Source organism: Thamnophis sirtalis, unplaced genomic scaffold (assembly GCF_051295495.1).
Source record: "Thamnophis sirtalis isolate CommonGarterSnake01/CBP01778 unplaced genomic scaffold, rThaSir2_p1.2 scaffold_12, whole genome shotgun sequence".
NCBI lineage: Eukaryota > Metazoa > Chordata > Lepidosauria > Squamata > Natricidae > Thamnophis > Thamnophis sirtalis.
The window spans coordinates 46,723,420-47,011,777 of NW_028261392.1; the positions used below are offsets into that span (position 1 = coordinate 46,723,420).

General features: G+C 38.6%; 6 protein-coding genes across 23 annotated transcripts; 3 read left to right on the plus strand and 3 right to left on the minus strand.

Annotated features, from left to right (window-relative positions):
• Positions 1 to 713: 713 nt before the first annotated feature.
• Positions 714 to 9,315, plus strand: TCEANC (transcription elongation factor A N-terminal and central domain containing). 3 transcript variants are annotated; one of them, XM_087726961.1, is made up of 4 exons: positions 714 to 839; positions 1,340 to 1,442; positions 2,424 to 2,451; positions 7,938 to 9,315. In XM_087726961.1, exons 2-4 carry the CDS (start codon positions 1,374 to 1,376, stop codon positions 8,993 to 8,995), a joined length of 1,155 nt encoding a protein of 384 aa, XP_087583087.1. In that variant the 5' UTR covers positions 714 to 839; positions 1,340 to 1,373; the 3' UTR covers positions 8,996 to 9,315. The 3 variants fall into 3 exon arrangements, with proteins under 3 accessions (XP_087583087.1, XP_087583085.1, XP_013921576.2); XM_087726959.1 differs by lacking the exon at positions 714 to 839 and having other exon boundaries at positions 1,330 to 1,442; XM_014066101.2 differs by lacking the exons at positions 714 to 839; positions 1,340 to 1,442; positions 2,424 to 2,451 and adding an exon at positions 6,165 to 6,266.
• Positions 9,316 to 12,736: 3,421 nt separating this feature from the next.
• RAB9A (RAB9A, member RAS oncogene family) lies at positions 12,737 to 25,887 on the plus strand. Of its 9 annotated transcripts, XM_087726933.1 has the most exons (5): positions 12,766 to 12,897; positions 13,392 to 13,552; positions 17,189 to 17,221; positions 17,454 to 17,501; positions 24,731 to 25,887. In XM_087726933.1, the coding sequence occupies exons 4-5, from the start codon at positions 17,497 to 17,499 to the stop codon at positions 25,368 to 25,370; spliced, it is 645 nt and encodes a 214-aa protein (XP_087583059.1). In that variant the 5' UTR covers positions 12,766 to 12,897; positions 13,392 to 13,552; positions 17,189 to 17,221; positions 17,454 to 17,496; the 3' UTR covers positions 25,371 to 25,887. The 9 variants fall into 9 exon arrangements, 8 of the variants coding, with proteins under 8 accessions (XP_087583058.1, XP_087583061.1, XP_087583059.1 ...); XR_015698246.1 differs by lacking the exons at positions 13,392 to 13,552; positions 24,731 to 25,887 and adding an exon at positions 18,317 to 18,518 and having other exon boundaries at positions 12,737 to 12,897; XM_087726932.1 differs by lacking the exon at positions 13,392 to 13,552 and having other exon boundaries at positions 12,752 to 12,897.
• Positions 25,888 to 33,380: 7,493 nt separating this feature from the next.
• Positions 33,381 to 41,467, minus strand: TRAPPC2 (trafficking protein particle complex subunit 2). Its single transcript, XM_087726944.1, has 5 exons — positions 41,256 to 41,467; positions 40,299 to 40,434; positions 39,657 to 39,801; positions 36,103 to 36,188; positions 33,381 to 33,672 (listed from the first exon to the last, which is right to left on the minus strand). The coding sequence occupies exons 1-5, from the start codon at positions 41,315 to 41,317 to the stop codon at positions 33,574 to 33,576; spliced, it is 528 nt and encodes a 175-aa protein (XP_087583070.1). The 5' UTR covers positions 41,318 to 41,467; the 3' UTR covers positions 33,381 to 33,573.
• A 150-nt stretch (positions 41,468 to 41,617) lies between these two features.
• On the plus strand, positions 41,618 to 72,903 carry OFD1 (OFD1 centriole and centriolar satellite protein). Of its 2 annotated transcripts, none has more exons than XM_087726943.1 (23): positions 41,618 to 41,906; positions 44,397 to 44,498; positions 45,437 to 45,637; positions 46,368 to 46,436; positions 46,522 to 46,552; positions 48,000 to 48,104; positions 49,142 to 49,278; positions 51,012 to 51,185; positions 52,909 to 53,015; positions 55,008 to 55,127; positions 56,939 to 57,012; positions 57,105 to 57,196; positions 57,310 to 57,499; positions 58,570 to 58,700; positions 58,884 to 58,995; positions 60,202 to 60,774; positions 61,943 to 62,075; positions 62,717 to 62,817; positions 64,510 to 64,629; positions 66,171 to 66,322; positions 69,548 to 69,718; positions 71,612 to 71,673; positions 72,150 to 72,903. In XM_087726943.1, the coding sequence occupies exons 2-23, from the start codon at positions 44,403 to 44,405 to the stop codon at positions 72,199 to 72,201; spliced, it is 3,003 nt and encodes a 1,000-aa protein (XP_087583069.1). In that variant the 5' UTR covers positions 41,618 to 41,906; positions 44,397 to 44,402; the 3' UTR covers positions 72,202 to 72,903. The 2 variants fall into 2 exon arrangements, with proteins under 2 accessions (XP_087583069.1, XP_013916905.2); XM_014061430.2 differs by having other exon boundaries at positions 62,726 to 62,817.
• Positions 72,904 to 77,496: 4,593 nt separating this feature from the next.
• Positions 77,497 to 211,817, minus strand: GPM6B (glycoprotein M6B). 6 transcript variants are annotated; one of them, XM_087726156.1, is made up of 8 exons: positions 211,601 to 211,817; positions 103,707 to 103,814; positions 90,787 to 90,973; positions 88,051 to 88,207; positions 84,798 to 84,966; positions 83,102 to 83,175; positions 82,082 to 82,147; positions 77,497 to 79,251 (listed from the first exon to the last, which is right to left on the minus strand). In XM_087726156.1, the coding sequence occupies exons 1-8, from the start codon at positions 211,602 to 211,604 to the stop codon at positions 79,102 to 79,104; spliced, it is 915 nt and encodes a 304-aa protein (XP_087582282.1). In that variant the 5' UTR covers positions 211,605 to 211,817; the 3' UTR covers positions 77,497 to 79,101. The 6 variants fall into 6 exon arrangements, with proteins under 6 accessions (XP_087582282.1, XP_087582281.1, XP_087582285.1 ...); XM_087726155.1 differs by lacking the exon at positions 211,601 to 211,817 and adding an exon at positions 116,293 to 116,714; XM_087726157.1 differs by lacking the exon at positions 211,601 to 211,817 and adding an exon at positions 116,293 to 116,704 and having other exon boundaries at positions 79,175 to 80,540.
• Positions 211,818 to 222,937: 11,120 nt separating this feature from the next.
• Positions 222,938 to 259,370, minus strand: GEMIN8 (gem nuclear organelle associated protein 8). Of its 2 annotated transcripts, XM_014056690.2 has the most exons (5): positions 259,297 to 259,370; positions 255,504 to 255,541; positions 243,755 to 244,187; positions 231,584 to 231,637; positions 222,938 to 225,112 (listed from the first exon to the last, which is right to left on the minus strand). In XM_014056690.2, exons 2-5 carry the CDS (start codon positions 255,504 to 255,506, stop codon positions 224,856 to 224,858), a joined length of 747 nt encoding a protein of 248 aa, XP_013912165.2. In that variant the 5' UTR covers positions 255,507 to 255,541; positions 259,297 to 259,370; the 3' UTR covers positions 222,938 to 224,855. The 2 variants fall into 2 exon arrangements, with proteins under 2 accessions (XP_013912165.2, XP_013912166.2); XM_014056691.2 differs by lacking the exon at positions 231,584 to 231,637.
• Between the last annotated feature and the right edge of the window lie 28,988 nt (positions 259,371 to 288,358).

Below are 288,358 nucleotides of genomic sequence, written 5' to 3' on the forward strand. Positions count from 1 at the left end.
GATCTATACTAGTCTCCCTTTATTTATTTATCAGCACAAATAAAAAAAAACATATATATACCTCATGTGTCAAGTCCACCATCTTTGGCTTGGCAACCTGCTGGCATTTGCCATCAAAGGACTAGAGGGCATGGGGAGGGGAGAGAATCGAATGGACAGCAATAAACCTGTATTTTTGCGTTGGAATTCGGGAGGGAGATGACAGCGGGGGGGACGGGGACGGGACCAGATCACCATGGGATCATTTTGTGCCAAAGCATCTTCAAGGCCGTTTGCCCTGAGTGTGGAAACTTAGCAGCTGAAACACCACAGTGATCCCAAAATGTCCAGGCTGTATCCCATTGGCTGGGTTTGAACTGGTGATGGGGGTGGGGAGGGACAGGACTGAAGGAAATAGTTTTGTCATTTTGTGCAGGAAATTCAGATTCTGCCTGACATTACTGCAACCAGTATCTCTAAGTAAAAGTATCTTTATTTCAACCAAATGGAGTCGAGGGTTTTACTTCCCTAAGGGATCAGACTGGGGCTTGCTAAGATAAAGAAATCTGTTACATGAAACATCATGAGATGATTGCTTCTTATGCAACAATATACTTTTATTTGGGGTTTATAGCATTTGTTATACTGTAACAAATTGTAGGTAAAATTCTTTGGTTATATTTTAAATTAAGTTTTATTGTTGTAGATTTAGATTAATTTTTCTTGTCTTTCTGGCTCTGAACGTCAATCACTGTTTCTGGACATCACAGTTGTAGACTGCAGCTTTGGTCGAGGTTCTTGTGCTTGGCAACAAGATGCAGATGACGACTTTGACTGGAATCCTGCAGATCATGAATTTGGTAATTAATTATGTCCTGATTTAATGAAGTTCTATTCATTAGCAGGAAAATAAATCAGCTTTTTTTCATAGGGTTGGAGGTTTATTATCAAAACTTGGTGCCATATTGAGTCTTTCTCTGGAAAGATTTCTAGCCCCTTGACCTAGAGCATATTTCAAATAAGAACATTCATCTAATTCTAACAGCTCTCCAGAGTCACAAGCAGAATCTTTCAATTCCTTGCTTTCTGATCTTATTTAACTGGTGATATCCGGGGTTGAATCAGATTTTTTTTTTTTGCTTAAACAGCTGTGGCCTTTTACTTTTGGGGAAGTTACCATAGCACTCAGGATGAAACAAATGTCACACTATTTTCCCCTTGCTGTAATTTTCCTTCTGTGTGTTTTTGATGGATATTATATGACAGTTCCAGCCTTCATAGGTCACAAGGGAGATGTTGGGTGCATGAAACTTCTTCTTACCTATCTGGAGCCAAAGAGCATTTATTGTTTGATTTTTAGTTATCGACTTGCAGGAGAAAGGGTGGAACAAAGTATGGGAAATGATGAACGATGGTGGATTGGACAGATTGAAGTACACACAGGGGCTGAAACAGCTATGAATGTAAGCTAAAGTTTTTTTAAAAAAACTGCTCTTCTCAGGGTTTTGCCTTATGTGTAGAATGCAACAGGGCTGGGTGTGTCAAGTTGCATACTATAAATGATCACTTGTAACTATTTGTATTTTGGTTTGCTATTCCTTAAAAGATGAAAACAGTTATTCACAAAATAGCAAAAAACAATTTGAAAATGACCTTCAGCTAAATCAATTGCTACAAGAACAGAAAATAAGTGTGAATTATAATATGAGTAAATTGTTAATATTCACTATTTTGTGAATGCTTTAGATTGTGTGTTTTCTAAAATTTCATTATGAATTATTGTTAATGTAATCCAAATGTTTAACTTGTGAGAGTATTCTTGATGACTGAGAGGAAAACCAATCAGAAGATTCAAAGACATCAGATGTTAGGACAAACTTCAGTTGTTATTCAGGGATGCTTACAGTTGTATGAGATAATCATTTTTTTTCTTTTTTGTTAGATAGGCAAACTAGTTCACACAGGTTGTAGTTTGCTTTTGAAATACTTTAACACAGTATTGGAAACATTCCTATATGAAACATTCCTACATGAAGGCAGATTATTGTTTCAAGAAAAGGACAAGTTTGTAGTAGTTGCCTATCTGGCTGTCCCGCAAGATTGCAGTATCTGAATCTCAGACATACTGCAGCCATCATGGATAGCCTTGTGAAGATTGTGGAATTTCTTCGCCTTCCTTTAGCAGAAGATAACAATCTAAAGTAGAGAAAGCATCTGCATCCAAGTAACAGCTACCAATAAACTTCCTTAGTATTCCTTCCTTAGAAAGTTTATTACTCTATTATCACATATAATAATTGTAGTTGAATATGTAGGATTTAGATTCTTATAATGAATTAAAAATGATGCAAAAGATAGCAAAATTCTGTGTCTTCTATTTTATCTCATCCCTTATATAGATAGCATAATTTTATGAATCATTATTTTCTTTCTTCCTTTATCAGATCACTTTTGAGGCAGAACGTGGGAAAGGTAAAACTGGAGAAACTGCAGTTGATGCCATTCTACTATTTTCTAATTTATGTTCTGAAGACCTCGTAATGTTGGATATCTAAACAGATTGTTTTAATTTCTATTATATTATATATAATATTATTTTAAAATCTCAGACAGAGATTTTATAATGCTGTAACCTAGATAAAATGTAGATCTGGAAACTGCATCTTTAACTGTAATACAGATTTTTTTTAAATGATAGATTTAGATGTTTCTGGTTAGTTTATGTGTACCTAAACATATTACATTTTCTACTATGTGTAAACTATACTATGTAACTTCTTGTTGTGTTATACAAAAAAAAAAGATGTCTAATGGTTTTACAAGAGTAATCTGTGCTTAAAATCCATTTAAGATAAATTTTGCTTTATTTGAATGTTCCCTATCTTTTCCTATAATATTGTGATGTTTTAGAACACAGTGAAAAATGAAAGGCCTTTGGCAAAGTTTAACTTGACACTTATTTTATGGCCTTGAACCATTTTATAAAATATAGTTGCTGAAACCTGATGGCATGGTTTCCTGATATTCTGAAGAACAAATCATACAAAGTATGATAAAAGTTCTAACATAAATTTCTAACAACAGCAACAACAACAAAAAACCAGAATGACCCCACCTTCAAATAAAGTCTTGGTCCTACTTACTGAATATATGTGTATGACTCACATGATTGCTGATTTTGCAAACTTGTTTCACATAATATGGCTCTCTCAAAGTACATTAAATATGGCCACAATCATATAAGGCACACCAACTGCTGTCTTAGAACTTGCACCAGTTTATGGCCACTAAAAATGGCCTTACGCTGTGGATGTTTATTGGAGTTACTGTCACTTATTGCAATAAATATGTATAGTATATAAGACACATCTCAAAACATTTTGAAACTCACTGTTCAGGTACTTCATGTTTTTACTGACACTGGTACCAGTATATGTACAGGATACTCATATATAAGCCCATCTGTGGATAAGCTGACCCACAAATATTTAACCAAAATACCACGAAAAGTGTGCCACCTGCAGAAAAGCCAACCTAGATTTTTCATAGTATTTTGGTTCAATATTTGAGGGATTGTTTATCCACAGATGGGCTTAGACAATATAGATAGTCCTTAATGTATGACAACAATAGGGACCAGAATTTCCATTAATAAGAAAGCCAGTTGTTAAGTGAGTCATGCTAAGTTTTTCAATGTTTTATGGCATGGTTATTAAGCAAATCACTGTAGTTGTTAAGTAAATGATGCAGTCATTAATTGAATATAGCTTTCCCCTTAACTTGCCTGTTGGAAGCCAGCTAGGAAGGTTGCAAATGGTGATCACGTGACCCTGGGATGCGGCAACTACCATAAATACATGCCAGTGCTGAGATTTTGATCACGTAACCATGAGAATGCTGCAACAGTCATAAGTATGAGGACTAATTGCAAGTCACATTTTGGTGCTCTTGTAACTTTGAGTAGTCACTTAATAAATGATTGTAAGCCATCAAGAACTACCTGTAATATATACAGGAAATACAACTATTCTTTCAAAATATTATATATATATATATATATATATATATATATATATACTCACAGATAAGCCTATTCAGGAATATGCTAAATCCAATTTTTGGTGCATTTTGGCACCTATCTTTTTTGGCTTATCCATGAGTACATACAGCTATTATTGTGTTAAATAAATGGGGAAATTATGCTTAGAAGCTAATAATATACTACGTTTCTGGTAGAAACATTAAAATCTTTGCTTTGGATAGTGCTTTTATAAAATTTGTGAAAGTAGTGTGCTCCTCTGGTTGGTTGGTTGGTTTTTTTTGCAAAGCTAGATACAACAATAAAAAGCCTGTGTGTGTGTGTGTGAGTGTGTGTGTGTGTGTGTGTGTGTGCATGTTTGTGTGTGTACATTCACATAAATATTGTACATGCATGCTATAAAGTAACATACCAAGATAATTTATCAAGGTTATCGTTCATGCCACAGGGAACATATGATGCTCCAATTTTTGATCATAATAGAAACATATTTTCACCTTATGGAGTTCTCTTGTCCGCCTCCCAAGGCAACTGGTTCTACTTCTAGGCATATGGAGATGAAATTCACTGTGTATAAAATTTCCTTTCCAGTGAAGAAATAGCTCTCAGTACCCATTCTTACCCATTCTTATGATTCCTCACATATAAACTAAGGGCTCTGACTCTGTTTCCCAAGAGTTTATGTCCAACTTCAGAGTGTTCCTGGATTTTTGGATCAGGTTCAAAATATTTTGGTATATTATGGCAGGAAAAAAAGCAACCCAAAGCCCATCTGGGAATTAAATACATTTAAATGTATAAGAAATGTATTCTGATGGTTGCCAGACTCCCCTGGGGCCATGCAGCGATAACTTTGTAGGTTGTCTTTTGAGTCCCAGGCCTGGTTGAATCTTGCTGCGTGGTTATGTAATGAAGAGGGTTTGGGGCAATTCCTATTATGGCTGAGGGCTAATCCTACCTTTGTTGGATCTTAGGTGAGGGCATTTGCTTATGAATAGACCTAGCTATCTCTTAAGTGCTGACATCTGCTGTGGACTATTGAGGAGGGTGGGGGCTATTAAGAGTGAGTCTGCTTCCCACCTAAAAAACATGTTTCTCCATTTCTCATGCAGGGAAATATAATATTCTGCCTTTTTAATATTTCCTAGAATATTTCATTCTTCTAGGAGAGGGGTGGGTGATAACTTCCTACAACAGGAAAGAGTCATTTGAAGCACATTTTATGTGCTTAGTCTTCATTGTGCTGTGCTTGAGGATGGATTGTTGTATGCTGCCCAGATTACTTATTGTGAATTGATTTAACCATATGAATTTAATAAATAAGTAAAATATCCCATTCCAATGTTCTTTGCTATTATTTATATTTTTTCACATTTTACATACATATCTGACTTTATTAATACTGGAACGAGCTCCCCGTGGAGATTCGGACCCTCACCACCCTTCAGGCTTTCCGCAAAGCCCTTAAAACCTGGCTGTTCCGACAGGCCTGGGGCTGACGAGTTCCCCGTCCCCGCTCGAATTGTGTGGTTGTTGATTGTTTTTAAATTGTTGTAGTTGTTTGTCCGTTGTTTTCCTCCTGTTTCCTCACTTTGGTTTGTGAGCCGCCCTGAGTCCCTCTGGGAATAGGGCGGCATAGAAATGCAATAAATCAAATCAAATTAGAGAAGGAGCTTGTTTTTAGATCAAGGTAGTAGTTGCAAAATATATCTAATGCTACCCTCTTGTGGTCATTAGTATGTTTCAGCTCTATCATCCTTCTCTTATAATTTGGTAATTTGGCAACCCCCCCCCCCCCCGGTCAAAGGTGTCCCTCTTTACCAATCTGAAAATCTGGTCACTTTAAACTACGCGGCACTAAAATTAATTTGAAATTATTCCTGAATATTTACTTTGCGCTGCTAGAATTCCACAAATACCGCAACCTCGAAGAAATAGCAACTAGCGTACCACACACTATAGCCTTCTTCAGTCTCCAAATATAAAAACTTCAACTCCCATACTTCTCAGCATTGGCTGTACACTCTTGGAATTGCGGCAGCTTCTCCGCACCTCCAGAGGGCGCTGCACTTAGGGCTGAGCCAGAGAGAGAAGCCGCTCGTTCGCAATGAGGGTATAGAGGCGAGCGTCTCTTATACCCTCATTACTTTCACATATCTTACTTTTTCTGATTGAGGGGCGGAGCCACAGGCGAAGGGAGGCTGGAAGGGCGGAAGTCCTGCACCGGCCCTGTTGGGAGAATCTCCAGGTGAGCAAGAACCGATGCCGTGGTGGGGTTCGTCTTAGGTGGGGAAGAAAGCGCCCCGTGAACCTTGGGTGACACCACAGGAGGGGACCCTATCTTGTTACTGAGCTTCGGGGAAATCTTCTAAAAACGAACTATTTGTATACTTAGCAGGATACTGTTATGTAGTTCAGCCAGATAAAGCTTAAGCCATATGACAAAAATGTGGATATTAGCTGCAATAGCAGCAGCGTTTTCAAATGAAGAGCTCGTGTAAACTGTATGGAAATCGCATCAGGTGGATTTTCTTTTCTTTTTCTTTCTTTTTGGTAAAATACTTAACTTAGAAAAGCCATTTCTGTTGGTACCCCTTGTATCTGCATCTTCTGTCTCTCCTAATGTGTTTCTGACTCAAACCTGTATAGAGGTTGCACTGCATAGTATAATTTTTTTTCTTGTTTCATATTTTCCTCCGCTTGTAAGTTCATGCTAAAAGTTAAGGATAATTATAAGCTGCCACTCCCAAACATCGTTAACTAAAACTTTCATCATTTCTAACTAGCATGAGCAATGTTCACTGAAAGTGATGGGAATTGTAGCTCAAAGCTGAAGGTTGTTTTGTGAGGATGAGCCACATTCATGCATTATGTGATACCTCAAACTGCTTTTTGGTTTGCTTGTTTGAGGCATCACATGTTACAAATCCAGGCTTAGCTAAAACTACTACTTGTGGCTTATTCATTAAACAGTGATTAGGAAAGCCATATTTTAGAGCATACTTCTCAACCTTAACCATTTTAAGATGTGTGGACTTCAACTTCCAAAATTCTCCCAGATATTCTGGGAGTTGAAGTCCATACATCTTAAAATGGCTAAGGTTGAGAAACACTGTTTTAGAGGGATATGTAAGTTCTGACATATTTTCATGTGTGGTATAAAAGTAGAAGAATCTAACCATTCAAGAATTTATGAAAAAAAATATAGCTCAGAGCTCTGTATTAGAGAGGAGCCTCATTTTATGCCTCCCAAAATTCTGATGGTGAGAAATGCAAGTAACCTGCAGTGTAACTGTTCAGATATGCTTAGTATAGGTATAAAGAAAAAACAACAACTGGCCAAACCCAAGGGAAAAAAATAGAGAATGCTAATATTTTCCATATTGTATGGGTTTGGTACAACCCTACCAAGTGTGATTCAGGCTCTCCCTTTGTCACAACTAAATTGTTCCCAACTATTGATTGTTCGAAAATATTAAATAATAGCTGCTTAAAATTTTTTAAAAAGGCAATCTGTTTTATAGTAAAAGTTGTAAGAAAATTGTAAAGTGTAAATAAATGTTTATACACAAATATTAGTGGTCCAATATTAAGAACTTTAGATTTTCTTTTCATTATTTCTAACCCAACAGAACATTGGAACAAATTATATAAAGGCACTTTGCCCATTATTAGAAAAATGTGCAAAAAACAGAAGGAAAATGAACTAGATTTATCTGGGGAGAGTAACTAGAAAAAGGAAAAAAAATTATATATATATACACAGAGAGAGAGAGGGAGGGTGGTGGTGGCAGGGAGTGGTAAATGTTCAAATATGAAGAATTGTTTGAACCAGTTGTCTTAGTTTATACTTTACTCTCCATGCAAAATTATATGGTACACTGTAGTTTTAAAAACGCTTTTGCTACTTTTATTTCAGAATTTGCAATGTCTAACAGAAGCATTATCATGACTACAGCAGCTTGTATAGAGAATCTACTGTATAAAAAAAATTACCAAGATATTGGAAGTCATCTTGAATATCTTGAAACAGTTGATATGACTATAAATAATCTCCAAGAAACTGATATTGCCAAAGCTGTTTTCCAAATCCTCAAGAACTGTCCCTCTATAGTACTGAAAAACAAGTCTAAGCATTTATTGTCGAAATGGAAAACACTTTATAAAAAATACCAATCAATGCATATTAAACCAGGACCCAGTAATATGGAAATATCTTTTAAGAATGATCAGGTAGTCTTGGAGAATAGAAACTTCGGTGAAAAGGGTCAGCTTGAAAAAGTAGATTCTGTCAGTTCTAACAATTGCTTGCCATCAGAAAAGAGTTCAAAAGCTATTAGAAGTAATGTGCAAGAGGATTATGCAATTCAATCAGAACATCTGGGAGTCACATGCTTGGATAGCAAAATAAACCCATCTGAGGATCCTATTACACCTCTAAGGTCTAAATGCGTAGAACTTCTTAACAAAGCTTTGTGTGACTCTTCAACAAGCAGTGAACAAAATGAAAAGCATCACAAAATAGTTGAAGAAATTGAACAGCACATTTTTGCAATGTATGTAAAAAATAATAGAAAATACAAAAACTGTATCAGGAGCAAAGTTTTAAACTTGAAAAATCCTAAAAATTTTCATTTAAAGACTAACTTGCTTTCAGGGGCTCTTAATCCCAAAACATTTGCTGATATGTCTGTGATGGAAATGGCACATGATGAACTGAAAGAGCTCAGGACTTCATTTACCAAGTCATCTGTTCTGGAACATCAGCTCCCCCAAAATATCAGTGGTACACGTACAAGCAAAATAAAATGTAAGCACTGTGAAAAGTATGATTGCACTATTACTGTCATTGCAAGGGGAGCCCTTTTCCTTCCTGGTTGGGTGCAGAATACAAATCCAGATGAACAAATGATGACTTATGTGATTTGTAATAAATGTGGAGAGCAGTGGTACCACAACAGATGGATCTGTTTATGATTGTACATTACTTAGAAGTAAATATAAAATATGGTAATCCAGAGCAAATATTTGAATGTGGAAGTAGTGAAAATGCTTAAATGGTTTTGTGCTGTAATAAAATGATGTGAATTACTGAACAAATGATTGTAAAATATTGGAAATTGTTTAGAAAAGCAGAGTATGACTCAGGCCAGTTCATAATTACAAATCAGCATTACTATAGTATCAATGTCATGCAACTTACAGATAAGAGTATATTTTAAAAGCATTGTTAAGCTAGTAACTTTTTACATTCATTTGAAGACTTAAATCTCTAAGAATGAAGTGTTAAATCTCTAGGAATGAAGTTTCCTGACTATTTCATAATCCTTGAAATTCTTCGATCTTTGGTAGTTCTCATGAGAGGACCCAAGAGAGGTCATAAGGTGTCCTTGATAATAAAGATCTCTCTCCCTCCCTCTTTCCCTCACTCCCTCTCTGTCACACTAACACATACAGACATATGAGATGTCCTTGATATGAAGGCAGTGTAATTTTTAGAAATATGAATAGTTTTGTATGATTTCAGTTCAAGTTGAGGGCAAATCTATTTATTTAGCGTATGGCAAATACATGGACTTGTAGTTGTTTATCAATTGCCATGTATTTAAAGAGCCAGGAGTTCTACAAAGATGTCTAACAACTGTTGTTAATTGCCAATTCTTCAATGTAGTCTGGCTGTCCATTGTTGCTAGTTGTTTGTTTCACACTACCATGCTATCCAGGGTGCACCGCGAGGAGGCGAACTAGCATCACACCCAGTGGTAGGATTCAATTTTTTTAGTACCAGTTCTGTGGGTGTGCTTGGTGGGGGTGGCATGGCTTGGTGGGCATGGCAGGGAAGGATGCTGTAAAATCTCCATTCCCTCCCCACTGTGGGGGAAGGTTACTGCAAAATCCCCATTTCCTCCCAATCAGCTGGGACTCAAGAGGCAGAGAATAGAGGGGGTTGGGCCAGTCAGAGGTGGTATTTACCAGTTCTCCAAACTACTCAAAATTTCCACTAACAGTTATCCAGAACTGGTCAGAACCTGCTGAATAGCATCTCTGACCATACTCCTGAGGGCAAATAATATGTTAATTTAATGTCTTTTATGATAATATAGCTCAATGTATATCATACTAATATTAAAACAGCTTTATTGACTACCTGTAAGTTTCCTGAACCAATTGAATGTGCAGTTTCTTAACCTTTTAAAGACTTTAAGTAGCTTTGAATCCAGAGGACTACCTTTTCCTAGAGCAGCGAGATGCCAGCTGTATTAAGCAAGGTGTTTTGTTATTTTGTACACTAAATTTGCTGATAGATAGGCAGATAGACAGTGGCTATGTGTCAAGTTTCTATCTAATCAGTCACACAGTACTTTTCAATGCTGCATTTTTGTGGAGAATGATAGATTAGATCAATTTTATTCTAAGTGATCAAACTTTATAATTAATACAGGTTTAATGTTTGATTTCTAGGTTTACTCATTATGGTGGTTTGGGGTGTTCCTTATTGGATTCATATTTTATTCTAAGCTTTTACACTAAAGCATTTTAATCCTGCCAATGTAAATAGTTATTAAATAATACTAAAAAAGAATATTACAATTAAAAAAAAGATATTTACTCATTAAAATTATAAGGGTTTTTTTTTATTTCTGGAAGATTAATAAACTATTGAGGCATCTTAAAGACTAAAGCATTTATTATGACTTAGGTATTTGTGTTATTAGACTTTATAGCCCAACTCAAAAACATGCATATATGCATGCATACCCATCATACTAATCTCTTCTGAGATAAACATTATATAAAATTCAGAAAAGAAATGAAAAATAGCAAGCCAAACAAAATAAAGCAAGGGAAAAATTCAATATTTATTTCCCACCTTTATTATTTTTACAAATCACTCAAGGTGGCAAACATCTTCAACACACTTTTCTCCTTCAATTTTCCCCACAACACCAACCCTTTGAACTGAGTTGGATTGAGAGTGACTGGCCCAAGATCACCCAGGTGGCTTTCATAGCCAAGGGCAGAACTTGAACTCGCAGTCTCTTGCTTTCCAGCCCTGTGGTTTAATCACTAGACAAACTGTCTATCCAGTTTGAAATAATAAAAAAATGAATTTGGTTCAATATCAATATTTATATTTATATTTCTTCATTACATTTTGTTTTTAAAACAAAATTGTTAAGAATCTCATCAACCATCTATTCACAACTTCCTCTGTCTTCCTTTACTCTTAACAAGTTACATATTTGTGATTAATTCCTCCTTCATTTTTCCCCTATGACTAAATTGCCTTTATGTTCTTATTTTGTACTATTTGTTCAAGTTCACACACTACATTGATCTTATGACTTTCCTGACATAACCAGATCTCACTGTCTTATATACTGTATGTGGGCAGAATCATTCTTCTACCTGGTCATTTTACTTTTGACACACACTTCATTCAAACTACTTGTTATCTTTCTCCCAGCATCTGCTGCCACTCCCCCAGCATTTGTAGGCATTCTGTTAAAGTAGAGATATTTATCTACTTGCTTTAATTTTTAGACCATCAATTGTTCACTGAATTTTTCATATCAAGAATAAGTATATTGGTCTTGGGTACATTTCAGGTTCATCCTCTGTTCAATCATATAGTCTTTTCATTGGATGCAAATTATTAGGACTGTAAATAATACAGCATTGGCTGTGTATAAGTGTAAGTTTACATCTCCAAGTAATATATCTCTAACATCACAACTCAGTTACCGTAAGTGTGCAACTAAACTTAGTGAAGCAAAGTGAAAATGGCTTTTAAAAAAACTATATTGTTCCATAAGCACTGTGAGGTAAAACAGACATCTCTCTTGAAAATGTGGATGATTAGGTGAGTATTTTATTGATAACCATTATAAAGTTTTGATGCAACATTCAGCACGTGTGCTAGACCAAACCTTTTGCTCTGCCTTCTTCAGTGCTAAGGATAGAGAACGGCTACTTCATACATAGCTGAAATTTGCCTAATGATTTCACACTACAAGTTGCAATGGAAAATATTTTTCCGAAGGCATTTGCGATAAGGCCTCATTTTACTAAATATAAATCCATAATGATAGCAACTAGATACCTTATATCCTGCAAGTAACTTTTAATTACTTTTCAATGAATTTATTTACTAACATTAGGCTCTCCTTGGAAAAACAATTATGTGTTCATTTTTGTAAAGTTTAATTTCATTATTAGGGTTTCCAGTGATTACTTTGGATCGATTCCATCAAGTATTCCATCTTGATTGTTGGTTCTTAACAATCTTATCCAAGTAGCTTAATTCAAAGGCATGAAATGTCAGAACCTAAGAAAATACTTTATAGACTAGAGCGGCAGAAAACAAAAGAGCTGCAGAAGACTGACTAAGTGTTTCTCAACCTTGGTGACTTTAAGTCCTGTGGACTTCAACTCCCAGAATTCTTGGCTGGTGGATTCTGGGAGTTGAAGTCCACAGGACTTAAAGTCGCCAAGGTTGAGAAACACTGGACTAACTACTTGTTCCGCGAAATTTTCAAACAGGAACGAACGTTATTAGCTTCGCTGTTTTCCAGGGGCCCAGCAAGCAGAGCGGACACACGTAAAGAGGCGGGACGGGGCAGACAGTCTCCAATTAGAACCGCGAGTCTGGAAGAGACGAGGCCCTGTAGCCTAGCAACAGCCTCCTTTCCGCTCAGTTGGGCCGAGAATCGGGGAGGCGAGGCTGTCCTCATCTGATGTCACGTGAGGGCCAATGATTCCGCCCTCATAGCGCAGCCCCGGCCATGTTATTTCCCTCTCAAGCTCCCTCCCTTCCTCTCTGTCGCGGTGTCCGCAAGTGCTGCGGGCCAGTTATCGGCTCTCCGCTTTCTTGACAGGTGAGCGCGCCCCATCTCTGAGTCTGGCCTTTTACCATGGATGGGCTCAAGAAAGAGCCCAGTTCTTCCCGGGCTGCGGTTCCTGGCCCTGAGGACTCCGAGCGTCGGCTTGAGCTTTTCATGGCTGCTTACAGGAGATGGGGAGGAGGCATTAGCGATATTTCCCTCGCCTCCCATCGGTTCTTTAGGAAAGGTTTTTCTGGGGGGTCCGATCGAGAGTGGCTCTTGGTCGCTCCTTGGTGCAAGAGGGAGGTCCTAAGGACTACGTTGCTTGTAGGGACACTCGAAACCCACCCACCTCCTCGGCCACTGGGGGCTGCAGAGTCTCTTGCGAATGGTCCTGGCTGTAGGGCTTCCTAGCGTGAAACTTGAGGAAACAAAGCCTTGGGGGGCGGCAGGTAGCAGTGCCTTATCCAGTACAATTACGCCCCCCCCTTTTTTTTAACCTACAAGGAGAAAGTTGTCCTTCTAAGATGCCCCTCTGTTTTTTCCAGTGGCATGATTAAAAGTCCCGTGATCAGAAGGAGACGGCGGTTATGTTGGGAAATTGCTTCACTTCTGTACTTCTCAGTTGGCTCATGACCAAGTTATCCCTGGGGCAAATAAGCCAAACTGATTAAAATCACTGGACTGTGAGGACGGTTCAACAACTTATGTATGTCCTCTTTGTTGCATTTTTCATGTGGAAAATCCATGGCCCCTCGGAGAGATAATCGAGCTACTTAGTTTGCTGCTCTGCCTATTTTTGTTTTGATTAAATTGAGTTTAAAGAAGTATTTTTTCCTCCTATTTGTGCAGTTAAGTGTAAAAAGTGACCTAGGTGATGTACGCTGTGTCTAGATGGATAAGAGAGCAAAATAACATTTTTAGCTGATTATGAAAACAATCAGATTTAAAAAAAATATTTTTCTATTTTAGCTAGATGAAAAATTGTAGACTGTATTTACAGCATGACACAATATTTTAAAAGGAGAACAGTATCTAAAAGCAATTTTTAATTGTAAACTCGGAGTAAGGAACTACCCTGACTTTTGTTTTCAACAAAACCAAATCAATGAAAACTGTAATTAAAGATACAGTGGGCTTTTTTGACCCCAAGCCATAGACTATATAGATCCACTCAAAAGAGGACACAAAGTATGTACTTTTGCTAGGTAAATCTTGCTTTTTTATAGTTCTCAGTTAGATGTAATGAATTTGTTATGCTATATTATACACAACTACTCAAGTTGCTCTTCATAGAATATTTAGCTTTGAATTCTAAATTATTCTAAATTCTAAATATTCTATGTTCAATTTAAAACACTGAATAAAAGTGGTTTAAATTTCTGTTTGAATTCATTGTTGCAGCATTATTAAATATTTCATATATATTATGACTTATGTTTTGATATATAGTTATGATTTTGTTGTATTTTTCAGTGAACTGTTTCCAAAAGTTCCATATTTATTTAGTGGCACAATGAAGACGCTGGGTTTATTTGTTAAGGAGATATATGGTCAACAGCCCTTGGCAAATTGTTCCAGTGGTTATAGGATTTATAGTGGTTTATAAGATTTAAAGTTCAGCTTTATCATAGTTCTCATAATAATTTCAAAATTCTAATAAAATATTCATACACAATTGTTTATTCATAATGGAAAAAGAGAAGTGTTGAATGTTAGTGATCTATGGCCTCTATTATCTAGATTACTGGAAAATTGCAGTTTTAAATGGCATTAAGTATATATGTAGTGAGTTTCTGTATGACTATTTCTATAGGTTTATTTGAATAAGTCTCAAATAACTTGCCTTTTTTCAAGACTTTCAAATATGCATATCAGCTAGACTTATACTAAGTCATGAGTATAATTTAAAGCAGGAGTGTCAAACTGGCGGCCCTGATCCAGTTGCATCCCACCCCTGCTCCGCAAAGGCAAAAAATATCACAATACATCACATGCTGTCACATGACACAATCCAAGTTTGACTCTCATGGTTTAAAGCATCATTTCTAAGACATTTTTCATAGGATTACAGCTATATAATCCTGTATATAGTAGGGATAACATTGTTAAAATAGTAAAACTATTCATAATTGAGTCCAAAAGTTGAGCATTTAATTAATGCTTCTGAAAGTAATGTGGAATATAAAAATTAAAAATATTAACATTATTCACTATTTCACTAGATATGATTAAATGTAGAATAAAACAATCTACTCCAGAACTAGCAAAATGATACCCTTATATTTGTCTAGCCAATGGCAAGAGATTGTTGGCAATAGTAATATATTATATCTTAAAGAATCCACTTCATCCCCTCTGTCTGATTTTTATAAATATGTTAATACTTCCTGTAATCATTGTGATACAATGGCCAATATACCGTGTTTTCCCAAAAATAAGACCTATCTCAAAAAATAAACTAGCATGTTTTCTGCCTATGCGCCCAATATAAGCCCTATCCCCAAAATAACCTTGATTTAAGCGCCTGTACAACTGGCTGGCTGCCCATTCTGTCTGGTTGCTCGAGGTGCTGCTGACACAAGATAAGGTGAAGCAAGGAGGTGAATCTTCCCCACGTATACACTGGCTTACCTCAGTGCCCCCGCAGCCAGACCATCCATGCCCCAACAATTGCCTCATGGCATCAGCACCAACAACCATGTGCAGCAAGAGCCCATGTGGCTGCTGACCCACTTCTTACAGTGCGCCACCAGAGCAGGATGCTGGGCAACATGCTGGTGCCACAGCCGTGAGGCAGGAGAGGTGGAGCTACCCCATGCACCCCACATCAGCTTGCCTCAGGGCCCCCACAACCAGGCCATCCATTCCCTGACAACTGCCTTGTGAGGCAGCTCAACCCCCTGCCTCGCCTTGTCACGGCACCAGCGTGTCACTCGGCCTCCTGCTCTGGTGCCATAACGGGCTGGAAAAAGTGGGCTGGCGGACACGCAGGGTCTTCCTGGATGGGCTGCCTGAGTCACTACTACAAGGTGAGGCAGGTGTTGGGATGTGACTAGCTAGAGGTGCACGCTTGGTGTATCGTGCTCTGAGTGACACAAAGTAACCACTTCGTGCAGGTACTGAAGCCCTTGAAACCTATCAGAGAGCTAAAACTTTGTGAGTTAAGTTCCTGGTTTTTGCTTTTCTTGTTATAGATCAGCAAGGTATATGAAACATTTCATGAAATAAATGTATTACCAGTTTTGAGTCCTTGAGTCCTCCCCGAGTCTCTCGGGAGTAGGGCGGCATACAAGCCAAAAAAACCTAACCTTATGTTTCGATTTAGGACATAACTGGACCAGTAGTTCCAGCCCATCCAGCTGCAAAGACACATGTACATAAATACATGATATTGCTGGTTTATGCAAATTTTCACTCTTATTTGGATGCAAATATCTCAATTTTGTAATTTTTAATTTTTTTAATGTCATTGGAAAGAACGTCATTTCTGCTACAAAACTCGCCATACTTCACTTTTGGATCCAGCTTCTTTTGGTTAGAATTAAGGCCCAAAGATATTCATAATTTGCACACATGGATGCTCTGTTAAAAAAGGTTACCTTTACCACCAGACTGTTTGACATATACATGAGCTAGAGGTGTAAAATTTCACAGTTCAGCTGAATTTATTGTGCTGACCATGCGTTCAGTATATGATACTCTTAAGATATAAATCCATAAATCAATCATCAAGGATGTTGCAAAACTGTGGTATATTAATTACCTTGTATTGGTTAGTGATGGCTAAGCCACTTGCCAATTTAATAAAATTGGCAACTCTATCATCTAGGGGGGCATTCCTGATACCAGGCAAGGTATTAGCCATGGGTTTGCAGACTTGAAGAAAAAAAACAAGAAAAGTCAGTGTATCATCGTTGAAGAAACAATGTACACACAGAGCAGTAATTAGCTTTGTTTGTCTGCAGGCAATTCTATTCACCTTTCTACTTGACATGGAATGACCCAAAGGGTAACTTAATATAAAATATTCATATGAAGTTTAAATTCTGAATGTTGTGTTGTTGCTTCCTCCCTCTCACATACTAGTGAATAGTAAAAATACATAAGAATTCAATTTAATTTTAAAAAATGGGTATGCAAAGGTTTCATTTCACTGAAAACACGTTGAAAGTAGTGAAATTTAATATGTGCTTAAGTAATGTATAAGAATAATTTGATTATAACTTCCTTTGGAACATATTAAGTATATTCCATATCATAGTAAAACAAAGTATATTAATTTTAAAATGCATACTTGGCAATATGTTCTCAGTAGTAATACAACCTCTCTCTTTTTTGGCAGGTATTTAATTATGATTTACACTAAACAGTAAAGGTAATTATTTTTATCAAATGTTTCATATAGTAATAATAGTTATATTTAAATGATAAATAAAACATTTGTGACAAAAATGTAAATATGATCATTTTATGGCTATGCATATCCAGATAAAGAAAAGTAGCAAAGGAAGATTAGATATTTATCTAGATGTTACAGATAATGTATGTTGAAAAGAGGTTTCAAATAGACTATTTTCCAATGTTTATGTTGTGATATTCATGTTTAGAAAAAAAAAATCCAAAATGACTTGACTGAGAAGACAACTACAAATGCAGTAAGTTCAAAGTAACAAATATATTTATTTATTAAATTTATATGCCACCTCTCTCAAACTTCGAAGTGACTCTGAGTGGCAGAGTAGTAATAACAAATGCAGTACAATAGCAGAGTTGGAAGGGACCTTGGAGGTCTTCTAGTCCAACCCCCTGCCTAGGCAGGAAACCCTATACCGTTCCAGACAAATGGCTATCCAACATCATCTTAAATACTTCCAGTGTTGGGGCATTCACAACTTCTGGAGGCAAGCTGCTCCACTGATTAATTGTTCTAACTGTCAGGAAAATTCTCCCCAGTTCTAAGTTGCTTCTCTCCTTGATTAGTTTCCACCCATTGCTTCTTGTTCTATCCTCAGGTGCCTTGGAGAATAGTTTGACTCCCTCTTCTTTGTGGCAACCCCTGAGCTATTGAACACTGCTATCATGTCTCCCCTAGTCCTTCTTTTCCTTAAACTAGACATACTCAGTTCCTGCAACCATTCTTCATATGTTTTAGTCTCCAGTCCCCTAATCATGGCGATCAAAAGTGAATGCAGTATTCCAAGTGTGGCCTTACCAAGGCATTATAAAGTGGTATTAACACTTCACGTGATCTTGATTCTATCCCTCTGTTTATGTAGCCTAGAACTGTGTTGGCTTTTTTGGCAGCTGCTGTACATTGCTGGCTCATATTTAAATGGTTGTCCTCTAGCACTCCAAGATCCCTTTCACAGTTACTACTGTTGACCAAGGTACAGCCTATACCTGTGCATTTCGTTTTTCTTGCCTAAATGTAGAACCTTACTCTTTTCACCATTGAATTTCATTTTATTAGATAGTTCAATGTTCAAGTTTGTCAAGATCTTTCTGTATCTTAAGCCTGTCTTCTGGAGTGTTGGCTATTCCTGCCAGCTTGGTGTCATCTGCAAATTTGATGAGTACCCCATTTATTCCCTTATCCAAATCATTGATGAAGATGTTGAAGAGTACTGGGCCTAAAACAGAGCCTTGGGGTACTCCACTGCATACTTCCCTCCATGTAGGTGCAGTTGCATTGAGGACTACACGTTGAGTGCGGTTGGTCAGCCAGTTACGAATCCATCTGGTGGTGATGCTGTCCAACCCACATTCTTTTACTTTATCTAATAGTAGGTTATGGTCTACCTTATCAAATGCCTTACTGAAGTCCAAGTAAACTATATTGATGGCATTCCTCTGGTCCACTAATTTTGTCACTTTGTCAAAGAATGCAATAAGATTAGTCTGGCATGATCTGTTTTTAAAATTATATTTTACTATATAATAATACGTACAGATAAAAACAATTATAAATTTTAAAATAGATTTAAATTACAAAATCAAAAGTAAATATCATAGTTTTCCAAGTATAAGACGCTCCAAAGTATAAGACACACCTAGCTTTTGGGGAGGAAAACAAGGGAAAAAAATCTGCCTCTGCCTTCCAGCAATTTTCCACCTTGCAGCAAACAGTACAGACAATATACACTGTTTGTGGTGTTACATTTCAGACTATACTTGTACAGATGCTGTTAAAATTGATGTGGCTTTCTGGAAGTATACACTATTCTCTGCTATTTAAAAGAAGATACAATAGCACTGAGTCTCTTCAGATCAAGCATTTATTTTAAAAAGCTTCATTCTGTTAAGTTGTCTAGAACAATAATAAAGCAGTCTTTAAAAAATAAGTCTAATAATTTGAACATTCTGTAGGCATTTACAGTTATTGACTTACCTCCTTGCAGCAAACAGCCTGTTTCAGTGTAGCCTGATTAGAAGAAGAAAAAATCTGCCTCTGCCTCCCAGCACTTATAGCAAACAGCCTGTTTCAATTTCAGTTTCAGCAGGGCCTCACGATGATCAGCTGTTTCAGGCTGCAAGTATTGCCATAGCCCCATGCATGCCATAGGTGGCACGTGGAGCCATTTGTTAGGTCACGCAAGGCGTTGCCTAGTCAGCTGACTTTAGCCTTCCTTTTTGGCCATTTTTCTAAATCTAATTTTTCTTTAATCTAAACTCAGTACCCCATAATGACAAAATGAAAACAATTTTAGAAATGTCTGTAAATTTATTAAAAAGAAAGAAAAACCTCAAATATCACATTGGCATAAGTATTCAGACTCTTCACTCAATATTTTGTTGAAGCACCTTTTGCAGCAATTGTCTATGGCAGCGATGGCGAACATTTTTTGGCTCGCATGCCATAAGGGGGGGACTGCAGGGGGGTTGTGTGCGGGCATGCCGCACCCATAATACAATGTGCAACGCCCCCAGTGCGCATGAGAGGTGCTTCCTATTTTTTGCATGCATTTTTCGCCCTCCCCAGGCTCCAGAGGCTTTATAGGAGCCTGGGGAGGGCGAAAACAGCCTCCCCCGCCCCCCGGAGGCCCTCCGGAGACTTCAGGGATCTTCAGGAGGCTTCTGTTCCTAAACTTTTGGTTTGCCCATATGGCCGGGTTTTTTTGCGCTCCAGAGGCTTCAGGGAAGCTCCTGAAGCCTCCGAAGGGCCTCCGGGGGGGGGGGAAGGCTCCTTTCGCCCTCCCCAGGCTCCTATAAAGCCTCTGGATACTGGGGAGGGCGAAAAATGGCTTTAAAAAAGGCTGAACTCAGTTGGCCAGCACATGCATGCGTGCTGGCCATCTGACAGGGCCACGCCTCACATGCCCTGACAAATGGCTGGCACGCATGCCATAGATTCGCCATCCCGGGTCTATGGAGATACTCAGTAATCCAGGTCATGGTTGTCCCAAAGGTGGTTTTTCAAGAGACAACTGGACCAGGAAGCCACCTTTAGTAGCAATTAAAGCCTTGAGTCCTTTTGGGTATGACATGACAAGCTTTACACACCTGGATTGGGGGATTTCCTGCCATTCTTCCTTGTAAATCTTCTCAAACTCAATCAGGTTGGATGGCGACCATCGGTGGACAGCCATTTTCAGATCCTACCTGAAATGTTCAATAGGGTTCAAGTCTGGGCTCTGGCTGGGCCAATTTAGAACATTCATAGAGTTCTTCCTTAGCCACGCCTGTGTTGCCTTGGCTGTGTGCTTAGGATTGTTGTCATGTTGGAAAATGAATCTTAGGCTCAGTCTGAGGTCCTGAGTGCTGTGGAACAGGTTTTCATGGAAGATATCCCTGTAGTTTGCTCCATTCAGCTTTCCCTCCACCTGAAAAACACCCCCACAGCATGATGCTGCCACCACTATGCTTCGTTGTTTGGATGATATTGGGCAGGTGATGAGTGGTGCCTGGTTTCCTCCAGACATAACATTTAGAATTGAGGACAAACAGTTCAATCTTAGTTTCATCAGACCAGAGAATCTTCTTCCTCACTTCCTGAAAGTCCTTTAGGTGCTGTTTTGCAAACTCCAAGTGGGCTTTCATGTGTTTTGCACTGAGGAAAGGCTTCCAACTAGCCAATCTGCCACACAGCTGAGATTGATGGAGGGCTGCAGTGATGGTTGTCCTTCTGGAACTCTGTCCCATCTCCACACAGGATCGCTGGAGCTCAGAGTGACCATTGAGTTCTTGATCACCTCTCTTACTAAGGTTCTTCTTCCCCAATTGCTTAGTTTGACTGGACAACCAGCTCTTGGAAGAGTCCTGGTTGTGCCAAACGTCTACCATTTGAGAATTATGGAGGCCACTGTGCTCTTTGGAACCTTCAGTGCAGCAAAACTTTTATTGTAGCCTTCCCCAGATCTGTGCCCTGTAATAATCCTGTGAGATCTGTCACAGTCTGGTCACTTAGGGGGGAAAAAACCTCGACTCCATTTGATTTTTTTTATTTTTTTATTTTTTTATTAGATTATAGAATAAAATATGAAAGCAAATAGGACAAAGTGGGGAGGAGAAAGGGATAGAAAACTGAGGAGGGGAGGGAAAGAAAAAAAGTTGAATTCTGACTCCCTCTGTGGCAGTAGAATAAAGCATTATCATTGAACCTCAACTTTTTACTTTTACATAATATAAACTAGCCATTTCTATAACAAAAAAAATCTAATCAGTAATCGACTCCATTTGATTGAAGTAAAAGGTACTTTTACTAAAAGATGCCGGTTGCAGTAAAGTCAGGCAGAATTTGAGTTTCATAGGCAGCACACATTTTTTTTTCATTCCCTGTCCCTCTCCCCATGACCAGTCCAAATCCAGCCAATGTGATGCCACTGAGATGTTTTGGAAACACTGAGGTGTTTGGGCTGGTAAATTTCCACACTCAAGGTAAACGGCCTGGAAGATGTCTGGCATGAACCGGTTCCATGTTGATCTGCTCTTCCTCAGCTATTATTCCTCCCTCCTTGATTCCCACAATAAATACATACAGGTTTATTGCCCATTTGTCCTTCCCACCCCCAGTGTTCCCCCCTCCCCAGTTTTTTGATGGCAGGGCGTTAGCGATGCGCCAAGCTAATAATGTTATTAGCTTGGCGGACTGACAAATCCTGTTTTTATAATTTTAAAAAATTGATTTGCCATGTTTTCTGCATGTAGATACAGAGACAATATTATTTTAGAGCAGGGGTCTGCAACTCAAAGAGCCATTTAGACCCGTTTCTCACAGAAAACACAAAATTTGGGTCGACATGGCCAACTTGACATCACTCACTCCCACCCTGCCACATGACCCGCCACCCACCCAGCCATGCCTACCCAGGTTTTATGGCTCCTGGTGTCTTCTATGGGAAACAGGTATTTTATCTCTGTGTCTCTCTCTTTCTGTCTCATCTCTCTCTTCCTCTCGTGTGTGTGTGTGTGTGTGTGTGTGTGTGTGTGTGTGTGTGTGTGTGTGTGTTGTATGTGTGTTCCCTCTTGAACCATTTCCAAAAACAGGTTTTTTGTTTTTTTGTTTTTGTTTTTTGCTGATGATGTTATTCTTTTTTGGGTGCTTTTAAACATGGATTAAATCAAGAGTCATTTCAGGTTCCCAGATAAATGAAGCTCTTTTGTCCCCCTGCTGTAGCTCCCTGTTGGCTGAACCCACCACTGGCTGGCCCCGCCCCTCATCCTCCCCTCCCAGTCACTCCTTGCCTGGCCTGAGAAGGTGGGGGATGGAGGGAGATGGAGACTCGCTCCATATTCCAGAGCGGGAGCAAAGTACCCCTGTACTTGCCTCATCTTGCGGGCACTTCTTCTGGCCTTTGTTGGTGCTGCGCACATCTCGGTCACTGGGGAATATGTGCAACTTGCTCACTGCCCTGGCTCAGCTGCGGCCGATGCTGCTTCTGTTGCTGCCACCATGGCCTGTCCACTGCTCTTGTAGTATCTTGCACAACACAGTTAAATTTAGTGTGCTTCACAATGGGGAAAACGGTGTCTACTCTTCCTCCTGGAGCCCATTATGACATGGAGCATCGGCCACAGCTGGGCCGGGCCAGTGTCTTTGGGTGGCGAGCAAGTCGTGTGTCTCCCCGCGCGATCTAGGTGCGTGCATTACCAACAAGGGCCAGAAGAAGCCCCCGCGAGATGAGGCAAGTACAGGGGCGCCAGTGACATGCGGTGAGGTTTATGGCTGGTGAGGCACTGACACAGGGGGTTCAAATTTTTTTAGACTTGTGGACTTCAACTCCGAGAATTCCACAGCCAGGCATGCTCAGTTCTGATTTAAAGCGACAGCATTTGTTTTTCTCCTTTGTGAAAAAGTTTCCTTCATTCTTTTTCTTCTCCCTCCCCCTCCTTCTCTCCCTCCCTCCCCCCTCTCTCAAACAGACACACGCACACAGAGAAGTTGGATTGGACTATCTCCTTCCCGCTCTCACTCTCAAACACAGAAGTTGGATTGGAGCCGATCCGAGCCTTTGATTGCAGGCGGAACCACGTTGCCTTTTCAAACTTGTAATCAGTGAAGCTGGGCTTACATAGTTTTATCAAGCTGTGTGTGTGTGTGTGTGTGTGTGTTTGAAAAGGCAACGTGGCTCTGCCTGCAATCAAACTACACTTGGGGAGGGATCTACACGAGGATGAAGTTTGAATTCCTCCCCCTCCGACCTACATGTACTTTTTCTAGCTGTTTCAGAGAGGATTTCAACTCTGCTCTTACCTGCCATCATGAAAAGAAAAAAGTGTAAAAGGAAAAAGGCAAGAGCTGAGGTCAGGCTGAGCTAGTTGCTGCCAGAGTCACCGTGGATGACTGCTTAACTGTTTAAAAAAGCCTCTAAAAAAACAGCCTCTACAGGAGGAGGCAGGAGAACGACGTGCCTCCTCTACATCAGGAATTTTTCGGCTTTTAACCCTTGCTTAACTCTGCTCGAGTGTTCATAAAACACCAGTTGTTCTCCTGCCTCCTGTAGAGGGCACTTTTTAGAGGCTTTTTTAAACAGTTAAGCACTAAGTAGAGTCATCCACTGTGACTCTGGCAGCAACTACCTCAGCCTTTTTCCTTTTACATTTTTTTTTCTTTTCATGATGACAGTGGTGAGGCTCTGCCTCCCCTGCCTCTCCTGACTGCACGTCCCTGAGGGGCGCTTCGCTCCTGCTCTGGAATATATGGGGAGTCTCCATCCCCCACTGTCACCCTTACCTTCTCAGGCCAGGCCAGGTGTGACTGGGATGGAAGGGTGGGGGGCGGGGCCAGCAAGTGGTGGGTTCAGCTGACACGGAGCCACAGCAGGGGGACCAAAGATCCACATGTGGCTCCAGAGCCGCAGGTTGCCGACACCCATTGTAAAGGAAAAGATATTCATTGAACATTAACAAAGATTTACTTTATCCAGGATTTCATTTGAAATAGTATCACTACATTTTTACAGTAATTGTTTCCTCTAATTCTCCTTAATGAGTGAACATTTCATTTAAAATAAAATCTTGGCGACCCCCTTGGACTATAGCACATGGGGCTCCTCTGTTTTCCACTGTCTCCCAGAGTTTTCATTCATGTTCATTGTGTTGATTACACTAACCATCTCATTCTCTGCTGTCCCCTTTTCCTTTTGTCTTCGATTGTTCCCACTATCTCGGTATTTTCCAATGAGTCCACTCTTCTCATTAGGTAGCCAAAATATTTCAGCTTCAGTCTCTGCCTTTCCAAAGGTCAGTATTCTCCATTAGAATACTGTACGAATTTCTGCCTAATTTGTGGAATACGCAGTATCTAATTGTACTAAAATCAGTCTTCTGTTCTTTTTGATGAATAAAGAAAATATTTTTGATTGATTCACTCAAATATAGAGTTAATATTTCATGTTTAATTTATGTTGAAATGTTTGCAACATGTGAGTTTTGTTTTATTTTGCAGATCTGGAGATCATAAAAGATCTATTCTTGAAACAATGGCAACAAAATCATCGCTCCTTAAAGTAATCCTTTTAGGAGATGGAGGAGTTGGAAAGAGTTCAATTATGAACAGATATGTTACTAACAAATTTGATACCCAGTTATTCCATACAATAGGTGTAGAATTCTTAAATAAAGATCTGGAAGTGGATGGACACTTCGTCACAATGCAGATATGGGACACTGCAGGCCAGGAACGGTTTAGGAGCTTGAGGACTCCCTTCTACCGAGGTTCTGACTGTTGCCTTCTCACTTTCAGTGTAGATGATTCTCAAAGCTTCCAAAATCTGAGCAACTGGAAAAAAGAATTCATTTACTATGCAGATGTGAAGGAGCCTGAAACATTTCCTTTTGTGATACTGGGTAATAAAGTTGATATAACTGAAAGACAAGTATCTACAGAAGAAGCCGAGGTCTGGTGCAGAAACAATGGAAATCATCCTTACTTTGAAACAAGTGCAAAAGATGCCACTAATGTTGCAGCAGCTTTTGAGGAAGCTGTCCGAAGAGTTCTTGCTACTGATGATAGATCAGATCACTTGATTCAAACAGATACAATAAATCTTCACCGAAAGCCCAAACCTAGTTCATCATGCTGTTGACTATTTAGCTTTATCTCTTGGTTCAATATCATTCTTAACTCGGAATAATAGAACATATGATTCATTGGATGACACATAATATATTAAACTGTAATATTTTACTGCTTTATGTGCTGGCCAGAAGATTCTCTTCTATGTGACCTATTGCTAAATAAATGGTATCTGACATTTGGGGAAGGTATTAACTCAAGAATTCATTTAATTTAAATGTTGTTTGAATAATAAATTATATACTAAAACTTGAAAGTTCTAGAAGCACTACTTGGGGACTCAGTTGAGGAATAGAAATTTTATATCTATGTGTATATTTTGAGGTCACTAATTCATGGTTTACTTCACTAAAACCTTTTACATAAAGCAATATTAGTAGATAGTACATTCTTATTCACGATTGCATCTTTAATCTATTTTTTTTAAATCTGATTTAATATAAACATTTTAAGGGCTTTTGCTATTTGCCTAGTGTCACTGAGCTGCCTGTAGATTTTAAGTTAGATAATAAATCTGCATATATGGAGCCTGTGTGTGTTTGTCTTTATCTGCTCTTCTTGCCCAACACTGGGCAATAGATAATACATTACTAGGTTTATTTAAAAAAAGTTGGCTGCAGTATGTCTTAAATCTTGACATAAGTTGTCAGGTTTTTAAACTACATTAGCTTGACTCAGTTTTGATTGAAAATATGTGAATGAAATCCCAGACAGATTTGTTGAGTTTTCGGTGAGAATTACAGTCTTTGACTTTATGGCCACAATTGAGTCCAAAATTTCTGTTGCTAAGGAAATCAGTTTTGCTCTATTTTACCTTTCTTGCCACAGTTATTAAATGAATCACTGCAGTTGCTAAATTAGTACCATGGTTGTTAAGGGAATCTGACTTCCACATTGACTTTGCTTGTCAGGCCGCAAAAGGTGATCACACGATCCCCAGAGATTACAACTGTCATATATACAGTTACCAGATGCCTGAATTTTGGTTATGTGACCATGGGGATATTGCAATGGTCATTAAGTATGAAAATGTTGTATGTCACTTTTTTCAGTGACATTGTAACTTTAGATCTGTCACTAAACTAATAAATTGTGAGTCAAAAACTACCTGTATACTACAAATATTTTTACAAGGCAGAAATCTTAATACTAATGTAGAGCTAACTTGGAATAAGACAACTTGCAAATTACATGATGTTTACAAATACCATGTAAATGAAATGTTCACTGCTCAAACATCTCTATTCCATTTCCAATTATACTATCTTTACATTTCTATCTTGGTATATATTTTTATAGTTGCTAGTCCAGTGGCTAACCTTTTCATCGCTGTGTGCAATGTGCGCATGACCCCCCTGCGCACACCCCACGCATGACCCCCACACATGTGCCCTGTCCCCCCGTGCACACACAGCAAAGACCCAAAAACCAACTGGGCGGCAGAAGGCCTGCATGCATGTACAGTGGAGCTGAGCTGGGGCAATAGCTTACAAACCCACAGAGAGGGCTCTATGTGCCACCTGTGGCATGTGTGCCATAGATTTGCCATCACACTAGTCTGTATTACTATTCCCCTGCTGTTTAGATGCTATTTTAGTAAAAAGCAGAATATGCTGAAGTAAGTACACTGATGTAGTTTTAGGGGACGGCACCACATTATTCAATAAATTTAAGAACAGAACTTGTTCTTAAAGAGCCAAGGTGGCGCAGTGGTTAAATGCAGCACTGCAGGCTACTGCTAGATCAGCAGGTCAGCGGTTCAAATCTCACCGGCTCAGGGTTGACTCAGCCTTCCATCCTTCCGAGGTGGGTAAAATGAGGACCCAGATTGTTGGGGGCAATATGCTGACTCTCTGTAAACCGCTTAGAGAGGCCTGAAAGGCCTATGAAGCGGTATATAAGTCTACTGCTATTGCTATTGCTATTGTTCTATCTATAATTTTTTTTAAACACCCCATCTCATTGTACAGGTAGTCCTTGAGTTACAAATGTAACCCATTCCATTTGTAACCCAAGGATTCATGGGAGTGTATCTCAGTATCTTGAACGGGATCACTCCCTTCTTTTGCCCACACAATCACTAATCAAATGCAAGGCTCGTTAAGTGTACATTAGGTCTTTCAGGGTGAGGAAGGACATGGGGAGTCTAGTAATGGAACAAGCCAACTCTTTTAAGACCACCCAAGGCCTACCTGACCCACTGAAATACCTGATGCTCCCCACAATTGTTTCCTCCTCATCCCAACTTGCTGTGCTGGGTCACTTATCTTATGAAGATCTAGCAAGCAGTCTCCTCCTCAGCCTCAGCTGTGTGTCCCTCTGCAGTTCCATTCAGACCTTCACCAGCCCATTGCAGGCCGGATCCACCCCTCAGAAGCTCCATTTTGGAGTGCAGTAGGCCAGTGCAGGTCCCACAGAGGCCCACACGGAGCATCGGAGGGCCGGATCCGCCCCCCAGAAGCTCCATCTCAGCTTGCAACAGGCCGGGGGAAGACCCAAACAGAGTGCCAGAGGGGGGCATGTGGCTGAGAGGCTGGAGAGGAAAATGCTGGATCTTCACAAAGTAAGTGACCTGGTGTTGGTTGGGGGAAAGAAAGCAATTATGGGGAGCATGAGGCCTGAATGAGCTCCTGGAGGGTGGATCTGCTCCTAAGAAGCTCCATTTCGGCTCTAATGTGCCCTCATGCAAGTCCAAATGGAGCTCCTTGAAAGCTCATTTTGGCCGGTGACATTCAGGATGAACGTTACAGAGCCTCTGCGGTTCATAAGGGCGAACTAGTGCTGTGGTGCTGCAAGATTGGTAGTTTCGGGACTGTTTGCAAACAGTAGGGGGCGCTTATCGTGTAACTTCGAACATTCACTAAGGGAACGCTCGTAACCCAGGGATTAGCTGTATTCTCTAGACTTCTCTCTATATAAAGGTAAAATGAACTATCGTCTTATGATGACATCCCAATGAGAAGTGTATGTATTAATATTTTATCTTAAATTCATTTTGATTTGCATAGCTATGACTGAAAATAAGGAATTCTAAATGCAGAAGTTGTCCGTATTTAAATCACAGTACAGAAAACAAATCAAAGGTTAATATATTCCAACATTGAGTGGTTTACTGCCAACATATAGAATTTCCTTGCGTGTGCATTCTCCTATGTTCCAAATAATGTTGAGATTAGATAGTCATCTTAAAGAGAAGTCCCTTCCTGTATCACTGTAAATGTCTGCTTTTCAACTTGCAAAGTATACTAGTATAAGATCCAAATTTAAGTTCATGCTCAGCTATAAAAGCTCAAAATAATCTATCCTATACAACTGGATGGATAAATTTAGCAGAGTAACTGCTTCACAGCTCTCTCTTAAGTGGTTTGCAGAGTCAGCATATTTCTCCCAACAATCTGGGTACTCATTTTATTGACCTTGGAAGGATAGAAGACTGAAACAATCTTTTTTTAAAATATACAGTATATATATAGTTTTTTATTTTTTCATTTTTGTAACATAATCACATGTATACTATTACATAGCCAACATCGTATTGTATTATTAAATGTTTACATCAATTTGTCTTACCATCAACTCCCAAAAACAATTGTTGGCTCTTCTGCTCTCCATACACCATATTTGTACCCTATCCATTACTTTCTTCTCCCTCTCTCCTCCCCCTCCCTACCTCCTTTCTTCCCTGTCACCCTTCTCTTCTCTACTTCCCCTTCCTCTCTCCTTCTCCTCTCTCCCCTTACCACTCCTCCTTTCTCTCCTCCCCCCCCTCCTGTCCCACTCTTCTTCCCTTACCTCTCTCTTCTACTTCACTTCATCTATTTGGTGTATTTCAACTTCTGATCAAATTCCATTTTATGTTGATGGTATTTATAATTCCTTTTCAGTATACATATTTAATTTTAACATATATCTTCCTCCTTTTTTTTAAGAGAGAGATTATATCTAGTATATTAGATTACCCTTGTCTATAAATAGCAATCCTTACTGTTCAATGTTCATTACAATTCCCTTAATCTACTATATAGAATAACAAGCGGTACACATCTCACTTTGATCATCATCTTGAAAGTTCTATATATGTCCATGTCTCATATATTTTAACCATGCATAATTACCCTTCTATTGTCATATTCAATTAGCAACTCAGTTTAATTATCATGTAAAAAAGTGAATCACAAACCTCTGCTTTACAATCTCCCCATATCAGTTTCATATTTGTCCATATTCCATGTTTTAACCTTTAATTATCTTTCCATTATCATATTCAGTGAGTTAGCAATTCCATTTTATTGTCATATTTAGGAATAAACCCCTTATCTTAGCTTTATATTTTCCCATATAACAATTTCTAGTTGTCTGATTTTTTCCTAATAAGTCTTTTGTCCCACTTCTCTATTCCTGCCTTCTCCCTATTCTTTGTTTTGACATGTCCACCCTCAATTTTCCCCAAGCCTCCCTCAAAAAGATCTTTTATATTTCTTTTTGTTGGGGCATAACCTCCTATTTCAATTTTCCTTATGCTACTGTCAATCTCCAAAACATATTTTGTCTGCTTTTTGTTCCCTTTTGTTGGGACTGATTCCCCCCCCCCTTTTCAATTTTCCCTATACCACTGCCAAACCCAATGGAGTTTTTTGTTTGTTTTTTATTTCCCATATCTACCCCTTCATTATCCCTCCCTCCTTCTTCCTTCCCTTCTTCTTTGAATACCTGCTTCTCTGAGTTCAGAATTCTATTTAGGCTTGATTTTAATGATTTATTTATAATTTCACATAGTTCTTCAAATTCCCACCTTTCCATAATGTCCAGTTCCAAAGTTACAGTTAATTATACAGTTCTTATTTCAGAGTTCTGGTCCACCTTAAATTTATTTAATTCAGCTGCTGTGGAAAAGAGCGACTGGAGCCATCTTGGTCTTTTGTTGTTCCTTAATGTCCAGTTCCAAAATTGCAGTTAGTTATACAGATCTTATTTTGAAGTTCTGGACCACCTCAAATTTAGCCAATTTAACTAATGTGAAAACAGAAGAGAAACTGGAGCCATCTTGGTCTTTTGCAGAAAAGAAGAAGAAAAAAACTTTGTATTTTCCCAGTTCTTGATTTTGTTATTTTTTCCCTTGCTACCTTCCACCTCTCATTGGTTATAGTTGCTCAAAATATATTAATTGGAACAAACTTGCATGCAGCCAAACTTGGGTATGTTTCTCATCTCCTGCTTTTCAAAGTTCTGATTTATGGCAGTTGGTTAATTAAAACTTCCTGCAAAGACAAGATTGGGTTATCAGTTATCAGTGAGAAAATAGTGTTTTTCTTCTTGATTTTTCTCCCTTGTTGCATTCCACCTCTCATTAATTGGAGTTGCTTAAGATATATTAATTGGAAGAAATTCGGACAAAGTAAATCACCTCAAATGTTTGGTTTCTATTTCAAATCCAAAACCAAATTTAGAGTTTGCATTTGAGTGGGTTTGTCACTTCTCTGCTTTCTCTCTTTCTGTCAGGATTCTTTCAAACAGATGGCTTTTGGGGGGCTAGTGTTTCAATACTCCATTTTCTTTTTCTTTCTTTTCTTTTGCCAAAATCCAGACCTGTCTATTAATATTATTTGTACTCTCAAGATTATTTGCCTTTTCCAAGTTTTGATTTATGAATGTGGGCTAAATGAATCTTCTTACCGGTCTTTCATCTCGTCCTCACACTCCTGTTCAGTTGCTTTGGCTGGAAGTCAGCTTCTTGTGCAGCCATGTTGCCATGCTGCCGCCCTTGCTCTGATTCAGAGGGCAAATCTCCGACCTGCGAGGGACCTGTTGCCTCCCCCTGGGTCTGATGAGATGCTGCCCCTTCTTCGCCCCCTTCCAGGGGGAGTTCTGATTCAAAAAGGATCTCAGAATAGGTTTGCCAGACAGGGTTCATGTGAGACTCGAGAGCTCACACTCACCCCCCTCGTCTGTTCAGCTGGAGAACTTCCGGATGGATGAAAACTGAGTCAACCCTGAGCTGGTGAGAATTGAACTGTTGAACCTCTGGCAGCCGGTAATGTATTCTTCTCTGTGCTCCTAGAACTTACAGATATACTGTAAATCTGGAAGTATGTTAACTAAATACATTCTGTTCTTTAAAAATTACTGTTTCCTGAAAATGTACTGTATATTAAATATTTGCACTACACCATACAAACATATAACTGACATTTAAGTCATTTGTGCAACTGTACCTTTACATTTAAGGAGTATTTTCCAGAATGCCTGTGAAAGTACTACAAGATACATATGAATTCAAAAATCAGTGAAATAGTTAAGATAGGTATTTAAGGATTTGTCTGAACTATTCAGTGAACTGGCAATAGTAGCTGTATATATTAGAGATTCACTGAACAAATGGGTAGCCATTTAAATTTGTTTATAAATACAAAATAATTTTGTAAACGGCAATGCATTCAAGCTATATCTTAATAGTTTGACAGTTATTTAATGGGTTCAAAGACTTAATGGACATTATAGAAAACACTGAACAAAATTATTGTAGCATACCAAACAATGTAACAACTTTTTTATCCTCCAGCAATTAATTTGCTGTTACATCATCCAGTCCATTTAAGCAGTGAAATATTCTCTATAGGAAAGCTATGTAAAAGTTAATGGATCTGCATTCCTAAGCACACAAATTAATATTTAAATACAAGAGCTGCCAGTTTGCCACTTGCAAATTCTGGATGTCATTCCTTTTGAGATAACCTATGCTTGTGAAAGTATGAAGGACCAGGAAACTAAATTCTAATCCTGCCTTGGGCATGAAAGATGACTGGGGAACTTTGGGCTAGTCACTCTCCTTCAGCCCAGTTCACCTCAGGGTTGTGGGAAAATAGGAGGAAGTATTATGTATGTTTGCTGCTCTGAGTTACTTATAATAAGGATGGAATAAAAAAATAATATTTAATGTACCTAAAGTAGAGCCAAGCAACCTCGTGACCACCTCCTGCTTTACATAAATGTATGCAATTTTATTTGTCTGAAGATATTATTTTACTAATATGTTCAGAGAAAAGAGAAAGTGGCATTCAAAGTCATATATGAAAATACACTCTAGATCAGTAGTCTCCAACCTTTCCACCTTTGGTGATGGGGGGGGAGGAGGGAATGGTGCAGTGGAGAGTAAATTGTTCTGTGCATGCACAGAACATGAAAAATGATTAAAAACCAAGCCAGCAACAGCCACAACAACCAGGGAACCTATTTGGAGGAATGTCCAACCTGCCATTCCTACCGGTTTGGCGAGCAAGTGCCAATTTCCACTACCGGTTCACCCGAACCAGTGCGAACCAGTAGCAACCTACCTCTGGTCTGATGTGAGCAGTGGGCAAGCATGCATGCACATGCAGCTCTATTTGTGCAAGTGCACATGTACTCCCTGCTTGCACAAAGAGCTTCACACGTGTTCACTTTCCCACCCTCTGCACGCACAAATACTCAACTTACTGATGTAATGGAACATTGTGGCGGTCATAAGGCAAGCACATGTCTGACTTGATTTTACAACCTTTATTCAGGGAAGTTATTAAGTGAACATTGTTCAATATGGGGCATTTTTGCTGAAAACTGGCAATGTGGGGTTTTGGCAAAAATGTAGTAAATTGTGGTCACAGGATGCAGCAAACAGTCATAAATGAGGCTAGTTGTCAAGTGACTGAAATATAGGCATGTTGCTCGAGGGCTCAGAACTTCAGAATTGGCCTGTAAATTTTGGGGAAGGGTGTCCATCCTAACTTTGAATGGTCACTAAATGACCAGTTGTAACTTGAGGACCATCTGTATTAGCTTATCAAACTAAAAGCAGATTAAATTTGTTCATGACTAGAAGTACTTAGTTTTTCATGCACACATCAATACTTTTTTCAACTCATAGTTGGATATCGAATTACCTTCATACATTAGCCCTGAACTGAAACTCTTCTACAATAAAAACTTCCCAGAAAATGTGTTCTATGCTATGCTATCAAGCATTTTAGTAAATGGTGCTTGAAAATTCCAAGACACATATTAGCATTTATTTTGGCATTTACATATATATACATGTATAGACACACATTTAAAGTTGTCAGGTTTGATAGAGAAATTGCTGGACTTCTGAAGTTTTCTTGCTTTGCAAAACTTAAAACACTTTGTTCTTTGTTGCTTCACTCAATAGGTTTTTCACGTCATGTTTCAGATGGAATAATTCAACTTAAAAGATGCTTCTTCCCAAGAAACTGAACCTTTCTATCAAAAGCGGTGGATCGAATTGGAGAATTAGTTTCATAAAAAGGATTCATTGCGAACTGAAGAAAGAAAGAATATAGTGAGAACAGTTTAAGAATCAATTTGCCTGAAGACCTGTACTGAACCACTTGGTTTGTTCTAATGTTCTGGAAATTTATAGCAACCTAGCATTAATGATTGATTCTGGTTTTAGATGGAAACGTAGACAGATAATGCCTTGTTTCTCCTCCAGGAAGACTTATTTCTATTTCTGCAATGAGAACTTTCAAAGAATATTGATCTACATTAACTATCTTATCTATCATATTGATTTTAGTTTCTAGAACAAGTTTGAACGAAATGCATTCTATCTCCATCCAGTTCATAGCTGTATGCAAAAATTGCTGTTCTGCGAACAGAATATTCCAGAGAATTCTTCAACATTTTCTTTTACCATCATAAAAAGTTTTTATTTTCTATTTTCATAGCATATAATCACATGTATACTATTACATAGTCCATCTCAAGTTGTATTATTAAGTACTTACATCAATTCATCTTACCATCAACTACCAAAGAAAAAAAGAAAAGAAAAACCCAGTTATTGGCCCTTCTGCTCTCCATACACCATATTTATACCTTATCCGACACTTTCTTCCCCTTCTCTCCTCCCCCTTTCTACATTCTGTCTTCCCTCCATCATTTTCTACTCTACTTCCCCTTCCTTTCTCCTTCTCCTCTCTCCCCTTACCACTCCTCTTTATACACCTCATCTTCCCCCTTCGCCCTCTCTGCTATCCCTCTCTTCCTATCTTTCTTCTCTCCTCTGCTTCCTACTCTTCTACATCCTGTCTTCCCTCCATCATTTTCTACTCTACTTCCCCTTCCTTTCTCCTTCTCCTCTCTCCCCTTACCACTCCTCCTTATAGACCTCATCTTCCCCCTTCACCCTCTCTGCTATCCCTCCCTTCCTATCTTTCTTCTCTCCTCTGCTTCCCACTCTTCTACATCCTGTCTTTCCTCCATCATTTTCTACTCTACTTCCCCTTCCTTTCTCCTTGTCCTCTCTCCCTTACCACTCCTCCTTATACACCTCATCTTCCCCCTTCACCCTCTCTGCTATCCCTCCCTTCCTATCTTTCTTCTCTCCTCTGCTTCCCACTCTGACGGTAGTTTGTGCTGGCCGCGGCCGCTCAAACTAGCGTCAGTCGCTCCCGTGTTCAGCAAAGCAAGCCCGGGGAGATCCTTTGTGGGCGGCCAATCCTAGCCGCTTGCGCCCGGCGCTGCGGCTAAAGTAAACTCCCAAAGCCCCTGCCGCCACCGGAATATTTGCTGCCTCCTCCCCCCCCCTCCAACAGCACTGCCGGATTTGCCGCCCGACACCGCGGCTGAGGTAAAGCCGTCAAAGCTCCCCTCAGCACCCCCGCCCGTGGCAGTGGTGCCTCCCCCTCCAGGCGGAGCACCTGAGCTGGGCCCTGCATTATCCCTCACCCTCCTCCTCTGCAGTGCTTTTGAGGAGCAATGAGGCCGCGGGAGCCAGTAGGAAGGCGGCGGAGGGGGCGGGAGCAGGAAAAAAAGGCCTCATGTCTTCTCAAAAGCACGGCAGAGGATGAGGCGGCGGCAGGGGTAAATGGGGTGCCCAGCTCCGGTAATCCGAGCGGAGGGGGTGCCAGTGGGAGCTTTGGCGGCTTCACCTCAGCCGCAGCGCCGGGCAGCAAATGTGGTGGTGCTGTTGGAGGAGGAGGGGGAGGCGGCAGCAGTTATTGTGGTGGTGGGGGGGCTCATCAGCATCTTCAGCGGCAGCCCTGCCCCCAGTGAAAAAAGCAAGGATGGAGCAGATCCACACAGATAACGTCGCCGCAACATGACTGGAGGAGGAATTCTGGGAGTTGAAGTCCACAAGTCTTAAAGCTGTCAGGTTTGAAGACCCCTGGGGTTTTTTTTTCTAAAGGGTTAGGGGTGCAAGGATCTTGTAACAACAGCTTTAAGATTTGCGTGCTTCAAATGCCAGACTTTCTGAGCCAAATTTTGGTTGCTAAGCAGGAGCGTTGTTAAGTGATACTGATATTATATAACACTTTTAATTAAGCGGGTACCTTGAATAAACATAACTTTTGAGTTTCAAATAATACTGATTTCATTGTTGTCTTAGGTGACATCTGTGAAAAAAATTCAGGTGCTCAGGCATGAAAATATGCCGCTCAAACACTATACTTTTCTGCTCACACTGAAAAAAAATTAGAGGGAACATTGCTTGGGACACAGCAACGGCCATAAATATGAACCAGTTGCCAAGCATCTGAATCTTGATCACATGTACATGGAAATGCGGCAAAGGTGGTAACTGTGAAAAACAGTCATATCTCACATTTTTCAGTGCCGTTGTAACTTTCAACGGTCACTAAATGAACTATTGTGAGTTGCGAACTACCTGTAGGTTATTTCCTAAACCAAATTCTCACTTAATACACAATTCATTGTATGACAGATAAAATTGATATAGCTTTTACCTTTATATACAGATCATAGACATCACTAAAGAAGTTTTTGATTCCATCTTCTTGTCTTACATCATGAAGCATTATAAATCTCATATGTAGAAAAAGTTAAGAAAACAAATGTGTTTTTAAAGATTTACATGCAATCTAGCTAAAGCTACATGCCACACAATTTAAATCCTATATTTAAAAAAAGGCAGCAAAATATTTTTAAAAAACAACCTTTGGAACAGAATATATTTTCCCAACCAAATATATGTGAAAAATTGGACACACACAAATATATTCCAGAGAGAACATCATAAGCCAGTGTTTCTCAAAACATAGCAACTTTAAGATGGGTAGACTTCAGGAATTCAACTCCAGGAATTCTGGGAGTTGAAGTCCACCCATCTTAAAGTTGCTGAGATTGATAAACTCTGCCATAAGCTATGGCAATTGGGGAAAATGACCCTAAAATTCTTCACTCAGTATCACATTTTAGGCTCAGACTAAGAAGGGACCGGAGAAGTACACAACCAAGTGTCCAGATGCTAGACCACAGCATCTTTGAAGTTTCTTTGAAATCCAATTCTTAACAAATGAGTGCAGCGTTTCCAATTAGGTTTTCATTTGTTTTAGAAACTGCATTTCTTTATACAGATGACATTCAAAAGTTTTTGTTTAATATCTGCAAGTTATAAAAAACATGTTTTTCAAAAAGTATTCTTTGGTTCATGACCACAAAGCTGACTCTTCTTGCCCAGGATTTTGATAAATGATAAATAATAGAATGACTATCTCAGATCAAAGTATTTATTACTGAAAACATATAGGCTGAAAGAAGAAAAAGATGAAAAATAATCAAAGAAAAGGTAAGTTTGTAGATCCATTTCGTTGAGCAAGTAGTCTTCGAGATACCACAACAGCCTTTTGAAGTTATGACACCCCCTGACAACCATAAATGGTTATGGCCATTTGGTGCATGCTAGCTGCTTTTTGTTTATAGCTAGTTTTTCTTCATCTCAAGGCAAACAAGATGTAGAAAGGACTTTTTACTTGTTTTCTTCTTTTCTTTCCTCTTTAGCCTGACAGTAACTTTCTTTCCTCTTTAGCCTGACAGTAACTTTCAAGATAGGCAACTTACAGATTTTGTCACTCTCTTTCCAGCATGTAGTAAGTTTAGCAAAGTGGATACAAGGGATTGAAATGGGAGGGCAGAGACAGAGAATGTATTTTCAGCATCCAATAAGAGAGGTATGTGTGTGTGAAGATCAGGAAGTCTGTCCCTCCCAGCGTGTTTTGCTTTCTTTATTAAGAAATTTAAATTTCTGGTTTTGAGAAGTTTATCCTGAAGCTGCTGCCTTTGCATGCAGCAGCTGGCTTCCCCAAAACCTAGGAGAGATTTGCAGTCTACCAATGATCAGGTGATTGAAGCAGAGGTTCAGCCCATAAGCATCAGCCAAGCACTGAGGCTTGCTTGGAAGCCTCTCTGGCATTGGTATACAGCACTAGGTCCTAATCTAATTGGGCTCTTTCCCTTGCTGAGCTGTTTTTTTGCTGTGCCAAGGTTTTTGTTGCTTCTCTGCCTCCTTTATTGACCCAGCTGGATGGCGGACCTTCCCACCCATGAGGTACCCTATGCTCACTTAATGACCCATACATTTGTTTAATGATGGCATCAGGAAAAGTAGGGAGTGGGTGTTGTTAAGGAAAGCTCTCTCATACTCAACTATTATCATCATAATGGGGAAGGCTCCACTACAGTCATAAGTTGAAGATTACCTGTATATAGATAGTCTTCTACTTACTTGAGCCCAAAATTTCCTTTCCTAAGCAAGATAGTTGCTAAGTGAGCTTTGCCCCATTTTACAACAGTTCTTACTACAGTTGCTAAGTGAATCATTAATAACACAGCTGTTAAGTGAAGCTGGCTTCCCCACTGGCTTTGTCAGGTCACAAAATGATCACCTGAACCTGGGCCACTGCAAACGTGTCAATAAGTTCAATACATGTCAGTTGCCAAGAGTCCATAATTTGAGCACATGACCATGGGGATGCTGTAGTGACATTTGAAAACAGTCATGTCACTTTTTCAGTGCCATTATATCCTCAAATAGTCACTAAACAAATGGTTGTAAGTCTACTTGTATTCTTCCATGTATTTCAGATATCAGGAATTTATGGGGAAGTTAGACTAGGTAAGAAATACATAAGAAAATTCAGATCCAGAAAGATGAGTTCTAAGCAGAAATTAATGAATATTTAAATACAACATTTGATAGATTTTTCTCTTAATCCCCGTTCCAAATATGACAACATCAGGAATCTACTTTTTATGACAAAATGATCACCCTATCTTACAAAAACTAATACAAAAGCAGGCGACGCATTACACAATTCTGTTGCGTGTAAGCAGAATGGATACCATCATGCCTGTCCTTTTTATAACCTATCAGAATTTGGACATGGTCACACCATACACTGAACTAGAAACTAGCCATCTAAACTTTCACATATGCACAAAGCTACCCCTTGTAGTTAGCTAATTCAATGTGTGATCACTTTTGGGGCAGCTAAAGGAAGTAAGGAGAGTGGAGGATTACCAGATCTCTGTATGAAGGATATTCTACAGGGCAGGGTGCACTTCCTAGCTTCTGTTAGAGGAAAACATTTAAGGAACCTGGTGTGCCCATCCTATCTGATCTGGTGAAATAGATAGAGGCAATCCTGCAAGTAATGTGGATCGATGCCATTAAGGACTTTAAATATTATACTTCCCAAAGACCTATCAGATCCCACAGATTAGGCCTCCTCCGAATTCCATCTGCCGGCCAATGTCGGCTGGCGACTCCTCAGGGGAGGGCCTTCTTTGTGGCTGCTCCGGCCCTCTGGAACGATCTCCCCGTGGAGATCCGGACCCTCACTACCCCCCCGGCCCTCCGCAAAGCAGTTCCGGCAGGCCTGGGGCTGTTGAACTATCCAGCCCCACTCGAGGTTGTTGTTTTTTATTTATTTATTTTTTTGTATCCCCTCCCTTTTTATTGTTAGCCGCCCTGAGTCCCTCGGGAATAGGGCGGCATACAAACTCAATAAATTGAATTGAAATTGAATACTTATTGCTGAATCTCTACATTTTTAATGACCAAAAGTCACATTTGTGAGATGGTTTGATAACTACATATTATAAAATGGATGAGAAACCTGTAGACTTCTGGATGCAACTTAAATACACCAACTATTTCAGCGACCATGGCAATAGCAATAGCACTTAGACTTATACACCGCTTCACAATGCTTTATAGCCCTCTCTAAGCGGTTTATAGAGTCAGCATATTGCCCCCAACAATCTGGGGCCTCATTTTACTGATCTTGGAAGGATGGAAGGCTGAGTCAACCTTGAGTCGGTGAGACTTGAACTGCCAGCAGCCAGCAGAAGTAGCCTGCAGTACTGCATTCTAACCACTGCGCCACAACGGCTCATGGTAAGAAATGTGGAAAATTATTGTTTACGAACATCTGGAAGGCCATAGGCTTTTCATCTCTATTCTGAAATGTTCTTATAGCATTGCAACAAAAAAGGATATGACCTGCAGTGACGAAGGCAGAAACAAACCATTCATTAAATTTATCCACAGTCTTCAAGTACATATTGTTTGTTAACCACATGTTTTCATCTACTAGGTCAAGTGCAGCGTGAGCTATGAACTGATTCAAGTGGCGATGGTCATCCTGAGAGGAAAAATAAAGGTCAACTCTAAATACTGAAAATAAAAAGTATAAAATAACTTAGATTTTTTTTTCATGAATAACATACAATATTAAGCTACTTGCTTAAACAATGTAAAATATGTACTATAATATACAACTATGAACAGAATAAATTCAGACTAATGCAATATTAGATACTTGTATGTAGTTTAGAAAATTTATTTTTTGCAGTTTTTAGGAGAAAAAAGGGTGATTCCAAATATTTATTCATACTGAAATATATCCTTTTATACTAAATCATAGTTAAGTCATAAAAGTTGGTCCAATTTATATCGTAGACAGAAAGACAGAAATCAAATAATCCAGGTGAGGAGGCTGCAGACCTGAATGTATAAAATAATTTTCAATAGCAATAAAAAATCTATTAAGTTCCAAAATCAAATTAACAAAGAATCTGAGTGATTAAGTAATAGAATGATTTGATACTATATATTGTGCTTTTGAACAAGATTTCATACCTTAGATTCTACTTTACCAGCTGGTAGAAATTCCATTTCAAATACAGGATTATCATGGTGACCTACAATTACAAAATAGTAGCTTCCCGACATAATGAAAATATGGCCTCTTCTGAAAGAGAACAGAATCATGCAGCTAGAAAAGAAGTAGTTTGTAGAAAAAATATTGTCACATATATTAAATGTTAAAGCATTTATAGCAGTCTTGATTAATGAAGATAATGAATCCTATGAAGTTCTTGCTATTTGATACTATTTAAAATTATATTTATATATAAAGTATTATAATTGGCTCCACCTCAATGGGAATGAAAAATTTAAATATATATTTTTATTAACGAATTACAGTAAAGGTTGGAAAGAAAATGCTTAAAATTTAAATTTACTGTTAAAGTCACAAAGTATAATTTTGTTTGAGTTCCATGCAAAGTTCTTTCCCAACCTGTTATCTGAGATTTGTATCATAAATTTCAGTTCACATTTATTGAAATATCAATTCTAATATTGTATTAGAATTTATTGTATTCCAATAAATGTCAATTCTACTGTTCCAATCAATACAAGTTATGAAATATATTCGTACATTATGAAAAATAACCCTTTTTACCTTGTTGTCAGTTGAAAATTTCTCACAATTATTTATGTAAATAATATTTTTTAAAAGATATTACTGGGGGATGGGATGCATAATATCCCCACTTTTTCATCTGGCTATAACTATGGTTAAGTTTATTGTTTTTTTAAAAAAATAGTATATTCGATCAGAATAAAACTTTCTATTTCTTTTAAATAAACTCAACAAAGTTTCAGATAATTATACTATGGTATTTATTTGTTCATTTATGGAAATAATCTGTTCCTTGAGCACCTTCTTAAATATAAGGAAACATAATAGAAGTCTATTAGAATATTAGAAAATATATTCCAGATGATCATAATAAAATGTTAAATAGCTACCCAGACGATACTAATTCCAAATTCAATAGCCCTCCAGGGGCGGGGCAGATAACCTGAAACATCTGAATTCTATACCAGAAATTCCATTCTGACTTTCAAGTAGAGATTTTCCAGGGTTACAAACAGCCTTATATTTCACTTATTCCATGTTGAAAATTTCTACTTTTATAGTGCACTGCTGTTGTTTATCTTTCCCTATTAAAAAACAAAATACTATAAATATCATCTATCCACTTTTATGAGAATCCAAGGAAAGGAAAGGAAATGGGGGGGGGGGGGGAATCCAGCTCACCCGAGGCCGTTCAGCTGCCGGGTTTGAAAGAGCCCTCAAACCCTTCCTCCGCAGGACACTCGGCGCTGTTTGATGTCGTCAGAAGGCCGCCTCCTTTTCTTTTTCTTTTTAAAGCGCGAATTAGAAAATAGCCCCGCGCGTTCTCGTGAGAATTCTGGGATAGTAACGCGTCTGATCGTTGATGGTAGCAATAGCAACAAGGGCGGGATTGGGAGAGGCGGTACAGGGCGCATCGTCATTGGACGCAATTCCTTCGGGGGAGGGCTGTCAGGAGATCCTTTACCTGTTTGGGTTTTGGGTTTTTTTGGTGGATCGTTAGTGGAACGGCGGTTTTCTTCTCTGCAGCGGTGTCGAGTTTGGTGCGTTATGTCTGCCTGTTCTTAGCGCAAGTTTTTACCTCCCCCGTTTCTCCGATCTCCAGTGTGTCCAAAATGAACCCTGAAGCGAGTCAGGCTGTGGAGGGAGAGGGGTGGGGAAAGTAGTCTGAAATAAATGTGTGATGTTTGTGAGACGGAAATGGAGCAGATATTCTGGAGGAAGGATTTGTTTTAACTGGGTTGAACTTATTGCTTTGTTCTTTGCAGAGCAATGGATGGAATTGTTGCTTTGGGTATTGTTACTTCAATATTAGAGTCTGAAGCTTTCTATCACAGTAATTAAAATTGCCATTGCTAGTTTCTTTTATTTGTAAATAAAATCCAAACTTTTATATGATACAAAGTGGAAAAGTATCAAATGAGAGAAAAGCTTTGTAAGGACACAAAACAGAAGTATACATCTAGCAAGTAAATAAAATACATAAAGAGGGCTTAGGGCATTAGAGTTTGGCAACTTTTAATGATAGCCTGACTTAACTTTCTTTTCTGAACCTGGTCTGCAGATGTGCTGGATCTCACTATGTAATATTCACCTATCACTTGTACCCAACACTGAAAGTTATGGGTGTTAAAATACAGCACATCTGGAGAGCAAGTTGAACAAGGCTAAAAAAATAAGTAGCGACTGATTTAAAAAAAATTATTGTTTACCATTACAATTGAGAATCATTTTGGTCTAGAGCAGGGATGTCAAACTCGATGTCATTGAGGGCTGCATCAGGGTTGTGGCAAAATAGGAATAGGATTTAGTAGCAGAGATGATTGCAGTATTAGAAGATCTTTTTTTTTTTTTTTTTTTGCTTATATTCCATGAACTGTCCTTTGTCTTTTTACTATTATGGCAGTGGCCCCTAACCTTTTGGGTGCTGGGGATCCGTTCCGTGGAGAAGAATGTTTTTTTCCACAGACGGGAGGAAGTGATTTCACGCTGCCTGGATCCCTCCTGTGGGCTTCGCTTGCTTGTACGGACCAGTTCCTGTTGGGCCACAGACAGTCCACGGCCCAGAGTTTGGGACTATGTGTTGTAGCATAGCATTCCTTTTTTTGATATTCTCCTTATGAGAGATAGATGTGTTGTTAATTGTACTTCTCCAAGGCTTTCTTGTACAGATGTTAACAGAAATGGTGGAATACAATTTCTGTAAGGAGACCTGTAGTGCAGAAACTCAGACAAGTTCAAGTGTTTGACCTCGGTGGCCGGGTGGGTGTGGCCATGGTGGGCGTGATCAGCTCAACATCACTCGTGTTGGGGGCACCCCTCCCAGGTTCTGTTTTTCTGCTGTGATGGCCTATAGCACTCTGCCAATGAAAATGGAGCTCGGGAGTGTTGCATGTGGCCCTCCCAAGCTCCGCGTGTGGCCCTCCCGAGCTCCATTTTCACTGGCAGAGCGCTGCAGGACCCCATTACAGTTGAAAACGGAGTTCGGCCGGACATGGCCTTCCTGAGCTCTGTTTTCACTGGCAGAGGCACCGTAAGCTGGCCCTTTGTGGGTCAGATCTAAGCATCCTGTGGGCTGGATCAAGCCTGCTGGCCTTGAGTTTGACACTCCTGGTCTAGAGGTTAAGGCACCAGGATGTAAACCAGGAGACTGTGAGTCCAACGTTAGCCATGAAAGCCAGCTGGCTGACTTTGGACCACTCACTCACTCTCAGCCCAACCTACCTCGCAGGGTTGTTGTGGGTAAAATAGGAGGAGGAAGATGTGAAGAGTTGATTATCGCTATTCTTATTTATGATCTTAACTTCCCAAAATGAATCTGTACCATTATTTATGTAGTTCAGTTATTCAAACTATTTCTTTATGTATCTAAGTCTTTGTGCATTTGACAAACTGAATTCTAGTCTATGAAAGCTTAAGTAGTTGTAGTTAAATGAGTGAAATATTACAGCATTTTTTTTGCTTAAAGAAAGTTGTAGTTAAATGAGTGAAATATTACAGCATTTTTTGTTGTTTTGCTGCACATTACTCATTCTTCCAAACATTTAATTTTTAAAATGTTGCAATGTAGATTTCAGCAGGTGAGATTGAGATTTGAGATTTTATTAATATTTGTAGGCCGCCCTTTTCCCTGAGTGGACTCAGGGCGGCTCACATAAAATCAGGGAGGGGGAATACAGACATTGACATAGAAACATATAATAAAATAGTAAGCAACATACATTCATCATTCGGGAGGGGCGGCTATCCTTGTCCCCAGGCCTGACGGGCTAGCCAGTTCTTAAGGGCTGTGCGGAAGGCCTGGACGGTGGAGAGGGTACGAATCTCCACGGGGAGCTCGTTCCAAAGGGTCGGGGCTACAACTGAGAAGGCCCTCCTCCTTGTAGTTGCCAGCCGGCATTGGCTGGCCGATGGAATACGGAGGAGGCCTGTGGTGCTTAGTATTTTAATGGAGTCTATTTATATTGCCAGATATGTTACTGAAAAATTGGATTATGGATATAAAAATATTACATTTTTTTTCATGTTTTCAGATTCTGATGTCTTCATCTGAATTTAAAGCTCTGTCACAAGATGACCTCCGAAAACAATTATACCAGACATTTAAAAACCGAGGCGTTTTGGACACACTTAAGGTCTTTGATTTAAAATAGATTAAAATTAGGATGATTTGGGTCTAAATCTTGGCAAAATCAGCTGAATATTTGTTATACCAATTTAATTTAAACTTTTGTTTAAAATGCAGTAGCTTACACTTTAAATGATGCTGGGTATACTAAAATATTTTGTATATTGGTAACAGTAGTGATAAAATATGTGACACCTTACAAATATGCAGTTTGTGATGTATTATTGATTCATACTTCTATTAGAAAGATGTCTTTACTAGTTGCATACACTTCTTTCCGGTGCATTTTTGGGGAAGAAAAACCTATAATCTAAGATTCATACAGTAATTTAAATTCAGAGATATTAAATGTGGTTCCCTTTTTAGCCACTTTCATATGAATTATTAAATTTTAAATTCCTGCCATTTTAAAATGTGCAAGCTTGTATGCACCTAACAGATTTAACCCTAATACACAAATTAAGACACACTTGCTGTGGAAATCAAAGCATTCCAGCACTGCCCATATTTATGTTGTGACTACTAATGTTTCTCATAAAACTCTTGCTCTGCTCAAATTATAGTTTGGCTGCCAAAAGATTGCCCAGTCCTAATCTTTAAAATTAGAGTGCATTTTCATTTTATTCAAGGGAGCTTTTCAAATATTCTCAATGCAGATCTGATCAAAACATTAATTAGGAGTGTATAAAATGACATTCATAACATTTAATTAGTGATATCCACCTTGTGCTTTTCTAAACTCATTCCAAAGTATATCCCCCAAACCATAGCTTTCTCCTTAATGTAAATTATTGCAAAACCAATACCCAACATTAGGTATAATATAGCACATAACTCAGTTTCATCTTTCCAGATTTAAAACTTCACTAGTTATAATGTATATACCCTGCTTTTCTCCAGAAGGGAAGTTTAAAACAACAGTAATGAATTTTTTTGTTGTTTCAGATGCAACTCCGTAAGCAGCTCATACATGAATTAATGAATCCAGTTTTATGTAAAGAAATTCTCCCAAAGTCTACTTCTAGTGAATGCAGTTCATTGATCATTGTTGCATGTAATAGTTTGGTGGCAGATCATTTGCGGAGATGTGGCTATGAATATTCACTGTCTATTTTTTACCCAGAAAGTGGATTAGAAAAGGATAAAGTGAGTACTTTCCTCTTCGAAAGTGGAGAGATATTTCCTGAGCATGTTTCTGCCAATCAAGTTGCAATCTTGTTGTTATATCCTGATCATGTTTCTGAAACCAAAATAGGAGCTGAGTAGTTTTTTCTGTTTTTTATTACAGTGTGCCTTCTTAATTTAGGACTGGTACCCAAAATTATTTTTTAATCTATTGCAAGAATTTCTCAACTTAAGGCAATTTGCTTAACTATGGTTCAAATTAATGACAGTCTTGGAAAGGGAAGTTTATGGCCTGTAAAGCACTCTCAACGATCGCAAAATATTGCACCGTCCCTCATGTGATCATGATCTGAGTGTTTGGCAACTTGTCTGTACTTATGACCAGTTGCCAAGCATTCTACAGACAGGTGATCTCTGTTTGCAATCTTCTTTGCCAGCTTTCCCAGAAAGCCAGTGGGGAAGCTGGCAGAGAAGATTGCAAGCTGCTGCCATCTGCTGAAGGCTTCTCATATTTGGGGGTTAGCTGAAAAAACTCCCTGCCAAAGGATTTCAGCTCTCTGCCTGATAGCCAAAGGGAATTGTAGATGGAGGCATTTTGTTGGCTATAGAAAAGGAGAAAATGTTGACTTATATTTTGAAGTACTGTCTTTTGCCATTTCCAATATCATGATATTTTATTTTATTGTTCTCAGCTATATAGAATTTAAAATATGTAGATGATGGTTAAGAACTTACTTTTCTTTTTCTGTAGGAGCTTAGTATACAAGATCTGCTCCAGATAATTAGGATCAGTCCAAGAAGTGACCTTTATAAAATGCTGGTAAAAGAATATTACTTCAACAAAATTTATGCATTCAGCTCCTGGTAATGAACATTGTTTTGAATAAATGGATTTATGTTTACAGATTTCAGATTTAACAAAAACCAGCAAGAAAGGTATGACTTTCAATTTATTTGTTTTAAACTGTTCAGTGATACGTACGAATAATTATAAGCTATTCAAAGATGTTGAGGAAATGGATGTCATAAAAACCTGCTAACTAAAATGTTAAAAATGCTAACCTTGTCCATTACAGAGATCTTATTCCTGCTTACTGTGCAAGCAATTGATCACAAGCTAGGCTCTTATGGGCTTTCACCATTATTCTTAATGTCCCTATGCTTTGAGCAAGCAAAGCAAGTAGTAATCAATAGAATGAGGGACATGGAGTTCCAAGAAAAATTAAATAGGTTGCCTCTCCACAGTAGGGACAGAATCAAACAGGGTGTGTGGGAATCGGCAAGATATCTAAATGACCTGATCTCTCCAAAACAAAGAATAGCTTTCTTCAGAGCCAGATTTAACATTCTTCCTTCAGCACTCCTCCAGGGCAGGTATAAGAGAACACCTATAGCTGAACGCGTTTGTATATGTGGTAAAGGAGAAGTGGAAGATAATTCACATGTACTATTACACTGCAAGCTATACAGAGCTTGTAGGTCTGCATATATTCTCCCCTTATTAGAGAGATTGCCAGGGAGGGCAGACAATTTTTATCTAGGCTTTCTCCTCCAGGACACTAATCCGGTTACCACATATGCAGTGGCAAAGTTCTGTGCTGCTGCAATATCCATAAGAAAAAAATTGGCTACAGTATAGTACCATCATGTACCAATTATCTGGACATACCTTTTAACAATCTTTGGACCATAATGTTATTATCCACTTTTAATGTAAATACTTTTAATTATATTTTAATGTTAGTATTTTTAATATAGTGTAAAGACAAATGTATATTGCTGGTCTTTGACTGTAATAAAGACCTTACTTACTGCTTACTGTGCAGATTCAACTTAAAGAAACATTATCCACAACTACAGAAACCGTCTTCAGTCTCTGCTTTAAAACAACCTATTTTAGTATAAAATTAAAGCAGAAAGATGATTAGCATTCATTATATGTAAAAACAAAAACTGCCATTAGAGAAGGAATTTGTAAAATGTCATTTTTGGTTTAGTGTAAGGTTTTGAGGAAATGAATTGGGTAAAATAGGGATAGAATTTGTTAACTGATATGACTGCAGTGTTAGAAGATCTTTTTTTTTGCTTTAAATTCCATGAACTATCCTTTGCCTTTTTACTGTTATAGTAGTGGCCCCCAACCTTTTGGGTCCTGGGGATCCGTTCCTTGGAGAGTGTTTTTTCCACAGATGGGAGGGGGGAAAGGGTTTCACACAGCTTGGATCCCACCTGTGGGCTTCACTTGCTTGTATAGACCGGTTCCTATTGGACCACAGACTGGTACCAGTCCTCGGCCCAGAGTTTGGGACTCTGTTGTAGCATAGCATTCTTTTCTGATATTCTCCTTATGAGAAATAGATGTTATTAATTGTACTTCTCCAAGGCTTTCTTGTACAGATATTAACAGAATTGGTGGAACACAATTTCTGTAAGGAGACCTGTAATGCAGAAACTCAGACAAGTTCAGCACTTTACAAAGAATCTCTTGGTAAGTTTAGTACTATAATTAACTTATCCTCAGGCAACTCAGCAAATTATCTATGTTGCTTCAGTGGATGTGTGTATATTCTTTAAAAGGATTTTAGATGAGGGCCAAAACCTCTTAGGCATTTTAGTATTGAAATGTGTATCGGTACCTCTCAGTCCTCAATTACGTTTGCCTTATTTTTGTTAAACATGGATATATTACAGTTTGTATATGGAGGTTATGTTCCAATAGAAGAGAATATCTGTAGCTCAGGATTGAACTGTGTAATCCTTGATACGCTTTGAACTTGGTGGTTTGCTTGTAGACATTTCATTACCAACCAGGTAACATCAGTGCTAGCGAGTATTTAGTTTGCTCCATGTTTCCGTACAGTAGGTTGCAAGTTATTGTATGTAAAAAGGGAGCAAATCCCACATTCCCCAGCACTGATAGTGTTACCTAGTCAGGTAATGAAACATCTGCAAACAAACAACCAAGGGCTCCACAATTATCTTTCAGGGAACACCAAGGGCTCCACAATTATCTTTTATTAATGTTGACACTGGGTGATGCTTTTCAGATCGTTTTTTACAGGATGAGTAGCAGAATTCTTCTTCTTGCTCCCTTTGTCATATACAGTATATGGTACTGTAAGATTAAATCATGGCATCTGATGATCCCCCAAACATCTATTTCTCTGAAGAATTCCATTGCTCAGCTTCTCATCTGTGCATTAAGCCAGTTTTCTAAATTTGTCTGCATTTTAAGTTGTTTTCAACCTCTGTATCACACTACATTATATGAATATAAGAAGAAATAGCAAAATAATTTGGTTTCATTTTCTTCTCCTTTTGATATTTTTTAGTAAAGACTTTTATACCTCAGTAATGGAACACTTCTCTACATTCATTGTAGAGATATTTTAGACTGTGATTGTCAAAAAGTTATACCATGTATGGGCTCTGGGAAGTCGGGGGGAGGGAAGGGAGGTGGGGATCTAGGGGGAGGGGGGGAAATATAAAAAGTAATGGAACACTTCATGTATTTTGTTTTTGTAGCTGAGAAACTTCACCTAATTGATGAACAGTTTGCAGACATGTATCCTCAGCGTCATTTATCTGAGTCTTTTCATGTAAAACTTGCTGAATATAAAAGAGAAATAGAACAGCAGCTGCAAGCAGAAATGTCACAAAAGGTAATGACAGCTGGAAAGGAGAAAAGTGATAGAGTTATATGAAATTATTGTAATTTCATATATTCATATTCATGCCTATGTTGTTTTATGTTTGTCACATTTTTATGACTGGTTTTTCCTTAAGAAAATAAAACCAAAGGAAGAAAAGTAAAGGATCAATATTTATTGAAGTTAACATTATTATTCGCTGCCGATTTGCTTCCGGGTGCAATTCAAGGTGCTGGTTGTCACCTTTAAAACCCTTCGGCTTGGAACCAGGTTATCTGAGGGACTGTCTCTTGCCGGTCACATCTACCCTACCCATCAGAGGGGGGAGAGAATGTTGCAGGTCCCATCCCCTAATAAGATAACACCTGGTGGGACCCAGAAGAAGGGCCTTCTCCGTGGTGGTTCCTTCTCTCTGTAACTTCATTCCCCCAGAGATTAGAATGGCCCTCACTCTAGCACTCTTTCGGAAGGCCCTGAAGACCTAATTCTGCCAGCGGGCCTGGGGAACCCAGAGTGGGATGGAGCCTATTAAAAGGCTCATGTGATCTGCTGTCACCAGGGCAGGGGGTGGGGTGATTTTATTATACTATTTGATTCTTTTTTATTAGTTTTATTGTTTTAAATTAGGTTTTATATTCTGTAAGCCTCCTTGAGTCACCATGTGCGAATAGGCGGCAATATAAATTCAATAAATAAATAAATTATTGATGTTATAGGTAAAAGGAATTTGTCTATTATAAGAGAGAAAACTTTCTTTTATTTAGAGTATGTGAGGTAAATAATATTTTGAATGATTGTTAAAATAAAAAGCATAGACAGACAGCTAATTGGATTATGTTCTATAGTATCAACTACAGTTGAGAGGGTCTTGGAAAATCTACAATGGGATCTCCAAATATTTTCTTCTCTCACAGGAGACAATTTGAAATAGGGACATAGTTCATCAAAAGGAGGTATTGACAGATTCCTCTGCAACATGCTGGTGCTTTTTTTCCTGTTCCCTGCTTATAGGAAAAGTAAAAATACGTTCTGAATATATGTATTTTGAAATCAAATTCTATATATAAATAAGATGACCCACAAATACTAGTTGTATCTAGTGTAACCTAGTGATGTTCAAATCCCCGAACTTTCGTGTTGTTTTTCATTCTGTGACTGTCTATTCCATAGCAATAGCACTTAGGCATGTACTGCTACACAGTGCTTTACAGCCCTCTCTTAAGCAGTCTGCAGAATCAGCACATTGCCCCCCCCCCCCCAGCAATATGGATCCTCATTTTACCAACCTTGGAAGGATGAAAGGCTGTGTCAACCTTGAGCTGGTCAGGATCAAATTCCTGGCTGTGGGTAGAGTTTGCCTTCAATACTACTATACATTCTAATCAACTGTGCCATTCCATACTTTTCTTTCCCAATACCTGAAATGTTATAGACTGCAGAGATGAGGAAATACTGTATGTTCATTCTTGAGCGTAAATGAAGCATAAATAATTTAAGGTTCCAACATATTCCCTAAACATCTGCATTTTAAGATAAATGGCTTTGTTAATTCTAGGGGAACACTGCTATTTCAAGTTTCCCTCAAAACTTGAAAATATACCATATGAATAAATGTTAATATCATTAAGGAATGTAAAGAAATTACTAGATGAACAGTACCCTTGAAGCATAGGAAAAGGTAGTTGAATTTCTGGCCGGCATACCTGTTTTCAGTGTTTTCAATTTCTGTTTTATAAATGTTACAGTTACAACACTTCAAGGATGTTGAAATTGCCAAAATCAAAATGGATGAAAGGGCAAAATCCCAGAAAGAAATTTCAGAACTTCGGAAAGAGTTTCAAAGAGATCATCAGGCCAAGTCAGAGGCTCTGACTTCTCGAGAAAGAAATGCTATTGAGCGACTTCATAAACAGCAAGAGGTATTTTAAAAAAAACTAAACCTACATAGTTACTAATCCTTTGAAATTTTCTGCAATGAAAGAGTTTGGTGAATTATCCAATATTAGGAGTTCTTTCTGAAAGTTTCTGAAAGTAATTACATATATTTTGCCTTGGTTTTTGATGTCACACACGGTTACTGGTGCATTAGATACTAATTTTTAAGACGATTTCAATGGGGTTACATGTCACGTTGTGGTTTATTATGTGGGATGCTACTAATGTTCAGTTTGTACAGGGAAAAATGAAGATATATTTATTTATTCAGCTAATGGCCTATATTTGATAAACAGTTGTGAAAGAAATGGGAAATATATTTTATTTTGGGCTTGCAAGAAAATATCCAGTCTGGATTGTTCCAGTGCATTGGGAAAACATGAAATATTTCAAACATTTGGGACTTTTTTAAATTAATTCTATTAATTTTTCCTCATGATCAAAATTTCTGGGAATCTTTTTAAAGCTTACTTTAAAATGGCTTGAAAACTTTGAAAACCTTTTGAAATAAGAATGCAGAACAAGCCTCTTGTTCCAATTTCCCCACAGGATCACAAGAATAGGTAGAACATAGTATGAAATACTAACCTCTCAGTATTTGGCAAATTGTCAGGTCCACATCGAGTCCTGCCATTCTGTTGGTGGGGAGGGAGGGAGGCTGGCTGGCATTTTTGGGATGCTTTTGCTGTAACCACCTGGGAATTTGGGAGGGGGTTTGTCTTCAGAGTCAGAGCAGACTCTCTCCCAGCCAGTTCCAGCCTGGTTCCAAGGCCATCATACTCTGAGAGTGACCTGTTATCTACCTAGCACATCTCAAATCATCCTTGTGGCATCACATTGGCTGCCGGTGGACTGGTCCAGGGGAGTTGGGTTTGGGGAAATGGAAGAATTGCTTTGTGCTTTAAGCAGGATCTTGAGATTCCTCCTAACTTTACTGCAACCACTTTCTCTCAGAAAAAAGTTATTTTGATTCAATTCAATGGAGTCAGGAGTTTTGCTTTTCTGAGGGACCAGCTGGGGCAGGTCGTTACAGGTTTTATTACAAGCATTTGTTTCATCTTTTTCCCATGCTTCCTTGAATTCAAACAGGAGTATACCCTTCCTTTCTCCTATAGGTTGATTGAAAGAGATGCAGATAAAGAAATTACAGAATTGTCTTCTTTCTCTCTCCCTCTCTCTTTCTAGTTACAACAGGAATGACATTTTTTGGACAGTCATGCAGCATCACAGTATCATTGGAGAATAATCAGTTCTAGAATGAATCTTTTACAATCCCATGAGTAGCAGTGTTCCTTAAAATGCCTCTAGATCTCCCTCCCCAGATCACCTGACTAAGCCTAACTCTAGCCCATTTAGAGAGGAGAATTGCAAAACAACTTTACTTTGTACATGACATTGTGAAACATGTGTTTCAAACTACTTGAAATATTTGTTTCAAGCTTAAAATGTTTTGCTTGTCCCGAGTGACAGAGGGGTTTTTTTTGTTATGTGGTTTGAAATTCATTGTTTCATGTTCATTGATCCGTCTTCATACTTGTTATTTCACCTTAGCTGCAATTTCCATACCTTCTTGTGCCAAGTATTTAGTTTATCAATAAACCAGTGAAGGAAGTAGGAACTTATGGAAGTTGGTATTACAAACGCACCCTGTTTTTTTCAAATTGTTGTTTTTGAGGGATATATCACCCAAACTGTTTTTCCTAACAGATTGATGCAAAGGAAATTTACTTGCAAAGACAAACCTTACTAAAAGATATTGAAACAGTAAGAAGCCGAGAGGAAGAATTGAAGAAGAGAATAGAAGCTTTTGAAATGTGAGTTTTAATAAATAATTAATGGAAATACTTCTTTTGTGAAGTGATTCCTATCTTAATTTTCTAAATGTCACACTTTATGAGACCAGGGGTGTCAAATTCGCATGATCACAGCGGCATCACATGATGTATCATGACTTTTGCTAAAACTGGCATGGGTGTGGCCAGTGCATGACGCCCATGGGCTGTGAGTTTGACAGCCCTATTATAGACAAAAAAGGTTTGATTCATTTTATTAAGAAACAATCCAAAGATCCTTGAAAGTCTGCTGAGGAACCATTCTATGCTATTGTATATATCTTCCTCCCTAACATAGGAATCTTTTTCTGGATTATACTGTATAACATGTTTAAATCCACATTTTAAACTGCATAAAATGGAGAAGATGTGAAAGAAGTTGGTCTATATTATGAAATGCAATAAATCAAGCAATCAAAGAATATAAGCAACCTTTCCATTTCAGAAGTTCATGAAAAGAATAAGCAGAAACTGGATAATATTTTTGATTCAAAAAACAAGATTGCTTAGATGGTTCTTCCTCAGACTAAATCTATATTCTGATTCTTGATTCTTTGTCCCCACCTTTTCTGAAAATTAATCTTTTTGTATCTGTTTAGGCCTCTAGTACACTAACGTTTTTATCTATAACTGGATTTCTTCTTCTGTATACAAGGTTAGATTTTTGATTGATTGCTTCCTCTCAGTAGCAGAAATGTAGAAATGATTTTCTAATCTTTACCTTTCTATCAAACACTAAAAACATGTAAACAAAATTAGGCATGTACTCTCTATTCTCTGACTAAACTACTGCTTTTATGTAAATATATTATAAACAATAAGTGCTATTGAACAATAGTGTCATTGATATAATGAACATAATTTGGGCAAACTCCAGGAGAAAGTGGAAGATGGGGGCTAGCATGCTATTATCCATGGGTTATGAAGTCAGACAGGATTTAACAATTGAGCAACAACAAAAACTATTCAAACAGTGTTGAATACTGCATACATTTTGGTTATACCAGACATGTTAGGGAAACAATTAACTCTGTAGTTTCCCCAAATGCTTTTAGAAAGACTTGGATCTAGCAAGTGTATTTCCCTCTTATTATTATTCAAAGGATTCTTTTAAGTTGAAATGGTAAACAGATGAAATTATATTGCTATAAATATTACATCTTTAGAAGGATAGTCATTCCCTGTTACTCTGTGTTTCTGCTATTTAATTTATTGAGTCATACATTAGAAATGTTTTTCATGAAGTGTTCAGACATACAGATGCCAGTAGCATTTCATCCTATGTTATTTTGCATTCATATTTTTATGCTTTGAAGAATATCATGCTTTAACTTTATATTTAAATCCATTTAGGCTTAAACTAGTTTTATTGTAGGAAGCAAGCAGGAAGTTGCCTCATTTAACACGTGAGATTGGTTAATAATAGCAACCAGGACTGCAGAGATTGCCCTTCCTAAACAATGCAGTTGAGCATTATGATTTTGTATCCCTTAGTAATGAAAATTCTGGTTCTAATTGCTCTCATAAGCTGAGAGCTATAATTTTTCTATCCCGCTTTAAAGTCCAATTTTTGCTTCAGTACAGTATGGTTTGCACAATTTTGATCTTTATTGGTATAGTCATATTACTTGCATTTAAATATCTTTTCCAATATTTTTCATGATTGCTCCACTGAGTGTTAGGCATATTTCTTGATTACTTGTTCCATCTACTGTTGGTTGATTCTAATAGGGAAAAGCTATTCACCACTTTTGATTTAAAGGCAGGAATTTGCTTTGTAAGTCTTAACAAATATCATAAATGTTTCTTGAAGAGAATATTTATTTTTATGCATTCTATGCATTCTGTCATATTGACACAACAGAGAAGACTGGTGGAGGTGGTTGTATCAAAAAAAGGTGTCCCTGCCATTTCTGTGAGGCCTGAACACACTTATTTCTGATGCTAACCAGACATTTTCTTCTGTTTTCCTAGAGCTCAAAAACTTCAAGAATCAAAGAATAAAACTGTTGAAGATTCACTTCATCGGCGGGAGAATAATGTGAAGAGCATTGAGGAGACATATGATCAGAAGTTGAAGAATGAGCTGTTAAAGTAATATATTTGCCTGTTTGTAGAAAATGTTTAAACATGTATTCAAGTAGTCCTTGCTTAATGACCATTTGTTTAGCAACTCTTTGAAGTTATGTTAGTGCTGAACAAATGGCATTTACAACCAATCCCTAAAGTTATGGCAGTTTCAGTGACTTTGGGGTCAAATGATCAAATTTTGGATGTTGGCAGCCGACCCGCATTTATGACCGCAGAGTGTACTTCAACTCTTTCCATCTACCCATCTCCCCCCTCTCTGCCCTTTTGGATGCCCTACACTCCAGTGATTCTACTGCCTTGCCAATATGTCAATCTCCCTTTCACCCCCATTGTTCCCAGCTGACATTTGCAATTGACTTCCTTCTGCTGTTGATGAGGTTTGCCTGGTGTGACTCTTCACAAGGCACAAAGGTCCAGGCCAGGTGTGCTTCATCAGCAGTGGGAGGAATAAGATGGTAAAGATTCAGCCAGAGTGGCAGGAGAAGCAGAATGTATGGTGGGGTACAGACAAACGGGGTCAGCAGAGGGTAAGACAATAGCGATGGTAGAGTTCAAGATGGCCAAAAGGGCAGACATGGGGATGGAAATAGGCGGGTGGGGGGAGTTGAAGCGGAGATGAGCATGGCAGAGCAGGAGAAGCATGAGGTCCTCACCTAACAACAGTGCAGTCCTGGCAATGACCTCAACTTAACTTCTTTAGGAACTTCAGAACTACTGAAACTGCAGCTGTTAAGCAATGCAGTTATGTGATGTGTGCCTGCTAGCCCCATCATTTAGTAATGGAAATTCTGGTCCCAATTACGAACGTTGAGTAACTAGTATCTGTATAGAAGAACATTCCTGCTCATTAAGAGGACTGTCTGTGTAGAGAGCAAGTCACCTCATCAAGAAGAGAAAAAAATGTTGGATTATATTTGTATGTTATGAAAATATCTGTCAGAGGGAGGTGGAAGAAGAAGGGTAAGTAGGCTTTTGGTATTCTTGACAGTCAAGAGTGCATGTGTTTCATGCTGCTTGCTCAGACTGTAGTAATGGGCACCGTTCAGAAAGACATGGATTTTAATTTGTTAGTAGATTTTTCAAAAACTTAAACCCATAATAAAACTTGTCGCCTTATTTACCTGCCAGTACTACGATTAAAAGAATATGCTGCTGTTGCGAATATACAGACATACTGAGACTTTTCTTCATATTCAGTTTGATGCAAAAAGCCCAAAATACAATTCTAGACATATTTATGAAGAATTAAACTTCACTAAGTTTTGAGCACAATGCATTTTTATTTCAATAAATAAATATAAAAATGATTGAAATGTAAAGCAAAGAAATAAAAGAAATAAAAAGGCATAAATATAGTATTAGAAAATACAACTTGCTTGAAGTCTAGATTTGAAACAGAATTTAACACTTAAATTTGTATGATATGAATTTGTTTAAAAAGCAATCGTTTAGAAGTAGAAGCCGCAATTCTGCCTCAGTTACTAAGAGTTTTGATGATGCTTCCCTTTTGTTGTGAGTGATGGTTATAACTTTTATGTAGGTAGTGATACATGTACTGTATGTAGGTTTTTGATGTACCGTGTGTCCAGGTTGATTTTCTTTTCAAAATGTATTCATCCTAATATTCACTTTATGATAGAAAAGAAGATTGGCAAATTTCCATTCTTCAACATTGTTTTCTTTTGGATAGAAAAATTAGTAAGAACTAGAACAGGCAATAAACAAGAGCCAAGATTGATTCAAAAGCATCCTAAGGTTAGCTTTACCATCACATTAAGTCTTCAGCAGTTGCCAACATGTTATTTTATTTCTAGTTATCAACTTGAATTAAAAGAAGAATTCATAGCCAGGACAAAAAAGTTTGCTGAAAATGAGAGAGAACAAAAAGGTAAACTAGTAAAAAAAAGTTAAATAACTTTTGGTCTTGTAAATCTACTTTCAAAATAAATTTAATCTAAAACTGTCTATGTTTCTGATTAGAAAAGGCTATGCTTTTGCATGAAGAGACTGTTGCGCTTAATTCAAAAAAGAAAGAATTCAGTCAAGCTGTTTTGCATGCAAAAGAACTTGAGGTAATTGAAATTTAAATACAGAAATTTTAGCATATTCTGAAATAGACATGCTAAATGAATATTCTATAAATCTCTGAACAAGTCTGATAATTTTATTTCTAACTTATTTCTAGCGGGAAATCGATTCAGTCAAGGCTCAAGTTTTATTACTAAGCAAACAGAATGAATTGTTGACTGGAAAACTGAAAGAAGTTTCAGATTATTCTACACTGAAAGAGGAGAAAATAGAGTATCAAGCACAAAATAAACTACTTGAACAGCAGCTGGAGGAAGCACACAATGAAAACCTACAGCTCCAAGACAGTTAGTGTGACTCTAATACTCTAACTGATGTTTTATTGGAAAGGATTTATAGAGATACCATAATTTTGTACTATTTATGATAGCATTATTACATTGGATGTGAGATACTTGTTTTCTTTCTTGTTGTACTTCTGTCCTAAGAGTTGATGTTTTTAGTGTTTCAGGAAGCAATAGCAAAAGTACAGAAGCATTATAACTGAAGTGTAGTTAACATTGTCCTGTAAAGCGTGATTTTCTGTCATGGTATTCTAAATTCTGGGGAGAATTGCATGCACAACAATTATATCTCATATATTCTTTAAGGAGAGTGGGAAATGATTTCTTTTTTTCTCCTCAAATCATTAAAATATTTATTTCTTGTATCTTTAGGAAATTGAAGGGAATATTTAGAACCTTTGTTAAAGAAGAAACATATTTATTTGTATTTTATATATGCAGCAGTGACCAGGTTAAATCTAGTGTCATTCTTTTGAATCAAGCCTAAAATAATTACTGCAATAAAATTTTACAGGCAGAGAAGATGAGGTGCATATCTCATTCTTCCTGTTAGTTTGTCACATATTGTTATATGCTTCTTAGCCATATTTTATTTAGCAGTCATGAAAGTACATACTTTTGTTTTACCTGGTGTATCTGCGTCATATTTAAAACATTCAGATTTCTCTTACACTAAGATTGCAGGCAAAGATAATATTAAGCAATACCCAAATTTGATGGTAGGGCCAAGAGACAAAAACTCATATACAGTAGCTCAAATTTCTTTCTTTACATTAAATCAGGTCAGTGTAATTTTCCTGTTCCCCTTCAGTAAATCTGCTACATTATTTCTTTATTTTGTTTTTTTCTACGTATGTGAGATGTTTTTGTTGTATTTTTATGTTATATGTAATTGGTCTAGAAATAAATACGTTACCATTTTTTATGGATACTGAAAAATAATTTATCCATACATCATAAAGCTAAAAATAAAGTTGGATACATGACAGAATATATTTTCTTGAATATGATATTTCAGAGTGAAGGCAAGATGTGGTTTAAAAAATAATAATTTTAGTCTCCTAAATTTACAGAACTGAGTCGTCTGTCATCTGACTTTAAGGTCCTTCAGGCAGAATTAAGAAGAATGGAACATGCCAAAATGCTTGAATGTGGGGAATCTGAAACTCACAAACAGGTCTTGGAAAAACAGTTACAAAAGGAGGTAGGTTTTTCCGTGTTTTACAGATGGTTCAAATAATTTTTGAACAGATTTCTGTCTGAAACATTCAGTAGAGAAAAATGGCAATGTAAGCATAATCTAGCTTCCAGGGTGAGTTGTTATTAGTCTTATTTGTAAATAACTTCTTTGTTTTTTTAAGTCAATTTTTCTTTGTAATGTTTTCAGATGGAACACTGTGTACAGTTAAAGGCTCAGTTGTCAGACTATGAAAATATCATCAGGAAGTTAAATGTACAGATAGAAGAATTAAAGTTACAATGGAAGCAAACACAGACAGGTTTGATTTCTGACATCTTTTTGCCTTTAAACTCAAGACTCTTTCTGTTTTATTTGATACAAATTTGAGGGAATTTTATTTAAACATGTAGATTATTTTTTGCCACAACTTATTAATTGAATAGCAAGAAAATATAATTATTGAAATGTTATATGCATAATGAATGATTGCCCTTTTAAAAGGAAGTATTGTTTCTTGGATATAATTATTTATTGCAAAGAACACCACCTCATTACGGGACTTTGGGAAATAATTTGGGCTAGGAGCAATTCTTATAAAAGGTCTTTTAAATTCAAAGATAGCTTCCTTATTTCCAAAAATTAATTTTGAAATAATTCAAAACTGCTCTCTGGTTTCTAACATTTCAGATTGTAGTTTAGTTCTTTATTTGATTTTTAAGATTTTATTGGTCTGCCCAACACAGAAATGAAAGGAACTAACAAAAATTCTGTACTGTTCTGGGGCAGCACAAGTACCCTGTGTCCAAAGCAGAGCTGGGTAGTTGTTGGGAGTATATATTTTGAAAGTTTTGTGTTCATAAGCTTGCACAAACAGGACTTTGGGCCTGCATCTACCTTTGCAAAAGTCTATGCCAAACTACTTTGAAGAAAGGGGGAAAGATGCTGTATTAAAAACTTATTAGCATGGTTTTTTTTCTTTTTGTGCCTTGAAGGCACAGTCAACTAACTAACTTTGCTGAATGCTAAATCTGCTTTCATTCAATCTTAGGGAGTTAGGGTTGATTCGTAGAGAACCCAGAATAGATTCTAATGGCTAATGGCTAGTTTTTCCAAGCAGAGTTTTCAAGTCTTTCCTCTCACTGCAGACCCTTCATGTGTTAGTTCAAAGAGGATGAGCTGAAGGGATTCTCAGGTATTGACTAAGATATGAGGGAGCTTCCCTTGCTATGAGTAGAAGCAGCCTTTATCTGTGAAAGGATTACATTACATTACATTACATGTCTTGTTACCATGACTATGATATTTTCAGTTTTATTTAGAATTTTGTGTCATCACCCTGACTTTGGGTAATTTTTTTCTATTTGGATTTGGGTGTAGAAAATATATATATAAAGATATTAAGATAGATTTCAAATGCACAGGTTATGTTTATGTGTTAACTGTATGACCAAATCAACATTCACACTTACAGCTTTTCTTAAAATATATTTTTTTTTATTTCTATATGAAACTCTTGGTTATCTAGCACTACAGAATGAGGTGTATCGGAATCCTAAGCCTTCTCTGGTTGATCGTTCAGTCATTGACTTGATTGATGATAAGGTTGTTCCACATGATATATATATAGATCGGGCTTTCTTGAAAACTCAGCCTGAGACCAGTGTTCGAATGAATTCAGGTCCTAGTCATAATAATCACATTGTAAAATTCAACGCGTCACCAGATTCTGACTTAGAATTTGTAGCTACTACAAAAGCTAGGATAAAAGAACTGGAAAGAGAAGCTGAGTACTTGGAAGAGGCCTACAGGAATTACCAGCACAAAGTCACTCAAAGAGTAATTGACTCAACAAAGATCCCATCATCTTCCCAATCACCAAGTAACTCTATCCTAGCATCTCAGCAAAGAAAGAGTTCTACACAGGAGAATTCATTGTCTCAGGAACATTCCTTTCACTTTCAAAAGAGTAAAAGCTATACCTGGGCACCAGGAAGTGAGACTCGTTTTAGTGCCACTCCCAAAAAACCTTCCAGGCGTCTCTCTTCTACTCCTACTTCCAAAGCAAGGCGGAACATCAGTAAAAATCTGTTTAATGAAGGTATGCAATTGGATACAGTTACGAAATTTGGTTGCTTTGGTGTGAGTTGCAATCATTATTAATATCAAGGTTTGATGTCATAATTTATTAATCCCTTTCATAGATTATTTCCAAATTCCCACTCAGTGCTGGAATGGGAGTACTATTTCAATACACTTCCTGCAGTGTGGGAATGTTTGTCTTCACATAATCACTGCATATAGGTAATTCTTGACTTAGGAATGTAATTGAGCCCAGAATTACAGTCATAAATTGTGGCAATCATTAAGTAGGTTATCACATGACCATGCCTGATTTTATTACTTTTTTACATTAAGCAAAGCCATTAAGCAAAAACTGCCATCCTTAAATGAACCTTTATATTGTAGTCTATGGATATTTTGTACCAGAAACCAGAAATTTATGACTTTTTTCTGGAGAAAAAGTTGCCAAGCAACCAAAATGCAATCACATGAACATTGGATCTTTGGAACTGGATTGTAAGCAGTTCTAGGAAATTGCTATAATTTTGAACAGTTGCTGAGTGATTGGTCATAAGTCAAGAACTATCTTTAAAGTGTTTCAATTTTAATAAATTCTGTTGCCTAATATATACATCTAGTTAAAGTTGAAATTAAGGAAGTGATACAAATAATTTACTGTCTTATTTCACAATTAAATGTTTACTTCCAACTAGTGTATAGTGTACCAATGTTTCAAAATGTCATGCATGTTCCAGAACCAATAATACCTGCATGTGTGCTCATTTTAAATTATTCTGCAGCTTTTCAGCCATCATGAGCCATGTGCATTTTCTGTAAGCTATTTTGCTCCACTGTTTAGCATGATGAACAATCTTCTAATGATTCTTCATTTTTTCTCCTTGTCCAGGGTGTGTGTTTCATTTAAAGAATATACAGAAGGCCCACTACATATTTTTCACATAAAATGCATTCCTTAATATAAAATATTCAACTCATTTATTTGGAATTATTTCATTTAGCAAATTGAAGAATATTTTTTTTAAAAATCAAAGATTTGCCAGTATTACATTTGGAATATTTTTGACATTTTACTTGTCTCCTGAGGATTGTTTAGCCATTAAAATATATCATTTAGGAGGTATGTCAGGAATGTTGCTTGAGTAAGACTATTGTATGAGAATAAACAGTTGACTTCTGCTTTGTAGATATCACTGGCTCGTCTCTTGCGGTTCCTCTTGAGAATGTAAATCAGCCCCTGTCTCCTATTTTAAGAATAGGAGACTGTGCATCTCTTGATTCAGCTTGTTCATCCCCACTTCCTAACAAACAAAAGTTGAGGTAATTGTTTTAGAAATTTTAACCGAATGATACCTGTTTTTTTCAGTTACTCTTAATCAAAGGTTATATATAATATATAATAACAGAGTTGGAAGGGACCTTGGAGGTCTTCTAGTCTAACCCCTGCTTAGGCAGGAAACCCTACACCACTTCAGACAAATGGTTATCCAACATCAGGTTGTTTCAGGAAATTCACTTAGCTGAAGTATTTGATACTTAATATAGTTGTATTTGCCATACTATATACATTATTCTCTAGACTATAGAAATATGCTTAAATTTCTCTAGTTATAATTTGAGGTTATCCATGAGTCATCTTTATCATTCAGAGTTGGTAAAATATCACAGACTATTCTTTGTCAGCTTCATTTGGTTTACTCATTTTAACTATTCTTAGGGATACTTTTGTCTTGGCAATTCATATTCTAGTAATCCTCCCTTCCCATTGCATTGAATATATGCAACTGTTCTTTTAGAGTGTTTATAAAGCAGGACAAAACAATATCAATTGAAAATGATTATATCAGCTTAAGGTATCAGTAATTCACATGGGCATATATTTCCTTTACATCTATTTTCTTTCCAGATTTGACTAGCTTTGCAGTCTATAGTTTTCTTAAATCAAATTTTAATTTTTTTAGTCTATATCAAGAATTAGAGAATCATCAAAATATTAGCAATACTGAAAATCCTGTCAAGTTGTTGGATGAAGACCAAGGAAACCACAATCCTATTAGTGATTGTAAGTTTCTTTTTTATATTGTAAGATTTTTAATTCTGAGAATCAGTGTCTATGATGAGCATAAAAATTTGATCATTTTTTGGCTTTTGGTAATATTTAAACTTTCTTTTAGATAAACAAAAAATGTCTTTTAATTCCTTTTAATTGGAAGATATATATTCTGCCTCTTTAACGTGATAGAAACGTGATAGAAAACCAGCCTACATCCCCTAGAGTTTACTATTGCTTGAGAATTAATATCACGTATCTATAATGATAAGAGTACAACTGGTTTTATATGTGAGAAGCATAACGCTTCTTCCTGCCTTAGCGGTGTATAGTGTTAGTGATATTATTAACCGGTACCCAAGGAAATAAGTAAAATCTATGGAGCTGTCATAGAGTATTATTGAAAGCTTAAATCAAGGTCAAAAAAGTGTTGTGGGAGAGAAATAATAAATGTCAGAATTTGGGGATGAAAGAATAGAAGCATCTGTCTGAAAAATTATAAAATGCAATAGGAACATTAAATGAAAATGGAAGGTAGGATTTGAGTTACCATATTTTTTGGAGTATAAGACATATCCTTTTCCCTCAAAAAAGAGGCTGAAAATCTGAGTGCGTCTTATACACTGAATACAGCATTTTCTTTCCTCCTGAAGCCCTGCCCCTTCATCAAAATGGTCATGCATAGCTTGTAGGAGGCTTTCAGAGAGCTCCTGGGGGCTGGGGAGAGCAGAAATGAGCAAAAATTGGGCTGTTTTTTTGCTCAATTTTGCCCCCCCCCCCCAGGAGCACTCTATAAGCTTCCTAATGCCCTTTCTTGATGAAAAATGGGTTATTTTTTGCTCACTTTGCCCCCCATCCCTCCAGGAACACTCTACAAGCCACTTAAGGGCTATTCATGCCCTTTTTTGAAAAAAAAAATGGGCCCATTTTCATGAAAAACGGACCGTTTTGGGGAGTTTTGCAGAGTGCAAAAACTTTTTTTTTAATTTGCCTCTTTAAAATCTTGGTGTGTCTTATACTCTGGTGCGTCTTATACTCTGAAAAATATGGTAACTGAAAGAAACAAGAAAAAAGGAAAGCTATGACACTAATTAAATGCAATTTTGGAGGAATTTATTTTCACAAAAGTAAAAGAACAGGTACATGTACAAAATTCCTGTTTGTTACAGGAATAGAATTTAAATAGATTTGCCCAAAGATTATGAAACCTATAGTAGGTACATGTGAGTGGTGCTGGTATCCCAAGCGTGGCTCAAGATTTGAACCTATAGATCAATTTAAGAGGCTGCTACATTATCATACCTCCTATAACAATGATGTAAATATTCAGTGGGATTGTACTGTAGTTGAAATGGAAACTTGACACATAAAGGAAGAAATGCTGTAGGAAGTAATGCAAACTGTTATTTATTTTTTATTGTGGCTCATTTTAAATAAATGAAGTCTACATTGAATTCGTAGAGTCACCTATTTGACTAATAAATGTACTGTAAAAACTAGTTTCCAAGCCAGACAGTCCCATGATTCTGATTAAAAGAACATTCTGACCCATCATTTTTATGGTAATTGTTAGGTTGGCCAGAAGGAACAATTAATAGCTTATACTAGGCATTCTGAACTCTAGTCATTCCCACACTGTTCCATTCTTCTTCCTGGCTTGGATAATTGCAGAATAATGAAGATTTTTTTATATTTATTCTCTAGATCAAGAGGACATTTCAGAACAATTCAAAAGTGATGTGTCACAACCATCTGGAGACATAGTTAGTTGGAACCATGTTCCAACCCCCATGCCAGCAACAGGCATTTCACAGCAGGAGATAAGTACGTATTTAGTTCACTTCTGGGAATGCCTTGTTTGTAGATGGCTTGTTTATTATAAAACACACAAGTTGAAGGTTTTGGTAGAATTGTTTTTAAATTACATTAAATGCTGCTCTTTAAGCAGTTACTATACATAATAGGGAAATTATATACAGCAAGGGATTAAGAATGATTTAATTTTCTATGTCTAGAAGCATTCAATATGCTGCAGCTTTAGACTAAGCAAGGTGGCAAAAAAGAAAAAGGTTTGCAATTATTTTTCAATTGTCAGGTTCTTTTGTTATTTCTGTACAATAGTGTTTGGAGGCAACATTGAATTCAGATGATTTATCTTTCATTGATACGCTATACTAAGAACTTGAGAGATCATATCAGTGAAATCATGAAAATTTTGTTCAAATAAGGGTTTATAGCATTATCCTTAGGAAGTGAATTCTGTCATTTAAGGAAGTATATAATGAACTGTAGAACAGTTGTCTGTTATGACAGACAGACATCACTAAATGACTAATATCTACATTATGAAGATAAGCATTTCAAGAACATTTAATGATATTTTTTAAGAAAAGCACATAAAATAGTACAATACATTTCCAGCAGGTTTGATTTCAGTGATGAAACTGAATGCAACAGTGTAATGAAGGCATATTTGATGTAAATGGAATAAAAGTTTCCAGGAGAAAATTCACTTAATTCCTTTGTCTATCTTGTCCCTTGTATGATACCTTTTGCCTCCTGGATAATTAGTTTCCAATATTTGGAGAGGAAAGATTCAGACCCAAAGCAGTTTTGAAAGTGTACTAAGCTATAAATGAAGTGGTGTTCAATCCTGAAATGAAACAGTTGAAAGTAGATACTAGTGACATAATGTCATAGCAGTGCCCTTGTCTTCCCTGTTTATAACTAGTAGCTAAAAAGTCTGTCTTTCTAAATTGGTTTCTGAGAATCCTCCATAATATTTCCAGTAACACTGTTCCCCAAATCGTATTGTATAATAGGTCTTTTAAAACAAAAAACTAAATATAGACGATGCCAGGTTCTATCCAAGTAATTCTGCAGTTCACATAGAAGTCTTATTATGCTTAGGAAGCCAATTGGCAATTATGAAAAAGTAAAAATATCATGAATTAGTACCAGTGGTGGGTTCCAGACCCCAGTGCAGCTGGTACACTGCACACAGGACCGGGTGTCCTAGATGGGCATGCAGGCTGCATACGCATTCACACGCCACCATCCTGCAAAATTCAGCTGCTCAGCGGAGGTTGTGCAGGTGCCGCACACTGCGCGCGTGCACAATGGGCCAGTCGAGTTATAAACAGCCATGGTACATGGGCGGGCGGGTGGGCCAAATGAGCCACCGTACTGGCATGGTGGCCACTGCTCCTGGCTAATACCGCTACGGCCATACTGGGCAATATCACCCTGAACCCACCACTGATGAGTACTAATAAGACTATGTAGGCTCTGGAATCCAACTTATCATACTAATAGGCAAATCATTGTTCTCTGGTATATAAGTTATTTGCATTGTTATATATTAGGTGGAACAGAGAAAACTGTCCTAGATGGAAGAAATCATGAAGAACAAAAGGAGTCAGAATGGGAAGAAGAAAAGGCCAAAGAAGAAAACACACAAAGTGAGAAGTCTTCAGAAAGAGACCAGAGAGAACCAGAGAAACTGGATCAGGAAATAGTAATGTATCTCATTCTTACATTTTCACAAATATTTATAATAGCAATAGCACTTAGACTTATGTACCACTTCACAGTGCTGTATGGCCCTCTCTAAAGAGTTTACAGAGTCAGCATATTGCCTCCAACAAATTGGGTCCTCATTTTACTCAACTCAGAAGGATGGAAGGCTGAGTCAACCTTGAACCTGGTGAGATTCGATCTGCCAAATTTCAGTCAGCAGAAGTCAGCAGAAGTAGCATGCAGTACTGCATTGTAACCACTCTGCCACCAGGGCACTTAATAAAAGTGTCCTGAACATAGAGCATAGTCCAGTATTGGCGAACCTGCCGAAACAGGAGTGCACGTATGGGGGGGGGGGGCAGAGTGCCAGAAACCAGAAGAGGAGTTCCCTGGCACACATGCATGTGCCGGGAAGCTTGAGGTTCCAGTATCCGGTATGCGCATGTGTGCTGGTGACCTCATCTTCCGGTTTCTGGTGCACATGCGTGAGTGAACACCAGCTGGCTAGCGCACATGTGTGCACCAGAACCCAGAAGGGCAACGGGCAACGGCTGCCATGCCCAGAGAGATGGCTCTGCATGCCACTTCCGACACGTCTGCTATAGGTTTGCCATCAGAGGCATAGTCCATAGGAGTCATGGGGGTTAGAAGATTAGATAACCTATAAAATATTATTATTATTGCTTATAAGGTTTGTTCTTGATGGCTAGATTGTTACAATTTTGGTAATACTGGCTTTTCTATTGTTTTTAATATTTTAGTTGCAACTGTGAGATGGACGACCATATAAATCAATTAAATATTGTTCCAGAGGCAAAACTGTAGAATAACTCTTGACATCTTTGTACAAAATGGAACAGTATAATGATAGGTTATTTTTTTAATGATTCTGAGAATTTATTTTGATTTTTTAGTGTACAGCTGGAAGAATAAATAACATTGCAGTGTTAGATTTCTCTGTGTGTCTATTTAATAAGTGTTTGTGTTCTTATAGGATGATTACATTTTGTTTACCTTTATCACATTTTTCTTTTAATAAAGAATTGCTTATGGATGTGTATCACTTGATGTACTCTATGTAAATATTTAAAAAATGAGCTATGCAATTTTCCAACCAAAAGCAACATGCTACCTATTATATTCAATTTATCTTGCATTAATTTGAGCAGGCTTTGGAGAGATAGTTGAAGTTAAGAAAATAGAATGATCAGGGTTTTGATTTTATATTTAATTATATTCTTGATGATTAAACATCAGGATTGTGATCTTGAATCATACTTAGCCCATTAAGACTCAGTCCAGCCAACACTATCAAATATCCACATCTCTTAGCCAAATTATTTTTCACAGATGGAAGCAGAATCATGGCTACTATTATTCTTTCTTCTTTCTTCCTGCTCCCCATACTACTACTTAACAGAATTGGAAATCCTGCTAAGACAAGAATACAACTTTTGAAGTTTTCAGGGGTTATACCAGTTGTCTTTATGGCTAATGCTGTTCTGCAGAGATTTCCAGAGCAGTACTTGCTCTGATTTTCTTTTCTTTTTTTTACAATGCATTACAAATTGAACAATATTATCATAGATTTTTTTGGAAAATGTATTTCCTAATAAGTTATTCCACCAGTCTGATTGGTTGGTGAAGCTTTCTTCCCTTAACTTTAGGATATTCTAATCTTGAATACTCCTTGCCTCAGTCAGAGAATTGAATGCTGATTACCATATTTTTTGGAGTATAAGACGCCAACGAAAGGGTGAAAATCTGGATGCGTCTTATACCCTGAATACAGCATTTTTGGCCTACCGAAACCCTGTCCCCCTTTGCAAAAAAGGACATGCAGAGGGTTTGGGAGGCTTGCAAAATGCTCCTGGGGGCTGGGGAGGGCAAAAATAAGCAAAAAATTAGCTGTTTTTGCTAATTTTTGCCCCCTTCCAGCCCCCAGGAGCCCCCTCAAACCTCCCAAAGCTCTGCATGCCCCCCCTTTTTGCAAAAAATGGCCCATTTTTGCGAAAAACAGGCCATTTTTGCTTGTTTTTACCCCAGTCTTCCAAAACTCTGCATGCCCCCCTTTCCCCCTCCTTTTTTTTTTTTTTTTTTTTTTTGCAAAAAATGAGGCGTGCAGAGGGTTTGGGAAGCCTGCAGAGTACAAAAAACTTTAAAAAAAAAATTTACCTCTTCAAAATCATGGTGCGTCTTATACTCCAGTGTGTCTTATAGTCTGAAAAATATGGTACTTTTTATGGATGTTCTTTGCAGTGTAGTGTATTATGGCTGCAGTATTTAATACTCATTTTATTTGGTTGAAAATGAATTTCTTTTAGTGTTTTCCATCTCTCCCTGGAAACCAATAGCAATAGCACATAAACTTATATACCACTTCATAGTTCTTTACGGTCCTCTCTAAGCAATTTACAGAGTTAGAGTATTGCTAGCAACAATCTGGGTCCTCAATTTACTGACTTTGGAAGGCTGAGTCAACGCTGAGCTGGTCAGGATTGAATTCCTGGCAATGTGCAATGAGTTAGCCTGCAATGCTGCATGTTAGAATGCAGTTTCACTGTATTCATGTGCCACCACGAAATTATGGGTGTGTGTCTATGTACTCATCTTACAGAAGTGACTGTGAATGGCTAACATCAGTTTAAAAGACTGCCAAGTGCAAAACAAAGAAAAATATAAAAAGCACAAGAAAGAACAAGAAATGGCAACTGGGATGATAATTAACAAAATTTCCAAGACTTAAACTAACATGCCTGGGATCCCATCCAGTTCATAAAGATTTCTGAAATTCCAGTAAACCTGCATGTGGCCAGTCTGCTGTTCCAAAGGGCAGGGGCTGCGACAGGAAAGGCTGCTTCTTGAATCTATGTGGCAACTTTTGATGAATTGGACCTGGAGTATCATCATATTTTACAGCTGATGGACTGAATAGAAACAGTACGAAAAAAGTGGTCCTAAAGTTTGGTGGTTAACAGAACCAAGGCTAGAACCTATACAACATGGTATTGGTCCAAGCTCTACTAGTCATGGTTCTTGTCTTTCTGAGAAATGGAGGAGATTAAATCATGCTTGGGTGTTTTGATTATATCAAATTGGAAGGAATCTTTACCACAGGGCAGTGTATATAGTAATAGGTAAAATATTGGATGGAGATAAAAGCACTTGGATCAATTCAGGTACTTTGCTCTAATTACATGCTTTTTTTAATGCTTTTTGAAAGCATGTCCAAGAATCATTGGAGATGAATGAAGAAATTCAAAATGAAATAGTAACAAATATGCAGACAAGTACTCTGAAGTCGGAAGAACATTCTTGCGCTGATGTTTCCAATCCACTTGAAAAATACATGAAAATAATACAGCAGAATCAAGATAAAGAACAGGGAAAAAAGGTAATATTTTGAATTAACATGAATAAAATAATTTGGAAAATATCAGAACTATAGTCATATACATTTCCTACTAGCTGTACAGTGCGTTTCTCACTAAAGTAAAGCTTTGCTAGACATAACCAATCAAAAGTGAAGCCCAAAGTTTTATCTTCTAGGGAAAAATTTGGAGTTTGCTTAGATGACTAAATATGAATGACTTATATAATTCAGTCTAATATAGGAATTTTAAAATATTACCTATCTTATATCTTACACTGACTCATTCCATGTTTCTAGTTTTCAGTCTTCCATCAGAACACAATTAACATATGGTTTGGACTAAAATAGCTACACATATATTTTTTTTTAGAAATTTCATTAATTTACTAACCAAAAATGAGTTTCAGAAGAAGTTCAATGTACATTGTTCAACATTCTGTCTCCTCATGGCCATGTTGCATTGCAGGGTATAATGCCCTCAGATTCTAGCACATGGCTTTGAATTTGAATTTTAACATAAAACTGCTGACATAGCTATTTGTTATATTGTTCATTGATTACTTTTCAAGAAATGCAAGATGAAATCTTACACAATTCAAAACTATCTACAGATAGGATAATACCAGATATGAATTCCAGAATGTATATGGCTTCACCAAAGCATTAATTGATTTTAATGGAATGTTTTCAAACATCCTTTGAGTACTTTACAGTAGTTTGGCTCATTTCACTAATCCTTTATTTTAATTTTTAATTTTAGCTTAGGTAGTGAGCATACAAGGTCAGTAATAAGACATTCCAAATTCTAAAGTTCAGTTCTGAAGCTGAAAGAAAGACAATTACCATTTAGTTCCTTATCTCTTTTAACTGTTTCTTGCATTGGCCATTCTATGAAATATTGTCAAACCAGAACTGAACTAATTTTTTTTTCATCTTTGCTTTGTCACATTTTTTGCATCTTAGTTTACTTTACTTTATTGTCATTGCACAACATTGTACAACGAAATTAAATGCCATCTTCAGTGTACATTATAATTATAAAATAAAATACAAATAAACATCCTTCACATTCTCTACAATTGAATTGAAAACCAATATTGCATTAATATTGCACTATACAGTAGAATTCAGTATAGTTACTGCCCTGGGATAGAGGCTGTTTTTCAGCTTATTTGTCTTTGTTTTTATTATCTTGCAGCATCTACTGGATGGTAATAGTTAAAAAAAAGGGTGCCCAGGATGAGATGGATTTTTAAGAATGTTTTGAACTTTCTTAAGGCAGCGGGAGATATAAACTCTTCCAAAGAGGGGAGGGGGCAACCAATGATCCTCTGGTCAATGACATTAATGCTCTGGAGTACTGTCCTATCTGCCATTGTGCAATTGACAAACCAGACACAGTTGCAGTAAGTTAATACTCTATGGTGCAGCGGTAGAAGGTCACCAGCAGTTTTTTGTTCAGTTGTTGTTTCCTGAGAAGTCTGAGGTTGGATGGTAACAAATTATGACAAGGATTTTTATGACTGTAAAAACTTAGATTGAAAACAGGTGTAATTGACTGATGGTTGTTAGTTTGCTTGCTTTATATAATTTTTGGATACTTAGATTTAAATATTTAGACTTAAACAAGTGTAGTTAACTGATAGCTATTTGTTTGGTCATATCATTTTTTTCACTGTCTCCAATATTTTCAGTTTTTACATGAATTTCCTCTAAAAACTGTTGCAGTTTAGTAGATAACTAATAAATAGTCCTACCCTCAAAATTCTATTTATCCCACTGGTCCCTAGAAATTATCTGAGTTCCAAAGTAAAACACAGAATAAATGTTTGAAATGCTTCTGACTCTTAGGGATGTTCCAGAGGCTCCTGAGACATTTATAAACCAAGTTAACTCTCTTCTTTCTGTCAAAAGGCTGACAAAGAAGCAGTTGAAGTATCATCTGCGGCACTACTAGGCAGTGAAAGGGAGGACAGGTATGCATTATCATTTTTTTCCTTGTCTGGGTTATACAGTCACTGAGACAATGCCTTAAAGATCCAAGTTCCTTAGGTGGGAACAATTGGGAGCAGAGAACTGCAAGTCTTGTTTATTCTACTTCCCCACTGCAGCTTCCTGTGTCTTCCAGAGATTTGCTTCTGAGGATTGTGGAACTCCTCAGAGATATCAGGAGGTGTGCTAGAGCAAACAGTAGCTTGCGTTGTTTACTCTTCCATAGAGAGGATCTTCCATTGGATAGCAGTCTTTTCCATTTGCAGCCTACAGGCTGAGACGCAAGCAGTGCTACCTTGCTCAATACTGCCATGCTTTCCCTTTTGTTATGTAGTACTCAAGGCCCAAAGATTTGTCAGTAAAAGAGCAGTTGGTTGAGGAAAGAATACGGGGGTCACAAAAGTGTAATTTTTTTCCATAGCCACTGTTCCCAAAATTAACATGATTTTGTTTCCCCTAGTGTTAGTGCTGCAGATATTCCCCAGGAAGGACCTGATGACAATTTTTGGTGAAGATGAGCTAGAGATAACCGAAAAAAATGTGATTGATATGGAAAACAATCCTTGGGCATTAAGGAGGATAATTTTGCATAACCATAAATATTTATGTCTGTAAAATAATTAATGAAGAAATAATATATTGGTACATATTGCTGTTAGTAATATTGCAGTTGCAGGCCTTGAGTGAACAGTTCTGGTATTTTGAACTTTGTATTATTTAAAAAATGTTGCTATTATGAACAAATTGTTTAAACTATTCTATAGTGTAAAGTGGACAGAAGCTGTTTTCTTAAATCGATTTACCTTTTTTTAAAGGTTTTTAAAAGGTATATTTTGCTACAATCACTATAGAAAATTGAAAATTTCTCCATTTCAATGTATCTGAATTCTATTGTTCTGTGATATTGCAGATTTCACAAATAGTGAGTTATAGCTCTCTGTAGCCAAAGCTCCCAAAACATCATTAGCATTAAGAAATTAAATCTGCATGTTTGAAGATTTTTTTATTTCTTAAATATTAACTACTTTGAACTAAGTGAAACAATTTTAGAAACAGCCATACTTTATATCCTCTCACTTCATATCCTGTACAAATGTTTTTAAAATAGGGGAATAACAATTATACACTTATTATGCAATTAAACTTCTTTTAAAAAGTGTTTGTGATTATGATCTCTTGCTATTAAAGTAAATAAAAAATAAAAATTATTCGTTGTGATTTTTCTTCAAGCTATTCAGGGAAAGTTTGGAAGCGACTAACATAAAATAATGTAGGATCTTTAGTGCTCTATAAGCTTGGTTGTTTTCTTGCAGTTATTTCATTATCAAAAGAGGTAATATTAGTGCTAGAATGGAGTGGGTTTTGCTCACATTTGTATACTAGTGGCTTATATTTACATTTTGCAAACAAAACTTTTTCACGTTTGCGGAGTTGGTTTCTGGATGATCTCATGAGATGGAATAAAGTTTTGCAAGATCAAGACTTTATGATCAGAACTAAGGAGAAATTTCCTGACAGAACAATTTAAGAAGAGATTGGATAACCATTTGTCTGAAATGGTATAGGATTTCCTGCCTAAGCAGGAGGTTGGACTAGAAGATCACCAAGGTCCCTTCCAACTCTTCTCTTCTCTTCACCTTTGAGCCTGTGGAACAAGGATGAGGTTCCTCATCTATGAGCTTGATCTGTTTCTCATAACTGTTACTAGCTGCAAAAAGGGATAGATTCCATATGTAGTGAACGTATCTTTGAAGAAAGAATTGATTCTACCAGCCATGGAAGAGATGCTTTTCTCAAAAAAAAAAAAAAAAAAACCCAAAAAAACCCCAGCTGTTTCATACTATCACCAATTTTTTCTTCCTAGGGAAAGTTATAAAGAGCTGGGTAATGGCACGATAAAAGTTGCTTTGCTTTGCTTTGCTTTGCTTGTAGTGGCAAGTGGCAAGTACATAGGGCCCTGTATAAAACACATTACATGACTTACATGAATCCCATCTAGTCTAGATCAGGCTATAGTACACTGGAAATTGCATTAATCACTCTTAGACAATCTGTGATTGGACCTTTGTCGGGGGTGGGGGGGATGCAGAGAGGAAATCTTATTTACAAAGGTTTAAATTAATCTCCATGATATTATAACTATGGGTATGGCATATAATTAAAAATACAATTTAGAATTTATATATGCATGGTTGTAAATAGCTACTCCTGAGCTAATTTCCAAATGACTCTTTTCAGTTTGGCAAAAGTAAATCCCAGATAAAAGCTATCCAAAATTTCATCATTGTAAGATAGAACTCTCAAAGAAAATTCAATACTATTGGCAATCTTATTGTTTTAGGCCAGGGCTGTCAAACCGTGGGCCGTGGGTCAGATGTGTCATGTGCTGGCCACGCCCATGCCCAGTTTACCGAAGAGGAAAAAAGTTGCAATATGTCACATCACAATGCTGTGACAACACAAGTTTGACACCCCTGTTTTAGGCCAGCTCCTAAAAGAGGAAATCTAACTGCTTATTTACAAAGATTTTAATTAATCTGCATGATAATGTCATAACTATGGGTATGGCATATAATTAGAAACAGTTTAGAACTTACATATGTACAGTCATAAATAGGTGTTCCTGAGCTGATTTTTATACATGGCTCTTTTCACATTAGCAAAAATAAATTCCAGATAAAAGCTATCCAAAATTTCATCATTGTAAGAGTTCTCAAGGAAAAGTCAACATTTGGCAATGTTATTATTTTGGGCCACCTCCAAGGATTAGAGATTGAGGATACTGTTTTATTGCTCCTTCCTGAATGGGCAGTTTCAATGGGCGATATTGCAGAAACAGGGGTTGAGCCCTTGGACACTTAAGTATTAAGTTGTTCCAGGGCTTCTTTAATAACTTACCTTAAGCTTTTGAGACAGGTCATCTGTCAGTTTGGAATGTGGTACTGATTATTTCCTTAAAAAAAAAACCCTTTTGTGACTAAGGTCCTCTTTATCTCAGGGATTGTCTACTGCAAGTGGAATATCCTGTCTGAGGTTTGGGATTTGGGAGATTTGGGATGAGTCAAGGTGGCGCAGTGATTAAATGCAGCACTGCAGGCTACTTCAGCTGCAGTTCTGCAGTTCGGCTGTTCAAATCTCACCGGCTCAGGGTTGACTCAGCCTTCCATCCTTCCGAGATGGGTAAAATGAGAACTCGGATTGTTGGGGGCAATATGCTGACTCTGTAAACCGCTTAGAGAGGGCTGAAAGCCCTATGAAGCGGTATATAAGTCTAACTGCTATTGCTATTGCTATTTGGAAGTGGTTCCACTCCAGTCTGTGATTGAAGGGAGAAAGATCAAACCAATTCAATTCGGCTTTAGAACAATTAAGAACACGGATCAAGTAGAGAAGCAACCTAGAACTAAGAAGAAATTTCCTGACAGTTAGAACAATTACCATATTTTTCAGAGTATAAGACGCACCAAGGTTTTGAAGAGGCAATTTTTTTTTTAAAAAAGTAGTTTGATAGAGGGATAAAGAGGGAGAGAAAGAAAGAGAAATACAGTAGGTAGGTAGGTAGCGTAGTTAGGTAGGTAGATAAAGGGATAGAGAGAGAAATACAGTAGATAGGGAGAGAGAGAGTAGGTAGGTAGGTAGAGGGATAGAAATACATTAGATAGGGAGAGTGGGTAGGTAGGCAGGTAGGTAGAGGGATAGAGAAAGAGAAATACAGTAGATAGGGAGAGAGGGTAGGTAGAGGGATAGAGGGAGAGAAAGAAAGGGAAATGTAGTAGGTAGGTAGAGAGTAGTTAGGTAGGTAAGAGAGAGAAATAGAGATAGAGAAATACAGTAGGTAGGTAGAGAGAGGGCTAGAGAGAGAAATACAGTAGATGCATAGGGAGAGTTTGTGTAGGTAGGTAGGTAGGTAGAGGGATAGAGAGAGAAATAGAAAGAGAAATACAGTAGATAGGTAGGGAGAGAGAGTAGGCAGGTAGGTAGAGGGATAGAGAGAGAAGTACAATAGGTAGGTAGGGAGAGAGTGTGTGTAGGTAGGTAGGTAGAGGGATAGTGTCAGCCTCTGTTTTGCTGCTTGCTTTTTGGCTGCCATTGAAACGGGGAGGGGGGGCATGGTATTTGGGTGTGGGAAATATTCTGTACAGGAGAGACTGTAAGAAGGGAGTTGTTCTCACCATCTACTGTGCATGTAGCGGGGAGAGGAGTTTCCCGCCAAGGCCAACTGTCCGTCATACCAACCTGATGATAATTTTTGAAGATGTCTCCCACATGACACCTGTGGAGTAATTGGATTGGACTATGGGCTGGGGTTACCAAGGGGAGGGGAATGGGTCATACATTGATATCTATGCTTGCGCGCGCTTTTATCTCAGATCCAGCTTTGCTTAGCTTCTATTTACTTATAACCAGTAAAAGTACTCTTAATTCTGCAAAATGGAGTTGAGTGGTTTCTTTCTTGGTTATTAAGTGAAGCAGCCCTGACAGATAGAGAGAACAGTAGGTAGGTAGGGAGAGAGAGTGTGTGTGTAGGTAGGTAGGTAGGTACAGGGATAGAGAGAGAAATAGAAAGAGAGAGAAATACAGTAGATAGGTAGGGAAGAGAGAGAGTAGCAGTGGTGGGATTCAAATAATTTAACCGGTTCTCTGCCCTAATGATTTCTTCCAACAACCTGTTCACCAAACTGCTCAGAAAGTTAACAACCGGTTCTCCTGAAGTGATGTGAACTGGCTGAATCCCACCACTGGAGGTAGGTAGGTAGATGTGTCCAGGTGTATTTATCCATGTGCTGGAGAAGAAAATCATTGACAAACCTTAAGACTTTGTTTCTGCTGGCCCAGGACTTGATCAATGTAATTCTCATCAGTTAAAGAGCTTTCCGAAAGGGAAAAAAAAAGTTTTTGCACTCTGCATACCTCCGAAAAACGGCCTGTTTTTTTGCGAAAACAGGCCCATTTTTTTTCAAATAAAAGGCATGAATGGCCTGGGGGGGGGGCTTGCAGAGTGCTCCTGGGGGTGGGGCAGGGCAAAAAAGAGCCCATTTTTTCACGAAACGGGCCTGTTTTTTGTCAAAAAACAAATTGCATGCATAGCCTTATGGAGGCTGCTGGGGGCTGGGCAAAAAATGGCTCATTTTTTTCTCATTTCTGTCCTCCCCAGCTCTCTGAAAGCCTCCATAAGGGTATGCACAGCCATATTGGTGAAGAGAGGCAAAAAATGCTGTATTTGATGTATAAGACGCACCCAGATTTTCAGCCTCTTTTTTGAGGAAAAAGGTGCGTCTTATACTCCGAAAAATACGGTAATCAGTGGAACAACTTGCCTACAGAAGTTGTAAATGCTCCAACACTGGAAGTTTTTAAGAAGAGATTGGATAACTATTTGTCTGAAATGGTCTAGGGGGTTGGACTAGAAGACCTCCAAGGTATCTTCCAACATTCCATTCCATTTTGGAAGTGATTGGAGAGATCATTTGTGAATTTAGGAAACATTACCAGCATGTTAATGATATACAGCTTTACATCTCCATCATAGACGAAACTGGAAATGTAGCTATAGGTCTTGTCCCAATGTCTGAAGCTGATGGGGCAAAACAGGCTGAAGTTGACTCTATGTAATTGTTGCAATATGCAAATAAAGTTAAATAAATAATAAAAATATGTATAACCACATGGAGAAACTTATATTTCTATTTATATGGATTCTCCAACTATATGTGCAATACATGCAAAGTTATAATTGTATGCTAACCCAATACCAGAAGGAATGTACAGTCACAATTTCTTTATAAATAAGGATACACAACTACTGGTTCTATTATCTACAAATATTTATTTGTAACACTTGGATATAACTACAGGAAGCCCTTGGCACTGATATAAAATATTGATTCACGGTTAGGTTACAAAAAATTATACATAGCAAAATTGAATACTTTTTACATAAAAAAATTAGACTACTTAAACAAAACTTCAAAAAACTCCCAGTAAAAGCTACAAAGTATTAGAAAAGAATTAGCTTTAAGACATTGTCTGTTACCTTTATGCAAACACTGGACTAGAAGAACACCTGCATTGCTGTAGAAATTTGTTTCCTTCATGCAACAGGTAAAAAAACAAACACTAAACTATTTCTTACTTGCTTTATATAGATTTTGCTTCTTTAAAAAAGTCAGCTTTAGACAAGTTAAATGCAAGGTAATACCTGATTTCATTTTCCATACCAATGTTTTTTGTTCAATCTTTTACTTTTGACACATTTCTTTATGTTCTAAAAGAGCATTTATATTCAGTACACATTCAAAACAGGGATGCATGACTTAATTGTTCACTGATTTGAAATTTACTGATGCATTTTATTTTTCTTCAAACATTTGTTTGTTTTTTTAAAAAATAGCACACAAAAATCACTAGTAACCTAGCACTGAAATTTCTGAAAATGCTAGAAGGCAGATATTAAGGGAGACAGTTTGAAATCGCACCCTCTGTTTTTCGAACATCACAATTTTTCATAAGAGAAAACTATTGCAGCTTATTGGATTGAGCACCAAAATTGAGGTGAGCGTTGACCTGTAATCTGAGTGGCTAAAAGTTTTTTAAGTTCTACAAAGTTTTCATCTGTTCAACCTGAAATAATTGAGTGACTGACCAGAGGATAATATCTTCTGCTTTATTAAAATTGAGATGGGATAATCTCCAGCTGCTATATGCTATAAATGCTCAGAGACATTTATAGAAAATAAACATTAAGGCAAAGCTGACATTTATTTTCAGAGAAGGGAATCATTATTCTAATTATGGGGTCTGGGTCTATTTTATTAAACAATTAAACAGTTCCCACCTTACTCTGATAAGTGCAGCAGAACAAGAGAGGCTCATTGCAGCTTTGTTGAAAAGGGAGTGTCCAAAACCAAACCAAACAAAACCACTTTTGGCATTTAATGTGCAAGGTCCAGTTTTAATTTTGATAGGAACTAAATGTTGACTTATAATGTTCTGAAACCGTATCAAATAAACATAATTACAAGTATTCAGAATAAAGGAAATATCTCATTAAATCCTAGAATCTGAGTTACTTACACCTGTGCAATTATATACAGCCTTTTCAAATCTAGACATTACAGGGCTGGATAATACCAACTCTGGTACCCTGCTAAGGAACAACAACAATAATAATGTTATGATTGCCAAGAGAAATCCATGAAGGTGTTTTAGTTGGTAAACTTTTTTTTTTACAGTGGACTGGAATGTAATGCCCTCCCCCCGACCCCCAGTTCCAAATTCAGTGCTAAAAGGAATGAAGGTTATTCTCTGCAACTTTATCCTATGGATATGGCCCAGGAGCTCTTGGACAATATATCTGCTCGATGATTTGTCAGAGCTACAAAATTCTTCTGAAAAAAGGCTCTGGCAAGCGTTTATGTGTAAGAATTGAGTTGCTCTTTGGATCGAGACTGGATATCCTGAAGCTCCTGCTCTTCTTTAGCTTTGATATCCTGGTAAGCCTGCATTTTGCTTGCATCCTTTAAGTAGGCCCAGTTAGAAGATAGTATCATGAGGAAGTGGATCTGGAAGAGAAGGGTGAGCATGATGGCTAGTGAGTGTCAAGAGGCAAAGCTGGCAGCTAGTAAGATTAATACCAAGTTATTCTAAAAAATATATTAAAAATAGGCAAGAAAGTTTATTTCTAAAGGTATGTAGAATGCTGCATGCTGAACAAAGGAGCAGCTGGCAAAAAGTTAGGAAGGAAAAGGAAGAAAAACAATTAATAGGAAAGAACAGAAACAGAAAAGCTGTGAGAACATTGTCCATGTTTACATGCTGAAGCCTCCCAAGCAACTCAAATTTGTGATGGTTCTTTCCATTCTCCTCTCCTGCCACCTGAAGGAAAGGAAACTCTACAGTTGACCACTTGATTATATTCCATTGTATTTCTTGGAGTAAATAGAACTAGATATTGGGTAAAAATTTATATTTGATGCTGTATAGTCAATAATTGCACTATGGAAATGATCAGGTAAGAGATGTGCTATCAAAAATGGAAGGTTTGTTTTTTTCCATAGATTTAAAAAATCCACAAAAAGTGACGTAAACATTCTACAGATGAAGAACTGTGTAGACTTTCTGTCTGACTGGAAAATGAATGGATATGTTTGAATGAAATGCTAAACTAGTGAACAGGTATTCTGATGTTTAGTTGTGCCAAAGCAATTGAGCAATAAAAGAGTTGTTCATGGGAGTTACAGCTTTGAAGGAGTGTCTAGTTTTATTTTATATTATATTGCTAAGAGATAGTTGAGTGGGATTTGAGAACAGAACTTTGTCAACTATCTAGTACATCTATGACTTTGGGTGCTCTCAAGAAGCAAGCTCATATATTGTGTGTTATCTATTATGTATCACATTTTATTGTTTTTCATATTAGTGAACAGTAGTGATAGAATAACTTACTGTATTACAGAGCTTAATTGATCCAAACATTGTTTCACAAATAATCATTAGGAAAAAAAATAGCCTGATATTAAATGAAAGCCTCTCTTCCTTTAAAAGGATGATTTACAACATCACTTTAAGATTGTGTTCTGTCATAGGATAGAAAATAGCCAAGCCTCACTCACACTGTTATTCATATACAAGAAATAATTTCTATTAATCTAAAATGCTTAAAGATGCTTACTGAAGCTATTTACAAATTACTGTAACAAACATTAAAAATCTAGACTCTTAGTCTAGTGTGTCAGCGGCATTTTAAGCTACATAATGCAGCTTATTCAATTTAGAATTTAGTGCAGCAATCTTCCCGACTCTTAAACTTCAAAACAGCAAAGTTATATGTAGTAGCCATCATGTAGATCAGCTGGTGGAAGAGAACAAAATACAGCAGATAAGAGACAATAATTTCTTCAAGCCTTTTTGGCAATTAGATTTGTGTTAGATCACAACGAAGACTGTCAGGCAAGGAGTTCCATTTTAATCAAACCTAATGACAAAAATGTCTGGTAGGTTTCTCTGCCCTTCACCTTGGATACATAAAGGGCATTTTGCTACCAAGGAATAGTCATTGCATTTGACTAACAAATTAAAAGCTAATCAATACAAGAAGTTCTTGATGAATCTCACTGGTATTTCCCCTACATCTACTATGGAAAGTTAAAGTAAGCTAACGTGCTTTACTTCAGTAAAGTTTCTTAAATTGAAACAAATATAAACACTTAAAAGGAAAGAAGATTATTAATTAAAATGAATTCCAAAGCTGGGGAACATTCTGAAGTATCCTAATATTTCATAGATTATTACCAGCATACGTCTATCAGGAAATGTCTTATTTTGACCATGCAAGGGAATGAAGTTAAATAACATAGCAAAAACCACTTCAACAATAATTCTTAGTGCTTAGACAAAGTTTTCTTGATAACTATAAATCTTTCCCTGCTGTTTGGAGTATCCTGAAAAAACTATAGCCAGTGCCAACATAAAAACTTAGCTTCAGTTTAAATATTTGGTTTCATCTGACAAGGGATTTTAGTTACCATATTTTTCAGAGTATAAGACACATTTCCCTCCCCTAAAAGTGGGTAAAAATTGCGGTGTGTACACCAAAAGTTGTCACAGCCCCACCCACCTGCTGACCCACACCCTTCAGTCATTTTCGGCCTCTGCGGGTCATGTTTTTGGCCTCTGCACACTCTATTTTAGACCAGTTCCAGGCTATGGGGATTTACATAGCACATTGCCGCCTCTGCACATCACACATTTTGGCGTCTGTGTTTCCCGGTTTTGGCCTCCGGATGCCCTGTTTTTGTCCTACGTGTGTTGCATTTTCGGCCAGTTTTAGGTGGCAGGGAGTGGCGGCAGCGGCAATCCCCACCATCTGGAACCAGCCAAAAATGCGACACCCCGAGGTCAAAAATGGGGCATGTGGAGGCCAAAAATGCAACGCGCAGAGGCTGAAAACACAATGTGCGGAGGCGGCAATCAACGGTGATGTGCTGTGGTGACCCCAGCAGTCTTTAATGGGTCTAAAATGGAGCCTGCATAGGCAAAAACATGATGTGTGGAGGCCAAAAATGCAATGCGCAGATGCCAAAAACATTGTGCACAGAGGCAGCAATGGGCTATGGAGATCCCCGTAGCATGGAATAGCTGATTGGCAGTATTCCGGGAGGCCGACCCAACCACCAATCAGCTGCTCATGCTGAATCAGGCTGCAATAACGTGCTGAAGCTGACCAGACTGTTTGCTGTTTGCTGCAAGGATACCAATGGATGCTGGTAGGCCAAGGAAGATTTTTTTTTCTTGTTTTCCTCCCCAAAATCTAATGTTTGTCTTATACTTCGGAACGTCTTATACTCTGAAAAATACGGCATTTTAAAAATGAAAAAATATAATGATACTCACCAGTGCTATAACAGTAGCACCAGCACCAGCACAGGCTACAATGAACAGGTGATATGACAAATAGAACTGCAAGGATAAAACAAACGATCATTTCAGATTAGCAGTGGCAAATTATCACCTCTTAATGCAGTTCTTGGATCCTAACAGGGAATCTCATTCTATGAGCTAAATAATATAATGAAAATATTGACGCTCCTCTTGTATGTGAATTATTGTACTATTTTTCCCTTAAGAATACATAAAATACTACAATACTGTAAGCTATTCCCAAGTTACTTCTATTCCTTAGACTAGAGATGCTACATAGGATCTCTGAAAGCATTTAAGAACCAGAAGACCATTTTCACTAAAGTAATATTTGTTACAAACTTATAGAATACATTCTATTATAATATTATTATAACTATTAGAGGTTTCTAATATAGAAATTGCATCAATGATTTACCCTTCTCTCTCAGTTTTTGTATAATCAGTGCCTTGCCATTGTAAACAACTGATGAAAGATAATCAAATTGTTCTGGATAGGATTAGGTTTTTTACATGTTTCTGACAGTCTTGGTTGGCTGATATGGTCATATTTGATGCTATTAGAGGGATATTTATTTGTTTGTTTATATCCCACCTATATTATTTTTACAACTAAAAGTGGTGAACATATCCAAACACCTTCTTCCTCCTCCTGTTTTCCTGTTTCACTCTATAATAAAGAAAATATAGCTAATTTCTCTATAATATGCATCGATTTGTTTTTAAACATACTTAAGGCTGCAGTTGCAGTAGGTCTCTATATCTCTATATAGACTGTATTCCTAATGCTCACAACACTGGGAGTCCTCATCTGGTATAAAGAGAATACTTATTCTCCATAGACTAATTTAGCCTAGCAATAGCATTATTAGCTGCTATCTCATGAGATATCTTGTGTTGTTTCTTCTTGATTAATTAATATTTAGTTAGCTGATTGCTAGGTAATTTTATTAAAATATGGAAGAGAATAATTAAGCATTTTTTCTTCTTTACCTCAGGCGTGCTGCACATATTAGCTAAGGTCGATCCACATGCCTTACCGGGGATAGCATTCCAAGGGATGATTCCTGAAGTTAAATGCCAAAGAAAACATTTAAATATTAATTACCACTTCCCTTCCTGAAATTCAATTCCCCCCCCCCCCTTACAGACAAGTTGTGTTACTTTATCATTCACCCGCACATTGACCAGTGCAGTCTGGAATTGGCATTCTAAGTATGCATTCGCTGAGCTGTGTTCTCCTTGTCAAGATGTGTTCTCAGATCTAGAATTCCCATATGGCAAACAAATGGATGTTTTAGTCATCAAAGACATTGTCATATGCTGTGCTTGTTGCCTATATTCATTAGGCAAAAACTGCTTTTTAGGATTCACCTTAGAGTGTGGATATTACAACTATTGTAAAAACAATCCCCATGAGACCTAGCTCTTTTTTCATCTATGTGAGCTGCTTTATAATACCAGAATCTCTGTTTCTATTTTACACTATCCAATTTTGTAATTATCAATTTTCTTCTCTTTGTTTCTGTATTTAATGAGCATTCATTATATAACATCAAAACACTCAGTGTCATACAAGGGTAAATTTTTATCATCTCAAATATTTGTGCTTTTGTGTCTCTTTTTAGTAGATTCTATTTTTGTGACTCTGAATATAAACAATAAAGTATTTATCTGAAAATCTCTTACAGGTCTGTAATAGCCATAAAATATGCAATGGGTATAAACCTGAACTGAAGTCCTAAATGGCCATGGCAAGTTTCTTTGCTTGTTTAAAAAGGATTTTATCCTTTTGCCTACAATTCTCAGCATCCCTCAATACTAGTTGCATTGGCTCATTCAATAAATTATGGGGTCATTGTTGTTATCTTAATAAATTGGAAGGATTTGGAATTTCTTTCCTATGGAAAACATCTTGCTTTCTGTTAATTTAGTCTCAATTATTTTTATAGGTTGTCAAAAAGATAATAGGTTATATTTTTGTGCAGGCCATATTTTATTAATATATCCATTTTTATGCATGGGATTTTGACCACTGTGCTATTTATAATATTATTATATTCACATGTTATTTTTTAGAACTCATAGTTCATTTGTAAGTGCAATAGTTAGGTTTTTTTTTCTCACACCCTCTCTTTCTAGAAAATGATAATATCCTCAGCCCCATTCCAAAGATTTGAATCGCCATCCAACACTGCAATAAAAAATTATCTCACATTTAATACAATAACTAAAGTATCATGATAACAAACAAATTGAAACTAATTAATATACTGTTTATATATGGCCTATATATGTTAAAAATAGAATGTTAATACTCTGGCCCTTCATTCCATTAGATACCTGCATATGTTTGCCCACTTTTCATACATCATTTACTACATTACCGGATTTGACAATAACAAAACACTGACTATATCAAACTCTCCATAATGTGTATAAAATATCAGCCTCATTGTCAACCTTTTATTGCTGCATTTGCTGGCCAGCTAATAAGTATATTCATTTCAAAATGAGAAAACAGGGTAAAATATATCTATATGCATTCACAGGTCAGTTATATTGCAAAAGCAATAATGAAAATCCACACATATTGTAGTTGCTTCTCAGTTCATCAGGATAAGAGAATTCCTCTCAAAGGCAGGATAAGTAAAGAGGATAAAACATTTAATCATATTAAGATAAGTACCATACTGCCGGATATCCACACAGATCTGGTCTGCTGAAGTCATATTTGCTGAGAGTGATCTGATGACCTCACAGGTTGACCACATGTTGTAGAACATAAAGACTGGTACAGCAGAGAAGCCAAAAACACCCAGCCAGGCCACCCCAAGAACATAAGTGAGGAAAACAAACTGTGAAGAAAACAGACATTTTACACAGAACGCTTTATTTATAGTGAAATTGAATCAGAGGAATCTGGCACATTTTTGATAGTCCACATGATTTCTATAAATACTTTCCATATCCAATAAAATCACAATACTCTGTTTAAAAACATATTACCATCAAAATAGTCTGGCTTTGTAAATTGTGCTTAATTAAATTGTAATTTCAGCTTGAAAGTCAATAAAATATAGTGAGGAATTAGCTACACAAGCAAGTTTTTATTATGAGTAGAAAGTGTTCATTATGCTTACCATTCAATTGATTACTTGAAATCAATTTGCTTCCTCAGAGATAAGTAAAATCTATCAAATGGAATGATCCAGAGACTCATCCCAAAGGACTTGTGTCAGGGAAACCTAAGATGGTCAAGCTCTAGCCAAACAAGGGAATTCGAAGTTGAGCATGGGACAGGGAGTATGATTTTTGGAAACTTAGACTGAGGGAACTAGGGGAATAAACACAGAATTGTGCCCCATATAGCAAGCCAAGGATTTTTGCTTTACACAATTTTACTGCTCCAGTTATTGCTATGATGAGTATTTTAAGACTGCATTAGAAACCTTTTGAGTTCTAATAGAAAGATGGAGGATTGGAAGTCTACATATATACCTAAATATAAACACTATCAATGAGAAATTCGACGGTTTTAAAATACTCATTGAAAATAATAGCAATAGCAATAGCAATAGCAGTTACTTATATACCGCTTCATAGGGCTTTCAGCCCTCTCTAAGCGGTTTACAGAGTCAGCATATTGCCCCCACAGTCTGGGTCCTCATTTCACCCACCTCGGAAGGATGGAAGGCTGAGTCAACCTTGAGCCAGTGAGATTTGAACCGAACTGCAGATAGCAGTCAGCTAAAGTGGCCTGCAGTACTGCACCCTAACCACTGCGCCACCTCGGCTCTATAATATTAACAGACAGAGGAATGCCCTGGAATTACTCCTATGAATCAGACATTTTATCAAGCTATATTTTACAGCTGGCTCAAATAGTACTCACTATTTGGAATAATAACACAAACACAGACAGATGTCTTAAAGGCATGCTTTAAGTCCACAACTATGCATTCCAGCCATTCAAGTAAATTTAGTACCTATGAAATAGTACCCAAATTTAAGAGATACTTGCAGGATTCTAGTTTAATTCTCCCTCAATTTCACCAATGTTAATTAGGATGAAAAACTATCTGACACCCTTTCAAATTTACCTCAATTGGTAAAAAATCTGATAAACAAATCTTTAATGCCTTTTTTGAAACTGGACTTACTGTCAAGAGCAAAATATAAGTCTGTCTGGTTTGGGGCAGCAACCAAACAGGACAGCTGCAGACTCCAACAGATAGTGCAGAAAAAACAATTGCAACCATCTTGCCTTCCATAGAAGACCTGTATATTGCATGAGTCAAAAGAAGGGCTGAGAAGATATCCAGAGACTCCTCACATTCTGGACATAAACTGTTTCAATTTCTTCCCTCGGGATGGTGTTATAGAGCATTGTATGTCAAAACAACTACGCAAGGTAAAATGTTTTTCCCTCGTGCCATCACTCTATTGAACACCTAATTCTCCTAGTGCTGTCTAATGTCTGTGTATATTTATCCATGTAGTGTAGCTGTGGTATTATTATTTATCCTTATTATCTTCTTTATTCCCTCTCTTTTATTGGTATTATTATTTTGTTGCTTTGCATGTACACTGTGTGCTTCTGTAACGGAGACGAATTCCTTGTGTTGTCTTATCACACTTGGCCAAATAAAGTATTCAATTCAGTTCAAGTCTGATCTCTACTAGAATACAGCTCCATCTATTTATCCAATAAAGAGCCTGATAAGATCGCTGATCTACATTTCTACTCCAATAATAACATAGCTCCTCCCTCCAGCAATTTATTAAGTCAGTGTAGCTCATGAGCTAGAGGGTCTACAGTTAACTATCTCCTCATATAAAGGAGAAAAAGTTCACCATGTATGAGAAAACTAGAATTAGCCCTACTGAGTTTTATGGAGATGGAATTAGAATATGGAAAATTAATATTGTATATGGTAACTGCAACAGGATTATTGTATGCAAAAAGTTGGAAAAGCAATAAAAAATCTAGAGTGAAAGATTAGATTAAAAAATTGCAGAAAAAATCAAGCTAACCAGTGTGGTCAGAGGAAAAAAACAAAAACAAAATACTTTTAAAAGACTGGGAACAATATATGGAGTTTTTGTTAAAAGCTGACAAGATCAAATTTATGATTTCTGGATTTGGAGATTACAAAGGGGCAAAGAGGAAGGGGAAAATAACAATATGATGATTATTTGATAGAAATAAGAGCAAAAGGCATAATTGAACATACTGTATCCTGTGTATATGCATAATAAATTTCACTAAAATCCAACCTAATTCTTAAGCACATGTAATAACCACACAAAATAAGGATCTGTCTTTCAACTGCATCGATAGAGAGCCATCTCACAAGCAGGAAGCAAAATGTCAGTGACCTTCCTATATCTTAGATGATCAGAGCTTACAAAGCTTCAGCTTTAAAATCTGGGGGAAAATAAACTGGATCAATAAAAGATCCTGAAGAAAACATAAAACTAGCCTGTTTTGGAAAGAATAACCCTTTCCACACATTTTTCTTCAAAACCTAGGTTAATTCTTTTCTAATGAAACAATATATAAAATTCCACATTTTAAAGGCAAATTTGAGCATTTCGCATTTGTAGGCAGTAAGAAAAACCTTACAAACTGTATTTCATATACTTAGAAACACAAGAAGGAACTTACAAGAAAATTAATATGAAGAAGAAAGCCCCAGATTGTATCAAATGATATGTGGTAAAATACATATCTGAACTTAATGATTTCTGTTGCTCTTCAGAATGAAGGATGCCTTGATAAGATCAGTATCTCTGAAAATGAATTTATGAACAGTCCTTCCATGGTAAGTACAAAATACTATCTGGCAATGGAACAGTTGTGCATTGTTGATAAAATTTAATCTGACGCTTGAAAGCTTTTATCAAAGGAATAGTGATTTATGCTAAAACTAACTCACCATTCCACTGATGCAACGGCCACAGATTGTTGTTTTGAATTCACCATGCAGTTCCTTCACAGCACTTGTGGTATAAAAACCCTCTGCTAGCAGAATGATTCCATACAAGAAAAAAAATGATGCAATTCCATAGATCACATATTGCATTAGTTTTATTCTGAAAAGGAAATAAGTAAGGCATTTAAGATTAATGTTTTTTATCATCATATGAAGAGTAGAACAAAGCGCTAGAAAGTTGTGACAGAGCTGAACAAGACTAACAGCTGTTCCTTGAAATTGTGATCATTACAAGTTCGGTACCTGGGAAGCAAGGGACCCCTAGGGTATTAGGCATAGGAAAGGGAGCTGGACTAGAAATCTTCCAACATTTCCTTTGTTTATTCCATAATTTGATAGCTACATCAAAAGAATCTGGTAACATATTCATTTGACTTCAGTAATCCTGGAAAGTTAAATTCCACTTTGATTAAAAAGATAGATATTAAGCATTTTTGATAGAAATTAAACATTTTCCTATACAATACAAATTCTTAAAACATTGCATACACGTATCTTTATTTATAATAAAAGGTCATATGCATATTTATAAAACACTACTAAACTTTAATGACAGCTTGTCCCATCTAAGGCACCATGTTGAATGATCTGCTATCAGGTTTTCACAGCAAAGATTGACAAGCCTAAGAGTTATGCAATACTTTACATCCCAAAGAACCAGAAAGATATAAAATTCACCTAGTCGACTCAGGTAATTCTGCAGTCTATAGCTAATGTATTTTGAACACAAATTCTCATAGAAAGGACAGCATAATAAAATATTTATTTTTATCACTTTTCTAGATTCATCTAGACCAGTGGTTCTCAACCTTCCCAATGCCGCGACCCTTTAATACCGTTCCTCATGTTGTGGTGACCCCAACCATAAAATTGGTGTCTTGGTTCCTAAGACTATCAAAAATATGTGTTTTCCAGTGGTCTTAGGCGACCCCTGTGAAAGGGTCGTTCAACACCCAAAGAGGTCTCGATCCACAGGTTGAGAACCGCTGATCTAGACAGATTCTTTTGCCCAGAAGAATTTTAGAGTACCCTATTTTGTTTTAAAAATGTAGAAGAGAGACTATACCTGGCCCTAACAGGATTTGAAGTTTGGAAAAGTGATTGGGGTTTAATAGTTTACATGTTCCAAAGTGGATTTTTTATCTAACCTATATTGTTCTGTGAAATATGGACCATCACCAGCAATAGCAATTAAAGAAGAAGTGCAGATACAGGAGGAATTAGAAGAATGGGAGCAGGTGAAACAGGAGAGTCCACTGGTGAGCCCTGAGTTGCCTAGACGTTCAACCGTGTAACACAACCACCTGACAGATATCAAGCTACTATAGCGTGTCAAGTACATAGAGTTCCTGCTACTTATCATGAATTAACCCTGTATCCTAATGAGGAGCAGATAGCTTGGAAAACAGCAATGGAAAAGGAACTGAAATCCTTACAAAATTTAGAGGTGTACGAAAATGTCAGGTTACCCCCAGGTAAACATGCCATAGGATGTAAATGGATTTACAAGATTAAAACAAGTGTAAATGGGACTGTTACCCATAAAGCCAGATTAGTAGCACAAGGGTTTGATCAGTCAGCCAACGACTATGATGAGGTATTTGCACCTAGTTTAAGGGCTACAACATTACGTGCAGCATTAGTTTGGGCAGCTAGGCATGAATATGTAGTGAATCATTTAGATGTTGAGATGGCATATCTCCATGCACCGTTGCAACATACTATATACTTAAAGAAGCCTTTAGGAATAAACACTGATAATAACACTGATTGCTGGAAGTTAAAAAAGAGTCTTTATGGCTTAAAGCAATCAGGCTATGAATGGAATCAATGCAGTGAAGGAATTAACAAAGATAGGTTTCAAAGCTGGCATGACTGATCCATGTTTGTTTAAAAAAGAAAGTTATGGTGTGATTTCATTGTTGCTATTGTTCACTGATGACATAGCATTAATCACTAAAACTGAGCAAAGAAAATTAAAAGTAGCAATCGATCTCAGAAAGAGGACATAGTTATCCAACTCCATAACAACTGCTGGAGAGAAAAAAGGAGCTGTTGCCAGGAAATTAGACCCACTAAAATATACTGGAGAAAAACATGAGCAAGAAACACAGCAAATTTTAAAGATAAAATAATAAATCCTTTCCCTGTTGAATTAAACAAAACATTTGAAGCGGAAAGTACTGAAAGTATTGAATCCTATCAGTCAATTTTTCTTCATTACACTTTCAGCTCTACTGGATGTCATTAATAACCATATAGTATTTTGAAAAGTTCTTGAAAAATTAATATATTTACCTTTTGATAAATTCTCTACTCAAGTCCCAAAGGTGCTTTTTCAAGAGGCAACTAGACTTTCTTGTTTTTCTTTGAAGACGTTTCAGTTCTCATTCAAAAAGTTTTTTCAGAGTTGAAGAAGCTCTGAAGAAACTTCCTGGCTGAGAAGCGAAATGTCTTCAAAGAAAAACAAGAAAGTCCAGTTGCCTCTTAAAAAAGCAGTTTAGGACAACTATGACGTGGATGACTGAGAATCTCCATAGACATCTCTACTCAAGTGTTGATCTCTCTGAAGACATGTATAACATGGCTTACATTTGTTATCATTGCTTTGGCAATTTCAATGGTTAATAATTTCAGTGCCTTTATTGTATAAAGAAAAAAAATTAGATTCACACTTACACTTCAGATAACAAAGCATGGTCAGTCACGTTTGTGGAAAAATTCTGTTCAAGGATGGATATAGTTCCTGCAAGGGCCACATGACCACAGCCACAAAACAATGCTACTCCAGAGAAGCAGAGTATCGTTGCCACAAGTGAAGCATATGGAACTCCTCCCAGGCACTTAATGCAACATTCAAAGCAACCTAGAAAATTAAAAAAAGGGGAGGAGGGAAACATTTGAGACCAATTATTTAGATTTTCATCTGATAAAAACCACGAGTGCTAAAGGGTTGAACTTAATTTAACCAACTAACTTCATTATACACCTATCACATTAAAGTACAATAGTGCCAATTCACCTGCTTGTAGAATTGATTCTTTCCACACAAACAACTTGCTGAAGTTTTTCATGTTATTTCCCCAAAACCTAATTCTGGGCATTAGATGAGCTTCCAAAAACCAATGGTGCAACACAACAAAGCAGGAAAGGAAATCTGGGGTCTGGACTTTTCTTTAAGATAAAGATCATAATTAGATTTAATTCCACAACAGGTGCGGATGAAAAAGCTTATATAATCTATGCTACCAAAAAAAAGTAAAGAAAAATATATTTCTTAGGTAACACAACAAAATGTAAACATATTCAATGCACCATATGATTCATTAAGATGCAATTTAATGAGCTAAGAATAGGAACCAGGTAATCCCCAATGTAAATCTGAATGATACATATTTTACACTGATTTAGGTGAGCCTCTACTGTGTACATAAAAGACAATATTTAGAAGCTTCATAAATGGTCAGTTTTCTTTAACCTGAACCACAGATTAACTGATTCAATCTGATGTCTGAATATGGACAAAGTGTTTGAAAGATCAGAATTTATTTATTTCATTGTCTAGTATGACTGAAATAATTAACTATTTTTTAAAAAATGAAATTGGATAAATAAAACCCAGCTTTATGATAGGATCAGATTTCTCAATTTTTTTTAACTATATTATACTTTTATATAGTTCTCTTTAAAGAGGATATATGTAACTTAATTGTATTGAAACATAATTTGATGAATTTGCAGCAATAATATTTCTTTCCATGAGGGAAAACCCTTTCCTACAGACGAACTGAAATGTAACAGGAGAGATGTTTGCAAAAATTGTTAACCCCTTCCATACTGAAAGAAAGTAATAGTAGGATCTGAATGCGTAGATAAGAATAGGCACTGAAGTCAAATAGTTTCATTGTGGTAATGAAATTATTTTATTCTATGTCAACTACAGAAAGGAGGTGAATTAGGACAGCAAAGAAAAGTGCTATCCATCATACTAAATAAATATGTCACATTAAATATAGGAAGCAAACAAAATCTAAGTAATGCAGCAAGCCAAAACAGCTAATAATCAGACTCAAACTAGAATAAATGATCACAAGAATTTACTGACTGAGAGTAAAGAATGCTACTTGGGGCAAGTCACAATAAAGGGAATCACTCTCTGTGAAGGAGCAAGTTGGGGTTGCTATCCACACTTTGAAAAAGCAGCTGCAGCAAGGCAGAAACACTTTCCATCTCTACTTCCTTCATACATAGTATATTCTAGTGGGAGTCCTGCCTAGAACTTGGAGCTTTGCCAGGAATTTAGTTGCAACTAGATCAGGAATATCCACACCAACACCCAATCTCAAACCATCACAGTTTTATCTGATTATTGTTTGCCACCCAAAGTAATTTGATGGGATAGACAGTTATATAAATTAGGGAGGAGGAAGAGGAGAAGGAAGATAGATATAGAAATATTATGTGCTACTTTATAGACTTTGAGACTTTGTTTGGACCAAGTACTAAAAGGCTGAGTTTTAAAGACATGGCAAAGACAAATCCTGGAAGGGTGGAGAGCAAGTCTTTTACTGGGGAAGGCATGTACTGCAATAAAGCAGCGTGTACAGATTTGCTATGGTGTTGTGTCCAGTCCTTAGAAAGCAAATAATTCTCATACTTTCCTGCTACAATGGAATGGGGCTTGCCACTAATCTGTGTATGGATTTCTAGGTGCTCTTAGACTTCTGTCACTGAAACTAAGTACACACTCCATGAAGTCCTGCTGCTCCCCAGTTGTTTGTAAAAGTGGCTTTTTAATTAGCACTGCTGCCATGCTCTAAATGGATAGTGATAGTTAGGACAAAAACCTCATGGAGATCCAATAGAAACCAAGGCTGGTTTGCCCCTCTTGCCCCCAAAGTGCAGAAAAAACTACATAAATCTCATGAATGAAGGCAGGATAATCTGGATGTCCCAGGATAATCGATCCTACATAAATTTTTGAAACAAATTTATGTATTGCTCTCTCAATTTTGATGTCTCCAAATCAAAAGCTATCATCATATCATGGCTTTGAGAACAGTCACATTCTTGATGAAGAGGGTTATATGGTTTTATATATTCCTGGGATATAGAATGAGAAGCACAGTGAGCAAATGCTATGAAACAAAACTAATAATTCTTTTCAGAAAACCTATTTGAGAGATGACATAGAATTCAGATAAGAAAATGTATCAGCCAAATCAAATCTAAAGAAGGATTTCAGTTCTGCAAAAACTGCTTCTATAGATGTTACTCATCTCACAAGGAATAACAAATGACAGAATTAGAAGGGACCTTTGAGATCTTGTAGTCCAACTCTCTGTCAAGCAGAAAGCCCTATACCCATGATGGCGAACCTATGGCACGTGTGCCACAGGTGGCACACAGAGCCCTCTCTGTGGGCACATGAGCCGTTGCCCCAGCTAAGTACCACTGCGCATGCAGGCATGCCTCCTGCTGACCAGTTGATTTTTGGGTCTCTGCTGTGCATTCACGGGGGATGGGGTGCATGCAGGAAAAGCGCGTGCATGTGCAGGAGGGCAGGGAGGTCACATGCACATGTAGGGGGAATGGGGTGTGTGTGCAGTGCTCCCGGTGCCCCATTTTTGCTCCCAAGAGGCTGCAGGGAGGCCTGCTAGGCCCAAACTGGGAGGGGTCACATGTGGGCAGGCTGTGGGGGGTGTCATGTGAGCATTATGGGTGTGGGCACAAACATGTGCACGCTGTCGTGCAAGCACGCACGCAATGAGAAAAAAGGCTAGCCATCGCTGCCCTATACAATTTCAGACAAATAATTGTCCAATCTCTTCTTAAAAACCTTCAGTGCTGGAGCAATCACAACCTCTGGAGACAAGTTATTCCACTAATTAAATGTTCTAATTGAATGCAATACACAACTTCCAAATTTAGGCAAGGCAGTAGCACATCTTTGCATAGTTTTAGTTTTTCACACTATTATTTTCACATAAAAAGCAGAAGCCATGAGAAAGTCATTCTTTTTATTTTGTTCAACTTTTTCTGGTTTTGCTGAGTTCATTTTGATGTGCTTCAAAAGGTTTGTGATTAAATCTTCAAAATGCTAATTTCTAATCACTTTGTTTTATGAAATAATTTTATTAGTATAATTTCCTTAATTAAATAAATAATAATAAATAAAACTGCAGCTGGCATACAAAGAAGAAAAATTGTCCAGATGTTAGGAGTTACCAAGAAAAGAATTGCTCCATTTAAATTATGTAGCCTTTGAGGAGATAAAAGCTTATGTATAAAGTGCAAATACAAATGGAGCAAATAACTTGATTAAAAAAAGCTGCAATGGAAAATATTAAAAATAGAACGTAAAAGTACAGTGATCATGTGCAACACTATCCCAAGATACCAAAATTCTTCAACTGTAAAATATGCATGACTGATACACATCAATGCAATTGCCTTTCAATGGCCATTTTGTCTAAAGTATCACTAGAAACTCTTGTGCAGCTTAGCAGAAGAACAAATTTTTGTCCTCGGGCTTGTAAGCAGCAGTTACCATGGAAGCAGATTAATAACAGCTCAGTAGTTTGCCTAAAGCTGACAGTGAACCTAGCTACAGATTTAATACACTCACAAAAAGTGGCCAGTTAAAACTGGACCAATGTTATTCTCTGGAAAATGAAAGTTTTAAAATGACAGTGTGCAAATATATGCACGCATGCACACCAAGATCATTTTTTTAAAGAGAGAGATTCAGACAGAAGAAAAACAAGAATTCTGTCTCCTGGAAATTGCAAAATAAAGATGCTGCAAAAGAGACTAACAATCCACAATGTGTAATCAGTGCATAAAAAAGTGTAATAATATGAGTAAGATTCAAGGACAACCATCCCGGGATTATGTTTTGATCTGAATATTGTTATAAATAGAGGGAATCTACTGAAAAATATAGGAAATGAACATCTGTGTGAATTGAACATAAAAGTGTAAAAACTGAATTGTACACAAATAATTTCTAAGCTGAAAACATACAACAATTTTACAATTGAGAGAATTCTTATCATTTTTTCAATCCATAATTTCATCATTCCATCTGTGAAGACGAGGGAGATTTGTTTTCCCCATTCTACTGGCAAAGTTGTTAAAAATGCTTCCCTGGGTTCCTCCAACTAACTTTCTTTTAAAGATCCAGTAAATAAATAGAAAACAAAAACAGAGATTCACTGGTTGAGGAGCTTTCAGGAAGGAGCAGTTCAGCATACAGGGCAGCAACCTGTGACCAAAGAAGAAGTACAAGTAGTCAATTGGACTAAAGTTAAATAGAATAAAGGACAGTAGGCAAGCTGCACAACACACCACTTATCTGGGTCATCTCTGAAAAAATTTTTTGATGCACAGAAGGAAATTACTAGTATGGTTTTTGCCTTTTTCATGGAAGAGGGGGAGAGAGAGATATCATACATTCCTGATCATAAGAAACAGTGGCCTGTTCCTGTGCTGGGGCAACCTGCCTATGCAGATCTAACAGAGACTAAAACAATATTTTCTCCTGAATGGAATTATTATTCATTGTTAATATTTGCATACAGATTCATCATACTACTTCTTTGTAGGATAAAATAATCCAGGATGCAGGAAAGGAGTAAAACTTAGGGGAAAATAAAAGTATTATTTTTTTAAAAAAAGAGGAAAAAACAAAACATACTTTTCCATACATGCAAAATATATTCGTTTCCATCATATTCTGGTTCATTCGTTGCTTTTGTGCTTTTATTTGTTTTCTTTCAAGACCTTATCAACCACATTAAATGATGGTTTTGCCAGTCAATCTTAGCTCATTTATTCTTTCTATATACTGTATATAACAAAGCCACCTTAAGGTACCTGTTTCAGGTTATACTCAGTTGACTTCTATACTGAGTCCACATTCATTCAGCATCCATATATTATTGACCTTATTTCTTATTTCTGTACAATAAATTCTAGGTGCATTTTTTCATTGCATCATGCAGTCTGCCCAACATTTGCATTTGGGTTCTCAACCAACATGACATAGTCTGTAAACAAAAGTTCATATGCATTTACATCTTTAATTTCACATAGGATTATTAGATTCTTATGCATTTATCTGTAAACAAATTAATCAACCAAGGGGACATCTCATGTCCTCAGTGTTGAACTACTTGCTAAGTCTTTCTTTCATTTTATGACCTTATTTTTTTTTCTTGGAACACTTTTGCAGTTTTCATTTTCCAATTCCATTTGTCAACAAATCCTCATAATTTGTGCATAAATCTCTAGAATATGTTCAATATCTCAAATCATTCCCAAATTTTTATTCTAAATTCATTCAGTCTGCTACAGCATTCTTGCTTAGACTACTCACTTCCAAAACAATCTTTTGTTTCCATTGCTCCACATTTTCTTTGCCTCTTTTAATCTTAACCCTTGCTTTCTTTAACTATATTATTCATTGAACTATCCTTTTCTCTCTATATATGCATAATGCAATATCTGTTTCTCATCCTTGCTTTTGTAGCATTCTTCCTCCCCCCCCCTCATCTGCATCCTTTCCCTTTATCATTCCATTTAGCATTCTTTCTCATATTTTATACTTGCATTATTCCAGACATTGAGTGATTCTATGAAATATACTTCTTTTTGCTCTGCTCCAAGAAACATGGAGTTCTTCTTTTCTGTTTCATTCAAATCTTGTACTTTTCTTACGGCAGTCATTCTAATTTAACTTCTTTTTCTACTTTCATTTTTCTCCAATTTCCTTTTCTCCCCAACATGTACTCCTGACACTTGCCCCCAAAAAATAGTCAATTCTGTCATCACTTCATTAGTCTTGTAATATTCAGATTCTATTAATTTTTCATTGTTAAGAATCAAATCAGTTATGCTTTTATATTCATTCTTTTACTATGTCTATGTACAAATAGATTACATTTGCACCACGTATTTGAAACACATTTGTCTAAATAGATTCATATGAAGTAGTCATTATTCTAATTCCATTCTGTAAAGCAAGATCATTAATTTAGCGAATACCTTGCAAGAGTTATTACTCTCTTCCCATCAGGTAAAAGGTTTATGGACAGATGTTTAGGATTTATCAGGGCAGTTAATCATAAATGACATACTTTTGACTGAAAATAAATAGTGCTATATGACTTCAATTTAAACTAGTTTGAACAGTTTGCTGTTCAGTTTGTGAAGAAGCAACCATTAAACAACAGCCTGGCATTTAGAAGTCAACTTGTCTGACAGTCAGTGTCAATATAGGATTTAAGAAATAGAAGGAGGCTTGATCTGTGACTTCTAAAATGCGAGAAGTTGATCCCATGTTTGGCATCCCTATTGATCTATGTCTTTCCATTTTGTGGTAATAAATATATAGAGACAAATGAAAACAAGAGCAAGGACATTCTTCTTGACCTATTTATTGAAATAATGTTTATAGACTTATTAGCACCAATATTGGAGCTCTATAATCAAACATTTAATTTTTATTTTTGTATTATTTTATGAGTCTTATATTGCAGCAATATTAAAGTTTGAGAAAGAGAAGATGAGAAACAACAGAACCAATATTTTTTATTAATGTGAATATTAAAATATTAAATGTAGCTCTAATCAGAAGGCTATAAAAATAATGCTATCTGTAATTCATTCATCTCAAACTGGATTTATAAAAAATACAAAAGCATTTGATCATATCCTTCTTGTGATTGATACAATGGATATCATGGCAGACAAACGGAAATTAGCTGTTCTAATTTTGTTGAATGTTGAAAAATCCTTTAATGTAGTTAACATGAAATGTATAAATTGCATTCCAAAAAGATACAGATTTCTACTATCTTTTGTTCATAGCATTTCAATTTGGTACCTCAATATTAGACTTATTATAAGTGAATTTGTCTCTTAACAACCTATCAAGTTATATCATGGCACCTAACAAAGACACCCATTGTCTATAATCTTCAATTTGATTCTTGAACTTCATCCATGACAGTCTCAAGATATTAGGGTGTGGTTGCACTTGGCACTTAATGTAATTTGTTTCTGTATGCTAGTGATATTGTAGGTATCCCTGATATAGATTTTATAAAAATTTTAGGTTCATATCTCTGAAATTTGGCACATTTTAGGATCACCTATACAAAACAGAGGGTCTTTATATCCACTCTGGAAAGCTGCCAAACACATTTGGTTATTAATAGGTAAAGCATTTGTGTTTTGATTCCAAATCACATGAGAAATTAACACTATAGAATAAACCAAATGTGAAAATAACAGAGAAGATGTGTTACTGGAATCGTGGGGCTAATCAGAAGATCAGCACCTTACATGAGTTGATCTTCAAAGGTTTTTTAAAAGGTTTTCTTATTAATCCCTATTAGCATGATATTTCAAGAAATCTAAGTGGTTCTTATTCTTGAGTGCCAGCCTTTCAGAGCTCGACATTAATCTTGAAAGCTTGTCTAAGGAATTATTTCACACAATTTACTGTATATTATCTACTTGAGTCTCTTTTCAATCTTCTCTCCTCACCTGCACCCAAGAATCACTTCTATTACAGCCCTGTTCCCTTCCTTACTCTCTTCTCTCTCCACTATGTGGAGGAAGGACAGGCAAAAAAATCCCACCCTAATATAATTATCCAATTCTACTTATAAATCTAAATTTTCATTTTTTTTGTAAGTTGTAATTTTTAGGTCCACTTCAAAGTCCATTTTGGTTGTCTTCAAAGGAGTTTGTTCATCTTCAGTAACGTTTAATTCCAGTAAAGAGTTACAAAACTCAAGCATTTCACATACCGAGATCAAAAGGTTCCTTTAAAGTAGCCATCATATGCTTTAGTAATTGGCTTTCAAAGACTTGTTTTGCATTGACGTAAACAAAACAGATTTTTCCCAATGAGAATCTTTCTAATTAGTTTCAAAATCCTTCTTTAAATCATTTTCACAGTCTTACTATTTAAACTGTTTAGAAACAAGTCTCAAATCTAAGTCACTTCTTTGCTGTATATTGCCAAAAGTTGAAGCTTCTTTTCAAAGCTGAAAGGAACTAGTTTTTTTTCTTTTAAAAGGATTGAAGGGAAACTCAGTCAGTGATGTGTAGACTAGAAAGTTTTTCTTAAAGAGAGAGCATAAAAAATAAACTACAAAGTTTATTTATGGTCAGAACACAATGGGCTTCTAGTGAGGAGAGTGAAACTAGCGTGACCCGTCAAAAGCGCGGACGACAAAAGCGCGATCGACAAAATCGCGCCTTTGACGTCATCACAGCGCGATGAAAAAGATCGAAAAATTCAAATAAAAATTAATAAAAATTAAATTAAAGCAAGCCGATTCACATAAAGGTAAGGGTTAGGTTTAGGGTTAGGGTTAGGTTAAGGGTTAGGGTTAGCTTTAGAGTGTTAGCGTTAGTGTTAGGGTTAGGTTAAGGGTTAGCGTTAGGTTTTTCGTTTCTTTAACGGTTAGGTTTAGGGTTAGGTTTAGGGTTAGGTTAAGAGTTAGGTTTAGGGTTAGGTTTAGGGTTAGGTTTGGGGGGCTTAGGGTAAGGTTTTCGCTTTATTTTTACATTTTTCGAACTTTTTCGTCGCGCTGTGATGACGTCACAGCGCGCTTTTGTCGAGCGCGATTTTGTCCTACGCGCTTTTGTGGTGGAACCGAAACTAGTACTCACATTTTCCCTACTCCATGCAGATTGCAGGAGCATTTCAGCCAAAAACGCAGGTAGATGTGAGATCCAGACTGTCAAAATTCTCTCTGGAAGAAAGAGATCTAGAGATTGCCCACATATACTTCAGACAGTTGATTTTTGTGACCAGGCAGCAAAAACAATCATTTTTGCAGCCACTTGTAATCAGCTGGGAGTTGTGAGTTCCTCCTCCTCTGGGTTTACAAAGTCTGTAGATATTCTGCCACACAGATCATAGAAACTGGAACACCAATGTCAAAACTGATTTCCATGCAAGTGTTTTGTCTGCCTGTCTCCCTGTCACATCTTGCTTTGCCCATCACCATCACAATACAGTTGCCTATTCCATCACTCCTCAAGGAACCAATTGCCCTGATTCTTGCCTGCTTTCTCCAGATCAGACAAAATCCACATAGGCAGCCTCTAAGTCATCTCCAGATCACACTCCTCGTCTAATTGGGCTAAAGATATTAACTTTCAGCACCATCCTGTTTCATCAGAAAATTTAGTTTAAAAAAAGTAAAGGGAAAAAAGGAAAGATAGAAAAGAAAATAACCTCAAACTTTTATCATTCTATTGGTCAGTTAGTTAAAAAAAGAAGAAATTGTAGTCTTTCATCATTCTACCTCTGAACTTATAAAAACAAAAGGAGTACAACGTGTTATTTGTCCAACAGTGAAATAAAGGAGAAGATACCAGAAGTTCACCCAAAGAGGGCAGGAAAAACAGGACAAATTGGCTTCAGAGGGCAGAGACCATAACTGTTGGAGCAATGGGCTACTCAGCACAGTAGCCAATTGAACTAAAGGCATTTGGCTACTGTCAGCCTCTGTTTTGCTGCTTGCTTTCAGCTGCCATTGAAACGGGGAGGTGGGGGCATGGTATTTGTGTGGGGAAGTGTTCAGTGCAGGAGTGACTGTAAAAATGGAGTTGTTCTCACCATCTACTGTGCATGTTGCAGATAGAGGATTTGCCGCCAAGGTCAACTGTCCGGCATACCAACCTGATGATGATTTTTAAAGATGTCTCCCACATGACACCTGTGGGGTGTAGGGATTGGACTATGGGATGGGGTTACCAAGGGGAGGGGGTTGGGTCACATATTGATATCTATGATTACGCGCGCTTTTGTCTCAGATCTTGCTTTGCCTAGCTGCTATCTACTCATGACCAGTAAAATAGCAATAGCAATAGCAGTTAGATTTATATACCGCTTCATAGGGCTTTCAGCCCTCTCTAAGTGGTTTACAGAGTCAGCATATCACCTACACAATCTGGGTCCTCATTTTACCCACCACGGAAGGATGGAAGGCTGTGTCAGGTGCTGCTTCATTTAATAATCAGGAAAGAAACTACTCAACTCCATTTGTTTGAGATTAAGTGTACTTTTACTAATTACAAACGAATAGTAGCAAAGCAAAGCTGAGTCTGGTTAATTGGGCGCAAAAGCAATGAATATCATGTATAGGTCAATCCCCTCCCCTTGGCACCCCAGTTCATAGTCCAATTATAATTCACCCAACTGTCAGGTGGGAGATATCGTCAAAAAACATCATCAGGGTGGAATGCTGGACAGTTAACCTTGGCGGGAAACTCCCTTCCTCCACATGCGCAATGAGATGGTCAGGACAGCTTCTAGAATATTCCTCCAGCACATAATGATTCCCCTCCCAAATATTATGCCCCCCCTCCCCGTTTCAATGGCAGCCGAAGCAGCAGCAAGGCAGAGGCTGACAGGCTGAGTCAACCTTGAGCCGGTGAGATTTGAACCGCTGAACTGCAAAAGAACTCTTCATTCTGCAAAATGGAGTTGAGTGGTTTCTTTCTTGGCTACTGAGGGAGGCTGCTGTGACATTAAGCAAGATCTCAGTTTCGCGCTCATCCTGGAGCTAATACTTTCTGAGGGGAGCACAACAAAATCCCCAAACCCTGAAGAATGTCCCACCAAGGCAGCGATCAGGAGGAGGACATGGTAGCGGCTGCGTCCTCGTGCCCTTTGGAAATGGAGCGAATGGCCGGACTGCACTTGGAAGAACGATCTGTTTGCCCCATATGGGCGTGGGGAGTGGGACGGAAGGATGACCCTGAGGAAACTCCAGCTGGAGTTACCACGAGGAGACAGAGACGACCAGCAGCTGCTTGGAATGAAGCAGATGAGGAGAACCTTATGATGTTTGAAGCTCTTTGAAGAGGCTTGGGAAAGGCGACGTGTCCGTGAGAGTGGTCCTGAAAGAGAAGCAAATCTCCCTGAAACAGAGGAGAGGTCTGCAGAGGGCTTGTTCTGCCCAAGAGGAGCCGGGGGGGGGGCAGAAGGTGGAACTGATCAGGATGACCCAGCTCTGACCCCAGCAGCAGCAGCCAGAAATATTCCAAGAGTTCATCCTTTTTTAAAGCCATTTTTCGTCCTTCCCAGGCTCCAGAGGCTTTATAGGAGATTGGGGAGGGCGAAAAGAGCCTCCCCGCCCCCCAGAGGCCCTTAGGAGGCTTCATGAGCTTCCCTGAAGCCTCCGGAGAATCAAAAATCTGAAGATCCCTGAAGCTTTGGAGCACTCAAAACGACCCTCTGAGCAAACCAGAAGTGACTTCCGGTTTGCTTGGAGGGTCGTTTTGACTGCTCTGGAGGCTTCAGGGAAGCCTCCTGAAGATCCCTGAAGCCCCTGGGGAGGACGAAAAAAGCATGCAAAAAATGGGGGGGGTCGCGCCTGTAGTGCACGCATGTGCACTCGGGGGGTTGCACATTGCATTATGGGTGCGGCACACCTGCACACGACCCCCCTGCGCTCCCCCCATTTATGGCCATCGCTGCTCTATACCATTTCAGACAGATGGATGTCCAATCTTTTCTTAAAAAACTCCAGAGAGGTTGGAAGACAAGCTGTTCCATTGATTAATTGTGCTCACTGTTAAAAAGTTTCTCCTTAATTCCAGGTTATTCTTTCCTTGATTAGATTAAAAAGAAAAAAGAAAATTTACCCAACCATCAACATATAAGAATTTGCAATGACAAACAGTGTGGAAATAAATTATAAAGCTGGTCTATTTGGAACAGCTCTTCTTTGTAGATTAATTAACCACTGGTATAAAATTAGTATAACATGGCCCCTTCTTCAAAACCCTTTGTCAGAGAAGCATATCCTCTGAAAACATTTAAAAGATGGAATTAATACTGATATCTACTGAATTGTAAAAAACCCAATTGTATAAAAAAACACCATCATAGACTATTGATTAAATATTATTTAAAATATTTTCTATCCTAAGGCTATTTTGGAGGTTTTCTAATTTCAGTTATCTTAGTATCCAAGAGAAATAACTCTGAATTTTTCAAACCAAGATATTATTGGATGCTCTTTAAATTTTACAAATGCTTCATAGATTTTTTTAGTGAAAAGTATACTGTGAGATCCAGCTGTGACCATGATCATAATACAAAGCATAGGTATGTCCTTCCTCAGATGAAAAGTGGGTAATTATTTCTTAATAATATTTAATTTTAAAGCTTTGTAAAGAATACTAATTATCAAGAGATTTATTTAAAATAAACCTTATAGTACCTTTCCCACCCCTGCATGGCTTGTCCCACAACATTCAAAACTGTAATGGGATTTGGCAAATATCCAATTCAAGGAAGCAGGAACTGAAGACAAATAGATGATCCCCCAAAGATACTAAAAAAAAATAGTTCTGAATAACAATGACAGCTTTTAAAATTATACAATTGAAGTTTTCTTCAAATAAGTTCAGAAACAAAAGAAATAGGCCATGTGTAATAATTAATTTCTAATGTAAAATCAAAGTCACATATTTTTGAAAACATTACTAAAGCTCATGAAAGCAATTCTTACTGTATTTAAACTCTTCATGTAGATATTTTACTCCATCCTTTTATTTACCTTGACTAACATTGCCTTTCAATGGTGCCACATGATGGTACTGGTGTAGCCTTGAGCTCTTGTGTATCCATTGGTACCTGCCAATTTCCATTTCTGGTCTGGTGATCACTGCCAATTTTAGGTGGTAAAATGTCAGAGCTTCTGACAAAGTCATATTTATTACTTCATTCAATTCAATGTTAATATCAAAAAGCAGGAAAAGAGAGCATTCTTAGAACATAAATAACCACTCTCACATTTCAGTAAAAGAGGAAAAATTAACTAGCATTAAATTTTAGAGGCTACAGATAGTAGCAAAATGTAGAATGCCTATTAGATTCTTAAAAAACAGCTACTCATATTTTAAATGCATTCCATCGTTAATAATATTCAGTGCTGTGAAATTATTTGTTTTAAAACACTATTTTTATTTTTCATCTGATGCATTCTTTCAATGCCTTTTTTACTGACTAAAAACCGTTCTACAGCTGATAGAATAGAAAAACGAATATAATTTATTTATGCTAAAACACATGAACTATTTTTAGCTTTTCACTAAAGCCAGCTGAAGAAAATCATTTCCAGATGTACAAAATATAATAAGGTGAAACAGTTCAATTGTGGTATTACAAAGTTAATGCCTTGGGATGGTGGATGGAGAAAAGTAGATAAAATGGAGTTGCAATATATTGTATTGATTTTTTCCCCACTGAGATACAACTGAGCATGTTTTGTGATAATCTAGCTGTAATTTACAAATAAGATAGAAAAATAACTTCTCTTTCTCCTATTCCCTGAAAAAGGTAAAATTGAATGATCCTATATAGTAGATAGTCATAACTAAGTACAGCTTTCATAATACAATTATCACCTACGCCAATTTATGGATTGTTTTAAGAAATTGAGGCAGCATCATATTTCATTTATAATTGTCTAATCTTCCTATATTTTTTCATTATTTTGACCATTTTTCTTCCTTTTCATTATTCAGATATTCAGTTATTTTGTCTGCTGGAGCTGGCCATTGCAAGAATTTATTTAATTTATAATCTGTAGCAAGGCAAGATCTACTCAGGAATGATCTGAAGATGCAATTTTGTATCAAGATCATGGAATGTTTAACTCAATTATGAATTGCTAAAGAGACAATATTGTGTAGCTGAACACAGATGAAAGGGAATCAGGTTCTCTAAATGCAGTGTTTTCATAAAATCTCTACTAATTTATATAATGATTAAATGGGAACTCTATGCAAAATTAAGGGAACTGTCAAGGAGCATAGTTTAACTAGAACATTTAACTTGCACATTGGAAGAACACTGATTCCAAATCAATCTTCAGTTGAGTTTGGGTTAGAGGCAAGAAAGTATTAATGTACTGTAGTGTTTAATGTAAACTAGCAACTAACATTGGTACTACTTCATTAGCACCCCTACCATTGAAACAGTATATACAATATTAATAGGTTAAATGGGGATTGAAATCTTTTCACTTATGCCGATTTCATACTACTAACATTTTTACTGTAAGAATCTCCTTAGATTCATTGGACAGAAATCCAAATAGACCTTACAATCTCATAGAATATGTTATTTTTATTCAACTAACGTTATCTTTCTATTTAAAAGCTAGAACAAATTAACATAGTCATTTCTTAGTATTTCCCAATGCACATTTGTAATGCATTCAGTTGTACATTAATTTCTACTGGCTATGCAAGCAATCTGTTTGTCACACCAAACTGGATTGAGCATGTATGTCCAGAAACAACAACTGTATTTCTGTGGTGGAAAAACTAGAACTCTAAGCTCTACAACTCTGAATGGAAGATATTCTACATATGAAATGATTTCTACCAATGTTGTGAAAAATTTAATCAGTGTGATTTGTGTTAAGATTTTATCCACTGTTTGAAGTTTGAGTTACATTGTACATTAGCTGTTCTATTTATTTATTTTATTTATATAAGTATTAAGTATTACTAGATTTTTTTAAAATAACAAAAACCTAAAAACCAGTAAAAGCACAAATTTACCATAATACAGGAGGCATGAATGCTGATCATCCATTATCATGTCCTCTACAATATCTATCTTTGATAGTTTCTGGAAGACAAGTTTGAGAACAGAAAATCTTATATCCAAGGAATGAATGACCCATAATATGAGGATTGTATTAAAAAAAATTGCCTCCTTTAGTTTTTCTACATTGTGGATGCTTTATCTTTTAAATAACATGATGCCAAAGTATATAGTTTTATAAATTAACACTACCCCCACTCCATGTCCTGTTCATCAGAGAACAGGGTTGTGTTATTGAGAGGAATGAGCAAAGAATACTTGGACTATACACCAAGAATATATACCCTCAACACAGTCATTCAAGATGTGACAGTGATTTCAGCTGCCAGATAAAGCAAGATGGCACCAGTGATACAGGAAAATGCTAGAGAAAGGTGACCACTTTAATGATAATTGTTAAGACATAATTTCATATAGTGCAAGAGAATGCAATTGTAAACCACTCTACTTTATCAAGAAAAATAAAAGGATGGTTACTGTAAGGCCAGATGATGCCCATCAGGTAAGATTACAGTCAAAATGCTGAAGATCATTCAGAATACCAATAGCATTTATGACACAGTTAGCACAAATCCAAAGCTGCAAAGACAGAATACATGTGGAAGCATGCAGTATAAGAAGCATAAAGTTTCTTTATGGGGAAGTTCAACATAGTGAAAGATGAAATAAATTGGTTATACATTGATATTTTAACAATCCAGAAACAGACTGAAACGAGACCATTTTAGTCAGAAGAATATACTGTTTACTACCAAGATCACAAAAAAAGATATTAATTTCATAGTTAGGAAAAATATAGCATATAAAGGAGTTGCATATATTGCAGACAACAACTGGATAGTATCTATTAGATTTTGTGAACAATTCTTGAGTGACCAATGTAATGGAACCTACTCATCCATTCATAACCTGAGGAATCTCATATCTTAAACGTGATCACTCTCTCATTTCACCCACATATTCATTAATCGAATGTGCAGTTTGTTAAGTGTTAGGTATTTCAGTGTGGGGAAGGCCATGGGGGCCTAGTGATGGAACTGACCACCTGCTTAAGACCACCCAAGGCCCCCCCACCCACTGAAATACCTCATGCTCCCAACAATTGCTCCCCCCCAACCTGCCGCTCTGGGTCACTTACCTTAAAATAGTTACAGTATAAATTATTGCTGGTGGAATACTTAACAATGGTTTTTAAGGATTTTTTTATTTATAGAATATCTTTTTTTAAAATTATTTTTAGGGAATTTTTATTTTTTAATTGTTTATAAAATATATTTACTACAAGAAATGTTATTCCTTTTTGCAAATGTTTTCTTTGTGATGCAATATGTTTCTTTTAAGTGTGCAGGTTGGTGCATGGTTTATGTGTCTCAAAGTGGCTGCTTTTCTATGGGTAGGCCAGGTTGATGCAAGGCAGCTTCGCCAGATTTCGTGTGTTTCACCCTCGTTGTTTAGGTAATTGTGAGGTGTTGCTGGTTCTGTGAGCTTCCTGGCACTGTCCTTTATAATTTCCCACAATGCCTTGATGGTTTTTATTCCAGTGGCTTTGTCTTTCCTGTCCTAAGGGTTAGGGTCTTTTTAGGGGGATTCTTATTTTTTGGTGTTTTCCTGTCATAGTTTGTGTGGGTGTGTAATGTCCCACAGTTATCTACACATTAATAATGATCTAGTAATATTCCCTTATACATTTTAGGGACCTTTCATACTTTCTTTCATACTTTTGGTTTTCTAATTTCTGTTTCCGTTAGTTAGCAATTGCTAAAACAAATCCCACGTGAAAAAGTATTCAAAGCCTTCTTAATTTTAATTGTCAATTTATTTATTCCTGTGCATTGTAATATTCATTCATTTTCATATCTCTGTTTTTCAACTGTTGTGCAAACACAATTCCAGCAGCTGCTGACATGTGTAAAATTAAATATATATTGTACTCCCTTTCAAATAGCCAACAAAATATTTCTGGTTTTAATTCCATATCTTGCTTTACCATTGCTTCTAACCACTAACTTCTGAATAGCTACTTGGACCGACCTAAGTGGTGTGCAGAAGACCAGCAAACCAGTGATCCTTCCTCTGTAAGTAGCTGTCTTTATTGCTGGGTGTGTTCTGTGCTGGGTTCATCCTTGAGATAATAAAGTCTTGTTTTCTGTGTCTCTCTGTGCAGGTTATTGGAGCAAGGTGGTGAGGTGATGGTACAGAAGATGGAAAAAAGGACAGTAATTTTCCTTTTCTATTATTTTTTGTGCTTGTTTCATTCTAATGCAGTGCATGCAATTAAAGTCTTGCTTTCTGTGTCTCTCCTTTGTGCAGGTTATTGGAGCAAGGTGGTGAAGTGATGGTACAGAAGATGGAAAAAAGGACAGTAATTTTCCTTTTCTATTATTTTTTGTGTTTGTTTCATCCTAATGCAGTGCATGCAATTAAAGTCTTGTTTTCTGTGTCTCTCCTTTGTGCAGGTTATTGGAGCAAGGTGGTGAGGTGATGGTGCAGAAGACCAGCATGGCAGTAATCTTCCCTCTGTAAGTAGCTGTCTTTATTGTTTTGTGTGCTGGTTTCATCCCAATGATGGCAATGAAAGAGTTCATTTCTGTGTCTCTTCTTTGTGCAGCCCATTCATTGGAGTCAGTGATACTGAAGACTGGCAAGAACAGTCATCTTCCTGCTGTAAGTAGCTCTTTTATTGTTTTGGTACTTTTTTTAAAATATATTTTTATTTCCAAACAAACATACAAATCCTCCTTCTTTACATACTGTAGAAAGTGTATCATTTGGTTACAAAAGGCTTTTGTGCATCTCTTCCACCGTCATCAGATATAATTCATATTAATTCTAATATCTTAACTTGGATATTTATTATATTACCATCTTCATACTTCCACTTTTATTTAACTATGATTATTTAAATGTCCTTCATCATAAATTATACCAAGATTTAATACATAACCACATACTGACATTTCATTTACTTATTTATAAAATCTTCCATTAACATTAAATCCTTATATCCTATTCTAGCTAAACATCCATAATATTTAATACCAAAATTTTCTAATCCTCCTTTCCAAATCCCTGTTAACCATTTACATCCAATTCACTCATATTGTACTCATAGCATGTATATAATTTATTATCATTATCCTTTCTTTATTTGACATATCCTATATCATAACATTTCCCCCCTAATAATTAAAACTTAGCTGTGTCTAATTTTGTTCTTTTTTATTGTTATTGTTATTAATAATCTTTATATATAGTCCAAAAGTATTTCTTCAGGGGTAACATTCAGTATTCATATCCAATTATTACTTATCATAACAGCTCAACATTGTATACATTACTATCAGTATCAATTTTTATTTAACTATACCTATTGTCACTAAATTTAACTAAGTTTAGCTAATTTTAAATTATACTCTTCCATCTATCAACCTGTATCTCTCCAACAGCAAAACAATCTTATATCGTCTGCCATTTGTGGATCCAGTCCTCCAAACAACCTCTTGATCAAATCTGTATGGACTCCTCTTAGCAGCTCCTTGCCTGTAATATCTCCCATGTAATCTTGACGCCCCCTTTCTGTTTCTTTGTTCAGCTTATCTTTAATTATCAGCAGTGATATCAAGTATTTTGCAAGTAGTATTTCATAGTCCATAAATTCTTTAATGTTTTCTTCTTCTTCTATGTCCTGTCCTTTGAAATAAATTTTCTCTCCATTTAATTCCTCTTTCAATATTCCATTCTTTCCTCCCTCAGGAATAAACCAATTACCATGAATATCAACAGGCTCAGTCTCTTTATAATCGTCTTCTATTTCAGTTTTTTGAATTTCAATCTTCTTATTTTGTATTTGAAGAACATCCTCAGTTTTTTCATCATATTTTGTTGTTAAATGCACCAAATAATCCAATTTTCTCTCAATTCTTTCCTCTGTATCCAACAATCTCTGCAGCGCTAAGAATACTCCTCGGAGATTCAAAGGCCCCATGGATGCCATGTCCATATGTAGTATTTTTTCTTAGAAAGTCAGCAAGACTAAAATTCACTCGGAAACTCTCTGTAAGCGAAAACAAACTTCAAAAGGACAGCTGTAAAATCTTATCAGATCTTAAGCCAAACAGTTAAGCAATAAAAGCTTGCAATGTCGCAGTCAAAACAATCAATCTGTAGTTTGCAGACAGTCACAAAGAAATGTTAGAAGAAGAAAGCTTATTCCATCCATTTGAAAAAGTTTTGCTTAGATTCAATCCATGTAAATAGCATTTAAAAAGTAAGATAACCACTGTCCAGAACCATTACAAAAATCAAATTTGCCGCTAAGTTCTTCTGTTTTTTGATTACTTAGTTTTTAGGTTTTATAGGCAGTCCATTTTTTAAAAAAACAATAAAAGTTTCTCACCAGCTGAAAACACTTTCTCTTTCCCCATCGTTCCATTCTGAGGCCGCCCTGACTTTGTCAGTCTTGACAAAAGACTGGAATTTTTATTACCAGCTAGAAGATTTTTCCTTGCTTCTCTCTGAGATTTTGCGATATCCCCAAGATCAGCAAGATGTAATCTTCCTATTCACCATCTCTTCGGGATGATTTAGGTCCGTTGTGACCCCCCCCCAGCAATAAAAGTGTCGACTGCGATCTGAGAGTTTTGAGATCGCATGTCGGCTCATCACGGCTTCGGCCCCGCCCCGTTTTTGTACTTATTTTAATGTTATTGTAATTCATCCATTGGGGCAAAGAATTCAGTGACATCATCTTGGCCACTCCCACCCGGTCACATGGGTGGAAGGCCACTCCCACCCAGTCACATAGGCGGCAAGCCACTCCCATCCGGTCACATGGCCAGCAAGCCACTCCCACAAAGGAGGCCACACCCAGAGAGTAGGTTCCAAAATTTTTTGAAACCCACCACTGACACGCATGGATGTCATAGGGCCGAGGTTGTTGATATATTTTCCATAGTGTCCAAGGGTAAAACAAGAACCAGTAGATGAAAATTTAATAGTGAGAGATCCAAAAGTGAAATAGGGAAAAATCTCCTGACTTTGAGAGCTATCAAGCAACTGAACAGTTTGCCATTTGAAGTTGTGGGTGCTCTAACAACAGATGTTTTCAAGAAAAGATTGAACAGCTATTTGTCTGGGATGAGATAAGGGCATCTGCTTTGGGCAGATGATTGAACTCAATGTCTTACAAGTTCCTTCCAATGCTATGATTCTATGGTGATTCTATGAATCCATGGAATTCAGAAGCAACCAAACCACTGGGTAGGATTATTCCTAATCATTCTGTCCCAGCTTGTTGATTATATACAGTTCCTTGATTTTCCAAGGAATTTTGAGAAATGAAGTTGTGAACCTGGAATGCTACTGGTGAAGAAAGGGAACCAGTTAAAACTAGACACAAGTTCAAGCTGACATGTTAGGCTACACTGATAATGGTAGAGAAGTGTAGTTACTTCTCCTTATAGCATCTATACAATGATGCGCCACAATTTAGTCCAGATTGTGATTGTCTGGCTAAGCGCTATGAATAAAATTACGCATATTCACTTCAGATTGGAAACCAGCTAGATGGGATCTACTGATATTACAAAGTGATATATTGTGAGGTTGTAGTGTACATAACACTACATAACATTTACTATTGCAAAATTAAACACGGAGAATCCAAAACATCACCAGGAACAAAAGGAATGCTATATATACATGTCCTCCTAGCAATTGTTCCTGATCTGATGTAATGGTTAAGGAGTTGGATTAACACTGGGGAGAATCATGCCTAAGTCCACCAAAACTCAGTTTGCCTAAAGCAACCAAATCACTTCGAAATGCAACAAATTACACTATTTTATTTGCATGCCAACAAGCCATAATACAAAAAAGAAAAGAAAAAGGTAGACACTGAGTGAAGCTGAAGGGACTCTGAGTGGCTACAGGGAGAAGACTCAATCAGGAACCTGTGGCTCGTTTTTATTCACTGACTACGTCCTGAAGATAGTATGGCTAGCATACTGATCTAGGAAAAAATAAAAATCTGGTCATGAGTTTATCTAAAGTATTCCATTGTTTCACTGCAATTTTCACTGTGGCTACCTTTTTTCTTTGTTTCACCTTTGCATTTCTTTGCCCTGCAATGCAGAAGGGCCAAAGATATACAAGACCTTGTTCCACTTTTGCTCATGTCCTCTCAGTAAAGTTTCAAAGCTTTGCTGGGATTCCAGTACTGCTTGTCCACATACAAATAAAATCCTCGGCCACATGAAACTAAGTGGCTAAATTTGAGCCACTCATTCTCTCCCAGCCCAACCTTTGACGTAGGTAGGGAAAATAGAAAGAGGTAGTGCTATGTGTTCTATTTTGAATTTCTACAGCAAAGGGGGAGGGATATAAATCAGCCCATTTAAAAGTTCTTGACCTTTAAAAAAATTCTCAAGTGTTAGAGTAACAATATTCTGAACCTCCTGGAGAAGACAAAATGTTCATGTCAAGGATGTTACCCTCATTCAGTCATTTCACCTAGAAAGGAATAAAAATGCTACATAACTGTTGCAAGTCTATTTTGGTATAATTTACTTTTTATAAAAGAACTCAGAATTAAATATTAATAATTTCTTAATATACATTATTACTTTATCAGTTTTATTCAAGAAGAAGTAAGATTTTCATCTAACATCTCAGTAATTCTTCCTTGCCATGACCAAACTTCAAATATTAGCTTTCACCCCTCATATAGTGAAATAATGTATATATTTACCAGTGGTGGGTTTCAATTTTTTTTAGAACCTCTTCTGAAGTGTGGCCTGGGAGTGGCTTGCCAGCCATGTGACTGAGTGGGAGTGGCTTGCCAGCCTTGTGACTGAGTGGGCATGGCCAACTTGTAAAATGTGGTGAAACTCAACAATGCTCTTGCTTAGCAACCAAAATGTTGGCTCAGAAACTCTGGCATTTGAAGCACGCAAGTCTTAAAGCTGTCAAGTTACAAGACCCTTGCACCCCTAACCCTTTAGAAAAAAACCCCAGGGGTGTTCAAACTTGACAGCTTTAAGAATTGTGGACTCCAACTCCCAGAATTCCTCCTCCAGTCATGTTGGCTCAGGAACTCTGGCATTGAAGTATGCAAGTCTTAAAGCTGTCAAGTTACAAGACCCTTGCACCCCTAACCATTTAGAAAAAAACCCCAGGGGTGTTCAAACCTGACAGCTTTAAAACTTATGGACTTCAACTCCCAGAATTCCTCCTCTCGTTCTTCATCTTGATGATGTGTGGACGGGTGGGGGAGAGAGCTGGAACCGGTTCTAAACGGCACTGTAGATTTGTGGAACCTCTTCTATAGAAGAGGTTAGAACTGGCAGGAAACCACCCCTGATATTTACTCAAAAGTAGACACCACTGATATTAATAGAGCTTACACCCAAATAGGTCTGCAAAGGAATGGAAATTTTGCTCAATTCTTTTGTGAATAAACATATGCCACATGCAACAGAACTTCTGATTTGTTTTTTAACTCACTAACCTTTTTTTCTAGACATCTAGAATAAATGTTTGTGGCATTTTTACAACTACTTTGTTTACTAGATCAGTCCCACCCCCCTACATTAAATGAAAACATCTTGTCTATGCTAATATATATAAGGGTGTACTTTCTCTACTGCTGATAGAAAGTAACATGCATTACTGATTTATTCAATCTCAATCAATCACTGTAGCACCGTCTTCCATTTTTATTTAATTTAATGCTTGCAAGATAAATGCTGTCATTTAAAATAATTTATACATTTTTGGCTTTAAATGCAATCAATCTCTTTCACAACTCTGTAAAATATCTGCTCAACAATTACCTGAATAACTGGACATACATGCCAAGTGTAGATCACATTAGTTGCATTCAGTCAATTTTGATTAATGGTTTATGTTAATTTCACTGCAATCTAAATGTCATTTGCATGCTATATAATGGAAATCCTTGGTTCTTCAACAAAAGGCAACACAGTAAAATAAAATAAATAGGACCATAGATTGGAATATATCTCTGATTTAAACAAATGACAGAGATCCCATAGGGGCAGGTCTTCTCTCAAACTAATGTCCTCCAGAACTTCTAGTTTAAAATTTCATTATATTCAATAATAGAAATAAATGGAACAGATTACTATCCAAAATATTTTTAAACAGATCCTAAGGACTTCTAAATGTTATCAGTATATAAATGAATGGATATGTGCCAAACTTAAAAAATAAATTAAATGTACTGATGTTTTCTTATTTAGTGTTGAGAATTGCATTAATAATTTCACTATTGTAGCGCTAGTCAAATGAAAAAAATATGTATAAACTACAACATAGCTCAATTTTAAAAACAAAATTATTACTTTTTTAAATTTAAAAATATACTACAATGATAATAATTAGAAAGGTAATTATATCCATAGCTATATAATACTTACTGAAAAAAAATCTTATGAATTTGGGAAATAATTGTTTAAACTTCATTACATAGTAACATTCTCAAAGGTCACTGAATGCAAATACTACAAATCAAATCTGGGGGGAAATCTTCACAATTTCAGTAAGCATAAATTAAATGAAAAATTGGCAGGACATCAAAGCCTGGTTAAGCTCTCAAATGTAATTTATTTCAGTTATACCTTGGATCCGCTATTTATAATAGAAATGCTCAATTAAAATCATTTAAATTCTATTAATATGTGAGAAACAAATTCTACAAGGCATCTGGAGAATAAGCATCATAATGCACATTCTTATTTTGCTTAAAAAGGTTTAAATAGAAGCTTCCAACTAGGCTATCTGGAAAAATAAACAAGAGACAGTCAAAAATATCCATGTAGTTTCTCATAGTATCAATTCAGAATCTCACTCCAAAATAATGAGGGTTGTCTTTATAAACTTCCATCAAACTAATTCTCTGCTTTAAAAGAAAAACATTCTCTATATTCACCACAAAATATAAAATAGACCACAATTAATTAAAAAAATGTCATATAGATTTGTGTTCCTTGTGCAGATTCTCTCTGTGAAGTTACAGGTCAGTCAATCTGTTTTTGTATGGTAGAAATGCTCAATGAAAGTTTGTGATGTGATATAAAGGGTGATTCTTAAAAAGAAAAAGAAAGCACAAAAAACTTATTGAGTGGGGCAGGTTTCTTGTTGCATGCTAAAAGACTCTTTTGATTTGCAAGAGTAGGGCAATGAATTAAATAATAGATTTGTGAAAATTCACTTATTTAAAGGAAATTAAATTCTAAGAATAACTTACTTCATGACTTAGAAGCCCACAACTGACTCAATTCCCTTGCGCAAAAGTATTAACTGTAACTGACAAGTAAAAAGACAACTATTTACAAGCTCAGTTTTAAAAAATGAACTGTGGAGATTTAAGAGCTATTTAGGTTTTTAAAATATATTTTAAAACAATATTATTTTAATAAAGTGTTCAGTGTTGCTGATTACTAGTGTAGAAAATGCATATTTCCCCCCAGATTTTAAGCTTTTGGCATTTTAAATTTTAGGTAATCTTTCTAGATAATGATGAGGCTCTAGCAGCTGTTTGCCAAATTCATTTTATTCAACTTAGAAGCTAGAAAATAACTTCCAGTATTGTAAAAAGAGGAAATTAATTTGCTTAATGGATCTCTGCACAGTGACACTATTTAATTAATATATTTATTTTAGTTACTTCAAATCTGCATCACTTAGATATCAAATTAATGGGTTAGATTACAAATAAAAACAGAAATGCTACTAATAATAAATAATACACAAATGGGCTAAAAGACGTATCATACAAGACAATCTATTACCATTAAATGCAATCCTCTATCTATATTCATTTCCTTTCAAGTCAATAACTTTGGTGACACTTATACTTGAATAATATTTTCAGCAGTATTGTGCATAACCTTAGTATAAGAAATGGTTAATTAAACAAAGCATTACAAAACTTGCCAATTTTGATCTGTGTGAGTCTTTCAGAATAATACATCACCAGCAACATTCAAATTCATCCTCACTTGCCACTCTGCCATTCTGAAATCTACAAATCTATTTTGGAACATTTCTTTCAAACATGGTGCTGTTTCCTATTCGCAGCAAATGTATGCACCAATCTCTCCCTGTGTGTTACAAAAATACAAGGTATAAACTAGCTGCTGTCTAATGAAAGACAGACCTCATAGAGCCTCGTATCAAACCCATGTTGGCACAAAGCTTCACACTGATTTAAATCATACAGATTCAAAACATACACAAAGGCATATTCATACACCCTGCTATTTTTCTGTAAACTGAATTTTTATGGAGATTGGAATAGTTGAAAACAACTTCACAGAGCTGAAGCAATAGGTAGCAGTTCCATTAATCAGCTGTCAAGCCCTACAGAACACAGAAACTGAAAGATACAACAAATGATCGTTTAAGCAGAGCTCTAAAGAGAGCTTCAAACACAGCCCCAATCTTTTCAGAACTGGAGACGCTTAAAAATATTTAAACAGTCTATTGTTCAGTCCTCTGGGTACCTTTTTTCTCTTGCCTTTGTTCTCTATTTTCCTCCACAGCAGTTTCCATGGCTGGCTTTATATCATCCACCAAAAATGCTTTCGCTCCCGCCCCCAGCAAAGAGACAGTCTTCCTTCTTTCTTCCTTTCCTTCTGTCACTTCTTTGCTATTGCAATAATTGAGTGGCTCTGTTTCTCACTACAGTAGATAGCTCTCTTTTCCAAGATGCACAAAGTCTGGTCAGCTTTAGTCTCGATCTGCCTACTGGTCCATAAAGATCTCTGCTGGAAGCCCTCAGCTATACGTCAGAGACCCCAGTTCTGTGCTTGATTGTCTCCCTTCTCTTCACACGTTTGTAAAGGAAACATGAAGAATCAGTTAGCCTCCTTTTCTTTCACATGCTCCCCATTCTCCGCGTCTCCTTATGCCTGTTAAATCAATTCTTTAGTGAAGAATAGGTTTGTGACAACCAAAAGGAACTGCATCTGAGGGAATGAATGGACCCCCCCCCCCCGCTGCATGACTCAGCAATCACCCAAGCCCATTTTTCTGCACCATCTTGAGGGAGGCTCCATAGCATCAAACAAGGCACTTTGTCCCGCTAGACCACAAGATAACATTTGCATTTTGATTTATTCCATATTCTCAGCGGTTTTACATAAAATGTGCCCATTTACAGGTTAAATTTTGATTTCATGGATGTAGCATTTTTAATTCAATTTTTGGAAGTGATAATCCCCTCTTCAATAGAAAAGCCATCATTATGCCAATCAGCAATTAAACATTGTTTCATAAGAACAGACAGTCATAGCTGTGTGCAGGTGAGACTAAATGAGATATGTAACATCTCAGCCTCTGGTTCCCAATGGGTCATCTCATTTTTAAACCCTTAGAAGATAATAGGGTGGTTTTAAAAATAACCAAGATGCTGTGCTCATCATCTTAGATTTTAAAGTAAATAATAATTTTTAAAAGTCACCCAGCTTTCTAAGGTACAGTGCTTCAGGATCTTATATGCCTAGCTACATGCAGATTTTAGTCAAAGCTTAATAAATATAATAGAAATTATCTAAATGTTCTTTTAAATAAAAATTATTTTCTTTGTATGCTTATGTATTTTATACTTTCCAGAAACTGAAAAACCATTACATATATTCTATCTTTGGTAAGAACAAGTTTTAGACACATATTGGGACTGCTGTTTGCTGTTAATCAGTGTGGAGTTTATCTCCACACTGATTATTTGCAGAGACTTAAGCTCCTAATAAGTATATGCATTAGGGAGAACCTTTCTTGTTAGATTTTAGCATAAACCCTGTGCCATATGCTTTTGTTCTCTAAATGTTCAACACTGTTCTCAGAAAATAATAAACTATACTCGCTGTTAGTAAAGTAAAAATGATATTCTTTAAAGATAAACAGATACTTAACATAGGATGCAACTATTAATGAATGCAAAGCCATTCAAACTAGTGGTTTCAATGATGTTTCAATCATTTTGGAAGTTTTGAGTTTGAAACAACTCTGTTTTGACGCAGACATTTCCAAATTAATGAAGAAAGACCACTGAATCTACAGAATTTCCCTTTTTCTTAGAAAGAAAAGGGAAAGCACTTAAGTCCATGAAGAAATGTTCTCTTTAAAAATTCATTAAAGTAGAATATGCCAAAATATATTTTTCCTTTCAAGAATCAATATGTTCACAAGTTTACAAAATCACATATTAAGCAAAGCAAACCATTAACTAAACAATATAATTCATTGATGTATTCTACTATACCTTTTATTACAATTACATGTTAGTAAATTTTATTTCCATTTTTAAAATCAAACTTCATTATAAAAAGACATACTGTATCTAGCATTTTAAAGCCCCACATGGTGCTAACAAGTGTAGCCTGAAGTAAGTGGTCTCATCCCCAATGGAGAGAATGGCATAGATGAAATATAATCAAACCACAGTGATCTAAAGTGAAACTAAGCAACATCTAAAATGAAACTAAGCAACATCCTTTTCAACAAAACATTAGAGCATGAATAATAAGTCACAATCAAAAGCAAATGCTCACCAAAGAAAAGGATCAGAATATTTCTGCATCTTTAAAAATACAGTTATTTAAAATAACGAACATGCTTGGGTGGCACTGTTAAAGGACCATTTATACATAAATCATCTATCTTCACAAATGTTGCCTTTGATAGAAAATTAAGCATTTAGTACCCTTTGCTAGTGAACACCTTTTCCAGAAAACAATTCAAGATACTAGAACATTTCACATATACACACGGGTTGGTGAATGTATCTGAGTATGCAGTGGTTGATTAGAACTGAAGGTCTATTCCGAAAGCTATAGAAATGCCAATATCAACACTCAGAGATATCATGTGGGCTTTTAAAACTGAGTAGTATGTAATCTATCTTGTCATATAGTTTTACCAGGGAGGTAGGAATCAGGTAGGGAGAAGAATAAGCCTCTTCATAGTAATAGCAAGGAAAAGTTGGACAATTCTGAAGACCAAAGTATTGGTGAAAATAAGAGATAAATAACCATGTCCAAAAATGGTACAGATTTATCATATGATAATAAATACTTTCATCATCTAAAAAAACTAGATTCCTTCAAGATTAGGTCATTATAAATACTATGAAATATAAATACATGTATCACATTAACATGATGTGCATGAATACACATTTCTCTTGTTGGAACAGCTTTTGCACTGTATCCTAGAGATAATCAGCCCTATAGCAACTGTGTACAAATATCTTCCTTCCTCCTTCTCTCCATGATTTGCATGATTCTATCTTCTCATGTTACTCCCTTGAGCACAGAAAGAATGAAAATGAGAAAGACATATATGATATCAGTTGATATCACCCAGGGAGCTTCTTCATACCTAACAAACGGTCCCTATTCAATAATGTAGTTATTATCCTATGCAGCTTCATAGGATACTTCTATACTGCCAATGTTCCTCTTTCTAATTAAAAAAACCCCACATAATATAAAGTCAACCCACGCTCATTGTTACTGTTGCTGACCTTCATAATGTTAAGAACATGGAAGCAACCAGTGCCCCCTCCAATGAAATCAACAATTCAACTCTCCTATTTATGTTCCTATTTCATATTGTGTTCATCTGCCTAGAGATTTCTTTTAAAAATAAAAGTTAGAAAGGTAGTTATTGGTGAGGGCAACTCTGCTAGATCAGCAAAGCTATTACTTCTTGTGTGGCATTTGAACATGTTTTGAAATAATAGCAGTGGATCCTTTATCCTCATAAAGGAAGAGTAGCAGCATTGAGTCTAAGGGAAGCAGGATATGCTGGAGCAGTGACATGCGGTGAGGTTTATGGCTGGTGAGGCAAGCAGGCAAAAGCTGCCCTGCAGCCCCGGCGCTATGTTCGACATAGAGGCAGGACGCCATGTCCGACATAGAGGACATAGCGCTGGGGCGACAGGGCGGCTTTTGCCTGCTTTCAAGAGGCAAAAGCCGCCCTGCTGCTAACTTTACTCTAGTTATGTAATGCGTTGATTGGGGTAAAACATTCAATTGCTGTTATTTTTACAATGGGTTAATGTTAACAGAAGTATCATCTGCTAAATAAGAAATGTGAGCTATATGTAGAAGAATCTATTCCAAAACACTTGAAGGAACTTTAACTGTTTGCTTAAACAAATTAACAAAAAATCATGTCTTCTTTGTGGGATATTGGAAAGATTCCTGACAGCAAGTTAATGTGTCTTAAAACTTCATGGCGACTTCCTCTTTTCCATATATCAAGTAGTGAAATAATCTTTCATTTGCCTAGGGCTGAATAAGATGTATGAACATGTACTAAGGCAAAGGGGCTTCATTTTGTTATAAAGTATAAATCAAGGGACATATTGGTTTGGCTCAATCAACTAATCTATGATTTGTTTTTGGCTGCTTAACCTATTGTATGAACACAGCAATTGTGATCTATAAATCCATAGTTTAGAATTCATCATAATGTGTAAACAAGATGTGTTACATTAGTATATTAGGCTAAGTAACTTCACATATTTTTTCCATTTTTTTTTTATTCAAGGGATAAAATACAAACTCACAGAAAATAACCAAGAACAGAACAAAACTAAACAGGACAAAATTGTTTGGGGAAGGGGGGATGATTTTGTTCCTTGATTTGGCAGATATGCCATCTTAGCAAAACGTTTCAGAATCCAGTCCTTAAACCTAAATCATAGTTTGCCGGTTGCCTGAAGAAATATCATCTGCTACTGAGATGGATTAGAACTAGTTAAACGCCAAGCCTTCCTTGAAAGGTAGGGAAACCAAGTTTCTTAAGCATTTTGAAGCAAATATCATTTAAGGTCTTACTTAATTCCAAGTGATCTTTTGCATATTGGGGAGATAAGTAGGCTAAAAACAATTCAGCCTTTTATTTCCTATCAATTCTGGCGGAAGGTGATGGTTTAAACCCCCCCCACACAAACACCAATAGCGCGGAGGCTGAGGAAAATGAGAGCGGAGAATTGAACTGCTCATTTTTCCGCAACCTGGTGGGGCAGAGGAAATGAGGTGAGGCGGCCTCAGGTGACAGTCCTTTGGAGGCATCTCTTCTTGGGCCGAGCCCAGGTGCGTATGTAACAAAGCCTGTGGTAACGTGGTTGCCACTGCAGCACCGGCTGCCTGGTAACCGGGTCCTGCCCCTTTAAGCAGCCGGAGGGTGGGACGGAGGCGAAGAAATCCTTTCCACCCCAACCTCCAGCCAGTTCCTCCGGCGCTCCTGCGGGTCGCTGGGTCCTGGAGCCATCGCCCTTTCCTTTTCCTCCTTTCGTGTGCTCACTCCCCATCCCATGCGGGCGGTGGAGGGGAAGGAGTCTCTGGTGGCTGCAGCAGCAGCAGCAGAAGCAGCGGCAGCAGCTGACGCGCAAATCCGGGCAGCCGGCTCTGGCTCTCCCTTCCCCGAGCATGTCCCCTTGCTACTGGTGCCACTTTTGGTGAATCCGGCTGGGCGGCGGGGCTCTTGGCATCACTGCTGCTGCTGCCGCCGCCGCCAGCACCACCACCACCAGAGAGCTTGCTGTTCCAAGCCATGCTCATGAGTATGGCCGGGCCCGGGGCGGCAGCATGCACTTTAAAGTGCCAGCACGCCTCCCGGCCATAAAGCAGGACGTGTTTCACTCTATGGTGGGGCGAGGCAGCAGGGCCAGAAGGCACGCTGGTACTTTAAAGTGCATGCCGCCTTGCCCCGCCATAGAGCAAAACACATCCTGCTTTATGGCTGGGAGGCGCGCTGTCACTTTAAAGTGCATGCTGCCACCCCGACCATACAGTGGGACCTGCTGAGTGGCCGTAAGGCACGCCAGCATTTTAAAGTGCATGCCGCCTTGCCCCGTCATAGAGCAAAACATGTCCTGCTTTATGGCTGGGAGGCACACTGGCACTTTAAAGTGCATGCCGCCACCCCGGCCATACAAAGGGACCCACTGTATGGTCGAAAGCCAGCATGTCCCGCCAGCAGTGGTGGGTAAAACACAAACACACACACACACACACACAAATTACTTATAATAAAACAAAATACAATTACTTACAAATAATTTTGAATTCCTCCCCCCTGCCCCTTCCCTCCGACCCACATACCTTTTCCAGCTGTGTCAGAGGATTTCAACTCTCCTCTTGTCTGCCACAATGAAAATGTAAAAAGAAATAGGCAAGAGCTGCTCTAAGCTAGCCAGGCTGGGATAGTTGCTGCTAGAGTCGTCACGTGGATGACTCTGCTTAACTGTTTAAAAAAAGCCTCTAAACAAAGTGCCCTCTGCAGTAGGAGGTGAGAGAACCACGTGCCTCCTTTACATAAGGAATTTTTCGCCTTTTCACCCTTGCTTAACTCTGCTCAAGTAATCATAAAGCTAGAGTAAAGGAGGCCCGTGATTCTCTCGCCTCCCCCTGTATTTAAGCACTAACCAGAGTCATCCACTGTGACTCTGGCAGCAACTACCTCTGCCTTTTTCCTTTTCCTTTTGTTTTTCCTTTCATCATGACAGTGGTGAGGCCCTGCCTCCCCTGACTGCACGTCACTGTGCTGGAGTTCTATCCAGTGGAAAACCTGCCCCTTCTCAGATTAAGCATAATGTAGTAAAAGGAAATTGCTTTAAATCTGATTTGAGATGCATTGAACTGACAATAAATTGGTTCACCTGATTAAACGAGAAGGGACGACATGGGAAATCACAGGCGGGGTGCTGTTTCAGTGGTGACTCATGTCCATGTGGTCTTACAGATTTTGATAAAATTGCAAGCAGATTAAAATCTTGCACTAGTAAATAAAATCCTGTGTGGTTTGATTGGCAGAAGTTGTGTATTGCAGACTGAGGGTTAAGGACAGCCATGCATTTCTATTGTTAAAACATGACATTTAATAATATTTTTCTAAAAGAACATAAATTATTCCCATTGCCTCTTTTTAAAAAAATTATTATTCATTCAAATTTCTGGGACATAAGAGAAGACATTGCCTCACTTCCAAGCCCCTCTGCCATGCCAGTTTTCTTCCAGTTGGATCTGAAAATACTCTTGAAATTTCTTGAGTCACAAATGAAAACAACAACAACAACAACCCCACCTCTCTCTCCAAAGCCCCGAAGGCGAATAGATAGTTCTGCCCTTAATAACCAAGGCCACTACAAACAGGTTGTATCTTAATTTAGTTGACCATGAAATCCTTGAAGCCTGGTTTTCTACCAATAAGTCAATAAACAGACATACTGACATCGACCCAGTCTACCAATCGCTGAGAAAAGAACTACATTAACCACGATCCCAAAGTAGCATTTAAAATGAACAAACAGGCATCCCACTATGCAGCAACCAAATTATAACCCATCGGCTCACAAGAAATTGGACAGGATCTCAGTAACAACAGCCAGCCACTCAAATTATCAAACAAGCCGAAACCAGACCATGACTCAGAAGCATCCAGAAAACAACTCTAATCCTAATCTGCATTACACAGATGGGGCTTAACTATGGCCCAGCAAAAACAGCCAGCCAATCAAACTGTCCGAAATCAGACCATGACTCAGAAATATTCAAACAAACAACATTCAGACTAATTTGCATCTCATAAAAAAGGTATTTAAAGACCTGTGTAAAGACATTTAAAGACAGATGAGTACAATTCAAGACACACTGAGTGTCTCCTTGAATGGTAATGAAACGTTTGCAACCAAATTAAGCTCGGGGCTAGCCTTAGTTGACCATTTTCGCAATAATGGAGGGGAAGTAATATAACAATTCTATTACCAAAAAATGTGAAAATAGGGTCTCCTAGTTAAAGGAAGATCTGGAACTATCAATTTTATCAAATATCAAACCCATCAGTGGTGGAACTATCAATTTTATCAAATATCAAACCCATCAGTGGTGGGATTCAAAATTTTTTACTACCGGTTCTGTGGGTATGGCATGGTGTGTGTGGCAGGGGAAAGATACTGTAAAATCCCCATTCCTTCCCAACACCAGGGGAAGGTTAATGCAAAATCCCCATTTTCTCCCGATCAGCTGGAACTTGAGAGGTATGAGAATAGGTGGGGGCGGGGCCAGTCAGAGATGGTATTTACCGGTTCTCCGAACTACTCAAAATTTCTGCTACCGGTTCTCCAGAACTGGTCAGAACCTGCTGAATACCACCTCTGAAACCCATGTATGATATATCATTTTCTAACATTTGAAGAAGCAAGGCAACATTTCTAGAAGCTTCTTAACATTCACTGCCCATTAATTACTACTGTATCATATAATTTGTACTTTTCTGCTCAACAAATGTTGGTCTTTTTCACTATAATCAATTATAGGGGCAAATATTGAACAAATGTCCTCCTTATGTAGTTTATCTACTTGTCAATTTCTGACGCATAAATGGATAAAAGCAGATGCCATATCACAATGTTCAAAACTCCTATCCTTCTTTGACACTTCTAACCAAGCAGAATTGAGAGTACAACCTCGTTCTTACAGCTACTACTGTTTGCTATTGGTTTATGGATCATAGCTTATTTGAGAGTATCAAAGTGGGGCTGCTCATAATATCTTGTCACTTTTACACAATTACATAAAGTGTAATATGTGAAGAGTAACATATGAAGAGGCTCCCAAAGAAATGATAATTACCACAAAAGCCAGTTGGAGAGGGCAAACGGACTTAGCCAATGAAAACTCACCCAACCCTAAATAGTCAACAGGTCCTTATGGTTGACTGAATTCCTCAGCTCTATTCTTTCTCTTTCTCAATTCATAATAACAGAACAGCAGTCCTTCCATAATATAGGCTTCTCCCCCCTTTTATCATCATTCATATCTCAACTATGACATGACTGAAAGGAATTCTGATGGGAAATAGGCTTCAAATTAGCATATATTCCCTTCACACAATGAAAGCATTAAGCTGTTGCAGTTTCAAAGCCTAAACAAAAAGCAGCCAGATTTTTTTTTTTTTAAAAAAAAGCAGCAGTAATTATCTGCCTCTCTGCCTATCTCTAAGCTCTTTGGGGTTTATTTTATTTTGCATGTTCTGCTTGAAATTTTACTCTTCAAAATCATAAATATGATAAATAAAGTGTGTTACAAATCAAAGAGAATTTGATTTGGATTTGGATATGGATATGGTATTTTGAAAGCTAATTGTTATGCATTCCAAGCCTGGAGCCTATTCCTAATAATTCAGTGCAATACTTAGTTTTAATTCTGTGATAACATGTTGCCTTTTCATCCACTAAATCAGCTTCCAGAGAGATTAGATTTCAATGTTCTTAATTTCCAGTCAGCATACATGGAGATAACCAGACCTAGTAAAGCAAAACATCCACTCACTCTGTAGTCCCAGTATTGCTGAAAATCTATTAGATTAAGAAAAGCATTCTAACCTCTATAGGTAGTATATATTCATATGCCAGTGAATTCCACCTGACCATTGATTTTCAACCTAGAAATAAGTTGTTTCCCATTGGAAGTTTAATATTATCTAAGCATCACAAAATATCACAGGTTTTCTACATGATGTGAAAACATAGAAAATGCCAGAAAAAAACTATTCATGATGTCTGATTTGGAAAGATATAATTTTAATTTCCCTGCAATTTTATATCCCTCTTTCCCTCCCTTGTGTTCTCCTTCCTCCTCCTCCTTTTTCTTCCTTTCCCCTTCTTGATTGCTGGGTCTTCTTGTTTTTGCACTTTTCTTAATAAACAAAGCTTATTAATACATAATTCAATGCAGCAAAGGGTTTTGTTCTGTAGTTGATGCAGAGCCTGATGCTGATTTAAGATGAGAGGGATAACTAGCCCAAAGTTCCCCAGCTAGTTTCTGTGCCTAAGGGAAGACTAGAACGAGTCTTCTTGTTCCTAGTCCATAACATCATATTGGTTCTCCATTCTCTCATCCTTCTCTGGAAATAAAAATATCAGAACTAAAATGTGTTCTGTTCTTATGTTCTCATATCCTAAATCATCTGACAGATTGACAATTTCATGTTCATAGCATACATGCTAAACAACAACTACTACTACTGCTACTATTACTATATAATAATAATAATAATAATAACAACAACAACAACAACAACAACAACTCCGCCATTGCCGGTCCCAAGCCCGGATGAGAAAGGAGGAGGGTTGGGGTCAGGTTGGCATCTGGTCCCGTAAAAAAAACCCCCGCCAACCCATACAATATGGTGAAAAAAACAAATAAGAATTCCATACCGCATCGGTCGTCGCACGGGTTAACAAGGGCCGCGGCGGATGTTGGGGTCCCTGGACATCCGTCGACAAGTGGGCTACAAGTGGACCAGCCAACAAAACGACAAAAATATAGTGCAGATGAAAACCATGCCATAATGGCCTGTTACTACAACTCAGAGCCAGAAAAAAGAGGCTATTTAAAGCGAATGTATGAATTATGGAAACAACAATATCCAGATTCAAATGTTAGTGAACAACGACTAGCAGATCAAAGGCGATTTATTATACGGAATAAAGTGTTTAGTGAAGTTGAACATGAGGAAATTCAGGCAAATTCCAAAACCCAAAAAACAATATCACAAGCGGAAATAACTGATATTCAAGACACAACTAAAGACATTATAGTACAACATCTTAAATTTTTTCAGCTTCTTTGGCTGTTTGGTAGCCTAATTTCATTTTTTTTAAGATTACTGATGGTGGGATCATTGCGATGATGAAGAGAAGAGGTGAAAGTGAATCACCCTGGAAAATTCCTCGCTTGATATTAACCATTCCGTAGATCTCATTCCCTACTGCCAACTCAGTTCTCCATTGTTTCATCGCCTTTTCAGTAAAGGATGTAATATTTTTGCTGATGCCAGTTGTTTCTAAGCATTTTATGATCCAACTATGTGGCAGTGAGTCAAATGCCTTTTTGTAATCAATCCAGACCATATTCAAGTTCGTTTTTCTGTTCTTACAATTTTCTAATATCATTTTATCAATTAGAAGCTGATCTTTTGTGCCCCTGCTCCTTCTTTTGTTGCCTTTTTGCTCTACTGGCAAGATGTTGTTTGTTTCCAAATAATCCATCATGTTATCTGCAATAATGCCTGTGAGTAATTTGAAGGTTGTTGGCAAGCATGTTATTGGTCTGTGGTTTTCAGGTGTTGTTCCTTTAGTTGCATCTTTCTGAATCAAGTATGTTTTTCCAGTTGTCAACCATTCATCAATTTGGCCCTTTTGTAAAATTTCATTCAGTTGCCTGGCCAATATTGCATGTAAACTGGTCAGATATTTGAGCCAGAAACCATGTAATTGGTCCTTTCCAGGTGATGTCCAATTCTTTACCTTTTTAACTCGATTTTTGACCATCTCAGTTGTTATTTCTAATACTTGCATTTGTTTGTTGCCAATGCTTTTCTCAAAGTCATGTATCCACTTTGCTTCCTTGTTGTAGTCCTTTGCATTTTCCCACAATTCTTTCCAGAATTCAACTGTGGCCTGTTTTTCTGGTTTTTCACTTTTGGTGTCGCCATTCACATTAAGACTTTGATAAAAATGCCGTTGGTCTGATCGAAATTGCTGATTTTGTTTATATTGGATGATTCGTGCCTCATATCTTTCAATTTTTCTAGCTGTTGCTGTTATCTGCTGTTTTACAATCTCTACAGCTTCGTTGATGTTTCTTGTATCCAATCTATATCTTCTGATTAGCCGATCTATGATTTTGTTGTTTTTAAGCCGTTGCTCATGCATGTTCTTTAAGTTACTAGCATCTGCCCTTAATTTTTTGATTTTTTGTTCTAAACGGATTTTCCACTTTGGCTTTGATGCTTTTTCTGTTGTGTGACTAGGTACTTTAATTTTAATGCCTAGTTCATTAGTGACTATTACAGCTGCACTGTACATTAACTGGTTTGTTTCCAAGATGGATCCCGGTTCAATTGTTGAAAACACTGCATTAACCATTTTCATGATAGGGGCCAAAATTTTCTTAGGCACAGTTTTTAGTGATGGTAAACGTTGCCTTTCCTCATTAAGCAGAAAATGCTCCATGATCTTATCCTTCAATTCTTTTTGTTTTTGAGTTAGTTCATCAGTTGGTTCAATGATAGCTGGTTCTAGTGGTGGTGATGTTATTTCCTCCCCGAGAGCTTCTTCTGGGAGTTCTACTATAGTGTCTTCCCATATTATTATTATTATTATATTATTATATTATTATTATTATTATTATTATTATTATTATTATTATTATTATTATTATACAATTGTATCACAGCGGCCAGTTGTTTCGCCGGATTTGGCATTGGTTACTAGTCGGGCCCCACCCAGGGGCCTAGGACGTCGTAACGTATTTTCGTAATATGCGTGCAGATCCAAGCAGTGCGGCTTTTTGCATTTGACCGATGGTGATTTTGTCAATTTTTAACTGTTTTAAATGTAATTCCAGTGCTTTTGGAATAGCACCCAGTGTGCCAATTACCACTGGAATTACCACTGCTGGTTTGTGCCATAGTCGTTGAATTTCGATTTTTAAGTCCTGGTATCTTGCGATTTTTTCATGTTCCTTCTCGGCGACCCTGCTATCACCTGGTATTGCGATGTCTATGATTGTGACCTTATTTTTCTCAACCAGTGTGATGTCTGGTGTATTATTATTATTATTATTATTATTATTATTATTATTATTATTATTATTATTATTATTATTATTATTAATCAAGTAGTTTTAATGGCCAGGTTGTGGTATTTCGTGATTTTTTTTCCAGTTCTTTTTCTTTGACTTTGGCATCTCCTGGTACCATGATGTCAATAAATGATTTTGATATCTGACATGTTGTGTTCCAAATGACGATCTGTCTGTATTTGAAACCCCCACAAGATCTTCACCTTCTCATTTTCAATAACTTTTTCCACATTATGTTCCCATGACTTTCTGGATATAGGTTTATTTATTTATTTATTTATTTATTTATTTATTATTTATTGACTTATATACCGCTTCATAGGGCTTTCAGCCCTCTCTAAGTGGTTTACAAATTTTTTAGCAAATTGAGTCAGCAACTTGCCCTCACAGTCTGGGTCCTCATTTCACCCACCTCGGAAGGATGGAAGGCTGAGTCGACCTTGAGCCGGTGAGATATGAACCGCTGAACTGCAGATCACAGTCAGCTGAAGTGGCCTGCAGTACTGCACCCTAACCACTGCACCACCTCGGCTCTTAATCGTTTTTTTACATAATAACCAGTGGATTAATTTAGTAACTTGGTCATGTCTAGATTTGTAATCAGTTTGTGCGATTTTGCTGTATTCACATATTAAATGTGAAACAGTTTTGAATTTGTTGCAAAGTTGGCAGTTTGGATTGTCGGTGGATTTTTTTATCTTTGCTTTCATGGCATTAGTTTGTAGTATCTTTGCTTTCATGGCATTAGTTTGTAGATTGTTGTTGTTGTTGTTGTTGTTGCCAGTTTTTTAGCTGGTGTTTGGCTGTCATAAACATTGATTTCTTTTCCAGAATTTTAGAATTTGCAATGTATCAACTAATATATGTGCACATCTAAGCAGTATAATCGTTTTATAGTTGATGGATGGAAATTTGTCAATTGCAAATTTTCTAAGTGCTGTGCAAGATGTTTTGCTTTAACATCCAGTGCGCCAATAACCATTGAGACCAGTCTGACTGGTTTATGCCATAACCTATCAACTTTGACTTTCAGATCTTGATCGTTTCTGATCTTATCCAATTTGTTGCCTTATAATCCCTGGTATTGCCACAATTATTCACATTTTCTTCTTTTCAACCACAATTAAATGTGGTGTGTTATGAGCCAAGACTTTATCAGTTTGTATTCAGAAATCACACAATATTTAACCTCCTCATTTTCAACTATATCTTCCCACTAATCTTTTATTATGGCACATGATAATTTTTAAAGATGTTCCAGAGAATCATATTGGTGAATTTTTAACTTGCATCAATATTTGTTCTTGGCTATTTGTTACATAGTTAGCCAATACATGCTCTTCTCTTCAACAGTTTGACTTGAACAAAACCTCTGCCTCCATTTATTCAGGGCAGGTATAATCTACCAATATCACAATGGGAATGGAATCCATAGTGAATAGTCATCAGTTTTCTTTGGGTTCTTTTGTCCAAAACTGTTCAGCTTGAATCCAGTTAATAAATCCAGCAATGTATTGTATCACAGATACGACCCAAGTATTGATGATGTTTCCACCCTCATTTTATCTTTATCAAACAGAAAAAAGTGCTAATAAAATCTCACATTTGCTTTATATGAATGATCTGAAGCTTTATGGAAAATATACCCATGAATAATTTAAACAATGTAGGCAAACATATTTTCGGCCTGTAATTTCCTGGTGTTGTCCCTTCTATTGGGACTTTTTGAATCAGGTAATTTTTGCTAGCTATTAACCAGTCTGTTTCTTTTACGTAATACTTCATTAAGCTGTTTAGCTATAATTGGATGTGAGCTAGTCAGATATTTAAGCCAAAAGCCACACAATTGATAGTTTCCAGTGATGTCAATTTTAAATTCTTTTCACTCTATTTGTAAACAGTTCTGTTGCTATATTAGTTTTATATTAGTTAATTCAGCCTTTCATCCTTCTGAGACCAGTAAAATGAGAACCCAAATTATTGGGGGCAATATGTTGATATTGTAAAGTGCTCACAGAGTGCTTTTATGGAGTGATACAGTATATAGGTCTAAGGGCTATTGCTGTTGCTATTTACAGAAATCTTCAATACTTCTAAAGAAGCCCCCTTTTTAAAATATTGTTGTTTAATATGTCTGGCCACAAAACTGACATATATAACTTTAAATGTTGAAAATATGATTTGGAAAGATTATCTTGTAGATCTGCAATACATTAATTCATGCCACAAATAATTTATACTTGTAGCAGGAGTAATTTCCTGCAGGCACTACTGCTGGTTTGCTCCCGTGCCCACTGTGCGTACATGCACAGTGCAATTTAAATTGTTCTGTGCATGCGCAGACCTGAAAAACGAGATGGCGGCGCAAATGGCAGTGACTGGGAAATCGGTTCGGGGGTGTGGCAGGCTGGATTGCTGCCGGTTCCAGCGACCCAGGCCACCAAACCACTACCAGTAGGAACCCACCACTAACTGAAGCATCTGAAGGTAATAAATCTCTGTTACTTTCATTATAACATGAAGCAAGGTAGAAAAGATGTTATAGGTTGCTGTATCCCAAAAGTATACGAAACACAACTAAGCTGTGCACAGGTATGAATACACTATTATAGCAAATATACAACCCGTTAAATAATTAAATAGGAAGAGCATAAAAGTATACTAATAGTTTCTACTTTTTCTTCTAAATTACAGCAAGAGACTTATCTTCATATGACTGAAACAAAAAATGTCATAAATTGGTTAATGACTACCATCCCTTACTAATTCTGGGCTCAGCTATAGTAATAAGTTGAGGACTACCAGTACAAGGAAAGTTCTGTCAACTTCAGAAGCAATTATTCTGGGATTATCTATGCCAGGTGTGTCAAACTCAATTTCACTGAGGGCTGTATTATGTTTGTGGTTGACTTCGGGAGGGTGGGCATGGCCTGGGCAGGTGTGGCCATGGTGGGCATGATCAGCTCCCACTGCTGCTGTGCTCGCTCTCCTTGATCAGGTTGCTCATGGTGTGTGTGGGAAATCTGTGAGTCAGAGGGAGGCCCACTCAGTCTCCTTGAGAGGAGACCTAACTTTGTAACCAAACAATCCTCATTGATAGGCTGGGAGACCACCAGGAGATGTCAGGAGGCGGGGACAAGGGGATGGCAAAAGGTAGCAGGGCTGCTGATGGTCAAGTGCTAAGGCAGGATTTACCTCAGACCCTCACTCTGTCTCATCATAATCTCCCTTCCTTCCTTCCCTTCCTTCCCTGTGTCCCTCCTTTCTTTTTCTTCTTTTTCCTTCCCTCTTCATTTTACCTTCTTTCATCTTCCTTCCCCTCTTTTCTTCTTTTTCCTTCCTTGCTCTCTTCCCCTTTTTTTCCTGTCTTTACTATCCCTTCTTGCTCAAATGCAAAGGGAGAAACATTTCTTGACGTCTCCCCATCTTGTATCAAATGCCACTTTTGCTAGTAGTTTGTGGTCACTTAAAAGACTAAGAACAAACCAGGCTCAGTTTATCTCATGCTTGGATTTCGTGGGGGTGTCCACAAAGAACAGTATAGCAAAACTGTCAAAATTATGGCTCTGATAGTTAATTAGACCTCCTCTGTTTTTTATGTGCAACAGCTTTAGTTTTTAAGAACAAAGGTAAGTTAGTTGTTTTTCTATTAATACATACTCCTTAAAAGGGGTCTCCTGTAGGGAGAGTAAGGCCAGCTGTGGAATCAGAATCAGCCAGGCACAGTAACCAATGCCATCCGTGGGTCTGGTGTGCTGCTCCCTTGTGTGCACCTGCCTTACTGTTTGAAGGCTGAATGAAGCTTTCAACTGAACGAGGAAGCACTGAGGAGCCAGGCTCTTCACACCTGTGTCCAGCCTGCCACACCAGGGAGAAATGGGACCCTGCTTGAGTGGGGATGACAAGAAAAATGAGACTTTGCACCAGCTGGCTGGCCAGGCAGGGAGCAGGTCAGGCAGGACTGGCTGGTTGGGGAGGGGGGAATCATGGCTGCTTAGGTGCTACCAGCAGCTTAAATGCCCAACTGAAGTGCAGATCTCTCTCTCTCTCTCTCTCCCTCTCTCTCTCCCTCTCTCTCTCTCTCTCTTACACACACACACACACAGGTTGGAGAGCTCTCTTGCTCTTTCTTGTCCTACTGCAGCGGCAGTTGTGGCACTTCAGTACCTGGCTGCCGGGGTGTTCAGGTGCGCGGGGCATGAGGGGCAGCTCTGTATCCCCGCCCTGCTTTGTTCTCTATCCCCCACTGGAGGACGAAGCAAGGCAGGGAGTGTGGAGCTGTCCCACCTATCCTGGCTTATCTGAGGACCCTTCAGCCAGGCCACCAGGCCAAACCCTCCCCCCCTGGAAACCACATCCCTTCACTAACCTGCTTCCCAACTCCATTCTCCGCTGGAGTGCAGGGCAACTAAAGTAGTCTGTGAGACTACGGTAAAAATAGTTCACTTCTCATTAAAAAAAAAAAGATCTCGTGAAGTTGGAAGGTCTGAACTATTATTTTTACCATAGTCCCACAGGCTACTTTAGTTGCCCTTCACGAGGCAATGCAGAACTGGGCCTGTGTGAATGCATGCATGCCGGAGCCTTACTGTTTCCAGGATGGCCACATGGGCCAGATCTGGCCTCATCACAAGCCTTGACACCTCTGATCTATACTGTATACTTCTCCCATACTTGTATTAGAGATTTTTGAGAAAACTGAGCTCACTTAAATGTTGCTTTAAGTCCAACTAGCCCAAGTCAGCATAAGCAGTATATTTGAACTGTTCATTCAGCAATATTTGGAGAGATACATGATCCCTATTAGTGAGCCACAATTAATTAAAAGTAATGTAAATGCATGATTTATTTGAAAAGAAAAGCCCAACAAAATATTAGCAATGTCTAATAGAATGTGATTTCCAAATCAGTATTGCTCACTCATTAGTCAATGATTCTGAATCTATGGTTTGCTTCTTTTATTTGTCACATTCATCACAGTATAAAACACAAAACATAAAAATGATATCTACAATTCCACATTTCTCCCACATAAAAATGTTATCAATTTACTAGCATATTGTGACACTCCTCTGCCTCTACCTCTTCTAAGCTGTAGTATATACAGAATCAAACATTTTTGCACAAACATGTTTACAAATATATTCAGTGAAAAAAGAGCAGAATGAACAAACACATGTATATATCTACAACATTTTTAAAAAGAAAACTTGATATTAAGAAATTTACTTTTAATATAAAGATACCTTTATCTTCAACATTCTTTGTTTTAAATTGCACTCCTCCAGCTTTTTCTCACTTAAATTGTTAGAAATTGTGCTTTTGATAAATATTTGCAATTGTGACTTTTTAGGAGCTCCTAATCATCTTTCATTCTTTTTCCCATTGCTACAAGGGAATCGTTCTTATTATTGAAGTAGTTAATGAATCTATTTTTTGAAACTCAATATTCCTTTTTTATTTAAAAACCATTACAAGAGCTTGTACAATTGCTGAAAATATACATTGTCCTGTCACAAGCACCACAACTCACAATCCTGTCCATCTTGCATTTATTTCTCTTTTTAAAGATTTTATCAATAAGAATTTCTTTCTATTCCATTTACACCCTCTCATGTAAACCAAGTGGAGGGAAAACTCTAAGCATTCCTACTTGTTTATTCTGTCAGAGTCACTCCCTACGTGTTAATTCTCTAGAGCAGTAATTCTCAACCTGTGGTCAGTGGACCACTGAGGGCCTGCAGTTTCATCACAGGGCATCCACAAAAGGTTGAAGAAATGTAATGATTTAAATTTTGAGTTACCAGTAACTCAGTAGTCTTGATGGTCTGTGGCCTGAAAAGGTATACCAAGGAGATCCGTGGTGGAGAATAAGTTGAGTACCATTCCTCTAGAGTCTGTCTTCCTTAAATTTCTCTTACAATCTCTGCTTACTCAGCAAGAAGCAGTCACCTGATCATCCACATTGGTAATCAGCAGCACTCAGAACACACCTCTTGAAAACCGAGCTATTCAGACTTCCAGTTTGACATCACGGCGAGATCAGACGCAAGGAGTGGGGCTTTGAAAAGTTACCCAAATCCTCCTTGTTGGAGGGCCCCTCAAGGGGCTAAAATCATCCTGCAGGGATGATGGAGAAAGGAGGGACACCCTGCAGGTCACAGAGAGTGGCAGTTCTCCAGGTGGACCCAGGAATTCCCTCCCATCCAAGGACGAAAAGGAGAAATGGCTGCCATGAAACTGGGGCAGCTGAAGAAATGAAAAATGTGCTGGAGCAGTGTAGATGAACTGGGTGAGGTGATTCTTACTTTTACCTAGAACCTAACCCCAAAGAAAATAAATCCTGGAAAAGAGATTCTTTGAAATGCTTGTCAAAGCGGCAAATAATTACAGAGAGAAAAATTATAGACCCGAAAGAAAAGAAACTAAAGGGAGAGCACAACATCTTTAAAATACAGAAAGATTGGATTTTTAAACTTTATTGGCAATATTTTGGTAAAATGCTGGAATTATTTGTCTGAATATTGACTATTTGCAAAAAGATGGAATAAATATGTTAGATTTTGTACAATGTTGAAATTTAAATGGAAGGCACCATTTACTGGTGAATGGAATATATACTAAACTTCTATAACCTTGGGAAGTAATGATAAGACAAAGGGGGGAAAAGTGGAAATAAACAACACCTGGAGGACTGCTGTGCTATCTACTGTTCTATACCTGTCTACTTCATGATTATTGGAGGTTAAATCTTGAGATTATGGAAGACATCTAAAGAAAACTAGTTTTAAATGCCAGGATCTATGACTGAATTTACAGAGTGGATTTAAGGAGACATTTGGAAATCTTCCTGGATTACCTAAATGGAACTAATTGACTAACGGTGGGACACAAAGAACTATAGCTATTGCATTCTCCTGAGAAGCAACACTAGGATTGAACAAACAGTTTCCAAGCTGGATTTCTGAGGTTATAGACAATTGAAACTTTGGAGCAGTGACATACTACTGTTCATTTCTACTTTGTTCTATCTTTTGGATGGACAGACGTAGCATAATCTATTCATAGAAGCAAACTTCATTACTGAGATTGTTAATATTGTGGCTACTATTTTCTGATTCCATTCTTCAAAGTCTCCTTCAGTATTAATATTGTTTTAATATTTTATATCATTTTACAGTTCTGTATATCTTTCCTCCACCTAAATTTTTTTGTGTCCAGTTTTTGGAATCATATTTTTGTTATGTCTTGTAAGAACTAAAGGATCTACTGTATTTCCGATGAGAAGCTGTTTGAGCCGAGGTGGCGCAGTGGTTAAATGCAGCACTGCAGGCTACTTCAGCTGACTGCAGTTCTGCAGTTCGGCTGTTCAAATCTCATCGGCTCAGGGTTGACTCAGCCTTCCATCCTTCCGAGGTGGGTAAAATGAGGACTCGGATTGTTGTTGGGGGCAATATGCTGACTCTGTAAACGGCTTAGAGAGGGCTGAAAGCCCTATGAAGCGGTATATAAGTCTAACTGCTATTGCTATTGCTATTTTTTAATTATAGCAAATGTTTCAATATTCCAATTTTATCTGAACCCTTGTTTAAATAGATGAAATCAAGAGATGGCTTTTCGAAAATAAATACACGGTTAGAGAAAATGATAAAGCAACATACAGATTTAAAGCCAGAAATATTTGTTAGGTATATTACCAGAAAAGTATGACAAACGGAGCATATATTTAAGCGAAAATTGTATTTGTACAACACTGGAAAAATGAAGAAACCCTACAGATGAAAATGTAATTAAAAAATATTAGACTGTGTGGAAATATATAGGTTAACATTAAAGATAAAGGATAAAGAAGATACAGAATCTTTTTAACATGGGATTTGTTTTATCAATGGTTAGAAAATAGAGATAGAAATTAGAAGTTGGAAGAATACCACTATGTACAAGTAAATTATATTATTATTACTATTATTATGTATCACTAATTTGACCCAGATAGTACCCATTTTTAAAGCACTTATGTATATAAAAGTAAAATTTATAAATAATTTTTTTAAAAAAGAAATGGCTTTTTGAAGAGAGGGCAAACTAGGGCCTTTTTAAAAGGTCCCAGAAATCTCTCCTCCTGCAGTAAAGAATTTATCACTGCTTGAACCCATCTGGCTTTCACTTTCCTGGAGGCTTTCACCCAACCAGACAGAGATACAATTGACAGGTGCTTGCACTGACAGCATTGAGGATCCTGTCCAATTCATCAGGTGGACCTGCACCATGCAAGAGTTAGCATGTTTTCCAATGGGGACTGTATAGCATGAGTTCAGGTCACCCGGGGCAGTGGAGCACAGGACACAGATGGAGAGAGTTAGGCAGATGGAGGAGCTTAAAACCTCCTTGGGTTTTTAAGTGTGGGTGGGCTGCCAAGAGCCCAAATTTTGATAATGTGACTGTGGGGGCACTGTAACAGCTGTACTTTTGGGCACAATTGACTAATCTCTTTATTCAGTGCTATCATAACTTCATACAGTCACTAAATCAACAGTTGTAAGTTGAGGACAACCTATATTTACTTCTCTTTGAGATCACAGCTATGTTCTCTAGATGAGGCTTACACCTGGAAAAAAAAACTGAAAAGCAAACCAGGGCCTAGATTGCTATCAAGAATGGCAAATATAAATACTTTAATAGCAATTTTACATGAACTGTATTGCAGCAGTCTACAACCTTTAAGGCTTTGCAGACTGGCAGGAGGGAGAGGGGATGGTTCAGCATGAGAGGTGGGCAAGCAAGCATGCAGCTCCAGTTGTGCAAGCAGTGGGCATGCACACCTGCAGCTTGCATAAATGGAGCTGCACGTGTACACTTGCCTACTACTTCCGTGGTCCACTTCTGAATGGGCTGTGACACATTAATGGACCACGACCTGGGGGTTGGGTACTCCTGCTGTATTGGCTTCCAAAAACTTCCAACCTACATTCAAGGGGAAAAATATATATGTCCTAAACAGTTAAGGACTATTGGGAATTAAGTATCCTATTAAAATTTACCTGAGTTTAAATGCTACTTAACGAAACTCTGCATTACCTTATTATATAACCTGTTAGCTATGGTATGACTATAAGAGGCCCTAACTCAAGGCTAGGTTATCACTGACATTAGCTGCATTCATCTGATTATTTAGGCAAATTCTGAACTGTTACTAATATAATAGCTGTCATTTCATTGTTGTTTCATCCCTCCATTATTTCTATGAATTTAAGGAAAAACAGAAATGTTCACAGTAATAATTGAAAGAGGCCATTTTGTATTGACAAAAGATAATAAAACAGTGAAAAATACATTCACTTGAAATATAACTTTCTCTGTACTATATAATCAAAACCACAAATGAAGCATTCCAAAACAAGAAAACAATTGTTTGTTTATACATTATGTATAACTAAGTTTCATTATTTTACTTGGCAGAAGACAGTTGTTTTTAATGTTAGAGAAATCCATGGATATTAAAGGAAAAGCAATAGGGGAGCTGTATAAAACATGATATTAAATATCTTGGGGTAGAAAATAAAATGTTGCTCTCCTGCAAAATTAATGGAATGGAATATCTATTTTGCTGAATTGTGTAGATTTGTTGGCTTTCAACTACTATCCTAAGCCAAAATTTGGGAATAACAGGAAGTGGCTAGATTTTCTTAGCCTTTAACTCTTTGGCCTCTGACAGTTTCCTTCACCAAGCATTCTCTGTAGGCGTTAGTATTCATTATTCCTAACAATGTAAAATTGTGCATAGTTTTGCCCATTTCTAGAGGTCCCTTGTCCACTACCCAATGAAGTCCTAGTCCTTTTCTCTGTTTGAGAAAAATAAGAAAACATATTTGTATACACATAAACAGAGACCAGGATTTCAGGTATGTAGTATGCAGTGACCCATGAGAAGTGTTTCATTTATACTGTATAGTCAACTCACTAAATTATTCGGATGTAAAACAGATGGTAAGTAATATTGTCTCTGATTGCTAAACTCCAGAATGTCATCAATGTATCTTTTTAAGTATTCATGTCCTATTAATCATTTTCAAACCTCTTATTTTGTTCTCTCACTGTCACAGAAAATTTTAAAAACTCAGCCTCTTTATGCCATAAATAACATTTTGCAACTCTGTTTTAGTGCTCTATTATCTATGGTAGAATAATGCTTTGAAGCAAGCTGAAACATGCACTCCAATCTAAGTTTTTAAGGCCTGTCTTGAAGACAGGCACATACTTTTGAAGCTTATTTATGAATAAAAGTGCACATACATTTGTTATTAGAACAAAGATAAAGCAGAATTTCCCAAAACTGGGGCCCTCTACACATAGGGGCCCTCTATGACTTCTGATTCCTCCAACAAGTGCAGCCAATAATACAAATTTACAATTCTAAATCCCTGTTTTGCATCCTTTGCAAATTCTGGAAGTGTGACTGCTGAAACTGGTCAGTGTCATTTGCTGCCATGGATGACATGGAAAAGGGGGAGGGGGGAAGGGAAGACTTAGATTTAGAATAACTTCATTGTCACTTTGAATGTACACTAACTGGCATACATTAAAATGAAATTTTGTTGCATATAATTGAATTGAATTGTTTGAATTGTTTATTATTTATAGGCCGCCCTTTTCCCTGAGGGGACTCAGGGCGGCTTACAATTCATGGGAAGGGGAGTGCAAGACGATATAACACAATACGTGAATAAACAAAATAATAACAATAAAACACAACAGTCATTCAACATTCGGGTGGGGCGGCATAATCCTTACCCCCAGGCCTGACGGGATAGCCAGATCTTAAGGGCTGTGCGGAAGGTCTGGACGGTGGTGAGGGTACGAATCTCCACGGGGAGATCGTTCCAAAGGGTCGGAGCTGCTACAGAGAAGGCCCTCCTCCGCGTAGTCGCCAGTCGGCACTGACTGGCGGATGGAACTCGGAGGAGGCCTAATCTGTGCGATCTAATAGGTCGAATGGAGGTAATTGGCAGGAGGCGGTCTCTCAAGTACTCAGATCCACTACCATGGAGGGCTTTATGGATGGTAAGTAGCACCTTGAAGCGCACCCGGAGATCAACAGGTAGCCAGCGCAGCTCGCGGAGGATGGGTGTTATGTGGGTGAACCGCGGTGCGCCCACAATCACTCGCGCGGCCGCATTCTGGACTAGCTGCAGTCGCTGGATGCTCTTCAAGGGCAGCCCCATGTAGAGCACATTGCAGTATTCCAGCCTAGAGGTCACAAGGGCTCGAGTGACTGTTGTGAGAGCCTCCCGGTTCAGGTAGGGTCGCAACTGGCGCACCAGGCGAACCTGGGCAAATGCCCCCCTGGTCACAGCTGACAGGTGATGGTCAAAAGTCAGCTGTGGGTCCAGGAGGACTCCCAAGTTGCGAACCCTATCTGAGGGATGTAAAATTTGACCCCCCAGCCTGAGCGATGGAACACTGACCAAATTATTGGGAGGGAAACACAACAGCCACTCGGTCTTGTCCGGGTTGAGTACCAGCCTGTTAGCCCTCATCCAGTTCTTAACGGCCTCAAGACCCCGGTTCATCACGTCCACCACTTCATTGAGTTGGCACGGGGCGGACAGATACAACTGAGTATCGTCCGTGTATTGATGGTATTTTATCCCGTGCCTCCGAATGATCTCTCCCAGCGGTTTCATGTAGATGTTAAATAGTAGGGGGGATAAGACCGAACCCTGAGGCACCCCATATGTTAAGGGCCTAGGGGACGATCTCTGCCCCCCAACCAACACCGACTGCGACCTGTCCGAGAGGTAGGAGGAGAACCACTGTAGAACAGTGCCTCCCACCCCCACCTCCCGCAGTCGTCGCAGAAGGATACCATGGTCGATGGTATCGAAAGCCGCCGAGAGGTCAAGGAGAACCAGGATGGACGCATGGCCTCCATCCCTGGCTCTCCAGAGATCATCGGTCAATGCGACCAAAGCGGTTTCTGTGCTGTAACCAGGTCTGAAGCCGGACTGGAAGGGGTCAAGATAGCTAGCTTCCTCCAAGGACCGTTGGAGCTGGAAGGCCACCACCTTCTCAACAACCTTCCCAATAAAGGGGAGGTTGGAGACTGGATGATAGTTGTTCAAAACGGCTGGATCCAAGAATGGTTTCTTCAGGAGGGGTCTCACCACCGCCGTTTTAAGTGCGGTGGGGAAGTGCCCCTCTCGAAGGGAGGCGGTAACAACCGCCTGGATCCAGCCTCGTGTCACCTCACTGCTGTTGGCAACCAGCCAGGAGGGACACGGGTCCAGTACACAGGTGGAGGCACTCACAGCTCGTATGGCCTTGTCCACATCCCCAGGGGCAACATCCTGAAACTCAACCCAGAGATGGTTTGCCAAGTTATCCTCTTGTGCCCCGGCTGGATCTGCAAAAGTGGAGTCCAAGTCCGACCGAAACCGAGCAACTTTGTCCGCCAAGAACTGGACATAGTCCTCAGCCTTGCCCTGCAGGGGGTCCCCCGTATCCCTCCTATTTAGGAGGGAACGGGTTATCCTAAACAGGGTGGCTGGGCGGGACTCGGCGGATGCAACCAAGGTGGCTATATACGTTCTTTTGGTTGTCCTTAATGCCCTGATATAATCCTTGGTGCTAGTTGTTAAAAGCGCTCGGTTCGATTCGGACTTATCGAACCTCCACAGGTGCTCTAGGCGTCTCCTCTGGCGCTTCTTCTCCCAGAGCTCCTTGGTGAACTAAGGAGGCCTCCGGGATCCGCTGACCCGGAGGGGCCGTAGTGGCGCAATCCGGTCAAGAGACTCCGATGCTGCCGAGTGCCAGGCAGCGACCAGAGTCTCCGCCGAACTGTGGGCGAGAGTATCAGGAATAACCCCAAGCTCTGTCTGGAACCTCAAAGGGTCCATAAGTCGCCTGGGGCGGAACCACCTGGTCGGTTCCTCCTCCCTACAGTGGGGGTTATAGCTCTCAAAGGGTCACCGTGTCCAATATACACTATGTAAACAGGACTAAATAAATAATTATGCATATATCCACATATATTATATGACACAGAGAAACAACATAGTCCAGTTTGGATGTATACATGCATATAGTGAGAAAAACGAATCATGCAAATTTACCAGATGGATGGCATAGGAAACAAAGCTGTTACAGAATCGGGTAGTCCTGCTAGAAATACTTCAAAAGCTCCTTCCAGAGAGGAGCAACAGAAACAGACCATTTAGTGGGTGTGTGGGGTCTCTAACAATGCTTTGAGCTCTAAGTATATAGCACTTATAAACAGTATCCTGAATGACAGGAAACGAGCTTCCTATAATCTTCTCAGCTGTCCTTACCACTCTCTGTATGGACTTTCTATTTGAGGCACTGCTGCCACCAAATCAAACAGAGATGCAATTTGTTAAAACGCTCTCAATCATGCCTCTGTAAAAAGTGGCCAAGACAGAAGGAGAAAGATGTTCTCTCCTCACCCGATGCAGAAAATGCAGACACTGATTTGAACGCTTCACTAAAAATGATGTGTGGAGAGACCAGTTCAGATTGTTAGTTATTTGCATTCCCAGATACTTAATATTGTTGATCACCTCTACAGCTGCATCCTTGCAACTAAGTGGAATATGACTATGCCGGCTCTTTCTAAAATCTACAATGATCTATTTTGTTTTATTAACATTAAGAACCAGGTTACTTTTATTGCACCAGTCCATCAGAGTCTTCACCTCTTCCCTATAAACATCTTCATTGTCATCCTGGATAAGACCCATCACTGCTGTGTAACCTGCATACTTCACAATATGATTTGTAGCAGATGTGACACAGCAGTTGTGAATCATCAAGATGAACAGTAGCAGACTCAAGACACAGCCCTGTGGGGAATCTATACAAGGAGATGGAGTTGGAAACTTTTCTTCCAATTCGCACAAACTGCAGCCTGTCAATAAGGAAATCCAGTATCCACTTACCTAAAGGAGTATTTAAACCTAAGAGGCCCAGTTTGTTCACCAAATGCTGAGGAATGGTTGTGTTGAATGCCAAACTAAAATTAACAAACAGCATTCACACATGAGTATTCTTCTCCTCCAGATGTAACAAGTTAAGATGAAGCACATAGGAAAGTGCATCATCTATAGAGCGGTTCTTCTGACAGGCAAACTGTAATGAGTCAAATGTAGGGGGAAGGTATGAAACCACGTGACCTGACAAATGCACACACGACAAAAGCGCGCCGACAAAACCGCGGTGAGAAAACCACAACATCGAAAGCATGCCCACAATAGCGCGCCCACAAAAGCGTGATTAGGGTTAAGGTAAGGGTTAGGGTTAGGGTTAGGTTCAGGGTTAGGTTTAGGGTTAGGTGTAGGGTTAGGGTTATTACCTTGTTTTCGCGTTGTTTGTTAATGGCACGCTTTTGTCAGCACGCTGTTGTGGGCGCAATTTTGACTTCGCGGTTTTCTCACCGCACTTTTGTCGTGCGCACATTTGTCAGTGAACCATGAAACCATACAGTCCTTCACCAATCTCTCAAATCACTTCATCATAATGGAAGTGAGTGCAACTAGTTTTTGGGGGCACTGGTACAATGATGGCAGTCTTAAAACATGATGGAACCATGGCCTGATGCAACAAGAGGTTGAAGATGTCTGTGATAACAGTGGCCAGCTGGTCAGCACACTCCTTAAATACTCGCCCAGGGATGATATCAGGACCAGCAGCTTGCCGAGTATTGGTTTTCCACAGGACTTTCTGTATCGAACCTGAGTGCCTGCTCATCAGGGAGGGGAACAGCCTTCCTTGCTGGAATGTTGTTTGTGGCCTCAAACAGTCAAAAAACATATTTAGTTTGTTTAGAGAATCCGTGTCACGCTTACATGTCAGGGAAGCTGCCTTATAGTCAGTAATGACCTGAATACCCTGCCACATACGTCTCAGGTCCATAGGATCTTGAAAGAAGTTCTGTACTTTCTGACTATAGGCCCACTTTGCTGTTTTAAATAACACGCTCCAATCGGCTCCTAAGGGAAGGGAAGGGATCAAGTTAAGAATTGACTGCTTGATTTTTAAAATTGAATCAAAAATAGGATGGAGTTAAGGTAAGTACCAATGTGGCTATAGGCTTATAGTGATTTAGTGTCATATGAAAATTAGCCCAATATTTTAAAACACTACAAATATTATATTAACACCATGCCTGCTTTGATTTGAAATTAAATGAAATGAACAATAAAACTAAATTCCCTATTGCTATGTAATTATGGAATATAGAATCTTATGGTAACAATAGTAGATTTTAAAAAGTTTAAGGCTGAAAAGATGGGATATGAAACAGCTCTGGACTGATTTGCTCATTACACAAGTGGAAGTGAATGTCTCTCACCTGATTTTGAAGGGTGTTGTTTAGAATAAAAAAATAATAATTAACAGGCAGATAAGTTTTTGATACCCCTGGGTCACATTTTAAAAAAATACCTGGAAGGAATATCAGTACCAATAGTAGTGCAACATCCAATCTTTTATGAATAATTTTGGATGATTTATAGCAGAAGCTTCACACACCTAATTTGCTGTTCTATTTGGGGAAAAAAGCATATCACCAGATATCAGTATTTTTGCTGGCAAATGTTGGCAACACAATCCATAGGTGGCCAAAGCATGCTAAATAGGTGTTAGGGCAACATATATCATGTGCACTACAGATTTCCTATTTTCTGATTTATTGAAATAGGTTTTCCTTATGTGAAATAATCAACGAGAGAGCCCCTGATGAATAAGTAAAATAAATATACAGCAATAATATTGATAGACACTACTGTATTATCAATAGAAAATATAGAATATGCATTGTATACAAGCTAGTTGTGAGCTCTAAATTGCTGTAGCAAAGTCATAATGTGTTACTGGCTCCAAATTTCAGCATGAGAAAGTAATAAGATTAATTTCCTTTATTTCAGAATGAATGTATCGAACTTATGTTATATGAGTCATACCAGCTAGCTAAAACTGCTTTCATATTCTGTTTTTTCCTCAACCCTTAACATTAATGAGGTACATTCAACAGACACAAAAAAGTGGGTCTGTTTAAAAATTCTATTGAAAAAGAATGCATTAGAGAACAACACAAGAAGCAGAATTCTGAATGTGCAATTTTGCATGCTTACTTTAAAATTTTCTTCATGAGACATCAAAGGAAGGTTATGGCCTAGAGTCTACCCAGCAGAATTATGGGATGTGCCTATAGGATGTGCTGTTTAGAGTTACTAGGAAGAAACCTTTCCCAATAGGTTTCCTATTTCTTTATTCAATGCTTGATGAGCTTGGGATGAGGAGAAAGGAGAAAGATATTCAGTATTGGGAACAGATCTCAAGCAACTTAGAATTAAAGACTTTTTAATATAATTTTAAAGCTTGAAGCACAGCATTATACAGATTGGCATTTAATGGCTTTGCCACAAAGATACTTAACTATTTGTCATCTAAAAAAAAAATTAAACTTAAAAGACACAAATCAAACCAATGCACGAAACTGTCCTTGGAGATAGTGCTGAAGAGGGTTTTCAAATAATGACAAAATAGTCACATTGTCTCTTACTAGATGAATGCAAAGAGTACCTGGGGGTAAGGGAAGATATTTCTGAAATTATTTATACTTTTATTTAAATTATCAGGGAATTTGGGGCAAAAGAGTCCCAAAGAGTGATATAGAATGTATACTGTATAGAATGTGAATTTTCATTCTTATTATCCCTCTGTATGATAAGGGGAAATGAATTTGTTTGCACTTTTTGAGGGAAGGTCATGAGTATGTTTTATTGTATTTTTGGATTTGAATTTTGACAGCACATTCATCAGATTTGTTTCATTTCAATCAATATGCATTTACTGATTTGGAGGGTAGTTGTAATTTTTTTACTAGATACATCTTACAGATGTTTCTTTGAGCACCATTCTGTTTTTTTCTGTGAAACAGCCATTTTGCTTAAATTTGTTGGAAAATATGTGTGAATTTGCATTTAAAAGTGAGAACTGCACCATTGTAAGCCCAGGAAATACCTGAGCATGAAAGACTGAAAGTCCAGGCCTAGGCCCCAGCCAAAGTCTTTTACTCAGAAGTTGGTAAAAATGTTTTCCTTAGATTTCACATTCTTACAGCTTTGTCAACATCTGAATAAAATACTTTGGCTTCTCTGCCAGTAGCTCAGCCTCTTCTGGACCTCTAGAGATCTTCAAAAAGTAAGTAATCCATGGGGAATGGGTTGGGGAGGAGTAAGTGGAATCTGGGATGCTAGCCGGCCCAGTCTGTGGGGACCCGGCAGGGCAGGATGGGGGTGGGAAGCAATTGTGGGGAACCCTAGGGAGCATGAAGCCTTGGCTGGCCTGATCCAGCACTAGGCCCCACATGCTCTTTCCCTAAGGTGACCAGATTTTAACATTGGTAAAGTGGGACACCGTTGACTTGGGGGTGTGTGTGTTCTTGATTAATTTTTTTTTAAAAAATGGGACTTTTTAAAAACGCCGCGGGACACGGGACAAATTGTTCAAAAGCGGGACTGTCCCACCAAAAGTGGGATGTCTGGTCACCTTAGTATTGCCCCATTTTACGTCTTTTCTTGTCACATTTGTTAAGTAAATCACTGCAGTTGCTAAAGTAGTATGGTTAAGTGAATTAGGTTTTAAGTGAATTAGGTTTCCCCATTGATTTTGCTTTGCAGAAGGTCTCAAAATATGATCACATGATCTTGGGACACTCTAACCATCATAACTACGAACCAGTTGTCAAGCATCTGAATGTAAATCACATGTCCATGGGGATGCTGCAACAGTCATAAGTATGAAAAATGGTCATCAGTCACTTTTTTCAGTGCCATTGTAACTTCGGTCACTAAATGTACTGTTGTAAGTCGAGGGCTACTGCATAGTCTTCAACTTACAACCACAATTGAGTCCAAAATTTCCTTTGGCCCTACTTTATGAGGTTTCTTTTGCCACAGAGAAGCTAATCACTGTAGTTGTTAAGCGAATCATGAAGTTGTTAAGTGAATCTGGCTTCCCCCATTGGCTTTGCTTGTCAGAAGCTGGCGGGGAAGGGTTCAAGTGGTGATCATGTGACCTCAGACAGTACCCAAATGTTGATCACATGACTATGGGGATGTTGCAATAGTTTTAAGTGTGAAAACGGGACATAAGTCATTTCCCCCCTGCCATCGTACCTTTGAATGGTCATAAATGAATGGCTGTAAGTCGAGGACTACCTTTATGACTCAAGTTCATTGGAAGATAATGACTTTATACTGTACTTGAAAAATTATTTCAGCTCACTCCCAACTGGAAAAGATGGGCATCACTGAATTACACACCCAGAAACTGAGTTATAATTAATTATGTGTGTTAAGGCATTGCTTTCAATACTATAGGTAGTCCACAACTTATGACAATTGAGCCCAAAATTTCTGTTGCTAAGCAAGACAGTTGTTAAGTGTGTTCTGCCCCATTTTACAATCTTTCTTGCCACGGTTAAGTGACTCACTAGAGTTATTAAGTTAGTAACAATATTGTTAAGTGACTCTACCTACCCCACTGACTTTACTTATCAGATCGCAAAAGATGGCTCCCTAACTTTGGGACACTGCAACAGTCAAAAATACATGCCAGTTGCAAAGCAAAGTCTAAATACCGTGATCATGGGGTAGTCCTAAGTGTGGAAAAAGTCATTGTGTCAATTTTTTCCAGTGTTGTTGTAACTTCAGATCCTTAACCTAAACTTATATGTCGAGAACTTGAAGGGAACCAGTTTGCCTTAAGCAACTATTGGACAATAGGGAGTTTTCAATAAGTCCCAGATATAGCTTTTATGTCAAACATTCTGCGAATTTCATTTCAGCACCTAAGGATTCAGGCTCAAACGTTTCGGTCAATTGGCAGACTGCTAAATTGATCTGAAGTGGGTTTTCCGGGGCCGCCTTTAAAAATGCCTTCCCATATTTTCAAGGTGAAGCCACATATGCTCCTGCTTCGCATACAGAGGTTAGGGGGACCCTTTGCCTCCCTTCTCCTCTGAGGTCGAATCACCTGTTGGTAGAATTCTGATTCTTCTTTTCCCTGGATTTCTTTAGTTAGTTTGTCCATTTCGGCACAGTCCATAACCTTTCTTATTATTTCATCTTCGCTTGGAATTAAATTGTTTTTCCATTTCTGGGCAAAGGCAATCCTTACCGCCGTAATTATATGTAGTATTAAATACTGGATTTCTTTTTTGTATTTCGCAGACATAATTCCTAATAAAAAAACTTCAGGTTTCCATTCCATTTTAACTCCTGTTATTGCCTCTAGCCAATTTTTGATCCTTTTCGAAACAAATTTAGCCTCCTCACAGGTCGACCATAAATAGTAATATGTTCCGTGTATTGATTTGCATTTCCAACATTTTGGGGAGGTATTTGTTAAGATTTTAGCTAACCTTGTTGGTGCCAGGTGCCATCTGTAAAACATTTTGTACTGGTTTTCCTTGTATGCAACTGATAGTGTCATTTTTAAATTTATTCCCCGCAAATTTTCCCATTTGTCTAATTCAATATTATAGCCAAAGTTCTGTGCCCATTTTATTTGTTCTTTCACAATTTCCTCTTCCATTTTATACTTCAGGAGGAATTTATATATTCTCCCTATCATCTTTCTATCTGAGCTTTGAAATTTTATCCAATTTGTGTGGTTCTGTTTTGATGTCATGTAATTTAGTAACTTTATTGCATTTAGTTTTGATTTGGAGGTAAGTTAGCCAGTCAACTTTCATGTTCTGATGAACATTTTGCCGACACTCAGATTCCCAAGTATTTCACTTTCTTAGTTGTTTGCATTCTGGTTGCTACTTCCAGTTCCACTTCTTGCTTTTTTGTCATGTTCTTGGTTATCATTTTTGTTTTGTCTACATTGATCTTTAGTCCTGCCACTTCACCATATTCTTCTAATTTTTGAATTAATTTCAAGCTGGATTCTAATGGGTCCTCTAGGACAAATACTAAGTCATCGGCATAAGCTTGGGCCTTATATTCTTCATTTTTGAGTCTTAAACTTTTATTCCCTGGTCTTTCCAAATTTCATTTACTAAAATTTCCAAAGTTAATATAAACAGCAAAGGAGAGAGGGGGCATCCCTGTCTGACTCCTTTTTTATTTCAGTCTTTTCTGTTAGATCTCCATTCATCGGAACTTTGGCTGTCTGAGTGTTATAAAATCCTTCTATCATTTTTATAAATTTTTCTCTGAATTTCATCTCACCCAATAGTGTTATTATAAATTTCCAGATTACATTGTCAAATGCTTTTTGTGCATCAAGGAAAACCAGTACCATTTGCTTTTCTGGATGCACCTCATAATACTCTATTATGTCTAGGATGACTCTCGTATTATTTTTAATGTGTCTGTGGGGTAAAAATCCGTTTTGGTGTGGATGTATTTGTTCATTTAAAACCTGTTTAATTCTTCCTGCCATAATTGCTGCAAATATTTTATAATCGGAGTTTAATAATGAAATTGGCCTGAGGGGAGGGGCCAATGCCGTGACGAGACAACATGTGATCTCAAAGCTCTGAGGTCACAGTCAACACTTTTATTGCTGGGGGGGTTCCAATGGACCTAAATCATCCCAAAGAGATGGTGAACAGGAAGATTACATCTTGCTGATCTCTGGGATATCGCAAAATCTCAGAGAAAAGCAAGGCAAAAGTCTTCTGCTGGTAATAAAAATTCCAGTCTGTCAAGACTGACAAAGTCAGGGCGACCTCAGAAAGGAACGGAATGATATGGAAATAGAACGTGATACCAGCTGGTGAAAAACATTTATTGTTTTAAAAAATGTACTGCCTATAAAATCTAAAAACTAATTTAAATCAAAGAATAGAAGAACTTAGCGGTGAATTTGATTTTTGTAATGGTTCTGGACAGTGGTTATCTTACCTTTTAAATGTTATTTACATGGATTGATTCTAAGCAAAACTTTTTCAAATGGATTATCCCTTTAACATTTTCTGTGACTCTCTGTAAGACACAGATGGATTGTTTTGATTTTGACTTTCTAAGCTTTTATTGTGTGGCTGTTTGGCTTAAGATCTGATAAGATTTTACAGCTGTCCCTTTGAAGTCTGTTTTCGCTTGCAGAGAGTTTGCGAGTGAGTGTTTCAATCTTGCTGAACTTCTAAGAAAAAATACAACTGCTTATAAACATGGTGTCTCTCCGAGAAGTACTCTTAGCTCTGGAGAGGGTGTTGGAGACAGAGGAAAGAATTGAGAGAAAATTGGATTATTTGGTCCATTTGGCAATGAAATGTGAAGAAATTAAGGATGTTTTTCAAACACAAAATAAGAAGATTGAAATTCAAAAAAATGAAATGGAAGATGAATATAAAAAGATTGAGCTTGTTGATATTCATGGCAATTGGTTCATTTCTGAGGGAGGAAAGAGTGGAATATTGGAAAAGGAACTAAATGGAGAGAAAACTTACTTCAAAGGACAGGACATAGAAGAAGAAGAAGGCATTAAAGAAATTATGGACTATGAAATACTATTTGCAAAATATTAGATAACACTGCTGAGAATTAAAGATAAGCTGAAAAAGGAAACAGAAGGAGGGCGTCAATATTATATGAGAAATACTATAAACAAGGAGCTGCAAAGAGGAGTCCATACAGATTTGTTTAAGAAGATGTTTGGAGGATTGGATCCACAAATGGCAGAAGACATAAGATTGTTTTGCTATTGGAGAGATACAGGTTGATAGATGGAAGAGTATAATTTAAAACTAGCTAAACTTAGTTAAATTCAGTGATAATAGGTATGGTTAAATAAAAATTGATAATGATAGTAATGTATACAATGTTGAGCTGTTATGATAAGTAATAATTGGATATGAATATTGAATGTTACCTGTGAAGGGAAGGTTAGAAATATTTTTGGACTATATATAAAGGTTATTAATAACAATAACAATAAAAAAGAACAAAATTAGACACAGCTAAGTTTTAACTAATAGGGGGAAAATGTTATGATATAGGATATAGTTAAATAAAGAAAGGATCATGATAATAAACTATATATATGGAGGATTAGAAAATTTCGGTATTAAATATTATGGATGTTTAGCTAAAACAGGATATGAGGATATAATGTTAATGGAGGATTTTATAAATAAGTAAATGAAATACCAGTATGTGGTTATGTATTAAATCTTGGTATATTTTATGATGAAGGACGTTTTAATAATTATAGTCAAATAAAAGTGGAGGTATGATGATGGTAATATAATAAATATCTGAGTTAAAATATTAGAATTAATATGAATTATATTTGATGATGGTGGAAGAGATGCACAAAAGCCTTTTGTAACCAATTGATACACTTTCTACAGTATGTAAAGGAGAATTTGTATGTTTGTTTTGAAAATAATTTTTTTTATAAAAAATAATAATAATGAAATTGGCCTGTAATTCTGAATTTCTTGTAGATTGGTTTCTTCTTTTGGGATTAGCAATATTATTGCTTCTGTCCATGATTCATGTATCTTGGCTTTTCCTAAAACTTCATGAAACATTTCCACTTCTAGCTCTTCCATTATAATTTTGTTATATTTGTATAGCTCCACCAGTATTCCGTCTGGTCCTGGGGTTTTATTATTTTTCTGGTTTTTCAAGACTAATTCCACTTCGGCTAACGTTATTGTTTTTGCCCCTTTTAAATTAGAATCCAGATTCTATTTTTCCCCCAAAAAGGAATATATAGTGGAAGTGCTAAGAGAATTACCCATTTGTGTTCTGGTTTGGTATTACTGAAGTGATTTAATTAACAGTTCTGTACTGTTTTCATCACAAAGCATTCTACTTTTGGAGAATTCTCACATCAGCAACAATTTCAACAATCTTCTTGAGAAGATTGGAACTCTTTCTCTCGGCAATAAACCATAATTTAATTCTTCATGCCATATGATCTAAGTGCAAATATGTACATATTTAGATCAGTGTCTGTACAAATATACTTGTAAGTGGGTACATGCTCTTCTAGAGTTCATAATTCTCCAGACTGAAGGAGTTGCCTGCCTTTGCTCTAGTAATTAGTATAATAAGGTGACCAGACGTCCCGCTTTTGGCGGGACACCCCCGCTTTTTAATGCATTTTCCCACGTCCCGCCCGCCTTTTTAAAAGGCACGCTTTTTTTGGCGCTCGCAGCTCCCGCCCATCAGCTGCTAGCTTGCTGGGCTGGCTCATCGTTCTGTTCTCTATCCTACCTACCTACAAATTTAAGCCAGCCCAGCCTGCCGCTCACTGATTGGATTGGCCTGGACTCCAGCCAATCAGTGAGCTGGCTGGGATGGAAAACGCGGCGTGCTTAAAGTTTTCCATCCCAGCCAACTCACTGATTGGCTAAAGTCCGCTTAGCATGCCGCATGAGTCCCCCGCCCATCCGTTGCCGCTCGCATGGGCGGGGTAGCGTAGCGAGTGAGCGGGGAGCGAGCTCGCCTTTCCAGCTCCACTTCCGGACAAGCTGTGGGAAAACCTCTGCGAAAAGTGCCACCTGGGGCCGCCGCTTCTTCTCCGAACTCAGAGTAAGTGACGGGCGGGGCGAGTGAGGGGGGGGTGGCGGGATCGCCGCCCGCTGCACTGCAGCTGACTCACCCTGGGCCGGGCGGGCTGGGAGGCTCTGGGCGTCCGGGCGGGAAGAGCGCAGAGAAAGGCAGAGCGGCGCTCGACGCGACTCTGCTATTTCTGCTGGAGGAGTCCCTAGATAGAGAAGGCGGGTGGGGAGGCAGAGCAAGGGAGTGCAAACGGCGGATCCCGGGCTCATATGCAGAGGGAGCTCTCCAGGCACAGGAGCGCTGGAAAAGTGCTCCGCTCATGCACCCACCGGGACGGAGCACGCTCGCTCGCTCGCTCCAGCCCTGCCTGCCGGCACGACTTTGAAGTGTTGGCTTGCCGCTTGCCTTCCACGTCGGCCCGCGCGGAAGGCAATCCAGCCCTTTCAAAGTCATGCCGGCAGTTTAGAACTCGCCCGCCATTCAGCGAAACATCTTTCGCTGAATGGCGGCCGAGGGGCACGCTAAAGTGCCGGCATGAGTTTGAAGGGCTGGCTTGCCTTCCATGTCGGCCCACGTGGAAGGCAAGCCGCACTTCAAAGTCATGCCGGCAGTGGGAAGCCTTTGCCGGCCCGATACCAGCTCTGAAGTTGCTTTCCTTTCTACTAAAGCCCCTGCTCAGCAAAGCAAGTCCGGGGAAGTCCTTTGAGCCGGCTAGAAAAGGTCTGCCGCGAACTGGGAAGCTGACGTGCCCCCATCCTCTCTGCCCCCCCTCTGCAACCCCGGATACCCTCTGCCACCGTGCCTGAAGCATGGGAGCGCTCACCAGCCGGCAGAATGCCGGAGTGGAAGAGGTGGATGTCCCGTCCAATTCCCTCTACAGATACCCCCCAAAATCTGGTAAGACGGAGCAAGCGGGGGGGGGAATATGCGAGAGGTTTGTGGGGAGTCCCGCATGGCAGGGTTTTGCGCGCGCTCCGTACTCTGAGTTGAGGGAATGGCGAGCAGCGGCTGCAACCCCAGAGTTCAGCTAGGCGAGAACTTTAAGGCGAGCTGAGGGACGGACCCTTGCTGTCAATCTCCCCCCTCCCCTTGTGCCTTTTCACAGCCGTCCCATCGTTCTCCCGCCAGTGGGGCTGCTCCTGTGATTCCCCCTCCCCGTGGCTGCGAAGGAGTTTCCCGAGAGTTTTAGAGGGTCAGGAGTACGACCCTCATTGCAACGTCGCCATTTGCAAGCTCCGGCTGCTTGGGAGGGTGGTTATTTATTTATTTATTTCTTCTTGCTTCCGCTTTCTTGCTGGCTTGCAAGGATTGTGGTGGCGGCTTGGATGGAAATAGTGACATTCGTGGCATCGCGCTTGGGGTTAAAAACTGCTTTTCGTTCGCGGCAGCAACTGCTCTTTGAGAATTCTTGCTTGAAAAAACAGGACTCCCTCACGCGGTCCTGAATTGAGGTCCATCTCCCTCCACCCCTAATTAAAAAGCCCCTGGTAAATTCTTGCCTGTCCTGTGCCACTTGGCATGCCTGCCTGTTTAGTTGTTATTGCGCTGATTGAATTCTAAAATACCCCATCAATCTACCCCATCCGGAGGTGGCGGCAAGAGCAGCGCGTTGTTGTTGTTGGGGCCAGCCTGCTCGTCCATGGCTGGAGCCGTCGTCGCGGGCGGGAGAGACCTTCCGTTCTTCCTCCGCACCTCGCCCGAGCAGTCGTTACAGTTGCTGCCCGGCTCCAGCCATGGACGAGCAGGCTGGCCCCAACAACAACAACGCGCTGCTCTTGCCGCCACCTCCGGATGGGAAGCAACCACGCCTGTGCGGCCCCTGTGCTGCGGTGGGAAGCGAGTCTGCAAGGCTTGGTTGCTTCCCATCCGGAGGTGGCGGCAAGAGCAGCGCGTTGTTGTTGTTGGGGCCAGCCTGCTCGTCCATGGCTGGAGCCATCGTCGCGGGCGGGAGAGACCTTCCGTTCTTCCTCCGCACCTCGCCCGAGCAGTCGTTACAGTCGCTGCCTGGCTCCAGCCATGGACGAGCAGGCTGGCCCCAACAACAACAACGCGCTGCTCTTGCCGCCACCTCCGGATGGGAAGCAACCACGCCTGTGCGGCCCCTGTGCTGCGGTGGGAAGCGAGTCTGCAAGGCTTGGTTGCTTCCCGCCACCGCCGCTTGCCTCGTCCGTCTCGATTGCTGGAAGCAGTAACAAACGGCGCGTCTGCTCCGCTGTCAGCGCCTTGACAGCCACCCCAGCCGGCGGCTACCGGGCCTCACTGGAGTCAATTGCAAAACTGCGTTCAGCGCTTTGAGGACCTGAGGCATCTTGGGAAATGCAGTTCCCTATCGGAAAGAATGGAGTAGCTGCGAATTTGTAACAACAGAAGAGAATAACTTGGTGCTTCGCAGGTTACGAAAATCTCAAGTTTGATTTGCACACTGTTTTTTAAAAGTTAGATAAAGAAATTATGCTGTGAAAGCGACTAGAAAGCCTCCCCTCCCCTTCCTGTGTGCGAGAAAGGGAAGGAGAGGAAGGAAGGAGGGAGGAGGGAAGGAAAAAGAAGAAGGGAGGGGGGAGAAGATGGAAGGAGAAAAGATGGATGGAAGGAGAAAGAATGGGAGGAGAAGGAGGAAGATGGAAGAAAAAAAGAAGAAAAAGAAGAAGGGAGGGAGAAAAGAGGGAAGGAGGTAGGAAGAAAAGGGGAAGAGAGGGAAAGAGCAGAAAGACAAAGAGGATGAAGTTGATAGGCAAGAGGAAAGAGGAAGGAAGGAAAAAAGAAAAAGGGAGGGAGAGAGGAAAGAAGAAAAGATGGAACTAGAAAGGAAAGAAGGGAGGGAGGAAAGGGGAAGACAGGGAAAGAGCAGAAAGACAGAGAAGGTGAAGGTAGATAGGCAGAAGGAAGGAAGAAGGAAGAAATAGGAAAGGAGGGAAGGAGGAAGGAACAGAAGCGAAGAGGAAGAGAGAAATGGAAAGAGCAGAAAGACAGAGAAGGTAGATAGGCAAAAGAAATGAAGCTGAAAGAATGGAAGGAGGAAGGAAGAGAAAAGGAGGAAGGGAGTGAGTGAGGAAAGAAGAGAGGATGGAAGGAGAAAGGAAGGAAGAGAGGGAAAGAGCAGAAGACGGATAAGGTGAAGGTAGATAAGCAAGAGGAATGAAGGAAGAAGTGAGGAGTCTCAAGGAGGGGGAAAACATTTAGTGACCAAAGTTACAATGGCATTGAAAAAAGTGACTGATGACCATTTTTCACACTTAGCGACCGTTGCGACCATTTTTCACACTTAGCGACCGTTGCAGCATCCTCATGGTCACGTGATCAAAATTTTGTTTGGCAACAGATTCGTATTTATGCTGGTTTCAGTGTCCTGGGGTGACCTTTTGACAAAAAAAATGTTTTTAAATCAAGCCCCCCCCCCCCGGTCAAAGGCGTCCCTCTTTTCCAATCTGAAAATCTGGTCACCTTATAGTATAACATTTCTGCAACTCTCTCAAATTGTGTAACTCATGCAGGATGGGGGTCCTCCATGATACGTGCTTGACAGAGAACATGCACTGTTTATAATATAAGAAAGCTATCCTCATCAGAATATATACAAAGTATTATCCAGTAAATGTGCCTTAGTAAAATTCTAGTCACATGAATTTTCAGATGTTTCTGAAGGTGCTATTTGCACAATGCCTCATTTTTCAACCTGGTCAACAGCTTTCCAACATGCATCCCAGTTTCCCTCTGGCAATGTTTTTAGTCTTGGGTTGAGGGGCTCATATTTAAAAAGAAATCTCGTCTAATCCTTATATAAATTACCATATTTTTGGAGTATAAAACGTACCTTTCCCCCATAAAAGTGGCTGAAAATTTTGGTGCATCTTATAGACCGAATATGGGCCCAAACCTTCCGTGCATCATGTTTTCACCCTCCGCAGTCCCCAGAAACACTGCAGTGCTCCATACAGCCTGTTTTTGCCAAAAACGAGCTCATTTTTGGGCTCCCGAACTTTCCGCATGTCGTGTTTTTGCTCTCCCTGGGCGCCAGAAGCACTCTACAGTGCTCTGCATGGCCCATTTTTGCAAAAAACGGGGCCATTTTTGGGCTCCATGTGTTGTATTTTTGCCCTCCCTGGCCCCCAGAAGCACTCTATAGGCCAAAAATGGGCGTGTTTTTGACGAAAATGGGATGTGCAGAGGGTTCAGGAGGCCAAAAATGGGCCTGTTTTTGGCCTGCAAAGTGCTTCTGGGGACCGGGAGGGTGAGAACACAATGCATGGAAGCCAAAAACTATATATTTTTTTTGTAAATCTTTTTTCTTCCTGTAAATCTAGGTGGGTCTTATAGTCTGGTGCCTCTTATAGTCCGAAAAATATGGTACTCTATTTTAAACCCATTATTTAAAGACCACAGGATGAAATTGAAGAATTTAGGAAACCATTCTATGTGCATTTATGTAACTCTCAGTATCACTATCCTATATTTTTCTTTGTTTTTCTTACTTTACATAAGAAGTATGAAGAATATTCATCTTTTGTTTAATTTTCTTAAGGACATAGTAAAGTTAATGCAATATTTTCAGGTAGCTGCACTTTTAAAAAGGTACTTGGTAAAACAATATTTGTACTTCGATTAAATTTTTATGGTTCTATCAGGAATCATTTGAGATAATACAGAACATATACACCAAGGCATAAATAAAAATTCAAATCTTATTCTCACATGACTGTTATAAATGACATTTTCTAGACAATTGATCTAGATCAGTGTTTCTCAACCTTGGTGACTTTAAGTCCTGTGGACTTCAACTCCCAGAATTCCCCAGCAAAACTGGCTGGGGAATTCTGGGAGTTGAAGTCCACAGGACTTAAAGTCACCAAGGTTGAGAAACACTGATCTAGATCAATCTCTAAATCAGAAATAGTTGCTTTCAGGGGAACTTGATTTGATTTAAAGTTATGTATTAAGACAACTATCAGCCTTGGCGGTCTACCAAGTGGCAGGTTGATTATTATACTGATGCACCAGAGACAACAGTGCCCTCTGAGAACACATGTTATCACATAGCACAGGCCTTTTCAGCTAGGCCACATCACAATTCCTTTGGTAGAGAAGCAGAAAAGTATTTCAGGCATCCAGTTATCACTTTTGCAGTACAACATCATAAAGTGCCATTTAGCATATGTGTGGGTTGATACTGCTGAGTAATGCAGTTATTTTAGAGCCCGGTGCTAAGCAACACTTCTAAAGTTGCCATGGAGAAAAACTTCGCTTTTCTCTCCCTCTTGATTATTTTAATATCTGCTTAGACCTTATCGTTCAAATTATTTTACTTTCCATCCCACTCTCCTATACATAAAGCCTTATAAATATTCTTTTTCTCAACAGCTCTAGAAGTAGGGAAATCGGAGTCATTAATCCTATTTAACAGATAAGGAACTGCAGATCATGAAGATTCTTGGCCACAAATATTTAGAAGCCAAAATATGCAGAAAAAAATACTGAATTTGATCAGAGAGATTGATAGCATGTATACTTAAGATGAAGTGGCAACACTGTGAAAGGCCGTATCTCAAATAGGAGCTTTTGAGAATGATAAGACTCAAAGTAAAGATAAGATTTATACAAGCATAAATCTGTTTTTCAACATAAGTTAATTTAAAAATGCAATGTTGTTAAAATTAATGATTTAACTGGAAACATGGCTTTACTTCAAGCAGAGATATAAAGCATAACATTTCCATCCTAGTAATCTTCAGAGGTATTGAACTTTGTTAGATACCAGAAACTATGGTAATGGTTTACAGCAAGGTCCTCTCTTCTGGCGGGAACAGAGATTCAATCTGATTGGTCGAAGGGTCTGAAAGCTCCCTATAAAAGGGCTGCTGTCAGCCTGAACCTTCGCTGGATTGTACATAGTTGACTTGTACTAATAAAGAGCTGTTTGTTACTCTGAAGCCTGAGTGTGCCTTCAATCACCCGATCTAACACTGGCGACCAGGATGGGATTCACCCTACCAACAAAAAAATTAAGGCAATCCAGGAAGCCCCTACACCTCGCAATCAGACCGAACTGCAGGTGTTCCTCGGGCTCCTTCTACAGTGTTTTTCTAAAACAGAAAGCCACGGTTGCTGAACCTTTGCATCGACTTCTCAACAAACACGCCAAGTGGTCTTGGGGCAGAGCTGAAGCAGCCACATTTGCAACAGTGAAGAAACTGCTGTCAGCAGACACGTTTTTGGTCCAATATAGCCAGACCCTGCCACTTGTCCTAACGTGATGCTTCTGTTTGGCGTTGGAGCTGTCCTCAGCCACCGCATGCCAAATGGAACCGAGGCGCCCATCGCCTACTACTCACGAACATTGTCTGCTGCTGAGCAGAACTACAGCCAATTGGACCGTGAGGCTCTGGCTGCAGTCGCCGGCGTTAAACAGTTCCACAAGCACATCTACGGCCATGACTTTGAACTTATCACGGATCACAAACCATTGCTGGGACTACTGGCTGGGGACCGGCCTACCCCTGCTTCTTCGTCGCCGCAAATGACCAGATGGACAATCTCGTGGCCTACAGTTATCGCCTCGTCCATCGACCAGGCATTATCCTGGGGCATGCCGACGCCTTGAGTCGATGCCCACTGCCTGAACTACTTGAAGACCCTACCCCCGACACCAGTCCTCCTCATTGACTGTCTTGAGGCTGGTCCTGTCTCGTCTTGTGATGTTGCCTGCTACTCAGCAAAAGACTCTACATTTCGACAGGTTTTGAACTGGGTGTGGAGGGGGTGGCCCAAGGTGCCCATGGGGTCTGAATTTAAAATGTTTTACTGCAAACATGATGAATTGTCAGTAATAAATGGTTGTCTACTGTGGGGGGACCGGGTCATTGTTCCATCCAAACTGCGCATTGCAATATTAGAGGCATCCTGGAATTGTCAAGATGAAATCTTTGGCCAGGAGTTACGTGTGGTAGCCTAACATGGACAGGGAGATAGAAGAATGGGTGACTACCTGCACACTGTGCCAGGAGTCTAGACCAGCTCCCCCAGAGGCGCCCGCTAAGGAGTGGGAGCGACCTCAAGCACCATGGTCTAGGGTGCACATAGATTTTGCTGGCCCAGTTCATGGCCAGACCTTTATGGTAGTTGTGGACACCTACTCGAAATGGCTAGAAGTAGTCCTCATGGCCTCCACCACGGCAGAAGCAGTCATCAAGGCACTACGGAGACTTTTCTCCATGCACGGCCTGCCAGATGTTTTGGTCTCTGACAATGGGCCCCAATTTACAGCCATGCAATTCAAGACCTATTTAGCAGCACAGAGAATCAGACATGTCCTGGTCACCCCATTCCATCCGGCTTCCAATGGTCAGGTGGAGAGAATGGTGAGATCTGCAAAAGAAGCCCTATCCAGGATGGGCCTGGGAGATTGGCAAACATGGGTTGATCAATTCCTCCTCATACAGCACATCATGCCAAGTACTACCACTGGTAGAACCCCTTCTGAGGTTCTAATGGATCGCCGGCTAAGGTCTCACTTAGACCGGCTACACCTAAACTACTCTGCCACATCACCCCCAGGCAAAATAAGAAACTTTAGTGTAGGGGATCAAGTTTACACCCACAAGTACACTGGGGGAACTATTTGGATTCCTGCCACAGTAATAGGCATCACCAACCTCCCTCTTACCTATTAGAGCTCGAGGACGGTCGAAATTGGAGACGGCACATTGACCAACTCCGTGGCCGCATCTCCAACTCCAGTCTTAGGCAACCAGAGGTAACTCCTGCACGAGTTAGCCAAAGCCCCACACAAAAGGAGGATGAATTCACTCCTTCCACAGATAACTCAATCCTGAAGGTACTGAGGCACTTATCTGTAATAGTTGCAGGCCCGCAGTGAGTTCCGAGCGAACCGGCTCCAGAAACTCCAGCCGCGGCCTGTGAGAAGTTTCAGGAACTTCCACCAGGCAAAGCCATGGAGACAACAGGTCCATCCGACCTGACTGAAGAACACCCACCAACTGAACTGCACATGTCTGGACGAGCCACCAGAAAGCCCGCCTACATGCATGACTACATCACAAGTCGGTTGAACCCATCTAAGAGGGGAGGGGTGTTAGATACCAGAAACAATGGTAATGGTTTATACCAAGGACCTCTGTTCCGGCGGGAACAGAGATTCAATCTGATTAGTCGAAGGGTCTGACAGCTCCCTATAAAAGGGCTGCTGTCAGACTGAACCTTCGCTGGATTGTACATAGTTGACTTGTACTAATAAAGAGCTGTTTGTTACTCTGAAGCCTGAGTGTGCCTTCAATCACCCAATCTAACAAACTTCAATTCTGATAATTCTTAGCTGGTACACTGGACGCCAAATTGTGAAAGCTGAACATATTTATATACTACCAAGATGAGAAAGATTGCTTCTTCTTTACATTACAGAATTACAGAGTTGGAAGGGACCTTGAAGGTCTTCTAATCCAATCTCCTGTATAAGCAGGAGACCCTATACCATTTCTGACAAACAGTTATTCGGTGTCTTTTTAAAAGCCTCCAGTGTTGGAGCATCCACAACTTCTGGAGGTAGGTTATTCCACTAATTAATTGTTGTAACTGTCAGGAAATTTAGTTCTTGGTTACTTCTCTCCTTGATTAATTTCCATCCATTGCTTCCTGTACTGCCTTCAGGTGCTGTGGAGAATAGGTTGGCAGCAAGGGAAGAAAAGGAAAACCGGATTTATTGTTCAATTAATATCTTGAACCTATTCAAACTGGCTTGTGAATAATGAAAAAACAAACTCTAAAAGATTTTTTCCCTTTCAGGTATCTACCGTCCTTTAAAAATAAGTTCAAAGTTTAAATAGAGATTAACATATATTATCTGAAAGAAGATATATATATATATATTATTCATTTACATAACAAATCAACATGAGTGTTTTAATAGTTACTCTATTTTGTTGTGTCCTACTGAAAACATATTCTCTTTCAAAATCTGGCCAAATGGCTCCATAGCTAAGCACCTATCTCTGTACAGCTGATATACAAGAATAATAATTAAATTTTCTGAATTTATGAACACTTTTTAATAAAAAATCATTTATCATAATATCTATCACATCTAACACAGATAAAGATGTTAGGAATTCATTAACACTGAACTAAGAGAGTGTTCTGGGGGTTGAAAAAATAATGAGTTCTTAATTTTATTACGTTTATTAATATTTATATGATATTAATAGAATGATAATGACTTATGTATTACAGTCTTATAGTTACCATGAAATCAACAGATCTTTACTAAGTACTGTCAGCTAAAACCAATGTAGGTTAGACCACCAATTGGTGAATGGGCAGAAGAGAATGTACAGAAACATAAATCTGCTTCAGTTCTTCGGAATATGAGTACTGTCATGTTTTATACTAAAACAAGTATGACCTGATTTTCAAATAGCAATGTTTTTATAACAAATAAAATCTCAAATATCCATACCAAACAGTAAAAAGTTTTCTATGTTCTAAAACATTTAACTCTTTTTAGCAAAAACTAAAGAACATATGTACAGATAACAGAAATCTTGCAATGAGTACGAGGTTTTAATTACAGAATGATGTTCTCCTAATATCATAAGTAGGTTTTTACTGAGCAAGAGGAAATTGTGATAAAGTCTAACTTCAATTCTATAATGTCAGAAAATACATTACTTTCTTTTAAAAAAATTGGCGATTTTTATCAATACATAGATCTGGAGAAAATCATTGAGCAAAACTGTTCCCATATGGCCTTGGTTTTACATAATTTTGCATCAGAACTGGAATTGTTAAAAATAACTGAAGCTGAAAGCCAATAGCACTAAGCAATACTTAACAAGAACAAATGCCACTTATGAATCATAGCTCTCTAACCCCAGGATGAACATATGGTATTAAGCATCATCTTTATGAAGATGAAGGGAAAGAAAAATAAGACAGATATTTCACTAGGTTATAGAGTAAATTTGTATTATAGCACAGGAAGTTAGCAAGATTCTACTGAACATCTTCAAAATAGCATGCTGTACAATATAAGGCATACTGGGAAAGAATTTAATTGAATGCAGCAAGTTTTCTTTAGATGAGTCAAAACTGTCATTTCTAAATATAACTAAGAAAAAATGAAGGTGGTAAGCAGACTTTTCTCACAAGAACAGATCCAAAAGTTTAATGGAAGAAGGTCATATGCTACTATGCTAAGCCACATTTCAAAATTCGTAGTATGCAAGATATGTATATATGTATACTTACTATGTTGATATCAATTGGTATCCTTTATACACAAAGCAAGGAGCTCATGCAGAAGCCGGGTTGTCTAATGCTTCTGATACTTTCAGAGTTGAACTTTGGGATCAATATCCCAATCAAGGAACCACCAACTCAGGCAAACAAGTTAAAAGTAAGCAACAGCCTAATCAAAGAACCACCAAGAACATTCCTACCAACACTGACAGAGCAACCCACTAGTACCATGATGGCAAATCTATGACACGCGTGCCACAGGTGGCACGCGGAGCCATTAGTTAGAGCACACAAGGCATTGCTCTATCAGCTCCAGCATGCATCTGCACGCTGGCCAGCTGACTTTGATCTTCTTTTTCAACTGTTTTTCGTCCTCTGGAGGTTCCAGAGAAGCCTTTTGAAGCCCCCGGAGGGCAAAAAAATGGCCCTATGGGCAATCCGGAAGTTCAGGAACGGACTTCCGGGTTGCCCATAGGGGCGTTTTTCGTCCTCCAGAGGCTTCAAAGAAGCCTCCTGAAGCCTCTGGGGAAGGCAGGGGAGGCCATTTTTGCCCTCCCAAGGCTCCTAGAAAGCCCCTGGAGCCTGGGGAGGGCAAAAAACGGGTCCATCACATGCCAAAAGTGATGGGAGGGAAGGGGTCATGCATGCATGCATGTGGGGGGGGGGTGTTGCATGCATAGAATTTTGGCTGTGGGCAAACCCACACACGATCCCCCTGCACTCCCCCGGCTTTTGGCACATGATGGCAAAAATGTTAGCCACCACTGCACTAGTATATAAACAGAGAGCAAACACTATTCCCTTCTAACAGTGATGATGTTGGGTAATGAAATGTCTGAGAAAGAAAGAAACCGAGCTCAGAGAGCACCAGGACCAAGCACAGATTCTTCAAACAACATTAAACCTGCAAAGTTTTAATCAGTTATCATAAAAAGTTTGAAATCCTTCCCTGAAAGTCTTTCAAAACAAATATATTTCAGATAAGCAAAGAACAAAAAAGAATCTAGGGCAGAACAATGTCCTAACTAATTAAAACTTAGTATATTTTTTACAGCTAGCTTTACAAGCGACAGTATCCACACCTTATCACTTGTTTTTCTGATTTAACAGATCCTTCAGCATGTGTGGACAATGTTTGCCTCTTCAATTTGTACATTTGTTGCAACAGATTTTTTAAAGAAAAAATTATAAGACTGAGTGAGCTCAAATAATCTCCAACAACTCCAAAAGAAACTCTTCCTAGATAATTTTTGGATTATTCTCCAAGATTTTTTCTATAATCTTGAAAAAATGTACTTAATTTTTTTTATCTAAAGGTAATCCCCAGTTTACGAGCATTGCCTTAGCGAACGTTCAAAGTTATGTAATGTGTTTACGAACAAGTCCTGAAACTACGAATGTTGCAGCACCACAGCAGTTGTTACGAATGACTGCAGAGGCTCTGCAACATTCACCCTCCCTATTCCCCTCCCGCCCCACACCGGGTCTTCATAGGCACAAGGTCTCTGGATACTGTACTCACCTTGTGAAGATCTAGAGATTCTTTACTTTCTTAGTCTGTTTGGATGCTTCAGGCCTTTGGTGAGTACACAGAGAATGGAGGCTTAAAGTATTGCAATTTCATGCAAGATCAGTAGCATGAGATCTCATGCTATTGATCTCTCGTGATCTCACGGTACTGTAGGACTCTGTTTTCTGTAAATGGAGGCCTGGATGAGATCTGCCACAAAAGGCTTTGCAAATGGAAGGAAGGCCTGAAACATCAAAGATTTCCCTCCATTTTCAAAGCCTTTTGCCATCTTTGCAAAAAGACTTTGCAGCCCAAAATAGAGCTCTGTAGTTTCATTTTGGTGTGTGTAGACCTTGCCTGGCACTCTACAGCCTGAAACAGAACTCTGGAGGGGCACACCCACTCCATTTTGGCATGTGCAGGCCTCATCCGGCAAAAAGCTTTGGATGGGCGGGAGCCAGTGATGGGTTCTGGATCCCATGGGCCCGGCATCACCCACATGGACACGTGCAGCGTGCTGGCACACACGGCGCTCGCACATGCACTGCTCACACACGCGGCACCCATACATGCGCGCAGCGCGCACAAGCATTATACATGCCTGCAATGCCTCCGCAAGCCTCCGTGATATCCAGCTGCTCGGCAGAGCGTTGCGCAGGCACCATATGCACATGCGCATGTGCGGAAGCGCCAATGGCTTAAAAGACAGGTAAGGAGCTCGGGCTGGTACCTGGTGCTCCTGGCAGGCTCCGGTACGCCCATACCGGGGCGTACTTCCTGCAACCCACAACTGGCGGGGGTGGCCCTCCAGTGCTCCATTTTGGCTTGTGTAGGCCTCATCCGGCACTTTGCAGCACAAAATGGAGCTTTGGGGCGAATGAGGGTGGCCTTCCGGAGCTCTGTTTTGGTGTGCACAGGCCTCATCCAGCACTTTGCAGCCAAAAATGGAGCTGCAGAAGGACACACGCAGCTGAGACTGGGGAGGAGACAGTTTGCTAGATCTTTGCATCATAAGTGACCCTGTGTGGCAGGTTTGCTGGAGGAAAGCAATTGTGGGGAGCATAAAATATTTCAGTGGATCTGGGAGGTCTTTGGTGATCTTAAGCAGGTGGCCTGTTCCATTACTAAGCCCCCATGGCCTTCCCCATACTGAAATACCTCATGTGCAGTTAACGAATCGCGCATTTGATTAGCGAATGCATGGACGAAAGGAGGGAGTGGTCACATTCAAGTGATCAAGGGAGATTCACTACCATGAATCCTCGGGTTATGAATGGAATGAGCAGCCTCCATTGCATTCATAACTCAAGGACTACCTGTATTCAGAGGTGGGTTGCTGCCGGTTCAACCCGGATTGGTTGAACCGTTAGTAGCGGTGGTGGCAGGCTCCACCCACCTACCTGGATGCTTCTGCGCATGCACAGAAGCATTGTGCACAAGTGCACTTTCAAGCACACCTGAACCAGTAGTAAAAAGATTAGCAACCCACCTCTGCCTGTATTACCTTGAATAGAAACTAATGGACCTATAATTTCCTCAATTATCTCCCCGTAGCCTCCAAGATCCCTAGTTAGCTTCAGGTACTAGAAAATACTAGAAGTCAAACTTAGGACAAAACTGGATGGCAAATTATTATAAATCAGCAAGACTGCTTTCTGCCATTTTTGCACAGGGTATCAATTGCAATTGTTAAATGTATATATGAGTCCAATGTAACCATATGAACATTTAAAAATTCAAACTCAATTACACGTCAGTCACACTCAATTAAATATGTCAGTGGTTCTGCTGGCTGGAGAATTCTGGGAGTTGAAGTCCACAAGTCTTAAAGTTGCCAAGTTTGGGAACCACTGAAATATGTTATTTACACTGTTCTGTGATGTGCGTGATTTCGTGACTCTTGGCAAATGCCTGGGCAAGTCCTAGCAGTTTTCTCTGCAGTGTTTTCAGAAGTGGTTTGCTATTGCCTGCTTCTTAGGGCTGACAGAGGGAGAGGGAGTGATTTGTCCAGAGTTACTTTGTTGGCCTCATGGTTAAGATGGAACCATAATTCACAGTCTTCTAGTTTCTAGTCTTAATAACTGCCTTAATAACTGTACCAGCTGGTTCTCATTAATACTTAATACTTTCCTATAATTCAGACTCCTTTCTGAAGTCAGTTCATACAGTAATATCTGCCTCTTTTTAAAACAACAATAACAAAGAAACAGCTGATGTTACACATTGCTGCTCATCACACATAATATCTTTCTGGAATAAATTTTGGTTATACTGCTATTTTCCTCTTACTTCAATATATTTCAACTATATGTAGAAGTGTTTTCTTGAGAAATAACACTTTTGTAAATAGAAAATGAATCATGGAGTGGAATGAATATGTATTATCTTTATCAGCCTGATACTTCAATCTTAACAAAAAGGTTAAATAATTAGGCGTTATAAATATTTATAAATATTATGAATTATTTCCACATTATTACATGAGTATTTTCCTGGAAGCATGTTAGTTTTAAATTTGAGAAAATACATATAAAATATGCATTCTACTAAGGTCTAATATATTAGGCAATGCTATATAATCCAATGTCTGATATTTTAGTACATCCAATAAGAGGTTAAATACTGTAGAGATGAAAGAAAACATCTCTTTGTATTCATGACATGAAAGAAACACATTTTTAAAAGTACCCAATCACAACAAAATGAATTAGCATCTTACTGCCAAACCAAAATGAGAACAATGAACAATCTGAGTTGCTTCTGGTTTTACAATGCAGCCTTGTCAACTTTTAGAAGTAACATTTTCCATTTGCAATATCCTGTACATTCTCCCATACAAATGAAATTTAAACATGTAGATCACTGAAATAATCTTCAAGAGCTAGGTAGCAACTTGCACAAGAAAAATTAAAGGCTATGCAATGTATCAATGAAGTTGAGTATTTAAAACAAATGTTTTAAGATTTGTTTTTGTCTATTGACAGTATTTTTGCATCTGATTTTTTCTCTTTCCTTCAAGCAACAACGTATTTGCCCACTGAATCTTAGTAATTAAATGCAAAAATGTTAAACCCACTTGTTTCTTCTGCTTGTCAAAAATGTGCTAGTTTCTAAATTGATCTAAAGACCAGCTCTTAGTACCAAAGACTGTAGGTGACTCCTACAATTTTGGCTTTCCAACACTTATAGTCTGCATATAAAGTGTAGAAAGAAAATCATAGTGCTCCCACCACACATTCTTCTTTTCAGGACAAAGGATTCAAAATCGGAAATTATATTGCTGCAAAAACCAGCAATATAAAATAACGAACATCCCTCCATGTCTGAAACTTAACCTGAGACGTCTTTGATCAAATTTTAAAAAAAATCCTCTCCCCCAGAGAAATTACTGATTTTAATCAACAAATGTTAAACAGGCAAAAACCACAGCTCAATAGTGCCTGACTGCAAAAGTAGCATTTCTCTAAATGCAGGATGTGTAATTGCTAGAGGACATGCTTTTGTGTGCTTTAGAGCAGGAGTCCTCAACTCCCAGTGTGTGGACCAGCACTGGTCCAGAAAACGGGCCTCACAAACAAGCAAAGCCCCATCTGCAGGTTGCAGGCAATACACAAAACTACAACCACTCCAGTCCACAGAAAAATCTCTCTCCACTGAACTTTTTTGGCAATTGCAGACATTGCTGGCTTATACTTAAGAGGTGGTCCACTAGGATATCTTGATCCCTCTCATAGCTACTACTGTTGAGCCAGGTGCTGCTTATTCTATAACTGTGCATTTGCTTTTCCCAACTAGTTGTAAGCAGGTCCTTACTTTTCTCACCAGTGAACTGCATTTTGTTGGATAGGGCCCAATACTCAAGTCTGTCAAGAGTCTTCTGAATCTTGAGTCTATCTTCCAAAGTGTTGGCAATTCCCCCCACCCCAGCTTGGTATTGTCTCAGTGGTGGGTTATGACCGGTACGCCCCGGTATGGGCATACCGGTGCCTGCCGGGAGCACCAGGTACCGTTCCAGTATGGTGCTCTGGAGGGCTCACCTGCCTGCCCGCGCTCCTTACCTGTATTTGAGGTTTTTGGGGCTTCCGCACACGTGCATGGAGCATACGGCGCCTGCGCAACCCTCCGCTGAGCAGCTGGGTCACGGAGAGTTGTGGGCGGTAAGTATGCATGCGCATGCTGCGCACGCTCATGTGGTGGATGCCCGGCCCCGTTGCACTGTACCAGTTGCACTGGGATCTGGAACCCACCACTGTATTGTCTGCAAATTTGATGAGTATCCCTTCTGTCCCCTCATCTAGGACATTTATGAAGATGTTGAAGAGCATTGGACCTAAGACAGAATCTTGGAGGGAAGCATGCAGGTATCCCACTGCATGCTTCCGTCCACATAGATATAGTTCCAATGAGGACCAGTGAGTTCCACTGCAAATCCATTTGGGGATGGTACTGTCTATCCCACATTTCTCTGTCTGACCAAGAAGTAAGCTGTAGTCTATTTTTAAAAACGCCTTGCTTTTGATATGCAAATCAGTGTCTGTGACACTTTCAAGGCTTTTGAGTGGTACTTGACAAGCTCTATGTCTGGTGTTGTAGTGGGGTTGGATTTCTGGCTGCCAGTGTATCAGCCCTGCCCCTTCCTTTTCCAGTGGCGCTAACCTCACTGCAATGAATAGGATTCAGGGCCCCTCTGCTCTATCCTCACATTCTGTTCTGCCATCTTGGTGTCCAGACTGTTTTAAAATAACAGCATGAAACCTACTGTCTTTTCATACAACTGCCTATAAAGAAATTGTGTCTACAAGGAGGGGAAAGTGACTACACAGCCTCAATAGTAAAAAGGGGAGAACACTTAATAAATATTTGTTGTTAAACAGTTCTAAGAAGATACCCTTATAGCTGTTATACAACAATAATATAAGATGTGTGAGGTCCAATCTACCTGAAAGCAAATGAGAAAGATTCAAGCAATTACTGAGAGAATACCTTAATGAGGCTTTTGAATACAGACTACTTCAATGTCTATTCAATACAATGGACAAAAGGATGCTAAGTCACACTTGAGAATATGCAGGGGTGGCCATGCTGATGTAATTGTAAAAATCCTGTGAATATAAATGTCTACTTCAATAGATATTTTCCTGCTTTTCCATTCAACATACAAAGGATGAAAGCATCACAGCCTTGTTGCAATACTGTATCCCTTTTTAAACCATCCTGGCAGTTAAGCAAAAGGACCTAGCCAAAGCAAATTAGAAGCAGACCCTAAAACGTATGTTTTTTTCTACTGTATGTCAAATATGTTTTTTCACACCTTGAAAAATAAACATTTAAGAAGTCTTGTCACCTTCTGTAATGAACTTTTGTTTACCATATCTTATTTATTTACCATATAAAGGAAACAAATACGATAATTATTGAAAGATTGTGTAGCATCTTCAAGAAACTGCATATAATCTGTGTTACAGTTTCCACAAATTCAAATTTTTAGAAACCTATTTCTGTTATCTACTTTTTTGGTGGAAAAACAGTTAACAAGATGACTCTGCAAAGCACTTTATTCATTTCAAATTAACATTTTAGAGTATTTTGACATGCTACAAAATTTAGCAATTCTTTTGCAAACATTTAAATTGCAGTAGGAGCCCCCTGAGACACAAATTTTAAATTAGCAAACAGGGTGTGTGTTCTCTTGTATATAGAAGACACTTGATCGTACCAGTTATTCTAAGTATAATAAAGTATCTTCTACATATAGAAGAATGTATCTAGTGTGCTAATTTTGAATAGGTATTTGATGGCCCCTACTGGTGTACTTTAACATATTGTTATCCAATGTTACAACTTTCATAAACCTAATGGAAAAAACAAACCTTTTAAGGACAAAATATTGCAAGCTATACTTGACAACAGAAAAAAAAAACCCAAGAAAATCTCTCTGATGCTTTCTGGGAAAGGATAGGATAGCCAAAATTGTGTGTGGAATTGGCAATCCACAAATTCATGTACAATTTTGCACCACAGGTTTGATACAGTTCCTACTTTGCAGTCTATTTAGGACCAGAAACAAAGTGTGATAAACAAACTATTCACTTCTACTGAAAGTTTCCAAATCGGGCTCAGAAATCACTCTCCTTCAGTGACATGCGGTGAGGTTTATGGCTGGTGAGGCACTGATGACACACACACACACACACACACACACACACACACACACACAGAGGCAGATATCACACAAGGGCCCTTCAAAGACTAAACATTTTTTTTTTACTGGTGGGGAATTAAAACTCCCCTTTTCCTCAATGGGAAATCATATTCAGACAAAGAAAATTGCAAACGGGGATCAGTGCACTCGCTGCCTCCCCCTCCCCCGGGAGGAGCTCTGCAGCGGGACAGATGAACGATCGCCCCTTCCTCCTCCGTGCCCCCCAAACCCCGTCTTCCCTGGCCTGCATGCCTGTGCCCAGGCTCCTTTGGGTTCGGGGGTAATCCAAATGGGGGGAGCGGGGGATCCCCAGGGCGGAGGCCTCCCGGTGCAACGGTCTTCTGCAGCTCCGGAGCGAACCTTCCCTTTCCCTGCCCAGGATTGCAAGGCTGGAGGCCTCGGCAGCAGCCACCCCCACCCCCAGTAAGCCAACCCTCGCCCGTACCGTCAGCGGCAGGACCCGCGCAGTTCCTTTCCCCCCCGGCGCCATCCGGTGGGCATGCGAGCGCTGGGTCCGAGCGCTGAATGGCCGGCCGGCCCAGAAGGCATGCTGGCACTTTAGAGTGCCAGCAGGGCTCGGCCGCCATTCAGCGAAACATGTTTCGCTGAATGGCGGCTGAGCTCTAAAGTGTCGGTTTGCCTTCCGGGCCGGCCGGCGCAGAAGGCAAGCTGGCACTTTAAAGGCATGCCGGAACTTTAGAGTGCCGGCAGGGCTCGGCCGCCATTCAGCGAAACATGTCTTGGTTTGTGGCCGGGCAGCATGCTTGCACTTTAAAGTGCATGCCGCCCGGCCACAAACCAGGACATGTTTCTCTCTATGGCACGCCGAGGTGGCATGGCTTTAAAAAAAAATAAAAAAATGAAAAAATGAAAAATGAAAAATAAAAATAGATGTGCCAGCCCGCGCGCCAGCAGAGGCAGCTAAAAAAAAAACCACACACACACACACGCACATACACATAATAAAAACAAATTACAATTACTTACATTACAAATAAATTGAATTCCTGTCCCCTCCCTCTGACCCACATACCTTCCAGCTGCGTCAAAAATGCAAGATTTGGTCTAGCCAGGGCCAGGCTGGCTAGGCTAGTTGCTGCTAGAGTCACCACGTGGATGACTCTGCTTAAATGTTTTAAAATAGCCTCTAAACAAAGTGCCCTCTGCAGGAGGAGGCGGGAGAATCACATGCCTCATTTGCATACGAAATTTTTTGCTTTTTAACCCTTGGTTAACTCTTAAAAGGCGAAAAATTCCTTATGCAAAGGAGGCACATAGTACTCTAGCCTCCTCCTACTAACTGCACTAAGCAGACTCAGAGTCACTGTGACTTAGAGTCTGGGAGCAACTACCTTGGCCTTTTTAATTATTTTAAAAATTGTTTCCTTTTCCTCAGGAGACTGGTGAGGCCCCGCCTCCCCTGCCTCTAGTGACTGCACGTCACTGCTCTCCTTGCTCTGTTCTTGTAACCTGTACAGATAAAAGTGGGGAAAGAGATAAAACAAGGAAAATGCAAATTGTTAACATTACAAGCAGTGGTGCTGGTTAATGTTTAATAACTGGCTTTGCCAGTGCTATTATCACCACTGTGCTGCACTATGACATTAACTTCCAACCAGCTGGTCAGCACATTAAATGTCATAGTTCTGCTCAGTTTTTAACCTGCTTATAACATTCCAAACATTTAATATTCAGCTACTCATCTCTAATCATTCTATTTTGAATCGAATAGAATAGAATAGAATATAAAAGCAGAGTTGGAAAGGACCTTGGAGGTCTTCAAGTCCAACTCCCTGCTTAGGCAGGAAACCTTATACCATTTCAGACAAATGTTGTCCAATCTCTTCTTAAAAACCTGCACTATTGGAGCTCCTACAACTTCTGGAGGCAAGTTGTTCCACTGATTAATTGTTATGTCAAGAAATTTCTCCTTAGTTCTAGGTTGCTTCTCTCCTTGATTAGTTTCCATCCATTGCTTCTTGTCCTGCCCTGCTCTCATGAGCTAATACAAGCTAGTTCCAGCATATTACTGTTTACATTATTATGATCAGCAATTGTACATTGCAATGTAAGTTGGATCTTAACAGTATTTTCATTACAACTAATTAGAACAAAAATAATTTAAAGATGTGAAACAAAGTTATTGGTCCCAGCGGACCCTGGGGAGTAATTGTTTCCTGTCGTTCCCACTTTGTAGCCTGATAGAATGCTTTCAGGAAAGAAGAAAATCAAATCTTGATTAATCTGGCCTTGGCTATTAGCCACAGTGTATGGCAAAGACCCATAACTGGCTTGATTAACAGTGAGTGGTGAAAATATGTGATAGGCTATGCTAGCTATCTTGCACCAACATAACTAGCATAGCCTATTGCACATTTTCACCACTTGTTGAAATACATTATAACGGTGATGGCTAACCCTTTTTGGATCAAAAAGTGCCAAAAGTGGGGGGAGCGCAGGGGGGTTGTGCGTGGGCGTGTCACACCCATAATGCTATGCGAACTCCCCCCTGTGCATGCGTGCGCCACCAGAGCTCCCCCCGTGATTTTTGCATGCTTTTTTCACCCTCCCCAGGCTCCAGAGGCTTTCTAGGAGCCTGGGGACAGCAAAAACAGCCTCCCCCACCTCCCAGGGGCCCTCTGGAGGGCAAAAAATGGCCCCACAGTCAAACCAGAAGTCACTTCCAGGTTGCCCGTAGGGCTGTTTTTCGCCCTCCAGAGCGTGAAAAATACCCCAATGCGTAAACTGGAAGTCCGTTCCCAAACTTCCGGTTTGCAGCCACTGCAGGGTGAAAAATGGCCTAAAAAGAAGGCTGAAGTCAGCTGGCCAGTGCACACATGCATGCTGGAGCTGACAGGGCAACGCCATCACGGCATTATAGCATTTCCATACTGGTTTCCCTGGGATAATTTTCTACAATTCCAAATGAATTATTTTGGAAAGTGGATGTTTTTCTCACTTGGCCAAGATAAACACAGGTGCCCTTGTTTTTCCTCTTGAGGAATGTTTAATTTCCTTATTTTCTCTCCTCTAAGTCCTTTTTCCTTTTTTAATCACAGCAAAAAAGAATAGTGTACTGAAGCATCTGCCAAACAGCCTCCAAATATGAAATGGCTCAGAACCCCCTAACATATGTGATACAGAAGATTTCTTACATTGACTATCAAACCATAAGGGCACAGACTAGACAACTACCTATGGGGGGGGGTACAAGTTTCATTACAGGTAATTAGGCTGTGCTCTTAAACTGCATGTTCAATGATATCACAATGTGCTTTAGAGAGCAGAGAGTTTGATCTTACATGTAGATAATCCTCAGAACAGGGATGTCAAACTTGCATCATCATGGTGATGTCATATGATATATCATGAGTTTCCCCCCCCCATTGCTAAATAAGGCATGGGCGTGGCCAGCACATGATGCACCTGGCCCACAGGCTGCAACTTTGATAGCCCTGCCTCAGAAGGTTCATTGTGTTTATGCACAAACTCTGGCTTCCAATTTTTAGGGGAAGATTTTAAACGGTACCCTAAAATCAAATGTGATGCAAAACAAGTATTTGCAATTAGTTTTGGGAATTAGTGCTGTCAGAGCAGTAAATAAATAAAAATGTTCAAATTAAGTAAGAAACTAAACTGTCTCATATTTCTCCTTGATATCTATTCTGTGTCAATATAGCAGATGGGCTAAGGACAGAGGTGGTATTTAGCCGGTTCAGACCAATTTGGGCGAACTGGTAGTGGAAAATTTTAGTAGTTCAGAGAACCTGCAAATACCACCTCTGGGTGCCCCCCCTGCCCCTGTCATTTTAAAAAAACAGCTCAGCTCACCAGTGCTGACACCAATGGCAGTCGTAGAACCATTAGGAAAAGATGTGGAATCCCACCACTGGCTAAGGATGAGAGAGCTTGTTTCTGCAACAATGCAAGCAATAATTTATGTTCCTAATCACTTTTTCATTCCAACATAAATCATTCCAATGTAACACTATATATATATAGTATATTGTGATTAAAAACTATATGCAGTTAGACAATGTATGGAACAACAACCCAGAGTTAAGGCTTGAGAATGCTAAATTTTCTTGTCCCTTTCCTTTGCCAGTACTAGCTTCTATGCAAGGGCTATCATTTTTATCAGACAAGTTGAAGAACAGATGCTTAAAACAAAACAAAACAAATGTAGCATTTAAAATATAGGAAGAACATATTTATAGCCTTTCCCAGGAACATAGTGTATAAACTCTTTATACCATGTCAGTCTGTTGATCTACTTAATTCTACATTGGTGAAAATAGACCATAATCTCTTCTCAGTCCTGCTACTGAAGGTAGTATGTTAACCCAGCACGCTGAGCTTGCACAGGTATATGTCTGATTACTGAACAACCTGAGCTTGCCCTTCCACCTTACAATAAAGAATGAGAGTTCAATATTTACAAATTAACACTGATGTTTGTAAGAGAATCTTATGCCTTCAAGCATGAGAACACAGAGACTACTATGATGATTTTCAACATATCAAGATCACTAGCATATTACCAAGATTGGGACATAATGTACTACTTGTATCCGATGCTCCAGTAAAAATCCTCACTGAATGCAGATATAAAATGAACAGGATGTGTATTAACAGATTGCACACATGGGTGACAGAAAGCAAACCCCCGCAGTTACTGTCTAAAAAATGGCAGCTGTTACTTACTTCCTTTCACATCGTTGCTTTTCTAGTGAAATATTAGACATACAAGCAGTACTGTAGCATTTCCTATGAAAATCCAAAGGACATATTTGATTTAGGATGTATGAACAGATAAGGCAGTGCATTACAAAAGTAACATATTGTTCCACGCATAATCAGATATGTCTGTGGACACATTTTTATACACATATTCATTCCAATGAATTGATAACCAATGGAAATCTGACTATCCCAAATGACTAACTTTGTATTTGAACTATAATTCCTCTTTGAACAACTACAGCTAGTCTTTCTGGCACCTCTGTTAAACTCTTGAGGTGTATATTGTCCACAAGAAATCCCAGTCATTTCTATATGTTTGCTTAGTGGTGCCCAATCCATGAACACATGAAGAATGATGATTGAGGTCACAATAGCTGATGTCATAATCAAGCTGACCAATTTCAAACATCTTAGCTGTAGTGCACAGCTACAGATGTGGTGTGTTTGTTGTATACAAAAGATCCTTTAACTCAAAGATTTCAAAGCTGAGATCACTAAACTGCTCTGACCTCTATGTTCAGTACACAGCTGCATAGAGATTAATGAAAAAAACAGCATTTAAAACCCTGAACCAAAAGGATCTTTCAAATAATAATCTGGTGCCAGGACTATTACCCAGAATTTACACCTAACAGAGGCTAGCCTATCTTTTCTCATCAGTGCCTTATATGTATACTTGGAAATTCCAGCTAGCATAAGTTAAGTTTGCTGGAAGTTCTGTCAGTTGTACAGATATCTGGACGCCACCATGTTGGTGAAGAATGATCCAGAAAACAGAAGGATATAAATAGAAGTCCTCAGAAGTAAGGCCTTCACCAGAATGTCTTCCCTCATTTTAGGGAGATCAGTTTCATTGCTGTGAACATAAGAAAGAAAGACCAGAAGATGCTCTGAAGGCATTACATTAAAGGCATGCTGCTGGTGCTAATTAGTTGTCTACATGCAATCACAAAGGTATACATTTATTTCTAAAATGAAGTAAATACTCACCATATGTTTCTTTGAGAAACAAATAAATGCAGAAGAAGAAATGAAATAAGTTTTGTTTTACTTCTTCAATTTATTTTCCAAAGAGGAATTCATGAAATTAATGACATATTGCCTTACAGTGCTTAGAAATACAAAGGACTGGGGATTGGGGAAGAGAAGCAGAACTCTCGCAGCTGCCTTTTCCTCTCCTAAGCTGAATTGCATCACTCTTTTGGCTAATATCCATGATGAATGGACTTGATGAAAACTGTATCCAACACATGTGGAAGTGACCACTTGTACACCTTTTTGATAACCTCTATAAGGAGACCAATTTTCCTATCTCTTTGAAATTGTCAGGTCTGATCACATAGGAGAATTGACACCTTTTGAGACATATGCCATCTTCAAACAGAAATGGTTGAATTTAGAGACATCAGAAAACAAACATTATTTGTAAAATAATAGGTGTGAAATGGATGGTAAACAAAACAACCCTGACAATAATGAATTAGAAAATGAATGAAGCAACATCAAATGGAAATTGAAGAATGAGTCGACAAAAATAAAGCACAAAATGAAAAATGTTCACGTGCAGTTGAATTTACTGCTAATCCTGCCTCTAAACATCTCAAACAAAGAGTTGAGAGAATAACAAGGCAGGGCATTAGGGCATAAATAACCCCCCCAAAAAAACAATTTAGTTTAAAAGAAGGATAAATAGGTGTAGCAATATCACCTAAAACTTCCTATTTTAATAATACTCTTCCCACCCTCTTGAGAAGTGAAAACTGTAGCTTGAACCAGGAGGAGAGGGGAGGAGAGACCACAGGTATACAGGTAATCCTTGACTTACAACAGTTCGTTTAGTGACTGTTGAAAGTTACAATAGCACTGTAAAAAGTGACTTATGACAATTTTTCACATTTATAACCATTACAGCATTACTTAACAACAGTGTTAGTAATTTAACAATTGCAACGATTCAGTTAACAAATGTGGCAAGAAAAGTCGTAAAATGGGGTAAAACTCACATAACAAATTTCTCACTTAGCAACATAAATTTTGGGCACAATTGTGGTCATAAGTTGAGGACTACTTGTATTCAGTCTCATAAAGGTTATAGCCAATCTTTACTCCTGGTGCTTGCAGTTTTCTTGGCAACATCTTTGGATGTGATTTGCCATTATTTTTTTCTAGAAGTGTGTCTATACCAAGGTAATTCAATTGGCTTTGTGCCCAAACAACTAGAGCTTACAGTCTCTGGATTTCTAGCTCCGTGTCTTCAACACTGCATTTAATTGGTTCTCCTCAATATACTTAAACCCATCATTGGTTCTCCCCAATATACTTAAACCGTTCTGGTCCAGTGCTCCAGAGGGCCCACCTGCCCTCCTTACCTGTATTTGAGCCAATCGGTGCTTTCGTGCATGCTTTTGTGCGTGTGCATGTGGTGGATGCCGGGCCCCGTTGCAGCTTACCAGTTGCAACAGGATCCGGAACCCACCACTGACACACACACACACACACACACACACACACACACAGAAAGTAGTTCATCTTTATTCTTGATTTAAATTGTTCTCTCCATTATGGCTGTGTTAACAGAAATATTACAACGTAATTGCTTAGCTCTGTAAAAGTTCAGTAAATCAGGTGCTACTGCAAAATTTTAAAGTTACATGACCTCTTCAACCTGATATTCTCTCGGTCAGGGGTCTCAAACTCAAGGCCTGGGGGGCCACCCTGGAAACAGCGAAGGCCTGACCTGCGGTACCTGTGCCAGCAAAAATGAAGCTCTCTTTTTCGCTGCGATGGCCTCTTGCAACACTCTGCCAGCAAAAATGGAGCTCGGGAGAGCTGCACGTGGCACTCCTGAGTGCCGTTTTCACTGGCAGAGCGCTCAGGCCACCACAGGCATACACAATATGAGTGATGTTGATCTGGCCATGCCCACCCTGGCCACTCCCACCCCAGCTCCCCAAGGTCAAACACAATCCTGAAGCGGCTCTCAATGAAATCGAGTTTGACACCCCGGCTCTAAGTATATTGAGATTTTAATTCATATGATTTCTATCTTGTTGATCCAGATGGCTAGCTAGATACTCAGGGATGTCAGTCACAATTCATTTATAGGATGGCAGGTTGAAGAACGCAGAAGGCGGCATTTCCAGAACTTCAGTAAATAACCAATGACTGAGGGCTGATATGCATGACCAGGTCTCTTCAATATAAAGAAGGGAAGATAGAAATATAGAATGCTCTGTTGCTACTCCAGTCTATCAGGAAGTAATCTCCACCTGCCATTTCCTGCCACATATCAGAAGTTGTAGAAAGCATAGGCACTGGCCTTGAAGGGCAGTAGGAAAATCTGTTACCAAGGCAACAATCAGAGAAGAGCAGCTTAAGTCCATACCAAGAGATTAATTTGAGAAAACTCCTCAAACAAGCCTCTCCCTTATTCACCTGATGATAAGGTGAGGAGAGAGGGACTCAGTTCAGAAAGATTGCTACTCTGGAAATTCTGAAGGATCTTTCAATGAGTTTGGTAATTTTTATTTATGTATCCCATTATGTCTTAATAAGATTTTAAAGGACAGCATATTGATCTTAACTGGACAAAATCAAAGTTACTTTTTAATACTTTAGAGGTAAAAAAGGATTTAAAGTGATGCCTCCAACTTTTATAGCATCCATTAATGTTCATTTCTTCCTCTTCCTTCTCTCATTTTCTTTTTACCAGTTTTTTTCCCTCACTGTCTCTTTAGCTATTGAAAGATGGGGGTGGAAAGCATGGGGATGCCAAAACACAAAGCAGTACTTGTTAAAAACTGAATATATCCAGGCAACTTGCCCTACTTAATTCCAAAGATCCCGTCAGTTTTTCAGAGATAGAACAGAACATAGCAAAGCTGTATCTCTTTCTAGAACAAGCTGCTTCACAAGGCCTTATACAGGAAAATACAAATTTCATTCCAGAAAGCAACATATTTTACAACTTTAGTCACTGAAAAGCAGATAAGAAAGAGGAAAGAGAATTAAGCCTAGCTGTTTTGAAAATGCAGTAAATTGTTAAAATAGACAATAGTTGTAGAGGAATTAGATAAGGGACCATGGTTAAAAAGGTGAAATGGATCTGTTGCTTTTCACCTTCTAGATTTTTTTTGACATTCTACAATTTTTATGAATGAAAAGTGTGGAAATACAAAATTATATATAATATTTCTAACTAAACCTTATCTGTAGTTCAAAATGCTCACTCTGATTATCAGTTTTGCCCTCATTTAAAACATATTTTTAAACTCAAATATTAAGAACAATTTGCATGAGAACACTTAAGATTATCAATCTTTTTCTGCCTGGGGTTCTTGGCAAAAATTGTTCTTATATTCCATTGACTGTTTGTGAGCATAGTGAGAAATGAATGCTCAAATTCATGCAAAATTGGGACAGGAGTTGTAAAGAGCTGGAGAACCAAGTCAGATGCACAGAAGGTTCATTGTGGATAGCTAAAGGCCAGAATCTCAGCAAGCAAGACTAATTGAACAAAATAAAACTGTACAAAATGCCCCAAAACTCAAAACAGATAGAAACAAAGGAAGTTGATAAACAAAAAGCCAAGAAATAAGTGAGCTATGTTTTATAGCATGCACTAAATGCAAATTAACAATGAGATGGGATATAGGGACAATATAGACAAAAATCAAAATACAGATAGTTCTTGATTTACCACCACAATGGAGCCCAAAATGTATATTGCTAAGCGAGTCAGTTGTTAAGTGAGTTTGGCCACAGTTTATTATCTTCCTTGCTGCAGTTGTTAAGTGAATCAATGAACTTGTTAACTTAGTTTACTTGTTAAGTGAAATCTGGCTTCCTCATTGACTTTGCTTGTCAGAAGGTCACAAAAGCGGATCACAGGTCCCTGGGATATTGCAACCATCATAAATATGAGTCAATTGCCAAGGGTCTGAATTTTGATCACATGAACATGAGGATGCTGCAATGGTCGTAAATGTGAAAAATGGTGATGTCACTTTTTTTCAGTGCTGTTGTAATTCTGAATGGTCAAAATGAACTGTTGTAAGTCAAGGACTACTTGTAACATAGACCCAACTAGAGATCCCAACTGTCATTTACATTCTTTTAGAGAGTCGTTGAGGCCACCTTGCAGTTTACCTGTGTCAACAGGGTCACCTGAGTGGTGCAAATGGGTGTGGAGCTTTCTTAGAACTGTTGAAAGGACTGTGTTATAGATTGGAGATAAATGATGTTGTATCTCTCCCACTCTATTGAGAGAGGGCTGTTCAACTTTGACATAGATGGCTTCTTTGACCCCTCTTTCAAACCAGCAGTCCCCTCTGTCCAAAATGTGGACTTTGCTGTCTTCAAAAGAGTGGGCTTTGTCTTTAAATTCAGATGGACTGCTGAATCTTGTCCTGAAGGGGTTTGTTCTCCTATGTTGTGCCATGCCTTTATGAAGTGGTTGTTTTGTTTCCCAAATGTACTGATTTGCATATGGCTCGCTGCCTTGTACTGCATATACCACGTTGCTCAGTTTGTGTCTGGGTGTTTTATCATTGGGGTGGACAAGCTTCTGCTTTAAGTGTATTCTTGGGTTTAAAGTGTGCAGTATACACAATGTAGGGTCTTTTTTGAGATTTGATGAAGGCCCACTTGGGATAGCCACATGTTCTGAGGGCTTCCTTGATGTGTTTTAGTTCTTTTTCTTTCCCATCTTTGCTGGTAGGCAGGCCTTCAACTCAGTGGTGTAGAGTTCTAATGACTCCCATTTTGTGCTCCAGTGGGTGGTGGGAATCAAAATGTAAATGTTGATCTCTGTATGTGGGTTTTTTATAAGCTTCAATGTTAAGTCTTCTGTCTTCATTAATGTGTACTACATGGTCCAGGAAGGCTAGACTAAATAGCCTTAGCACCTTAACATCTTCCCACATGAATTTGATGTACCTATCCACAAAGTTGATATGCTTGGTGAACACTTCCAAATACTGTGTTTTGAGTTTCACCCAAGTATCATCGACATACCTATACTTGTGAGTGGGTGGAATTCCTGTGAAGAAGTCTAGGGCTTTGGTTTCTACCTTTTCCATGTAGAGATTGGCCACAATGGGGGCCCCAGGTAAACCCATGGCACAGTCATGTTTTTGCCTGTAGACTCCTTCATTATATTTAAAACAGGTAGTGGTCAGGTGGAGGTCCAGCATGGCACATTTGTGCTCTGTTGTCGTTAAAATATGTGGTTTTTTTCATTTTCATAACAAATAACCATATGTATACTATTACATAACCAACATTATATTATATTGTTAAATGTTTACATCAATTCATCTTACCATCAACTCCCAAACATGATTATTGGTTCTTCTGCTCTCTGTACACCATATTTGTAACCTATCCATCACTTTCTTCTCCCTCTCTCCTCCTCCTCCCTACCTCCTTTCTTTCCTCTGTCATTCTTCTCTTCTCTACTTTCCCTTCCTCTCTCCTTCTTCTCTCTCCCCTTTCCACTCCTTCTTTCTCTCCACTTCCCCCCTGCCCTCTCTCCTATTCCTCTCTTCTTCCCTTACCTCTCTCCTCTACTTCCCACTCTTCATCTCATTTACTTGGTGAGCTCCATTTTATGTTGATGGTATTTATAATTCCATTTAATATACATATTTAATTTTAACATATATCTTCCTCCTTTTTTAAAAAGAAAAAAGTATACATATATAGTAATTATATTTTTAAATCCACCCCACACCATATTTTTGGCCGAGATGCAGGCCTGATTACAATTCCCAACTATTCTCATCATTATATTTATATAGTTATGCATCCTTACCCCAAATTTGTAGTTCTGTTTTTATAATCTCAATAATTTTCCATTATAAGTATATTTCATGTTCCCCCTCCATTTTTCCATATCTTGACTTAGCTTACCTTTAATTGTCTTTAAATAACAATCCTTACTGTTCAATGTTCATTACAGTTCCATTAATCTATTATGTAGGATAACAAGCAGTACACACCTCACTTTGTTCATCATCTTAAGAGTTCTATATGTGTCCATATTTCATATATTTTAACCTATACTTAATTGTCCTTCCATTGTCATATTCAATCAATTAACAATTCAGTTTAATTATCATGTATAAAGGTGAATCACATATCTCTACTTTGCATTCTCCACATGACAGTCTCCTATTTGTCCATATTCCATATATTTTAACCTTTATTTGATTATCTTTCCATTATCATATTCAATCAGTTAGCAACTCAGTTTTAATTATCATATATAGGAGTAAACCACATATCTCAACTTTATATTTCCCATACAACAATTTCTAATTGTCTGATTTTTTCCCTAGTAAGTCTTTTGTCCCACTTCTCTATTCCTGTTTTCTCCCTTTTCTTTGTTTTGATATGTCCACCCTCTTCAATTTTCCCCAAGCCACTGTCAAACCCAGTAAAATATTTTGTATTTCCCTTTGTTGGGGCATAACCCCCCTCTTCAGTTTTCCCTATGCCACTGTCAAACTCAGTGAGATATTTTGTCTGCTTTTTATTACCTTTTGTTGGGACACCTCCCCCCTTTCAATTTTCCCTATACCACTGTCAGACGCAGTGAAGTTTTTTGTCTGATTTTTATTTTCCACCATTTCTACCCCTTTATTATCCCCCCTCTTCTTCCTTCACTTCTTCCTTCACTTCCTGCTTCTCCTCAATATCTAACTTCAAAATTCTATTTAGACTTGATTTTAATGATTTATGCATATTTTTTATAATTTCACGTATTTCTTCAAATTCCCACATTTCCATAATGTCCCGTTCTAAAATTACAGTTAGTTATACAGTTCTTATTTCAGAGCTCTGGTCCAACTTAAATTTAGCTAATTCAGCTAATGTGAAGAGGTAGAGAGGCAGGAGCCAACTTGATCCTTTGTTCTCCTTCCGGCAAAACAAAAAAACTTCATATTTCCCCACGTCTTGATTTTATTATTTTTCCCCTTGTTACCTTCCACCTCTCGTTGGTTAGAGTTGCTTAAAATATATTAATTGGAACGAACTCAAACGTGGCAAATTCCCTTGGTATATTTCTCTTTGCCTCCTGCTTTTTCAAAATTCTAATTTATGACAATTGGTTAATTAAAACTCCTGCTTAGGGTTGCTGAACAGACAAGATTAGTTTATAAGTGAGAAAATAGTGCTTTTTTCTTGATTTTCCCCCTTGTTACATTCCACTTCTCATTAATTGGAGTTGCTTAAGATATGTTAGTTAGAAGAAACTCGAAAAAAGCAAATCTTCTCAGTATGTTTTTGGTTTCCGTTTCACCCTCCTAATCTTTTCAAATCCAAATTCAAAGTTTGTGTTTGAATGGGTCTGTCACTTCTCTACTTTCGCCTTTCTGCCTCCAAGTTGTTTAAGCAAATGGCTCTTTTTGGGCTAGTGATTTAACCTTCCATTTTCCCCCTTCTTTCTTTTTTTCTGCCAAAATCCCAATGTGTCCATCAATATTATTTATACTCTCAAGGTTCTTTACCTTTTCCAAATTCTGATTTATGACTGTTGGTTAATTAGATCTTCTTACCAGGCTTTTCATCCCGTCTCCTACACCCTCCTGTTCAGTTGCTTTGGCTGGAAGCCAGCTTCTTGTGCAGCCATGTTACCATGCTGCCTGCCCCGACGCCGATTCAGAGGGCAAATCTCCGACCTATGAGGGACGTGTTGCACTCCCCCTGGGTCTGATGAGATGCTGCCCCTTCTTCACCCCCACCCACACAGGGAGGTTCTCATCCAAAAAGGATCTCGGCATTGGTTTTTCAGACAGAGTTCATGTGAGGCTCTTCAGAGCTCACACCTCCCTCGTCTGTCCTGCTGAAGAACTTACGGCCGAATCAGTTCTGTGCTGTCTTGTAGCAGTCATCTCTTCACTATTGTGACAGCTTCAGTTGTTGGAATGCAGGTGAAGAGGGAAGTCACATCATAGGAAACCATGGTGTCATCTGGGCTGAGTTTTAATTTCCAAACGTTGCTGGTGAAGTCCTGTGAATTGTTGAAGTGACAGGTGGTATTGCCAACTAGAGGAGCTAATAAAGTGGTTAGATGTTTAGCATGTTGTAGGTGACAGAGTTGATGCTGCTGACAATTGGTCTGAGTGGGGTTCCCTCTTTGTGGATTTTGGGGAGTCCTTATATGCATGGGGTAGCTTCCCCAGGATAAAGACAGTAATATTATGACTTGTTGATAGCATTTTCCTTTCAGTAGGTGTTGCAAGAAATCAGTGACCATTTTCTTGTAACTGCTGGTGGGGTCTCTCTTCAGAGTCTCATATGTTACAATATCCTTCAAAAGTAGGCCTTCATCATATCTCAAAAAAAGACCCTACAGGAGCTCCTCCATAACAAACAACAAAGAGAACAATAAATGAAGCAACATTGTCATTATCTACATTGCAGGAATATCAGAAAAGCTCAGGAGGCTCATCAGCCAACACAACATACATGCACACTTCAAACACAAGAAAACACTAAGGCAGAAGCTTGTCCAAACCAAAGATAAAATACCCACACAAACTGAGCAACATGGTCTATGCAGTACTTTGCAGTGAGCCATGTGTAGATCTGTACATTTGGGAAACAAAACAACCACTTCATAAAGGCATGGCACAACATAGGAGAACAAACCCATGAAGACAAGATTCAGCATCCATCTGAATTTAAAAGACAAAGCCCATTCTTTTGAAGACAGCAAAGTCCACATTTTGGACAGAGAGGACTGCTGGTTTTAAAAAGGGGTCAAAGAGCTTCTTGAATGAGAAGCAAAATGTCTTCAAAGAAAAACCAGAAAGTCCAGTTGCCCCTTGAGAAAGCACTTTTGGGACAACCGTGACTTGGATGACTGAGAATCACCATAGACATTCCAAACAGAGTATTTTTAATATATGTTGTTCCCAGAAAACAGCTGCATTTTAAAATAAAAGTCTAGTGACAAATTATTTTATAGTTAATTTAATGTAAAATATATTTTAAACTTTTTTCTCCATATGTAGACACCCAAAGCGAACTTCTCATTATCAAAAACTGTACCTTTTCAAAACCATCTGAGGCACCAATCCAATAACTGGCAACACTAATGAATAAAGTGCATGTTTTTGAACAAACGAAGTTGAACTAAGGTCTTCTCCTACTTTAAAGTGAAAAAGAATGAAATGATTCTAGTTAAAATGCAAAGGACAATGCAACTACCAAATGATTTTTACTTTTGCTTACTAACAAAAGTACAATTTTTCTACCGATCAAAACAGAAAAAGAAAAATATTAAATGTTCTTGTTTATTAAGAAGTAATCTCATAATCCTTTAAATGCTTTTGCAATTCTAAAGACAAGCTAGGATCCAGGAGGAAGCATCCATTTACAAAATAAATGCAAGTAAGAAACACAGTATAATAAGATAATTAAAATTCATTTGATTATAAAGTAATGAGACTAACAAAACATGCATGGGTAGAGAGGTTCCTATTGCCAACCTTCTGCTTTCCATTCATTTCCAGTTGCATGATGTCATCACATGCAGCATTTCTGTATGTCAGTGCAGCATTTAGTATGAAGGACCCTGACATATGATTTGAGTTTGCTCTACAACTGTTCTGTTTTGATTCAATAGACTCATACAATCTTAAACAATAGACTTACTTCATACAATCTTGAAGAGAGCAATAAGATTTAAAGAAGTTAAAATGATATTCAATTGTATCTTAAAAATTGGAATCTATTGATGTAGATTAGAAGGAATGAATATAGCTAGAACATAGCTAAAATATTGTATTAATTTGATGGAAAGACTTTCTTACATCTGATTTAAAATCCTGATTTTATGATGTATCGCCGATGAATTAATTTTTAAACCAGAGGTCCCCAATCCCTGGTCTGCAACCCAGTGCACAGCCTATTCAAAACAGGCCATGGAAGTGGTGGGCAAGCCAAGCACATATGTATGCCCCATGCTGCATTTATGAAAATGCCACACGCATGTGCATGAAACTATCCTCTCTACCCGTTCTGCTGCCCCCACCGCCAGTCTGCCGAGCCAGAAAGGTTGTAGATCGCTGTTTTATACAACACAATAAAAAAAAAAGATCAGTAAAGCTCCAGAGTTTAATCTGATGTTTAAACACCTGTATATAGATTCCCCCGCGCACAAAGATTTTTATTCTTGCTTTCTTTTTCTTTTTTCCACTTCATTCCTTTTCCTTTTGAATATTTGTATCCTGATTTGGTTCCCTTTTCTTTAGTATAAAAAAGCAACACAAATGAAAAAGAAACTCAGTGTAAATAATTATTGTTCATTTATTTTTTATTTATGAAAACACATGGAATATTTTTAAATATGAAATATTTTAACTGAAAGATTAGTCAAAATAACACATTAAAAAACTGAAGAGACTGTAAGCTAAAAAGGAGTTCCTAAATTATCTGTGGGCAATTTTGAAATTGCAAAGGCTAATTTTGAGTGTTTATATTTATATGAAATTAAAGTAAGCCTGCTGTAGGTTGTCCAGCCCACCTCTAAAAATCCACAAAAATATATGCCCAAATTATGGGTATTTCTGCTATAGAATGGGTGTAGAAAACAAAATGTTCCTGCAATTTTTATTACAAAATATTATGACCACCTTTTCTATATCTCCCCTTCTTTTTTCATCTTCTCTAGGAATTGTCTTAATTTTCTAGCCATGAATAAAATTTAGTGTGTGCATCTTTGTGCATGTATTGATTAAAATTAAGAAAAGAAGACAGGGCAGGAACATAGGGCTGCTGATTGGAGATTATGTGAGCTGCAATCCAATACATTTGGCATTCACCAAATTGAAGAAACTTGAACTGTAGCACTTCAGTGAAGTTAGATGCATTTTTCCATCTATCTCAAGTAAACCCTAGAAATAATCCAGTGATTTGTTATATTTTTTAAAAAATGAATTGGAAAATGTGGCTATCAAATGCCATTTCAGACACTTCTAAACTTTCTTACAAATTTAGGGTGAACAGAAATCCTGCAATCACTGTTCCCTCTAAGGTGCGCGCGTGCGCAGCCGCGCACGTTGCAAGAAAATCCCGCGCAGCAGTTTTTATCTGCCGCGCAGAGATTTCTTAAGGAAACGTGTGGAAGTCCTTTGCAGGCGGCTGCAACTGAATCCGGCAGTGCTGTTGCCTGTTGGAGGAGGAGGAGGCGAACCAGCCTGCCACCATCGCCCACCGCCAGCCCCGCTGCTCTTCTCGCCCCCTTCTCAGCCCCACAGTCCAGCTGTCGCAGCAGAAACTGCTCCGGGTTTCCGCTGCTGCTCCCCGCATTTTCTGGACAGGGTCTCGCAGGAAGGAATCCCCTCTCCAAGGGATCCCTGTCCAGAAAATGCGGGGAGCGGCAGCAGAGACCCGGGGCTGCTTCTGCTGCGATCGCTGGACTGTGGGGCTGGGAAGGGGGCGGGAAGAGCGGCGGGGCTGGCGGTGGCCGGCGGTGGCAGGCTGGTTCGCCTCCTCCTCCTCCAACAGCACTGCCGGATTTCCGCCCAACGCTGCGGGGGCGCCAGCGGGAGCTTCGGCGGCTTCACCTCAGCCGCAGCGCTGGGCAGCAAATGTGTTGGTGCTGTTGGAGGAGGAGGAGGAGGAGGAGGAGGAGGAGGAGGAGGAGGCGGCGGCAGCAATAGCACCTGCGGACAGGACAAGAAGCAATGGAAACTTGTCAGGAGACTCAAGATGGAAATAAGGAGAAATCTGACAGTAAGAACAATTAAAATCAATGGAATCTTAATTCATTTGTTGCAGGTTTTCCAAAGACTGGACGGCCATTTGTCTCAGATGATATAAAGACTCCTGCCTTGGACAAGGGGCTGGACTAGAAGACCTCCAGTATCCCCTCTGATTCTATGATTTTAAAAACCACAAGCTTTTTACAGCTCGCTTGCAACTTTACCAAATTTAATTCAGCCATTTCCTTTTGTTATTAAATGGGTATTGCTAGTTCAATGCACATGCGCTCCACTTTTAAGATGCTGAAAAAATCCCCATGACCTGCAACAAAATTCATTCTTCCACTCTTATCTTGCCCTAACTTCTGATAGGTTCCTGAAATATAGATCTACAAAATTTAGTGAAAATATTTCTATCTATTTTAATACAGACTCGTAAAACAGATTGGGACAAATGAAATTAGTGCTCTGGGATAATAGCAGGTTTACTCTATTTGGATTTTCAGATAAAAGGTATCTTTTGTGCTGAGTTCTAACAATGTAGTTCTCTAATGTAACTATGAAACAGTCCAAATATATAATTCCCCTCAGGGAGGAATTCTGGGAGTTGAAGTCCACAAGTCTTAAAGCTGTCACGTTTGAAGACCCCTGGGATTTTTTTCCCTAAAGGGTTAGGGGTGCAAGGGTCTTGTAACAACAGCTTTAAGACTTGCGTGCTTCAAATGCCAGACTGTCTGAGCCAACATTTTGGTTGCTAAGCAGGAGCGTTGTTAAGTGATACTGATATTATATAACACTTTTAATTAAGCGGGTACCTTGAATAAACATAACTTTGAGTTTCAAATAATACTGATTTTGTTGTTGTCTTAGGTGACATATGTGAAAAAAATTCAGGTGCTCAGGCATGAAAATGTGCCGCTCAAACACTATACTTTTCCGCTCACACTGAAAAAAAATTAGAGGGAACATTGCCTGCAATAATAACACCACCACCACTACCACAACACAACATAGATTATCCATCCATCCATCCATCCATCCATCCATCCATCCATCTATCTATCTATCTAATCTTCCTATCTACACACAAACACAAATATGAATCACTGTCCATTTTGAATACAAGGCGGAAAGAGGAAACTTGAGAGTTCACAAGTTTAATGTTATATGGAACAAAACTGTGACTGAATCAGGATGTTCTGCTTTGGATACCATGAAGCCTCCTCCCAGGTCAAGAAGAGGATGTGTAGCGTCCCAGCAATCCTGTGAACCTGCTTAAGCATTGCTTACATGCTATGTATGAGATAGAAGGAAGTGAACTACCAATAATCTTTTTTGCCATCCTCACCACTCTCTGTACTGCTTTCCTGTCTGAAGCAGTAATGCTTCCAAACCAGACAGTAATGCAATATGACAGGATGCTCTTGATTGTCCCTCTATAGAGAGTGGTAAAGATGGGGGAAGGAAGAGGTATTTTCTCATGTACATAGGGAAATACTGTGATGACACCCAAGCCTCTTCAAATTCTATTCCTAGATTAGACTTCATCAACAAAGATGCCCCCAAGATGTATGGTATCACGTTCTGAGCATGCTCAATAAAGTTGTGTTTAAGCGGGAGTTATTTGACAGCTGATTGGCTTACCATCTGACAGCTCCGAGTATAAAAAGGGAGCTGTCAGGTGAGAAGCCGCTGTTTCTGTCTGAAGCCGATTCCACACTGTTAGCTTGTTACATTGAGGAATAAACTCGTTAGCCTCTTTATTCCTATCTCCGCCTCAGTCATTCCGGCCATAGCCCACAGTCAGTACACAATACTGGCGACGAAGGTGGGATCGCCGAACTGAGGCACGAGTTAGCTGGTCACTACCGCTGAAGTCACTAGCTGAAGTCACTTAGGAACCGAGCTTCTTCGGTGTGACAAGATGTCGCTATCAAGCTGACAGGAATGGCCACCTTAATGTTCGCGCCATTCAGCCAGGGCTCTGAGACATGGGAGTCCTATACGGCCCATTTTGAATGTTTTCTGGTCACACACGACCTCACCGAGTTGACAGGTGAGCGGAAATGTGCGTTCTTCCTGTCAGTATGTGGATCTATGTGTTCCACACAGCCAGGGCTCTCACAGTCCCCAACCCCATCAAGGCGGTTCCATGGCAGACGCTGATGGCCAAGCTGAAGAGCCATTATGCCCCTTCGCCCCTTCCTGTCTGAAGCCGGTTCCACACTGTTAGCTTGTTACATTGAGAAATAAACTCGTTAGCCTCTTTATTCCTGTCTCTGCCTCAGTCATTCCGGCCATAGCCCACGGTCCTAGTATACAATATATGGAGTTCAATTTTCAGAAATCTCTGTAACTGCAATGGTGGTTTAAGAAACTGGAAACTGGTCCATCTATCTGGAGGGCATCCAGGATAATAAAAGCTGCTTTATACAAACTTTTCTTTTTCAGTTTTCTGAATCTCATTGTCATTGGAAATATCCCCAGCTTAGGGTCAATCCTTATTAATATATTTTTACCCATTTCATATATTACATATAACCACTACCATCACCACTACCCCAGCAATTTTAATAGCTATCATTTTTGGCAGCTTGAATGCTTTCCTTGACCATTATTATTTTTTATTTTCTCTACAATAATCTTCTGTTTTAGCAGAAGGAAAAAGGCTGATTCTAGTAGGCTATTTTGTTCCTGTACTCTCTTTGTTCAGCTATTTTCTTCCAGAGTTGAAAGTGGAAAAGATCAGGAAAAGGCAGCCAAACCAAAGAAAAGGAGGAAGGAAAAGTGCTCAATGGCTTCTGACCAGAAGCCATTATGAATAAGAGAAAAGGATCAGGTTTCATGGAATATCTCAAACAGATGAATACCAAGTGAGATGACAATGATCAGTGATCTTCAGACAACTGAACCTTGAATCCAACAAATATTAGCTGAATCCCAACTTTATTACTGCTTTTAAACAAAATATTTAAAACAGAAAATAACCTGAAGTGTAAATAAGATCTTATTTAATAATTTCAGGATTGTGATAAATCATACATTCCATATAAATATATGTACATGTAGAAAGCATTTTCTTGCTGGCTTCCCCAAAGAAAGCAGAGAATATATGGAGAGCATTCTCATCATCATACTTTCAAAACTTTTGATCACTGAAAAATAATTCACAAGTTTTAAGAATTAATCACAATACTTAAATAAACACACACTGACAAATTTTCTTGGTACATTCCTATTTCTGATTATTTGAAAATCTCTTCTAAAATATAAGAAGATATAGAAATTTGGTTTATTTGCCTATTTAACTTCCATTCTTTTTGGAAGTGGAACTTATGACAATGTCAACTTCTCAACTGCTATAAAAATAAACATTCCTGATAAAAAGCAAACCAGATGTCTGATCTACTTGGATGGAACAGAGTTTTGAATGCTGTTGAAATAATGAATAAATCATTCAGCTGGAGATATACAATGCTTATGGGAGAACAATCTTGGAAGGGAAATATATGTTTAGCATGAAGTCACCTAATATGCTTTACTATATATTTCTCTCAAGCTTAGTTTTCCTATACTAGTACCTTCCATACGAGTTGGAAATATAAACTACTGGAATCTTCAATTAACATGGCCAACTGTTTGAGAATTTTGGATGCTGAATCCCCAGTAGGATTGGATAGGTCAGGTCTATCTTATACTTAAAATATATATGGCTATATAACCATAAGTTTCCCATTGCATTTTGCTATAATTGTTGGATGTCTTCTAAATTCTCCTTTTCTACACTGTATGCACAATTATTAGGCGAGTTGTATTTTGAAGGATTAATTTTATTATTGAAAAACTACAGTGCTCTCGGTCAATCCATAATGTTAATAAACCTCAAACCTGAATATTTAAGAAAGTAAAAGTGAGGTTTTGGCTTTTTTAGGTGAATATCTATGTGTGCACAATTATTGGGAAACTATTAGTGTGCAGAATTATTATGAAAAATTACCCATTGCACTCATTTATTTGCATCTGTTAAAAGTGAGAATAAACAAACACCTCAAAATGAACAAATAAACATTTCTGTCATTTCAAAAACAAAAATCAGTGACCAATATAGCCAGCCTTTTTTTCAATAACAGTCATAAGCCTTTTCAATAACAATCATGAAGTGTCAGTTTCTTGATCTGTTGACGATCAACTTTTTGTGCAGCAACCAGAGTCTCCTAGACATTGTTCAGAGAAGTGTAGTTTTCCTTCACTGTAAATCTCCCATTTAAGAAGGGCCCACAAGTTCTCAATAGGGTTTAGATCAGGTGAGGAAGGGGGCCATGTCATTATTCTTTCATCTTTAAGACTTTTATTGGCTAGCCACACAGTGGAGTATTTCAATGCATACGATGAAGCATTGTCCTGCATAAAAATTATGGCCTTCTTGAAAGATGCAGACTTTTTCCTCTATCACTGCTTGAAGAAAGTGTCTAAAAACTGGCAGTAGATTTGGGAGTTGATTTTGAGTCCATCTTCAACCCGAAAAAGTCCAACTAGCTCATTTTTAATAATATTAGCCCATAATATACCCCACCTTCACTTGCTAGCATCTGAGCTTTGTGCTCTGATCCAGCTCCGACCCATCCATCTGGTCAGTCAAGAGTCACTCTCATCTCATCAGTTTATAAAACCTTTGAAAAATCTGTCTTCAAATATTTCTTGGCCCACTCTCGCCATTTCAATTTATGTGTCTTGTGAGCATTAAATACCTTGTATTCTGGGCACTCCAGTTACAGTTGGTTGCAGTTCTGGAGTATGACAGCACTGGAGGATAATGGTAGCACTGACGAGACAGTCCAATCTCTTAATGCAAAGCTTTATTGAGTACATCATTTCAGCACAGCATGAAAGCAAAACCAGCTCTGGTTAATACCTGGGCACTTCAGTATAATTAAAGTATAGAATCCTTCCTCCCTCCTATTAGTGCAGGTCACATTGTCCAATTAATTGTCACAATATTGTTGTGAGATGTCTTGAAAGACTAGCAAACACTTACTAGAGTGACTTTGGTTTTCACGGTCTCACTGTTTGATGTTTACAATCCAAATTCCAATTCCACTAAGTGAACTGTCATAACTTGGAAATTACTGGTATAGAATTTTAAAAAATTCTTGTTAGGAAATGTTCTCCAGATATGTATAATTACAGTGAGTAAGCTGCGCTGTTGAGACTAATGCATCCCTGACAAGCACAGATGTTGGCTAAGCACTTTTTCAACTTCTGTTTTCCCATAGTTTCAACAGGCTTGTAAAAACATTGGGTGCTTAACCACTGATTATTCTTCTGTACTGTGGAAAGCAAATTGGATAGAACTAAACATGAAATAAAGTACATGGCTCACAATAGCCACATCAGAAAATGAAAACAAGTAATTTGTGTTAGTAGTAAATGTTTTGCAATGTCTTCTGTAGAGTAAGCACCTGTCACCAGGCAATTTACAATGCATATGAGATTTTCGATCTGTATGTTATCTCTATTTCTCTAAAGAAACTCCTAACTTTTTTAAAACCTAAAATACCTTATATTTTTTAAAAATACTTACCAATCATGGATTGTTGAAATGCATTTCTTATTATGATAGCTCTAGATAAGATGAACTTTAAGGAAAAAGGTAACTAAAGACACTGGGAAAAAATGATAATGTAAAGAAAGGGAAAAGCACAAGAAATCATCAGTAAATTTCATTTAATGACAGTAGATTTCATTTAATTTCATCTAATGATCAGTAAATTTTATCTACTGATACTAATCATTAGTAAATTTCATCTAATCATCTAATGATATCTATTATTATCTATCAGATGACAAATAGAACAGGATATATTAGTACAGAAACTTTCTCTTATACTAAAATGTATGTTTCAAATTTTTATTGTAAAGGAAGAACTTGATAACTATTTAATGGAAACCAACTGCAAAAAAAAATTGCTCTATAGCAGTGGTTCTCAACCTGTGGGTCGGGACCCCTTTGGGGGTCGAACGACCCTTTCACAGGGGTTGCCTAAGGAAAACACATATTTTTGATGGTCTTAGGAACCGAGACACCAATTTTATGGTTGGGGGTCACCACAACATAAGGAACTGTATTAAAGGGTCGTGGCATCGGGAAGGTTGAGAACCACTGCTCTATAGGACAGGTTGCTACAGCATTTTTCTTTTGTGAGCTGAAGAAAAAGCTTGCATTACTTTTATAGTTTCTGTAAACTTGTTCACAATCATGTTTTCCCAACATGTGCAGATAAAAGAAATATGAAAACACACATGGTGATATACTTAATTATATGTCAGTTGTTTAGATGTGGGTATTTCAACTTCCTGATTTCTCGGAAATAATCATGCCAATTCAATTCAATTATTACATAGAGATTTCCTTATCTGAAATATTTGTTTATATATTTTTCTTGTTAAATAAGGATGACAAAGTTTACAACTAGTTACTTGTCGATTATGTAAGGTGAGGATAAAGGGCGTTGGTACTTACCTGATACGCCTCTTCTCATAGTGGGGGGAGGAGTATCCAGAATGGGTTGACCTTATCCTCTCGTGATTGGATTGAGTCAGATAAGCAACGCCCCCTGATACCAGGACTTCCCCAGTTTTACTGACGAAGAGCTCTATCCGACTCGTTGCACCATTCACTCCAGACTCTTAATTCAGTTTTTAGCTTTTATTGTCTTCAACATCAATATATATATAACTACATAAACAATGAACATAACACTTAGTCGTACAAACATAGTCAGGGAGGGACTAGATACTCCTCCCCCCACTATGAGAAGAGGCGTATCAGGTAAGTACCAACGCCCTTTCTCCATAGTGAGGGGGGAGGAGTATCCAGAATGGGATGTACCAAAGCCTGCACGTCCCTAGGGAGGGAGACCCCTGAGGCCCCGTGTCCCCAACTCAGGCCTGTTGAGGCGTGGGCCCCGTCCTGTGAACCGCCTGCAACACCCTGCGGCTGAATGAGGCTTCTGCCGAGGCAAAGGAGTCCAACTTATAGTTCCTAACAAAGGGAGAGGGGGAAGCCCATGTGGCTGCCCTGCAGATTTCAGCCAGGGATGCTTGTGTGGCCCAGGCTGTGGATGTGGCTGCGCTCACGTGGAGTGGGCTGTGATATGATTTGGTGTCTGTAAATCCTGCGATTGGTACACAGTAGCAATGCAGGTTCACAACCACCTGCCAATAGTGGTGTAAGTTACCTTGTTACCCAGGGATCCCGGTTGGAAGGAGACAAATAGAGCTTCGGATTTCCTGTTTGGCCTGGTTCTCCTGAGGTAAATCCTCAGAGCCCTCCTTACGTTCAGAGTGTGCCACTTCTTCTCCAATGGGTGAGAAGGGTCTGGACAGAAGTTGGGCAAAATCAGTTCCTGGGCTTGATGGAAGCAGGAGCACACCTTGGGGTTGAAGGACGGATCCAGCCGTAACACCACCTTGTCTTGGTGGAAGACGCAGAGATTCTCCCTGGTGGACAGCGCTTTCAGTTTGGATATCCGCCTGGCGGAGGTGATGGCTACCAGGAATGCCACCTTCAGGGTCAGGAACTTAAGGGAAACTGTTCGTAATGGCTCAAACAGAGCACCTGTTAGCACGTCTAGTACCCTGTGTAAGTCCCAGGAAGGGTACCTGTGTACCGTAGGTGGTCTGAGATTGGAGGCCCCCTTAAGAAATTGCCTGACTATGGGGTGGTGCGTCAGACTCTGGTTTCTGCCACACAGGAGAACTGATGAGATGGCTGAAACCTGTCTCCTAATTGTGTTAGGAGCTAACCCTCTATCCAGGCCCACCTGGAGGAAGTCCAGAACCTGTGGCACCGTAGCCTGGATGGGATTGTACCCCCGGGAGTTGCACCAAAGGCCCGCAATGTGGAGCCATAGATGCACTCCGTGGAGGGTCTGTGGGCAGCCTGGATAGTCCTTATCACCCTCGGGGAGAAGAGGTCTTTCCTCAGGATGCTCCGCTCAATCGCCAAGTGGTCAACTGGAGCCATTGAGGATCCGGGTGCTCCAGCAACCCCTGGCTGAGGGATATCCTCTCCTGGGGGATTCTCCAGGGCCTCTCCACCGACAGAGACTGGAGATCCGCAAACCAAGGCCTCCGGGGGCAATGAGGAGCCAAAAGAACCACTTCCACCCCCTCCTGAAGGATCTTCCGTATGAACCTGGGAATCAGGGGCAAGGGAGGAAAGGCATACAAAAGATCCCTGGGCCATGAGCTCCGCAGAGCGTCCGTCCCTTCCGCTCCCCATGTCTGGTACCTGGAAAAGAACCTTGGGAGCTGGGTGTTGAGAGGATTGGCGAACAGATCGACTTCCGGGTGCCCGAAGCACTCGGCCACCTCCTCGAAGATCGCAGGCTGCAGCCTCCACTCTGAGTTGTCCACCTCGGCCCGGCTGAGCCAGTTGGCCCTGGTGTTGTCCACCCCCGCTATGTGTTCTGCCCTCAAAGACCAGAGGTTCCTTTCGGCTCACTGACCCAGATGTTTGGCCTCCTTCATGAGGGCCCTTGATCTGGTCCCCCCTGCCTGTTTATGTGGGCATTGATGGTGATATTGTCTGTGAGGACTAATATGTGCTGGCCCTTGACCGAGTTCTGGAACCGTAACAGGGCCAGGCGGACCGCCCTGAGCTCCAACCAGTTTATGTTGTGAGTCCCTTCTGCCTGAATCCACTGTCCTTGCGGCATCTGAGCCAGCAGATGGGCACCCCACCCGCTCAGACTGGCGTCCGTCGTTACTGTCAAGCGGTCTGGTGTCCAGAAGGTTTCACCCTTTGTGATCACTGGGGACGTCCACAAAGTCAGGGAGCAGGAGACCTCTACTGGGAGAAGTACCTTAGTCTGTGAACAGCTCATGTGCCTTCACTGGAATGGCAAGAGGAACCATTGGAGATCTCTGGTGTGGTGAGCCCATGGAACGATGCCAATGGCGGAGACCATGGTGCCTAGTAGTTTAGACAGAGTGGCTAAGGACACCTTGTGCTTCCTGGCTATCGAGGAGGCTAGCTGTCTAAGCGCTATCTGTCTGTCAGGCGACAGGAAGACCATGCCCGCCTGGGTGTATATTCTGGCTCCTAGGTGAATCAGACTAGTAGAGGGGTGGAGGTGACTCTTGGCTAGGTTTACCGTAAACCCGTGGTCCCTCAGGACTGTCATGGTGACATCTAGGTCTCGCAGGCCGCCCCTAAAGGAAGATGACTGCAGAAGCAGGTCATCCAGGTAACATTGGATGCACACCGGGACCTGTCTCAGGTGCGCTGCCAGCGCTGCCATTACCTTCGTGAATACCCTTGGGGCCGAAGACAGCCCGAAGGGGAGGGCCCGGTACTGAGAGTGGTGTCCCATGTAGCAAAACCTGAGATACCTGCGGTGATCCTGGGCAATGGGAATGTGCAGGTAGGCCTCAGTGAGGTCTATGGAAGAGAGAAAGTCTCCCTGTCTAACCCCCTCCAAGATAGAGTGCAGGGAGTGCATCTTGAACCTGCTATAACAAATGGAATGGTTCAGGTGTTTCAGGTCAAGGATCGCTCTCCAGCCCCCAGAGGCCTTGGGGATGACAAACAGAATGGAGTAGTGCCCCTGACCCTGTTGCTCTGGAGGCACCAGCTGGATCGCCCTGATCTCCAACAGATGTTGGATGGCTTCCTGCATCAGCAACCTCCGGGTCGGGTTCTTAGAAACCGGACATATCCGGAAGAAGCTCGGGGGACTGGAAAGAAATTCGAGTGAAAGGCCATGCCTGATGGTCTTCTGCACCCACCTGTCAGAGGAGGTGAGGTCCCAGCGGTCGGCAAAGTGCGCTAAGCATCACCCAATGGGGAGAACGCTGGGCCTAGCTTTAATTTTTGCGGAAGGAGCACCCGTCCCCTCGAAAGGGCCGCTTCTGCTGCCTGCCTCTCTGCTGCCTGTCTGGGTACCTCTGCCTAGCAGGGAATCCCCCCTGGTACTGCCTGCTTCCAGAGAACCCTGCCTCTGACCCCCTAAAGGAGTCCTGACCCCGAAAGAAGGAACCAGAGTCCTGACCCCGGGAGTAGGAGCATCTGGGTATGGAGTCATCCTGAAGCTGCCTTTCTTCTGGGCAGTGGCCAGGACCTTCCTCTTGTCCTTGTTCTCAATCAGGAACCGATCCAGAGCTGAGCCAAAGAGTCCCCTGTGAAGGGGGCCGAAGCCAGGTGCCACTTGTGACGAACCTCCACCTGCCACTGTTGTAGCCACAGCAGCCTGCGTGATGCCACCAACGACACGATTGCCCTGGAAGCAAATCTGGCTGCAGCCAAGGTGGCATCCGATGAGAACTAGATGGCCGCTGCCAGCTTGTTGATGTCCTGATGTGACCGGGCATCTGCTATGGGGGTGTGTTGCTGTAGCTCCTGCAGCCACAGCAAGGATGATCTGATGATGACGGAGGCTGTGGTGGCTGCTTTCACAGCCTAGGCTGCTGCTTGATGACCCCTTTGCAAGGTGAGGTCCGCCTTCTTGTCCTCCGCCTTCAAGGCATCCTCTGGCTCCCCAGGCATGTTGGTGGATGTATGAAGAGCCACGACTGGATCATCTATGGCGGGCTGCACCAGTAGCTTAGCCAGCTCTTGGTCCACATTGAAGAACACCCTGTCTGAAGAGGAGGGTGAGGGACCAGTTGTAGAAGATGCCCATTAGCGCCTTACCAGGTCAAGGAAGGTCTTGGGCGTAGGAACGGTGTCTGCCTTGATGGCCTGCTCATCGAAGATGTTCTCCGCTGAGAAGCCCTGGTGTTGAGGTGTGGCCTCCGCTGCTCTGTTGCCTAGCTTGACTGTTGCCTTGGTCTTGAAGAGCAGGGACTTAAACAGTGAGGGCTGGAACAACCCGGTGAATGTAGGTTTAGGAGGAGGCATGCCTTTGTCCTCTGACAGCTTGCCCTCCCTGATCTCGCCTTCCTCACTTTCATTGTCACTGTCCTCCTGGGATGAATGTGAGGAGCTGGGGATCTGGGAATTCAGGAGCCCTGGGGTGGGGTAGGAGGGCCCCCCCTGAGGCTGTGGCTGTTGGAATGCTGCTGCCATGCATTGCTGAAAAGCCTGCATCATTAACTCCTGAAAGTTGGGGGGCCCTGTGGGAGGTGTCTGGCTGGGGCTGATGCCCCCCTGAGCAGGGGGACTGCCCAAGAGGGGAAGTCCAGTAGGCAAGGCTGCCCCCACAGTAGGAGTGGTAGGGGATTGCCACCACTGAGTAGAGCCCCAAAGTCCTAAGGTGTCTTGCTGGCAGGGCTGGATTCTCCACTGAACCTCCACTGGGTAAGGCAGTGGCTGGAGTTTTTCCTCCTTTGCCTGGGGTGGCCTGATGGCTGGCAGCCTTCTTGCAGAGCCTCCCTAAAGCCTTATACCTCCTCCGCTCGTACTTAGAGGGCTTGGAGGGCTTGTGAACCCCTCCTTCCTCTGGATCTGCCCTGGGGGAAAGGTGCTTGGTTTTACATTTAGCCTTTCCTCTCCCCCCCCCTCCTCGGGCAGTCTCTGGGGAAGCCACTGACCTGGATGCTTGCTCTTCTGCCCCTCTGGTGGAGCTGCAGTCCATGCTTGCAGCTGCCTGGGATTCTCCTTCCCAGTAGCTGCTGGGTGCCGCCATCTTGGACCACGTGGGTCCTCCCGGCTTCAAAATGGCGTTGTCTGGCTTGCAAAGGGGCACGAAATTCAAAAGTGCCTGAAGAACAGCTTGTGCTCCAGGGAGCTTGTCGCACGCCCTCTCAGCTGGATCCTCTTCCTCCTGCCTCTTCTCTGATGCCGCTATGGCCAGGAACGGCTTCTTTGGCTTCCTCACGATCCTCTGGCCACGTGGAGGCAGCGTGGGCATTCCGGGGCGTTTGGAAGCCCCGGTTCGTCGCTCAACCCCTGAGGGGAGCGATGGAGCGCTCCAGCGACTTACAAGCCTCAGCGGTTAGGGCTTGCCTGCGAGAGGCTTATGCCCGGTCCTCCTGCTGCCCGGCCAAGATCCTCACTGAGTGTCTTCAGATTCACTCAGTGGCCAGGGCAGCGTGCCGCCCCAGGGGGGCTAGTGGCAGTCCCGATCCTGCAGGAGGAGGCTATGCACGGTGCAGGGAGGCAAGGCTCGACGGGTCCAACTGAATTTTCTTTAAATCCTAGTAAATTGCTGGAGATCCAGAATGAGCAACCTTTCACGATCGATTGAGTTAGAAAACTGCGTCCTGGTACCAGGGGGCGTTGCCCAAAGAGCTTATCTGACTCAATCCAATCATGAGAGGATAAAGTCAACCCATTCTGGATACTCCTCCCCCCTCACTATGAAGAATTTATCAGGGTTTTTAATTTTTTTCTTCTCAGCATCCAGCCAGGGTGGATTTTTAAATATGTTTTAATGTTGGATGTTTGGGACTTTTTTCCCGCTTTTATATACACATTTTTTTCTTTTTTGTTGTTGTTACTGTTGAATACATGTTTTTTCTGTTTTGTTTTTCTGTTTTGTATTTTATTCCTTTTGATAAAACATAATAAATATATACAGTACATTAAAAAAAATAGTCATGCCAACTGGGCACTCTACACATCTGGAGGATGTCCAGACTGGGGAAAGCTCATATATAACTTTCCTTTGTAAGGAAATAATTTCATATGAAAATGCTCAACGTTGCAACTAAACATGAGTTAAAATCTGGTCCACTGGCATAACTGCCAAATATTGTAGGGGCCCATTGGTCTGTTAGTCCAGGGTTAAAGATAGAAACATATTGAACCTCATATTGACTTGCTAGGGATCTTTTATGTACAAATCATTCATTTGATAATTAAGTTTGACCATTCCTTTTAGAATTCACAACAGTAAATAAATTTTAATAAATTGTCAAATATTCACTATAGAGCAACTATTAATGTCCTAGTATCATAGACAAGTCTATTTAATGATAAACTTGGCTCATTTCTAAATTAAGGTGACCAGATTTTCAGATTGGTAAAGAGGGACACCTTTGACCGGGGGTGGGGGGGTAGCTTGATTAAAAATTTTATACGGAGCAACAAAAATTTTCATACAATGAAAAAATAGTATTGTAATATTTTTTTATTTCAACATAACTACAATTTACAAATATAAATTGTAACTGTTGCCAAACATCAAAATTTTGATCACGTGACCATGAGGATGCTGCAATGGTCGGTAAGTGTGAAAATGGTCGCTAAGTGTGAAAAATGGTCATCGGTCACTTTTTTCAATGCCATTGTAACTTTGGTCACTATACCACCTTTCTTGCCACAGTTCTTAAGTGAATAACTGCAGCTGATAAGTTAGTAACTTAAGTGAATCTGGTTTCCCCATTTGACTTTGTCAAAAGGTCACAAAAGGCAATTAAAATGACCCCAGGACACTGAAACCATCATAAATACGAATCTGTTGCCAAACATCAAAATTTTTGATCGCGTGACCATGAGGATGCTGCAATGGTCGCTAAGTGTGAAAAAGGTCACTAAGTGTGAAAAATGGTCATCAGTCACTTTTTTCAATGCCATTGTAACTTTGGTCACTATACCACCTTTTTTGCCACAGTTCTTAAGTGAATAACTGCAGCTGGTATTTTGTATTTTGGATAGAATCTTTTTTTAAATAGTCTAAGACAATTTAAAAAAAGAATCCACACAGAATAAATTGAAGTAAAACATTTCAAACTATTCCACACAGAATAAATTGAAGTAAAACTATTTTTTAAAATTCTATGCACAATATGTTTCAAAGTATTGTGCATAGAATTTTTAAAAATGGTTTCACTTCAATTTATTTTGGATAGAATCTTTTTTTAAATAGTCTAAGACAATTTAAAAAAAAGAATCCACACAGAATAAAACTATTTTAAAAAATCCTATGCACAATAAATAAAATATTATTTTAAAATACATTAAAAAAATAAAAGAAAAAAACCCAGCTCACTTACCATCAGACACAAGTGAGCACTCCAAGTCAATTCAGAATGATGTAGACTTTGCCACCATTTTTTCCACATGAGCCGACCTCCAACCTCCGTGCCCCTCCCCTCCAAAAAATCCAGGAAGGAACACTCGCAACTTCTCTAGCCAAGTTTTTCTCGAGCTCTATGGTACTGGGTCATCTTTTCTTATAAAAGTAAGTAAAATGGGGGGGGGGTCCGTTTTCTTTCTTTAACATTTTATCTTCAATGAAAGTACTGAGACATAGAGAGGGTTTAGACAGAGTGTCTTTTGTCTTGCCCCAATTAGGATTTCTTAAGCAAATCCACTGGGCTTTCAACATGAAGCCAGAAAATCGGGACGGACATGGGACAAATTGTTATAAATCGTGACTGTCCCGCCAAAATCGGGACGTCTGGTCACCTTATTCTAAATACATATTCAAGGTAGTCTGAACATAAGGTAAGGAAATGTGACTCAGACTGGAAGAGTACAATATTGTGGCTTTAAAAAACACAATTCCCAAAAGTTTTTAAGTGGTAGCACCACTGCTAAAATTCCTTTTGCTCACTAACAAATTACTATTATTATGCAATGAATCTATTTATTTTATTAATGTGAAACAATCCATACTTCTTATTAACAGTATCATCCTTAATTTATTTCAGCTATAATAGATTTCAACTAATAAAGATTTCTAGTAATTACAATTTGTTTTGGAGTAAAGATTACAATTAAATATACACAGGTGTGATATTTTTGATTGGAATGATCATATAATTGAATCTGGTTTCGCTCAAAAATTCTTTTTCTTTTCTGAGTTTATTAATTTTTATTAATTCGTTTATTAACGAATTGTGGCTTCTATGTGCAAAACCTGAATCTGTTTCAAAATTCCAGTTTTATATGTAGAAAGCTACATTCTGCTTATATAAAGAGAGACAACCAAACTGGATAATAATCACTGGGGACTGTAGATCATTAGAAAGGAAGGAATTTTCTATATGATTCATTTCAACCCCCAAAGGAAACATGAGAAGGAGTAGATGGTTTAATTTCTGCTTCTTGAGATACCAGTGATCATAAAATAGTATTTTTGTTAAGAAAAAGGCTGAATCAAATAAATAGGACCAGCAGAATGATGTCTCAATCTGTAAGCCTGAGAAAACCAATACAAACAGTTGCAACTGGTCAGATGGTTCCAAGAAGAACATAAGAAATCTTTTTTAAAAAGGGCAGCGGGTGCATGTACACACACACCACAATTTATAATAAAAATTCAATCTAATTGGTCCTCAAATGAAATATTTGAAAAGATGGGTGGAATTTGAAAAGTTTAACAGATCATTTTACTTACATTTACTTGATATTTTCCTTTCATGAATATTTTCCTATCGTAGTTCTAGCAGGACCATTTTCAAGTATTTTTCTCATTTTTTAGTGATATCATTTCCTGCAGAATTTTGGTGACAAATTTAATGTCAAGTAAAAAGCCACCAACTGGGGAGTATTTGCAGACTATGAAGATGTTTTGTTTTTGATAAATTAATTATGAGGTTGCCTGTCTGAATCAAGCCAAAGTATCACTAAAAATTATGAATTTATTTGCCATCCAACTCCACATGACTCTGGCCACTTCACAAGTAAAAATATTAAAAACAAGAAAAGTATTATAAAAAAATGAAGAAGATAGCAAAGATGACAAAAATAGAAATGAAAAATAAATGCATGCCCACAATCCAATCACTCACCCTCACCAAAGGCTAGGGTAGCAAGGTAGGTCTTCAAAGTCCTTTGAAACACTAGTGGGGTAAGGGCCATCCAGATCTTGGGGAAATATTCCAAAACATAGATGCAGTTATATAGAAGGCACACTTCTAGGTCTGAGGGATGATTTCCTCAAAGGAACCCTGAGAATGTTAATTCTGCCAGTTCAAATCAGGCGGACGGGGGGGGGGGCAGCTGGTCCCTCAAGTAATCAGTTCCTATTCCTTGAGCAGCCAATTTTTCAATTGCCATTTTCACTCCATTATTGTTTTCAAAGGTATACCATGCATCACCCACATTTTTTTACCTTTACCACATTTTTACCTTGCAATCAAAATACAACCATATAATATTACAGAAGATATTCACTCATGTATTGTATTTCCATTCCTATTTAGAAGCAGAACAGCAAAGTCACTCCAACCTTGAGTTAGAAGATTCCCTCACCCTTTCATTGTTCAAATGCAATTCTACGATGTCATAACCCATGCATTTCAGCCTAGAAATTGGGGCTCACATGATAATACAGGGATGTGGATTTAAAAAACAGAATAAAAATTAGGCTCCGTTTAAGAATTTAAAATACTAGGTTTATAATTTTCAAGGCCTTCAGAAAAATGTTATTACTGTGATCCATGTCATGGTTGTGGTAGATAAACAGTATAGTAATTCACACAGTTTTCAAAGGAGTAAATTGAAATAAATACACATCAAGGTTAAAGTAACCTTAAATCTGTCTGGACCTTTATTCTAAAACTTAACTAAGAAGCAGTTACCCAAAGACATTCCAAGTTCTAATATTAAACGGCAATCTGTACAGGATTTTTATCCTTAACTTTAAAGGGATCGTGACTAGAGACATAAATTTTCTGTCAAAGGGCTTGTTTCTCAAAACACCATCCCCACAGAGCTTACAACATGGTAGCCTTTTGGATGACTCTGAAAACCTGATGATGCCTCTGGGGATGGGGGTTGGGATATGCTGCAATGGTTTCTATCCACGCTGCTTTTTGTGTATTTCCTGTGATACCAATGATATGTTACGTTTTGACTGTTCGTAGAAACTGGTCATAGAAACTGAAAATACAAGTTCAAACTACAACCACAATTCAGCCCAAAATTTCTGTTGTTAAGTGAGAAGTGAATTTTGCTCCATTTCCCAACTTTCTTGCCACAGTTGTTAAGTGAATCACTGCAGTTGTTAATTTAGTGATACAGTTGTTAAGTGAATCTGGCTTCCCCACTGAGTTTGCTTGTCAGGAGGTCTCAAAAAGTGATCACACAATCCTGGGACACTGCAAGCATCATAAATATGAGTCAGTTGTCAAATGTCTGAATTTTGATCACATGGTCATGGGATGCTCCAAAAGTTGTGTGAAAAACAGCCATAAATCCTTTTTTTAGTGCCATTGTAACTTTGAACAGTCAATAAGTGAATTGTTGTAAGACAAGGACTACTGTAGTTAAATAAATGTAATCAAGAAAAAAAGAATTTTAGTAGATAAGCCTATGGATCTGCTTCATGGACACATAGTCGAGTTACAACAGTTCATTTAGTGACCTTCAAAGTTACAACAGCATTGAAAGAAGTGACTGTTTTTTATATTTACAAATGTTGCAGCATCTGCATGTTTCATATGATCCAAATTAAAATGCTTGGCAACTCACTCATATTTATGACTGTGGCAGTGTCCCAAGGTCATATGATCCCATCTTGCAACCTTCTGACAAACAAAGTAATGGGAAAACCAGATTAACTTAACAACCATGTTACTAACCTAACAACTGCAGTGATACACTTAACAACTGTGGCAAGAAAGGTCATAAAAAGGGGCAAAACTCACTTAACAACTGTCTTGCTTAGCAACATAAATTTTGGGCTCAATTGTGGTGGTAAATCGAGGACTACCTATACTCTTAATGTATTTAATCCCTATATGTTTCGGTAGAAAATAATTTATCTAAAACAAATGAAAAAGGCAATAGAACATGAAGAATATTGTATATTTCATGTAAAGGGAACAGAGGTGAATATTTTCACACAACTCAGAAAAACAGAACATGTACACACGCGCGCGCACACACACACACACACACACACACACACAAACACACAGGGGGAGGGACCAGTGGTCTAAAGGATCCTTTAATTGAAATGTAGCCAGCTATAATGACCAATACTAATCTGATTTGACCATTAATGTGGCTCACAAAGGGTTTTTAATCCTGCCTAGCCAAACTGTACAGCTGAATAGGAAGAAAGAGGATTGCTTTTCTTTCAGGGTTTGTCTCCAGCTGTTCAAAAAAAGAAAGCACAGTTGAAACACAAACACAATTGTCTTTCTTTTCTTGGATCAAATTGTGTATAGCAAACCTTATATCAAACAGTAAAAATACATTCTTAACTTCTCTATTCCATGGTAGTACCCAGCACTACCTTTTTCATCAACAATGTAAGTTTAACTATGATAGCTAGTATAGTGGAAGATCAACACCATTACTATTTTTGTTACATGGTTATCATGTTGACTAGTTCAGTTAGTTTTGTATGCCATTCTGGAATCCATTATTTAGAAAACATTTTAAATAAATAAACAAAACATAGTTAATTCACCGAAGTTCTCTTTCCAAAGTACTGTTTGAAAGCATGCATAATCTTCTCAGAAAAGGAGACATTATTCAAACAGCTGATGATCACTGTTGCCTTAGTATTTTCTAGTCATGTACTCTAAAATGTAGGGAGAGAGAGAGAAATGGCCTCCTCATTTCCTCTTTTCTTATGAAAACAGAATGTCCTGCTGGTTGAAGACCTATTCAGTTCAGGAACTTCCATGCCAAAGAATCTGGTTATGAGACTCTTTCCCATGCATGTAACAGGGTTCTCTCTGAAAATGGAGTTGGGAAATTGAAAATAAGGAACATACAAGAAATTAATGAGTTGCCAGCTCCAACTGTTTTCTTGGCACAAGATCTTCCTACCACATCATCAGAGGAAAACAGAAGGAACTTTTTTCCCCATCTCTGGCCATTGATTCCTAGCAGAAAAAATCAGCAGGGAGTCACACAAAAGGGCATAAATTTAGAACCTGCAACTTCATCATCTCTCATTTCTATTTGTGTATATAACTTTTATAAGTGGCCTGTCATCACCCTATAAAATGGATTGTTCTATATATTTAGTAGAGATGCCATCTCCCATTTATTCATTTGTATTATGTTTTTTGCTCCTTAACATATAGGTCAACTGATAAGGGGCTTTCGACTCATTATTCTTCTCTCCAACCATAATATAAGAACACTTGAGATAAAAGAGAAACAGACTGTCCCAAACAGATTGCTCAATAAAATCCCTGCTGAATCTTATTCTGGTTCTTCCCATATGGTCAAATGAATGAAAGTGAAACGGGTAACAGTTTTTCCTAGCCTACTGATGCTCTTTAATGATAAACCATCATCAGGAAGAAGACTGGAGATCTTTCATTTACCTATTCCCACTGCGCTGCTACGATTAAGCATCCAGATGATTCCAATAGCTACTTTTGTTTGTTTGTTTGTTCATTCATTCATGCATTCATTTATTCATTCATTTATTCAGTATATACAGCCTAACCCAGTGATGGTGAACCTTTTTGTCATGTGCTGAAAGAGCGAGTACATGCACCAGAGGTGGGTTCCTGCCAGTTCTAACCTCTTCTATAGAAGAGGTTCCACAAATGACCCCATGCATGCACATCTCCTGCATGTGTTCCACCCCCATGCATGCGTAGCAGAGACCCAAAAACCAGCTGGCCGACGGGAGGTACACACACATGCATGGAAGAGCTGAGCTGGGCCGACAGCTCACATACCCACAAAGAGGGCTCTGCGTGCCACCTGTGGCATGTATGCCATAGGTTCACCATCGCGGGCCTAACCTGTGGAATTTTGGGCATAAGAAGAGAAAGATGTTTTAGCTGTCACTAGTTCTACTTCTTCTTTAAGCATCCCTTGGAAAATAGCATTTCATCTGTTTTGTTCTGGCATATAAATTAGGTTATTTTTGAAAATGTTTGGTCATTTCCAGCCACATAAATAGGGTCAGAAATGGAAAAAACCAACCTATCTGAAATCCTTTCAGCTATTGTGCTAGAAGCATGGCTGGTGAAGAATGGAGCTGGAATGCACACATATTTATATACATTCATAAAATTTAACTTCCTCATCATGCATTATTAATAAAGAGAACGGCAAGATTAACATGTGGTTAGAAATATGGAGAAGGAGAAACATTATTATACTCCTCTAAGGGTATACCAAGGAGCAACTTAGATTCTGTTCAGAAGAGCAGCACTTGGCAACAATGGGCAACTAATTAAGTCAGGTTGATGAGGTGTTCAATAGGACTACCAGCCAACTCTGAAAAAGCTGAAAACCCTCAGTAATAACGGATGATATAAAAAACCATCCCTGATTTTGCAGAGGAAGAAAATGCCCTAAGTAAAGTTCAATACAGGCATTTTCCAATAGACCTTTCCTGGAAAATACCATATATATAAATATATATAAATATATATATTTAAAAATTAAACTTGAAACCTGATCCAGGATAAAAACATATCTTAATGTTTCCAAAGCCACTTGCTCAGCTTCTTTCCACTATTGCTAGATAAAATTGGAAGCAGAATTCCAATTTTGATTATATTCACTAAGCAGGCATTGATCTTCCTTATCTTGCTTGGAAATGCTAAACAACAGAAGCAATGGCTGGATTCACTTAACATGCTAAACTCACTTGTAGTGTAATACTTAGTTGGAGTCTAAATATTCTGAAATTTACACTTCACCTGTGTTGCTACATAAACATTACTCATGAGAAAATCATTATTAGCATCGAATTTTTCAGGATTTTTTTTTCTTGAAACAGTCATAATGATTTTGGTTCTTAAACTGAAATCTTAAGCATACTGTTTTAGAAGCATAACTAAATAAATACAGCAGAATACCAGAATAAATATGCATAGGATTGCATATTTGATAGTTTGCCACTAGGCAGTACTGGATATTACTGAATTGTCTTGCAAGCTCTATCTCTTGTGATATTGTGCTAGTTTATGTAGCTCACTTGATAAGTAGCTCACTTCTATTCCACAACCACAAAAAGAAATATTATCCAAAGTTTGTTAATAATAATCAATAAAGAATGAACAAAATAGATATAGCAATGAAAAACATCTAAAAGCTATTTTCCGCCTGTGCCTAATATAAAACCTACCCCAAAATAAGGTCTAGTTAAGACACCCACCATTTGAATGTACAAGGTGGAGCAAGGCGCAGGTGTAAAAATCAAGCTAAGGTGGGGGGCTGGAGGTGCCCCAGGCGCCCAACACCCGCTTACCTCATCATGCCAGTGGAGCTGCTTGCAGAACGCTGCGAGACTCGTTGCACTGATGGAGCCACTCACCGCAGAATGCTGCAAGGCTCATCTTGCATACTACACAGTGTCCAGCTGTGAGCAGCCCCACCAGCAAAACAAGTCTCACAGCTTTCTTCCACCAGCAAAATGAGCCTCGCAGCATTCTGCATGGCGGCTGGAGCCACTGGAAGATGAGGCAGTTGTTAGGATGTTGATGGTCTGGCGTTCAGATAAGCTGGTGCGGGGCATGGGGGGGGAGCTCCATACCCCATGCCTTGCTTCATCCTCCATCCCCCCTGCCTTGCTTCATCCTCCATCCCCCCTGCCTTGCTTCGTGGCCACCGTAACAGTGTGTTGTTGAATGAAGCGAGCCGGTGGGGGGGGGTGGAGGACCAAGGGTGCGGAGCTGGCCCACCTATGCCACAGTGGCTTACCTGAGGGCCCCTCAGCCATGCCACCCATGCCAAACCCTCACCCCTCCCAGGCATCCACATCCCTTCACTAACCTACTTTCCAGCTCCATTCTGCCCTGCTGCATGCAGGGCAACAAAAGTAGTCTGTGGGGCTATAGTAAAAAAAAAATTCAAACCTTCCAACTTCTCACAAAAAAAAGAGAAAGATCTTGATCACTTGGTTGAGAACCACTAGTTGAAAGCAATTATTTCTAGGTGGATGACTTTAAGGAGTATTGGAAGTAGAACTTAGAATTCCAAGCCAACACTAATGAGTTCTGGGAGTTATCATCTCAAATATCCAGACAGCAGAGGGGGAGAAGGTCATGGGCCACAAACTAAATTAGCAAATGAAGGTAATATACAAAACTAGATTCTATGCAATAAGACAGTGCTAAAGATATTTTTCTGAGCTCTTAAAGTTGGCTGGATATGTCATTTATATAGTTATATACAGCTAGTTATAATAGTCATGAGGACAAGCTTTACAATGGCTCAGGAATGGTGGCTGACTCTATCAGTCCCTGGGGACCTGTTCTAGGACTGGATCAAGAAACACAATTGTAATGCAATAAGAATGGTGAGATGTTTTTAATTTCAGTACAATGGGATAAAGTTATTTGTCAAGAGAAAACAATATACATTAGTCTGTTGCACATAAAAAATAGAATTTAAAGTAGCAGTTTGAGATGTCAACTGATTTGATGCACACTAAAAGTAGTACATAAGTGTTAAATACCAGTAATGGGCATATAACATTCATTGAATAATATATAAAAATATGCAGCTTGGACTCATCCTCAAACAAAAAGTAATAGTGTTTTACAAAGCTGCATTTTATGAAATTTCTTGCTGCCCCCCCCCCAAGAACATTATAAACCAAAAAAAAATTATTGTAAACAAACTATATGATACAAATTTAGACAAGCTGTAAGTTGAATCCCAAATATGTTGAGATTTGACCACTTTCAACATTCGAGAAATATTCCAGCTAGAGAATCTCAGATATCATTATCATCAACCAATACATTCTGAGACAATGTTTTATTTTGCTCATAATGAGTAGGTTTAATTTATGATCATAATTGGCAACACACTCCAAAGTATCTCAAAAACTGTTCACCATTAGATTCCCATTTCAAGAGTTTTTATACGCATTTAACCACATTTTGCTTTGTTCAAAGAAATATCTATAAATAAAACAGAACATCAATTCATCATTTAGTAACTTTTGGTAGACTACCTGTAGAAATCTGAATAATGATATACAACTTGGCTCTATTAACTATTCTTTTGCTATAATTTATATTTCACCCTAAATAACTGTGACTTATTTTCTCTCTCCATTCCCAAAGGAGCAAGCAGGCCTTAAAAATGAATTCAATTCAGTTACCACAGCTATGAGCTGTTGATATTTCTTTGATTACACAAGTGCACAAACATACACACAACTTAAGTACGTTAAAAAATTTAGCTGACTGCACAATTATTAAGGTTAGTTGTGCCATAAAGAACTTTTAGCATGTCTAATTCATTCTATCCAAGAGATCTCTGAAATTCTTGACTACATCTGGAATAAATTAGCACATTTTTGCAATATTGTTCCAGTGTAAATGCTAAGCTTCAGAGCAGCTATTGTAATAACCCAAATGCTTTAACAATGGCTTAATATTAATATGAGAAGGAAAATGTGGAATTTTATTTCTACAAAGAGCTGTGGTCTTATTCACTCAGGAACTCCAGGGCTTTCAAAGATAAGTTAAGGCAGCACTTTTTAAATCCAAGAAGACTAAAAGAAGTATCCAGACAAATGACTTCTAGCCAGCAATAAATTCCTACTTCTGTTTGGTAGTCAAGGTTATTCTGAAGTACATCTTCCTTTAGTCTTAAATTTATTTGCCACCTTTTTCCAGTTCTAACCAGATTGAAGGATGTAGTTCTAACTTTCTAAAGAAGACATGGGCAAAAAGCAAAAGCAAAGTGGTGCTGAAATAATGAGGAAAGTGGTCCAATTCAAGTATAGAAACCATCTAGTTTAAGTTTACTGCATTTTCTGCAAGGCTGCTTGGGCTCAATCTCTGTGGGCTCCATGGCCTAAATCTCTGTGGGCTCCATTTAGGATATATGATTCTACTGATGCAAGAAAATCTGCAGCAAATAAAGACACAGTGGATCTAGACCTGTTCAGACTTAAGGGAGAAACAGTTTTCTTGGCAACTGGGTGCTTCATCCAGCAATCTCTTAGGTATTCTTCCACCATGTCTCTAACACCACAGCCAAAGAGAAAATCATTGCAATCTCTTTCCAGTGGTCAGAGAGGCCCCTTCTCCCCTCGAAAGAAAGAATGCAGTGCCTAACAAGACATCTCTTTTGAACATGTGCAGAGTGTCTCCCCTATTTCAGCTTGCCAAGCCGGATAAATACGAGTCAGGAAGTCCGAGGCTTAAGCAGATCTTTCTGTAACATGCATTATCGTGGTCAAGGTGCACGCGTGGGGGCTCTTACGCTTAGTTTCAGAACCAAAGCTGCCACCAGCCAAGGAAGGAATTAACGGTGAATGAAGAGTCGGAGAAGTTTAGGCTTGTTTGGGGTGGGGGGCGGAGATGGAAAGCCGAACCGCAGCTGCGGTGCTCTACTCACCCATGGTCTCTCACGGGCGGACAGATGGCTCGGCTGCAGCGGAGGGGCGGCGGTGTGAGGTTGCTTTGCGAGGTGGACTTTCTCGGCTTCGGAAAGGAGACGGCAGGAACCTAGCGTAGTCGAAGAATCTGCGCTCGAAGTCCGAACTCTCCTCGGCTGGATCCCTCCCTCAGCGGCCACAGCCAAAGGGGCGGCGCCTGCGCTGAGCAGCCACCGAGGAGAAGGCGGCCGGTGTGCAATGGCTATTAATGTCTCTTTTCGCGCCTTTGTGAGAGGATGGGATGCGGGAGCTGCTGCTGCTGCTGCTGCACTGCCATTTGTAGTAACGCGGCTGCCTCTTCTCCTGAGTAGCCGGGTTCCGAGGAAGCGCAAAAGGGTTGGAAGGGCGCCTCTTCTAGTGTATCAGAAGCCAAAACTGGTTCGGGAGAGCTGTGTCGAGAGTGGGCCCTCAGATCTACCCTTTCAGACCGCCATCAGCACATCCCGAAAGGCGAGCCTAGGTTTCTGTCGTTTGTTCAGTCAACGAGGATTAGAGGAGCCAAAATATTCATAATGAAAGCCATATGAATGGATGAATGAATGAACGTCAATGAACTTCAAACGTGAAGTTCAGGAAACTGCGTCCCAAATCACAAAAGCATCCAGCTATTGTGATTTTAAAATGTGTATTCAGTGTTTCCAAGGAGCTGTGTAACAGACCATGGCTTTCCATAATTAAACCATGGTTTTCAGAATGTATGAACAGTCTCAAAACAGATTCAATATGCACATTGTGTGCTTAACTATAGAGAAGCCACCATTGAATAGGTTCATGCAACATGCAAAAATAGAACCAAATGTGGCATTTAGGTTAGTATAATACAGTAATAAAGAGAACAAAGGATTTCAGAAGTTAACCACTGGCTCAGTGGTGGGTTGCAGGCGGGCGTACCGGAGCCTGCCTGAAGCACCGGGTACTGTTCTGGTATGGTGCTTTGGAGGGCCCACCCGCCTGTGCTCCTTACCTGTCTTTAAAGTCTTCGGCGCTTCCACGTACATGCATGGCACGTACAGCACCTGCACGACACTCCGCCGAGCAGCTGGAGTGTCGTGGAGGTTCGCGGAGGCATTGCTGGACGGTAAGACACATGCGCACACTGCGCATGTCCATGTGGATGACACCGGGCCCATTCCAACCATACTGGTTGGAATGGGATCCAGAACCCACCACTGCACTGGCTAAGGGGTTGGTGAAAAAAATAGATGTACTTTTTGCTAACCAGTTAACAAATGTATGCAGGAAACACATTACAATCGTCATGGGGAACTTCAATTACCCTGACATCAACTGGAAGATTAATTCTGCATCATGAGAGATCGAATAGGTTCCTGACCAACCAGCTAATAACTTTGTTGTCCAAAAGGTAGAGGATTGAACTAGAGGGACAGCAATATTGGACTTAATTCTCACAAAAAGAGAAGACGTGATAGATAGAGTTGAAACTGCAGGGACCTTGGGTGAGAGTGACCACATCATACTGGAATTCAACATAAAGCAATAGAACACAATATCAGGCTCTTAGATTTTAAAAGAGCTGATTTTAACAAACTCAGAGAGAACTTGGGAAATATTTCTTGGATGAAAATCCTAAAAGGGAAAACAACTCAAAAAGCTTGGGAAACTCTGAAAAATATGATCATAAAAGCCCAGACCAGCATAATACCACTGAAAAAGAAAAAATCCCAAAAAGAAACCAGCATGGCTGCACAAAGATCTCTCTGATAAACTAAAAGACAAAAAAGATAAGTACAAAAAATAGAAAGAGGGACACATAACTATGGAAGAATATCAACAGATAGCCAGAATTTGCAAAAATGAAGTCAGAAAAGCAAAGGCATACAATCAACAAAGACTTGCAACAAAGGTAAAAAATAATTAAAAAATTTCTTTCAACATATAAATAACAAGAACTTTAGATTCCTGGACCATGGTCTGCACTACTTCCACAAGGAACAGGCAGTAGAGAGAAAGCAGAGCTGCTTAACTCATTCTTTGCATTGGTCTTTATAAAAAAAAACAACACCCTATAGCCCAACCTACAAAAAACATAACTGTAAAAGACAGATTAGAAATAAAAGTTAAAATAAGCAAAAAACAATTGGTGAGAACACCTGTCTGATTTTGATGAATAAAAATCACTGGAACCTGACAGATTACATCCCAGAGTTTTAAAGGAACTGGCAGAGGTCATCTCAGAACCACTGTACCATATCTGTCAAAAATCATGGAGCACCAGAGGACTGGAAAAGAGCTGATGTGGTTCAAGGGAAAAACAGACCCAGGAAACTACAGACCAATCAGCCTAACATCAATACCCTGGAAGATACTGGAAAGGATAATAAAAAAAAGATCTAGAAATGAGTAAAGTAATAACAGAAGTCAGTGGGTTTGTTAAAAACAGATCACGCCAAACAAATCTTATTTCATTCTTTGACATAGTGACTAAATTAGTATATCAGCGAAATGATGTGGACATAGTATACTTAGATTTCAGTAAGGCATTCAACAAGGTAGACCACAACCTACTTCTTGATAAGATAAAAAATAGTGGGATAGAGAGCATCACCATCAGATAGAGCACAAAAAAGAAGAAAAAATGTTTCCAAGTTTTGTAAAGTGTAGCAACTTATTGAATGTGACTTGGATTGATGACAGAGGGTATTTGACTCCCTATCACATTATTGGATATCAAGGGCTAGAAGTAACAGGAGTCAGTTGAAACTTCAGAAGCTTTGTGAAAAGTTCAATGGCACAATGAAACACAATTACTGGTCAATGGTGACAAACTGAGAGAGGTTAATGTCAACAGATGAATCTTTCACTGTTATCACTACTGGTTGTCTTTGCATTGATTCCTCTGTCAATAATACTGAAAAAGTCAAGTTATGGCTATTGGACATCAAAACACCTGTCAAACTATCCCATTTCCTCTATACAGACAATCTGAAGCTGTGTGGAAAAACAAAATAGAAATATGGATATAGTGAAATAGAAGCACTGTTTAAAACTGTCCAAATATGATATTGCAATGGAGTTTGGACTAGACAAATGTGCTGTTCTCATCATCATCAGGGGGAAAATAGTGGAAATTGAAGGAGTCAAGATGTCCAATGTAAATAACACAAGGAGTCTGGCAGAAGATGATCATTATGAATACCTGGGCAACCTTCACACTGACAACATCAAGCACACTGAAGTAAAGAAGAAGGTTAAATATGAATAGATCAAGAAAGTGAATATCTTAAAGGCCAAGCTCAGTGGAGGAAATGCCACCAACACAATTAAGATCTGAGCAATTCTGGTCATTAGATACATAGCTGGAATAGACTTGATTAGAATTAAAAGCCCTAAATAAGAAGACTGGAAAAAATGACAACGAATCATGTCCTTCATTCCTACAGTTACATTGACAGAGTACACTTACAAATAAACATAGATGGGTGTTCTGACCCCCTCCTCTGTCCAGTAACGAAAGCCGAGACGAGCTTAATTAGAATGTCCTTTAATAACAAGACTAGAATCTTGGTGGCTGAAAGCCAAGCAAACAAACAGATAAGGACCTTGGCAGTAAGTCTGACAAACCTTGGCAGCAATTCAGACAAACCTTGGCAGCAATCCAGCCTGCCTAGGTAGTTATGTTCTCTTTAGTCAAAGCGTTGACTTCTGCAAGAAGGGCATGTCACAAGCAGTCCTTTTTATAGTCTGGAGAGGAGCCTAATGACCATCAGCTGAGCGCACTTACCTCCTGTAATTGCGTAATTGCTCCTGACGCCGAGTAGCTCTTCGATGGCGTGCATTCAGGAACAACTCACTGCTGGCTTCTGGATCACTCTCCCTTGTCTCCTCCCCACTGGTCCAAGGCTCAGGCACCACCTGGTGGCCAACCAATCTCTCTGCACCCTGCTCAGAGTCGGAACCCTGTCCAGGGTCCTCCACATCCTCCAGAGCCAACTCATAGGGCCCCTCGCTGTTGGAGTCTGGTGGCAGCTCCAACAGCTTCTGCTGGGCCACATGGACATGGTATGGTACATGTACACCAGACTGTTGAAGAGAAAAAAAAGGACATTGGCCGAATATTTAAAGGATATGAAGTTAGGGCACCATGAACATTTACTGAAGAGAGAGATCAAATTGGCCCAAAAGAAAGTGCTAACTGTCCAGTTGGCTAATTCAGAAAAAGGAAATCCTGGGATATTATTTTACCAAGCTGTTATGGTCAAGCTGCAAGCAAAAGACAAATGTAGGTGAAATTGCGAATCAGTCTTGACAGAAAAACCAAAAGAAGAACAGAAAAGAGATATGGCAAGACAAAGTATTTCATTACATGGTGAAAACACGCACAGTAGCAGGCAAAGCAAAAAACAAGAGGTGGCAATAACTAAGAGCAGGAAAGTTGAAGAAAATGACAGAGGTGCTAAAGACCAAACCTCAAGAATAAATGCAGATAAATCCAGAATACAGCAACAGATAGCAAATGCTACCTTTGCAAAGAAAGTGATGAAGCAATAGATCACCTAATCAGCTACTAGAATTGGTGGGACCACAAAATAGACAATAGAAAATGAAGAAGGTAAAATGCTCTGAGTTTTTAGAATTCAAATGGATAAAAATGGATAAAAATACAAAGACCTGCAAATAGTAGTAGAATGATTGTAAGAAAAGAAAGCAAAGATAGTGCCAATAGTAATGCAATCTCAAACAACTGGAACACTACTTGAACTCGGTCAGAATTTACAAAAACTCCATCAGTCAATTGCAAAACACAGCTTTACCTGGAACAATTTGCATCCTATGGCAATACCTTTAATACAATCAAACAACATCTGATTTCTAACAATCAGGTGTATTATTGTATAATAATTTTTTTGACTAGCCCCTATGTCCAAAATATTCAAAATTATCGATTCCTCACAACATCCAAACTTTGGAAAATATAATGCCAAAGGGCACAGTTATTTTTTTTTTTTAAAAAAAGTCTATCCATGTATTAATGATCTTAATTGTCTACTAAAATAGCAGACAAATTACAACCACAGAAATAAATCTTCCAGTTTTTGAACCAGTCCTTAATAAATGTTATTTCAGTTGTTCAATATACATGAAGTAATTTTTGTTGTATTAACTTCATTTTAAGACTAAATAAACTTAATTTTATATTCTTTAAGGTACCCTCTATTAGTAACAGGACATTCAGAGTTAATTATTATTACTAATGTCATATACTTAGATCAACTTTCTGTGAAAATATGTTTAGGAGCCGCAAATGTTTCTTCTAAAACTTCTAACTGCTATAAAATGTAAAAAAATAGCAATGACATTTAGACTAAATAACAAAAGCTTAAGCTGAATAACGTTCCAAGAATACTCTGAGGTAATTCAGATTTATTTTTGATTTAGAAAAATTTTAGAAACTCAGATTGTTTTTCTTTTCTGTTGTTATTGTTCCCATTCAGGTTCATCATTTCTGCTATTTATTCTCTTTGTTGTTTTCTTGTTTTTAAATATATTTAACAATTTCTAAACCACCCAAAATTACTGGGAATTAGATGGCATATAAAGTTAATGAATTTACTTGATTGATTGGTTTCAGGAATTCATAGCATTATAAAAACCTAATTATCCAGAAATGGGTTTACCCATTATTTTTTAAAACTAAGATTTTTCCATAATGTAAACCTTTTGTTGTTTAAAGAGTCAAATTATATTTGTTCACTTAATTTCCATATACTGTATATCTTCTAGCCTCAAGAGCATCTTATCACAATTAATTTCATTTCAAATTTCTGCCTTATATCAGCCTGATTATCAACAAAGCCATGATTGAGTTATGAAAATCATACATTGGAAGCATTGCCAGAAGTTTGAATGTAACAAAAATTATTGGGAACACCAAATCGACAAAGTTCTTCAGAATTAACAGGTCAAGATCTTGTGGGACTTTTGAATCCAAACAGATAGACATCTGGCTGACAACACACCTGACATCACTATTGTGGAAAAGAAAAAAGTCTGGTTCATTGATATTGTAATATGAGGTGATGTACAAATGGAAAATAATTAGAAAAAATAACGAAATACTGCGATCTACAAATTGAAGTTGAGCAATTGTGGAGGAAGAAATAAATGGTTGTACCAATAGTAATATTGTGGACCATTTCCCCCCAAGTATCCCATAAAAGAAAATATTCAAATGTTCAGTCATAACCATTATATTATAACAGATCTATTGAAGGAGTAGGAGTGCTTAAGGAGTAGGAGTGCTTAAGAGAACTCTAAGGTTCCAGAAGTAGGAAAAATATTACTTAGGGGTATAGAAATTTCTAAACCAGTCCACGTAGTAGTGAGCATGCTTAGTTGCCACTGAGTATTTACATTTAGAGAACAGAGTCAAAAAAATACAGAAGCAGGAATGGAATCGATACCATGAAATGCATCTTGCAACTTAACATGTTATATTGCACATTAAAAACTAATTTATACTTTTGTTATACCAAGACCATGTTTGCATATACAATGTATCATACTAAAACTATTCTTAAATCTTTAAACTGTAATTAAAAATACAATAGGTTTCATGGTAAAACTTCTGCAATATACCCTTTATTAATGTTTGTTGAAACCTTTGAAGGATAATATGATTTAGAGCAGTGTTTTTCAACCTTTTTTGTGCAAAGGCACACTTTTTTCATGCAAAAAATCACAAGGCACACCACCATTAGAAAATGTTAAATTTTTTTAACTCTGTGCCTATATTGACTATATATAAAGTAATTCTCCCACGGCACACCTTACACTATGTCACGGCACACTAGTGTGCCACGGCACAGTGGTTGAAAAACACTGATTTAGAGATTGTGTGAATCCAATCCCTGTTATGCTATGTAATAAAATAGCATAATAATGATACATTATTCTCTGAAAAGAGAACCTCTAGAGCAGTGTTTTTCAACCACTGTGCCGTGGCACACTAGTGTGCCGTGACATAGTGTAAGGTGTGCCGTGGGAGAATTACTTTATATATAGTCAATATAGGCACAGAGTTAAATTTTTTAAACATTTTCTAATGGTGGTGTGCCTCGTGATTTTTTTCATGAAAAAAGTGTGCCTTTGCACAAAAAAGGTTGAAAAACACTGCTCTAGAGCATAAACTATCCTTTGTCTTTCTCTCATGTTTGGTTGAGAAAAAATGAAGTAACTGCAAACTCAATTTTTCCAGCCATGTTACCAGAAAACTCAGATCTGTAGGTCCTTTCTAAATTAGATGCTAGTTAGAGAGAAAATATTAATGTGACCAACCCAGTGCAGGCAAAAAATTGAATCTTTTCCAAGCTAAGTAAGACCTCTTGAGAGATAGTGATGAGAAAACTTGTTTTATTATTTTGAAAGAAGATAGTGAAAAGATTTACTTCATGCCATTCAATTTCTCTCCAATCTCTTATCCCCCCCCCCAAAAAAATAGTCTCTGTTGCTTTTGTGAATTGTCAAAGAGTAATGTTTCAACTGCAAATTTAGGATTAGAATTATTTCAAAATATCAAAAGAAAAGGGAAGATTTTCCCTTTTCGTATAAAAAATGTAATCTACTGGAACAGAAAGCTGACTCAGCATCTCACTGTGAACACTCACTAGTTCACTACAGTATTTCAGGATTGATTAAACTGAATATATAAATCTAAAGAGCAGCTGCAAACTCATTCATATTTTGTATCTTTGTTCATGCAAATGAAACGACACAATCTTTTGTTTTGGCTTAGCAGAGATTGCATTACTTCCACTGAGCAAAAGGGGGAAAAAAATCCTTCCTGAAATGGCTACTGTGTGCTATATGGTCTTCCCATCGCCACAGCCTTTTCATTCTTGGAGATAGAACTGAACCTGTCTGTAGTATAAATATTTTTGGAATTTGATGGTGAGTAACATTTGGATAGAGATAGCAACATAATATAATTGCTGAGGGTTATAGTGTGAATCTAGAGCAGGGGTAGTCAACCTTTTTATACCTACCACCCACTTTTGTATTTTTGGTAGTATTAAAATTTTCTAACCGTTCACCAGTTCCACAGTAATGGTGATTTATAAAGTAGGGAAGTAACTTTACTTTATAAAATTTATAAAGCAGAGTTACAGCAAACCCCTACCGCCCACCATGAAAGCTGGAACTCCCACTAGTGAGTGGTAGGGACCAGGTTGACTACCACTGATCTAGAGTTACTAAAAGGGAAATCATGCCTCATTTAAAAAGTACAATCACTTTTCTAAGATACTATCTTCCACATTCATTTTAATTACTTTGGGGCCTTGTCGTCTATAAATGCCTATGAAGAACACCATCCTGAAGAAGGCAGTCAGACTATGTCCACTGATTCACAAATGAGCCTCAAATGTTGCTCTTCTCTGTACTCTTTTCTAGAGTCTCAATGTCTTTTTTTTTTTTTTTGTATTGTGGTAACCAAAACCTGGATGCAATATTCCAAGTGTGGTCTTACCAAAGCATTGTAAAGTGGTTCTAACACTTCACATGATCTTGATTCTATCCCTGTTACTGTAGCTAGGAGTGCTTCAGTTGATCCAAGGCTGCCTTGGCCATACCCAGTCTCTTAAGCCAGTTCATTGCTGATTTGAAAAGCCTGGCTGTTTCACCCAGTGACTTTTCTCAATCCTTTGCTGGTAAAAGATCTTTGACCAGGTTTGCAGCAGAGTGCCACTCTTTTGAAAACAATGCCTTAGGGACTGACAATATATTTCAGCTGACAAGATATGGGGCATCTCTCTTTCAGTCATCAGTTTAAGTCACAAGGCAGTAGAAGCAAAGTGATGCTGAGGAAGAAGCTGATGTGCTGTGCAGTTTGTCCTGCTTTTGTTGAGGTGGTTTTCTGCCCACAAGAATCCCACAAAGAATGATCTGAAGTTGCCTTCTGCCATTTGGTCCCACTGAGCAAGTTCTGTAATTCTAAACCAAAATTCCATAATACACACTCCTATGTAACAATTGGCAAGTACTACATGTGCTGATCAGCTGGAGAATGGAAAATGAAAAATTGCTCACTCAGGTACAATTATTGATTCCGGCAGGTCATTATGTGAAACTATTGTGTATTATATTGTCCAGTCAGTGTGATTATCTGAATTTAAATGTTCAGGTTTGAGTTTCTACATCTCCTTTGTTCTCCTTATTCATTCTTATGCCTATAAAATAGGAAAGCAATTGACAAATGCAGTTACAATGTTTGATTGACTGAGTGCCAATCTTGTAGTATCCCCTAGCAAATTATATTGTCTTGGTTTTTGTATCACGTTAAACTGTAGAGAAGGTTTGAGCTGAAGTCGAGTTATGAAGTCAATTATGGGGTGCCGCAGGGTTCGGTCCTGTCCCCCCTCCTGTTTAACATCTACATGGGTGAGATCATTCGACGGCATGGGATAAAATACCATCAGTATGCAGACGATACGCAGCTGTATCTGTCCGCCCCGTGCCAACTCAATGAAGCAGTTGACGTGATGTGCCAGTGCCTCGAGGCTGTTAGGGACTGGATGGGGGTTAACAAGCTTGTTCTCAATCTGGATAAGACCGAGTGGCTGGTGTGTTTCCCTCCTACTAATTGGCCAAGTTTTCCCTCTCTCAGGCTGGGGGGTCAAACAGTATGCCCTTCAGACAGGGTTCGCAATTTGGGAGTCCTCCTGGACCCACAGCTGACTTTTGAACACCACTTGTCGGCTGTGACCAGGGGGGCATTTGCCCAGGTTCGCCTGGTGCACCAGTTGCGTCCCTACCTGAACCGGGAGGCCCTCAGAACAGTCACTCGTGCCCTTGTGACCTCTAGACTGGACTACTGCAACGTGCTCTACATGGGGCAGCCCTTGAAGAGCATTCGGAGACTTCAGCTTGTCCAGAATGCAGCCGCGCGAGCGATCGTGGGTGCACCTCGGTTCACCCACGTAACACCTATCCTCCGCGAGCTGCACTGGCTGCCTATTGGTCTCCGGATACGCTTCAAGGCGTTAGTCGTCACTTATAAAGCCCTTCATGGTATTGGACCTGGGTACTTGAGAGACCGCCTGCTGCCAATCACCTCCGCTAGACCGATTAGATCCCACAGATTAGGCCTCCTCCGAATTCCATCCGCCGGCCAGTGTCGACTGGCGACTACCCGGAGGAGAGCCTTCTCTGTGGCTGCTCCGACCCTTTGGAACGAACTCCCCGTGGAGATTCGAACCCTCACCACCCTCCAGGCCTTCCGCAAAGCCGTCAAAACCTGGCTGTTCCCACAGGCCTGGGGCTAAAGAGCTGTTGCCCCCATCTGGAATGGTATGATTGTTGTGTGTTTTTAAATTATGTATTGTTATGTATCGTTTATTTTTTATTTTTTTGTCTGTACCCCCCCCCTTCCCTGATTTGATTTGTTAGCCGCCCTGAGTCCCCTTCGGGGGAAAAGGGCGGCATATAAATATAATAAATGAAATGAAATGAAATGAGTGTGGAAAAAACTCAGCCATGAATTACAACAATGTTCACTCACCGTCTCAATGCACACTTTGTTGGTTAACTGAATAGACAACAAGCTGAATATAAAGTACTATGCTTCATGCAAACAACTAAGCAGAAAATGACAATTTACTATATCTGAAGCCAAGCCCCTAATTTATATCTGCCAAATAGGCTAAATCACAAGGTAAATAAGAAATTGGTCTTAACTGATTTTAATTTGATTTTCAATATACTTGCACTTCTCTCTCATCTTCTCCCCAAATATTTTTGCAATGAGCATAAGTATGAGTTGGACTGCATCTATACTCAATTTAAATTTCTTAATTATTACTTTCTGATTGAAGAGACATAAGATTACAATTTTCTTTACCTTTCAAACTTAAAAGAATTTGGTAGTTACAATTTTCTTCATCAGATGCACAGGAATGAAAGATGTAATAGAGTAATTGACAAAATATAAAGTGTTTTAATAAAATTTTATAGTCTGAAAAGATGCTTAGTTTGGCTTTAAAACTGAATATTTTCAAATAAACTGTGAGTTTAAAAATATATTTTAATACAATCATACTTTAACTGCAGCCCTTTCAAGAAAGATTATTTAACAGACCTGTTTAAAAAGCAAGCTACAATAAATCATTATGTATTGTTAAAAAGCATACTTTCTAAAAATAATTCAATAGATTTGACAGCACCCTCAGTGAACAAAAAAAGGAAAGTGGCTTTTATTTTTTTAAAGCAGACACCATTTTGAATTTTTACCAAATAACAGAACAAGGCTTTCTGAGAACCTTACAATAACAATTATTCTAATGGTATTTCCAAATGCATATTTTATTGTGCAAATTGCTGTACAATAATTCATCCAAACAATTGTATAGGAAATCTGTATAGGTTTATTAAAATAATCCATACGCCTGTCCAATTCAAACACAGAGACTCCGAGTGATATACAAACAAAATAAGTTAAAACAATTTCAATTAAGAACCAATTAAGTAACCAGCAGCTCACATTCCAGATGGTAATTCCAATCATACTGGTCCCACGATCTAAATTTTTACTGTCTTTCAGAAGGCCCACTGAGGGCAATCTTTGCAAAGAGCAGGCCTTCCAACAGAATAGGCATACCTCTGGATCGCATTTAATTACATACCTACTCTAACGGGAGTGTCTGGGATGGAGAGATATCACTTAGAAGAGGCCATCCCACAAACTGTCTTTTGTAAGCTTCCACTCCTTATTATTAAAAGAAAAAAAATCTTTTACCTACAAATACCTGTGAAACAACAGCCCTTTTCAAAATAGTTGAAATAATTGAGCAATGTCCTTGTCAATTTAGAACAATCTTAAGTATGATAGAAACACTTACAGAGAAAAATACACATGAACAACAAAGGCCATCTGTGTAAGTAAATTTTGAATAAAACTGATTTTCACAAAATAAATTTTTCACAAAATAAACTTAAACTTGGAAAAGAGTTCATGGCACATGTTCTCTAAATGCCCTATGTATAAAACTTCTATTCTGAATGTAGAAATCGATAAAATACAAGCTCTTTACTAATATAGCTGCTAATTTTGCAAGGAAATAAGTATGCATTTTAAGGAAGATCATTGAATGGAGATGTTGTACCAATTAGGAGAATTTGAATGGCAAGGATGCAAATATCTTATTTCAATTAATCAGATCTAGCATAGTATGTCTATGGAGGTACTGGTTGAGGAAATGGATTATCCAAAGGAAATGTCTGAAAACCATAGAACTTCTAACATATATTCACACGAGACAGAGATATCAGCTAATACATTTATTTATGCATATGTATGACTTTCTCTTTCTCAGTTAACAAGAATGTTAGTTTTGAACCACCTTTTAAAAGTTGGATTTTGAGTTGCTATACCTAAGTAAGACAAGAGAGAAAAATCAGTAGCCACGGAGGGGAAATAACATGGCTTGATTGGAATTAAAACTTTGTTCCACTATAGTCATGATGAGAATCACATGCACACACATATAATCTCTTTCCTTCCCCATTCCATCCCCATCCCTATGTCTAGTTTATTTTTCTTCTTGATTAGATAAATACAACTTCAAAATAAATAAAAATATGTATTTTAATCTGATTGGTTTTTTTTTGTTCTGTTACTTCTATGAAAGCAGATAATGCTTGCTTCTGACTTGAAACCCTAGAGCCAAACTTTTCATTTTGGAAGAGAAACTTTCTCCACATACAGCTTAACCCAATCTCTAAAAGCAAAATTACAGTAATTTAAGATATTTTGTCCAATTAATACAGGTGCCTCCAAGAAAATAAATGGCTGCAAAAAATGGCTGCATTTAAAATCCTACAGAAAAACCTGTGTAGCACTAAAAACTATTTTAAAAAATGCTTTGAATTTTGATAGTTTTAGCATTTTCCCTAGCCCAATTGAACAAAAATAAATGTTACTTCATTTCCTGCAAGGCTAACACATGCCAAGATTAAATTAGTTGAAAAACCCTTTAAAAGAGAATTTTCCTTATCCCTTGTACAAATGACTGATTCAGCTTTTCCTGTTGAGTTGGAATAGACTCTGGAAATTGGCAGACAAATTCAAAGTTGTGCTGGAAAGGGGAAAGGAAAATTAAAAAGGTCTTTTGCTGACTCTTGATTCATTCCCTTAATCCTTCTACTTGATTGAACATCAGGATATACAACTTTGAATCTCCCAAAAAGAAAAGAGGCGCATACTCAGAGTTTCAGAGAAATAATTGGCCAGTACTTGGGCTGTTTTGTATCACAATTCCTATCAAAGTTGAGTTGCATGGTGGTCTCCATTGCTTGTATTTTGTTGGCACCTTTGCCATAGAGCTTTCTCATTTCAGCCATTCTTCTCTCGCCGGGCTTCTCAGCTGGGGGTTGAGCTGACCGGCTTGTGGACAAGTGAAGGCTGTGGTCAGCTTCCACATACATCTCTTGGTGTTCTGCCTCCAGCTGTTTCTGTTTCCCTATGTAAAAAAGAACACAAAGAACTTCATGAGGTTTTTTTTTAAAAAAAATATGGGAGTCCCAAATGATGCCAGCAATGTGCAACTTAGGTATGTTGTCTAAAGACATGTATACCTTTAAAACAAGAATTCTTGTTTGTATTTTAAACCCTCAACCAGGGTCAACCAATATGAACTGAAGCATACTGTTACATAAAGGGAACACTGCACCTATCTTAAAAAATGGAATTGATCATCAGCTCTTTTCTGGCCACAATTCGTAGTACTTATGTCACAAATCATTTGGATTTAAAAGACACCCTTGTATTGTATCATCCTGACCATTCCCCAATATCTGTAATCCCTTTTTGAAGTGCCTCTGAAGATCAATACATAGTGATCATACAAAACAGGAGTAATTATATATAAATGGGGGGAAGGGGCATGAGAGGTAAAATAGTGCTTATTACAGTCATAGACCAGAGTTCAAAATAACACATGTTAAATTTAGATAGCAAAAAAAAGTAAGAATGTTACAACTGTGGAAAAGTCAAGAGTGTTTAATTTTACAGGCAGTGTAACATATATTTAGTATCTTTAGATATAGCCCCACTTTGCCATTTAGTGACTTTGGATCATCATCAGAAGGTTCTTGTGGGGATAATATTGATTGAATCTGGAGAGATACAAATAAAGGGAAGAGTGTAAAATATTCACAAGCTTGAGCTAATTGATGGCTGGATGAATGCGCATATAAATGATGCAATAATTATGTTGCCTTTTATCTGTTTTTGTTTTAAATATCATCACCTGCCCCTAAGCACTATAAATGCAATAAGTGGTTGTAATAACAATGTTAATAAATTGTAGTAGAAATAAAAAAAAACATTGAGATAATGAACATAATTGAAGAAGATTCAAAAAATACATTTTATTGCAATGCTAAAAAAGTGGTAAATAATTTACTACAGCAGCTCTTAAATTGAAAAAAAGAAGTAACATATACTTCTTTAAAGAGACATTAAATTTTTAATGTTCCATAAAGATGAAACCAATAGACCTAAACTGTTTTCTAGCTGTGGCAGTAAAATAATGCAAACAGGACAATATAAATTCAGCCAAATTGCTGGCAATGAAGACAGTTGACATTTTAAAAAAATCTTCCCTAATTAAGCTAATTTTGTGATACAACTGCTGATACAGTTTATAACCATCTGCTAAATTTACACAACTCTGACTTGTATAGACAAGATTGTGATTAAGACAGATGTGTTGAGAAAGTTATTGCTTGAAAAACTTCATTTTATGATTAATACATTCAAATATTTAAACTTACACTCTTACAGAAATAGGTTACATTAAATTTATTACCAGTTTTGAAAAAGTGAGTAATTTGTTTACACAACTGAGTCTATGAACCCACTTGGAATGCTAATTTTAAAGTGAAGGGGAAAAATCATGATACGTCACATGATGACACGAGTTTGACCCCCCTGCTCTGGAGGAATTTAAAAAAGCACGCCACTGATTTCTGGGATGGTACTAGAAAAGGAAAAATCCCTTGGCTCCTGTTCTTCAAGATTTTCATGCAATTATTTAAAAGAGAAAAGAAGTCTTCATATCCCTATTTATTTAGGCTTCAAAACAGTCTTTGACTCCTGGTGGCTATATGGACCAGTCCCTTTGGTTTGTTTGACAAAGTTTTTGGAAACAGTTTGCCATTGCCTCCTTCCCAGATCTGAGATAGAATGATTGGCCCAACATTGGAGAATGGAATGGAATATTCTTTATTGGTCGTGATTGGACACACAAGGAATTTGTCTCCAGTGCATAAACTCTTAAGAAAGACTAGAATTTGGTTTCTGGCCTGGTGTCTTTACTACTACATCAAACTGGCTTTCATCCCTCAATATGATGTGTATAAAATACTTTTGGATGGTTAGACATTCTGTTATGTCAAGCCAAGTTCACTGTCTAGCCAATGAAGGAGTAAAAATAAATAGTCTGTGTAATCCAGGAAAATTTTAATATTGCATAATCAAAGGTATTATACTACTTTTTAAAGTTTATTCTGTATTAACTAATTACTTTACATTATTATAGTACTTGCATCTTTCATCTTTCTACTATAATATTTGCAAATATTTCTTGCACAAATATCTTTGCACATAAAAATAATCCTGCAAATTAGAATGTGAACATGTGGTTTTTGCTCTTCTTTTTCTAGCAAAAACAAATGTTAGGGTTTCAGCTGGGAAAAGATGGGTTAAATCTTTCCTAAAGGAAAAGTAAGATGTATAAAATCTGCAAATGTAAACAATTGCTTCAAGTTATGTTGTTACTATTCTTTTAGGTAACTAATTCATAACATTAGCTTTAAATAAAAATCAAATATTATTAAATTCCCACAGATAGTAATTATACAGGAAACTAGTGGGAGATCATTTGTACAAAATAAATAATATGTGATATGCTATTTCTATAATCAATAGCTATAACAATAGCAATACAATCATATCAGTGCACAGGAACAATCTTTTTTAGCCCTGAAAATCTCAAACACCATAGTCTTTCCTGCCTATAGTGGACAGGTCACATGTTAGAAATTAGAGTAAAGGCATTTTTGAAGTATGAAATGATCTTGAAAGTTGTATTTACAAATATACTAGAGCCGAATATATATCTGGCAGACAGTTAATCGCACTGGGTTAATTAGCACAACCCCATGTGACACCACTGTTGCATGAGCTATACTGGTTTAAAATGTCCTTCCAGTGCAATTCAAGATACATTGGTGCCTTCCAGTGCAATGCAAGGTTACCTTTAAAGCCTTTTATTATGGCTTGGGACCACAGGACTGTTGCTGTCTAAATATTTTGATTTGTCCTACCCAGGAGGGGCATGCTCCGGGTCCCATTAGCTATAGACTGATGGGGCCCAGAAAGCATATTCTAGCATGGTGCTTGACCTTTGGGACATCACTTTATCTGAGATCAGATGTGGTGTCAGATCCACCAGCTTTTGTTTGGTGCCTTGCCAGCATTCTGTCATCGATTGAGGAAGGGAGGAGGGAAACAAATGGGCAATAAGTGTATACCTTTGTGATAGGAAATTGTGAGGGGGGGAATTGTCAGCTGAGAAAGAGCAGAGTATCTTGGAATCTTGTTCATGGCAGTGCATTGTCATCTTCAAAGCCATTTGCCCTGAGTGGGTCATTGAACAGGGAGAGAAGCCCATTTCCCATCTCACCCAACTGTTGATAAGGTGGGGACAGAACTGGAGGACAACATAAGACATCAGCAGAGCGACCAGTAGAATTTCTGCCTCCTTGGCTAGAAGTTTGGCGACTACCTGTGGGATGAGCGGGAGGGGAGGGAACGCATAAAACAGTCCCGAGGGCCATCTGCACCTCAGCGCATCCATCCCCTCCGCCTGAGGCAAGATGTTCTTCTCGTGGGAGAAGAATCAGAGGCCTCTGAAGAGTTGCGCTTTGTTCTCAAGGGGTCTCCCTCCCCTCAGAACATCGCCAGAGCGGCATAGGAGTGGTTGGCCTCCTGGTCATACTCCAGCTCCAGGAGCAGATCTGTGAGTGCTGTGGCTCATGCCCGGTGCCGTCCTACTGCTTCTGATTCCCCTCACAATACTGTCAGCGTGGAAGGATCATCGCAAGAGGTGCATTATGGCATCGAAGCGCAGTAGGCCAGATCCTCCACTACAAAGGGGGAAGGGAAGCAAGGGCACCGGTGGGAAGAATTCCCATGGTTCCTCAGGGAGCAAAAGTTCTCAAAGAGAGGAGGTTAGGAGGCACAAGTCCTCAGAGAAAAACCTTGGAAAGGCCCAGGGACAGGCCAAATCCCCTGAATGTAGGGTCTCATTACATCTCAGCAGTGCTGGATTTGTTGTGCACGGATGGACCACAGGGGGACGGTTAGGGGAAACCAGGGATTTTAGTTCTGTGTTTGCATGTGGGAATTTTGGGTTCTGCTTTACTCTATTGCAATCAGTCTCTCTTAGTAAAAGTGCATTTTCACTTCAATCAAATGGAGTCAAGAGTTTTACTTCCCTAAGGGATCAGCCTGTTTTGTATCCGGCCCAGATGTGTGTGATAAAGCAAATATCTTGGCTTTTTGATGGCTGTTTAGGGGTTCTGTCAAAACTGACTCAGCTTCATTGTTGCCTGCTCCTGATTTCAGCTTGCAGTTTTCCAAATAGAAATGGGAAGGGGTTTGGTAAATTCCTAGGAAGGGGGGGGAGGGCTAAGAAATGCATGAGAGCCTTCTGCTGCCTGAGAAGAAAACCAATCAAGGCCAAGTTCCAAGAACTGTTCAAACAGCGCAGCACTAGTTGCCCAAAACAAAGGAACTGCAGTTAGTGACAACTGATATATATTAAAGCAGTTAGCATACACTAATCAAAAACATTTCTCTTTAGGTATAGGGGAGGTGGTTCTTGAAAATTATGCTTAGCTTGCTGAATGCCTACCAACCACATTTAATACGCCGTTCAATTTCCTTTATTGTATCTCCTTCCAACGAGATCCATTGGCCAAGGTATATGTAGAGGTCTACTATGTCTAGCTGTTCTCCAGATACAATTTTTTTCCTTTCTTTGATGAATTTATTAAACACAACCTGGTTCTTTTTCAGCTTTATTTTTAAGCCAAATGGTTCTCCTGTTTTGTTCAGCTCTTGTATGTGTCTTTGTAGCTCTTATGGGTTTTGTGAGAAGAGAACATCATCATCTGCAAATCTTAAGTGATTTAAATAGGTGCAATTGATTTGTATTCCATTTTTTGCCAAATCTAGCTTGTGAAATACTTCAAGTGTTCTGTCCCCCCTTCTCCACTCATTAACAGACGACAGGCAAACAAACTTAAAAGGAACTCTCTTTATCAGTCCTCGGCTCAAACTGGCTGCAAGCCCAAAATAAAACTAAACAAAATTTCTGCCTGAAGATAACGGAATGCAAAACAAATCTCTCTTATGGCAACACAAGGTGAACAAAAAGAAAGCAAAGCATTTCTTCAAATGTCTCTACGAATCAGGGTTACAGAAATCAAATCACTTCTCCAAGTGTCCATCAAAGAAACCACAACCGAGGATCAATGAACGTTGAATGAACGAATGAACAAACGTTGACTCCTGCAACCAGGGTGTGGCACCATCCGTCCTTTTATCCCCAGAAGATACCCCTAACGAGCCCCAGCTGCATTGTTAATCTTGCATCCTGAAAAGACTCACAGAAGACTGCTGCTGAGTTACAACATCAAGACAGCCTGAGAAAAGGATAGGTGATATTGTATCACCTTGTTGTACAACTCATTCTATATTGATTAGAAAGTATTATATGTACTGTTATATGGGGTATATGTCCATTTCAGAGAGAAAACAAAGCCTTTTAAATCCCTCTGATATGTTTTCCCTAGTTCAAAATTTAGGCACACTGCATATTCTACAATGTTATAGATCTTAAGGCTATATCTATTAAAATGTTTTTCAGAGTTAATAACATTGTTAATAATAGCAATTAACAAATATAATAAAATGTTTGGTTTAAAAACGTTTTCATAACCTTGAATGCTAAAAATGGAAATTTCTTAAAGAGAGCAAAAATACTTATTAGCTTTCATCTAAGATACTCCCTTTGTAGGTAGGAAGACTTCTATAGAATGTCGCTCCTAATGGAAAAAACAAGGAAATTGACAAAACTTTTTTGCATTTCTGCTGGCTGATCTGCAAAACTATTTATGCCTCAGTCATTGGAAGGATTGGTGAATTGTCAAGAAGGATTCTTAAATTAAAAACAAAATAAAATTTAACACAATGGGTATTTTACTTTTCTTGTTTGTTCTCTTTACTGCTACTTAGTAACATTTAGTCATCTTGAATTCTAGTTTTAGAATTTCTAATTTCTGCAGTTTCCTTATTTGTTCTCTCTCTTTTTAAAAAAAAGGCATTTCCAAACACTTGTTTCTTTGATAGAAGGTATTAAAACATTTTAGTTTCCTTTACATGGAATCAGAATTATCAAGGATTTACCCAAATGAGAAGGCAGAGATTGCCTTCAAAGAGGTCCAAAGTCCTGTTTTATCCTGAATCACTTGATGTTCGATTTTTGTTTCAGGAAAATCACAACCAACTTCTGACTTCATTATGATATTTAAGAGACTACTGACCTTATGATGTCATGACAATTATATTCCATTATTTTGCAGTGTTTGATTTACAATAGTATTTCAAAATAAAAGCAAAATAAACCTTGAATGTTACAAAAAATAATCATATTTGCAGTACTAACTTTCCATATAAATCTGTTGATTTTGCATGTTCAGTAAGATTTGAACCTATCTTCACTGACAGCACTGATAAAATCATTAATGCATTAACGTTCTACTTACTTTATTTTCCTTCATGTAGTTTGGATAATCATTAGGATAACTCATCACTATATTAAACTAGAGTGGTGTGGTGGCCTAGTGGTGAAGACACTTACTTCCTACTTGGAAGGTTGAGCGTTCAATCCTAGGTAGTAGCAGATATTTCACTCCTAGGGCGCAAAGAAAAAATAGGTGCTGTGAGCTCCACATGGCACCAGGAAGGACATCCGGCCAGTAAATGCTCAGTTCCATTCAGTCGCCCCGATTCTACCCCAAATTAAGGGATTACAGGGTTGTAAAATGGGATTTTAAAAAATCAATATATTAAATTAGATGAGCAAAATAGGACACTTTTAAAATACATTTTCTAATTAGGGCAAATGCCACATTTTGCTGCATTTTAAATTGTAATGTTAATAACTAGTCCAGTACACTTTTAATTAAGTTTACAAAGAAGTTACTGATTTTCTGAAAGCAAATGTAACAGATGGATTACCGTATAAAATTGGATACTGTGTGGGATTTTAAAAGAATCTTTTCAATGTTTCAGCATACATAAGCTTCAGAATATTTCCAACCAACATTCCATTTGTGGCATTAGGATGAACAAAGGAGAACAGGGTAAGTATAACACACTGTCTCTGTAACCCCAGAAATAAAAGTTTCCAAGAGTTAAACAACTATTTGATTATCAAGTTAGCTTAAAAAAAAAAGCACTATGCTACAGCCAGGAATAGAACCTCCAGCTGTCTAGCAGCTGTCTGAGTAACTATTGGTATCCACACAAAAGGATAAGTTTCACTGATAGACATAAAGCTTCTCTCTAGAAGATTTTTTTTAAAATTAAAATTGTTTCCATGCTTCTTGGCAACAAGCCTGTCAGTTTTGAAAGAGGCCGCTTGAGAGGGTATAATTAAAGTGAGACTTTGTTCAGTGACATTTACCTATGACTTTCTTCTAGGTGTCCTTCATATTTTTAAAATTTCAAATTATTTCTATCTAGAAATCTGTATGTCATTCATAATTTTAGATTAAAAATATCAATTTGTTAATTAAAGCTGCCAGATTAAATCAACTTTACCTAAAACTTTTGCTAGTTTTAGAGGATTCCTAAAGATTTCTTTTGATTGGATACTGGCTTTGTCTCCTGCTAACTTTATTGTACTTTTTGATGAATATTATGACTAAACTCAGAAAACTATCATCAGAAACCTCAGGTTTCTCCTGTCACCATTTAGCCATTTGGTGGCTAGAGAAACAGCAACCTCCTACAATTTGTGGTTAATAATGCTTTGCAAATTTAAGATATGTTGTAAATATGCTATAGATATAGAATATATGGTGTGTGTGTGAATAAAGATTTAGGTCTACTTTCAATTACTATGTGATTTGGGGCCAACCAAAACAACAGTGTTGTCAGAAGTGTGTTTTTGTATGTATACAATAACAATAAATCTGTGTCTCCTATATCTTGGTTTATGACCTCGGTGCCCTACATTCCTAGTTCTCATTCTATCTTTCTGTATACAACCAAAGAATTCAACTTTTGTTTTTGTTTCTTATCAAATGAGATTTGGTTTGTTGTTACTATGGGTTAGTTTGAAATAGTGTATTTGATGCTAACTTTAATGTATGTAAATATTTTTATATCTTCTTTGTGGAAAATTGTTGAAAAAGCATGAGGTATACACAGATACTCTTAGAAAGGGAATGCATATATTTACACCTGATGCCAATTTCAGGAAGATATCACACAGTGCTTTGACTATCATCAAGCCAATTATACTTTTCAATTAAGAAGTTTCCAAAATATTTCTGCATAATTCTGTAACTTAGAAGAATATTAAGTGAAACATAACAGCATCTTTCTAGTTGCTTATAAATAATAAAGAGAACTGGCTGGATCTGTTAAAGTTTCCTTGGGAAAATAAAAGAGAAGCGTTCCCACCCACTGCATAGCGTAGCAGTTTCAACCCCTACACACTGCAATCATGTAGCTACATTTACAAGAGCAACATGAGATAGCCAGCTGTGTAGCTATTCAGCTGTGGAAAAAAGAGGAAATTATTCTAAGTGATATTGTATATCATTAAGCAGACAGCCTCACTTATTTTATGTGTTTTCATGTGACTGACTGGTTGTCCAGTCTTACTTCACAAATCTTTTCCAAAGGATCATTATAATTTCTGTTTGTTTTCTTTCTCAAGGCGTGAATTGCAGTGTAGACAAAGAATTGTCACTTCATAATAGGCAAATTGACAAAATAAATTATTTATCAGGGGAAACTGAATATTTCAAGTTTACTTTTGTCTTTGGCATACTACTTTAAAGTCACAGCACTGTCCTTAAGTTTCACTTATTTCTACAGATGTCTCGTGCTTTCTTTATTGAGTGTAATAGACTCAGATTTTTAGTATATTAGGAGATAGAATACATATTTTTATCATCATTGTTATTTTCTGATGTTTAATTTTGATGCTTAATGTTTGTTTTATTTTATTTATTCTGCCAGCTCCCTTGTATGTTGAAAGTTTTGTATGTTGAAAGTTCTATCATATAAGTAATATTTTAATATTTCAATGAAGTATCTGAAAACTGAAGTCATATATTCCATTTTATTTATTTACAAAGTGCATTTGGTACAGTAACTGATAGCCAACTGGGTATGACAGAGCATTGATGAGGAACAAGATTTCTCCCTTTTACACATACAAAAAAGCCCCTTAATATCTTTGCTAGGCAAATCTGCATGTTAAAATGCCACAAAATCACCTAATCGCTTAAGAACTTAATCTACTGACTCAATTCTCAATCCCAAATCTAGAATTTTCATTTCATGCTAGTATAAGACTTGAATCGAAAAAGATGGGGAAAATGTCCTCTAAAATGGTTTTCATGAAATTAAGGCCATGTGCAGGAAAAATTAATACCAGTTCAGGCAATATTTTGTTGGCTTATTGGTGTCAGATACAGATAAATCTTGATTTAATAAATCAGTAAGTGGGGAGATGATGTCTGTAATTCCTGATTTTCTGTTCAAACAAAGATTGTATCATTCACAGCAATGTTATTACACAAATCATAAACCTTTTACACTATATATAATGATTTCCTTATGCAAATTATAGCATGTATGTCATTTCATGCTATTTACATGATTATAACATTACATGTGAAGTAAAATTACATAATAAAATAATACTTTTGTCCCATCTGAATTCTGCTGCATCACAGTCTACTAATTCAGGGTATGAAATGTTGGTACACTAACTGTCATAACATCAAGAAAAAGCAGATTCAGATGGCCTGAAATTTGCATCTGGGAACGTTAAGCTCTGCCACAGATTGGAGGAGTCCTAGGGTTTTCCCTTGTCCCCGCTTGGCAGAAGCACAAATTGGGCAGCTAATGTCCTTTTTAAGTGACAGCCACCAGAATTGGCACTTAATCAAGTGTAACATTTTTACAGAACCAAACTGTCGACCATTTTTTAAATCATCGCTTTTCTCCAGGATTAATTATAATTAATAATTATTACCTATAGAAGAAAACATACCCACAACTTATAGAATCATAGGGTTGGAAGGGACCTTGGAGGCCCCACAGTCTAAGTCTCTGCTAGAGTAGGAGACCTTATATAACTTGTACATAGTCTTTCACTAGGGCATATGGGAAATAAATTTGACCTTGAATTTGCTATTGCATCCCTAATTCTAAGCATATAGGACAAAATGCAGTAAACAATGGTCTTTATTCTATTCTGCTTTCTGGATGGTATTCCATTCCAGCACCATCAGAACTCAAAATAAATGTCTCATCTCTCTCCTTCTCACAATCCCCTTCGTCTAGGCCACTTTTAAAACTAAGTTATAATTAACAAAAGAGCAAGATTTTGTAATAAATGTTAGTATATTTTAACAGCTGTGGAGACCTGTGATTCTCTAGCTGATGCTGAACTGCAATCTCTGGCTATCAAACATATTGGTTAGGCTTACAGAATTGGAGTTCAGTAGTATAAGGTCCTAAAGATAATGAGTTTGGGACTTGCCATTTTGAAAATGTTGTAACACAAACTAAAGCCTAGGGTGAAGATAAATTATGAGTGCAGGATGATATTAAATAACTCCAACTTTGCTTTATGTTTTTCAATTATTTTTTGCATGAAGTAAAATACAAATCCTCTAATCTTAGAATTTACCATAAGAGTAAATAACTTTCCCTTGTAGTGAAACTCCCTTTCTTGAAAGAAATAATTTTTAACTTTCTAATTCATTCTGAGTATATTTGATGGCTCCAGGATTAATTTATATGTATGTAAAATGATATCCATACACACATATCCACCCACAATAAGCAGTAATAACAAAATAAATAAACCAGCAGTGAATTTTGGATGTAACTTTCTCTGGAAAAGTGACTTAACAATAAAACAAGGGGACTGAGAGAAAACTGAACTTTCCTGAGAAGCAACACAGGAAACAGAAGTAGAATGGGAAAAGAATGACTTTTCCTAAGACATGCTCTTGGCATCAGTATCTTCTTTGGTCAACAGATGTTCTTACAAGCTCCTCTGGAGAAAATAAATCTAAAAAGAAGAAATATTTATAAAAGTCTACTGGTGCAGCTGCAGTCATTAGTGGATTATAAGACTGCTTAGGATGGGAGAGTCCTAAATGATTAAGAAAGCCACCCTCTATTGTCCAGAGAGAGAGGTTCAATAGGTAACTTCCCAATACCTTCTTCATAGCATCTGGAACTTTGCCAGGTAAGTTTATTGTTAATGACTTTCTAGTCATAGAACTTTTTTACATAATATACAGTTCCATAATATACAGTTCCATAATATACAACTAATGATATCTTTACTAGCTGAATACCCATGCTCCGTTATGAAACTATGTGATCGGGCTTGATAAATCGACACTTACAGCTTGAAAATTAATGAGTGGTTACCATCAACCTCTCCCCTCACCTTCTCTCCCTCAGGCTTGCCCCACAGGAGCCCCACCTATCTTATCACCTTCTCTCCCTCAGGTTTGCCCCACAGAAGCCCCACCTATCTTATCACCTTCTTTTCCTCAGGCTCCTCTCCAAACTCCCAGCTAGCAGGCGGGATGAGTCACGCACTAGCCACACTCACACCCAAGTTTTTAGGTTGGGAGAGGGAGTAGAACGTCTAACTCCTTAGCATCAGAGCGTGTTAATAATAATATACAAAATACTAATGCTCTGATGGACATTTGAAAAAATCTTTTGTTACCAAGCACCTAGGGAGCCAAGAGGAACATAGGTGCCAAATTTCAAGTTTGTAGGCTTTACAGTTCTGGAGATTTCATGATTCCTGCATGAATGTTTTTGCATTTATATATATAGATAGATAATATTTAGATTTTATAGTTTTTGTCCTCCCGAACAGATAAACTGAATTTCTTGAAAAAAGAGAAACATACACCATGCTGACACTGATAGGCTTAATAATATGACCACATTATAAGTATCTCAGGCTTCACAGAAAGCTCTGAGTTCTAGTCTTACTTAAGGCATGAAAATTGGCGGGATGACTTTGGCCCAGACCCTCAATTCAGAGAGTTGTTGTAGGGAAAGTAGGAGAAATAGGAAGGAATATTAGGTATGTTCATTGCCTTGATTTATTTAGAAGCGTAATAAAGATGAGATTAAAAAAATATATTTATATCATAATCATAGTTCCCTCCTTCTCTAGCTAAAAGCTTTTTTTCCAAATCTAAGGCAGAAGTAGTAAGCTCATGAGTGGAATGAAAAAATAATCAGATACAGTCCCACTATTTAACAGTATATAATTCTGTGTTAACCCAGTTGATACACTGGATTACAGCTTGAGTGGATTTAAATTTTAAAAGTCCAAGAAAAGTAAAACTAAAGAGAAAAAGACATGATGCTATTTAGACATTAGTTTAAGACCTTAATTTCTGTATGATTCAGGATAAGCAACCATTTCCTCATTTTATAAACTGTCAGATGGATAAATTTTAGATATAGAGACATTCTGCAACAAAGCATGGAGGTGTTGAAATGTAAGTGATTTCATCTTTAATCCAGCTACTAAAGAATTTTCAGGAAGCCTTTTTTAAAACAGAATGTTATATTCCTCTTTAGTTTTAAGAACAATGGATTACCTAAGAGGATTAGTCTGCTCTCTCAAGTTCCTGATAACCAGCATTTCTGAAGAGTTTCACAACTAAATGCTGAATGCATCTGACAGGTGTAATAATCCGGAAAAATAATTTCATGCTTTTAATAAATAGCCTCTGGGAAGTCATTCAAATACATTCACAAAACATATCCTATAGGTTAAAATTACAAGTTCCACAGGAAACATATGAGAGATTCAGAAAGGGTGGCCAATATTTAACAAAACAAATAATTAACCTATTAATAATTTTAAATGCTGGGTTATATGTATATCTCTCGATAGAGAGACAAACAGACAGGCAGGCAGATGATAGATTGATATATTTTGTTGAATTGATGAAATCTGTGGGAAAGAAATGGAAAGGAGTATGTTGCTGTCTTAAAAGAAAAACACAGAGAAATCATGCAAAACATGACTTCCTGATACTTTCTACCCTTACATCAAAAATGGCCACAGGAGGCATGGGTGTTTTTCTTCTTTTGTGTAATGAAGCAATACAAGTAGTCCTTGACTTACAATCAAAATTGAGCCCAAGTTTTGTGTTGTTAAGTGAGACATTTGCTAAGTGAGTTTTGCCTCATTTTATGACTTTTCTTGCCACAGTTGTTAAGTGACTCACTGCAGTTGATAAGTTAGTAACAGGGTTGTTGAGTGAATCGGGTTCCTCACTGTCATACTTGTCAAAAGGTTGCAAAAGGTGATCACATGACCTTAGGACACAGCAATGGCCATAAGTATGAACCAGCTGCCAGGCATTTGAATTTTGATCATGTGACCATGGGGATACTACAAAAATTGTGAATGTGAAAAATGGTCAAAAATCACTTTTTTCAGTGCCGTTGTAACTTTAAATGGTCACTAAATGACCTGTTGAAGGTTGAGGACTACCTGTATGTTATATCTGAGAAAGTATATATGTGTTGCCTCTGTGTGTATAAATTCTGCTTTCCACAGAGCTTTATATATATACAGTAAGTATGCCCTGAGAAACCCAGGACAGGGTAAATATGCCTATTATGGGCCAACAGGCCAAGAATGGGGGAGAAGTCGATGAACTGGCAATGATATAATCAGTCCAATTGATTCCAGTGTGGGAATCCACTTGGGTGACTTCCTCCTCTTTACTGTCCCTACCTGGATATAGACCATTTTCAAGTTTGAACTTTCATTTATTGGCTTCTCCTATGGTTTTTCAATGGATACATACACATATACACAACACATGCAGAAATACACGAAGCAATGCCACACATGGTTTTATTCTGCTTTACTTTCAGGGACCTTATCCATGCAGAGTTTTGAACTCCTTATGTTACTTTTTTTTTACAATAGTTTATTTTCTTGGAGGGAATTAGAACCACTATGTTCTCTTTACCTGAGAATCATAACTGTTGATTGTACAACAAGGCTACTAATTTGGCATATTATATACATTTGGAACATGGCATATGATATGAATTATAAAAAGATGGCATTTAAGAGAAATGAAAATAAAAATTGTGAGGGGAGAATGGGTCGACACAGGTAGGAGCAGGGGAAGGCAATCTCGTCCTTATTGAAATGTTAAGATAGATACAGTGTTTCAAAAAAATTGACAGTTTTTAGAAATATTCTTAAGTGCTGAAGGTCTGAAGTTTAGCATAAAAATATTTAGGTGATGGGTGTTTTACCCTTATTTCATGTATTATTTTGAAATCTAATGGCTTCACTCTGGGCAGACTATGAATACTGCATAAAATCCTAGAATGGAAGAACTGGAAGAACCTTGGAGAACATCTAGAATGCAGAACTACATATCTGAGATAGACAAGAGATCCAGCCTCCAATAAAGAAGAGTCTGCCATCTCTAAAGAAAGACATTTCCACTGCTGAATAGAGTTCATTGTTATACATTTGTTCTCAATGTCCAAATAAATCTGCAATTAGATCTGCAATTAAATCTATAATTAAATCTGTAATTTAAGACCACTGTTTTTGGAAAAACCCTGAACAGAACTTTTACAGCTTCTATTTGTCAATCTCTCTGTAGAGATTTATCATGCCCCCCATTCCAATCCTTCAGACTAAACATATTCAGTGCTTCCAACTGTTCTTATATACATTTATTCTTCTAGGACCTTTATCTGCTTTGATTTCCTCTAGACATATTCCAACATTTACATGTCTTTTCTAAAATGTGTATAATATTCCAGAGCAGTTTGATTAACGTAGAACAGAAAGGAACTATACTTCTGTTGATGCAGTCTAGGATTACATTTACTTTTTTCCACAGCTGTTAGTGGGCTTAAGGAGTACTGAGAACTTCCCCACCGTGTCTTTAACAGAGCCTGGGTGTCATTTTAGTCAGATCTTCATGTCTGTGGCAACTGCTCTTCCTCTGGGCACCAGAACTGTTATCATCCATCAAAAAGGGCCTGGAATATATTCTAAAGCTCAACAAACAAAGAGCTATTCTAGGCAAGCTGGGCTCTTTGCATAGACTGATTGGATAAAGAACAAGCTACAAATGTTGACCTGTCCATTTTTTTCTTTTATCTCCATGCATTCAGCTGAAAATAAGCTTCCTTGTATTTGAATAAAACAATTACTCTCCATGTGAATTGGGACCATGTTTTATAGTGTACTGAGAAATAGTTTATGTTTAATTGAGGACACTCACCTTCATACTTTCCATATGAAAGTTGATGCAAGTAAGAAATAGGATTGTTTGTGTGGCCGTGTCATTTATCCATCTTTAAACTCTATTTGGTCAAATGGAAATATACCACTAAGTAGGAGGCGATATTTACTACATATCTACCATTTATTTCTCTCCCCATTTCTCAAGATATTTTAAATATTGCACTGTGATATGCTATCAACCAATAAATGCCTCTGAATTCTGGATTTAAAAGAGCAAGCAGGCAAGAGAAGTTGATTTGTCCTCCAGGGAATCTTTAGAAATTTGGGTTGAGGAATTTGATGAGAAAGCCAAAAGGACACATCTGTAGGGGGTAGCATCATTAAACAATCACAGGCCTGAAGAATTGGTATATGCATAAGATCTGGTAACTCTCCAGCCCCATTTCTCCCCAGCATTATCCCTAAATTAAAAAAGCCAGCTAGATTCATATAGATGCAGGACTTAATAACGGCAGGTAATCTCTGACATTTAAAGAAAACAATGTGCAGCTTCTTCAACATATACACTCCAAAGGTTTTCTGCCGAAGAGGAATGATGAAATGAAGTAATGCAGTAACAGCATTTAGCTTAATCAAATTTTATCTTGAAATTTATTCAGCTGAAAACAGTCAACTGCAAAATCAATAGCTCTGTGAAATTAAATATCTTTCTTCTCCATTGCCAAGTTCTAGGAGTTTGCCAGGTGGTGAGAGTCTTCCCAAATTATAACAAAATTGGAAAGATGGATAGATGTTCTTTCCTAATCTGTACAGGCATTGAAAAAAGGGACATGACCATTTTTCACGCATGACCATGGCAGCATCATCCCCATGGGCACGTGATTTACATTTACATCCAATTTACATTTGGATGTTTGATAGCTGGTTCATATTTATGACAGCGGCAGTGTCCCAGGGTCATGTTATAAACTTTTACAACCTTCTGACAAGCAAAGGCAATAGAAGCCAACTCCAATTAACAACCTTGTTATTAATTTAACAACTTCAGTGATTCATATAACGAATGTGGCAAGAAAAGATGTAAAATGAGACTAAACTCGCTTAACAAATTTCTCACTTAACAACATAAATATTGGGCTCAATTATGGTTGTACATAGAGACTACCTGTATTTATTTTTATTTGGTACTACGACAGTTGGGATTCTTATTGAGGGGGAGGTTATCCTATTCTAGAAAACAGGCTTTGCGCTGTGAGTGCCTCAGTGTAAAACTCTAAGAGAAGTGCCTCAGTGTAAAATTCACAAGGGAGAAATAATTTTACTTAGTCTGTGAATTGAGCCAATCAAAAAGAAAGCTATAAAAGGGCTTTCAAATCCAAGACATTCTAAAGAAAAGGATTACTTAGGGAAGAAGATGCTTTTAATTTGTCTAAAACCGTTTTTCCTCAAATAAAGTTGTATTATTAGTGGGGGAGAAGGAGGGGGAGAGAAAGAGAGAAAAAAACTTCCTGTACTGCATAACAAACACTTGAAGGATAAAGATCCATTGAAATCTACTCTGTTGGATTAAATCAAGGAAAGAGAAAGTAAATGGCTGATCTGTATGATACACTAGTCATGACTTTCCTCCAGGCTTCAGCAATATACTGTAACTAGGAATTTTCTCTGGACCATTTTCATAATCTACTATTTAAAATGTTAAAAATAAAATTGACATTAATTTTAAACAATTGCATTCTATATGCACAAATTTCACAGGATAAGATTTAGAACATCGTTTTATTAAGTTTCAATATATTGCTTAGAAGAACAAACTGTAAAATTGCCCTGCAGATTATTTTTCTTGCCATAGAAACCAAATCCGCATAAAGCACAAGACTCTTATAGCCATAGGTTTACAAATTCCATATTAACACACACACACACACACACACACACACACACAGACTCTAATTACGTAGGATTGAAATTCCCCTGTCACTTTGAACAGCCAAGTGTTCCAATGCTAACACAACCAATGTGATTCACTTCCCAGAAAAGATCCCTGGTCAGTTTTCTTTATCATGATGTATGCTCAAGAGTAGTAGTCGGAAGAAAAACTAGCTTGGTTAAAGGCAATTTTACCAAAATATTTGGGACTCAAATTATTAGCAGATTGAGTAGCTAACAAGCACAGGTTTCATAACTGTATATAAATGGCTTTTTACTATGCCTTATGGACAAATTTTAAAAATCAATGTATCCGTTTGGCTGGATAGCTTAGATGAGTGATGGCAAACCTTTTTGTCGTTGCATGCCGAAATCCATAATGCAATGAGCATGGGACTCCCCATGTGCTCCCCCTGTGCATATGCGTGTGACACCACACATGCGCCCTGCCCCCCCGCACATGCATCCATGACTCCCATGCTTCCCCACATGCACATGCGACCCCTCTGTATGCGCTCCACCCCTCTGCCCATTTTTCCCTTCCATGTTGGTGCAGGTGGCTTTTCAGGTCCAAAATGGGATGCAGGTGGCCCCCCCATACCCCGTTTTGGGCCTGGAAGACCTCCTGCACCAACATGGAAGCCAAAATGGGGCGCAAGCTCCTAAAATGCAATATGAGCACCCTCCCCCCCTTGTGCATGCACTACCCCTGCTCATGCATACGTGCATCCCCCCACATGCACCCCTAAGACCATGTGGCCGGTGGGAGGCGCACGTGCATGCATGGTGGAGTTGGGCTGGGGCAATGGCTGGCGTGCCCGCAGAGAGGGCTCCACATGACACCTGTGGCACATGTGTCATAAGTTCACCAACACGGGCTTAGATCTTATCTTTTATTTAATGCAATCTAAGAGAATTTTAAGACCAATTTATATAAACCTGCAAAGTAGTATTTCTCTCATGAACTTCTGAATGAAAAATGCCTGAGAAAACGAAGGGGAGTGTGTGGAGAAATCCCAGTTTTGCTTTTCTGACTTGATCGAGAATAACAAAGTCTGACTTGAACATAAATAGCTGAAGCTTGAAGCTTGCCTGGTATATTGCATAATATTTTCTCATTTTAAGAGAAAAGGTTACAATTTCCTAAAGCCTTTATTTCCCAGATTCCCACCCCTGTAATGAACCATTGCTGATTATGAACTAATACTGATAATCACTAGCCAAAATTGGCTATTTGAATTGTATGGTTATTCAGTATTTATATCCAAATTTAAACGGCTCAGATAAACCATCACCACTTTTTTCATTATTTGTTTCATTCCAAACCAGCTTGAAAAAATATTTTGCAACTTTGTCTAGAGACATTGACACTTTGACTGCAAATTACCAGTCCCTGAGCTTTCTGGCCCCTGATTTGTGAAGAGCTCACAATGAAAATCCTATCTACAAGATTTCCAGGCTGAGCTCCTTAGACAACAGATGGAATCCACACGTGGACGTGAAAAGAAGGGATAAGCCATATAAAAATAAACTGATATGAAGAATAAGAGAAGAGAATACACTCACGTAGTTCTTCCTGGTGTCTCTCAGTCTGCTCAAAATAGTGACGGAGCTCTTCTGTAATTTCCATGTTGTCAAGATCACATTCTATGTCCTCTTCACTTTCAGATTCTGAATCTGTTTCAGAATCTTTCTCTGCTGCTCTCCTTTTTCTGACATAATGCAGGCCATCCTGAGGTCTTGGAGGACGCCGTGGTTTGCTGTCTGAGGTGGAGAATGAAGATGGACCAGTTCTCCCTGGAACATTTTCATCCCAATCAGAATAACGTTGATGTTGTTCGGAAGGATGAAGTGATGGATTATATACTAATTCCATAGCTTTCCTATAAGCGTTTTTATGTCTATACATCCACTCCATAGCTTCATTGTAATGTTTCCAATATCTTGCATACATCTTTTGAAAATACCATGGTCCTTTGTCTTGACATAAAAAATTAGCCTAAAAAGAAAAATAAAGTTCAGCAGGGTAAGATTTCATTCTTATACAATGTTTTGTAAGCATCCTATGTATGTAGAAAACAAATATTTGTTGCAGCCAATGTTCCCTCTAAGGTGCGCGGCTGCGCACATGGCAAGAAAACACCGAGCAGCAGTTTGCAACTGCCAAGCAGTGATTTCTACCGTCACAGGCTCCGGAAGCTGAGGAGGTCCTTTGCAGGTGGCTAGAACTGGCTGCCCGCAAAGGACCTCCCCGGACTTGTTTTGATGAGTACGAGGCGACTGACGGTAGTTTGCGCTGGCCGTGCCCGGTCAAACTATCGTCAGTCACCCCGTGTTCAGCAAAGCAAGCCCGGGGAGGTCATTTGTGGGCGGCCAGTCCTAGCCGCTTGCACCTGGTACTGAGGCTGAAGTGAACCCCCAAAGCCCCCGCCGCCACTAGAATAACTGCTGCCTCCTCCTCCTCCAACAGCACCACCACATTTGCTGTCCAACACTGTAGCTGAGGTGAAGCTGCCAAAGCTCCCGCCGGTGCCCCCGCCTGTGGCAGCGGTGCCTCCCCCTCCGCTCGGAGCACCTGAGCTGGGCACCGTGTTACCTCTGCCCCCTCCTCCTCCGCCATGCTTTTGAGGAGCCATGAGGCCGCGGGAGCCAGTAGGAAGGCGGCGGAGGGGGCGGGAGCAGGAAATAAAGGTCCCATGGCTTCTCAAAAGCACGGCAGAGGAGGAGGCGGCGGCAGGGGTAACCCAGAGCCCAACTCAGGTGCTCCGAGTTGAGGGGGAGGCGCCGCTGCTGCTGCCATGGGCAGGGACGCCAGCAGGTACCTTGAATTAAGCGGGTACCTTGAATAAACATAATAATAAACATAATAAACATAACTTTGAGTTTCAAATAATACTGATTTCGTTGTTGTCTTAGGTGACATCTGTGAAAAAAATTCAGGTGCTCAGGCATGAAAATGTGCCGCTCAAACACTATACTTTTCTGCTCACACTGAAAAAAAATTAGAGGGAACATTGGTTGCAGCATGGCATAGCATATTACTTTAAACATGAAAGAATGGGAAATACACAGATAAATGTCCTCTCCTCTCCTACCCCAAAACTATTACTCAGTCTCATTTTTAAATATATCATTAAACAGATTACCACCAGAAATGGGATGTAGAAACATTCCAACAATGATAATTATGAATACATTCTTGCTGCTCCTACATATATTTATGTCTATAATAGTTTTTTATCTCACTATTAGGGCTGTCAAAAATAAGAGAATCTACCAATTCACCAGATATCTAAAATTTCTTCGGTGCAAGAAAGAAGGAAGGAAGGAAGGAAAGGAGGAAGGAAGGAAGGAAGGAACAATGAGAGGGAGGGAAGATCTGAGGACTTGGCCAACAGAAGCCCTGCTGCCCTTTCACCATCCCCTTGTCTCCTCCTCCTGCCATCTCCTAGTAATCTCCCATCCTATCACTGAGGATGCTTTGGTTACAAAGCTGGGTCTCCTTGCGTGGAGAGTGGGCCTTCCCCTGATCCACACACATTGCCCTCTTGTACACACCATGACCAACCTGGCCAAGGAGAGCAATAAAGCAGCAGCAGCAGCCTCGAAGAGGTAAGTGCAGCTGGCCACCCCCTTGAGGAAGTAGGGCTCAGCTGCGGGGTCCTGATGCCCTGGGAGCTTGAGGGCCAGGATGGGTGCTTGCCCTCTGCTGCCTAGTTCTCTGGACAGCCTGTGCCACCATCCGAGGGTCTTCTGAGTGGTGTGAGAGGGATGGCAAGGCTCCTCTGGAGGACAACTGTTTGGCCTTCTCCCTGGTCTCGCCTTCCTCTGCTGGAGACAATGGATCCCTCCAACCCCACCCAGGCCACCACAGGCACCCCCAACATGAGTGATGTCGAGCTGGCCATGCCCCACTCCCGAGGTCAAACACAACCCTGATGCAATCCTCAATGAAATTGAGTCTGTCATCCCTGCGTTAGAGGAACATTATATTAATGCCATCATTATATTAATCTGTTTAAAAGATAAAGGTTTTATGAGCCCAGATTCTGTATTTTGCCCAGAAGGGAAAGGAAGAGCCAGAAGTCTTCCAACACAATTCCTTGCCAATTAAAACAAGGTCTCAATGTCTCACTTAACATAAAATTTGGGCTCAATTGTAAGTTAAGGACTATCTGTACATGCTACAGAAGAACTGGTCCTAAATTCCAACTTGGCCCCAGGTAAGGGAAATGCAATAAATTCTTAAGCTCTGAAATTTTATACAACTCTTCAAACTATATTATATGCGCACCACTTATAACAAAAAAAACTTTAATTCTACGGAAAAGTAATCAAATCCAGTTTGATGACTAGGTTTGGTTAAGACACCAGACTATAAAGCGGAAGATAATGAGTTTTAGTCCTGATTTAGACATGAAAGCTGGCTGGGTGACTTGTTAGTCACTCTCTCTTAGCCTAACTCACCTCACAAGGTTGTTGTTTTGGGAAGGTGTGTTGGATATGTATGCCTCCTTGAGTTACTTGTAAAATAATAAAGGTGGGAAACAAATATATAAATATAAATAAAAATGCAATTGTTCTCTTAATCCTTGGGGAAAGGAACTAGAATTTTAACTTGATGAATCTGCCTGGAACACCAAAAAATTGGTAAATTATGGGCAATTATTTAGAAGTGACTATATATAGTTGATAGATAGTATGACATACTGCATCATTTGAATTCTATAATATTAATAAACACCTTTTTAGATTCTAACTGGTAAAGAAATGATGTTATCACAATTTGAATGCCAAGTGAATAAAAGCACACAGTTCTCTTTGCAGCATTACGAAAGTGATTTGCCATTGCCTTTTTCCTATATAAATATATATTTTCCTAATATTCCCTGGTAGTTCCTCATCCAAGTGCTAATAAGGCTTGTCCCTGTTTAACTTCTAAGAACAAAATTAGCCAGGTGCTGCCACCTGCTGAAACTGGTATACATAATCATCTCTGTACAACTGTTGTACATCTAGCAATTTTAATTTCCTCTAATCCAGGGGTGTCAAACTCAATCGCATCACAGGCCGTATCATGACATATCGGAATGTTTTTTACATTTGCTGAGTCAGGGCGAGTGTGGCCTGCGTGGGCTGTATTTGGCCCATGGGCTGCCAGTTTGACAAGCCTGCTCTAATCCCTTGCAGGACCTTCTCCTACTTGGGAACTGAGGTAGAATAGCGTAAGACTTGTCAGAGGCAGTGGTCTTTCCATTTACACTAAAAAAAAATCTGTTCAAAATCTGGCTGGGTCTGGAGTACACCCATTGGTCCATAGGCCAATAAGAGATTAGGTGTAAAAGCAAATGGAGAGGTAAGCTTACTTCTGCATTATTCATTCAAGCTTATTTGATATTGTAATTTACCCACAGGCATTTTAATTCTTCTATTTGTTTCAAAGATTGATTTTGAATTGGAAAAGCATATTCTTTACCTATTTTAGTTGTTATGGTAGAGCAGCTGATTTGTTGCATTATTAACATAAATATATCTAGTACTCACACACATATGGAAAATATGATCTTAACAAAACTATAGAATAGACCTGGAAAGGACCTTGGAGGTCTTCTAGTCAAGGCCCCTGCTCAAGCAGGAGAACCTATACTATTTCAGATAAGTGGCTGTCTAGTTTCTTCTTAAAAACCTCCAGTGATGGAGCGCCCACAATTTCTGAAGACAAGCTATTCCATTGGTTAATTGTCCTCACTGTTAGGAACATTCTCCTTAATTCCAGGTTGCTTCTCTCTTTGGTTAGTTTCCAATAATTGTTTTTTTGTCCTGCCCTCTGGTGCTTTTTAGAAGAATTTGACCCCCTCTTCTTTGTGGCAGTCCCTCAAATACTGGACTACAGCTATCATGTCACCCGTAATTCTTCTTTTCTTTAAACTAGCCAAACCCAAATTCTGCAACAGTTCTTCATATGTTTTAGCCTCCAGGCCCTTGATCATCTTAGTTCTCTGAACTTTTTTCAAGGTCTCAACATCTATTTTGTAGTACAGTGACCAAAATTGGTTGCAGTATTCCAGGTGTGGTCTTACTAGGGCTTTATAAAGTGGTACTAGCACTTCATGTAATGTTGACTCTATGCCTCTGTTTATACAACCCAGGATTGTATTAGTTTTTTTGGCTGCTGCTGCACACTGCTGGCTCCTATTCAAGTGATCATCCACTAGGACTCCAAGGTCCCTCTCACAGTTTTTGAGCCAGGTCTCGCCTAATCTGTACTTATACCTTTGATGCCTAAATGTAAAAGTTTGCTTTTCTCCACATTAAAATTCATTTTATTGGATAGGACCCATTGTTCAAATTTGTCAAGATCTTTTTAGATCCTGAACTTGTCTTCGGGAGTGTTAGCTATTCCTGCTAGTTTAGTGTCATCTGCAAATTTGATGAGTTAACCTTCTATTCCCTCATCTAAGTCATTTATGAAGATATTGAAGAGCCTGGGCCTAAGACGGAGCCTTGTGGTACCCCACTACTTACTTCTCTCCATGTGGATGTAGTACCATTAAGGACTACTCGTTGAGAATAGTTTGTCAGCCAGCTACAAATCTATCTGGTGGTGATGTTGTCTATTCCACATTTTTCTAGCTTACGAAGAAGTAGATTGTGGTCTACTTTTTCGAATGCCGTACCAAATTCTACATATACTATGTCCACAGCATTTCACTGATTTACTAATTTAGTCACTTTATTAAAGAATGAAATAATTGGTTTGACATGATCTGTTTTTAACAAATCCATTCTACTAGTTATAACTTTATTTGCTTCTAGTTGTTCAAGATCTGTTTCTTGATTATCTTTTCCAGGATCTTTGCAGATATTGATGTTATACTGATTGGTCTGTAGTTTCCTGGGTTTGTTTTTTCCCCTGTCTTGAAGATGGAAACCACATCAGCCCTTTTCCAATCCTCAGGTACTTCCCCAGTGCTCCAGGATTTTTGAAAGATGTATTACAGTGGTTCTGAGATAACATCTGCCAGCTCCTTCAGAACTTTGTGATGTAATCTGTCAGGCCCTGGTGATTTATATTCATCAAGGTCAGATAGGTGTCCTCTTATTATTTTCTTGCTTATTTTTTATTTATTTATTCAATTTTATAAATTTTAATAATAAAATTTATTTATTATTCGTTTAACATACAAATTATTAAATGTGTTTTTCCTGTTACATTGGCAAAACAATGAAACATCAAATATTCCCTCAAAAATGATTTTCTTCTGAAGAACTAACACATTCAAAAGCTTCTATCTTAATAATACAGTAGAAGTATAGAATTGATGGATCTCATAAATATGATCTTAGAAACTGAGATTATTTAGGAACTACAATATGTTTATCACATATGAAAATCCACAACCTTGGAAGCTTGAGTTTCTTTTCAAACAAGAAATTTCTCTTCTTAGCTTGAAGATCTTGGATAGTATCTTGTTGCACAACTGCTATCTCACTATGGCATATAGCAACAGGCTTGTAAGTACACAGTTCACATATTAGTATTTTGAATATTTCTTTAGCACATTGGCATTAATTTGATTAACAATTGTTTATACAATTATATAACCCTATATAAGAATCACATTTTTATCTGCAAGCATTTTATGTTGCCTCATATAGTGTGTAACTTGAAAAACAACTTTTTCAATTTTATAATTTTTTGTAGTGTATTAGATAGTATGTCTGTCTGTAACAGCATCCCTGGTACAAATAAAAGTTTTGATGAAGACTATTCTTTTTAAATATCATCAATAGTGTGATAAATATCTAAATGTTTTGTTTGGGTTGACTTTCTGTGAACCACAAATACATTCTCAAACCCTTTTCCCTCTTGGAACACTGAAAAAGTTCCATTAAATCATCACTGTTTGAAATATTTACTGATCTGTCAGCTGAGCAATAAGCTGTGCTTCAGCATCATAATGCATGTTTTTAGTATAATATTTCATTGAAATCTTATCATTTGAGTGGAATTTTAAAAGTATTCAACTCCAAGAATTTCTCTGCAGAATTCTAATATTGTTGGTTTTATCATGTTTTGTGTATTAAATATTGGTATTTCACATTTAGTAATTTGCAAATGAAATTTTAAAATAACAGAATTGAAAGGCATCTTGGAGTCTTCTAGATTAACCTCCTGCTCAGGCAGGAAACCCTATATCATTTCAGACAAATGATTGCCCAATCTCTTCTTTAAAACCTGCAATATTGGAGCACTTACAACTTCTGGAGGCAAGTCATCCCACGGATTAATTCTTGTGTCAGGAAATTCTCCTTAGTTCTAGGTTGGTTCTCTCCTTGATTACTTTCCATTCATTTCTTCTTGTCCTCCCTTCAGATGTTTTGGAGAATAAGTTGATTCCTCTTCTTTGTGGCAGCCCCTTAGATACTGAAAGATGGCTATCATGTTCACTCCTAGTCATTCTTTTCATTAAACTAGACCTATCCAATTCCAGCAACCATTCTTATGTTTTAGATTGCAATCCCCTAATCATCTTTGACGCTCTTCTTGGCACTGTTTCTAGAGTCTCAACATCTTCTTTGCATCATGGCAACCAAAACTGAATGCAGTATTCCAAGTGTGGTGCCAAATTCCAAAGCTGAACAGTGCGACTATTTGCCAAAAGAAACATGTTTTGATTAAGCTTTCCTTAATACAATCTCTTGAAAATGCTCTTAGATGTTGATATCTCTACTGTATAGAATTTCAGTTTACACCTTTCATCTTCAATCTTCTTTAAATCAGCTATTATCTGTCCATCTTTAGCATGCCAATTTGAGGTTGATTTTTTTTCTGAATTCAGAGGTCTTTAGGAAGATCTTGTTTTTTCATGTCTGTTTCCATCTTCTATATAGGTAGTCCTCAATTTACAATAGTTCGTTTAGTGACTGTTCAAAATTACAATTACATTGAAAAAAGTGATGTATGACCATTTTTCACTCTTAGGACTGTTGCTGCATCCCCATGTCACGTAATCAAACTTCAGACTCTTGGCAACTGACTCATATTTATGATGGTTGTGGTGTACAGGGGTCAGCTGATCTCCTTTTGCAACCTTCTGACAGTCAGTCAATGGGGAAGCCAGATTCACTTAACAACCATGTCATTAATTTAACAACTGCAGTGATTCACTCAACAACTGTGGCAAGAAAGGTTGTAAAATGAGTCAAACTTCACTTAACAAATATCTCACTTAGCAACAGAAATGTTGGACTCAATTTTGATCATATGTCTAGTACTAACTGTATTGATATTTTTATAAATGATGTTTTAATATTGTTCTAAGTCTTTCCAATTGTTCTCTGAAATTCTTTAAGTTCATTCTTGAGAAATTGTCTTTCTTGGCTTTGACTTCTCTTCTTTTCTCTTGTTGGAAGTTTCCATGGCTTATTCTGACATCCAGTTTGGTTTCTGCTGTTTCCTGGTCTTTGGCAGGCTCTTTTCACATGGACTCTTGACAACTTCTGGTTGTCAAGTTTAAAATGTATGAGGATCTAGAGAACCAACTACCATAAGTTCTTCAGCCTAAACTGGCACATCCAATAACCAAGACAGTCCTTACAATAATAAATATTTCATTGCTCTGGAGAACGCTCCAGTGTCTTATATCACAAAAGGTCGATGAAATTGCAAAACAAAGGCAAAGGTTGTATTTAAAATGGTTGAAGCTGCTGAATACAGCTACCTACTAGGGCCTCTCCAGATGATGTAATATATAGAACCTGGGAGTTCCAAATGGATAGATATCTGTCTGCCTGCTTTACCTATTCTTTGAAGAAAAGCTATTGCAAGTGCTTGTCCAGAAAGTCCAGTCACATGCATATGTGCATGTATGTTCAAAAGTGCCCCCGTCCTCCATTATGTAAATGCCCCTATAATTTAAGTCAAGAGAGCTGCATTTCATTCAGCTCTATGGAATCTCCTATTTCACTTTTAAGAGTGAAAAACATATTCTTATTTCAATGGGAAAAAAGGTTAAACACCACACAATCAACTAACTTTCTGTATCATGAATATATGTCCTGCTCACCAAATCACAGAAGTTGACAAGATTGATTTCTCTAAGTGCCATTTTAGCCCAAACGTTTAAGAATACATTAATCCTGGAAGCCTAAATGTACTTATTCTTGGTATTCAGTTTTAACAAATGAATCTTAAGAGGTCAATCTCCTTTTGTTTATGGCTACTTTCACTTTCTGGTTCCCAGGGACCAGTAGGACATACTGTCAGACACATTTGAATACAAGTTTCTCCTCCACTCTCAAACATCTCTGAAAAGCTTTATTTTGGGAGAGGGGGAGGAAACTTGACAATGGATTCAGTCTCTATGCCACTGAAGTTAATGGCAACATTCCCATTATTTTAATCGCCCAGGACTACACAAAAGCCTTTTGAAGACACAGTTTGCAAGGACAAGAACAAATTGCTCCAAAGATTAGCTTATTTTGCATACAACTTTTCCTCCTTGTTAATGTTATTGGCAATTACTTTTTGTGTTTCTACTTACTTAAAAGCAATCACCCATCAAAACAGATAAAAATATCCCCTAAAACTCAGAATTCAAGTTTATATTTAACATAATATCTTTTGGATGCAAATATCAGAATTCAGCCCTAGTAAGAAAGAAATCCATTAGTCTAATGCTACGCCTGATATCCTAACTTAATCTTCTTTAATTTAGCATCCTTCAGATGCAAACCTCCATCACCACAAGTTCATGGCACATGTAGGTTATTTTATTCTAACTTGTAGATTTGCATATGCTAACAGTTGCTACTAGGATATTTTTAGAACCTGAGAATTTGTAGCTGTATGCACTTTATCAGAATCTTTTATTTTGTAGATTCTAAATAAAATAAAAATGTTTTTTTTCCCTAATAAAGTGCAGAGTCACAAATTTCCATGAAAAAACCCTCTTTTATTCTATTTTTATTTTATTTGTATGGAAGGAATGGGTTAGTTCAACCAGTAAAAAACCTGAAAACTCCAGTAAAGGAAATCACATTATTTGTTAAATTGCAAAATATTAACGTAGTTACTAAAGCTTATTTGGGTGGCAACTTCACTGAAAAAAAGGATATAGCTGGCAGATTTGCAAAGCTGTTGTTAATTGTGAAGATGGACAGAAAAGATAGTTTCAACTGATTAGTATTGTGATTCTGATGCAAAGCTGAACTTTTTTGAGGGAGAACAAAAAGGGATAGAAGTGATCTGTGAAAACTTCTAGTTTAAATAGAATGTTAATAAAAATCTCAATATTTTAAACATTTAAATATGGTACTTCAAACCTTTTTTGTAAATCTAGCATGATTATGGAGCTAGTAGTGGTTAAGACATCAGGCTAGAAATCAGAAAACTACTCAGTTCTAGTTTCATATTAGGCACAAAGCCTAATATGGTTACAAGGGTAACCCTGAGCCAATCATTCTCTCTAAGTCTTAGAAAGAAGACAATGGCAAATCATAAAAACAACTTGCCAAGAAAACTGCAGGGATAAGTCACAGCACTACCAGAAGTCCAGAACTGATTTGAAGACAAACACATCGAGAAGATGATTATAAAGAACATACTGGCCTTTCTAAACCTTGAAGAAATTGTATTATGTATTTCTCTAGAAGCTACAAGGAATAAAAACTACCAGAAACATGAAAGACAATTATAATGCTGGTTACTTGTAAGATTCTGATGAGAACAACTTCTTGAGTTTAGTATCCTAAGAGATGTCAGACTAGAAATTTTATTACTAAAAGGGGAACAAATGGACAATTTCAGGTTAGGAAATACTGAAAGTACCAAGTTGGAAAGAGGTGAATATATAAGCCTACAATGTTTTTGTGCATATAGATGCAAAAATAATGCCACTTTTGTTATTATAAATAACAATCAAAATACCATTTGTTTAACTTCTGTTCCAGTGATGTGGTTATAGAATGCATATGAATTTTCCCAATCACATATTCTATGTGGACATTAAATATGAAGAGCAAAAGCCTAGTTGCTAGGTATGGCACTATTGGAACAATGATAAGCAGATATATTGTATTAAATTAGATTAAAGTGATGGACAGAAGTGTAAAAGTCTAGGTTCTTATCTCCCTTAGGTACAGAATCTGGCTATAAGACTAGATTGGGAAAGCAACTATCTACCCACAAAACTGGAGCATGGGGGGAAATATTGACCCATAATTTTCCATGAAGAGTGCACGGATTATATATACACATCTAAACATATCCACATACTCCTACCTCTTAAAAGCTAAAATACAAACCTTTTTTTAAAATTATAACTGCCTTCCATGATGATTACCAACTCCACTTAGATTTATGTTCTTACCAAATTCTTTTATCATTTTAAAACTACTTATCTAATAGTCTATTACTCTGATTTAATTTTAGAGCTCAACTTTCCACAAAAAAATAAAATACCCACAATTTCTATATTCAAAATATGACTGGAAGATAAATCATACCTCAGTACAAAGGTATAGAAAAGACATTACTTGAGAGACCGCCTTCTGCCAATTACCTCCCTGCGACCAATAAGATCCCATAGATTAGGCCTCCTCCACATCCCATCGGCCAGCCAGTGTCGGCTGGCAACTACAAGGAGGAGGGCCTTCTCAGCAGTAGCCCCGACCCTTTGGAACGAGCTCCCCGTGGAGATTCGTACCCTCTCCACCGTCCAAGCCTTCCGCATAGCCTTGAAGAACTGGCTCGCCCGTCAGGCCTGGGGACAATGATAGTTACCCCTCCCGAATGATGAATGTATGTTGCCCACTATTTTATTATATGTTTCTATCTTAATGTCTGTATTCCCCCTCCCCGGTTTTATGTGAGCCGCCCTGAGTCCCCTCAGGGAAAAGGGCGGCCTACAAATATTAATAAAACTCATAAAAAAACTCATAAACATTACAGGATGGACTATTCTGTTTTCCAAACCTTTGATTCTGCATTCACTTTCAAAATTTGCTGATTGAAGTTGCCATCATATTGTCTACTAATTTCAGTACTTACACTGCAAGCCAAAATGATTTCTGGTGACACCAAGTGCAAGTGTTGAATAATGGAGCAACTTTTACTAAACTATTCTGCATTCTTTCCTCTTTTTTATTACTGTATGAAAGTCATTGACAATGATGCCCATACATGAGAACACCCATACATCCAAATGGATGTTAAATGGTTTCAGATGCAATTCAACTGGAATAAATATCTGTATCTAACTAACATGAAACAAATCAAATACATTAGCAATTATAAGGAAACAAATCTTACCATTGTCTATTGGTACACGTATCAGTGGTAACTGCGAACTAAAAGACAAAAAAAAAAAAAAAAATCCAAATGGTTAAGTGGTTAAAGAGCAGCCATTTAAATTTCCACAGAATCAATTTTATTTTTTAAAGCCCAAGTTAATTTAGGGTTAAGGTATCAAGTATTTTTTTTATCTCTCTTCACTAAATGAGAATTTTGTTCCTTCTAATTTTATCATGTGAAGCAATATGTTAATTTTCAAGAGGCAAAATTTTTTATGAGTGATATAAAATACTTAGACAAAGCCTTCCAAAATACCAAAATATTTTCCAGATATTTTGCAATGCTGGAGCAAAACAATGTTTGGCAAAATGCCATTCTCACTTTCCATTTTATTCTTTTCAGTCTTACTATTAATTGTTCAACAAATTTACTTCAAGATAAATCCAACCCAACTTAGCGAAATATACTTCTGATGAGACAAGCATAGAATTGCAATGTTGATATTCAATTTCCCATGTTCTCCAGGAAAAAAATATTTTAAACTTTGGGTGTTTACTGCCCAAAAAACTTATCTGGGAGTTTGTAAAATATGATGTAAACATGCTTTTCCTCAGAGTACATTTTAAAAACAGGATTGCTTTTTGTGACTTCAATCGTTGCCCTTTAGAATACTCTGACCCTTTCCTTCTCGAGTAAATGGTGCAGCTAAAAGAACAATCCACCCTTTCTGTAAAATTAATCTGTCCCATAAACAGCGAACACAACACTCATTTTGTGGTGGCAGTCATTTTGAACATCTCAAAGTTGAAAACATCCTTATGTCACAAGCAACTTTGAACATTGCCAATACTGAGCAGATGCAACCTCCCCCCCCCCCGCCACACACACAATAGAAGCCAAAGACAGATCTTAAGAACAGATAAGTTTTCCACTGAAAGAGGGGAGTATTCAGTTCCATCAATATTGCACTTCACTTGCACTGTAAAAATAAACAAATAATGAAACAGCGAACAATTAAGACTGTTCTGGGTAAAATCAGGAACCTCAAATCTCTATCCAGTAGAGGTTTTTCGCCTCCAAGCATTATAGCTCTGAATGAAAGGAGAGGGGTTTATCAGCCACCCCTCCCCTTTCATTAATTGGGACCACTTGCCATTGCCAACTTGCCATGGGACAATGTGCTGCAGGACAATTCAATTTAATTATTTAAGATAATTTAAAATATGTTAATTTTTATGATTTACATTTCGTTTTGTCCCTCCTTTGGCATCCTTTCTTGAATCTATACTAGTTCTTCGATGTTAGTGTAATTCTTGTCCCAGGGCCAGTTGTCCCATGGCGAGTTGGTGAGGCGAGTTGGCTGTGGTGAGTTGTCGTAAACCTGCTATCAGGATGATCTCCATTTCAAGTAATTTCCAAATGAACAAGTGACCATAAGACAGCACAGAAAGGCAGCTAATATGAGGGTACATTTGAGAGCAATTGCTTGTTATTTGCATGCTACCTATATACAAGTTATATGCAGAAATATCTGAAATTTCACTATCCTACACAGAAAAAAACCCTATAATGTACTGCTTCTTCCATAATTTTGGAGAGCAAGAACAAAAATAAAGCCTGACATAATAAAATATCCATGGAGATTCTAATATATGTTAAGGTTGAACCACTTTTGAAATGTTTGGGTCTTAAAGCTATTCAATTTGCCACAGAACTGGGGGCAGGGAAGGGCGAAAAAGAATGCAGATGCTCCAGAAACAGACTGTGAGAGCCCAGACCCACCAAAGTCACAGATGGAGGTGTCCAACAAAGAAATGAACTGTTCTCAAAACAAAAGGACGATTCATAATTGGACAATGTGACCAACGTGCTATGGGGAGTAGAAGCTATTGTTTAACTATACAAGCATTGCACAGGAAAAACTATAGTTGGTTTTGATTCGTCAGTACCAAAATTGTGTATGCAATAAAGTTGTGCCTTTGGGATTGCAAAGTTCCCGAGAGTGCCTATTTTTCTTGAGTTTGATAGTCGGACCGTTGACAGTATACTTATGCTGTAGTTCAACAGTACCAGTTCCATTATCCAAAACAGATAGAAGACTTTTTTTTTCTATAGTGATGTTAGCAGGTAATATTTTATATAAATCACCAAAAAGAATGGCCATTTCACAGAAGACTAAAACATTAGCCTTGTTAACAATTACTGTACTTCGAATTACTTGCCTATAAACTTTCCATACTAGTGTTTCTTAGCTAAGGTAGTGCACATAAAATTTGCTCTGAGGGGAGAAACAGAAATTTTTAAAAAACCTGGGAAACATGCAAACTCTGCTCATGCACTTGTTTGAAAAGAGTAGGGCTCACATAAGATAGAAGATAGGGCATCCATGAAGTCTTTTCCTCCATCTTCCATATGGTCCCCTCATTTTTAAAATGTTGTAGGAGTTTGCAGCAGGCAGGAAGTTCATCCATTCTGTAGCTGTTGAGAAAGATGCATCTGCTCTGCTCTCTCCTGATTTTTAATTGCCAGAGGGAAGGATGGGTACCAAGGATACAAATGAGCTTACAGTGATGGATATGTAATATATGCCTGCTCTGTAAAGTAGGATTTTAATTTACTTGATTACATGTTATCCAACTATTATTATCACAAAGCAGTAAGGCTTTCACTTTAATTTTAATCAGCAATGTCCTTATTGTGCTAATGCATGAAGACTTTTGATTTCATGTTGATCAAAGTCAACAATATTTTTAATTATATAGGAAACTTTCCATTTCCAATTTGGGGTAATAATGAAGCAAATAAAAAGTCTCTCTGTTCTGGAGTAATGGTATTTTCCTGCTTATAGTTAATAATTAATTCGCATTAAAAACTACAATCCTACAACATTTTACAACTCTAGAAAAGTCTAGAGGCCTCTTGAGAGTCTTAAGGGTTAATGTGGACATGGGATAGTTTGTGTTAAATGAACTTGTTGGTGTCAATAATACTGCATATTGTACATTTTATGCAGAAGATGTGCCTAAAAGCAAGCTGTAGGAAGATAGCCACCATTCCAAATACAGCAATTTTAAATTTGCAACCATGCAACGTATTGCATGAATTTATACATGGATGTTTCATAACATATAACTGGATACCCTTCTTAGTAGAAGCAAACAGGATTGTAATTTAGGCAATTTAAAGGTCTTCCTCTTTCAGATGCAGATGGATTGCAATTCCCAAAGAATTCGGGGTGCCAAATTAGTTTTTAAAAAAAACCGTAATGCTGCTTGCAATTTTTTCTGGAAGTCCATTCGGTGAGTTTAACCTGCTAGTGGCTTCGAGTATCTCCAAATGCCGGTGGTCAACAAATTAGTCTGGGTCAAGGGTTTTTGTTTTCTTTAGCAAGAGAACGAAAACCTCCAAGCTACGGGATTCACAAGGAATGAGTGTAAACTCGAGTTTTCTCTTAGAAACAGTCGCCGCTTTTCTGATGAAATCTTCTTAAACTTTTCCGGCGAAAGGGATTCGAGGGGGTTCAGATTAATTTTCCCTCCGCTTTCTCTTGGATCCTTTGTTTCCTCCCAAGCACCGCTGCGGCCATCTCGCCCGTAATCCGGTGCCTTCCAGATGCACTGGGTACAACGTGCCAGGGTGACCGCACATGATGGGAATTGCGTTACAAGACAACTGGTGGACACTGAATTGAGAGAAGTTACGCTGGACATTCCTGCAACGGAAGGTTGTTCCGTTTGCTTTGCCTCCCTGCTCTCTCTCTTTTCGCCATTAGAAAAGGAAAAAATAGGGCAGAAACAACAAGGGCACATACTTGGTGTACTCGCCGCCCGATTAGAACCACGCCGCCTCTCTTCTTCGACCTATAGGCTCGGAAGAGGAAGAGGAGGATCTTACTGCCATTAGGAAGTAAACACAGTTACGATGCGTGAATATATGGGGCAGTGGCGCCATCTCTTGGTTCTAGATTATCAACGCCATCAAAATAATGGCTTCCCCCCCGACGTATTGTATGTTCTTTCTTATAGGGAACTCATTCTCCTGGACGGAATCCCGAGATAGCTATCCAACCTAGCAACATTTTCACTGAATAAAGGCAGGTGCAAAAGCTGTGAAAATTCTGGGGAAGAATCTGAAGCGGACGCTCCCTGGAAGCAGCAAAATAAAGAATGTACCAGTAAAGGAGAATATTTGTAGCTCGGGGTTGAATTAAACTGGCAACAAACCTCACATCTTTCTAGTAATGTTTCCTAGTTTGGGTACTGAAACCTTTTCAAGAAAAGCAAGCTCAGAGACCACCAAGACCCCACAATGAAGGTTGTGGCTGCTTAGCGCTTCATGGAATATTATTTTATTGGATTAGAGACAAAAGAGGACAAATTGCATGGAGAGGTAGTGAAAATTTCTCTTTAACAAATGCTGCTTTCAGGGCCAACTCTAAATTCTGTGCATTTATGTTGAAGGAACACAACCAGTGTAAATAGACCAGCTTCTTGTCTTTTTTGCTTTAGTAAAAAGTCTTAAAAGTCCTACAATATTTTACCATGGGACATAAAAAGTACTCTATCATGCCACCACGTCATTAAATTACCGTCTTTTTATATTTTTCTTTTGAATATAAAAATAATTCTGGATTGCTTGTTTTAAACTGAACATGAGTCAACCATGTGAAGCAGTGGTGGGTTCCAGATCCTGTTGCAACCAGTACGGTGGAACGGGGCCAGGCATCCACCACATGAACATGCGCAGTGCACACACATGCACAGCACGCATATGCATACTTACCGCCCACGATGCTCTGCGATGTCTCCATGACGCTCCAGTTGCTCAGCGGAGTGTCATGCAGGTGCCGTATGCTCTGTGCACATGTGCGGAAGCCCAGAAAACCTCAAATACCAGTAAGGAGCATGGGCAGGCGGGCAGGCCCTCCGGAGCACCATACCAGAACAGTACCTAGTGCTCCGGGCAGGCACTGTTACGCTCGTACTGGGGCGTACTGGTCGTAACCCACCACTGATGTGAAATTGCTACAAACTGCCCCAGTGTGTCCATGAGTGGAGCTAGACTCTTTGTCACAGATATATCTGGAAACATGATTGGCAATAAATATACCCACGTATTAAGGGAAAACTAATTTGATACATATTTTATTGTAGGCATTTCTGAAAAGTAAATGTAGGTGTATCAAAAAAGTAAATATTGATATTAATGAGTTTCCCATTAATTAATCCTTGAGAATATTCCAAGTACAAAGTGCTGGAAAAAATGAATTAACTGACTTGTGTAGAGTGGCTGAAGATTGTGCTGTTTGGAAAGACTTTAGATGTTTTTTTCTTTTTATTTTCATCCTAAGGTTGACAAACACCTTCAGGTTAATTCTGTCATGGGATCTGAGAAATTGAGGATACACATTTCACAGAAAGCATATGAGATCCTTTTTTTGAAAATGATTCTCCTGTGTGTGTATGTGTGTGAAAGGGCAATGCCTTTATTATAGAAAATGTTATTTCAATAAATAATCTTGTTGGCTTTAATGGCTGTCATTACTCTAAAGCAGTGGTTCCCAAAGTAGGCGGTACCGCCCCCTGGGGGATGGTGGGCACTAGGAGGCAAGGGGAGGCAGCAGGGGGGCGCTAAGAGGGCGAGGAAAAAAGATTTTGTATTGTGTTGGCTGCAGAGGGTGTTACCCCTAGGTTGGTAGCTGCCCCTTAGCTAATTCTCAGATGGAAAGGAGAAACTTGCTGAGCAGATGATGGACTGGTTAAAGCCCATTGGTGCGGGCAGAAGGACGAAATTACCCAAACAAACCTAGAAATAGCTGTGGGTTTCCCTTTAAGCAACGTCACCACCCTCCCCTCCAATCATTGCCTTCCTCCCAGGAGAGGGGCGCGCGCCGCTTCAATCGCCCCCCCCCCAACACCGCTGATGTCTTAACCGACCGGCTTGGCTTGTGAAAAGGTTTTTTTTTAATGGTCGGTGGGCGGGGAGATCATGCACGGTGTTGTTAGGGGGAAAAAAAATCCCACCAATCGAATTCTAGTTGAGTTTGCGAGAGAGCTCTTTGCCACTGGTTTAAAAAACAGTCACATATTATGTGCCATCCGTTTCCTTTGCATGGAGATGCTGCTTGGTAAAAGTAACTGGGGGAGAGTGTGATGAGTGGAAGTGCAGTTGCTCCCTTTTGGTGGTGTGGATTTTGGTTAGGGAGGTTTGGATTACCAGCAGGAGGGAGCTCGCATTGCAATCTTCCGTTTCTAGCCTTGGAAATACGGGTGTATTTCATGGGAGCTTTCTTTGATATAGGTATAGTATACTATATGTATATACTACTATAGTATAGGTCAGGAGTCCCCAAACATGGCAACTTTTAAGACTTGTGGACTTCAATTCCCACAATTCTCCAGCCAGTATAGCTGTGAGTTGAAGTCCATAGCTGTCTGGAGAATTCTGGGAGTTAAAGTCCACAAGTCTTCTTCTGTTTCAAAAGTTTTATTTTCTTTTAAAACAAACATTTCATCATTCCTCAATCAGTGAGACATTGGAGTACAATTTTTTTGTGTGTCAAAATAGTTCTAGTTTACCACCAAATTCTTGTCTAGCCTAATGTATACCCCTCCCTCCCTCCCCCCTCCCCCAACCCCTTCCTCCTCCCCCCTGACTTCCCAGAACTCGTACACGGTATGGATTTTTAACAAACACAGTCTAAAATCTATTGAGAAAAAAGAAATAAAGAAATTAATGACATCTCTACATTGATCTTAGCTTCTTCTTGCTGAGCTAACTTTAAACAATTTAAATCATTTCTGATCTTAAGCATAGGCTAACTGGAATTTCTTGGTCCCGTATTTATTTTGTATATAGTCAATCCATTTTTTCCAGTCTCGTTTATATCTCTCATTTGAGTGATCTTTTAGATATGCCGATATTTTAGCCATCTTGGCTAAGTTTGTAACTTTCAATGTCCATTCTTGAATTGTAGGCAAGTCTTCCTTCTTCCAGTATTGCGACACCAACAGTCTTGCTGTTATTAGGTGCAGAATCAAGTTAGTTTCTACCACTGTAAAGTCAATACTTATACCTAGTAAAAATAACTGAGGAGTAAACTTTATCCTTCTTTTAAAGATATTTTGCATAATCCACCATATTTTTATCCAAAATGCCTTAACCTTTTGGCAGGTCCACCATATATGAAAATATGTAGCATCGAGAGAGCCACATCTCCAACATTTAGGCTGTAAATTCGGATACATAGAAGCCAGCTTTTTAGGATCTCAATGCCATCTATAGAACATCTTATAAAAATTTTCTCTCAGGTTTTGAGCTTGTGTAAATTTCACATTTCTTACCCAGATTCTTTCCCATGTATCCAGCATTATTGGTTCTTCAATGTTTTGAGCCCACTTTATCATACAATCTTTAACTAATTCTGTTTCCTAATCCATCTGTATTAATACATTATATATCCTCTTTATATGCATTAAGCTTTGATCTCTTATTTGTTTAAACAGATTATCCTCAACTTGAATAAAACCATTTTTTTGATCTATTTTCCACCTAGCCTGTAATTGCCCATACTGGAACCATGTTTGAACTACCTTCTCCTCTTTTAATACCTCTAAGGATTTTAATTGTAGTACCCCCCTTTCCAAGATAAGAAGCTGTCTGTAGGTAATTCTATCCTGTTTTTGTGCTATATTCATATTTTCAATTGCGTGTCTAGGAATTGCCCACATGGGTATCTTGTCATTTAATTTATATTGGTATTTTTTCCAGACCCGCAGTTTAAGCATTTATTAAAATATGACTTTTAAAATTCTTGTCCAATTTTTTGTTGAATAACAGGTAAGCATGCCAACCATATACCAGATCGTGTCCCTCAATATTCAATATTCTATCATTAGTTAAATGAGTCCAATCACTAATTACAGATAGCGCCACTGCATCATAATATAGTTTTAAGTTAGGTAGTTTCAAGCCTCCTCTCTCGCGTACATCTTGCATTATTTTCATCTACCCATACAAATTTGTTGATACCCTTCTGCCATTCTAAAAGATTCACATATTATTTAAGTATAGGTAACATTTGGAGGAGAAATAAAAATTTTGGTAAGATGTTCATTTTCACTGCCGCTATCCTACCCAACAAAGATAAGTGCAATTTCTCCCATTTTTTCATCTCTGTCTGTATACTATGCCAAAGTGGTTCATAATTATGCTTATATAGTTTCCCATTTGAAGTTAAGTTGTTAACTCCAAGATATTTGACTTTTTAAACTACCTCACATCCTAGCATCACTCCTAGTTCTTCCTTTTGTTTAGTATTCATATTTATAGCTAATATTTTTGTTTTTCCTAAATTTATTTTAAAACCAGACACTTGACCATATTGATTAATCGTATTCATTAGAACCATACTGGATTCCTGCGGTTGTTCCAATATTATGACCAAATCATCTGCAAAAGCGCGCACTCTGTATTCTTGCTGCCTAATCTTGATCCCTTTTAGACCATCCAAGCCCCGTATTTTATTCAACAATACTTCCAAAGTTATAATAAATAATAATGGGGACAAAGGACAGCCCTGTCTTGTACCTTTTCCAATTTGAAAAGAGTCTGTTAAACTTCCATTGACTATGATTTGTGCTGTTTGCTGTTGGTATATTGCTTTAATTGACTGTAAAAAATTATCTCCTATCTGCATTTTTTGCAATATCTTCAACAGAAATTGCCAGTTAACGCGATCAAAAGCCTTCTCAGCATCCAAAAATATAAACGCAGCAGGGATTTGGTTGTTCTTTCCCAAATATTCTAATGCATTAATAATTAATCTGACATTACTTTTCATCTGTCTCCCCTGTATAAAACCTGTTTGGTCGGTGTGTATCAATTGTTGAATAACCAGCATTAACCTATTTGCTAGTATTTTAGTAAAAATGTTATAATCTACATTAAGTAATGAGATAGGTCTATAATTTTTTGGTTGGGTAGTATCTTGATCTTCTTTGGGTATCAAAGATATAAACGCTGTTTTCCAAGATGGAGGCACTTTACCTTCCGTTTGAATCTTATTAAATAATTCTCTAAGAGGCTCTACCATTTCTAACTGTAAATTTTTATAGTAAACCGCTGTCAAACCGTCTGTACCTGGTGCTTTCCCTAACTTTAATTGCTTAATTACCTGCAAATTTCCCCCCGAGATTATTGGTTGATTCAATTTTTGCCTGTGCTCTTCTCTGACTGAGGGTATTTTCTCTTTATCTAAATATTTGTCTATATCTAAACCATTAATTTTATCCCCTTTATACAATTCTGTAAAAAATTCCCGAAATGCCTTTTGAATATCTTCCTGTTGAAACACCTCCTTCCCTCTGTAAATCAGTTTAGATATATTTCGAGTTTTCCTTTTTTCCCTAGTCTGATAAGCTAACCATCTGCCAGGTTTGTTTGCGTTACAAAAAGTATTGTGTTTTGAATATAATAAATTAGTGGCTACCTGGTCAGAGATCAACATGTCAAATTGAGATTTTAATATGGTGATAGCTTCCTTAACCTTTGTATCGCCTGGATTCATTTTTAAGTCCAACTCTTTTCTCTTAATTTCCTCTTCCAATTCTGTTCGTTTTAGCCCTTGTTTATATCTATGTGTTTTATTTATATTCATCAGCACTCCTCTCATATACGCTTTGCTTGCATCCCATACGAATTCCATAGATGTACCCTTATTCATATTCAAAACAAAATATTCAGATAACAATTTTTTACAATCATTAATATACTTTTCATATCTAAATAAGTTTTCATTCAATCTCCAAGACCTTCTTGCCTGCACTACCCTTCCCAACTCCATCCAAACTGGGTTATGATCCGAAAGGACCCTAGCCGCAATATTTGTCTTCTTGACCCTAGAAAGCAAATCATTAGTGATTAGTATAAAATCAATCCTTGAAAGGGATTGATGTCTATCAGAGAAGAAAGTGAAATCATACTCCTCTGCGTTTCTTTTTCGCCAAATATCTCTCAATTCAAAGTCGTCCATCATGTCAAAAAAAGGTTTGGGTAGCTTTGCTCGCATCTTAGTATTTGGGCGAGAAGTCTTCTTATCTCTTTTAGTGTCTATCACACCATTCCAATCACCCAATAGTATACAGGACCTATAGTCCCACTGTACTAATTTGGCATAAAGATTTCTATAGGATCCGTCTTGCTGTTGATTAGGAGCATAAATTCCCAAAAGTAATGTCTTTTTCCCTTCTAGGATTAGATCTAATGCGATATATCTTCCGAAGGGATCTGCTTCAATTAATTCAGCTTTCATGTCTTTTCTTAAGTATACAACTATACCATTTTTCTTTTCCATAGCAGAAGCTACAAAATGTTGACCAAGTTTTGAGTTAATCAAATATTTTTGATCAGTTGATTTGATATGAGTTTCTTGCAAACAAATTATGTCATTCTTAAACTGTTTAAGATAGTGAAGTATTTTCTTTCTCTTCTGTGGAGAATTCAATCCATTGACATTCCATGTTAAGATCTTAGTTGTCATCTTTGTTTGGCTGAAGCTTTTTTAGAGCTTCCTGCATGGCCTGTTTAACCTTAGGCATAGCTTCTCCCACTGCTTCCAGACTTGTTACTGTAGCTCCTTGATCGATGGCCGGTGATTGTTGAGGTTGTTGCCTTTTAGCTTGTTTCTCCATTTGTCTAGTAATCATACGGCTAGGTCTTTGTTCCATAACACCTAGGAGAGAGAGATGCTCCATCTTATCTGATAGTTGTGTAGTTTGCTGTCTGTCCTGTCCTTCTTGTGGTCTTTCTCCAGGTCCAGATGATGCAGGATGTCCAGCCTTCAAAATATTATGGTAAAAATCTCGGGCTTTCCATACGGAGTTGAGGCGATATCTTTGCCTATCAAATCTAAGTATTATACCAAATGGTGCGTCCCATCTATACTGTATCTGACGGTTTCTGAGTTCTTCGACTAAAAAAGCGTAGTCTCTCCTGGCTCTTAACATTTGAGGTGGTATCTCTTTCAAAACAATCAGGTCTTGACTGCCAATTTGGAGCTTAGTGTTATAAGACTCTTGTAGTATCATGTTTCTGAGCTCTCTTGTAGTGACGTATAACGATGTCTCGAGGAAGCTGTTTCTGCTTTGCCACCCAGGAGTTAATGCGATAAACTTTGTCGATCTGCCAGTCGAGCTTAGTCCCTGGTCTTCCCACCAGACGGTCAAAGGCTTCTGATAGAATCTGTTTCAGGTTCTCCTGTTTCTCCTCACGCAGCCCCCTTACTCTTAATGCCAGTTCCATTTGTCTATACTGTATCGTAATAATTTCTTTTTCAGCATTTTCAACTTTTTGTTGCACCACCTCTGTTTTCGATGTCAAGTTGGTATTAGCCTCATTAAGATCCTCTAGACTATCTTCAATTCCAGAAACATGTTCTGTCAATTCAGTTACAAGTCCCAGCATTTCATCTTTAATTTTAACAACCCTGGCATCAATTTTATCATATAACTCCTGTTTAAGTTCTTTTATTTCCCCTTTTATTTCTTTTATTTCTTCTTTTCCCTCCTGTTTTATCTCCTGTTTTATCTCCTCTTTAAGATCTCTAAGTTTATCTTCCATTTTAATTGTCTGAGCTTTGAGAGCCACACTTAATTCACTCAGGAAGAATTCTTTCGTTAACAAGTCTCCAGCAGGGGGTGTAGGGAGCAGAGGCTGCGACCTTGTGCCAGGCACTGGGGATGTGCCCCTGGAAATAGAGGGCGACGGTTTCAAAATAGGATTTGGTTTTGAGGCCATTCCAAATTTTATCTTCAAGCCGTTAATAAAACTCTACTGGCCGACTGTGCAGCTATAGGAAGAGATGCTGAATTTCTCCCTTTGTTTTGAAATTTGAGGCTTGGCAAGGCTTTACCAAGGATTTCAGAAAATAAGCATTGTAACAAGACAGTTCAGCAGATTCATCACCATTTAAATTCCAAATAAGCAAAATTAATGAGAGAAAGGAAGTCTTGTAAAAATGAAACTAATTAAAAAGTTTCTGCTGGCCGATTGTGAGGTAGGGTGATAAATCACTCCTGTCTCCTTTGAAGTTTTAAAGTTCTGTAGCGTTTAACAAGGAGATTAAGAAAATAATCATTGTTACAGGAGAATCCAGCCAGCTCGGCGCCATTTTAAAAGCCTCTAAGTAAATAGATTTTCGGAAGAAGATCTTGTAAAAAAAAAAAAAAAAGAAGCTAGGATCTTGGTAAACAATTAATGTCCTCGTAAACGGATTCAGCTCACATTAAAATCAAATAAATCAAAGCTGTGAACTGAGTGGGCGAGATCTTACTTTGTACTGCGCAAGGCAGTTTGAAGTTCCCAGCACGGACGCCGTTCTGCCTTGGGCTGGCCCCCCTCTCTCTGCAGACACAAAAGCTGCAAAAATCGAAGGGCATTTGCCAGCAAAACTATATCTTCTTCCCTTCTTGCCTGAAGGATAAGAAACCTGTTAGATGTCAGGTAGATGAATATCTAAACAGATACGTGACCAGGAATTCGGAGGCAGCTATTTTAAGCTGCCACCATCAGTAAGCTCCGCCCAGGAAGTCCCAAAGTCCACAAGTCTTAAAGTTGCCAAGTTTGAAGACCTCTGGTATAGGTTCTCCTGCTTGAGCAGGGGGCTGGACCAGAAGACCTCCAAGGTCCCTTCCATGTAAATTTTCAAGAACCATATTCTGGATCCAATGCTAGCTGAGATATTATCTACATAACCCAAGTTATACTGTAACTGGTTTGGTTATGATCTGAGCTACTGTAGCAGGGGTGAAATCTGCCCAGTTCAGGTGAACCAGTAGGGACTGGTAGTAAAAAAAAGCTTCCAAGGATTGCGTGGCTCAGCTGAGAGCCGCGCAATCGTCGGAAGCTTTTTTCCACCTTTAAAGCATTTTTTCTTGCCAGTTCGGGCGAATAGGCAGGAAATAAATGCTTGAAGAAGTGGGGGGAAATCCTTCCAATGATCACATGACTCACAGCTGATCTGTGCGAGCGTTGGAAGCTTTCCCCCCACTTTTTCAAGCATTTTTTCCTGCTGGTTTGGGCGAACCAGCAGGAAAAAAAAATGCTTTAAAAAGTGAAAAAAGTGCCATGTGCACCAAGTCACATGACCCCAACCAAGCCACGCCCACATAACCAGCGGTAATTTTTTTTAGATTTCACCACTGTACTGTAGTCTATCAATGTATTACAATTAATGAGCATAATTTTAAGACAATTTAAATAAGCCAAAATATTGCAAAATAATACAATATTAAACAAAATCTAATAGAATTCAAATTACTGTACTACTGAATATTAGCAAAAGACAAAAACACAAAAGTAATCAAATGATTAAAATTTGAAAATATATAATAATGAACTGAAGTCTTTGGAATCTCATATTGCAGAGAAGATAAGCTTATTGTTTTTTAAAAAAACAGTCCTTCCTTAATGATCATTTAGTGACCATTCGAAGTTACCGCAGCACTGAACAAATGGCATTTACACTCAGTTCACAAAGTTAAATTGCTTGCAGCACTCCCATGCTCATCCCATTAAAATTTGGGCACTTGGCAGCCCACTTTCACTTACAATTGCAATTGTGTCTCAATTCCTCTCCTCCCACTAGCTTATTTCTACCCCCTCTTGCTCTTTTGGACACACTGCACAGCAGTACCCTTTGTTGGTGGTGTCAATGGGATTAAAATAGAGGGTCACAATCTTAGCAGCTTTAGCTGGAATCTGCAACCCTCACGCATCTTCCTCAGCCCCTGTGCCACTGGCATTGCCATTGCCACTGCCACTGAGAAGTATAATCTCAACCCTATGCCATGGCCTGCTTCTTCAGGTTTTTTTTTTTTTTTTTTTTTTGCATATATTGGTTGTAAAAGGTTTATACAATCAGTACCTATGACTTGGTTGAGCAATGGATTAAATATTGCTTATTGGAACACTGAGTCAAATTTGTAAATTATTACAAATTATTTTTGTAATAATTGAAATCCATGGACAGGGCATGGCATATTTGTTGTACTTTTCAACAAATTTGAACAACCTGGATGTGATGTATTCTGCTGTAGCCACTTCTGAACCCTGCCTTCTCCTTTGTCTGTGCATCATTTAATTTTCTCAATATTCTTTTTGTTATTATCTTGGTGACAACTTTGTAGATGAATGAAATAAGACTTATTGGGCAATATTTCTTTAAATCATCTTGAACCCCTTTCTTGTGTATAAGAATCACTTCAGCATTTTTTCATGCATCGGGTATTTTTTCTTCTTTGAGTCATTTCGAGTATAGTTTTGCTAGTATCTTGTGTAAACTTTGACTACTAGCTTTCAGCATTTCAACCGTCAGTCATTTCCTGAAGCTTTGCCATTTTTCATTGATTTTATGGCACTTGAACTTCCTCCACTAGGGTATCTGGCATTTCCTCTTTCATGGGTATTGTTAGGTTGAGTGATCTTGATCTTTCTATAGCTCTGAAGACAATTTTAAAATTATTTCTAATATTTCCTGTCTGTTCTATACACAGAAACATCTTTACTTTTTAATGCAAAAACCTTCTTTCTTGTATTTATAAGCTTGCATTTTGCTCTATTAATCCCTTTGTTTTCTTCAATTGCCTTTTTCACAAGATTCACATTCAACTGAATGTTTCTTCTTGGATACATTTTCTTATGGTCTGGTATTCTTCATTACCCATTGTTTTTTCATTAAATCAATAGTTTCATCAAATATTTTTGACTGTACAAAATGTTTGATATGAGTCCAAATCTCATAGATTTTATAAATAAACAAACAAATCTTTTAATTAAATTGCCTAATTTCAGCTTTGATTATTTTTTTATTTTGCATATTGCTTAATAATTGAGTGGATTTATTTCCATCACATAACAATGTGCATATTGTTGTTTCAGCCAGAGGATTCTTTCCCATTATAAGTTAATTTGGACAGAAATACAGAAGTACTTCATATTGACATTAGGAAGCATAATGAGGAATGCCAGTTTCTTTTCATTTGCCCAAGAGAATTCTTGGTATATTAAGGAACCAATACCCCAAATTAACAGCAGCCAGGAATAACTTGGAGGAGCTGGAAGAAATTGTTCCAGTGCTGAATGTATACATTAAAAATGCCACAATAAGAATTTTTTGCATTTGTCATTTTTTGGGATATAGCCCATTCTTCCCAGTGCCAAGCATTTGATATTAATACCTGGCAAATTAGAGTTTCTGCATGTAGAAGAGTACGCAGTCAACCTGTAGTGAACAGTATCTATCAACTGAGTGGATGAGTGAGAGGGTAGGTTGTGGACTACATGGTAAAATTAAATGATTTTTTTGCTGAAACGTCAAAACTACAATAGAGTTATTTTCTCATTCTAAACATCAGTTAGCAAAGCTTACAAAAACATGGTACAGGGAAGAGTGATGTCTCTCCTCTTTTAATTTTTATGGCTGGATGCTGGTTATCAGCAGAACCTGTTTACCATATTCCTCTGCTAGAATCAGCCTAAGCATTCTAAGCATGCTGGGGAAAGCAGCTGGAAGTCCCCATTTTCAGGTGCTCAGAAGGCCCAAATCCAATCTATTTCAGTGTTAGGACCAGCCCTATGATCCTTTTGAGATTTTGTTTGCCTTCTAGAAAAATCTGAAAACAGGTCTTTTTCTGGAGGGCTTTGGGGCCGATGCTAGGCATTGTGTCTTAGCTGTCCTATTTTTCATATTCTTATTATTTATTTTATATAAGAGCCATGGTGGCACAGTGGTTAGAATGCAGTATTGTAGGCTAATTCTGCTGACTGCCAGCAGTTCAGTCCTCACTAGTTCAAGATTGACTCAACCTTCCATCCCTCCAAAGTCGGTAAAATGAGGACCCATTGTTATGGGGTCACTTTTTTTTATAATAGCATTGAATTGATGAGTCAGCAGTTCACTGCATTTCTTTTAGTTCCTGGATTATAAAAGTTTAGTCAGCTATTTAATATGCATTGGTGGAATCAGGCACACTAACCCCAATGAAACGTATTTCTGAGTAGACTTGGATGTGATTGGTTTATGTCAAATAGCATCAGGTCAGACTAAAGAAAGCATGAAAGCATGAGAAATCAAGTAAAAAAGAAGAGCAAGAAAAGCAACATATTTAGATAGCATCATCTTCATCATTAGAGTCAATTTTATGCAGATGGATGGATGAATGGATGGAGATAGATAGATAGATAGATAGATAGATAGATAGATAGATAGATAGATAGAGTAGATGAATAACTACAACAATAAAAAGGAAAAAGGAAATTATAAAAAATAGTAGTAATTGGTCTTTCCAACCCCCTAAAGCTTACCACTAGCATAGACACAAAGATGACACAACATTTTGACAAGAATCAAAAGCCAATCATACGATCTCCTGCAAATGCAACACTCAGTTCTGAATTGGTTTTCATTGTTCCTAAGCTCTTTTCCTGAGTTGAGATAAAGTGCTTCCCACCCATTCCCAAGCCAACAGAAAATTATGCCAGCATGACATTTGCTGTTGTTGTTCCTATTGCCAATTCCTATCCTGCCTCTATTGCCTTTGTTTCAAGTCATTGGATTGTTCTCACTGCTGATGAGTGAAAATCTTACCAGATTGGATAGACCTTGGATCACACTAACCCTAAAGTGACTTATGTTTTTCTTATTCATAGATTCTGTACAAAATTAAATAAATATTAAGAAGATATATAGAAAGAAAATTGCTAGGACATGTTTGTGGTAAGATCAGGTGTAAATGAGGACACATCCTAAGAAAACATAAGAAGGCCAAAAGATATACTCTGACAGAACGTTGTTTAATTCAATCTATTTCGGGCAGCAGGAACCAATATAGCAAAAACTTGACAATCTCCAGCAATTAAGTATTCTGGATAGAAGCAAAGATTGCACATGGCCCCCAGCAGTGGTGGGTTTCAAAATTTTTTAGAACCTCTTCTGTAGGTGTGGCCTGCTTTGTGGGAGCGGCTTGACGGCCCTGTGACCGGGTAGGAGTGGCTTGCTGACCCTGTGACCGGGTGGGAGTGGCTTTTTGGCCATGTGACTGGGTGGGCGTGGCCAACTTGTAAAATGTGGTGAAACTCATTTAACAACGCTCTTGCTTAGCAACCAAAATTTTGGTTCAGAAACTCTGGCATTTGAAGTACGCAAGTCTTAAAGCTGTCAAGTTACAAGACCCTTGCACTCCTAACCCTTTAGAAAAAATAATCCCAGGGGTGTTCAAACTTGACAGCTTTAAGACTTGTGGACTTCAACTCCCAGAATTCCTCCTCCAGTCATGTTGGCTCAGGAACTCTGGCATTGAAGCATGCAAGTCTTAAAGCTGTCAAGTTACAAAACCCTTGCACCCCTAACCCTTTAGAAAAAAAAACCACAGAGGTGTTCAAACTTGACAGCTTTAAGACTTGTGGACTTCAACTCCCAGAATTCCTCCTCTCTTCTTCATCTTGATGATGTGCGGGCAGGTGGAGGGAGGGAGTTGGAACTGGTTCTAAACAGCACTGTAGATTTGTGGAACCTCTTCTATAGAAGAGGTTAGAACTGGCAGGAACCCAGCCCTGGCCCCCAGTGATTCTTCCTGTAAAATGTGGGTTACCTGTTACATGTATTATAGTGCATTCATCTTTACTGAGTGCCTGTAGATGTATGTGTTGGGCTGTAACACACATAATACATAATCATTCATGCTATGTGGAAATGATAACAATCATAACCCAACATAATTTCAGGGCATTCTTTTGGGGAATACAACCATGGTATTAAGCTATTCATGAGCCAGGGAAGACTGCAGATTAAAATTCATTAAAGATTTATTTATTTGTGCAGAGAAATCCACAATCCTCACGAGAAAACAAAAGCAATTATCATCACTATGTAAACTTTTTCTTCCTTTTTCCCAGCTACAGATAATGGAGGAAAAAAAGGAGAAGGACAAACTGGAGATTAGATTGGTAGGCGTAGACATAGAAAAACACAAGATCGACTGTATAATTGGAAAAGATAAGCGGCTTCTGTCATTGTTAAGAAGTCAGGCTAGATGGCCAGAGAGGAAAAGGGAAAGGGGAAAAGGATGTGCCCTACATTATCCTATGTAAGGAAAAGAAACCCAAGAATTGGGGATGGAAAGCAATTATGAGGGATGAATAGATTTCAGCCAAATGCCAACTAACTTATTCAGATTAAGACTCACAAAAATCACAATATAGGCACAATGGCAAAGACTGCAAAATTAATATGACATAATGATTTTTGACCGCATTATGACTTCTAAAGCCATTAGTGGAGTATTTATGATATTGTCAGGAAGAGACTTAAGCATCACTTCAACATACACAAAATGTCATAATTAACTGGATTAATGAAACCCTTAAGGAAGTGCTGTTTGAACTGTTAATTATCTAGACATGATTTTGTGCTGGTTTTTTTAAAAACATGCTGCATTCTCCTAAAAGAGATATTCTGCTTCCTTCCTTTCTTTCCTTCAATATTTCTCTGGTTAGCAGAGTCTTTTTTGTGTGTTAGCAAATAGAAGTAACATTGTTTCATCATTTATTTGAGAAAGCAATTCTAAATGCCTTAAGACAGTGTTTTTCAACCTTTTTTGTGCAAAGGCACACTTTTTTCATGAAAAAAATCACGAGGCACACCACCATTAGAAAATGTTAAAAAAATTTAACTCTGTGCCTATATTGACTATATATAAAGTAATTTTCCCACGGCACACCTTACACTATGTCACGGCACACTAGTGTGCCGCGGCACAGTGGTTGAAAAACACTGCCTTAAGATAACAAGCTAGAAAGAAAAGCCTTAAGCAGATAGAATGTTGCAGCAGTATAATCCTTGACCTCAAGCATCCCACCAGATTTCCTCACTGGTAGCGACTTTGTGGCAAGAGAGAAGCCAGTCCTGAATTTGAGAGTTAATTCCCCAAGAGAATCCCCTAAAGTAGAGCCTGTTTTAATCCCTGCAGAACGTCTTTGAGATATGCCTCTTGCCCAATTTTTGATCAACAGAGGGGCTCTAAGGGGCAATTTCTGTTCCTTCTGGGACATCTAATAAGGAAAAAGACCCTCCTCTAGTTGTGAATTTTGTACAACTTTTACACATATTTTTAGAAAACAAAATATAGATAAGTGAACAATATAACACATGTATTTCAATAAATTAAGCAACACCAAAGTATTAAACTGAATGGATGAATTTCCAGGGATTCCAGGGGTTCTATTCCAATGTAACACTCTTCTTTTTCACTTGCAACAAACTAATCTTCCTAAAGGTGCAGAGTAAAGAAAAGTACATATCCTGTTTTCCCAAAAAACCCCTCCCCGGATAATAAGCCCAATCAGGCTTTTGAGTGCATGTGCTAAAATAAGCCCTCCCCCCAAAATAAGCCCTCCCTGAAAATATTGCAACACAGTAGCAGCCATGAAGTGACCATGCTCACCGACTCCTGCACCTCAAAAATAATAAGACCTCCCCAAAAATAAGGCCAAGTGCTTATTTTGGGGGTCAAAAGAAAATAAGACCATGTCTTATTTTCAGGGTATCACAGTAGAAGTAATCTAACTTTTTTATTTGGTTAGCAGATGTGTTCATTGTAACAGTGGTTTCTCTATAACAATTTATCTCATTCTCCCTTTTCATTGTTCTTAAAACTTCCATTTTGAGTTAGATTTTCTTCTTCCTGATCTATCTGGGATTTGTTAGCTGCAGGGAAAATCCAAATTGGACAAAGTTCTTCAGAGAGAATTCTTTATGCTTTCTCTCTTGTTACCCCTTGCTCAAAATGAGTCTTCTAGGACTTGAGGACGGATGAGGACATGTTCTACACTTCTCGTTCCCAGGTATCTTTCTTCTTATCTGTGTCAACTTTTGCAGTGCCATACCCAAATGTGAATCTTTTGCATCTTCTGATCCTGTCTATTCCGGAAGTCTATTATTTCTCTCAATTCTATCTTCCTTGTAAAGGGTCTCTGCTACCTCCTCCATCCACAATATCTCTCTTTGTCTACCATCTCCAAATCTTATTTCCTGCATTCTACAACTCCACTCTTATTTTGTTTATATTTTGTTTCCTAACCAACATTAACCTTCCTTGGCTTGCACCAGCTTACTACAGCTGCAACCAGTTAGGTTGCAGTAACACTCATGAAAGTGCTCATATAGAACCATATAATTTGCAGGCCTGTCTGGCTAGTAGATTTGCTATGGCTTCCTGAATTCTGGAGAGCTTGTTCTGAAGCAGGTAGCTATGCCATGGTTCTGCAACATTCTCCCAGGATACCAGATTACATGCCAGTCACAGCAATAAATCATTATTCTTTAAACATTCGTTATTCTCTATATTCAGGAAATTGATTACAGCAAAAGACCACAGACACAACAAATTGCTATATTTATTGGAGACTCTTTATAGATACTAATATGTATATTATATACTCATACACAAACAAAAATTCAAATGTACATTCAAACAAATGTAATGAATTACATTTGGGTATCTAATGTTAAAAGAACTTGTCTTCATTTCCTTTTAATTTGAGGCAATGATTGTGTAGGTGTAATGAGCAGCAGCATATGATGTAATAAGTTTAACCTTAGAATACTGACTATTTGAAAAAAAAATATGAAGAATAAATGACATCTTTAACCTTGAAAGCTAAAAAAATAATATTACTACATTTTATTAGATCACACTCCCTTTTGTAAATTGTATCTTATCTTTTCCTGTGCCTGTTAAAGTGCACGGTGATCAACAAAAACTTACATAAGAATAAATTTTAAGGGATGCAACAAAATGAGTTAGATTGCAAGGACAAACAATTTCCAAAGCTTTGTAGTAACTCTAAATCTCATTAAAGTTGCCATTGTAGAAAGTTAGTACCTACCCCTCTCCTAGAATAATGAAATATTTTAGGAAATATTAAAAAGGCAGAATATTATATTTTCCCTAAAGGAGAAACATGTTTGTAAAGACAGAAACTCAGAGCCTCACTCCCTGCCCCCAGCAGATATTTGGTGCCCATTGAGAAGGACTGGACCAGCCTATCTACAAAATAAAAGACTTTCACTCCAGGGTGATGGGATTAAGCCATGACCCATTAGGACATGATAGGATTATCTAGCATCAGGGCTCAGTGTATTGCAAAACCTCCTAAGGACATTACATCAGCCTAGGTTCCAATCAAACTTGATTTAGACAAACATGACTCCACATGGCTCATGGGAGTCTGACTACAGCTAATAGAATACATGCTCTTGCCACAGGAACAGGAAGCTCAAGGGCAAGGCCCAAGAGGGGGTATAAATAACCCTCACTCTCCACTCCACATGATCAGGTACCCAGAATCACATTTGCTTGGTGGTTCTATTTCACCATTAAACCATCTTTCCAATAAGTCTCCATGTTTGCAGTGTCTTTATCCCCACTTAGAACTGAACCAGATGGATATTTTTTCAACACCATCAAAATGTGACAAAGGAGGTAAATGATTAAATATAGAGATAGTACATACTGCATATTGGTAGCAAAGCCCCTTAATATTTTATTATTACACAAATGAATAGAAGACTAGAAAATATGAAATAAAAGTGCCACAGTAAGAATAGTGTTATAAAATGAATGTCATATATGAGCAAACATAACTAATGTAGGATCTCCACAAGGTTAAAAAATAATAGTAAGTTACTGCTTCCAGCACTGTATAAACATACAAAACTAGAGCTTTTGAGATCATGTCCACAACGTAATTGACATACGTTAAGAACTTCTGAAAAAAAAAGAGAAAAGGGAGTCATAAGACCCCTATACCACTGAACTGAAGGCCTGTCTCTAGCAAAGATGGAAAGAAAAAGAACTAAAACACTTAAAGGAAGCCCTCAGAACATGTGGCTATCCCAAATGGGCCTTCATCAAATCTCATAAATAACTCTACAGGAGCTCCTCCATACCAGACAACAAAGAGAACAATAAACAAAGCAACGTTGTCATTCCGGCTCAGGGTTGACTCAGCCTTCCATCCTTCCGAGGTGGGTAAAATGAGGACCCAGATTGTTGGGGGCAATATGCTGACTCTCTGTAAACCGCTTAGAGAGGCCTGAAAGGCCTATGAAGCGGTATATAAGTCTACTGCTATTGCTATTGCTATTGCTATTCCATACATGAATATTGGAAAAGCTCAGGAGGAACTCCAGCAACAAAACATATGTGCACACTTGAAACCCAAGAATACACTAAGGCAGAAGCTTGTCCATCCCAAGGATAAAACACAGAACAACATAGTATAGGCAATACAATGCAGTGAGCCATATGCAGATCTGTATATTGGGGAAACAAATCAAACACTTCAGAAACACATGGCACAACATAGGAGAACGAACTCCCTCAGGACAAGATTCAGCAGTCCATCTGCATTTAAAAGACAAAGCTCACTCTTTTGAAGACAGCAAAGTCCACATTTCATTTCATTTCATTTTTTTTTTCATTTTATTTGTCTTGTATGCCGCCCACTCCCGGAGGACTCCGGGCGGCTCACAACAGACAAGGGAAAGGGGATAAATAGACAAGACAACATTTTAAAAAAGACGCAACATTCACAATTTCCGTGGGGCTGGATGTTTCACAAGCCCCCCGGCCTGCTGGAGCAGCCGGGACTTGGTGGCTTTGCAGAAGGCCAGGAGGATAGTAAGGGTCCGGATCTCCACGGGGAGGTCATTCCAGAGGGCTGGAGCTGCAACAGAGAAGGCTCTCCCCGGGGGAGTCGCCAGCCGACATTGGCTGGCAGATGGAATCCGGAGGAGACCTAACCTGTGAGATCTTATCGGTCTGAGGGAGGTAATCGGCAGGAGGCGGTCTCTCAGGTACCCAGGTCTGATGCCATGTAGGGCTTTATAGGTAGTGACCAGCACCTTGAAGCGGATTCGGAGACTAATGGGTAGCCAGTGCAGCTCGCGGAGGATAGGTGTGACGTGGGTGTACCTAGGTGCACCCACAATCACTCGCGCGGCTGCATTCTGGACTAACTGAAGTCTTCGAACACTCTTCAAGGGCAGCCCCATGTAGAGTGTGTTACAGTAGTCCAGTCTTGAGGTCACAAGGGCGTAAGTGACTGTCTGAAGGGCCTCCCGATCCAGGTAAGGTCGCAATTGGTGCACCAGGCGAACCTGGGCAAAGGTCCCCCTGGTCACAGCCGACAGATAGTGTTCTAAAGTCAGCTGGGGATCCAGGAGGACTCCCAAATTGCGAACCCTCTCTGAGGGGCATATAATTTCACCCCCCAGCCTGAGAGATGGAATAGTTGGACAATCTTTGGGAGGGAACATTTTGAACAGAGAGGACTATTGGTTTGAAAGAGGGGTCAAAGAGGCCATTTATGTCGAAACTGAACAGCCCTCTCTCAACAGCGGGGGAGGGATATGACATCATCTATCTCCAGTCTACAACACAGTCCTTTCAACAATTCCAAGAAGGCTCCACACTAGGAGTGGTATTCACTTACCTTCCCTACCAGTTCGCAAATGTGAGCTTGCATGCATGGGGCACGCTTTACTCGCATGTGCCATCTCTGTGCACGCACGGGGTATGCTTAAGTTGCATGCAACACCTCTATGTGCTTAGCCTTCTGCTCCTGCACTTTTGGGTAAAAAGGGGCCTAAATGGGATGCCATAGAGCCAGGATGGATGGGTGGGGCCACCCGCAATGTTCACTACTGGTTCAAACAAACCGGTCTGAAACAGTAGAATACAACCTCTGCTCCACACCCATTTGTACAACTCAGGTTATCCTGATGATACAGATAAACCTCCAGGTGGCCTTAATGACTCCCTAAAAGAATGCAAATGACCAAATATCTATAAGGAGTATAAATCCTTACATCCCCATCATCCAGTCAGTGCTCAAGAAGCTTCTTGGGAAGAGGAGAGCTGACGTCACGATGGCATGACATGCGATCTTGGTGCTCTGAGATTGCAGTCAAATTTCTGCCGCTGGACAGTCCATTTGGACCTAAACTGTCCCACAGAGATGGTGATTGAGAAGGGCACCTCCTGCTGATCTCAGGGACACTGCAGAATCCCTGAAACATCCAGGAATAGCCCTTTTTTTCTGGTGGCAGAAACACAGCTAATGAAGCTGCTGAAGTTGGGACAGCTCCGGAATGGGAAGAAAGCGGAAAGAGAAAGTGTGTCAAATTGGTGAGGAAATTTTATTATTAGAGGAAGAGACTACCGAAGAAAAAAAATTAAGTTAAGTTAAGATTGAAGACAGAAGACTGTAGGCTGCGAGATTGATCTGCATTGAACTTAGTGTGATATCCAGTTTCTAATTTTTTTTTCATGGATGGAACTTTTGCAGGAGCTCCCTATTTTTTTAACTGAATGGATTAATTCTTTCTTCTTCTTTTTTCACTTTTGCTTATATCTATGGATTAAAATTCTTCTTTTTTATAATGCTTGATTTGATTGTTTTTGATCTCCATTTAAGGGTTTTTTTTCTTTCTTAAGCTTGGAATATAAAGAAGATAATAAGGATTATAAAGAGGGTTGTAACAACAGGAGGAAAAGCAGTTACGCTGCCACTTAGAGGCTGGAGGCTGGATACATTGTTTTTTCTTCTTTCTCTTTGATCACTTGAGATTCAAGGTTCTTTCAGCTTGTTTGCTGACAGTGATAGTAGGAAGAGCACAAGTTGTTTATACAGGTGCCTTTTGGAAGTTCTATCACTAGCTATTGGAGGGAAGACAACATTTTGACTTGAAAGATAATAAATGAACCTGTTTGAAGTTTATTAAAATAGCCTTGAACCCTATAGTGGCAGTGTCTGCAAAATTGAAATAATGGCTCAGCAGGAAAAAGAAACTGTAACATTGCAAATGATTATGTTTGAAATTCAAAATCTATTAGTTGTGACAAAGAGAATTGAAAAGAGATTGGAGAATATGGAATACAAAACAGAAAAATCTGATGGAGAAACTGAGGATGTTTACCAAATGAAGAAAGTGGAGGACAGATTTCAAAAGATGGAAGAAAAAAATGAGCAAAGAGATAAGAAAACTGTGGATACTGACAACAAAGTGAGCGTGGTTGTAATGGCATGAGTGGAATATGGAAAGGGGAGATAGATGGATTGGAACTCTACCCCTGACTTCAAAGCACAGAAGAAGAAAAGAGAGAAAAATTGACAGAGATAAGGAGAGAAATCTTGACAGAAGCATTAGCAATAATCAAAGATAAGCTGATGGAAAGAACAGATGTTGGGTTTCAAGCTTTTATGAGATACAAAAGGAATAACATGTTGCCAAGAGAAGTTTATACAAGATTTATTAAGAAAGTAACTAGAACATTAATGCTACAAATGGCAAGAGATATAAGACCGTACTATTACTGGAAAGATACAGATTGATGCAATGAAAATGTATAATAAAAAATTAAGCTAAATTTAGTTTACTAGTAGTATGTATAAGATGAAGCGATAATAACTATAGTTAAATAATGATTAATAATGATAACAATACATATAGATATATTAGTTTGATAATATGAAATGTTATATAAACAACACATGGAGATTATGAGAGGAGGTTTAAAAGTTTTATCTAGAATATGTTATAAAGATATATTGTGATTGGATGATTTTAGGATGATTTAATAGAATATTATATATATTCTAGATTTTGAATATTATATATAAAAGGATGTAAAAACAATTATAGTCAAATTAAGGTTGAGATATAATAATTGTGATATACATGAATATAGGTGAATTTAAAATATGCAATTTGATATGAAAAGCACGTGGTGACTATGGAAGAGATGCATGGAAATACTGTAACTAACTGACACACTTTCTACAATTTATAATTGAAGATGGTTTTTTTAATGTTTGTTTGTCCTTGTTCAAAAACAAATACAAATTGTTTTAAAAAAAGCTTCTTGGATGAGAAGTGAAACATCTTCAAAAAAAAAAACACTAGAAAGTCCAATTGCCTCTTGAAAAAGCACCTTTGGGACAACCATGACCTGGATGACTGCAAATCTCCATAGTTATTTTACTGCTTTAACAATTTCAGACAATGTATGCCTCCTGCTTATGACTTAAAAAGAGAAAGAAGAAAACAAGCATCATGGGAACATGGCAGCAAAATCATTTTACCAGGGAATTAGAAGCTAGTTTAGGCCTTCCTTGACCCCTTTCAGAAGGCTGCTGGTATCCCACAGCCCAATGTTGTGGGTGAGCGCTAGAATGCTCTCTTCTGACCAGTGGTGGGTTTCAAAACTTTTTAGAACCTCTTCTGTAGGTGTGGCCTGCTTTATGGGATTGGCTTACCAGCCATGTGACTGGGTGGGAGTGGCTTGCCAGCCATGTGACTGGGTGGGCATGGCCAACTTGTAAAATGTGGTGAAACTCACTTAACAACGCTCTTGCTTAGCAACCAAAATGTTGGCTCAGAAACTCTGGCATTGAAGCACACAAGTCTTAAAGCTGTCAAGTTACAAGGCCCTTGCACCCCTAACCCTTTAGAACCCCCCCCCCCCGGGGTGTTTAAACTTGACAGCTTTAAGACTTGTGGACTTCAACTCCCAGAATTCCTCCTCTCACTCTTCATCTTGATGATGTGTGGATGGGCAGGGGGAGGGAACTGGAACCGGTTCTAAACGGCACTGTAGATTTGTGGGACCTCTTCTATAGAAGAGGTTAGAACTGGCAGGAACCCATCCCTGCTTCTGACCTAGAAAACTACTTTTAAAAGTCATTGTATTAGATTACCTAGAAATTGTACCACTTCCTAATGAATTTTTATTAAAGGCTTGCATTATTATATTTGCTGCAAAGGACACATTCTCTATGAGGCATACTGAATAATGTTTGATTGTTTGATTAGAAAGGTTTTCTACATCGATTTTAATAAGGGTTTTACGTAAAGAGTTGCTTGGATGATGGACAGTTCATTGAATCCCCAGGAACTGCTAGTATACTATTTGAGCAATAATTTTTTCATTCAAAAATGAAAAGGTAGATATTACAATTGGAGGAACATCAACAATTCTTTCAAAAACTTTATTATGATTGTCTCAATAACATAATTCTGATAGATTTTCATTTATACTCATGCAGTCAGCTTATAACAATATGATGTCTGATGACATTTGAACAGAAATCTCTGGAGGAGCTACTTCTGAATAAGACTAAAGCTGACATACTCTCATATTTGCCCTTTTCTCAAGCCAATCCTTTGGCACTTTTCAACAGAGTTGCAGGCTCTATAATAACACGATTCTCTCCCATTGTCTACCAATCTCTTTTCATCTTTAACTGAATAATCTAATAGATCAAATGTCTGCTGTGATATTACCAGTTATTTTTTCTTTCCTTCTCTAAATATGAGGTATTAGCCATAGATTTGTATTGTGAGTACGGCTAATATGAAGTAGAAAGGCCTAATTCTATTAATCTGTTAATCTGTTAAAATACTCCTGAATATTCTTTCCTTATGGAAACACAAGTTTCTGAGCAGCCGAGTAATTAGCTAAAACAGTCAACCTTGGCAACTTTAAGACATCTGAACTTCAACTCCCAGAATTCTGGGAAATTCTCGGAGTTGAAGTCCAGATATGCCAAGGTTGAGAAACATTGTGTTAAACTGACATTCTTTACCATGCTAACTAAAGCTAGAATTTGAAGTGATAAACATTTTATTAAATTCTGAATGATATGATTTTATGACCAAGAATCTGAAGCCAGATTCCCTGCAATGGTAAAAGTACTATATATTTCAGTGTGGACTTTTCAATTCAATTATGCTTAAAGGTAAAGAACAAAACTTACAATTCTATAAAGCCATATTTCTTCAGTAATATTCTTATTTCTTGATTTTTCAGCTTCCACATACTAGTTGTATATCTGATTTTGATTATTACTGCTTTTTCCAAAAAAGCAATTAGAAAAATGAAACTAGATTTGAATTGTATCTCCAGTAAGAAAAATAGAAAATATGATGGCTCTTAGTGTAGGATGGTTATTTTAAATCAGGGGTCCCCAAACTCTGGGCCACTGCCCATTACCAATCCGTGGCCTATTTGCAACTGGGTCATGTGAGTGTCATAGTGCATATGAGTATGTGCCTAGCTCAACTCATGCAAGGGGCAGGCCAGGGCACATGTGCACATGCACACATGTACACATGTACACAGCTCAACTTGTACAAGAGCTGCATGTGTATATATGTGCCAGCCTATCACTTGCATGAGTTGAGCTCAACATATGCACTGGCCCACTGCTAATGTGGCATGGTTCCCCTCTCCCCATCCAGCCGAGCCGCCAAGACACAAAGGTTGGGGACCGCTGTTTTAAATGTTACTTTAACTTCCACAGTTAATCTCCCCAATACTTTCCCAAAATAGATGTACTTTTTAGTCTCTAGCCCTTGCTGAAGAAGCACCTTGATTAAAGGCTCATAGGAATAAAAGTAATGGGTGAGAAACAGGAAGCATATAAAGGTGTAAATGGAAAGAAAATTTATAAGAACGTGTTTCCAGAATGTCCCCATGCATAAACAGTGTAGTAACATCTACTAAAACATAAAACTAATAATGTGTTTGGAGTGAAGCTGGGTTTATAGTCAGAAGATCTATAATTCCTTGTAGATTTATTTTTGGAGAATAACAAATATGGATTTAAAATTTACTATCATCCATACCCCATCCCACACCAATGATAATCGAGAAAGTTGTTACACTAATTTAATTCTCCTAATTAATTAATTAATCCCATCAGATTTTAGTAGTGTAACACTCTTTAGTGTTTATTATTTGTGACTGTGTTGGGGTATTACACTAGTCCGTTTTTCAGAATAATTTAGTATTTCATCTAAGTTTTCAGATCTGACTATTATATAATTTCTGGTATATAGGAAGTCAAAGGACAAGGAAAGCAACCTAGAAGTCAGTAATTTTCTTTTCTTTTAATTAGCTACTTATTTACATTAAGTGCTTAAAGACTGTTAACATTTTTTGTTTGCTGATTATGTATTACAGCTTAGCAAGCATACACACACACACACACACACACATTGTTTTTCTTTGGAATCCGTTGGAGATTAATACGTTTGTGAGAGAATGTAATTCAGTTTTCAAGTGGTCTTTGTCGGCTAGGTGTTTGGTTCTGGAGATGAGGGTCTTGGCTACAGAGTTGATCTGTGCAGGGTGGTGATGGGATCCCAACGGATCTCAAAGAAAAACAATCTCCAACCTAATCCAAAGGGAGACTCCCCCCAAAAACTGAGACACAGAACAGGACAATGGCATCACCCTCCTCCCTTACATCAAAGGCACCATAGATAAAATCAGCAAAATTCTCCACAAACACAATATCAAGACAGCCTTCAACACTGACCAAAAAATAGCCAACATCTTAAGAAACCCCAAAGACAAAATCCAGCTAGAAAACCAAGGAGTCTACGAAATACCATGCAAAATCTGCCCTGCAACATACATAGGATAAACGAATAGGAGAATAAATGCAAGCATCGCAGAACACAAGAACGCAGTAAGAAAAAAAGAAAAAACTTCCTACCTTTTCCAGCACCTTAAAGCTACAGGACATGAAATTAATTTTGAAGAAATCAGGTTAATCTCCAAAACTGAACACTTCAACAAGAGAATAATTATGGAAGCTATCAAAATAGAGAAACACCCCCACAATATGAATAAACATGATGATACCTCCCACTTACCAGCCCTAGTCAACAAATGAGCCCCACCCACCACCCAGGCCGTTATAACACAAAACAACAATGGACACACAGCCAGCATCAATCAGCACCAATCAGCACCAATCTACCAATCATGATACAGCCACACATCCAATCAATCCACTTACTGAAACAATGCCAGGACTCCACACACACCCCCAGCAAGATTCATAGAAAGACAGCAGCTCCGATCACACTTTAAGCCGAAAACACCAGCCTGAGGAAGGCGAGTGAGGCCTCACCGAAACGTTGCCAATCTCAATCTTACATGGGAAAAGACCCGAATACAACAAGACCAGCATACCTACATCTGTGAAAATCTACAAAAACATTATAGACACATACATACACACACACATACACACACACATATATATATACACATACACACACACACACACACAAACATATAGGTTTAGGTTTAGGTTTATTGGTTTTGTATGCTGCCCACTCCCGAAGGACTCCGGGCGGCTCACAATAAACAGGGGCGGGAATAAATAAGACAATACAAACAATTTTAAAATCCACAACAATCACAATTAAGATGGGGCTGGGTGCTTTAACAGCCCCCAGCCTGCCGGAACAGCCAGGACTTAGTAGCTTTACGGAAGGCTGGGAGGGTAGTAAAGGTCCGAATCTCCACAGGGAGCTTGTTCCAGAGGGCCGGAGCAGCAACAGAGAAGGCTCTCCCCCGGGGGGTCGCCAGCCGGCATTGGCTGGCAGATGGAACCCGGAGAAGGCCAAGCCTGTGTGATCGAATTGGTCTTCAGGAGGTAATTGGCAGGAGGCGGTCTCTGAGGTACCCAGGTCCGATGCCATGTAGGGCTTTATAAGTAACAACTAGCCCCTTGAAGTGAGTCCGGAGACCAATGGGCAGCCAGTGCAGCTTGCGGAGGATAGGTGTAACATGGGTGTACCTAGGTGCACCCACAATCGCTTGCGCGGCTGCATTCTGGACTGGCTGAAGTCTTCGAACACTTTTCAAGGGCAGCCCCATGTAAAGCGCATTACAGTAGTTCAGTCTTGAGGTCAAGAGGGGTGAGTGACTATCTGAAGTGCCTCCCAGTCGAGATAGGGTTGCAATTGGTGCACCAGGTGAACCTGGGCAAAGACCCCCCTGGTCACAGCCAATAACTGGTGATCTAAAGTCAGCTGTGGATCCAGGAGGACTCCCAAATTGCGAACTGTCTCTGAGGGGCATATGATTTCACCCCCCAGACTGAGAGATGGAACAATTAGCCAATCTTTGGAAAGGGAACATCAATAGCCACTCGGTCTTGTCGGGATTGAGTGCAAGCTTGTTCATTCCCATCCAGACCCTGACAGCCTCCAGGCACTGGCCCATCACTTCTACTGCTTCACTGAGTTGGCACGGGGCGGACAGATACAATTGTGTATCGTCCGCGTATTGGTGGTATTTAATCCCGTGCCGCTGTATGATCTCACCCAGCGGCTTCATGTAGATGTTAAATAGGAGGGGGGACAGGACCGAACCCTGCGGCACCCCATAATTGAGGGGCCTCGGGGTCGACCTCTGTCCTCCGACCAACACCGACTGCGATCTGTCCGAGAGGTAGGAGGAGAACCACCAAAGAACGGTGCCTCCTACTCCCACCTCTCGTAGCCATCGCAGAAGGATACCATGGTCGATGGTATCGAAGGCCGCTGAGAGGTCAAGGAGCACTAGGATAGAGGACTGACCCCTATCCCTGGCTCGCCAGAGATCATCGATCAGTTTCCGTGCTGTAGCCAGGCCTGAAACCGGACTGAAAGGGATCCAGATAATCAGTTTCATCCAAGGACCGTCGGAGTTGAGAGGCCATCACTTTCTCAACAGCCTTCCCTACAAAGAGGAGGTTGGAGACCGGACGATAGTTGCTCAAAATGGCTGGGTCCAGAGATGGTGTCTTCAGGAGGGGTCTCACCACCGCATCCTTTAAGAGGAGCGGGAAGGATCCCTCCCGGAGAGAGGTGTTAATTATCGTCTGGATCCAGCCGCGTGTTACCTCCCTGCTGGTCGAAACCAGCCAGGAAGGGCACGGGTCCAGTATACAAGTGGAGGCGCTCACCGCTCCCATGGCCTTGTCCACTTCCTCAGGCGTGACAAGTAGAAACTCAATCCATAAACTCCGCTCAAGACCTTCCCCCGGTACCTTGGCTGGTACTGTGCAATTGGAGTCCAGGTCTGTCCGAATCCGAGCAACTTTATCCGTTAAATACTGAACAAATTCCTCAGCTCTACCTTGCAAAGGTTCATCCGTGTCCCTCCCTTTCAGGAGGGAGAGGGTTATCCTAAACAAGGCGGCTGGGCGTGATTCAGCGGATGCAATAAGAGTGGCAAAATGTGAACATTTAAGTGCTCGGTCTGACTCAGACTTACTGGCCCTCCAGCGGCGCTCTAGACATCTCTTTTGGCCCTTCATTTCCCAGAGTTCCTCGGTAAACCAAGGAGCTCTCCTGGATCCACTACCTCAGAGAGGCCGCAAAGGCGCAATCCGGTTTAGAGCCCCCGTCGCCGCTGCATTCCAGGCAGCGACTAAGGACTCGACCGGACTGTGGACGAGAGTGTCAGGTATCACTCCAAGTGCCGTCTGAAATCCCATAGGGTCCATCAGGCGTCTGGGGCAGAACCACCTAATCGGTTCCTCCTCCCTACAGTGGGGGATTGGTTTCTGAAAGTCAAGCCTCAGTAGGAAGTGATCAGACCATGACAAGGGCAGGATCTTAACACCCCTCAATTCTAGATCACGCCTCCACTGCTCCGAGAGGAATACGAGGTCAAGTGTGTGACCCGCTGAATGAGTCGAACCCTGGATTACTTGGGTCAAGTCCATGGTTGTCATGGAAGCCATGAACTCCTGTGCCCCATCAGAGCATTCACCAAGCGTCAGCAGGTTGAAGTCCCCCAGCACCATAAGCCTGGGGAATTCTACTGCCAGCTCGGCTACTGACTCAAGGAGCGAGGGGAGGGCTGTTGCAATGCTGTTGGGAGGTAGGTACGTTAACAGCAAGCCCACTTGACCCCCAAGGTCCAACTTCAATAACAAGGACTCACACCCGACAAGCTCTG

Coding starts and splice junctions, on each gene's coding strand:
- TCEANC (XM_087726961.1), top strand. CDS start 1,374: ATGGGAAATGATGAACGATGGTGGATTGGACAGATTGAAGTACACACA. Junction 1,443..2,423: donor GGGCTGAAACAGCTATGAAT/GTAAGCTAAAGT, acceptor TTCCTTTATCAG/ATCACTTTTGAGGCAGAACG. Junction 2,452..7,937: donor TGAGGCAGAACGTGGGAAAG/GTAAAACTGGAG, acceptor CTTTTATTTCAG/AATTTGCAATGTCTAACAGA.
- TRAPPC2 (XM_087726944.1), bottom strand. CDS start 41,317: ATGTTTCAGGTTATCTGCCCCGCCCCTGGAGGGCTATTGAATTTGGAA. Junction 39,802..40,298: donor CTGGTAAAGTAGAATCTAAG/GTATGAAATCTT, acceptor TTTTCCTCTCAG/GATGACCATCGCCACTTGAA. Junction 36,189..39,656: donor TGCCTTCGTCACTGCAGGTC/ATATCCTTTTTT, acceptor AACTTTTTCTAC/ATATGAGATTTATAATGCTT.
- OFD1 (XM_087726943.1), top strand. CDS start 44,403: ATGTCTTCATCTGAATTTAAAGCTCTGTCACAAGATGACCTCCGAAAA. Junction 64,630..66,170: donor CATTTCACAGCAGGAGATAA/GTACGTATTTAG, acceptor GTTATATATTAG/GTGGAACAGAGAAAACTGTC. Junction 66,323..69,547: donor AGAAACTGGATCAGGAAATA/GTAATGTATCTC, acceptor GCTTTTTGAAAG/CATGTCCAAGAATCATTGGA.
- GPM6B (XM_087726155.1), bottom strand. CDS start 116,341: ATGGAAACTGCTGTGGAGGAAAATAGAGAACAAAGGCAAGAGAAAAAA. Junction 103,815..116,292: donor ACAAAGGCAAGAGAAAAAAG/GTACCCAGAGGA, acceptor TAAAATTGGCAG/TGATCACCAGACCAGAAATG. Junction 88,208..90,786: donor CATGCTTTGTTATCTGAAGT/GTAAGTGTGAAT, acceptor TTTCCTTTTCAG/AATAAAACTAATGCAATATG.
- GEMIN8 (XM_014056690.2), bottom strand. Junction 231,638..243,754: donor GAGACACCAGGAAGAACTAC/GTGAGTGTATTC, acceptor TTTGCGCCCTAG/GAGTGAAATATCTGCTACTA. Junction 225,113..231,583: donor CTCAACCTTCCAAGTAGGAA/GTAAGTGTCTTC, acceptor TTTTTTACATAG/GGAAACAGAAACAGCTGGAG.